The sequence below is a fragment of the Sorex araneus genome, chromosome 3, assembly GCF_027595985.1.
Source record: "Sorex araneus isolate mSorAra2 chromosome 3, mSorAra2.pri, whole genome shotgun sequence".
Lineage (NCBI taxonomy): Eukaryota > Metazoa > Chordata > Mammalia > Eulipotyphla > Soricidae > Sorex > Sorex araneus.
This window is the reverse complement of record NC_073304.1, coordinates 175540485-175819481: the sequence shown is the minus strand read 5'-3', so window position 1 is coordinate 175819481 and position 278997 is coordinate 175540485. Positions and strand designations below refer to the sequence as shown.

Genomic DNA, 278997 nt, shown 5'->3' with positions numbered 1-278997 from the left:
ATTGGGTGTGGTCCAGAAAGAAAAAGGAAAAAGAGGAAAAATAGAAAAGAACAAAGAACTCTACATAAGAGATAAAAAACCCCACCTAGAGGAGCGGGGAGAAATACTTCTGCAGGAGAGAACTTAGCCCTGGACCCCAGAAAGTCAGGGTCATCACCGGGCTCCTCGGGTGGGCAGGGTGACTGCAGTTGACCTGGGCTGACCTGTAGCTGACCTGGGCTTGGAGGTCGTACAGGCGCCAGGCACCTTCCTGGGTGAGTGAATCTGAGATGAACATTCTTTTCATTTCCTCTTCTCCTGGGCTGGGGGACAGTGACACCTACTGTTCAGTGTCACTGTGAAAATCCACAATGAGAATCCACTGTGAAGATCCTTGAGTTCCCCAAGCAGCGACATTAGCCAGGGTGCCTTGCTGGACAGGCACCCCTAACAAGACCCCTAGCAAGACCCAGCCTTGCCCCCCCTCAACCGGCTGTTGGGGTGTTCCTGTGAACCAGATGTGCTTCACTCGCTTAAATATCAGTACATTAATCATATGACTGCATGTTAATGCAGTGACAAAAGTTACAGCTGAGGGGCTGGGGTGATAGCACAGAGGGTAGGGTGTTTGCCTTGCACGTGGCTGACCCGGGTTCGATTCCCAGCATCCCATATGGTCCCCTGAGCACCGCCAGGAGTAATTCCTGAGTGCATGAGCCAGGAGTAACCCTGTGCATCGCCGGGTGTGACCCAAAAAGCAAAAGCAAAAAAAAAAAAAAAGTTACAGCTGAATTGAGACATCATCATATACCACAAAAGTTCCCCTTCAAAAGCAAACAATTCAGCAGATTTCAGAGTTGTGCAACCGTCGCAGCTAAATTTTAGCAGCTTCATCCCCCACAAGGAATGGAAGAAAATGCACTCATTAGCAGCTCCTCCCGGCACCCCTCCACATACCCACCCCACCCCACCCTCTCCTCTGTGTCTCTCTGTCTGTCTGTCTGTCTGTCTCTGTCTGTCTCTGTCTCTTAGTCTCTCTGTCTCTGTCTCTCTGTCTCTGTCTCTGTTTCTCTCTCTCTCTCTCTCTCTCTCTCTCTCTCTCTCTCTCTCTCTCCTCTCTTCTCCTCTCCCTCCAGATATTTTTATTCTGGAGATTTTGTGTCAGTGGAAATCATGCCATTTATGGGATTTCCTGTCTGATTTCTTTCCCAGCATAATTTTTTCCCAGGCTCTTCCATGTTGCAGCCGCTTCCAGCCCTTCATTTTTTTTTTTTCTCAGTACTCCACCGCCTACACACACTGGACACTGTTGATCATCATTCATCTGTGATGGACACTGGGTTGCTCCCGCTTGTCGAGCTTATGTGACTCATTCAGAGACTCAGAGATGCCGTGATTACTCAGAGATATGTTTGCGATCACATGCTGAGCAAGTTCCAGCTTAGAGCCTGTCGGGTCTCAGCCCCGCACAGCACCGGCTCGAGGAGCTCACACAGTCCTGCTTTGTCAGTGATGCATGGTCAAGAGTGGGCCGTGTTGGGGCTGGCGCAATAGCACAGCGGGTAGGGCATTTGCCTTGCATGCGGCCGACCCAGGTTCGATCCCCAGCATCCCATATGGTCCCCCGAGCACCGCCAGGAGTAATTCAAAAAAAGAGAGAGAGGGCCATGCATGGGCAATGGTCCCCAGCAGGCTGTACCATACAGTCTTGGAGCCCAGTGGGCCACACCACGCAGGTTTCAGTCTGACACTCCCTGACATCCCAGGGACACATTCTCAGAGCATATCCCAGCCCTGGCCTGAGAAACGTGTGCTGTCCTTGCTGCATTTCCTCCCGGTGGCACCTGCCTCCTCCTTTCAGCTCTCCTGCTGAGCATCCACCCAGTCCCCTGCCCTCCCTTCTGAGTGTCTGCTCCCCCATACCCGATATTCAGAGATATGATGGTTCAGAAGCAACGTGGGAAAGTGAGAAGGCTGAAGAGCACTGTTGTTTCTGGGCACCACAGCCAGAGAGCAGTCCCATCACCAGCCAGCCCCAGTGCCAGGGCGCTTGGCCACAGCTGCCCCCTCTAAGGCCTCACCTTTGACTATGACAACATCTTCAACCTTTGAAAATAAGGAGCAAAGAACCCACACCAGAACTCACACCATTCCCGTTCTCCGTGGTAGCACTTTGTCTTTTTCATGAACTCATGATAGCCAGGATTTAAGTCACAGCCAGTGATTTCCAGGAGGGTAAGTCTGACTTTCAGTAGGGTGAGTTTGATTTGTAAATGGGTGTATTTATAGTTCAGAAGGGTGACTTTTGAGTGCAGAGCCTGTATCTATGCTTAGAATATATGCAATACAGTGTTTAATCTTAATAATACATTTAAGTCATATTTATTTGTACTGTAAAGCTTTGTGGAAAAAATTTGTGGAAGTCTGATCTGCAAATTTGTGAATTTGATTTATAAAAGACAAATCTGATGTGTTAAAAGGAGAATTCAACTTGCAAAAAAATGACTTTGGGGGCCAGAGTGATAATACAGAGGGCAGGGTGTTTGTCTTGCACACGGCTGACCCGAGTTCAGTCCCCAGCTGTAGGATAACATTGGTTTGCCCTTTCTGCCTTGCCACCGGGAGCTTAGGTTTATTGGGTTACTCCCATCACAGTGCTCCCATTCCTCTGTGTTTGCTTGTAAGCTCTTTCTTTGTGCTCTACTTCTCCAACTGGTGAATCACCTTTATCTCCTAAACAGACTCTGTTAACGTGTAAATATTGCTTTTCTCTTCTCCTTAAGTCCTTTGCATAGTTAATTCAGAGCAATGTCCTTTTTTGTATAGACACAGGAAGACAGTTAATGATATGCTTTTGTAACTTGGGAGTTAATTGACTCTGAATGATATTCACTCCTGGGCATCTGTTCTCTCAACTTTAGCCTCAGTTGCCCTTACTTCCTAGCACCCCAAAAGCAGGATCCCAACAAGGGATTGGATGGACCCAGGGCAAGCAGTGAGCTACCGTGGCATTGAAATGGCGCTAGGCTAAAGCGCCATAATACTTAACTATAAGTTAAGAGCATGGTCATGGACAAATTTTGCCATGATCCAAAAAGTAATAACTGGAGGAGGACCTTGCTAGGGTTAGGAAAGATTAATCTGACCTGAGCACTGTAGTCTGAGATCTATAGCGAGATATCCCCAGAACTACCCTACAAGCTCAATGTATCGCTTACTGGGTCCATACAAAATAACTAATATTAAAAAGTAGAATTAAGGGCTGGAGCAATAGCACAGCGGGTAGGGCGTTTGCCTTGCATGTGGCCGACCTGGGTTTGGTTCCCAGCATCCCGTATGGTCCCCTGAGCACCGCCAGGGTTAATTCCTGAGTGCAGAGCCAGGAATGACCCAAAAAGCAAAAATAAATAAATAAATAAAATTAATAAAAAGTAGAATTAAGATGTTAATTAAGTTATTGGACTAAGGAAAGGAGAAGCACCCCTAGATGGTATTTCCTGCCCTTGAGCCTGATGGGCGGTCAGGAAGGGCCTTTGATATGTTGATTGTGCTGCCAGATGGGGTGGGGTGGCTACCCCCAAAGATGGGGAGATGGAGAGAGACTAGAGAGAGCCCAAGGCAGCAAGATGGAGCATGGAGAGACTAGCAAGGGGGACAGAGGGAGAAGAATGTAGGGGGAGAATGCAGGAGCAGGCGCACAGAGAGACAGACACGGCTGTGAGAGGGAGCGTGGGAAGATGAGCGGGAGAGACAGGAGGAGACGGGAATGAGGGGCAGAGTGAGACTAGAATGGGGGCTTAGTGAGACTGGAACGTGGGGAGAATGGGATAAAAGGCAACTGATCACCAATCAACCTGGTGGCCCTGTTCCCTCCTTCATGGTCTGTTGGCATTGGCTGGCCTGGCTGGGGAAGCAGCTTGAGTCCACCGAACATAGGCGGCAAGAGAGAGCCGAGGGGGACTCCCCAGTTGCCCAGAGATTACACACCCAGCATCCCATATGGTCCTCCGAGCACCGTCAGGAGTGACTCCTGAGTGCAGAGCCAGGACTAACCTCCGAGCATCGCCGGTGTGACCCAAAAAGCCAAAAATAAATAAATAAATAACTTTGATTTACGGAAGGGTAAGTTTTATCTGTAAAGAGGTGAATTCCATCTGCAAACGGGGAATTTGATCTGTGAAAGGGTGAATTTGATCTACAAAAGAATGAGATGGATTTTTTTGTTTTTAGTGGTGACACAAGTTTTCCCTACAATGCTTTTCCTCCTTTGTTGTGCTTTTACCAGAATGATCTATATCTATTGACAGCGTCTCCACAAGCTGGTGACTGAACACAGGAAAAAGTACCTCGGAATAAGGAGGCTGCCAGTCAGAAGTAAGGACCTGCCCTCTAAAAGCTTGAGGGAGAGGACTCTAATGCCGACTGAATTCCCATAGTCCTGAAATCCCCTTAGCTGGTATTTTTCCCGTCTTCAATCTCTCCTTCATCACCTCACCGCTCCTCTGAGAACATCAGTCATTGGCCACCCTCATCCAACATGGCCTCATCCCAACTAACCATACCCTAGATCCCCCAAATGCTCACAGTTTGAATTTCCGGGTGAATGAACATTGGGGGTAGGGTGAGGCAGAGGAGACAATTAACCCATTGGAGGTTCCATTGTTAGAGTTTGGAAATCAATACGTTAATTTGAGCCTTTGAAAGGAGCTCCTTCATTGCCGGCTCCCTGGCTTCTGGGGAAGATCACAGCATGCAATAAACAAATGTTTGCTGACGTTTGCACATCTCTGTTCTTACCAGCATCATTTGCGAGAGGCAGATGCTGGAAGCAACCCAAATGTCATAGACAAGTTGAGGTGAGGAGAGATGGAATGTAGAATACCACGATGGAATATCATCCAGGATTAGGAGAAGAATGAAATTCTGGCATGTGCTACAACATGGAGGAGTTGGAAAGGATTAGACTGCCTAAAGAAGCCTGAGGTGCTTAGAATGATCAAAGGCAGAGAAACAGAAAGCAGAATATATTGGCTACTAAGCGATGCACGAGGACAGGTGGAGTGTTATTGTTTAATCAGGATGGACTTTTCACTTTGGGAAATTGAAAGATGGATAGTTTCACAATAGAAATAATTATGTCAATGGATGTGTAATGCCAACTAGGCTGCAAGGCTTAAAAAATGGACTATTTGGGGGGGCCAGAGTGATAGGGCATCGAGTAGGGCATTTGCCTTGCATGCAGTCCACCCAAGTCTGATCCCTGGCATCCTATGTGGTCCCCTGAGCACTGCTAGGAGTCATTCCTGAGTGCAGAGCCAGGAGTAACCCCTGAGCATTGCCAGGTGTGATCTAAAAAGAAAAAGAACAAAAAAAGAAAAGGATCCATTATATTTTTTTACTGGAGTGAAATAGAGAAAATGTTTGTTTTAAGAAGAATCATTTGCTCAATGTTGGATAATGCAGGTGCCTAGATTAATAGTCCACAGCTTCCGGTTGCTCCACTGACAGTAATAAGAACAACAGAAGTCACTTATTAAAGACTTACTGTGTGCCAGGCACTGTGCTAGGCACCTTGCATCATCAGATTCGTCAGCCCAATATATATATATATATATGTATATGTATATATATATATATATAATGCATACCTTAGAGCAAATATTGGGATGCCAACGTGAGGAAACAGGTTCACAGAAGGGAAGTTGCACAGTCACCAGCTCAGAGGTGAGGTTGGAGCTCCGTGTTCTGCAGAATTTATGCTCCCTACTGCCTTGAGAGTCTCTCTGCAGGACCCCCTCCCCTGCTCTGGAGGGGGTCGGCAGGTGCCTGCTGCTTGGAGTCCCAGGCCTCTCCCAGAGAACATCCAAGACTTTTCCGTTGGTGGATCCATGTGCGGGGAAGTCCTTCCCAGGTGACTCCTCCCATCCCGCACATGGACAGTGCTCCTGTCACCTCTCTTTACAGAGGAGGAAAGATGGCACAAGGCGTTGGTGTGGGCGCCTCCTGGAACAGGTCTACTGCCAGGTTTTGGTAACTATTGACCTTTTCACACTGCACTGTATCACTGTCACTGTCATCCCGTTGATCATCAATTTTCTTGAGCGGGCACCAGTAACGTCTCCATTCGTCCTAGCTCTGAGATTTCAGCAGCCTCTCTTTACTCGTTCTTCCCAATGATGCCACATTGGAAGCTCTTTCAGGATAAGGGGAATGAGACCCATCATTGTTACTGTGTTTGGCATATCTAATACACCACGGAGAGCTTGCCAGGCTCTGCCCTGCAGGCAGGTTGCTCTCAGTACCTTTCACACTGAAACAGGAAGAAATCCTCTGACTCAAGCCAGGAGGAGCCCAAGGAACCTACTCTGGGCGCTGGGCTCACTTTGCCTGGTGGAAGTGTGTGAGGTGGGGGGGCTCCAGACCAGATGGAAGTGCTGGGCTTCATCCTACAGCCTTCCCCACTGGCCCCCACAGGCTGTCCCACCCTCTTTCTAACTTGACAAAAGTTCTGGGGGTTCACCAGACTGATAGGCTTCTCCAAGACCCCTCCTCCACCCCCCCAGAGAGACCTGCACTTTTAGCTGTCAGCTCTAGGACATGATCAGCCTTGGCACCCACAGCACCCACAGACACAGGCCTGTGTGTGGTGGACAGGAGAAAGATCTTAGTAGCCCTGCTCACCCTGACCTCTCCAGGGGTCCCCTGCATGGGACCCCCTTGCTCGGCTTTCTCTGCTGGGACCTGGCTTCAGTCCTGCAACCTGGCAGGGCAGAAGCACTATGGCTTGAGGTCTGGCTGTGCAAAGGGCAGCAGGCAGGCCTCCTTCAGCTTGTCTCCCTTAAAAGCAGAGTGGCAGGGGGTCTTGGAGGCTACGGTTTCCTGGAGAGTTCAGGGTCAGGCCTGCAGAGCGAGGGGCGCACGTTGGCAGCGGGGGGTGCACGCTGTGGGGTGCACGCTGGCAGTAACTGCTGTTTGGAGCTCCTGCAGGCGCTGCAGACAGCCTGAGGCTGTGAGCCGCCGCCAAGGAGGAGCGGGACCAGGCAGGCCGCCGGCTCCCAGGCAGGCTCGCAGTGGGCCGGGGTGACGTCTGCCCCTGCGCGCGCCAGCGAGGCGGGTGCCCGAGGCGCGCCCCCGGAGCGGAGCGCGCACGCGGGGAGGGGGCGGAGGGGGCGGGCGGAGCGGAGGGTGCGGGCGCCCGCGGAGCTGCGGGGGGAGCTGCTGCCGCCGCCGCCGAGCCTGGCCGTGCATGGGGGTGTCCCGCTGAGCCCCGAGAGCCGCCGCGTCCGCCGGGACCCGCACAGGTGCAGTCACCCGGGGGGGACCCGGCCCACGGCCGCGGGTGGGGTGGGACGGGATGGGGCGGGGTGAAGGAGGCCCCGGGACGGTCGGCGGGGTGGGAGGTGCGCCCCTGCGACTGTCCCAGGCCGTGGTCCTTTCGGCGGGGCCCCCGGCCAGGCCTGTGCGTGTGCGCCCGCGTGGGAGAGCGCGCGCGTATGTCCGGCTGAGCCGGGACGCGGGGATCTCGGTCCGGGGGGCCGGAGCACGGGGCATCTCCTCCGGGGACCCCTCGCACTCTTCTGAACCTTCTCTGCTCCCCCGGGATCCCCCGATCCTGGGCCCAGAAGCTGCCCCCCTCGCCCCACCCGCGCGCGCCCCGGCTGGGGGACGAGCCTGCCCGGGATCGCGCATTCCCGCAGCCGTGGGGGGACGCGGTGCAAGCCGGGCGCGGGTCGGAGCAAGGACGCGCGGGGCCGCAGCCCGGCTGGAGGCCCGGCACTTCCTCCCGCGGGGACCCCCGCAGCGCCCTTCCGCGCCGGGGCCCGTCGGGTCGGCCGGCAGGGCCGTGGGGTGCTCGCGGCCTGCGCGGGTGCGCCCCGCCGCCTCGGAGCCCAGCCATTGTGCTGCTCGCCCGAGCCTTTCTTTCCCCCAACATTGGGGGGCGGGGGGCGGGGGATGTGAGATGAGGGTGAATGCAGGGGCAGGAGGAGGGGGGGAGAGGAGAACGCCGGAGGCAAGACGCGAGGAAACGCTGTCAAAATGGGAAGCTGGCAGGGTAGTGGGCACGGCTGCGGGTTGCGGCGGGGATGTGGGGTCCGCGAGGGCAGGTGTGAGGGGGGGCACCCTGGTCCGAATAACGGGAAGACGAGGCGGTTTGGAAGCGGGACGGTGCCCGCGGAGTGGAGCCTGGCGCGGGAGGCGCGGGAGGCCCGGGGAGGCTCTGCTCTGCCCATCGCGGCGCCCGGCTGGCGTTTGTGCCCGCCCCGAGCTGCAGCTGGACGAGCATCATTAACGCAGCGCGGCGCTGCCCGCCGCCGGGTCTCTGCCAAGCTCCAGCCCCTCTATTCTTTTCCAAATTACACCATCTATTGGGAGGCAAGAATAGATGGAACAGATCACGGGGCATAATCAAACTGTAATCCTGCTCCTGATCCTCGGATAATAAGAAAGAAAGAACGAAAGAAAAAGAAAAAAAAAAAAAAGACCAAACGATTCTCCCAGGGTGCCTTGGTTCTGCCATCCTTCATGTATTTTGAAAAAAATTATCCAAAAGAAAGAGGTGATGGCTTGAAGCAGCCCTAGCTTCTGAGGGCAAGGGGCATCTGGTTTGAGTCGTGAGTGGACAGGGAGGGACTTTTCAGTTGAAATGGGGGGCAGCAAAGGAAGGAGAGGAGAGCAAAGTTAAGGGAAGGTGAGAAGGGGGTGCCCTTTCAGGACAAGATGCCCACTGCTAGCCCAGAGTTCCATTCTCCAGCCACCGTCCCACCCAAGCCTGGCTCTCTGCCCGCACCCCAGAGCTTCTGCAGACCCTGGCTGGTAGTTTTCGGGTCCCACCTCAGTCTTCTGGTTCTTCGGCCACTCTTGGCTCCCCAGAAGGGACCTGGGAAAAGAAATCAGGCTGCATTAAGGACCATTTCAAGTGACCATACTTCTAACTCCAGAACTGTATTAACATCTGCTGCTTCTTTTTAAAAAATAGACTTTCCCTGAATCCATTTGCTTTCAGCATGCACTTCCTGTAAGCTCCCGCTCCCGCTCTGCCCTGGGTCCTGGCCCTCTGCTTGCCTGTTAGTCTTGTGTTGTGTAGATGGTGCCACTGCACATGGGTACTGACATTGGCATCACCTTCTCCGAGCAGCACCCTATCCCCCACCCCAACCCACCCCCAGAAGAGCTCGCGTTTAAAGGCGGTGTAAACATCTGGCCCACCAGCTGGTTAGTTTTCAAGACTGTCAGACAAGGGGAGCTGGGATCTCTCAGGCTGGGACCGAATGAACTGATGACATAGGATGCCTCCGTTAAAAGAGGATAAAATTGGTGGGTCCAGTTCTCTCGTTCAACATTTGGAGCCTGTCACATAAAACGCGGGGATAGTTTTCCTCTTACTTAGCGTGCACTCACCCCAACATTTCTGCAGAACTCCTTCAGCCTTACACCCCTAAATCAGTGGCATTTCCTGGACATTGTGTGTTCCCCACAGGGTGCTCAGTACTTCAAAGATGCTCCTGTTTTCTCCACCAAATCACCTTCATGGCAGTACCGTTTGGGGCTTCCTTTTCTGGCCAGAAATGGAGAATGGAGGCAGAGTGAGGCTGGTCACTTGCCCAAGTCTCGGAGCTCGTTAGTGCCAGCATTGGGCCACCTCGCTGAAGTTCAACTTCTTCCTTTTTGCCCTTTTCCTCCAGATCTCCCCTCCCCAGCCTGCCTTTATGACAGACACCCCTCTCTCTCTCTTCTCTCTCTCCTTCTCTCTCTTCTCTCTCTCTCTCCCCGCCCTCATTTTAGACATAGTTTGTGATACAGATGCTGAAAGGTTATCCTGTATATCTCTTTACCAACTTTCAACACTCAGTTCTAGTCCAGAGTGATCATTTCCAACTATTGTTGTCATACTGGACCCTCCTGTATCTTACCTACCCTCCATCCCCATGCACTTGTACACACTTGTGGTAATTTCCAATCATTGACCAGTCCTCCTGGCCCCTCTTTTCCCTGGCCTTGGATATTAGTCTCATACTATTCTTTTTGGAGACGAGGATACTTTAAAAAAATTATTTTTATGTGAGAGACTGTGGTCTACTGGCTAACGGTTGGAAATTACCACAAGTGTGTGCGGGGTCGAGGGTTGTTAAGATAGAGGAGGGTCCAACACTCATTCAAGGTAGGGCCTTGCACACGGCCAACCTGGGTTTGATTCCTCCCCCGCTCTTGGACAGCCCAGCAAGCTACCAAGAGTATCCCGCCCTCACGGCAGAGCCTGGCAAGCTACCCGTGGCATATTCAATATGCCAAAAACAGTAGGAAGAAGTCTCACAATGGAGACATTACTGGTGCCCGCTCAAGCAAATCAATGAACAGTGGGACGACAGTGCTACAGTGCTCCTCTTTGGGTTTCTCAGGCAGTGCTTAGGGGGTCACTAGGACACCCACCAATCACACTGAGGCAGCATGGGGGCCCATGCAGTGCCAGGAGCACACTCGGGGTGAACAAGTGTCCCGAGCTCTGGCACCCCACTCACGTGTGTGTCCCTGGGTCCTGACTCATCGAGCAGGTCCCGCACCATGAAACCTTCTCACCATGTTCTCCCCTTGATCATTTCTAAATGCACCTATTAAATGGCTCAGAGATTTCGAACTTCTATGCTCTGGTCTCCATTGGAAGGTGAAGAAATCTATGGAATCCGTTACGTGTTTTGATTTTATTTTTAATTCAGTTGGCTTTAGGGCCACACCAGCTGTGCTCAGGGCTTCCTCTTGCTTCTGTGCTCAGGGATCATTCCTGGCAAGACTCAGGGGAACCCTACAGGATGCTGAGGATCAAACCCTGGTCGGCAAGGCAAGCACGTACCCTACCCACTGTACTCGCTCTCTGGCCCTCTATGCGTGTTTTTAGATATGTGACATCAAATATAGCTACATCCAAAGAACTCTTAGGAGTCTGTGGACCCCTAAGCCCTGACTTGTGGTTAGTAGTAATTACCTGACAGACACATGGCCCGGTAGGGTGCCTCAGCCACATGTGGCTAATGGACACTGAAATGTGGCTAGTTTAAGTGGAGATGGATTGGAATGTAAAAGAAACCCCGGATTTTAAAGATAGTGTAGGGGCTGGAGAGATAGTACAGCGGGTTGGGCATTTGTCTTGCACGAGGCCGACCTGGGTTTGATCCCCAGCATCCCATAGGGTCTCCCAAGTACCTCCAGGAGTAATTCCTGAGTGCAGAGCCAGGAGTAACCCCTGAGCATCACCGGGTGTGAACCCTCCAAAAAAAACATTAAGGATAGTGTAAAAAAGGAGGGAGTACAAAATATCTTTTGCTAGTATTTTAAAATAAAGCTTATTTTTGGAAATATTTTTGTTTAAAATATCTCAGAGGGCTGGAGCAATAGCACAGTGGGGAGGGCGTTTGCCTTGCAGGTGGCCGACCCGGATTCTATTCCCAGCATCCCATATGGTCCCCCAAGCACTGCCAGGAGTAATTCCTGAATGCAAAGCCAGGAGGAGCTCCTAGGCATTGCTGGGTGTGACCCAAAAAGCAAATAAATAAATAAATAAATCTCAGAACCAGACAGATACCTCAAAGGGCTGGGTATGTTTTAATGCATGAGACCCAGTTGTTTTTGTTTTAGGGTCACACTCTGGTGCTCAGAGTTCACAACTGTAGGGGTGCCAGGGACTGAACCCGGGCTGGCTGCATGCAAGGCAAGTCCCCTCTCCTCTGGACTGTCTCTCCAGCCCCAAGACCCAGGTTTGACCACCAGCACTGCAGGGACCCCCACACACTGCTGGGAGCAACCCCTGAATCAAGCTGGAAGTAGCTCCTAAGCACCACCAAGTATGGCTCCCCACCAAGATGAAATAAAAAGATCGTTAGAATATACTAATGCTATTGCAATTGTTAGATGAACACATCATTAAAACTATTACCCCACATGGCCTGGTTCTTTCAAAGATGCCATCCTTGGAAATACACCATTTTCAGTGTCCAAGGGGACAGCACGGCACCTTGGCAAACCATGAACGCCCAGGACATATTTCGATGTGTTGGTTACCGAGTTGATGCCAGTAAGATTGCCTGGGTCCGCCCCTGACTCTCCCTTTGCCTCACTTAAAGACTTTTAGCTTTGTGGGTAGAAATGGTGAATGGAACTTCTAGGGCAAAACCCATGTTTTTTTTTGCAGTTTGGTTTTCCTTTAAGCATCTAGCCAATCAATAAGTATGCAGCCGGGAGAGAAATGATCAGGGTGGATGCACAGAGAGGTGATCCTGTTTGTGCCGGAGGAAGCTGAACCCAAGAGTTGTGTGGGGGAGGAAGTCCGGTTGTCAATGAGCCTGCATTGATCAGCTGCCTGGCCGCAGGGCAGTGTGTGTCTGGAGCCAGGGAGGATGGCCAGAGGGTGTCTGTGCCCTCGAGGAATGGAAATGAAAATCCAGGGCAGGCGGTGAGTGAAGAGGGTACTCTCACAGTGGGGGTCCCGGAACAGTGGCGGGGAAGCAAGGGATATGGGAGTGCGTTGTCTGGGCAGCTCGCCCACAAGATCTGTGGCTCGTGGCTGGGTGTATCTCTTCCAGGCTAATAGGCCTTGTGGCCCATTTCTCTAGGGCAGCCTTCCCAAATTGGGTGCTATCAGCGCCGGCGGGACTGGCTGGCATGACCCAGGGGGTGACCATAGCCTCTGGTATAATGGGGGGCGGGGATGGGGATATTTCCTGTTAGTTCACTTATTACTTTATTTTTTATTTTTGGGTCATATCCAACGATGCTCAGGGGTTACTCCTGGCTCTGCATTCAGGAATTACTCCTGGCGGTGCTGGGGGGTACTCTATGGGATGTGGGGATAGAACCCTGCAAGGCAAGTGCCCTCCCCTCTGTACTATCGCTCCGGCCTGTCACATTTTACTTTTTGGTTTTGAGACCACACCCAGTGGTGCTCAGGGCTTACTCCTGGCTCTGCACTCAAGATTTACTCCTGGTGGGTGCAGGGGACCATATGGGATGCTGAGGATTGAGCTCAGGTCTGTAGTGTGCAAGGCAAATGTCCTCCCAGCTGTCCTACGGCTCAGCCCATCTGGTAGTTCACTTAAAGAAGGTAGATTTCCAGGGGGTACTGAGTCATTGTTTTTCTTTGAAGGGGGCGTGGTCAGGCCAGTGGGAACCTCTGCTCTGGTGAAAGGGAATGGCTGGGGGCTCGCTTCAAGGTCCCCCTGAGTGTTGCGTGACTTGGTCATGACGGATGAAGACGGGCAGGTTCAGGCTCTGAATCCCTCCCCACTTCCTTGAGGCCAGGCATTTTCTGAATTTGCATGATCTCAGACACTTTGTTGCATGGGCCGGGAACATGTCCCTCTCGGAGAGCCCGGCAAGCTACCAAGAGTATCCCGCCTGCAAGGCAGAGCCTGGCAAGCTCCCCGTGGCTTATTCGATATGCCAAAAACAGTAACAAAAAGTCTCAGAATGGAGACATTACTGGTGCCCGCTTGAGCAAATCGATGAACAATGAGATGACAGTGCATGATCTCAGATATTTTTGTTTTGGTTGGAGTCACACCAGTGGTGCTTAGAGCTTACTCCTGGCTCTGCACTCAGGGATATTTTCTGGGGGAACATGTGGGATGGCAGGGATTTGTCAGCCACACGCTAGGCAAACACAATGGTGCTCCGGACCCTCTCTCAAATTTTTTTTTTTCTTTTTGGGTCATACCCGGCTATGCCTAGGAGCTCCTCCTGGCTTTGCACTCAGGAATTAACTCCTGGCGGTGCTCGGGGGGACCATATGGGATGCTGGGAATTGAACTCGGGTCGGCCAGGTGCAAGGCAATGCCCTACCCGCTGTGCTATCGCTCCAGCCCCTCTCTCAAATGTTGGAAGATGAGAGTGGAGTGAGATCTTCGCCACCTCTGTGGGCAGCGTGGCACTCGCTATAATCCAACTCTGGGCAGTAGGATCTCCGTAGCAGAGCACATGCCAAGCCCATCAGGCTCTGAGTCCAGTCGTGGCTCTGCATGGCTCCCTGAGCCACTCCTGTGCGCCTCAGGCAGTGCTCAACCCTGGCCTGGGTATCGCCATGACGGTCCCAGCCCCCCACCCTCCCAGCACCCCTGTGTGGGGGCCCTATTAAAAATGTTTCATTTCAGGGCAGGGAGGGCTGTTTACCTTGCACACGGCCAACCCAGGTTTGCTCCCCAGCATCCCACAGGGTCCCCCAAACACCGCCAGGAGTAATTCCAGAGTGCAGAGCCAGGAGGAACCTCTGAACATTGCTGGGTGCAGCCCATAAACAAAACTGCACCACACTGTATCACTGCCATCCCGTTGTTCATTGATTTGCTCGAGCGGGCACCAGTAACGTCTCCATTGGGAGACTTGTTGTTAATAAAGAAAACAAAACCAAAAAAGTGTTTGATTTCTACAGCAAAACACACTAACTGGGATCTATTAAAATCCCGAAGCAACGTGATGCTTCTGTAGCTCAGGCTAGTTGCCGAGTGCTTGAACCCAGCTGCTGGGTGCGCTCAGGGCAGGCCAGGTTTTGTGGTTGTTGTTTCTGAGCCACGGGGCTTACTCCTGGCTCTGTGCTCAGGTCACTCTTGGCACTACTTGCGGGACACCATGGGGTGCTGGGGACTGAACTAGGGGCAAGGCCTTACCTGCTGTGCCATGGCCCAGGTCAGGTGTTTATTAATTTATAAAAATGCATATTTTTACAAAAAGATATGGTTTCAGTTTCCAGAACACATGGCTGAGAATGGGGTGGAGCGATAGCACAGCGGGTAGGGCGTTTGACTTGCACATGGCCCACCCTGGTTCGATTCCTCCGCCTCTCTTGGAGAGCCCAGCAAGCTACCAGGAGTAGAGAGTAGCATGGCAGAGCCTGGCAAGCTACCCGTGGCGTATTCGATATGCCAAAAACAGTAACAACAAGTCTCACAATGGAGACGTTACTGGTGCCCGCTTGAGCAAATCGATGAGCAACGGGATGACGGTGATGACAGTGATACAGTGATGGCTGAGAATGTGGCTGGTCCTAGAGTAATAACACTAGTATTATAACAGCAGTGAAAGGCTGTCGAACGTCTTGGCATTCAGGACTTACCAGGAGCCACTCCAAGCCCTTAGCCGGGGCTCACAGACCTGACAGTGACTCCTGCCTGCCCTTGTGAGCCAAGACGAGGGGACTTTGGGCCTCCCTCCTTCCTAGCTTCTCAAATTGTCCGTGGGGTCATGTCGCTGAGAATAAGGGTCACAAAGCCATTGACCACACTGAAAAAGTTTTCCCGATGCCCAACGAGCAGATGTTAATTCAAGATCCCCCTTTGACTCCCACCGTGAATGGGAAGCATTGCTCGCTCCTATTGTGTTTCTTGGGTGAAAAGGGGCCGGATTTGGGGGAAGTTGAAGTTGCTGGGACCCCGGAGTTCTGGAGTGGGGCACAGGGGCAGGTGCGCCCTCCCCCGCTCCAGGACGCTCAGTGTGGGCTGATGGCCTCGGCTCTCTGGGCTTCCTGGGTGCCGCAGGGGAGCCGGTCCCCAGGGGCTCAGAGTATGTCATGGGACAGAGCACTGGGCGGGAAGTCAGCCCAGGGCGCCGTCGAACTCAGCCCCCTGTCTGCTTCCAGAGCCAAGAGCCCCGCCCGCTGCGCTGCCCCTCGCGAGCCGGCATGGAGGCGCCGCTGGTGAGTCTGGACGAAGAGTTCGAGGACCTGCGGCCGTGCTGCCCGCAGGAGCGGGAGGAGAAGCCGCGCTGCTCCTACGGCTCGTCGCCCCACCCGCTCGAGGACCCGTCCCTCTCCGAGCTGGAGAACTTCTCCTCGGAAATCATCAGCTTCAAGTCCATGGAGGACCTGGTCAACGAGTTTGATGAGAAGCTCAACGTCTGCTTCCGGAACTACAACGCCAAGACGGAGAACCTGGCCCCGGTGAAGAACCAGTTCCAGATCCAGGAGGAGGAGGACACGCTGCGGGATGAGGAGTAAGGCTGGGGCCGGCCCGGGGGCTCCTCCCGGGCTGGGGAGGGGGCACGGGGCCCTGGGTCCTGCCGAGCCGCTCGGAGTGCCAACGGTTCAGCAACTAGAAAGGGTTTCTTGGGTGTGACGGCGGTTTGCAGGTGCATGACCCAGTGGGGGGTCTGGCGGCAGCATTAGAAGGCTCCAGTGATATAGGACGGCAGGTGTGGTGCCAAGGCCGATCCGGGTTCGGTCCCTGGCACCCCCGTATGGTCCCCCGCCCCGAGTCGCACCAGGTGTGATCCCCGAGGAAAGAGCCAGGAGAATCCCTGGGCTGTACTGGGTGAGGCCCCCAAACCAGTATCAATTGATAGATCTAGTTTACCAGTGGTGATCTACCCAGATATTAGACAACAGAGAGTTTTAACAGTAATGAACAGAGGAGATTGAAACAAGTGCTTTCTGGGGAGGGATTAGAAAGAGGAGTGGATAATTTGTTCATAAATTTAAAAAGGGCTTTTGGGTATTTCATCTAATAAAGAGTCCTTCCTTCCTCCTTTCCTCCTTTCCTCCCTCCCTTCCTCCCTTCCTTCCTTCCTTCTTCCTTCCTTCCTTCCTTCCTTCCTTCCTTCCTTCCTTCCTCCGTCCCTCCCTCCTCCCTCCCTTCCTTCCTTCCTTCCTCCGTCCCTCCCTTCTTCCCTCCCTCCTCCCTCCCTCCCTCCCTCCCTTCCTTCCTTCCTTCCTTCCTTCCTTCCTTCCTTCCTTCCTTCCTTCCTTCCTTCCTTCCTTCCTTCCTTCCTTCCTTCCTTCCTTCCTTCTTTCCATCCTTCCTTCCTTCCTTCCTTCTTCCCGCCTCTTTCCCTCCCTCCCTCCCTTCCTTACTTCCCTCCCAGTCCCTCCCTTCCTCCCTCCGATCCCTCCCTCCTTCCTTCCTTCCTTCCTTCCTTCCTTCCTTCCTTCCTTCCTTCCTTCCTTCCTTCCTTCCTTCCTTCCTTCCTTCCTTCCTTCTCCCTCCCTCCCTCTCTCCCTCCATCTTTTTCTCCCTATGTCCCTCTCCCTATGTCCCTCTCCCTCCCTCTCCCTATCTCCCTCCCTCCTTTATTCCTTTTTGGTTTTTGTGTAGAATCTGGTGGATTTGGTGGACCCACTCTTGACTCTGTGCTTAAGAGTTGCTCTCAGCAGTGCTCCAGGGACTGTGTGGTGGTGCCAGGGATCAAACTGGGGTCAGCTGCACTCAAAGCAATTTCCCCTCTGCCTGTGGTGGACCTGGGCTCAATCTCCGCCATTCCAAATGATCCCCCAAGTCCCCGCCCGGAATGATCCTTGAGCATAGAGCCAGGGAGAGAAGCCCAGCGCTGGGTTAAGGTGCTTGCCTTGCAAAGTACTTGGTAATGGAACTTAGCATCAGCTGTGCTTTTGGTTTCTCTCTCTCTTTTTTCCTTTCTTTATTGCGGGAGTCGGGGGTAACACACCCAGTAGTACTTGAGCTTAGGGCTCACTCCTGATGGGGTTGGGGGGACTGTATGGGTGCTGGGAATCAAACCCAGGTCAGCGCGGGGAAGGCCAGCCTCTTACCTGTACTGTGTCTCCACCTCCTGGTTTCTCTTTTTGTGGATGACCGGGCAGAGATGCCCATAAATGCATGGGTGAGAGGCATGGCCTGGAGGATGGACCCGGCTGTGGCGGGCAGCCTTGCTCTCTGATGAATGGAAGGCTGTAGCTCTGTGCCTGCAGGGCTGCGGATGTGTCCGTCTCACCATCCTGCCCGCCGGGTCACGACGCACTGGTGTGGAGCGAGTGGGCCGACTGGGCCGACGCTATTTGAACAGAACGTTGACTGTTGAATGAGTCGGATGAGCAGCGGTAGCTGGCCTGGCAGGCACCCGGCAAGCGTTTCTGGTCTTCTTCTCTTTCAAATCACTGCTCCCGCAGGCCGTGCTCCGCAGGGCCATTTCTCTGTACTGACTGGCGCCACCACCACTGCGGGCTCTGTGCCTCGTTCCATTTTAAATTTCCAGTGGACTCTTTTTCAGATTCCGAGCCTGGGATAATTTGTTCAACTCCTTGAAGTGGAAAAAAAAAAAAAAAGGTTGGGGGGGAGGGAACGACTCTGGGGCTTTATTCTACAGAGTATTTTTCCACTCAGTTTATTGCTGCAGGCAATGAACTAGAAATACAAAGACGATGAATTCTAATTGTCGGACTCTCGCTAACTCACGGTGTGACCTTGGGCTAGTCACTTAACTCTCCTTGACTGCGTGGGTCCTCATCTTTGAAACCTTCAGAGCTCGATCTTGATGGAGCGGAGCTAAGGACTTTCAAGAACCTAATTCCGTGCCTCACCCAGGCAGTGCTTCGAAAATGACGTTTTAAGATGCGTCCAGTTCCTTTGGCTTCCAACAAATCATTCCTGGGCTGTCTCGCGTGCCCCGCTGCCCCGCCTCATTAAGGATGAAGACCTCTGGAGCAGGTGCTCCCGCGCCTGGAACACATTAGCAGACGCCACTTAATGTTAATCACCGTCACTCAGGATTATGCGGCTTCTCCCGTGATTTCTTTCTGCCTTGCCCGCCTCATTGGCTGCCTCAGCGAAAAGACCAAAGGTTGGCTGGTTCCCAAGATCAAGTGTGACTGGGGGACGGTGGAGGAGGAATAATCTGGGCACCGAGAAATGGACAGAGAAAGGCCTCTCTCGGCCTGTGTGGACCGCAAGCTTTACACTCTCAAATAAAACCCAGAAGGAAAGTACACACTCTCTTAGGGACTGCCGGCCAGAGAGTTCAGCTGTCCAGTTGTGAGGGAATAAAGGGACAGAGAGTTGACGCTGGCCCGGCCGTGTCTCTCCCAAGCCTGACTCGAGTTCTGTCAGGAGGAGCCTCGGTTTCAGGGCCGGAGTGAGAGTTTGCCCATGACCATCGAGATAATGTCTGGGGGTACAGTAGAGATAAGTACCAGGAGGATTACTCCACAGCTTAGAAGCTGGCCTTGCATGCTGGGGGAAAAGGCAGCTCAGATAGAGAAGGGACCACCAAGTAAAGGGTGCTAGGAGGGCCCGCTCAGGAGGGGAGATGCAGAAAGTAGACTATAGACCGAACATGATGGCCACTTAATACCTCTACTGCAAACCACAACACCCAAAAGGAGAGAGAGAGCAAAAGTGAATGCCCTGCCACAGAGGTGGGGTGGAGTGGAGGGGTCAGGGTGGGGGTGGTGGGAGGGATGCTGGGGCCATTGGTGATGGAAAATGGGCACTGGTAAAGGGATGGGTACTTGACCAGTATATGACTGAAACGCAAGCATGAAAGTTTTTAAGTCTGTAACTGTACCTCACGGTGATTCATTAATAATTTTTTTTAAATGTCTGGGGTAACTTAGAGCTAAATAATGAAAGCATAAAAGCAAAGCAGTAGAATTCTTGGCCAATGGAAAGTCTTCCAGAGTGCTACAAGTCTTAAAGCAAATGCGGCGCCCCTTTGAAATTTTGATTTCTTGAGTTCTCGTTTGGAACTGTTCGGTGGACAGGGAGCTGACCGAAGGGACTCCGGTCTCAGATTTGTCAGGGGGTGGAAATTCGAGGTGTCCAAAATGAGAGATTTGAATGTGTATTTCCTGTTTTGAAAACTTTCTATTTAAATGTTATTTTCCTTCTATTTGATCTTTCCGGTAATTTCTGGTTTGGGGGTAACACCTGGCAGAGCTCAGGGGCTACCTCTGGCTCTGTACTCAGGGGTCACTCCTGGCCGTGCTGAGAAGACTGACTACATCTGGTGCCAGGGTTTGAACCTGGGTCAGAGTGAACCAGAGCCTCCCCTGCTGTCCGCTCTCTGCCCTGTTTTCTACTTTCAAATTTAGAAAAATTTTCAGAATCTCTTCTTTGCCTCTGTGTGACCTTTCATTGTCATCAGAGTTGGTTCTGGGGGTGGGGGGCTGGAGAGAGAGCACAGTGGGGACGGTGTTTGCCTTGAATGTGGCAGAGCCGGATTTGATCGCAGCGTCCCGTGGGGTCCCTTGAGGCTGCCAGGAGTGATCCCTGAGAGCAGAGGCAGGAGTTAGCCCTGCACCCTGCTGGGTGTGGGCCCCGATATCCCCCAAAGAGTTGGACTGGAGGCCAGCCTTATAGGGGCCATCACAGAAAGAGACTGGACAGTGTCTTGCCTACTGCCAAGAAAACAAGGATCCTCCCAGCTCTTCACACATCCTGGAGACAGAGGGATCAACCGTGGGAGAACCGGGACAGTTTCCTCCATGACAGAGCCACTGGGATCCTGAGAGACCAGACAGTGACCGAACGGCCAGCGGTCAGTGTGGGGGGATGAGCGAATGGCGAAACATCAGAGAAGCTGGCGGACCGCGGGATTGTCAGAACGTGGATGATTTCCTGATGAGCCGTTTGGTTTCCCACAGGGAAGGCAGAGAGAGCATCGACTCTATCGAAGCGCTTGGAAGAATCTCAGAAAGCTGAAAGTCGTGGATGTGCTGAAATTCTAAGTACTAACTGCAAAAGTGCACGAGGTTAATGCACATTTGCGGGCGGAAGCTGGCTCCACCGGACACCAGCAAAACCTTGGGCCTGGGCGGAAGCCAGCCCAGAGGAAATTTAGTGAATGCCTGCAAGTTGGAAATGGAATAAGCAGCTCTGTGTGTGTGTGTGTGTGTGTGTGTGTGTGTGTGTGTGTGTGTGTGTGTGTGTCTTATAGTGAAGAGGTTTTTTCTTTTTTTTCTTTTTGGGTCATACCTGGCAATGCACAGGGGTTACTCCTGGCTCATGCACTCAGGAATTACTCCTGGTGGTGCTTGGGGGACCATATGGGATGCTGGGAATCGAACCCGGGTTGGCTGCATGTAAGGCAAACGCCCTACCCGCTGTGCTTTCACTCCAGCTTGCAAAAAGTTTTTTGTTTAGGTATTTTTTTTTGCCTACCAGTGGTGCAACGGTAAGACAATGCAGTGTCAGGGATCGAACCCTGGGCCCGTGTGTGCCAGTCAAGTGCCCCGGCTCTTTGAACTACCTGCCCGGCCCCCGGAACAAAGTTCATGTGGCCGTGATGGCTGAGTTGGGAGCTCCAGCCAACACAGCATAGCACACACAGCACAACACGACACAGCACAGCTTGGGCTGAGTCTTTCCAGCCCTCTCGGCCCGCTCAGTTGCCTCAGTGGGCCCAGTGCGCTCTGCACCTTTCCTCTCTGGACAGAGCAGGCTGGGCCGCGGGTGCCAGGGCAGCCTGAGGCCAGGAGTCGGGGGGACCTGTTTCCTCTCAGTTCTCTGAGCAGCTTTCAGGGTGCGTCTGTTCCCCGGCCGGAGGAACAGCAGACATATCTTGGGGGCACTTGCAGCAGGTGTCCACCATTCCAAGAAGGCCCCTCGCCGGGATCCCGGCCCCTCCCTCTCTTCCTTCCCGCCAGAGCCCTGCATTTGCAATTCACTCGACACGCGTGGGCCAGCAAGCCGGGCTGAACCAGCGGGCTTCTCACTGCCCCTGCCTCTCCTGCTTTCGCAGGCCCGAGGGAGCACAGAGTCACGAGTAGTGTAGACACAGGTTTTCCTAAGGAGCTATTTTATTTTTGACCCCGCGGTGCAGGGGACGGATCCCCTGGGCCTCGCATGCAGCCTGTGCTCCAGCCCTTCCAGCGTGTCTCTGAGCTGAGGCCTAGAACGACTAAGCAGATGGACAGAGGATGCTCCAGATCTATCGCGCCCGGGTGCACACCCCACCTCCAGCAACCCCCAGCGGGGACACTGACACGGCCCCACGACCCTGCCTGTCACCCAGACCCAGCTCTCCCCGGCCTGATGTACTTGGGAGGATGAGGGGAGGCATCCGCATGGGCTTTAAAACAATGCCTGGCTTCCGGTCAGCACTCGGTCAGTGCTCGGTCAGTACTGGTCACCCTTGTTCTTATTAGATGGACACAAAGGACAGTGAGTGACCACTGAGAGACGAGAGCGGCTCTTCCTTCCCGGTTGTTTATGGGAGCACTGGCTTGCTGGGCTGGAGCACGGATCTGCAGGTTCGAACCCCAGTTTCACCTGGTCGCCCACACACTGCTGGGAGTGACCCAGAGTGAGGAGTAGACCCCAAGCGCCATTGGTGGTGGCCCCCAGACAAAACCCGTTATTTACAGGCCTTGAAGGATGAAAACTATATCAGAAAGGAGGCAGACAGCTGGACGGAAGATGAAGGATTAGGGGGTGAGTTGAGAGCTCTCCCCCCTCCCCAGGAGGAAAGGGTTAGGGATATGGCATTAAAAATCTAGAATTGGGGCCAGAGTGGCTAGAGGGCAGTGGGAAGGGTGTTTGCCCTGCGTGTGGACAAGCCAGGTTTGATCCCTGGCATCCCAGATAATCCCCCGAGCCCTGCCAGGAGTAATTCCTGAGTGCAGAGCCAGGAGTAACCTCTGCACACCTGGGTGTGGCTCCCAAAATATCTAGAATTAGAGGCCAGGGAGATAGTACAGTGGGTGGGACACTTGCCTTGCATGTGGTTGACCCAGACCCGATCCCTGGTACCCCCATTTGGTTTCCTACGTCCTACCTGGAGTAACCCCTGAGTACAGCTGGGTGTCGCCCCCCCAAAAGAAGCAAACAGAAAACCCCCAGAAGTGGAAGATGAAGCCCTGAGGGGTGAGTGAAGGCTGAGCAGGGAAAGGCTGTGCCCCCCAAGTGCTGTCCTTTCCAGGGGGACCATTTCAAGGTCACTGGTGAGTCCTCAGTGGCCCCAACGCTCCCTGGCTGCCCCACCTAGGGGGTTGCAGGAAGCTCCTGCTTGTTTGAGTCTCACGGCTCCTGGGACAGGCTGATCAGAACTGGAGCACGGGAAAGTAACCCCAGATGGAAGGAGGGTTGGGAGCAGTTTGGCCATGACCTTGGCGTGGGTGTGTCACACTGGCCCCAGCTTCAGGGTGCTGGGGACACCTGGATTTGGGTGCTTGGATCAGCCAGGCCCTCTCTGGCATGACGGAGGCTGGGTGAGCACCCTGCTCTGAAATCCCACCGAACCCCGTCGAACCACCTCTGGGGGTCCTCAGAGACACTTTCCTGTCGCAGTAGGAAGACGGTGGATCAGCAGCAGCCCAGCACAGCCATGACATTGGCCCTCTGTTCCTTTGACGTGTGTCACTGCGGGTGCTAGTGTGCACGGAGCACTGGGAGCCTCTCTCCTCCATGCCTGCGAGCGTCCTGCGCATTCCTGCGCTCCTCCCCGTGGCTCACCCTCTGCCCAGCAGGGCCGCCTCATCTCCAAGCGTCTGTGCTCTGGACAGTGTTTTTCAGCATGTGGTACTGTATTTTGTCATGTCCGAGCTATAGGATGCAATTTTATTTCGTTTTCAGAGATGACTTGGGTCAGGGCTGCAGCTCAGCGGTGGAGCCGTCACCGGCCTGGCTGTGGAAGGCTCTGGCTCTTTTTGTGGTTACTGGACCAGACTGAAGTGATCGAGGCCACTCTGGTGGTGGAGGGATGGAACCCGAGGTTCCCACATGCAGATCCGGCCCTCCAGTCCTCTGAGCTGTCTCCTGGGTCCGAGGCTCTGGGTTTGATACCGGTACCTTCAGGGAAAGATATGCATGCATATTATTTCTCATCTATCTAAGAAAACACACTGTGTGTGTGTGTTTGTATGTGTGTGTGTGTGTTTGTGTGCGTGCGCATGTGTGAGCTTGGGTCTGTGGACCCCCTAGAACACTCTGGAAAATAAGTGAGCATTTATAATTTTCCGTGTTGGCATCAGCTCCTTACTCACACTAGAGGTTAAGAATTTATTTATTTAATTTGCTTTTTGGGTCACACCCAGCAATGCTCAGGGGTTACTCCTGGCTCTGTGCTCAGGAATTACTTCTGGCGATGCTTGGGGGACCATATGGGATGCCGGGGACTAAACCTGGGTTGGCCATGTGCAAGATAAATGCCCTACCCACTGTGCTATTGCTTGGGCCCCAAGGAGTTAATTCTTGACTGCTTAAGTGGGTGTTTCTTTTGCTTAACTTTTTGAGTTTTGGGGCCACACCCACACCCACACGCGTGTATTCCCTCCCCAGGGACTGAACTAAGCGTGTCAGTGTATAGACAGTGCTCTTGACCACTGAGCCATACCCCCAGCCCACACATACCTCCCACAGCCTGGCTGGCCCCAGTGGGCACCTGGAGGAGCTGCCACAGAAGCCTGGCTTTAATTCCATTTCACTCTTTTCCTGGCGACATTGTTCTAGGAATCTGGTTTTTGATCAACTCTCAGCCCGTGTTGCCTGGTTAACTCATTTTCCTCTCTCTGCATCTGTTCATCCCCAAGCCGCCTCCACCCACCCCTGCTCCCCACTTTTGTTCCCCCAAAGGAATCTTTCTAAATGAAATGAATTGAGCATGAAGAATTAGGGAACATCCTTTCTTATACTGCACTTGTCCAAATTAAAGAAAAATGTGCTTTTTTTTAAAAAGAGGGACCTGATCTTCCCCACTGGAAGCAAGTTCTGTGGCCAGAGGTTGGGTTAGTGCTTCCTCTCCTGGCCTTAGAGTGCCCGCGCTGTTCGTGCAGGACACCCAGATTCTGCATCTCAGGGGAGGGAGCTTGGGTCTGTGGACCCCCTAGAACACTCTGGAAAACAAGTGAGCATTTATAGTTATCAGTGTTGGCATTAGCTCCTTCCCCACTAGAGGTTAAGGAGTTAATTCTTTTTTTTTTTTTTTTTTGCTTTTTGGGTCACACCCGGCGATGCACAGGGGTTACTCCTGGCTCTGCACTCAGGAATTACCCCTGGCCATGCTCAGGGGACCATATGGGATGCTGGGATTTGAACCCGGGTCGGCCGCGTGCAAGGCAAACGCCCTACCCGCTGTGCTATCTCTCCAGCCCCTAAGGAGTTAATTCTTGACTTAACTTTTCTTTTGCTTAGCGTTTTTGGTTTTGGGGCCACACCTCGTGGTGCTCGGGACGTACTCCTGGCTCTGTGCTCAGGGACCACTCCTGGGAGTGCTTGGGGGACATATGCTTTGTCCGGGATTGGTCCAGGGTCCACTGTGTGTAACGCCAGTGCTTTCACCCCTCAGCTTTCTCTCTCTCCGGACCCCCCTAGAGGCTGTTGCTTAGGTTTATGAGACACTTTTGGATGAGGGCAGAGTCGGTTTCCAAGACATTTTCTGTGCTGACGAGGCGAGATTCTGGGTGGGGCTGGAATGTCTTCTCTGGCGCGCGGGGGGGCCCTTTCTCTCCCGGTAGCGCCTCTCATGCGGTCTCCAGGCAGCCGGGCCTCATGCTGGAAGGCAGATGATCTCAGCCTGGCGCACACAGAGGCCTCTCTCTTCCCTGGCCCGGCTCTTCCTTCCTCGGGGCGGGGCCGGCCCAGATGTGCGCTGATGAGAGCTGCTCTTTGTTCATAGGGTTTGGGGCGCTCTGACGGACAATTACATCCCTTTACTCTCAGAAGACTGGCGGGACCCACACGTCGAGGCTCTGAACGACAACAGCTCCGACACTGAGGTACCTCTGTCCCCCCGCCCCCCCCCCGCCTCCACACGCACACGCACACGCACACACTTCACAGGGCACGAGAAGGTGTGCGTTCCGGTGAGAGAAGCACGAGGAACTCAGCCCACGTCCCCACGGCATCCGCCAGGCTGGCAGTCGCTCAGGGACGGTAGGAGAGGGGACATCCAGCACCACCCGGGGGTTTGGAATAATGGGATGCGTATCTGCAAAAAAGGGTGGACGCAGAGGAAGGGAGCAAAGTCAGGCTTTTGGGTTCCAAGGACAAACGGTTTGAAAAGCGTCATCTCCCATCCTCTTCAGAGGCCTCAGTCCCCTAAAGAGACGGTGCTGCAGGCTGGGCTAATGCATCGTGCTGGGCCCGGCTCGTGGGCAGAGCTTGGGTGCAGATCTCCGTGAGGTCGATGTGCCACGGGAGCAAGTCTCTTCCTGAAGCTCAACAGAGCGTCTGTGGTGACAGACAAAGAACGTAGCTTAAGGGCTGCAGGAAATAAAGAGGGCGGCAGAACTCTGGTACAGCGGGTAGGGTATTTGCCTGGCACACGGCTGAGCCAGGTTGGATCCCTGGCACTCCTTAAAGGATCGTCTGAGCACGCCAGGAGATTCCTGAGTGCAGAGCCAGGAGTCAGCCCTGCACACCACCAGGTGTGACCCCAAAATAATTTTTTGAAAAAAAGGGGGAGGGAATTAAAATATTAGAAAAAGAAAAAATTCCTTCCAGGTTATTTGCAGAGGCTGTGGGGAGGGACTCTTTAGGAGATCTACGTGGGTCCCTAAACCCACCTAAGAAAAGTAAATTAGTTGGCGGATGTCTACCTAAAAGTCTATCTCTGCCTTTTAAAGAAATTTAACTTTTCTTTTCTTTATTTAAAAAAAAAAAAACAGGGGGCTGGAGCGATAGCACAGCGGGTAGGGCGTTCGCCTTGCACGCGGCCAACCCGGGTTCAAATCCCAGCATCCCATATGGTCCCCTGAGCACCGCCAGGAGTAATTCCTGAGAGCAGAGCCAGGAATAATCCCTGTGCATCGCCAGGTGTGACCCAAAAGCTAAAAAAAAAAAAAAAAAAAAAAAACAGGCAGGGTTGTGAGCTCAGGCAATGTAGGAGGGAGGTGGATATAATCTATTGAGTGTTGAGTTCAAGGAAAGAACAAGAGACAGGTTTCCCTTACTGAGTGATATTTCTATAGATCATTGCTCAAAATAGCACAGCTGAGAGATCAGATGTTGGCGGATTTGTTGAATTGGCGGCTCTATATCCTTCTTAACTCTTGTGAAAACTTGTAAACCAAACACTCAAAAGCTCCAGGTGTCCCCAGTGTGGCCCTGAGCGAGGACGGGGACTTTGCCCTCCACCTATTCAGCGTGGATGTGGGCGTGTCTGTCTCCGTCCTGCCCTGGATTCGTATTTCTTTGCACAGCAAATATGTGTGGAGTGGAGCACTTACTCGAAATACGCAGGTGACATGGAGGCCAGTGGAACAAATGTCATGATGGAAATGAAGTCGGGTCCATCCCTGTGCTGAGGGCAGGTGGCTTTGGTATCCCCTCTGCCACACTTCTTTTTTATTTGTTGTTAAATCACTGTGAGTTGGACCCTTACAAAGCTGTTCGTGATCAGGTTTCAGACATACAGTGTCCCAACACCCATCCCTCCACTAGTGAACATTTCCCATCAACAACCAGTGTCCCCAGTTTCCCTCCAATGACCCCACCCCACACTGCTGCTTCTATGTGCCTTTATAGCACATGCTTCTCTCTCTCTCTCTCTCTCTCTCTCTCTCTCTCTCTCTCTCTCTCTCTCTCTCTCTCTCTCCTCTTTCTCCTTTTGGGCATTATGGTTTGCAATACCGATACTGAAAGGTTATCAGGAATATCCCTTTACCTAATTATTTACTTATTTATTTTAACTTTTTAATTGAATCCCTGTGAGATAGACCCTTACAAAGCTGTTCATGATTGGATTCCAGTCATACAGTACTTCAACACTCATCCCTCCCCCAGTGCATATTTCCCAGCGCCAGTGTCCCCAGGTTCCCTCCCATCACCCCTCATCCCCCACCCCCTGCCTGCCTCTATGACAGGGACTTTTCTTCTCTCTCTCTCTCTCTCCCCCCTCTCTCTCTCTCTTCCCTCTCTCTCTCCTTCTCCCTCTCTCTCTCCTCCCTCTCTCTCTCTCTCTCTCTCTCTCTCTCTCTCTCTCTTCTTTTGGGCATTGTGGTTTGCACTATTGATACTGGAAGATTATCAAGAAAATCCTTTTATCTACTTTTAATACATAATTCTTGTCCAGGTGATCATTCTGAGCTATTATTGTCATACTGGTCCTTCTCTCTCTCACCTCCCGCTGCCATACTTCTAACACACAGATAGTAGAGTGAGCCGAAGGACCTCTAAGAGCATCTGCCCTTCTGAAGGACTAATTTATTTTCATTTTCAAATTCTCCTCAAGAGGGTTCATATTTCAGGGAAGATGGACTGGCCTGAGAAGAATGATCTTGAGCTTCAATCCTTGTAGAATTTCTTTTATCTAACCCATGGGAAAGGGGCAAGGTAGCAAAAGCAGATGGATTGAGGCTGTTTCATTTCATCCTGCTTTATAGTCTGGATTCATTGCCATCGAAGCTCTCTTAGCTGACCTCAGTTTAAACCCGTTTAAATGACTTGCAAGATTAGCCAGTGCTCAGGGTCATTTCTGTGAGACGTGCCGCCGATGCCCTTGGCACATGGCATGTCCCCTCCTGGCGAAACCGCCTGACCCGCCATGTTCATCCCCAAACTTGCTCATGCTTGCTCTTATGTCATTTCAGCCAGTCAGTGTGCTAGAAGTTGTTGAAATATCACCCCAAAAGTCAGTCTTGCATTAAAAAAAATCAAAGTAACACAAGCACATAGTTTTAAAAGTCAAATGATGGTTCTTGAAAAATGTAAGATTTAAATAAAGGCAGTCTAGCCAACACGTGTTTTCCAAAGATGGAGCTTTGGCTTCGCGCTCCGGTTTTCTCAATAACACATTTCTATCGGGAGTGCTTTGGCCACTGCAAATGAACAGTCCTGGCCCTTAGCATTCGGATACAGAACCAGCTGCCGCAGTGCGGGGAGCTGAGGGGAGGAAAGAATTGGCAGGCCGGGGCTCTTAGAGTCTCTGCTAATAGAGTGGAGGGTTGTGGGTGTTATGATGGGGGGTGTTGAATAAGAATTCCATAAACTTTAATGCTACTGTAACTACCTGTATCTCTGTATCTCTGTCATCCCGTTGTTCCTCGATCTACTTGAGCAGGCATCAGTAAAGTCTCTATTCCTCCCAGCCCTGAGATTTCAGCAGCCTTTCCTTACTCGCCTTTCCCAATGATTGGAGGCTCTTTCAGGGTCAGGGGAATGAGACCTACCGTTACTGTTTTTGGCATATTGAATATGCCACAGGTAGCTTGCCAGGCTCTGCCCATGCGGGCGGGATACTCTTGGTAGCTTGCCGGGCTCTCTGAGAGCTATATGTATGTATGTATATATATAAATATATAGACATGCATATATATAAATATATGTTACTCTATGATTTGTTGCCTACTATCTGAACTCCATCAATTATGGTGTGGTAATTATGGAAAATGGGTAGGAAGTGTCTTATAATGTGTCACGCGGCTGCATTGCAGTCCGGAAAGCAGCCTGGAGTGTGGCGGCAGTTGGGTAGTGGAGGTCGGCTGCCTGGGGCTGGGTCCCTTGAGGCAGGGAGGGCTCTCACCCGCCCTACTCTAAGGCGCCCCAAGTGAAAACAGCCTGGCGTGGAGTCCAGTTGATTGTAGCTACCTAAGGAACAATAAAGAAAAGATATAGAGAAATAGAATGAACAGTTTTGCCTGTCATCTGCTGACTCTGTGCGGGAGACGATACCATCTCATCCGTTTTTCTACTTCCAATATGCCTCGAAGACAATCCTTCCAGTGTAGGTTGTCTTCAAAGTATAGAGAAATCGGTCACAAATATATATTGATCTTTCTTGTACCTATGTAATTACATTTTCTTCTGAGTCCTATAGTGCTCTATATGAATATATTTTCTCTTGAACAAGCTTTTGTTTCACTGGAGTGAGGGGTTTCCCGTTTTCGTTTGCTTATTTTCCTATAGATGGTTCATTACAGGGGCCAATTGTAAGACCATATTCCAGGGTTCGATCCAGCAGTCCCTGTCACTGTCTGCTGTGTTCCCCACACCCAAACATTCCTGCCTGATACTGCTGATCGCTCACAGCAAGAGCCATGCAATAACTGATCAGAGAACCATCCTGACCTGGACGGGGGTCAAAGTAACAGGCTTCTCACACTGTACATCAATCGTGTTTTCAGACTTACGACAGTGGGCAGCTGAAACCCCGTAACCAAACCCTGGCCAGGAGGAGACCCTGTGATTCACACTCTGAGAGAACTCACCATTTCAGAGTAGAATTTCACAAAGCCAATAGCCTACCAATTCATTTCACTCTTTGAAAATATTCAAATTAGCATCTTCCATCTCTGCTTTTCGTTCAGCCGTGACCCTGTGGACTCCCCTCCCCTCCTTCCTGGAGGCTTGGCCGGCTCCTGCCCCCAGACTGCCACGTCTCTATCTCTCTGGTTGGATTCCCTGTTTGGCTGGGGGAATGCTGTATATTCTTGACTCTGTGGAGCTCAGGGGACCAGAAGGGGTGCCAGGGATCGAACCCAAGTAGGCGGAGTGCAGGGCAAGTACCCTATGGGCTGTCCTATCTCTCCAGATGCCCCCTACCTTTCTTTTTTTAATTTGGGGGGACACCCCCTGCGGTGCTTAGGGATCACTCTTGGTGGTGTCGGGTGTGGCACCATACGTGGTGGCAGAAATGTGCCCCATCACTCCCTGTCCTCTCTCTTTGCCCCATTACTGCACTTTCTCAGAATCCGGTTTTCAGTTGCTCTAAGACATCCCAAATCTATCCCGCCTCTCTTTCTCTTCTGTATGTGACTCCTTTGGTTCCTGCCAAGAGTCTTTTCCCATCTTCTCTTTTTGCTTTCTCGTCCGCTCACCTCCTGGGCCTTTGCTTTTTCACACCTTCATTATGCTTTATGCTCCCGGAGGCTGATGGCTCTTGATTGGGGCATGTTTTCTCTCCGAGAAGGAATTATCTCTGTTTCCTGCCTCTATTGAGATGATTATATCATTTTCCCGTTTATTATGCTAGCGTGATGAGTTACATGAATTTATTTTTAACAGTTAAACCCCACCTTGCGTTCTGGCGATAAATCCAACTCGATCGTGATGCGTTACTATTTTAGTTTTTGGTCTTTTTGTTCTTTCTCACAGATGTATTGAAGGAGAACTGGTGCACAAGAAGTGACACCTATTAAGAGGTGTGATTCGATGGTGTTGACAAGGGAGTCCATTATGAAACCATCACCACATGCAGAATCTTCCACAGTCCATCACCCCCTAATCTCTAGATAATCACTCCCCTGCTTTCTGACACTGCTGATTAGTTTGCATTTTCTAGAATTTGATATCATTGGAATCATAGGGCATGTTCTTTTTCTTTTTTCTTTTCTTTCCTTGTTTTTGAACTGGGCCCTTGAAAGCTCAGTGCAATTATTTAGCTCTTTGTCCACAGTACTGTCCACGGGCTGGTCAGGCCACACCCATCTGTCCCCATTAGCTTATTCATTCACCTGTCAGTAAACATCTTGGTGCCTTTCAGTTTTTGAATCTTGCAAATAAAGTCATTGGGGACATTTTTGTGCAGGTCCTTTTGCAGGTCATATGTCTTCGCTCCTTGAGTGAAATCATGTGATGAACTGTCTGGGACATGGGGTAAATATATGTTTTACGTTTGAAATAGCTGCCGAGCTGTCTCCAGTGTGAGGCAGAATCGGTGCACATCCACGCCAACACTTTCCATGAGACTTTTCTCACGTTCGTTGTTCTCAGAAGTATACAGTGGTATCTAATTTTGGGTTTAATTTTTGCATTTCCTTGAGAACATTTGATATTGATCTTTTCATATACTGATTTAAAACCCGTGTGTGTTTTTAGTGAAGTGCCCATTCAAATCTTTTGCCCTTTTCTTTTGGGGGGCCTCCCTCATGGTGAAGGACCCAACTCCCCCCCCACCCCCACCGTGAGTTCTTGGCCAACTGAGCTGGTGATTCCCTTCCAGGCCCAGGATTCCATGTTGTTCAGCTCCTGTGCTGCTGGTGCTTGCTTGGGGGCCTACAGGGCTGTCCCAGATATTCTCCAGGGATGATGGGGTGGCGGGAATCGAACCAGGCTCAGTCGAATGCAAGTGAGCGCCTTAACCCCGATGCTGTTCACATATCTTTTGTCAAGAGACGAGATAGACATAGTTTTGCTTCGACTGCTGGGACTGTGCATAGTAAGGCAAGGGAGGGGCTCTAGCCCTGCAACCCCGAGCCCAGCCAGGACCTGATGTGTTTTCTGAGCAAAACCAAACAGCAGTGAGGAAGCCCCCAGACAGGACAGGGTTTGGGGTTTCCAGGGAAGAGAAGGAAGCAAATTACTGCTTTCCAAAGCCCACTTCCCCGAAGTTTAAAGGATCAGACCCGTAGGCTTTGTGCTGGATGGGAGGGAGGAAGAGCTTTGCCTGAGATCCGGGAGCACTCACTTTGGAGCACCAGGAAGGACCTTCCCTTGGAACACCCTCCTTTCCCCCAGCAGAAACTCGGCGCTGGGTGCTGGGAAGGGCGGGGCTGCGGCACGATGGAAGAGACAGTGAGGCCAGTGTACTGGAATGAATCAGCCACATCCCCAAACGTGTGACTAATCCATATTCATATTTTTTTAAATGTATGGGTTTTAGAGGGCTGGAGCAATAGCACAGCGGGTAGGGCGTTTGCCTTGCACACGGCTGACCAGGGTTCAATTTCTCCGTCTCAGAGAGCCCGGCAAGCTACGGAGAGTATCCCGCCCACACGGCAGAGCCTGGCAAGCTACCCGCGGTGTATTCGATATGCCAAAAACAGTAACAACGAGTCTCACAATGGAGATGTTACTAGTGCCTGCTTGAGCAAATCAATGAGCAACGGTGACAGTGACAATGTTTTTTTTTTGGGGGGGGGTCACACCCTGGCGATGCACAGGGGTTACTCCTGGCTCATGTACTCAGGAATTACTCCTGGCGGTGCTCAGGGGACTATATGGGATTCTGGGAATCAAACCGGGTTGGCCGCGTGCAAGGCAAACGCCCTACCCGCTGTGCTATTGCTCCAGCCCCGACAATGGGTTTTAGATGAACACTTCCTGTGAACACTTTCAGAAGTGCTCCAGCCCTCACCCCCCGGCCCCCCAGGAAAGACCATTTCCCTGTGAGCCTAACTTCCACTTCCTGTTGTCTGCCCTGGAAGGTTCTCTGGGATGGGGGAAGAGCATCCTGAAGCTGGTGGGCGGGGGTTCATAGCAGCGGGAACCCGGGAGCCTGGGGCGGGGGGCAGACATGGCGGAGAGACGAGTGTCTGGGCTGGGCAGCAGGAGCAGGTCACCATCTGGCACACAAGCCCCTCCGGTGACCCTGCCCGCTCCCTCTCCGGGTCGAGCACAGATGGCACTGGAGACGTCCTTGATTAGTTTTTGTGTGGCACAGCCCTGGTTGCGTAGAGAGAGAAGGTGGTGTGTTCTGTCAGAAGTCTCTGCTGAGGGGGCGCTCAGGGAAGAGAGGAGAAGGTTCTGACGGGAGCACCCTGGCCGACCACCCAGGACAGCTGGGGTGACTCCTTCGAGAGCAGGAAGCAAGCGGTCGCAGAGTCCAGGCCGCTGAGATCCAGCCATGCACGGGTGAGCAAGTGGGCTCCTGGCTGCGGAGACTCTGCAGAAAGTTTCCTGGGAGACACAGCTTTCCCGCCCCCGGGGGCATTCAGATCAGACCTCTAGACACGGGCAGCACGTCTGCTGGGTTGTTTCGCGCAGGATTTGAGCATAAGCGCCAGACTGGAATGGGCTCCGCAAAACCAGCTTGCAAATAACCTTTTCAGACCTTGACAGCTAGAATCTGTCTGGGGGAAGATGTTCAGAATCTTCAGTGGGGTTATGAATTTTTCAGGATCAGTGTCTTGGTCTATTATTATTGTTGTTGTTGTTTTTATTATTGGGATTTACTTGGTCCTTTTATTTCTGGGTTCAGGTGCTATGTGGCCCATTCCATTAGACGCTTTATTCCCTGTCACAGCACCCCTAGGTTCCAATTTCAAGGTGGCATCTCCTCCAATTCCCAGAGGGTGCCTCTTTGTACCAGGGCAACCTACCACTTAGTGTCTGAGAAATGTGAAAGCAGCGGCTGGCAGGGCCCTCCTGGTGGAGTCGGCACTGTGGGCAGAAGTCATGGGCTGTCACGTCCCTGGGGAGGGTTCTTGGTTGACCCTCGAGGAACAACACTGCCCCTTTCAGTCAGAAGGGAACAGCCACGTACCCCTCATGCCTTTTCTTTTTCCTTCCTTCCCTTCCTTCCTTCCTTCTTTTTCTTTCTTTCTTTCTTTCTTTCTTTCTTTCTTTCTTTCTTTCTTTCTTTCTTTCTTTCTTTCTTTCTTTCTTTCTTTCTTTCTTTCTTTCTTTCTTTCTTTCCTTCTTTTATTGAATCACTGTGAGATACAGTTATAAGCTTTCATGATTGAGTTTCAGTCATACAATTGTCAAACACCCATCCCTCCACCAGTGCACATCTTCCACCACCAGTGTCCCCAGTTTACCCCTCCCTCTCTTTCTAACCCTCCCCCTGTCTCTATGACAATTTCCCCTACACTTTTTCTCTACTTTTGGGCATTATGGTTTGCAGTACAGATACTGAGAGGCCATCACGTTTGGTCCTTTGTCTACTTTTAGCACACATTTCCCTCCTGAATGATCCCTCCAACCATCATTGTCTTAGTGATCCCTTCTCTATTCCAGCTGCCTTCTCCCCCAGCTCATGAGACAGGCTTCCAACTATGAGGCAGTATTCCTGGCCCTTGTGTCTACTGTCCTTGGGTGTCAGTCTCATATTATGTTATTTTATATTCAACAAATGAGTGCAGTCCTTCTATGTCTGTCCCTCTCTTTCTGACTCATTTCACTTAGCATGATACCCTCCATGACCATCCACTTGTAAGCAAATTTCATGACTTCATCTCTCCTAACAGCTGCGTAATATTCCATTGTGTAGATATACCAAAGTTTCTTTAACCAGTCGTCTGTTCTCGGGCACTTGGGTTGTTTCCAAATTCTGGCTATTGTGAACAGTACCACGATGAACATACAGGTGCAGATGTCGTTTCTACTGTGCTATTTTGCACCCTCGGGATATACTCCTAGACATGGTATTGCAGGGTCATATGGAAGCCCAATATCTAATTTTTGAAGGAATGTCCATATTGTTTTCCAAAAAGTTTGACCAAACAGGATGCAGGAGTATGGGGGGACATCTGCCAGCCAGGGGGACTGGGCCAGTCCTAGAGACACAGGGAACCCCAGGTGTGCCAGCCGCCCATCAGAGTTCTCCTCCCTCCCCTGCCACAGATCCATGAGAAGGAGGAGGAGGAGTTCAACGAGAAGAGTGAGCACGACTCCGGCATCAATGAGGAGCCACTGCTCACGGCCGATCAGGTGCGTCGCCCCCGTCAGAGCCGGCCCTCTGTTCTCTTGACAGCCTAAGAGAACATAACCTCAGGAACAAAGCTGTCCAGTCTTATGGCATTGGTGCTGAGGGCCTGGAGGGTATTTGATCAGGGAGAGCATTTCTCCTGGTGCCTCAGTTTACCCCTGGCCAGCAGCGGGAATAGGACCCCTTGACACTTGGGCTGGGCCGGCCCCTAGGCTGCCTTCCCTCCTGCTGTGTCTGTTCCTACAACTCACCTCCGTGGGCTCAAGCCCAGACAAAATAGGCCCAGACACCCGTTCCTCCAAGACAGGAGGTGACAGGTGAGGATCCTGGTGATGGAGGAATTTCTCCTGACTCCTACAAGGTTTGGTGTTTTGCATCTTCACTTGTGTCTCTTTGTAAAACGAAACCGGAAAGGGCCAGAGAGCTAGTGCAGCAGGAAAGGCTGGGCCTTATCCAGTCCCTGGCACCAGAGATGATCCCCTGGGTACTTCCAGGAATCAGCCCTGAGCACACTCGGGTGTGGCCTCAAAACAAAACAAAACCCTGAAAGAAATAGAAGAGATCTTTAAAAGAGAAGTGAGGGGACTTTAAGTTCAGTCTCCCCTTCCAAGTCCTCTAGCCGTGGGTGGAGTTTGGTATGAAGAGGCCTGGGGGTCACTGGATGGGGAGGCACACAAGGCCCGGGTTCTATCTTGGCACTGAATATCCCCCCACAGCACCACCCAGATGGGACCGCCCCCCCCCCCATCAGTGAAAAGAACAGGCTCAGGGGTACGTGCTCGTGTGCCGAGCTGCGCTGTGGGTGCCTTCGGAGCATCTCTGCTTGCCCGTCTTGCTTCTGGCAATAGTCAACATACAAAGGAGCCCCCTTAGCCCCTGTATTTCTGCCGGCAGCTAAGGCCGGTGCTGCCCCGTGGCCGGGCCAGAGGAGGGCTCCTGCTCCCTGTTCTCTAGACTCCCCGGCCCAGTGCTGTGCTGCTCTCCTCCCCGCCCAGGGGAGTTCTGGAGGAAGAGCCGTTTTCCTCTAGTGAAGAAGCTCCCCCGGTGAGCGGTGCGGGGGAGACCTGTTTTCCGCGTGACCATCTGCATCCTGACCGTGAGTGGATACACTCGCTCCCACTTAGCTAGACAGTGCTTAGCAGATCGAAGCCGATGTTCCCTTCCAGGCAGCCCGGCTTCCTTTCCTGAAAGAGCAGTTTGTTTCCAATAAAGCTCTCGCAGGCAAATGATGCTCTTGGAAGAGGCTTTGCATTAAAGGAAGTGCCCCTTTAAGCCTTTGGACAGGCCTGTTTTTATTCTTCTTCCATATTGATTGCGCTGGATAATGCCGATTTAGGAATTTGTTTGTTGTTGGTGGCCACCTCTGGCAGTGCTCGGGGGAGCATTCGGTGCTGAGCATGGAACTGGGACCCGCCTCATGCCAAGCCTGCACCCCCTGGCGCCATCTGCCAGCCCTGTGAGGACTGTCCCAGACGCCTCCTTCCCCGCTGGGTCCTCTCTCCCGCACGCCTCTGGCAGAGAACAGAGCCACAGGGTCCTGTATCTGTTCCTCAGGTGATCGAGGAGATTGAAGAGATGATGCAGAATTCCCCAGACCCCGAGGAGGAAGAGGAGGGTGTGGAGGAGGAAGACGGGGGTGAAACATCATCGCAGGCCGATTCGGTCCTCCTGCAGGAGATGCAGGCCCTGACACAGACCTTCAACAACAACTGGTCCTACGAAGGTGAGGTCGGAGGGCTGTCCGGGGATGCTGCCTGCAGGCCTCGGCCTGGTCCACCACGGCCCCAGAAGGAGGGCTCAGGTGTAGGGGGAGGCAGCATCTTTCCGACTGGGAGGAAGGAGAAGCTGGCCGTTCCGGGAGGAGAATGGCAGTTGGGCAAAAATAAAGTGCCAATCCAAGAATGAGACTAGAGGGGCTGGAGCGATAGCACAGCGGGTCGGGCGTTTGCCTTGCACGTGGCTGACCCGGGTTGATTCCCAGCATCCCATATGGTCCTCTGAGCACCACCAGGAGTAATTCCTGAGTGCAGAGCCAGGAATAACCCCTGTGCATCGCCAGGTATGACCCAAAAAGCAAAAAAAAAAAAAAAAAAAAAAAGAGAGAGAGAGAGAATAGAGCAGAAGCAGAAGAAATTTGAAACCGCTATTCTAAAGGGCACTGCTGCAGAGTACTGGGAACATCCGGCAAGGTCATGAGGATGACGGCTCGTGTTTTATGGAGCCTTTTCATGGCGCCAGCACCTGGTCCAAGACCTTCCTCCCATGCACTTCCTTCCTCCCATACACTTCCTTCCTCCCATATACTTCCTTCCTCCCTGCACTTCCTTCCTCCCATGCACTTCCTCTCTCCCATACATTTCCTCCCATGCATTCCCTTCCTCCCATGCGCTTCCTTCCATGCATTCCCTTCCTCCCATGCACTTCCTCCCTCCCATACATTTCCTCCCATGCACTTCCTTTCTCCCATACATTTTCCTCCTCCCATGCACTTTTTTCCATGCATTTTTTCTCTTCCATGTATTTCATGCCCACACCCAACCCCACCAGCAAGTGTTCCGAGTGAAGAGTGGTACTTCCAAGGGAGTCTGTTCGTGGGGAGATAGAATTAAAACCAGAATCTCCTGTCCATCTAGAAAACTTCTCCAGGAAGTCGAGGAGAAAGATGGTTTTGTTAAGCACTCAGCCAGAACGGGCCGCCGGGGCTCAGAAAGCCAGACAGCAGCCTTGCTCCCCTCCAGGGCTCAGGGCGTACAGCCCGTGTATTGAGCAGGTTTTGCGGTGTGGAGGCACTCAGTGAGTGGGGCCTCTCCGAAACAGTTAACCCAGCTTGATGGCCGCAGTTCAATGTGGCAACTCCCTGGCCTCCTAGAAAACATTCTGGTATCCTGCACATGCTAGGGGTCTGATTAGCCACTAAAAGGATTTCTGTGTGCGGGGCTGGATAGCACGGTGCATAGGGCATTTGCCTTGCATGCGGCCGACCTGAGTTCAATTTCCAGCACCCCATATGGTCCCCCAAGCGCCACCAGGAGTAATTCCTGAGTGCTAGAGCCAGGAGTAACCCCTGAACATCGCCTGGTGTGACCTAAAAAGCAAAATAATAATAATAATAACAAAAAGCATTCCCATGTGCTTGGAGAAACAGGAAAGACCTTCTTTTGTTTGGGGGCTTCACCCAGCAGTGCTCAGGGGTTACTCCTGGCTCTGTGCTCAGGGGACCATATGGGATGCAGGGGATCACGCAAATGAAGTGTCCTACCTGCTGTACTATCTCTGCAGCCCCAGGAACGAACCTTCTGAAAGAGGGAGAGCCTTGCAGGGTAGCTGAAGTAGGAGCTCATGGACCAAGATGTCCTGGGATGGGAACAGGCCAGCAGCTGGAGGGGCCTGTCAGGACAAGAGACAGCTGTGCTGGACACGGGGTGGAGGGAACTTAGACGCTCTAAAGGACAGGGTTGGTCTGGGTCAGAGGGTTCCATCTCAGACCAGCAGAGACCATGGGAGATAGGCCAGGGAAAGTGGGTCTCTGTAAAGACTGGGATGTGGGGAGGCAGCAGAAGGGGGGTCCCAAGCCAGTGGGGGACAGGTTTGGGTGTAGTGCTGTAGTCATAGCTGCAGTCAGACCATTTAAAGCCACGCACAGACCCCAAACACAGACGCGCTCAGCGGAGCCTCGGGGAACAGCCGAAGTGCAGAGCTAAATGGCAAAGCAGAGGACGGAGGGCAGCAGCCCAGAGAGGGGAAGGTCCAGCCGAGTGGGCAAATCCATACAAAGGGGGGGCAGGAGAGGGGGTCCTTGGCTCGATGAGCCCCTTAGGAAGAAGGCGGTGGGGAACTGCCCAAGGAGAGGCTGCTTCCGGGACCAGAACCTCACAGGCAGCACTTTCTTGTCTGCATCCCGCCCTCGGCTCCCCTTCTCTCCCCGCAGGGGTGCTCCGTGCTGCACAGGACTGGGGAATGGAGGCCGGGGCACCCTCTCGCCTGCCCGGGCACCGCCAGGAGGCCTGGGCCCAGCACCGCCCGTCCCTCCTCCTCCACACACCTGCCTGCACCTCTCCTGACGCTTCCCTGATTCTTAACTCCCTTCACATGAGGGACCTGGGAGAGACGGAGGGAGAACAGGGAGGCTGTGGGGGCTGAGAAAAGCCCGTGCACTGGGGGCCAGAGAGATAGGACAGTGGGTAGAGCACTTGCTTTTGACCTGGGTTTGATCCCCGGTACCCCATGTGGTCCCCCAAATCCTGCCAGGACTGATACTTGAGCACAGAGCCCAGAGTAAGCCCTGGGCACCCCTGGGTGTGGCCCAAATCTCCCCCCTCCCCCAAACTCAGTGTCCCACTAACTGGGCCAGGTGTCGCTAGGAGTGGCCCCGGTCCCTCCCCCACCCCTACTGCCTGGGAGGCCCCCAAAGTAATCCAACAGACCAACCAATCAAGGGGGCCTCTGAGCCAAAAGGCCAGGCGGTGTTAGCAGGAGGGGAGGGGGAGGCTGGTGAATGGGGCATAACCGGTCAGTTGCGTGGCCAAGAAAGGACAGGACAGACGTTCAGTGGGGGACCATGTGCAGTGACCCGTGATGCGCCTGATGCCCGAGGTGCTCCCGAAACTAGTGCTGCTCCGATGCCATGCTTCTACGACAAAAAAAAAAAAAAAAACTTGCTTAAAAAAATAAGAAAATTCTAAAATACAAAGTCTTAAAAAACGTGGAGAAAAAGAAGACGATGTGCTTGTCTGTCCATAGGCTTCCTTGGACCCCGTTTCCTCCCTCTCCGTTCCCCACCGTGGCTGTGCCCCATCGGGCGCGTCCGGAGTCGCAGGGTCCCTCCTGGCCCTGCGGCTGTGGCTCCCGGCGGGGGCCACACGGAGCCTCTCTCCCCGCAGGCCTGAGGCACATGTCCGGCCCGGCGCTGGCCGAGCTGCTGGACCAGGTGGAGGGCGCCATCCGGGACTTCTCGGAGGAGCTGGTGCAGCAGCTGGCGCACCGGGACGAGCTGGAGTTCGAGAAGGAGGTGAAGAACTCCTTCATCACGGTGCTCATCGAGGTGCAGAACAAGCAGAAGGAGCAGCGGGAGCTCATGAAGAAGCGGCGGAGAGAGAAGGGGCTGAGCCTGCAGAGCGGCCGGACGGAGAGGGGCAGCCAGATGCCTCTCAAGGTGTGCGGGTGGGCGCGGCGGGGGCGCTGGAGTCCCCGGGGGAGACCTGGGCAGTGGGGCGGGGGAGGGGAGGCCCTTCGAGGGGGCTCCCGGTCGAGGCTGGTCAGGAGCCTTCTTGCCCAGCTCCGGGAATGTCCGGCCGTCCCCGCCCTGGTTCTGACCCGGCAGAACTTCACAGGTGCCTGGGACCGGGAAGGCCCACGTCGGTGCGTTTTGAAAAAAACTTCCCAGATAAAGGCTTTTTCCTGCCCCGCTGCCAGCCACGGGACACTAACCTCCCCAAGTCCCACCCCTGGGTCTCCCCAGAGATGTGCATGTCCCTCCCGTGGGCCCAGGCCCGGCGTCTGGCCTGCAGGTGGGCCCCGCCCTGCTCCCCGGAGCCCAGGCTCACAGCGTCCGGCCCTGTGTGTCCCCCTCAGCGTTTCAGCATGGAGGGGCTCTCCAACATCCTGCAGAGCGGCATCCGTCAGACCTTCGGCTCCCCCGGAACCGACAAACAGGTGAGGGTGCCCGCCCCGCTCTCCCTAACTCCCACCCATAAAGCCGGGCGCTGGGGGGCTGCTCGCCCGCCCCATCCCAGCCTGGGCAGGGAGGGCAGCTGGTCTTCCCTGCTTGCCGGGACGGGCAGAGTGTCTTCTCAAGATCGGCCACTTGGGTTTTGTTCTGGAATGGTGCCTGGCGGTACTCGACGGCTGCTCCCGGCTCAGTGCTGGGGCCGGGGGGGGGGAGGGGGGGGCGGGGGCCGGGGGGGGGGGCGGGGGCCGGGGGGCGGGGATTCTGAGGTTGCATGGGGAAGTGGGTGGGGCCCGAGACTGAACCCAGGGCAGAACATGTTGTCTGACCCACCGAGCTTCCCCCTGGCCATCCAGCTGAGCCTCTCTGACCTCTGGTAGTGGAGGGCTTGGGTGGCACTCAAAGCCCAGCCTGGCAACTTGGGAGGACAATCTGCGTTAAAAGGGACTTTCGTGACCACTGTCCCCAGACGGTTCACCCTCTGCCACATGGGCTCACCAGCCAAGCTTGTCAGTCACCTCCCCAGTGCCCCCAGAGGCCCCTCCTGTCTGCTACGGAGGGTTATTTGGTTATCCTGGGGACCCTCAGGAGTTTGTAGAGCACTCCATATCCGACAGAGGGAGCAAAGCCAACACCCCAACCATCCACACGTCAGGCCCAGGCCCGCTGCAGCCCAGCTACTACTGGGTGAGGCCCCTCCCCAGGAGAAAGAAAGAGCCAGTTGCCTCTTCCCCGGAGGCTTCCGCAGCCCCTGGGCTGCCTGGGCTCCTGTAGAGCCAGTGATGCAGGAGGCTGGAAGGAGGGGAAGGTTTCCCTGGCCAATGAACAGGCTGAAGCCTTTAAAGGGGCAATTCTCACGGGAGGGGAAAGCTGTGGGCACCGGGTGTGGAGAACAGCCCGGCCCCGGCCCCGAGCAGGTGCCCTGTGCCAAGCACCGTGTCCGTCTGTCTGTCTCCTAGTATCTCAACACCGTCATCCCCTACGAGAAAAAGGCCTCGCCGCCGTCCGTGGAGGACCTCCAGATGCTGACCAACAGTGAGTGGGGCTGGAGCGACAGCACAGCAGGGGGGGGCGTCTGCCTTGCATGCAGCTGACCTGGGTTCGATTCCCAGCATCCCATATGGTCCCCTGAGCACCGCCAGGAGTAATTCCTGAGCACAGAGCCAGGAGTAACCCCTGAGCATCGCCAGGTGTGACCCAAAAAAGCAAAAAAACCTTTACAGTTATGTAAAAATACTACGAAGTGAAAAATATCAATAATCTAAAGATTTTCTTTTTACAAACATGTTATCCTAGAACTGTCCTCCATATATATATATATATATATATATATATATTCTGGTTTTGAGCCACACCCAGAGGTGCTTAGGGCTTACTCCTGGCTCTGCAATCCGGAGTCACTCCTGGCAGGGTTCAGTGCCCCCTCGGCTCCCTCCACTCCAGTGCCCCTAAGAACACTGCTCCCCAGAGCTGGAAGTGGGGGAGGAGTGGGGTCCCATCCATCTCCCCGTTGGACAGTCCAGAATGTGGGACTGCAGAGGGAAACACCTGCTTCTGAGCAGACCCCCCCACTTGAAACCTGCCTTGTCCATTGTCCAAGGGTCACTGCCCTCCCCAGACACACCCAGAGCTGCAGGGTCCTAAGCCCCTTCCTGCCCCACCTCTGGTTCCCAGGGGGGTAATGGAGCTTTGGGGAGAAGGCTGGGGTGGGGACCTTATAGAACTCTGTCCTCTGGACTGCTGGCCCACTGCCCTGCCCCTTCTCTCCTCTGTAACTTGAGCTTTCCTGGTTCAAATGAGGAGCCCACCAGAGTGCAGGCAGCGCTATTCCTGGCGTCTGCTTTCTCGGGTGGGACCAGGATGATGGCCAATAGCATCTGTTTCCTGGAAGAAACGGGCTCAGGCTCGGGCCCCATGAAGGGTCCTTGTGTCTTCACACCCCAGGGTCAGGGGGCATGTGGCAGATGCTCTCAGTCAACTTGGCTGTATGGGAGAACGGAACCCAGGGAGCGAGCAGGGAGGTCCCTGTCCCTGGGAGTCCCCTCAGGAGACGAGTTGATCAGCTGAGCAAGGAGGGGACCGTGGAGCAAGGAGTGGGCAGGACAGCATCTGGACCTGCTTTAATGCAGCCGCTTCTGTGGCTTTTTGGCTTTGCTTGTGGTATGATGTGCCAGTTGTGCATTGGAGAGAGCCAGCCCCTGTGGAATCCAGCCCCGGTAGGAACCCAGCCCTGTGGGAATCCAGTCCTGTAGGAACCCAGCCCTGTGGGAATCCAGTTCTGTAGAAACCCAGCCCTGTGGGAACCCAGCGCAGGCAGGAACGCTGTGGGGAGCACAGCTCCTCCTAGTTCCATGCACTCCTTCCCGATGTTTCCCCGGCTCTCAGCGTGGATTCCCCATAGAGTTCATGTTGATCCACCGCCTCTCTCTTCTTTCCTTCAAACATCGTGGCCTTCAGAGTTGCGCATAGCCCGGTTGTTACATGCACTCAGTGATCCAACCCCTGTCCCAGCTCCTGCGTAACCTTCCCTCCACCGGTGTCCCTATTTTCCCAGGCACCCCCAAGCTAGCCCCCTCTTCAGACACATAAATAATTTACTTCACATTGCTTGTTGCTTGTTACAACTAACTGGCAGCTGGAACTCTGAAAAATATTTCAATGAAAGAGACTTTGTGAAGATTGTTTTATCTCACGATGAGGTCATTCAGGTCCTTGTCCGAGGGTTGCCTAAGCTGTTCGCTGCTAGCGGAGCTGTTCCGGTTGGCGCTTGCTGAGTTTAGTTGGCTCTTTCCCCTCGGACTCAGTGTGCACCTACTGGGATGTCGGTGCTGTGGAATTTGGCTGTATCTCGCGCGTGTCCAGCTGCTCCGGCAACCCGAGGATCTGCAGGACGGTCGGTCGATGAGTCTCCAGGGTCCCGCTCAGGGCTCCTGGCGCTGTCCGAGGTTAACGGAGCTGCTGCGCTGTGTGGTGGAGCCGAGGGAATCTGCTGAGACCAATGAGGTCCAGCTAGTTTCTCCACGCGATTTCCATAAAGCTGACATCTACGGTGTGGGCTTTCACGGGAGCTTCTAGAATTGGGCTCCATCACTGGCTTTCTTGGAGCCAGAGGCTCTCGTTCGTCACTTTGCGCGTGGGTGGCCGGTCTCGCTCTCTGCACACGGGGACCTTGCTCACGGCGCTCTTCCCTCCTCCAGTTCTCTTCGCCATGAAGGAGGATAACGAGAAGGTGCCTACTCTGCTCACAGACTACATTTTGAAAGGTAAGTGCTGCCTCCTCCTGCAGATACTGGGCTGGGGGTCCCTGCCGGCGGTCCCTGCCAGGTAGCAGCCGTGGGTAGGGACTGCAGCCGGACACAGTGGACGTGCTGTGGCTTTCAGCCCATTCTGTTGGGAAACAGAACGCCTGAGGTCACCTTGAACGGTTTCCAGGGCTTGCAAGGCAAATAGCTGGAGGCCTGGGTCAGAGTCCTTCTGTGGCTCGGGCCACGGAAGGCTGGAACGCATCTACAGCACATTTAAAGCACAGTGACATGCCCTGTTAGCTCACAGCTGATCTGGTTCATCAACACCCCAGCCCATATTCTCCTTCTGTGTTATTTCGGAGGAAATCCCAATCCTCGGATTGTTTTCCCCATTCATAAATATTTCAGTCGACACGTGTAAGACAGAAGGCCCCGTCTACGTGGGGGATTGGTGCTCAGAGGCTGCTGTTATACGGGGGTAGCACCCAGACTCCTGCAGACGGAACACGGGCTCCGTTTTCGGGGCCATCTCACTTAAGGACTCTTTAATTTTGGGGGTTTGGAGCCACACCCAACAATGTTCAGGGGTTACTCCTGGCTCTGCACTCAGGAGTCGCTCCTGGCGGGGCTCAGGAATGCCTGGGATGGAACCTGGGTGGGCTGCCTGCAAGGTGAATGCCCTGCCCACTGTGCTTTCACTCTGGCCCCGCCCATGAGGACTTAAAATATATATAACCACGACATTATTATCACAGCTAGGGAAATAAATACCTTAGCGTCTTTGTCTCTCCAGTGTTTTGATTCTCCCAGTTCCATTGTGAAACCAGCAACTCTTCCTGCCTCGCAGTTGGCTGTCTCTTAGTGACCTGTTTCTTGGAGAAGTTAGATCATTTGGGCCATAAAACCCCTTCATTCTGGCTGTTGTTAGCTGTGTTTCCATCCAGGGCTCAATTTAGCGTTTCCACCATGTTCTGTATTTCCTGCTCCTTGGTGGGGTCTGAGAATCTTGGGGTGTGAGGGAGGTTTTCCCGCTTCCCATGAAGAAGCTCCTACTGGCCGGCTGTGATTTGGGATGTGTGTTCGAATCAGCTCGAGCTATGCCAACCCAGTACCCTCTGAAGCCAAGTTCTGTGGCTTCAGCCACAGGATTTTATTTTCTCATAGTTCTGGAGAAAGGTGCTGGGGGGTTGTTTCTCTCGAGGGAGCCCTTGGAGTCAGGTGTGGAGAGGAAAGAGCCTTGGGGTGCTGGATTGTCTCCTTGCAAGCACCCCAATCCGGGCTGACACATGCCCACCCGCTAGGACCTCCTAGAGGGCTCCCTGCCAGAAGCAGCTGTGACGGGGGCCAGGCGGGGCGCCTGCCTTGCTCGTGGCGGACCCGGCTTTGATTCCCCGAGCACCGTCAGCAGTGATTCCTGAGCGTGGAGCCCCGCGTACGAGCGTGGCAGGGTGTGGCTCAAAGCCACCACGTCAGAGACCAAGTACAGCCGAGTTGGGAGCGGTTCCCGCACGTCAGGCTGTGGGCACCCACCCCCCCCCCACCGTGGGCTGTACTTCTCGGGACCACATGACTGGGGGTGCAGCTGCGGGCAGGAGGTATACCCCAAGGGCACCATTCCACTCAGGTGACTCGAGTTTCCATCCACTCAGCCTAAATACTGGGGAGAGCGTCTGGCTCTCAGGTGTGGGCTGGGTGGCGAGGGCCCATCCTGCCAGAAGCCTTCCACCTCTGAGCAGCTGAGGGCGGCGGGCAGGTGCAGGCCCTGGCCCCTCGCTGTGGGGGCCCAAGGCTGAACCCTCTATGTTCCGGCCTCTCCCCCCCGACACTCCTGAACCCCTGAGTGGACTCTCAGGCAAGTGGGCGCTTTCACACAAGCCCCCTGAAGCTGGGGTGCTGCTCTGGCCCTGCCATGTTGGGGTCACCGCAGCTACCCCAGCAGTGCTCAGGGCCCCCCAGGGGCTGGGGCGGGCCAGGGTGGGGCACTGGCCAGGCGTGAGCCCCGAGCACCATCCTGCCTCCCGGCCCGGAACTCCTGTCAGTCATCACGGCGAGCCCCAGCGAGCAGGGCCTGCGGTGACCCTCTCCTCTCCTCTCCTTTTCCAGTGCTCTGTCCCACCTAACCTGGCCCCGGGGAGCAGCCTCGCTGCGGAGGTCACGAGCGAGCGCCACCGCCCTCCCAGGCACTGCATGAGCCGCGCGGCCTCCTCCGGCGTGTATGTAAGCGGGGTAGCTTAGCCCGGATCCCGCGCCAACGCTGGCTTCTAGTCCTAGTTCTCATTGGGTGCATGACCGAGGCGCAGGGCCGGCGCCCGCGGGGAGGGGCGGCCGTGCCCACCGCTCATTATCTAGTCTGACTCCGGCCCTCCCAAGCAGCTGACACTCGAAGACTAATTTTGAAATAAACCTTCATTTAATTAATGCTCTGCTCTGGAGTCTGGCGCCGTGGGAGGGGCCGGACGGGCCTGGCAGGGCGTGGAGGGGGGCCTACAGAGGGTCCATTCGAAGGGTGGGGGCTGCCTCGGACCCTCCGATCTGGCCCCCAGGCACCAGCAAAGAGGCTGCACTGCTGAAGTCGGCTAGGAAATGAGTCGGGGATGGGACCCGAGAGATAGTGCAGCAGGCAGGGCACTTGCCTTGCACACGGACCCCTTACGGTGCCCTGAGCCCCACTGGGTGTGGCCCAAATATAAAAAAAAATTGGGGGGGACAAACCAGGCAAGTGCTGGTGTGCCAGCCGGAACCGGGGTCTCCGCATTGGGCTTTGCTGCTGCTTTGGGAAGGCCCTCCTCCTCCCCCCATGACACGTGTCCCTGACTCAGGCCAGGCCCTGCACTGGCTCCAGCATGCGAGGCTGGGGAATACTGACCCGTGCCCCGGCCACTTGGCTGTGCCCCACACCCTCCCCCCCAGCCTCTTGGTGGCCCCCCTGGCTGCGTCAGTGCCAGCCAAGAGATGGCCCTGTGTGTGACCTGGGGGAGGAGCGATTGAGTCCCTGGGAGCCACAGACTCAATAGTCCACAGGGACAGAAGTGAGGGGGACACAAGGGGTCTCTGCCTCAGACTTACAGTGCTCAGGAGTGCAGATGGGGGGAGAGAGGTCCTGGCTGCTTTGGGGGGAAGGTTCCTGCAACCACAGACACCCTCGCAGACACCCCATGGTGATAGCATGAAGTGTGTGACTAAAGCGCGCGCGCACACACACACACACACACACACACACACACACACACACACACACACACACACACACACGTGCTTCTTCCTGCCTTGATTTCCCAGATCTGGGGCACTGTCGTCTCTCCCAATTTATCCTGCCAGCAGGGCAGCGAAGCAATCAGAGCTGCTGGGGTTAAAAATAACCTCTCGGGGCCTGGGGGTGGGGTGGGGTGCACAGCAGGAGCTGACGAGGAGCACCCCACCCAGGCTCAGCTGGCCCGGAAGGAGGCTCGGAAGCATCTGGAAACGGCCCGTCAGAGCAGCCGCCAGCAGCCCAGAGCCCCTACAAGCTCCATCTATTCTTGAATCTCGGAGCCCCAACTTTGGGGGCCGACCCCCAGGGCATACAGGGCTGAACTGCAGCGAGTGCCTGTTCCTGCACATCCCTGGGGACCCAGCTAGTGTTCTGGGGCTGAGCTGGTGCCCCGAAGCAGGCATAGGCAGGGGCAGGCCGCTCGGCAGAGGCTGAGCTGGGGGTGGGGTCGAGCCTTGGTGGGGCCGACACAGCCACCACGGAGCACCTGCCACTGAAACCAGGATCCTGACGCTGGTCTGGGGCAAGACGCACGCTCTGCACTGGGCGGCCAGGCTGGGTCCCCAGCGCAGCTGAGGCGACTCCCAGCCCAGCGCTGCCCCCGGCAAATAGACGGTTAGACAGGCTCTTCTCCCCAAGGCCCTGCCCTGTGCCCTTTGCCCTCTGCTTCTGGCTGGGAGGCAGATGTGGCCCTTAGAAGCCCCAGGGGGGCTGGTGGGAGGGGGCGGAGATGCAGCCTGGAAGTTGTCTGGGCCTCTGGTGGATCCCAGGGGGAGCCTGTCCTGAGGGTGTCATGCATCCGTAGACCCCATCCCTGGGGTACCCGGGCCTCACTCTATGATGGCCCCCCATCCCCCGCCTCTGCAGCCAAAACTTGAGCAAGAGGGGCACAGTCTGCAAGGCCAGGAGAGAATCCCAAGCCGGAGATTCTGGGAAGAGACTGAGCCATGCTCCCTGCACTGTCCTGCAGGGGACGCTGGGCAGCGCTGGGGCCAGGAAGGTGCACTGGCTTTGCAGAGAACAATGGGCCACCAACGCCTGCAGCCAGCAGCACCCCCACCCGGGCCCTCATGCATATTCATGCCGCTTAAAAGAGCACAGCATGGAATATGCAAATGAGCCAGGCCGGCGCAGGCTGGCACTCGGATCTTCGCTTTGTCTGAAAGCCCCTGAGACTAGTCCTGGCACTCTCCTCTGCCCCGTGCCTCTCATTCCGCTCCAACCTGCCAGAGACCAGGCACATGAATCCGGGGCTCCAGCCTTGAGCCAGGGTGTCTGTGGGGGGGGCAGGAGTGGGGGGGAAACCCCCTTCCAGTCTTTTCCATGGACACTCATTGTCTTTGTCCACAGAGGTGTGGCCCAGGGCAGCCCGCTGGGCCTGTGGTGCACCTGCGGCCCCTTCTTGCTCGCTCCCTGGCATGAACCCTTCCTCCCCGCCTGTGGGCCTAGGAGCCCCTTTCTAGGAGGAGAGGAGGGGTCCCCGCTGCCCATGTCCATCCCTGGCCCAGCTCACCTGCAGCCCTGGCCCTCCAGCCTTCTGCCACTCTCTCTGGGTCTGCTGAAGCCTCAGATCTGTGCACCCCCCACCTGCCGAGGGGGGCGGGGAAGGGCAGGGAGATTTCTAGAATCTGCCCTGGTTGTTCCAAGAGGACGTGTGTGTGTGTGTGTGTGTGTGTGTGTGTGTGTGTATGTGTGTGTGTGTTGGGGGGACAAAGAAGTGGGGATCCCCTCTCGGGACACAGCCCCCTCCTGCAGGGAGGGAAAACTGAGGCGGGCTGGTAAGGAAATGCCTTCATTTCTCGGTGCTCCCTCCCATGGTTAGAAGTTGGGGTGCTGTTATGGGCAGCCGTACCCGTCATTCTGCCCGGGTTTGATTAAGCCATTGCCCCTGGCACAGGCCAAGTGCCCAGTCACCTGCAGTTCACGGTCCCCAGAATGTGGGAGCGGGAGAAGGCGGGGCCTGTGCCCCCCACCCCACCAGCCCAGGACCCAGCGGCTCACCCCTGGACTCAGGAGAACTGGGAAGGAAAGCAGGATGGAGCTAGACTCCCTGAACTCAGCATCCTCGTGCCCCTGGTCCTGAAATCCCGCTCAGAGAGGGAGCCCAGAGTCCTGGGGATGGGGGAAGCAGCGAACCCCCTGATACTTAGAGGACACTCTGCCTTCATGGACCCCCGGTGCAGCCTCACCTGCTGGGTCTGTGTGGGTGAATCCTGAGGCGGAGGCTGGGGGGTCTGTAAAGCCCCTGCATGTGGCCCCCACCCGCAAGGCCTGGATGCCCTCAGAGCAACCTTCTGGGGCTTTCTTCTTCGCCTGTTCTCCAGGTGAGCTGGATGGAGCTGAAGGTGCCGGCTAGGGCAGGTGCAACCCCCTGCCGGCCTGGGGGCTGTTAGCTCTGTGGTCCCTCAGGCCCTTTCAAGGCCAGCGAAGCTGCTGCCCCCACCTCCACCATCCATGGCTGCTCCAAGGTGGGTGCTCCTGGCCACACCCTGCAGCCTGTGAGGTGAGCGTCCACATTGGGAGAGCTCGTGGAAGCCCCCCATGCAGCAACGCAGAGGGGGAGCCTCACGGTGGCCCCCCAGGCCTGCACTGCCCCCCAAGCGTGCACTGCCATTACCCTCGCTGAGTATGACTGGGTGGGGTTCAAGAGGAAGCGACCTCTGAGCCCAGAGCCACAGGCCCCTCCGGCAGGAGCACAAAGTCATTTTTGCTCCAAGCTGCGCTGGGTGGGCTCAGAGGAGCAGCCGAGAATCAGGGAGTCTGTCTGGGACGAGCACCCTTCAGACCAGCGGCTCAGACACCCTCAGTGATGGGCAGACAGTGCCCGTGTCCACCCCTTCCACGTGGGAGCCAGGCAGCCACTTCGGGTCCCCGCTGAGCGCAGAGTCATTGGCGGCTTTGCGCATGTCGGGGGACCCTGTGATCAGCCTTCTCCGCCAAGCTGTCCCAGGAGCCCCTGCTGGGCAGCCGGCTTTCCATCAGTTTGTGGTGATAAAATTTCTGCAAGCGATGGGGGCCAGAAAGATAGTTCAGTAGGTAGGGCACTTGCCTGGTACACAGCTGGCCTGAGTTCATTCCAGGCATCTCATACGGTCCCCCAAGCACCACTAGGAGTAATTCCTGAGTGTAGAGCCAGGAGTAAGCCCCGAGTGTTGCCAGGTATGGCCCAAATAAATTCTGCAAGCTCTATGTGTGTGTATGTGTGTGTGTGTAATCAGCCCCCAGCAACTCGGGAAATAACAGGTGGCTGTGCAAAGAGCACCCACATAAGGCCGGCGTGCCACGGAAGGAGAAAGCTGAGAATGAAAAGGTCTGATGAGACGACGAGACCTACACAACTGAGGGGAATTGTCTTAAATGGCTGATTGTAATGAGATGCACATAAATTGTAAGGCGTGTAATGAAACGGAGGGAAAAAATATCCTCGCCTGATAATCTGGGGGGGCGGGGGTGGGTAATGTCTACACCTGAAAGAAGCCAGCTCGGGCGCCGAGTGTAATGAGATGCACATAATTTTAAAGAGTGTAATGAGATGAAAAATAAATCAAACACTTGTCTTAAAATGAGAGATGTGCCGAGGTGCACACACCTGAAGGGCATTGTCCTAAATGGGTTCCGTTTAATGAGAGGCATTTAATTTGCAAAGGGGCTAAATGAGATTGGCCCAGGGAGAGGCTGAGGAATCGCGAAGTGATAGCGGCGCTGGGAAGACGCAAACCTGCTGGTGCAGGGGTGGGAGCCGCGGGCTGGAGAGATCTCTGCAGAGCGAGAGGCAGCCTTTGGCCTGCGCCCGCCCGCCACCACTGGCCCAGAAAGCCCGGCCGGCCCTAAACCCAGCCATGGCGACAGGATGTTTCTCCCTCCTTAGGTTGCCCACAGTGGCACCTGCGAGGCCGCTACTGCCGTGGGGCTCAGCATGTCCTCCGAGGGGCACAGGGAGGAAGCTGCGGGGCCGTGGGGAGTGCGGGTCCCCTGTGCGGTGCCTCCCTGCCTAGGTCTGTCCAGTGATACCTGCAAAGCCAGGCGCCTACCGGACACAGAAACATTTCCCCGCTCAGAGCCACACTCATGAAGAAAGGCCCCCAACGCGGGCGCCAGGATGGGAGGATGAGTGTATCATCAGCCAGCCCAGACTCAGCCACACCCACCCCCCACGATTGACAGCGGATGCTGCAGCCCACGTCAGGGGACAGAGCTGCACCCCCAGATGTAGTCGCCTGGGGACAAGTCCCCAGAGTGGGTGAAGGGAAGCTGGCTCTCAGGGCTGAGGTGCGTTCTGCTTGGTTTGAGAGAGGCCAGTGCCAACAGCGCCCGCTGACTGGGACGCCGCCCGTGTGCTCTGTGGAATCAGGGCTCAGGTCCCTGTCCCTGGCCGAGTCTCCTTCCTGGGACAGTGTCCCTCACATGGAAGACTGGGTTCGGGGCTGGGGTTTTTGGGGTACAAAGGCAGCGCCCCTGCCCGCAGGACTGTTGGGGACGGCTCCAGTGTGGCACGTGCAATTCACCCCACACCGCTGTGGCCCTGGAATTGGGGCTCATGAACAGGTTTTTTTTGGGGGGGAAGAGGACTGCAACTGGCTGCACTTAAGGACTACTCCCAGTTTAGTGCTCAACAGTTGCTTCTGCAATGCCAGGGATGCAGCCTGGGCCCACCATGTGCTCTCTCTCCCTCTCTCTCTCTCCTCTCTCGCCCCCTCCCCTAAAGCACATCTTTTAACAGTTCCTTGCAAAAACATTGCTTTAAGGGACTGTCCACCTCCCAGCTCTGGGCAGTGGCTTCCAAGGGAGGAGCTGCGATAGACATGGGGTCCCCATAGTGTCTGTAGACGATTCTGATGGCACAGGCTTGAAATCGCAGAGCCGTGCTCCGGGGGCCAGATGTGTGACGCCCCCCCTTCCTCTCGGCTTCCCCAGGGGACACGGGGGTCCTGGTGGCTGTGATGAAGAGCTCGCCTCCTGCATGCACAGCATGCCTCCTGACCCCTAGCAGACCCCCAAACATCTGGGGGCTGGAAGCCGGAAGCCTGCCCCTCGCCTCGCTGGGGGGGCCGCCCTCAGCTCCTTCTTGACCTGCCCCTGCCTCCAGATTCGGGGACCTTTCACCCCAGGACAGCCTGGAGGCCTGGGAGGGGTCTGGAAGATGCCAGGTGGGGACGAGACAGGGGACGCTCCCTGCTGGGCAGGCCGCGGCCAGGAGAGGGCAGTGTGGAGCCAGCAGCCACCTGTGCGCGGGGCTCCCCGGGGAAGGGGCTTGCCGGGCGACCCCCAGCCCGCGCCCTTTTCTCTGTCCCCGCCCCGAGGCCCGCTGAGCACAGAGAGAAGCGCGCACCAGGGTGGTGGTAGTTAATAAGATTTACTGAAAACGTCTCGGCCACATTCAGTCCTGGCTTGGTGGATACATCAGGAGGTGCGGACCCCGGGCAGGTGGAGGGCTGAGAGGAGGAGGTGTGCAGGTGTGCCTGTCCAGAGGGGGGCCTGGAAGGGGGGGGGGTGCGTGTGCGCGCGTGCGTCTTGACGAGAAAAAAAAATGAACCAGAAAGAGAAATGTATTTTATCCCACTGCACGTTGCAAAAGTCTCACGCCAAAAAAGCTCGACTTGCCTCTACCTATGGCATCAAAAGGGAGTAAAAAAATGATTGGATCACCCGGATTATAAATAATATTTTGTTGCTCAAAAATCCCTATTAAAACATTAAATATCAGCTCTTTTTTGGGGGGTGGGGTGGGGGGCGGGGTGGGGAGAAATACATTCATTTTTGAGAGACCTCAAGAAAGCAATCATCCTTTTGTGCACTACCCCAACCAGGTGTGTGTGTGGGGAGAACCCCAGGGGCCCGAGGGTGCAGGCAGCCCCTCCATGCTGCCCCGGCTGGAACTGGCCAGCGCACATGTCACAGAGGAAGCTGTGGTCCTTGCCCGGAAGGCATGTGGGACACACACGCAGGCGCAGCAATCCAGTTCTCACGGCCGGGGGGCGGGGCGCGGGGCGGGGCCTCCTCCAGGGGGCGGGGCCTCCCGTTCAGGGCCCAAGGCGGGGTGCAGATGGGAGCAGGGTGGGCGGCACCACTTGGCTCGGGGTGCCACGTCTCCGGGCCCACCCCGCATTCTGGATGCCGATGGGAAAAGGGATGTAGCACCTTCTCCAGCCCCCGGCTTCCCAGTGGGCTGGATGCTTCTTGCCGATTTTTCTTCTGCCTTCCTGGAAGGATAGAATGGAGTTGAGGGGGGCCGCTGGGGGGCGCCTGCAAAGGAGCATCCCGGGAGGGGAGACCTAAGCTGGCCTGGCGGCCCTCCGCTGGTCTGTGGGGGTGAGGCGGGGGAAGCAGGTTCACCCCACGGTTCTGCTGGGACGAGCTGAGTTCTGGGACCACCTGGGGAGAGTGATAGGGGACAGTGGTCCCCAAAGCCAACCCCAGGGGGAACTTCGTGGCCACCTATTTGAGCCCATGCCTCTGTTTTCTCCAGGCGGGAGGAGGTGCTGTGCTCCCTGCCCCACCTGCCCCGGGGGCACCCCCGGCCCTCCCCTCCTCCGGCCACTGGCTCTGCATTGGGGCTTCCTCCTGCCCTGAGTCTCACGAAGCAGCCGAGAACCGTCTGGGGGCGGAATGTGGGCCCCCGTCGGCCTTGCCCTTCCCTCTGCAGCGTATCCACGGGCGGAGGGCGCCCCGCAGCCAGCCCTGGCCCCGTGGGCAGGGCGACTCGCCGACAAGTCCTTCTGCGGGGTCGGGGGCCCAGGGGCGTCTGTCCTGGGAAATTTGGTGAGTCCAGATCTCACGGCTGCCCCTTGGCCCCCCAGCTCTGGGGGAGGGGCGGGGGGCTCGGTGAGGCTCGATGGACGGGCAGAGCAGGCTCCCCTCTGCGCATCTTCCCCTCCCCCCGGGGCCGGGAGCCCATGCGGAGGCGGCGGTCAGCGCCGTCCAGGCTGTCCGCTACTCCAGCGAGTCACTGTGTTCCAAGCCCAGGTCACTGACATTCGTCGTCTGCAGCTCATCCGCCTCCTCTTCCAGCTCCTCCTCCTCCTCCTCTTCCATCTCGTCTTCCTCCTCCTCCTCGGTCCCGTCCAGCGAGTCGTCGTGGGCGGCCATCATGGCCTGCTGCATGGCGATGGTGGCGTTGTCCGAGGACAGGGACTGGAGGTTGTCCAGGTTGATGGAACCTACAGGGGGGCACAAGCCAGACTGAGGCCCAGGCACCGTGGGAGTGGGGGTGGGGGATCCCAGGCCAGCCACCAGCCACCATCCCACCCCGTCCAAATGCCAGCGTTGGTGGCTGCCCTTCCCTGAGCATCACCGTGCAGAGGGGTGAACCCCGGTGAGGACAGCCCCGCCCTCCACACCCCCTCACCACCCACGGAAGCCAGCAAGGCCTCTCCACCAGCAGAGGTTGGTGGGGGGGGGCGGACCATAAGCCGTCTGCTCCTGGAATCATTCACCAGCTCAGGGCCACCGGCCGTAATGAGCAGAGTGGACACGGCGGGTGGCATGGAGGAGTGGAGGGAGCGAGGCCGCCTCAGTATTTGTGGGGGGCTCTGCTCTAGGACCGGGCCTCTGTGGGCCCAGCTCCCTCCTGCTCTATGACGGGGCCCACCCAGTGGGGATTCCCGGTGACTGAGCCGGAAGGCAAGCCCAGCGCCTGGACCCCTCCCAGCTCTTACCATCGGGGTTTGTGCCCGGGGCGCCCCCCTGCGGCTGCAGCACCCCCGCCGCGATGGAGTTGGGCCAGAATCTCTGCGTGGGGCGGTGCTGAGATTTGATCTTCTTGGCTTTGGGTGCGGGGTCTGGGTTGCTGGCGTCAAGCATGGGTTGCAGGATGCGTCTCCGGGCGTTGATGAACCTGCCAGGGTCAGGGGCCTGGTCATGTCACCGCAGGGTGAGGGCAGCGCCCGCACCTGCAACTGTGTGTGTGTGACTGTGTGTGTTTGTGAATGTAGATGATGTATAAGATTGTGACTGTGTGACTCTGTGTGTGACTGGGACTGTATGTGCAGGGGTGTGGCTGTGTGTGACTGTGACTGTGTGTGTAAGTGTGACTGACTTTAGACTCTGTGTGTGTGGCTGTGCATGACCGTGACCCCGGGTGTGTGTGTGTGTGTGTGTGTGTATGTGTGTGTGTGTGTGTGTGTGTGCGCGCGCGTGAGGCCTCTGCATCCAGACTCTGAGTGCCCCTGGCAGGCAGCACACAGCAGAGCTCGTGCAGTCCCCGGGGATGAGCACGGGCAGGTGCTGGGCAGCATCACCCCAAAGGTACTCACTGCTGTCTCCTCTCGGAGGACCCCGGGCTACCCCCCATCCCGGGTCCACTTCCCGCCAGCCTGACTGGCACTGGGGGTGACCTGTCTAGGGCAGACCCAGAGACGGAGGAGTGAGATCTCAGGGCAGGGGACGGCTGCATCCTTCCTCCTCCCTCCTTCCACCGCAGCTCTGCAGACACACAGACACGCACAGGTACACACACACACAGATACATAGGCAAACACACAGACATGCAGACCATGTCACACATGTACACACAGACACGTGCAGACACTCATCCTCATACACATGCAGACACACAGGCACAAGATATACACACGCAGACACATACACAAGCACATAGACACACAGACATACACAGACACATATGCACACACATAGACACACTCACACACGCTGACACAGACACACACAGACACACCTACTCACACACATGCAGACACACGCAGACACACAAACTCACACGTATGCACACACAGGTACAAGACATATATACATAAACACATACACAGGCACACAGGTGCATAGACACATACACACATGCACCTGCGCAAGTACACACACACACACACACACACACATACACACACACGGCAGGGTAGATCAGAGCACTCTCTGCTGCAGCCCCCTGAGTTGGGTACCACCACAGCTGCCCAGCAGAGGGCGCCGCGGCGCTGCAGACAGAGCTGGGCCGCGGGGTGGGCAGGCAGAGAGGCCAGGCCCTGGGCCAGCGGAGGGAACTCACCAGTTGTTCACCTGCAGGAGGGTGAGGTTCGTCTGGGCCGCGATCTGCCTCTTCTCATCCTCCGTGGGGTAGGGGTGCTGGAAGGCGGGGAGGCTGGTGAGGGCGGTGAGCTGGGCTCCCGCCTCTGACCACACCCACGTCTGCCCCCGTGGGCGAACCGCGGGCAAACCTGTGTGGGGCCACATTCTGGCTCACCGGGCCAGGGGCAGGAACCCCCAAAGCCAGGCTAGTTCGGGCGTCCAGGGGGTCCGAGTCCTACTGAGGGTCTCAGTGCAAAGCCCTCGAGCCGCCCAAAGGCCCCAGGGTGGGCGCAGAGCCTGGGTCTGGGGCCCCGGCGCCCCCCATGGTCCCGAGCCCCCGGAGTGATCCCTGAGTGCAGGTCCCGGGGACGGACACCTCAGTGTCCCTTCAAGGCCGCAGCAACCGTGGCGTGGCGTCGCCTGAGGCTCTGCTGCCAGTGTGAGCCATAGCCCGGGCTGTCCTTGTCCCGGTGACCGGGCTGGGCCACCCCCTGCCAGATGGACAGGGTGGCCAGCATCTCAGCGCCCCTGCCACGGGCACTGGATTCATACACGAGCCCGGCGAGGTGACAGCCATGAGTGCCACAGGCAAACTCAGCAGCACGGGGAGGGTCGTGCCCCTCAGTGGCCCCATCCTGGCCCTGGCCCGCTCCAACCAGTCCAGTGGCTGCCCCGGACGCCCCTGCCCCTTCAGCGGTGGCTCTGGGCTGAGAGCAGCCCCCTAACAGCGTGGGACGCCACAGCCCCACTCCCAGACGGGCCGCTGCAGGGCATGAGGACCATGTGTGGGCGGGCACAGGGACAGCACAGGCCCTGGGGGCCGGGCCCCTTTCCACATGCCGGGCTTTCCTTGTGAGTGACCACGTAAGTGGACAAAGGCCCACAGGACCCTGGGGGACACGTGCAAGGGATGTTCACAGTCTGGGCTGCAGCTGCCCCTCGGCCCCGGGGGCGGGCACCCCAGCACAGAGGCTCCTGGGCAGCAAGGAGCCAGACCAGGGGCTTCCAGTCAGGGCCGGCCTGACCACCAGGGAACACAGTCACATGTGAGTGGTGCGAGAAACAGGTAAACCAGCTGGGGTCTGGGCTCGGGCCCCTTCCCCGGCAGTGATGGCTCCCCGAGCACCACTGGGGGTGATTCCCCCAGGCCCCCAAACGTGTCCTGTCCACACAACAAATGATTGTCCAGCCACACGGGAGGAGGGCAGGTTCCCTGGAGCAGGTGGAGTTGTTGGGACGCACAGAGCCGGGCGAGAGAAGCTTCCGGGTCTCCACCGAGGGAGACACCCAGAGCACGCGGCCGGCAGCCGCCTTTTCCGGGCGGACGGAGGACTCTGGGACTCGGGGTGCTGAGGCCCAACTCGGCAGGTCCTCCGTAAACTGCTGGGTCGTGCGGTCCAAAGCCTGGCTTTCATGGCAGGGGGATTCTCAGAAAATTAAACGGTGAGTCCTAGCCCTCACGCCTTCGGGACCCCTGGCTTCTGCACGGGGAGCAGAGCGGGAGGGGAGAGGCAGAAGGAAAGGAACGGGGGCATCGACACGGCGCCCTGTCCATGGCGGGGGAGAGCGGGCTGGCCGGCACGGCTCCACACAGACCACTGTCCGCACTGCCCCGGGCGCTGGTGACCGGGAGAAGGTTCGGGAGCGGGAACTGCTGCGAGGAAGCGGCAGCTGCTCCGGTCACACGTGCTGCCCCTGTGGCAGGAGGTAGCCGGCGACTGTGAGCGTGACATCCCAGTGCGAAAGGGAAGTCGCCAAGGTGAGCGGAAGGATGGGAGACCCGACTCTGCTTGGGGAGCTACTGAGTTAGGTCCCGGCCACACACAGAGAACCGGCCACGGGCCACCCTGGCCCCCTGCCTAGGACTGGAAACCAGCAGAGCAGCACGCCAGGGTCCCGCACTCTCTCAGGTGCCCCTGGGGCCCCACCCCTCTGCCCTCTTGGCCTGCTCTCCCCAGGCACCCCGGCTGCCGACCCCTCCCTGGGTCAGCTCCTGCCCATGCCCGCCACCCGCTTCCCCTGCTCGGCCCCTGCACCCTGGTCTGAGCGGCACCTCAGCGACAGAGCTGGACGCCATTCGTCATTCAGGGCTGGTGGGGCCCGGGACTGACTCGTGATCAGAAGCATCTGCTTCCTCGAGTGCTCTCCGGAGGGGTTGTGCCCCGTCACCCCTGGTTCTCCAACCTCACTTGGCAGGCCCATGTGCGTGTGTGCGCGTGTGCACGTGTGTATGTCTTGCCAGCCACTCCAGGTGTATGTATCCCACTGCCTCCAGCCGCCTGTGTTCACAGCTGTTACGCCCTCCCCTGACACTCTCTCTCTCTCTCTCTCTCTCCTCCCCTGACTCACTCACTCTCTCTTTCTCTCTCTTCTCCCCTGACTCTCTCTCTCTCTCTCACTCATACACACACACACTCACTCCACCATACACACACGCACACACTACCCAGCTCACACACACTCAGCCCAGAGAGAGTTGTCAGCCCTGACTTGTGGCTCTGTCCTTGAGTGCTGCTGGGTCATTCAGAGTCTTTCTGGCATTCCATGAAGGTTGTCTGGAGATGCTCTGTGAGTCTGGGAGTCAGGTGTGGGTCTGACTGTGCGTCTGACTGTGCATCTGTGAGTCTGACTGCACACACACACACACACACACATGTGCACACACACATACACACACAGGCCTGTGGGGCTACAGCTGAATACACACTGGAAGCCTTTATGAATGCAGCCACTGAAGCTCAGGAGAGTGATAACCATGGTGTCACAGGTTGGGAAGGCTGGTGAGGAAGGAGGGGTGTGAGCCTGGGTCTGAGTCTAACTGTGGGTCTATGAGTCTGGGTGTAGGTCTGGGTGTGACTCTGGCTGTGAGTCTCCGAGTCTGATTGTGAGTCTGTAGGAATGGGTGTGAGTCTGACTGTGAGTCTGGGAGCCTGGGAGTCTGGGTGTAGGTCTGACTATGAGTCTAACTGTGAGTCTGTTAGTCTGGGTGTGAGTCTGGCTGTAAATCTAGGTCTGGCTGTAAGTTTGGCTTACAGTCTGTCTGGCTGTGTCTGTGAGTCTAGGTGTGTTTGACTGTAAGTCTGCGAATCTGACTGTGAGTGTGAGTCCGCTGTGACCTACAGTGAGTCTGGGTCTGAGTCTGTGAGTCTGGATATGAGTCTGGCTGTGAGCCTGAGAGTCTGGGTGTGAGTCTGACTGTGAATCTTACTGTGAGCCTGGGTGTGAGTCTGACTGTGAGTCTGTGAGTCTGAGTGTGAGTCTGACTGGGAGTCTGACTATGAGTCTGACTGGAGTCCGGGGGTGTGGGTGTAGGTCTGACTGTGCCTCTGACTGTGAGTCTGGGTGTGAGTCTGACTGGGAGTCTGTCTATGGGTCTGACTATGAGCCTGGGAGTCTGGGTGTGGATCTGGCTATGCGTCTGACTGTGAGTCTGTGAGCCTGGGAGTCTAGCCGGTGTCTGGTGTCTGGGTGTCCCTGCTCTCAGCAGGCCTCTGGTTCACTCGTCCTCTGTGCACTGGGCGTCCAGTGGCTGTGGAGGCAGGTACCGATTGTTCTTCTGCTTCCCAGCTGTAAGGGCCGGGCTGGGAACAATGTTCCCTCGCAGGAAGGCCCGTGTGGCTGTGCTGCCTGCAGGGGGCCTCTGCCCCATGAGGGCCACTGGCCTGTGGCTCCCACACGATTTGGGGAACACAGTGACGGCCACAGATGCCTGGCTCTGCAGGATGGCCACTGCAGCTGCACGCCCCCCCCCGCCCCCGTGCCTCCCTTAACCCCCACCTGAGGCTCTCCGAGGAGACAGCTCTGGAAGAACAGTGAGGCCGGCGTCCAGGGCCTCTTACCCTGCGTGGCCCTCGGAGCCCGGACACCACGCACTCACCATGAGATGCTGGAAGAGCCAGGAGCGCATGATGTTGGTGGCATGCTTGGGCAGGACGCCGCGCTTGTTCTTGGACTTCTTGTCCTCGTTGTCCAGGAGGGAGGTAAGGTCAAGGTTAACCTTCGGGCAGAACAAAACCAGCATCAGCAGGCGGGCGCAGCGAGGGACCCGTTGCCATAGAGACGCAGGCTGGCTGCCAGCCCCCTTCCCTTCCCAGGGCACTTGGGGGGCTCTCCCCACTCCAGCCCCGAGGGAGTGGCCAGAGGGAGGGGGCCGAGAGAGGAGCAGGAGCACTGCAGAGGCAGATCATGGGGTCACCGGCGCTTCTGGGGATGGGACCCTGCAGGCGGGGAGTGCTGGTCACCACCCCATCACGAATCCGAACCTGGGGCCAGGGATGAGGCACCTTGTCTGAGAAACAGCTCCCAGCTCGGCCCTGGCCTCAGCTGCCCTGGGGCGGGGTCCGGGAGTGGGGAGCACTGGCTGGGGGCCCGAGGGCACATGCCTGCCCACTCACCTGTGTGTTCTGGATCTGGAGGGCGCCCTGCGGGATGGCCTGCGTGACCACCTGGCCTTGGGAGGTCACCATGGTGACCGGCTGGTATAAGGCTCCACCTGAGGAGACAGCCCCGTAAGGGGGTGGGGAGAGTGAAGGCAAGTGGGGGCCGATTCTCCTGGTGCTCAAGGGCAAACCCTCTGCTGGGGAGATGGGGTGGGGGGCGGCCCACAGCAGGGCCCCCAGGGGAGACGGTTGGGGGAAGGGACCATGACGTCACTCAGTCCCCACAGGGCACAGGAAACTTCGAACTGTCCCAAACCTTCCCTACCGGGTCTTGGTGCACACCATCTAGAAGCTTCCGCCAAGAAACAGCTGGTGGCCTGCGCCCCTTCTGGCTTCCTAGACCGTTTGCTGCCAGGTCCTGCCTCCACCCCAAAGGTACCCCCTCCCAGCACTGACCTGACACCACTTGGGAGTTGACGGTTGTCATGGCGATGTTGCCTGGCTGGAGCGTGGACGCCGCCACCACAATCCCAGGGGGGTTAGCGGACACCCCGGACATGGAGTTGGGGGAGCTTTGCAGGAGGTCCTGGCGGAGGGAGGCTGATCAGGCGAGGGCCCCAACGGTGCCTCTGCCCTCCTCCCATCCTGCTCTCCCCCCAGCACGCCTGACGCAACACCCATCCGCCGTCTACTGGGCCAGTTCTACCTCCGGAGCGAGTGGTCAGACCTGACACCCACCCGCCATCCACTGGGCCAGCCATGGCGGGGGTGGGGGGCAAACTGAAGCAGGAGTGAGTGCACCGTCTGGGTCCACCTTCAGAGGAACCCCTTCCCCTATCTCGCTGGGGCATTCCAGAACATTCTGGGTGATTCTGAGACCTGGCCACACCTGCCTGTCCAGGCTGGCTTCACGCTCCTTTCTCCAAGGTGGGTTTCTGCTCCCACCGGCCTGCCCACCAGCTGCGCCCCCAGGGCTGGGTCTGCGGCCCTCAGCGCCGGCCTCATGGTCGGAAACACTGATGACAGTGACCCGGTGCCCACCTGGCAGCCCCTGCCGCGGGCCCAGCTTGCCCGGCTTGGCGCCTCCCCACCCCCACCCCTGCCAGCCCCCACTTTATGTAGCAGCTGCGGGGGGGGCGGGTTGTGGTCCCGAGGGCCGTGGAGGGCTCTGCAGGGGTTAAGGAACCTCGCCACCTTGAGGGGGCCCTGGCATGGATGTGGGGGGCCAGGACAGGGTTCAGCCCAGGCCTCAGAGAAGCGGCGTGGGCCCGGCCCGGGGCTCTGGAAGGGTTGGGAGTGAGGTCAGGGAGAAAGCGTGAACGCGCGCAGAGGACAGGGCCCAGGGGGCGAAGGGGCCCGCCCGGCCCCCCACTCCCTGCACCTGGGGCTGTGTGCTCTCGGCAGGCTGGGAAACGGAGCCGAGCAGGGTTGAGGAGCTCCCAGGCTCGGGAAGGGGGAGGGGGCGCCACACTCCAGGGGTGTCCCTGGTTGCAGCGATGAGAGGCAGGATTCTAGGGGGCCCAGATTCACTGTGTCCCCAGCTGGGGGGCCGGCCGCTGCCACCATTGAATCCAGCGCCTCACTCCCTCGGCCTGAACCCCCTCCAGGCTGCCCCCGGCATGGCTGTGGACCGTGACCCGGGGGTGCAGCTCTGTCCGGAGCAGGGCAAGGCCAGAGCCGAGCGCCCAGCCCTGAGTGCCCGCCTGGCCTGGCCCCAGCAGGCTGTGACTCAGGTCTCCTTCCCCAGGGACCCCGAATCCCTGCACCCCACCAAGGGGTCACTGAGGGCCGTGAGCACATGAAAACTCCCAGCGAGACACAGAGAGGGGCCCTCAGAAGGGGCCCAAGTCGGGGTCTGCAGGGGGTTCGGCCTTCCTAGCTACTGTGGGGGTGCAGGGGGACAGAGACCGGGCCCCTGCTCTCCACACCAGTAGGGACCCGTCGCTGTGTGCCACTCACCCCAAACACAGGGGGTGGCTTCCCTCACATTTGGGGGGAAATTCCAGATTCTCCGAGTTGCCCCAGACTTTCTCTGGCACGCGGTGCACAGAGGCCGTCCGCGGCACGCCACCCCGAGGTGGCAAAGGGATAGGGCGGGGCCGGCTGCATCCTAGCTGCGGCAAAATGGGAGCCAGCCCATGGCCCCCCAAAGGCTGGGGATGGCCCCCGCCATCACTTGGTCAACCCAGAGAGATGGGTCAGGGGCGAATCCTGAGCACGAATTTGCCCCCTACTGCCCCCCTTTCCACCTGTAGCTAATCCAGCCCCTAGAGCCCAGCACATCTGTGCTCCTGCCCCGCCCAGGAGTGCCCCAGCTCCTGCCCTGCTGCAGGCTCTGCCCCGCCCACACGGGGCCCCAGGGTGCTCTGGGCCAAGACAGGAGGGAGGCCCCCACTGAAAGGAGCAGGACCACCACTTGGGGCCGCCACCTCACCCTCTGCATGCTCCTCCCCTGGGGAGTGTGGAGCAATGGCGTGCTCCCTGCAGCCCGCTTGGGAGGTGAGTGAGAGGAGGCGAACACAGAGCAGCTCAGGGTGCATGGGCGCCCGGGTGGGGGTCTGTCTTCCCTTTCTCGGCTGCTGCCTTTGGAGCAAAGGAGAGGAGGCCCCTGGGCTCTGCCTGCCCACTGGCCTGCCCGCCAGTGTCCCCGGCCCTCAGCCTTGCCCTGTCACTCACAGATGTAAAATGGCTGGGCCTCGGGCTGGGCCTGCTGGGCCTGGGGGCGCCTGTGGGCGGCTCACTCGGCCTCTCCCCAGCCCAGCTCAGTGCCTACAGCAAGGGCCGCCCTGGGCCTGGCGGCTGAGCTCGGAGGGGCCCCAGGAGGCCTGGCTGGGGCTGTCGGGCTGGGGGCTCCTAGCAGGGTGGGGAAAGCACGCTCAGAGTTCCCGAGGCAGGCCAGGAGTAAGGCGACCTTACACGCGGCAGACTTAGACTCAATCCCAGGCACCGCATAGGATCTCCCGAGCCCCCCAGGAGAGACCCCTGAACACAAAGCCAGGAGTAAGTTCTGAGCACTTCTGGGTGTGGCCCTACAGCAACAACAGCAACAAAACCCCCACTGGGACAAGGAAACCTGGGTGTCTTCTCCAGTGGGTGGATGCTGGCCTTCTAAGGGTGCACCTGCTCCCCCGCGGAGAGAGAAAATGCGGCCCAGAAAAGGCAGGGCCCATGGTGTGCAGGCCACAGCTGCGTGGGGACCACGGGGAAGAGGAGACCCGTTCCCAGGCCAGGTCAGCGCTCAGTGTGTGCCCCCATCCCCCGCTACCCGCCTGGGGGGCAGCCCATTCCAGCTCCCCAGCTGAGGGGGACGCTTCCTCTTGCCTCTGCCTGTCCGTCCATCTGTCTGTGTCTGTCTGTCCTCAGCTCCACTTCCCCCCCCGCCCCCAGGTCTGCGCCATGCTCCCTCCCCCGACCCCTTGGATGTGACTGACATCATCACTCTCCATCTCTCTCCACACATCCTTACACACAGCCATAGTGAACCCACCACGCGGGTCCCAGTGACAGTGAGGACCAGCCTGGGCCAGAAGCACACTGGGACCCACTGTGCCTGCGCCCCAGGTGGCAGTGGGGCGGGGGCTGACCAAGCCCCAGGGGTCGGGCATTGCCCTGGAGGCCCAGGAGGAGGCGCTGACGGGCACGGCTGGGGTGCAGGAAAGGGCCCAGGTCTCAGGAAACCAGTGCCTGAGGAGGACGCTGACCCAGCAGAGCTGTGGGGAGACACAGCAGGGCAGGAGGCGGTGTGCATGTGTGTATGTCATTGTGCACACGTGTGACCATGTGTGCACATGTGGCTGTGTATGTGTGCATACTTATGTGGAAACATATATGTTTGTATATGTGTATGCGTGCACACCATTGTGTACATGTGTGAACCATGTATGCACACACACAGCTCTGTGTGTGCATGGGGGTGTGTATACTTGTCTTGTGCCATTGAGCACATGTGTGACTGTGTGTGCACACATGTAGGTGTGGGTATGTAAATGTGCATGTGTTCAGGTGTGAGACTATATATATGAGTGCTCATTTGTGTATGGGTGTACACCATTGCACACATGTGTGACCATGTATATACACATGTGTCCATCTATGTGCATTTGCATGTGTATCGCACATGTGTGCCATTGTGCACATTCGTGACTGCATGTGCACACATGGAGGGAGTACATCTATGTGTGTGTGTGTGGACAGGCAGAGCAGAGAGCCGGGGACAGAGCAGCTTCAGGAGCAATGGCAGTCCCTGCGCAGGTGCCTGGGAAGCCTCGGGGAGCATGTGGTGACAGTGGCGGGAGCAAGGGGACAATCTAGAGCCACCAGGAAGCTGAGCCCGATGTCGTTCCCTCCTGCCTGCTGCCTCTGTTTCCCCCTACTGTCTGGGCTCCTCTGCGCAGGGCAGAGCTGGGGCTTCCGGTGACAGGAATCAAAGTCCGTCCAGGGCCAGGGGCTGGTGTGGTCACCTGTGCTTGCGGTGACCTCCTGTGACCAGCTCTCCCAACCCCCGTCCCCGTTCTCCACCAGGGGCCCTGCCAGGAGTGGGGGGGGGGAGCTGGGGCTCTAAGCCCCCAGCCCGCCTTTCCTCTCCATCATGGGGGCATCCCCCTAACGCAGCGCTGGAGGCAGCGAGGGGCCCAGGAGGGGGACTCCGGGGCCTCTCCGAGGACCTGATTACTTCCAAAGACTCGTGCTAATTTTCTGATATGATCCCCGCACGCGGGGAGGCACTAAATCCTCATTACTTTTCCTGACCGATGCATTCTAATTAGATCAACACTTAAAAAAAAGTCACAATAGCCACAGGATGGCTTTCCATCTCATTAACTCCTCACTTATTATTTTCATGAAAATTACTGATAAAAATGTGCATCTCCATTTGGTGCGGCCTCGCAGCCTCCCCAGCTCCTATCTCGGATCTCTCCCATCGCCGGGGCTGCGCGGCGTCGCCATGGCAACCCACAATAATAGAAACTAATAAATTACAAACGAGATGCTCGTTGAGCAATTATTGTCCTCTTTTATGCAAGTTTCTTGCTAATTTTGATCATAAGGGAAAGTACAATAAGGCTCTGAAGGAATGAGTCTATTTCAAGAGAATATTAGCAGGCAGACGCCAGGCGGCTGTTTTGGATTTTTTTTTCCTGAGGTGTAATAAAGTGGTTTTAAGCCACAGCAAGAGGAAATCAACTTGGCCGCGTGGTCCACGCATGCACAATGGCGTCCCCTGAGAAGCCACCGGCCGGGCCTGATGTGCCACTGTGGGCCAGAGACGGGGCTGGCCTTTGGGTGGCCCAGCTCCCGCCAGCTCTACCACCGGGAGACCCAGCCTGGGGACGCTGCGCCTGAAACGTTAGAGGGAGAGAAATGACGTGGCTGGTGGCTGGCACACGCTACTTCCCCCACCCCCGAAACCTGAAGGTCCCTGACACGGGCTGTCTCTCTCGCACCCGCCGAGGGGCCCTGCACACGCCTGTCTGGATGGAGAAGCTGGGGGACTGCAGGGGGAGGGTGGGCAGGCAGGAAGCTCCTGAAGTGTCTCACTCCAGGGGCCCTGGGCAGGTGGGCCAGGTGCGGGCAGCGGGGGCTTCTGTGCAGTACTTCTGTGCTGTGCCCCTTCCTGGAGCAGAGGGGGGATCTCTGGAGAAGGGGCTCCACCGCGGGGCGCTCAGTTCTGGGGGTGAGGGAGGCCTTGGGGAGGGTCCCGCTCTGCCTTGCTCGGTGGGGTCACTCTGTGGGGGCTGCGAGGAGCGGGTCGGCGGGCCCGTGCCGGCGTTACCTGCGAGTGAAGGTTCATGGAGGGCTGGTTGGGGGAGTAGGGCCCCCCGAGGTCGTTCCTGAGCAGGTTGTCGCTGTGCATTTTGGTTTTGAGGCAGGTGATGTAGCGGTTGCAGAAGTCCTTGCAGAGCTCGTTGACCTTCTCCAGCTCCAGCAGGTGGATCCGCAGCACCTGGATCGCCTTCACCATCTGCGGGCGGTGGGGGGCGGGGGGCAGGTGAGCTGCTCTGAGCGGGGTCCCACGGCCTCCCGGGACCCCCCCTGGCCCTGGCCCTGGGACACTGGGACCTCTGCCCCGTTGTGGTCACTGCTGCCCCCTCGCCCGCCAAGTGGGGTAGTCCCGGGAGGGACGGCGCATGTGTGAATCCATGCGACCGCAGCGGGTGCAAGGAGACCAGGGTTCCCGCGTGTGCCCACAGGCAGGGACACCAGCCGCCACCTGGGCACAGTCCCTGCCCTCTACGGGGACCAGAAGTACTGGCCCTCTCCCCGGCCAGGGGGCCTGGGTGTTCACCTCCTTTCCACGGTCGGAAAGCACCCTGGGACACAGGGAAAGAGAGCCCTCTGTCCCAACACCCTGAGAAAGAACGATGACCCCGGGGGTCTCTTTCCCAAGGTCTCTGTATTAAAGGTAGTTTCAATCACTTTTGTGCAATCTTGCTTCCTGTTTCTCCCCTCGGGGTCCTGAATGTATTTCCTACCCCTCCGTGGTGAATTTGTTTCCTCTCTTCTCCCAGACTAGGAGGTTCTATAAGGCAGAGGGTATCTACTTTGCCTGGCACCAACACACATGGATAAATACTTGTTGGAAAAGCGAACGTTATTGAGCTAATCTAATTTTGAGGGGGACGGAAGGAGGGGAGGTGCTCAGGTTTGCTCCTGGCTCGAGGATCACTCCTGGCAAGGTTCGAGGGACCCTATGGGGTGCTGGGAATCGCACTCAGGCCGGCTCTGTGCAAGCAAGGCAAGTGTCTTAACCTCTTGGACTATCTGGGGTTGACCCTCGCATTTAGTGTCTGAGCACAGTGGGTAGGGTGTTTGCCTTGCACGCAGCCAACCTGGGTTTGATTCCTCCGTCCCTCTTGAAGAGCCCGGCAAGCTACCGAGAGTATCCCACCTGCACGGCAGAGCCTGGCAAGCTACCCAGGGTGTATTCGATATGCCAAAAACCGTAACAAGAAGCTTCACAATGGAGACGCTACTGATGCCTGCTCGAGCAAACGGATGTACAGTGGGATGACAGTGCTACAGTGCTTTACTTTTCTATAAAGAAAGGTTGGAGCGACTATTTTCCCAGCACGTCACTCCTATTCCTGTTTCTTGCTGTATTTCCTCAGGCTGCGTCCCCTGGAGTGGATGGGAAGACAATGCAGCCATCCTCATGGCTGGTGACAAACGTTGCCACATTGCTTATCCACGCAGGTTTCTCGGCAGCAACCGGGCATCCATCAGCCAAGAACTAAGCCTTGACGGAAGTCCCTCATCCTTTGCGACCATGAACGCAAATCAGTCAAAGACCCCAGGTGATGACATAAAACTTGTAGGAAAAACTGGAGAAAATAATCAGGACCAAGCGTTGGGCAAGAAGGACTTAGACAGGACCCTGGCCAGGAGAGGGAGTATGTTTGCTCACCCTAGCAAGAAGGGAAAGTCACATCCTGGGCTGGGAGGAGACACCTGCCATCCCCAGAGCGGACAAAGGACCCCCAGACAGAACATATAAAGAATTCTCCAAACCCCTCGGTAAAATGACAGGTGATCCCGTAAGAACAAGGGCCAAAGATGCACCAGACAGAGGCTGAGGAAGGAGCGCAGATGGCAAATGAGATCAGGGAAAGATGCTTCGTGCCATTAACCATGAAGGCGACAGAAACGCGGAAGCACCGCGGTTAGCCTCAGAGCTGGAGGGAGTGGGTCCCGAGTTCCCCCCGCCACTGGCCATGGTGCAAAGGCTGTGGTGCCTTTCAGAGCCAGAGGGTGGTCCATCAGGCAGGGGACTTGAGCATCAAGAGCTGTAGGTGTGTGTGAGACCCCTCGTGTAAACGTGGAATGTAATGTTGCTTCCAGCAGCCCAGACGGAAAACAAATAGCCCAGCTACCCTGCACGGTGAGTAAGGAATGGTGGCACATCCATATCCTGGGCTAGTATTCAGCCACAAAAAGAATGAACGCTGGGTAACACTCGGTGGTCGGGATGGAATTCAAGGGAATCACCACGAGAACAAAGAACCAGAGTCAAAGGGTGATGGACCTGGTGCCAGTTATGGAAGTTTCAATAACAGAATGATAGAGATGAAGGTTGCCAGAGAGAGGGACCAGACTGTCTGTAGCTCAACGACTGCAGAGTTTACATAAGCCCATGATAAAATGGCACAGATGTGCGCGCCCGCAAATGCATGCACCCACACACGCATGCGCACGCACACGCACATGCACGCATACACAAAGTGCACGCAAACACGTACATACATATGCATGCACACACAGACATGTGCAAACACAAATGGACACACGTGTGCACACGCATGCATGCACACGCAAGTGCGTGTACATACATTCGAACACAAAGTGCACATAAACACACACATGCACACACGAGTGCATGCACAGACACATATGCACATAGAGTTGCTGACTGCTGGTTAAGAAGGGCTGTTGTCCTCATGGTCGTGACCAAGGCAACAGGGGATCAGAACTGCTGAGACTGTGGTCACAGCAGATAAACATCATCCAAGAGGAAACCTTAGTTTCCTGAGTTTGTGAAAAGGGGGGGCGTGTGTATGCATGTATATACGTGTGCATGGATGTGTGCACACATGAGAGCATATAAGTTTATCATATATGCACACATATATACAAAATAACCTCCTTCACCTGAGCAATAGTACAGTGAGTAGGGTAGGGCATTTGCCTTGCATACGGCCAACCTAGGTTAGACCCCCGGCATCCCATATGGCCCCCCAAGCACCGCCAGGAGTGAATGCAAAGCCAGGAGTAACCCCTGAGCATCGCTGGGTGTGACCCAAAAGGCAAAAAAAAAACAAACAAACCTCACAAAACCCTTCCCTCCAACCCCTCCTGCTCCTCCTCCCTATTCCCTCTCCCTGGTGAAGGGAGGCCGGGCCAGCAAAGCGACAGGGCTCCGTGCTCACTCCTGAGAGGTGAGGTCCGCTGCCTGCAAGGCAAACGCCTTAACCCCTGCCCCTCCCTGAATCTTCTCTCTGGCCTTTCCTTCTTCTCTTGCTCCTTCCCTTTCTTCTTTCTCCAGCTTTCCTTTATCAGACTACCACCACATTATCCTCACGCCCTGTTCTTAGGTCATATTGGCAAGAGTTTTTCTAAAAGCAAAAGCTCCACATAATGACCACATCCCCCCCTTTTGTCACAAAAAGAGAAAACGGTCATGCAATCTGCAATGATTATGCAGCGAAACGCTGCAATCATTTTTAATCAATATTTTATCTACTCATTTATTTTTAAACCTTCCCGTGAGGTGACGCGCACACATGCACGCACATACGGGGAAGTGCGTGTCTGTTCAGAAGCGGCTAATTGCAGAAAAGGATCGGGAAGCGCAGACAGGACAGGGGAAAGGAAAGTCAAAACTGGACCCCTGGGGCCAGGCTCTGCTGTGGAGCAAACCATGTTTCCGACCCCTTGTGACTCGATCAGGTCTGGGGCTTGGTGCTCGGAGGCTGACCCTGAGCCCTACCCAGCAGAGCGCTGACTCTGTGTAATGGGTTAATGGAGTCAGTGTCGATGGCATTCAGGTGCCGTTCAGAAAAGCAGACGAGCTGTAGGAAACACGGGCAGAGGCTGGGAGTGGGGCCCAGGGCCCCTGAGGTGTCCAGGGCACACCCGGGCACACGGGACACGAGTGCCGCCAGCCTGGGCCCCAGCACCCTCGTTTGTTAGATGTGACAGTCACCACCTTGGACTCAAGCCTCGAGGGGGGGCTGAGGGAGGGTCTTGGCAGAGCCCCGGGGAGCAAACACACTCGGTTCCCGAACCTCCTGCAGCTCTGGAGGCCGCCCCTCCGCTGGCTTTGTCCGGCCACTCGGGACGGCTGCCCGTCCGCTCTCCCGCCGTGGGTCTCAGCAGGCCGACCGCTGCCCAGCCGGCTCTGAGTGTCTGCTCTTGCCGGGGAAAAACCACGGCCTAGGAAGATGAGTTTTCTACACCCATGTCACGCAAAAATGATCCCAAACCTCCCAGAATGGTAACAGTTCCGCCTCGCCCTGAGTGGTGGGTGCATCCTCAAGTCCCGCCCGAAGCTTCCACCCTTCTCCAGATGGCTCCCTCTGAGTCTCCGCCCAGCCCCACACCTGCCTCGCCCAGCCCCGCCCTCCGCCTTGCCCAGCCCCGCCCCCACCTCGCCTCAGCCCCGCCCTCCGCCTTGCCCAGCCCCGCCCCCACCTCGCCTCAGCCCCGCCCCAGCCTTGCCCTGCCCCAGCCCCAGCCCCGCCCCACCCAGCCCCGCCCCCTTGCCCAGCCCCGCCCCCACCTCATCTCAGCCTCGCCCCAGCTTGCCCTGCCCCAGCCCCAGCCCCGCCCCCCGCCTTGCCCAGCCCCACCCCCACCTCAGCCCCACCCTCCCATCCCAGCACCGCCCCAGTCCCAGTCCCACAGGCAAGGGCTCACCTTCCCCCCCACCCCTGCCCTCTCGGACCAGGCCCTGTTTCTGGCCTGGCTGCTGTGGGCAGGAGGTCAGCGAGGCCTCCCTCAGATTTAGGATGATGACAGGATGATGGCAGGACCGGGTGAGCGGTGGACCGGGTCCAGAGAGGGAACTGGGGATTAGCCAACATGCGCTTCCCCCTAGGGTTCTTTTCAAGAAGGGACCAGCCTCCACCAGCGCCCACAGATCCTTTCTTCACACCCACTGCCCATCCCATCAGCTGGTGAGCTGCTTCTCTCTGCGAATCTCATTCAAGTCAAGAGGGACAGGGATATCAGGAATATGTCCCTCCTAAAGGCGAGGAGGGGGCACAGAGGTGAGGAGGTGGGGTACAGAGATGGGGCAGTGGGGTGCAGAGGTGAGAAGGTGGGGTGCAGAGGTGAGGAGGTGGGGTGCAGAGGGGGGAAGTGGGGTGCAGAGGTGGGGCAGTGGGGTGCAGAGGTGAGGAGGTGGGGTACAGAGGTGGGGTAGTGGGGTGCAGAGGTGAGGAGGTGGGTGCAGAGGTGGGGTGGTGGGGTGCAGAGGTGGGTGGTGGGGTGCAGAGGTGAGGAGGTGGGTGCAGAGGTGGGGCAGTGGGGTGCAGAAGTGAGAAGCTGGGGTGCAGAGGTGAGGAGCTGGGGTGCAGAGGTGGGGCGGTGGGGGCAGAGGTGAGGAGGTGGGGTGCAGAGGTGGGGTAGTGGGGTGCAGAGGTGAGGAGGTGGGTGCAGAGGTGGGGCAGTGGGGTGCAGAGGTGAGGAGGTGGGGTGTAGAGGTGGGATAGTGGGGTGCAGAGGTGAGGAGGTGGGTGCAGAGGTGGGGCACACTGATTCCCTTCTCTGTGGGACAGACCCCAATAACTTCCTCATGTGGCTGCCGTGAGAATTAAAGATTGGGGGTGGCTGAGAAAGGGGACTTGGAGGGGCCTCCCACCTGCTGGGGTGGGGGCAGATGACATCCCTCCCACTGCCCCTCCTGTGGGGTCCCAGGGGACTTCCTGGGGGTGGTGTTCCAGGGAGAGATGAAGTGTCTGGAAAGAGCCAGCAGGACGGAGGCTGAGAAGGGAGCACGGGAGGGGCGGCCGTCCGCGCCCCATCACCTGCCGTCACTGTTTCAGTATCAGTCTCTGTGCCGAGACAGGGGGGTTTGCTGCACCTCTGTCCCGCTGGGGTGGGGAAGGCGAGTGTGGGGGCCACTGTCGGGGCTGATCACGCCCAGCCTCCCCCCACACCCTCTGTGCCTCGTCCCTTTCCGTGGCCAGGGCCCAGGAGAGCGTTTCCGTGTCCCTGCCGCCGTCGACAGCCTCCAACCTCTCCGGGACAGACCACAGGCCTGCAGGGGTCCCCCCTTGGAGCTGGCTTTGCGGTCAGACAGCTGTAAGCGGTCCCCCGAGTCACACCCGAGTCTCATTAAAACGTGCCCCATAAATGTTAAAAAATTTACACATAAAAAAATTCCGTGCATGAAACTGGAACCGTACGTTTTACAGCCTCGGTCTGAAATCTTGCATAATATATAAAACCTCGGCCTTGCACTGGGGGCCCGTAAATCAGATCTTATAAAACAAAAAGCTTTTACCTTTCAAAGGGGTTTGGGGAACTTGCAAATTTTACAAACTTTACCCACTGCCAGCCAGACGTTCGGGCTGCAATGTGGGCCTGGGTGAGGTGAGCCCTGGAGGCCAAGGACAGCCCCGGGGGAGCAGAAACCCAGCGGGTGGAAGGCTGAGGCAGGGCGGGGCGGGGGCAGCGAGGGCAGAGAGGGCGCGGGAAAAGGACAGGGTGGAGGAACAGCTGCGGGGACGGAACCTGAGCTCCAGGAGCTGCCGTCGAACCAGCACCCTTGGGCACCAGCCGTGAACACTCCCAGCTCCTGGTCCCCGTCTGTGCTATACACTCGGGACTCTGCCTTCAGTGCTCCCAGATGCACTATGGACTCACGACTCTGCTCCCAGTGCTCCCAGACACACTATGGACTTGTGACTCTGCCCCCAGTGCTCTCCCAGATGCACTATGAACTTGAGACTCTGCCCCCAGTGCTCCCAGATGCACTATGGGCTCGCGACTCTGCCCCCAGTGCTCTCCCAGATGTACTTGGGACTCTTCCCCCAGTGCTTCCCGCCGAGCAGTGTGAGAAAGGCTGGTGAGGGCAGCGGACCATCCCAGATGCCTGCCTTCACTCGCATGCTTTTCTCAGGGGAGTCCGACTGGGAGACAGGGGGCTCCTGTCAGAGATCTGCTCAGAGGAGAGGCGGAGGGTCCCTGCCCGTGGCTGGCCCTGTCACTCAAGGCTGTGTGCAGGCTTTGCACGCCAGTGTCCGGGCTTGGCCCACATCACTGCACGGTCCCTCGGGCGCTGCTGGGAGCCACCTTAGGCGCAGACCCCGGAGTAGCCCCCAGAAGGCAGGCAACCCCCCTCCCCCATCAAGAACACTGGGGATAAAACCCAAAACCCCAAAGGCAAAGGGTGGGGGCAGGGGGCTGGAGAGGAGGGTCCCAGGCTGGGGGAGGTCGGGCCTGGCAAGGGCCCTGGGCGAGACCAAGTTTTGGGGGAGCCCAGTGGGCTGCTGACAGCCCCTCTGTGAAAGTCAACATCCAAGGGCACAGGCGAGCCGCCCTGGCACACACATATATAAAAAATAAATCTCTCAATTATCTCAGCTCATTTGCTTGGGGTCTCTCATTTTATGTCCCTGCTCCGCTGCGCAGTATATCTGTCCGGATAAAGAGTTACAGTCCGCTGGGCTACGTGTGCGGGGTTGTAAAAAATACAGATGCCAAATTAACTGGCTGTGGCACTCGGCAGCTGATTGAGCTGATAATGACGCGATCTGACCTTTTTCTAATTTCTAATTATGTGCATCTCGGCAGGGCTGGTGACATGATTCTTGTTCTAATGACAGCACCCCCCCACCCCCCTGCTGCCGATGGCCTCTTCACGTGCCCCTCCCGGCGTCGGACCCGGACCACAAGGTGGGTGGCAGAGGGCACCGCTTGGCTCCCCAAGTCTAGTTTCACACCAAACCCGGGGCTGAGGTGCCCCTCGGCACTGGGTCGGTGGGGCTTCTGGGCACCGGCAGGAGAAGACTGTGTGGCCCTGCGGCCCTCAGGCGCCCTTGGTCTGCATGCGCAGGGCCCAGGGGTGCGGCTGGGTGAGAGCCAAGCGCAGAGCCTAGGAGCGAGCTTAACTCTGCCACATGTGGACAGTGCTCGGCCAGACCAGCAGGCCTGGGGCTCCTGGCTCCAAGGACCCGCTTCTCTGCTGCTGTCCCGACGCTCTGACCGGCAACACTCACTGGAGCCCTGGGGAGCCGGGCACGGGTCTGGCTCTGCTCTGGCCAGCTGGGGACAACAAGGGGCATGTGCAGGCCAGGGCTGATCCGCCCTCAAACCATGGCCCTGGGGCAACACTCTGCAGTGTCGTAGCCGGGGGTGGGGGGAGGTGGCTGATGGACCCTGTGAAGCCCCGTCAGCTCTGCAGGAAGCTCGGAGCAGACGTCCACAACCCGGGCAACCCCCAAGTCACTTCCGGCTGCTCTGCCACGTGCACGTGTGGGTGGGTGGGGGGCACAGGTGTGTGCGTATGCATGTACATGTATGTGTAGCCTCTTTTCTCCTTCCTTTGGGGCCACGTTTCCTCCTCTAGTGCTCTTGCCCTCTGGGACGCGGGAAGCCGCTAAACTCAGGGTGGGAGAAGTCAGTACCACAATGTGTGGGGAGTGGGGATTGCACAGTCGAGGGAGCCCCCAGAATATGCGGAGACCCATTTCTGGACTACTGAGATGACGCCTGTCCATGCTCCCTCACCCTCAGCAGGACCCCTGCCCCCAAGGCTGGACAGTAAGTTCAGGTCCAGCCATTCTGCCCCCAGGTCAGTCAGGGGCCTGACACACATATATAAAATGTGTGCACCGGCCAGCCTGGTAGGCTCCCTAGGGGGCCCCTTTGGGCCTGGAATACACAGCTAGGAAGCTGGTCTCAGAACCACACCCGGCACCGTGGGAAAGTAATGAGTAGCCCCACCAACTCCCGGTCACGGCCACACAGAACCCATCACACCATGCCCAGTCACGGCCACGCAGAACCCCACCATGCTTAGACTCCATCATGATTAGACTCCGCCATGCTTAGACACAGCCACGCTTAGTCACAGCCATGCGGAACCCCACCATGCTTAGTGACCGAAGATGGCAGCCTTGAAGACTCAACCAGTAATAACCAGTTCTATGACTTCCCTGCTAAGGGCTTTAGAGAGGGAATGTCGAGGGTGCTTAAGGAGCTCAAAGAAACATGGAACAAACAGTTCGTAAAACACAAGAGGATGGGAGAGCAGAAATTAGGAAACAACAAGCAGAAATGACTGAATTTGGTGGGTGACATGAAAATCTCATGGGAAGGCCTCAGCAACTGACAACCAACATCAGTGAACGCCAAGATAGATGAGATGCAGAAAACCTCCAAAGGAAGGCAGAAGATGGGGAAAGACTCAGAATAAATGAACGGTAGACAAGAGAACTCTGGGATGAATTTAAGAGGAACAACATAAAAATCATGAGGGACAGGAAGGCGACCCTCAGGAAGAAGCGACAGTCCAACACACCATTCTGAGGGTCTCCCAGAGCTGGAAGGGGCAGGACGTGTCCTCATCAGAATGAGGAAAGTCATGGAGAGAGAGAGAGAGAGAGAGAGAGAGAGAGAGAGAGAGAGAGAGAGAATGCTGAAAGCACAAGATCAAAGAAAGAAATCACATACACAGGCAGACTGAGAAGATTTACAGCAGATTTATCACACGAGCCCCAAGACAATGGTGGGACATAGTTTAAGAAAACTTAATGAAATGAGCATCTCACCAAGAACACTTTACCCAGCCAGACGCCCATTCAGATCTGAAGGAACAATATGCAACTTCATGGCTACACAACAGCTCAGGACTGTCAGAGACTCAAATATATCTTCACAAGAAGAACTAAAAGGGTTACTCTAAGACACACACCAAACTTCTACAGAAAGATAACCTCCATGACAATAAATTCACTCAATGTCAATGGCCTGAATGCACCAATTAATACACACAGGCAGGATAGATTAGAAAATTGAATCTAACCTGCTGCTTCTTAAAAGAAATACATTTGAACAGGAGGGGCAGACACAGACTCAAATTTAAATGTTGGAAGACAATATTTCAAGCAAACAACTCCCATAAAAAGGCCGGAGTGGCCATACTGGTGTCAGGTAATATCAACTTCAGGATAAAAAAAGTTAAAGACTAAGAGGACCCTTTTTTTTTTCTTGTTGAGTCACACACGGTGAAACACAGGGGTTACTCCTGGCTCTGCACTCAAGAATTGTCCCTGGCGGTGCTCAGGGGACCATATGGGATGCTGGGAATCGAACCCAGGTCAGCGTGTGCAAGGCAAACGCCCTACCTGCTGTGCTATCGCTCCAGCCCCAGAACCGTTTCTTAATGATGAAGGGATGTACATCAGGAAGAACCCAACCTCCTGAACCTATATGCACTGAAAGAGGGACCAGCAAAACAGACTAACAGACTTGAAGAAAGACATTGATAACAGCACAATAATAATTGGCAATTTCAGCACTGCTCTATCACCACTTGATAAATCAACTAGACTAAAACTTAGCAAGGGGGACTGGAGCGATAGCACAGCAAGTAGGGAGTTTGTTTGCCTTGCACGCGGCCAACCCGGGTTTGATTCCCAGCATCCCATATGGTCCCCTGAGCACCGCCAGGAGTAGTTCCTGAGTGCAGAGCCAGGAGTAACCCCTGTGCATTGCCAGGTGTGACCCAAAAAGAAAAAAGAAATTCAGAGGATCAGAGATTACTTGATGCCACGGAACGAGAGAACCTAGAAGAAATGGACAAATTCTTGAACTCCTGTAACCTCCCAAGTCTGGCCCGGGATGATGGGGAGTACCCGAGCAGACTAATCACTGTTGAGGAGACTGGAGTGGTAACCAGAAGTCTTCCCCAAAGCAAACCCCGGGGCCCGGCAGATTCACTGGTGAGCAGTTCCACCCCCCTAAGGAGACCCCTGCCAGGACGGCCCGCACCTCACTGCTACGCGGGGCCCCATGGAGCTCCAACCGACGCGGACCCCAGGCCCCAGCAAGCCGTCAGGTGGGGCCCTGCATCTGAGGCGGGGTGCTGACCTGGGGGACACACTGGTTTGGGGTCCCTGGTCTATGGTCTGGCTCTGCATTTTGGGGTGGGCTCTGTTGCCCCCGCCCCTCCCATGTGACCGGAACTCCAGCCCTTATATAGCGAAGGTGCAACCATGCCTAGTGCCCCTGTCTGCCACGTGGGACCGTGTGCCGAGGGGCGGCCTGTCGCCTGACTTGTCAGGACTGATGCGACTCTCCCTTCCCCCACCTGCCCTGCCACAGGAGCATCCTTGCGGGGGGGGGGGGGGGGAGGGAGGGCACAAGGGGTGGGTCTGACCAGAGAGGGAAGCCAGGAAGGCGTCTGTGGCGTGCGGGGTGGGGGCAGAGGGGCTGAGGGTCTCTACCAGATTGTCCAGCTCCGGGTCATCACTGAAGAAGGGCTTGTGCTCCTGCTCCTGCTGGTGGACGAAGTTCTCGATGTCCACGTCGAAGCTGGCCGAGGTGATGCACTCGGAGCCCTGCGTGGCCTGCTCGCACTTCTCAAACAGCAGCGTCAGGAGCGGGAAGAGGGGGTGCCTGCGGGGACAGCGAGGGCTCAGGCCACGGCGCGCGGGGACTCGCTTTGCGCTTTGCTCAGAGTGGCCGCAGGGGTGGGGAGGGGAGGGGGTCCCGCTCTCGGGCACGGGGAAGCAGCCTCAGGCAGAGCGGAGTCTCGTCTGTCAGGGCCACCTCCTCTGTTCTCGCTCACGGCCTCTGGGCTCCCGCCCTGCCCTCTCCTGGGGGGGTCACTCTTCGTCTTCAGAGCCCCCACAGCACCCACCCACCCACAGAGCCCCACCCACCCAGTGGGTCTGTGCCCCCCCAATCTGCAGCGCCACTGCAGACCCCTGACTACCCGCCCCCCCACCCCCACTGGCGAGCTCCCTGCCCAGAGCCCAGCTGAGAAGCGTGGACATGCATGGACATGCGTGGACGTGCGTGGACATGCGTGGACATGTGTGTGTGCAAACGCGTCTGTTCCCATAAGGGCATGTCCCTAAGTTCTGGGGCATGTATGACCCACCGCGCCCGTGTCCAGTCCCTGGGCTCAGCCCCGCACATCCCCGACTGCTCTGGCTCCTGCCCACAGCGCCTGAAACCAGCCCGTTTCCCACCCAGCCTCGGTGGCTGGCCCAGGAGGGCGTCTGCGGGCCCCAAGCTCCAGGACCTAACCCAGGGGTGTTCATCGATGGGAACCCATCGTTCCCCAGCAGAATAGACGCCCCCGGCCCCAGTGCTGACCCAGAGCCACTATCCACTGGCCATAAGGGGCCCCTGAAATAGGGCTGCTGTGTTCGGCTGCCACATGCATGATTCCGGTTCACCTTAGCGCCAGACTGACGGGCATGAAAGGCTCCTGGCTACCACTGGGGAAGGTTTGCAAAAGGCATGGAAGGAGGAGGAAAACAGCCTGCGTGCCCCTGGCACCATTCTACAACGCTAGAAAATCCTGCCACCCGCAGACACGGGGTTTGTAGGTAAAGGGGTGGGGAGGTCAGAGCCCTGCTCTGGGGTTCTAATAACTTAGCCCAACCGGCACTCAGGGCCACCCGAGGCTGGGGGGGTCCCCGGACACACACTCCCCACCTTGTGGAGAAGTAACATGTCAACAGCTGGACCCGCAGCTGTAGGAGAGGGAGAAGGGACCCGGGTCCCAGGCAGCCCTAAGCTGCTAGAAAGATCTTCCCAGCCCCTACGGGAAGCGGCTGGAGGAACAACGGGTGAAGACAAAGAGGAAAGCTGGGGAAGGGGTTAAAGTCCGGCCTAAGTCTTCATTCGCAGCCACTAATACCGCCGCATATTATAGTCTAATCTAACCTGATCCCAGTTTAATGCGCGCCTCTCCTGGCCCTGAGCGGAATACCAAGGCGAGCCTCGGTGGCTGTAATTGAAGCAGAGCCCTGCAGTGGTCTCGCTGGGGGACATGAAAGGCAAATTCCAGACGGCGTTATGAATCACCGCGCCTTATGAACCTTCCTGCTCTCAGCAGATGCTGCTGCCATTTAAACAGCCACTAGATCAATTAGGAGTGAAAGGCACAAATCGGCGCCGTACAAGGGCGCTAAATTACCAGGAACTAATAATCCGCAGCCCCGGACCAGCTGGTGGGGGCGCAGCCCCCGCCCCAACCTCCAGGCAGCCACCGGTCACCCCGCTTCCTTCCTGGCTGGGGAGCGAGGGAGGGGGAACCGGCTGTGTGCGCTTGCGCGGGCCAGAGTGTGGCTGGGCGGGAGGCAGAGCTGGTGAGGGTGCGGGGTGTCGGCACACGCGTGCACACGGCCGTGTCCCTGGGTCTGTGCTGTGTGCTGAGTGCGTGTGAGTGTGTGTGTTTCTGCATGTGTGTGCACACAGCGGTGCTCCTGGGTCTGTGCTAGGTGTGTGTGTGTGTGTGCATGCACATGGCAGTGTCCCTGGGCTTATGCTGTGTGTCTGTGGGGTGTGCACATACACACTGGCAGCCGCAGTGAATAGAGTGTGCCTACACCTTGTCATGCCTGTTGTGTGTGTGTGAGATGTGTGACACCTCCACTCTCTCATACACACACACATTCACATATGCATAACACCCTCACATACAGTCACACATGCTTACATACTCACTACATACCCTCACACACACTTTCTCAGTGCCCTGCCACACACTTGCACACACACACATGCTCACATACATGCTCACACACACTTTCTCAGACACCCTGTCTCCCACAGATACTTTTACAATGCTCACAAACTTTTTCACATACCTTCTGTCACACACGTTTTCACAATACTTTCACACACTGTCACAACACACTCACACACGTTTTCACACACACATGCTCTCACATACTGTCAAACACTGTCACACACTCCCTAATACACAGTTGCAATGTCACACTTCTTCACATACTCTTTCTTCCCTCTCACACACATGCTTACAGATGTTCTCACATACCCTCTCACAGATTCACACACACACAGTCATACACACCCTCACACACATGTCATAACACTCAAACATGCTCACATACACTTTCTCACATTCAGTCACACACACACTCTCATTACATTTATTCACACACACACACTTTCTCACACATACACTCACAATACACACACTCTCACACGCTCACCCAATTCACACACACTGACATATACTCATACACACATCCATACACTCACAGGGAGACATTTTCACATACACTCACATACTCTCTTTCTCACACACACATACACGCACTCACACACCTGTTCCTCATGAGAAACAGCCTGGCCGTGGGGCTGCCTGAGGCTCTTCCCGCAGACACACCTGCTGGGTCCCCCCAGCACCTCTCCAGTCCCCGGGCCTCTGCTGCGGTCTTCCCGTAGGCAGTGATGAGGGCAGGGACCCGGCGAGCTGGCACCTGCCATCTGGGACGGAGGGTGCCTGCAGGCCCGTGTGGGCTGAGGTGCCAGCTGGGCCTGTCCTCCTTGACCTTCCCCGAGCCTCGGTTTGTCCAGCTGGAAGATGGGCTTCGAGGGGCCTCCCCCCACCAGCTCTCTCCCATGCTCCTCAGACCCTTCAAGGCCGGGGGTGGGGGGCTGCCAAGGGGTGCCAGGGCCCAGGTGGTGCAGAACCAGACAGGCGGGCCGGCACCAGACCTCACTTCCAGAGCGCCGAGGGCGTGTGACCTCCAGGGCCAGCTGCCTTCATGCCAGTCCCGCTCCCACTCCTGGCCCTGCTCCCCGACACGCTACTCCCCCGCCCCCGCACGCTGCCTCCCTCCTGACCGCCCCCTCCACCCCAATCTCTCTTAAGCCGTTCAAAATTTGGAGGAAATAAATCTCACGCACTAATTCAGTGCGAGTTTGAGCCTCGCCAGCGCAGAACAAATAAAAGGAGTGAACCGGCATGACATTTTACGGCAGGAGAGGTCGTTCCCAGCCACTAATAAAAAGGATTTGACACAGACTAATAAAGAGAAATGAATTTCTCTAATGGCCTAATTTAGCACATTCAGCACTGTTCCCGGGAGCTGGGAGGGCGGGCGCAGGGCCCCGGACCCACTCGGGCTGGCAGCAGAAGGCGGGGATGGGGCAACACTTCCCGTGTCCCCGCCCCGCCCCAACTCCCCTCTCCCAGGCACGAGCTGGGGGTCCAGCGGTGCCTGTGAGGACCCCGAGAAATTAAGGCCAGAGCAGCTGAGGGAGGCGACTCCCGAAGGGCTGAGCCTGCCGTCACTGGGGCAATTCCTCCTGACATTCTGGCTTTGCTGTCCACCGGGCGGGCTGGCCTGCAGTGGCCCCTGGGGGCCAGGACACAGGGGGGCCACTGTGCTGGGACACAGGCTGTGGTGTCCGCTGGGCCGGAGTGGACCCTCTCTCCAACTGCAGAAAGGCCTCTCTGGGTGGAGCCCACGCCCCGCTTCTGGGAAGTTTCCGGGGTGGGCACAGTGGGGTCAGCACTGAAGGCGTCCAGTCCCCTGCCCAGGAGCCCGCTGCCCTCTCTGGCTGCCCCTCCGAAGGACCCTGAGGGACTTGAATCTCCTCCAGCCTCTGCTGAGCCCTTTGATGCTCCAGACACAGCAGGATGTGGAGGGGCCGCAAGCAGGAGCCAGAGAGGCTGAGGCGGAGGCCGGGACGGGTGGGGGGACAGGGCCAGGAGGACATGTCATGTGCAGCGGGCAATGGATTCTGACCCAGGGATACCCCCTCCTCCCCCGCGACCTCAGGGCTGTCACCCCGGACCCTGTGGCCAACGGAATCCCCAGCCCCCAGCCCCCTCGGCGCGCCCCTTCCCTGACCCCAGATTCTTCCTTCAGCTGGGTCAGGACAGGGGTCAGCCTCCAGAGTGGTCCCCAGGGGATGGACACACTTCAGAAGATTTGCAGGGAGAGGCCAGCGGGACCAGTGGCCTGGGCGGGACCCCAGGCTCATCAGCCCTGGGGCCCCCAAAACACTGGCAGCTCCAGTGGCCAAGCCCCCCCCCCATCCTAGAAACACAGCCCGGGCTGGCCCCTCGACGCATATTTCTAGTGCCAGGGTCAGAGGTCACTGGGAGCTGGGCGTCAGGGTGGGCACTCTCAAGTCGGCCTCCAGCACCGACCCAGATGCATCCATTGGTCCTGCCATGGGCGGTGGGGGGGCGGGGGGCGCTGCAGTGCCACCAGTCAGGCCCTGCTAGACAGACCCCACGAAAACGGGGTTGTTGGAGGGATGGTTGGGGACCCCCAGACTGCACCAGGCCTCCCTCATCTCCTGGCCATGATTCCTGCGTCCCCTCCTGCCCCACCGAGGCCGCCGAGGACCTGCGCAGAGCTTGGCTCCCTGGACTTCATTCCCAGTTGAGGGCGAGAGGCCGAGGGTCTGTCCCCAACATGCACCAAGGGCCTGCAGGGGGGCTGGGGGCCACTCAGCGAGCGCCTCTGAGCCTCGGCCTTCCCTCACACGAGGTGGGGGGCGCCTCCTCTTGTGGATGCCTCCCATGAGCCCATGTACTGCCCCCTTGGCGGGAAGCAGAACCCAACCCATAGGAGGAGGAGGAGGGGGAGGAGGAAGGGGAGGAGGAGGAGGAGGAGGAGGAAGAGGAGGAGGAGAGGAGGTGGAGGAGGGAGCAGAGAAGAGGAGGAGGAGGAGGAAGAGGTGGAGGAGGAGAAGGGAGGAGGTGGAGGAGGAGGAGGAAGAGGAGGAGGAGGAGGAAAAGGAGGAGGAGGAGGAAGAGGAGAAAGAGGAGATGGAGGAGGAGGAGGAAAAAAAGGAGGAGGAAGAGGAGACCAGCCAGTGTGGAAGAGGAGGAGGAGGAGGAAGAGGAGGAGGAGGAAGAGAAGGAGGAGATGGAGGAGAAGCAGGAGGAGGAGGAAGAGGAAGAGGAGGAGGAAGAGGAGGAGAAGGGAGGAGGAGGAAGAGGAGGAGGAGAAGGAAGGAGGAAGAGGAGGAAGAAGAGTAGGAGGAGGAAGAGGAGGAGGAGGAGGAAAAGGGGGAGGAGGAGAAGGGAGGAGGAGGAAGAGGAAGAGGAGGAGGAAGAGGAGGAGGAGGAGGAAGAAGAGTAGGAGGAGGAAGAGGAGAAGGAGGAGGAAAAGGAAGAGGAGGAGAAGGGAGGAAGAGGAGGAGGAAGAGGAGGAGAAGGGAGGAGGAGGAGGAGGAGGAGGAGGAGGAGAGGGACCATCGTTGCTGCCCCAGGAAGGTGCCATGGCCACCACGTGCTAACGCTGACCTCCGGGTGCTCCCGCCACGCTGCCCCCACCCCGAGCACCCACGGGCCCAGCTCCATGCCGGGCACAGGGCAGGGGAGCAATAGGGGGAGGCTCCAGCTATGCCGGGGTTCCGAGACGAATCCACGTGCGCCCCGGGACTTGGCTCAGCTTCTGCCATCTGGCAGCTTCACGCCGGCGCTGCCGGGAAGGCCCTGGCGTCGCCCCGCCCGGCCGCTCCTCCCGCGGCAGCAGATGGAGGCGCAGCCCCGACGCGGGGCTGGGGGTATTTTTGACTGCAGGTGTGACGTGGCGGCCTGCGCGAGTATTTTTAGTCCTGCCCAGTGGGCGGTGCGCGTGCCCGGGTTGCCGTGGAGAGGACTTCTCGGTGCTGAGTCGGAATCGCATCGCCGGGGTTCCGGGACTGGGGCCCGAGCAGCCCTTGGCTCCCAGGGGCCGGCCCTCGGCTCTGCCCGCCGCGTCCCTCCCTCCTGGCACTGAGAAACCAAAGCGGACGGTCAGCCCAGCTCGGAGAGCCCAGGACAGGCTGCCCAGCCTCGAAGGCATGCAGCCCCGGGCTGCAAGGAGCCAGCCCTTGGGCAAGGGAAGGAGAAGCATGTCCAGAGGCTGGGCAGCTCCCGGGCTTGGCTGTCCAGGAGACCAGCCAGTGTGGAGGAGGAGGAGGAGGAGGAGGTGGGAAACGGGGAGGAGGGGAGAAATGAAGAACAAGGAGGAGGGGCCGGGGGGAGGAGGGGGCGGGGAGCTGGAGCACCCTGGGGTGGGAGGGGCAGTGCACGCTCTGTCCTTCTGTCCACGGCAGGCAGCGGCTAGCGTCCACACCTGTGGCCTTTAAGTGGCAGGAGCTCTTCCATGTGCTCCTTCCGGTCAGAGTCTCGAGTCCCCTTCCACGGGCCAGCAAGCAGGTGCCACGTGGTGTAGTGGACGTCAGGGAGGGAGGAAGCCAAGGCCTCAAGTCTGCACACACAGACTCAGCGCTGGGCATGCTCTCTCGCCCGTCTGCTCACTGTGCTTCTGTGCTGGGGCCTCCAGGGCTGTGCCCAGGGGTGCCAGGGAGCCTCCGTGCACTGCTTCTGGAGCAGGCCCAGACCCCCAGGTGACAGGGAGGTGGGAGGGAAGCAGAGCTCCCCAGCTCCCGCAGCCTGCCCTCCCCTTCCGGTCCTCAGAGACCTCAGGAAGCCCCGCCTCCCTCCCCAGCTCCCACTTGCACCTGGCCAGGCTGGCCCCTGCCCCCAGGACAGCCTGGTTTCCATGGGAACTACTCGGCTTCAAAGAGGAGCAAAGGAGATGGAGCAGCAGCCGAGCTGGACCAGCCTCGCCCAGCTCCCAGCACCCTGCTGCCATCCCCAGGGCTGGGTGGGGGTGGGGGGTGGGTCCCACCTCCTGAGCAGCATTGCCCGGGGCCAGACACAATCCCGGGATGTGCGCGCAGTCACGGGGTCTGTGTGGATTAGACAGTGATCATTAACCGAGCGGCTTCGAGGCACTGCCGATTAGCCCAGATGATGCTCAGGTCTGATCCAATTACAACGGCCTTGGCCTTCCCTCTCCCCCGGCACCTGCACACATGCGCACAGGTACACATGTACACACACACACACACACACACCACAAACGTGTGTGTGTATACACAAACTTGTGTGCACATGTACACACGAATGTGTGCACATGCACACACATAAACACATGTGCATGCACACATGCACATGCATACACATGTACATAAACATACATGCTCGCACACAAATATACATGCACATGTGTGCATACACACATACATGCACCCATTTGCACACATGCATGCATGCACATACACACCTGCACACACACCTGCATACGTGCACACACACATCAGACGGAACAGGTGAGTCTCGCTAACTCATCTTCACATACAAATGAAGCTGCGGGGGGGTTCCCCAACCCTGGTGGAGGCTGGCAGGGAAGGAGGCTGGGAGGGGGTGGCACCAGGGGCGCAGGTGAATGAGAAGAGAAGGGGTGTCGTTCAGGGCCCCCCATCTGGCCTGGGGAGAGGCAGGCGTGAGTCCCACCAAGTATGTGGGGAAGAGGGGAAGCCCGGGGGCTCTGTGTGTGGCCTCGGACTGTTTGTTCATTTATTCACCGACCTTTCTAGGGGCCTCACGGGGGCTCGACCCCCAAACCCATCTCTGTCCCTCACTTCCCTAACCTCGTCTGCCGAGACCAGCCTGTGGTCATGTGGTCGAGGGGAGCCACCAGCTGGGCTTCCAGACCTTTCCATTTCGAGGCTCGTGGGGGCCTTCCTAGGTTCTTGGCTGTGCTCAGGCCTGACCCTCCCCAAGCTCCTCCCTGGGGACCTGAGTGGGTGCCCAGGGCCTGTCCCCTCTGCACAGGGGCCTCCTGCTGAGGGGGCAGCTTCGCCCAGGGCAGATGCTCTGGTGCTGGACGCTCCCAGGCTCCGGCCCCTCCCTCCATTGTGCCTCCAGAGCCAGCAGCAGCCCGGCACCCCTCAGCACCTGTCACTGGCCGCTCTGAAACAGATGGGACCCCCTGCTGCCCCTTAGCCTTCAAGGAGAACCCACACCTCTGGCAGGGCGCACACACACACACACACACACACACACACACACACGGTGTGCCCAGTCCCCGCGCTCAGGGCCTGGGGTACCCATCAGGTGGAGCAAGAGGCCAACACCCCTGGGGAGGGTGCGAGACCCACCTGAGGCTCCCCGACCAAGCCTGCTCGGACAGGAGGGTTGGGGCATGGTGTGGGGGTCAGCTGTCCCCCAGGCACCCCCAGTCCGCTCACTGCTGAGCCCCAGAGGGCGAGGACCAGTGCCCTGGCAGGCCTGTGGGGGTGCAGGCACAGAGAGCCCACGGCTGCTGTCCACTGGCTGAACTGGGGCTTCCGAGGCGCTAGGGCGGGTTCCGGTCCAGAGGCTCGAACAAGCCAGGACCATCCTCCTAGACCATTCCAGGAAGCCAGTCGGCCCTCCGAGGCCAGCTGGGGACAGATGGGCCCGTGTGCGGCCCCCAGCACGGGCTGCCTGCCCAGGCTCTGCTCCTACCTGTACACGGCCCGCTTGTCCGCCTCCAGCTGGGCCTGCGGGTCGACAGGGGCGCTGGGCACGGGCGTGCTGGCCGCGGCTGCTGGGGCGGGGATGTGCACTGCCTGGGCCTTCGAGGGTGTCTGTGCGGTCGCCGTCATCTGCAGAGGGAAGAAGCGGGGCAGGGAGCTAGGGGGCTGTGTGGGAGATGGGCATCTGTCTGTGCCCGGGCCGCCATGGGCAGAGAACATTCTAGAACATCCCAACTCGGAGGGTACAGGAGCATTTGAGGTGGAGCAGAGGGAGAGAAAGAGAGAGAGGAGGGGGGGGAAGAGAGAGGGAGAGAGAGGAGGGAGAGAGAGAGGCAGAGGGAGAGAAAGAGAGAGAGAGGGGAAGGGAGAAAGGGAGAGAGGAGAGAGAGAGGCAGAGGGAGAGGAAGAGAGAGAGGATCTTCCTGCAAATCAGGGGCAACCCTGCGGCCGCCGCTGTGCAGGGCCCTGGTCTCTGGGCAGCACTGGCTGGAGGACACACGCTGCCACACTCTGAGGGGCAGAAAGCGCTGACTCAGGTCTCATTCTCTCATTCGAGCGGGGGGGGGGGGGAAAGGGGGGAGGGGGGCGACTCCAGGCGAGCCCAGGGGTGGGAAGCAGGGACCGGGAGGCGGGCCTAAACCTCGGTCCAAGGGCTGGAGGGACCCTCCTCACGTCTGAGAGGAACTTTGCACACCGCTCTGAGCTGCCCAGAGACACCGGCCAGTCTGCAAAGCAGGAGGTCGCCCCCCCACCCCGCACCTCCCCCCCCCCGGCTCAGGGACAACGGTGGGCGTGATGCCCCAGGAGGAGGGGACTGAGGGGACCCTAGTAAGTCTGGCCTGGAGGGGCTCCCAGGCCTGCGCTGGGTTTGGAGGGGCCGCGCGCATCTCGTGCCCCACAGCGCCACCAGGGATTTTGGTGGGCTGGGAACTCTGCAGGGCCTGGGTCCTCCGGCTGGGAGGGAGCACAGGGCTGAGTCCCAGGGAGGGGGGAGGGGGAGCAGAGGCCAGGCCTGGTCACGCGTGGCCCCAGGGCAGGCTCCAGGCTCCCCTGAAGGGTTGGATGCGGGGAGGCTGTGGCCCAGGGGGAAGGAGGGGGCAGCACCTCTGCGGACAGACAGGCAGGGCTGGCTCAGAGCCACAGCAGCCTGGCTTAGTGTGCAGAAGCTTCCAGAACATCAGGCCTCTGTCACTTGCTCTCTGATCCCGGAGCTGAGCAGACAGAACGAAGCAGGGAAGGGTCCCAGGGGCGCCCACAGGGCGAAGGCAGCTCGGGGGGTAGGACCAGCCTCCACCCTTGGTGCCAACCGTCCTCTGAGGCTCCAGCACTGCACCCTCAGGGCCTCACAAAGAATCATGGGGAGGAGCCCTACCTCCTGAGCACTGTACAGGGAGCCCCCCACACTCGAAGGTAAGGGGGTGCAGGCCAAGGCCATGCTTGTGGTCTCCCCGGCACACTTCTGTGGTAACTGTGTGTGTCCCACCTTCCCAGCCACCTCTGGGGAGGCCTCACTTGGGTGACAGTCCCCATCAGAGGTCTCCAGAAAGTCCTTCAGGGGGCGTATCTAAACAACAGTGTGTGTGTGTGTGTGTGTGTGTGTCTGTGTCTGTGCATGTGTGAGCCTGTGCAAATGTGTATATGAGTGTGTAAATGTATGTGAGTGTGTGTGTGAGTGTGTCAGTGTATGTGAATGTGGAATGTCGGCATTGTGAATGAGAGTGTGTCAGTGTGTAAGTGTGAATGCGTATCTGTGTGCATCAGAATGTGAGATCGTGTGAAAGTATGTGTGATTATATGTGTGTCAGTGTGTGAATGTGAGTGTGAGCATATGTGTAACCATGTGTATGAATGTGTGTGGTATGTAGGCATATGTGTGACCATGTGTGTGAGAATGTGTGTGTGACAGTGAGTGTATGTGTGTGTGACCATGTGCATGTGAGTGTGTGAATGTGTGTCTGTGACCATGTGTGTGAATATATGTGTTTGAATATGAGTATGTGAGCGTATGTGTGACCATGTGAGTGTGTGTGTGACTGTGTGTGTGATGATATGTGTGAGTGTGTAAGTGTATGTGTCTATGTGTCTGTGTGTCTGTGTCTGTGTGTGAGGGGTTGTCTCCAGTCAGACACTCACATTTGACGTGTTTCTCACATTCCTAACAGACAGGAGAGTCACTGACGTCCAATCCCATGCTGGTGACAGGAGAGGGGCAGGGGACAGAACACGAGTTCCTCGTCAGGCCAGGGCCGTGAGCTCTCTGGGGCAGGTGCAGACTAGCTGGCAACCGGTGCCTGCCCAGAGCCCGTCCCCAGGACACAGGGCCGCGGCGCTCGGGACACTACAGCTGAGCTTCTCTGCTCTCCGTCCTTCCCGGGACGGCCGGCTCCAAGGACACGGCCGGGGTGGGGCGGGGGAGCCCTGCCAGGCCGCCAGACACCAGAGCCCCGAGTAGCGGGCCCTGGCCGGGATGGAGCAAGTTCCGGAGCCGCTAAGGCTGTGGCTGACGGGCTCACCTGTTCCCTGGTTTATTTTAAGCTCGGGTACTTGGGCCCTTAAACTATTTTTGTAGCTGTTCAGGACGCCTGCCCTGCTGGAAGGCAGGAGGGTAGACAAATTTAAAAACAAACAACAAACAGCAGGTAAACAGCAGAAGGCAGAGAGGTCTGTGCAGGGGAGAAGCGACCAAGACTGGCCCAAGCCCAGATGCGCGGCTGCATCTGCTCCAGGCGTGCACAGGGGCCCCGGGGGCTGTGCTGCAGTTACGGGGTGACAGGGAAGGGCCACATGAGCGAGAGTCGGGTCAGGGGCATGTCCAGCGTCCACACCAGGGTGGCCTGAGCAGGAAAGGGCAAGAGGTCACGAGACAAAGAAAGGCCCAGTGGAAAGAGGAAGGGTGGGGGGGACTTTGATGAGCTGGAGCCAGGGGTGGGGTGGCCCGGGGCAGGGGCGCGGGGCTGGGGGTGGCTGGGGGTGGTTCAATGTCTCCCAACGGCTCTTGGGTCTCAGGCAGCCCCGGTGCCCGTCACAGCTGCCTGCCCGCGTGGGCCTGCTCCCAGCCGGGGCCCGCCACCCCACCTACCTCCCGCTAGTGAAGGCAGCAGGGGGACCCCAGTGACTGACTCCAGCCCGCCAGGGCCCCCTGGCACCATCCCCATGGCCTGGGCCCAGTGGGAACAGGTGAGAGAGGGAGGGAAGAGGGGTCATAGGGGACAGGGGAGACAGCAGCTCAGCCTTCACCCCTGCCAGGGCCCCCAGGTTTTAGGCATCTGTGCGTCCTGACCCCGACAGTCCTGGACCCCGCATGCCATTCCCAACACCAGGGGCTTCGGGACAGAGGCACCCCACAGCGGCCTCTCTGGCCTGTCACCGAAGCCCCTCAGTGGGTGGCGGGCATCTGTGCGCGTGGGAACAGGCCGGCAGAGGATGAACAAACACGGGAGCAGCTCCGGGACAGCCTGCAGGGGCAGTATCTGGGGTGGGGGGCAGGCGGAGGCTGGGGTGAAGGGGTCGGGGGCCGGGGGTGGAAAGAAGCGGGCCCCCTGGGTGGGCCAGGGACACTAGGGGCATTTCAGAGCAGGGCATGCGGGTAGGGGAAGGAGGGGCAGGGTCTGGGCCAAGACAGTGTGACGATGTCTGTGACAGAGAGAGAGAGAGAGAGAGAGAGAGAGAGAGAGAGAGAGTGTGTGTGTGTGTGTGTGTGTGTGTGTGTGTGTGTGTGTGTGTGTGTCTGTGTGTCTGTGTGTCTGGGAGGCGGGTCCCCAGTCTAGGCGGAGGCAGGGATGAGAAGTGAAGGAGAGGCATGTAGTGCACAATGCACTGAGCACAGGGGGCTCGCCAGGGCTTCCGGAGACAGACAGACAGACACGACGTTTCCTAAACACCCGAACACTCCAGCCCCCTCCCCCACGCCCCTCCACCCCTCTGGGCTCAGGCACCACCGCAGGCGGGAGGAACGTTCCGCGGCCGGACAGCAGAGGGCACTGCTGCCCCGGCAGACGGGGCCGGACCCGGAGGAGCCCGCAGCCACCGCGGGGGCCCTGCCCCGCCCTTGGGACCGTCGTCGAGGGTCGGCGTCACGGGTCCGTGGACAGGGCCGCGTGCGCTCACTCTCTCGTGGAGTTTCTCCTGCGTGCACCCACACGGAATCGAGGGCTCGGGAGCTGCGGGGCCGCGAACATGATTTGGCCTCTGCAGGGATGCCAGGGGGCCGTGATAACTGTTAGCGACTAAAACGAGGCGGAGGGGGGGAGGACGGGTCCTGGGGGGGGGTCTGGGAGGCTTTGGGGGGAGCGAAGCCTCGCTCAGTTTTAATAACTTTATTCCCCAAACTTCAAAAAATGATGAATTGCCAACTTGAGAACTTGCCTTGGGGGGGAATATACATGTGTGTGTGTGTGTGTGTGTGTGTGTGTGTGTGTGTGTGTATACATATACATATATATTTAGGTCTAGGGCTTGGGAATCTTTTTAGTTTTCATTGCAGACTCCTAATTTTCCAAAGCGGGTGAATCTGTGTGCATTCTGAACCGAGCCTGCTCTCCTCCGCCAGCCCTGTGCGCTGTGGCGCGTTGTTAGAACGGCCGCCGGGGTCTACGAGGGTCTCTCTGGTATTCGGGGGTGGAGGGGTTCGCCAGCAGAGACTGGCTTTGAGGGGCCTGGGGAAGAAAGTGGGTCTCTGACAGCTCAGGGTCTTGCCCTCCTGGGGTGACGAGGGGAGGGGTGAGGGGACAGCGGGGAGCTGAGGCTGAGGGGGCAGACCCCTCACCGGAGGGTCCCAGAGAGCGGGGAGACGGGTCCCCAAGGCTCAACACGCTCCGGAGCCCACAGCCTTCCTCCTGAGTACAGGGCTGTTCTGGGGGCCCCATTTCTATCCCTCCTATGCCATCCCTGCCCTCACTCCCCCCGACCCCCCAAGTGACCTAGACAAAGCCACCAAGACCCCCGACCTCGGCCTGGCCCTTCACTGTGGACACACACACTCCTGGGCGACCCCTTCCTGCCTGGGGCCGCCAGTAGGCCTGGTGTCCTCCCACACCTGGTGTCCCCCCAAACCGGAACTGGTCCTTTGCTCCAACTGGAATGTTCTCAGCATGCATCCCTGCGCCCGGTCCGGTGGACGCTGAGGCCCTGCAGGGGACTTTCCTAGTCCCCCTCTCCAGAGCTAAGCCCCTTGGCGGCCTGTGTGTGTTTGGGGGGCAGGTCTGGGCACCCCAGGGCACGGGGCAGCTTGGAGGCCCCACGGTCTGGCTGCCCTCGTGAATCCCACAGAGCAGACTGCAGCCGGACGCCCCGGCTGTCCCTGACCCTCGGGGCCGCCTGTACTCTGCGCCCTCCTTCCCTACCATAAGCTCGGGGAGCAGCATGCAGCCACAAAGGAAACGGAGTCGGAGTTCCAGAATCTTCCTCAGTTTGGGTCACTACTCAGCCGAGTGTGGGGCTACTCCTGGCTCAGTGCTCGGGGCAGAAAACTGGGGCTTGGGCGTGTGAAGCCTGCCCTTCACACCTTCCGTGCCGGCGCCCTGGCCCACAGGTGCTGAATCTTTTGGGGGACCCACCCCTGGCGGTGCTGAGGGGCTACTCGGCCGGGGGGGTCCAACTGGCTGGGAGACCATGTGGGGCCGGTGACTGACTGAGGGCCTTCTGCGTGCAAGCACAGGCCCGGCCCGCTGGCCCATCTCTCCACCCTCAAGCAGCCGGGACACGTCTGCTGAGTGAGGGGCGATGCTGGCCCCAGGGTGGGGGACGAAAACACCAGGCTGTGTGCAGGGCTGAGGCGGGGAGGGCTGCAGGGGAGGGGAGCGTATATGGGGTCTGAGGGAGGGGCCCATGTGCCAGGGTGTCCTGGAGGACCAGGGAGGCCAGGCCAGGCTCCCCTAGGCTGGGGGGCCAGGGCCAGAGCCCCAATTTTGTCCCCCCTCTCCTGAGGGCAGAGGGCCTGCTGGGCACAGGGGTGGGGCGACTCACCTGCGGGCTGTCCTGGTAGGGAGGGGCCGGGACACTCTGCGTGGCCATCATGGTCAGAGCAGGGGCTGGGGAGGCATGCTGCATCCTGGGGCGCTTCACATGGAGGACCTGGGCGGGAAAGGGCCGGCGTGAGCCTGAGAGCGGGGCGGGGAGGGAGGGCCACTCCCCCGGCACCCCGCACCCCCCTGACTTCCTTCTTTTGCTTTTTTGGGTGACACCTGGTGGTGTTCAGGGGTCACTCCGGGCTCTGCACTCAGGAACCACTCCTGGCGGTGCTCGGGGCCATGTGGGATGTCGGGGATTGAACCCGGGGTGGCCACGTGCAAGGCAAACACCCTCTCCGCCGCACTAGGGCTCCGGCCCCCTGACTTCCTTCTACGGCGGCCAGGGAGGCGTGGTGGAGACAGCAGAAGTGTGGGACCCCCACCGCTATGCCCCCCGCCCCACTCCCCCAGGCCTCCAGGCTCCTTCCTGAGCCCACAGCACATGCGCAATAGAGAGAGGCTGGCAGTGCCCGACCCAAGGAGGCTGGGCACCCAGGGAGGCACCTCGGGGCAGGCAGGCTGTGGGGAGCACTGCAGGGAGTGAGGAAGAGAGGGAGAGAGAGGACACAGCCCCCCACACCAGCCTGGGCCCCTCCGCAGCCCCTCCCCAGGGCCTCTGAAAGCAACGCCCACCTCTCAGAGCTGCCAGGGGGGAGTTGTACACAGCTGTGTCTGTGTGCATATGTGTGTGTTCATATGAGTACACATCTGTGTGCATGGGTATCTATATGGATGGGAACATGTGTGCCTGCATGTTTGTAGATGCATGTGTGCACATGAGTACATGGGTCTGTGTGCATGTGTCTATGTGTGCATGTGTCTCTATGTGCACAGATATGGGTGTGTGAGCATGCATGTGTGAGTGCATGTGTGTGTGTATGCAAATAAGCATGTGTCTGTGCATGGATGTGCACATCCGTGTGTCGGTATGTATGCGTATCTGTGCCACTGAGCGTGCATTTGTGCCTGTGCACGTGTTTCTCTGTGCATGTGTCTGTGTGCACGTGTGTGTGCACGTGTGTGTGCAGGTGTGGGGTGCTGTGTGCATTCCCTTCCCATAGGGGAGCTCAGCTCCCACCTGCCCTCACTGTCATGCTGGGGTTCCTCATCTCACAGCGACCATTACAGGGACCTGCTGGGCCGGGAGGGCAGGGGTGAGGAGGGAGAGGCTAGTCCTTAAGGAGTGGGGGACCCCGCACCTGCCCCTGCAGCACAGAAGCAGGACAGCAGGACGGCCTGGGGGTCAGCCCCATATAACCCAGGGCCCCAGCACACCCTGCCCACCCACACAGCTCTAATGCCCAGACGGGCCTAGGGAGCTTTTGTTCTCAGGCTGGGGGGGAAGGAGAGGGGAGCAGGGGGGAGGGAAGGGGAGAACAGAGCAAGGGCGGTTCCAAGAGCGTGACCAGGAAGGACAGGGAAGACGTTTTAGAGCCACGGGGCCTCTCCTCTGCACCTGGGGGACATACTGGGAGCAGGAGCTCAAGGGGACTGGGACAGGGTCTGCTGTGCCCACAGTGTCCAGGAGGGGGCGCCAAGGGGCAGCACACGTATGTGTGTCTGTGTGTCTAAGTTTCTGTGTGTTGTGTATGTGTCTCTGTGCATCTGTTGTGTGTCTGTGTCGGTGTCTATATCTGTATATGTATCTGTGTTTGTCTGCATGTGTCTGTGAGCCCAAAAGGGAGGCCCCCCACCTGCACTCGGGTTCCCCTTCCGGGGGACCCGGAGAGCCTGGAACTCTTTATGAAGCAGGGGCTCTGCGGGGGCCTTGGGGCCGCGGCTCACAGAGCGGAGGAAGAGCAGTGCGGAGGCTGCAGGCCGGGACAGGCCTCGGCAGGGGTGCTGAGGCCCAGATGGGCTGCCCTCCCCCATCTCTGGGGTCACCACGGGCCACTCGGCCGCTGCCCTGCTGCCCTCCGGGGGCTTCTGCCAGAAAACAGGAGGCCTTTTCATCAGGGCTTAAGTCTGCTCTGCTCGCAGGGGCACAGAAGCCTCTGGAAACCTGATGCGGGGGGTGGGGGACCCCAGTCTCCGGAAGCTCCCCCTCCCCCTCCCCCACACATGCTCTGCCCCCTCCTCCTGGGCCAGGCGCAATCAAGTGCAGTTACCCTGGGAGAATGCTGGGGCCGTCTCAGAGGGATGGTTCCCGGGACCCCCAAGTCTCGCAGGTTCTTGGGGGGGGCAGGAGGGGGACGGGTCTGGCTCTGAGTGGACAGCGGTGCCCCAGTGTGGGGGCTCCCTCCAGCAGCGCCCACCTCAGTGCTGAGAGCCCTCATGTAAAGGCAGGAAAAGCCCCGGGGTGACCAGAAATGCTGGTGGCGCTCGCCGAGACGTCCCGGGAAGGATGGAGAAATGCAGCATCACTGGCCAGAGGCGAGCGGGCCATGTGCCTGTGCATGTGTACACCACGTGTGGGTGTGCATGTGCATGTGCATGTGTGTGCATATGCGTGTACGTGTGTGCATGTGTGGGTGTGTGTGGGTGTGTACATGTGCGTGTGTGTCTGTGTGTCTGCGTGTGTGTTGGGGGCTCAGCCCCAGCCGGACTCCGAGTGTTGACAAACAGGCTGGAGCTGCCGCCAGCTCGTTAGGCAGGAGCTCATTAGGACTTGTTGACATGAAACCCATTAGACCAATTAACATTCCATTAACAGCCGGGGCACCAAGGGGTTAGCGCTGCCCGCCAGTAATTGGGCCAGGGTGCCGGGTGGGGGCTCAGGGCCTTCAGGAAGAGAAACAAAGGGTAACGGGGCCACTCTGGCCAGCTGGTCCCAGCAGAGGGAGAGGGGAGGTGGGGCGAGTGAGGGGGAGGCGCTCCCCTGTGCACCCCTAACCCGGACTAGAGACCGACCCAGAGTCCGGCTTTCTCCCCGCCGGCAGGGGGTCTCCTCTTGGGAATCTCGGAGGGGCTGGATCCCGCAGCGGGGTTGGGGGCCGGATCCCCAGATCCCTGCAAGCAGTGGGGGTTGGGGGCAGGTGGCCAGTTCCCGTCCCTGTGGCTCTTGCGAGGCAGATGTGGGGACCCTTGCTCCCTGTATGGGCCCGCTGTGGGCCTCAAGGGTCCAAACCCACCCTCCCCTCTAGGCCTGGGTTTGGGCCCGAAGTCTGGACTCTATATCATGACGCCCCCACCCCCCACCAGCTCAGAGACTTCTCCGTGACCCCCAACAAGCCACTCTCCCCCGCTCTGACAAACAGACTTCAGGAGAGCCGGGTGAGGGTCCCCAGGGCGCTGAGGAGGGGAGCTGACCGCCTCCACCTTCCAAGGCGGCCTTGCCCAGCCCCAAGCCCCAGGTGGTCACCCCCAGCCCCCCAGGCCTCTTTGAGCAGCTGCCAGGCCGGGTTCTGACGTCTAGACAGATTTGCAGGAGGCTGAAATAACACCACGAGCCCGGCAGGAGGGATGTAAGGCTGTCTCAGTCACCTGACCGGCCCCCACCTCCGGGGGCAACGGGCCATGGGCCTGGTGGGGCCCCTCAGCTCCCGCGCCCCCTCCCAGCCCCCTCCGCGCGGCGCCGTTCCCAGCAGCCGCCTGCAGGTGGCGCGGCGGAGCCCGTTTTAATCGCATTATATAATGGAACCTGTTTACTAAATCTCGTAATCAGTCGCCTCAGGATTTACAGCTTCGGATGTGTATACAGAATTGGACTTTGAGTCAAATTTAAAAACAAATAAAAATGAGAGGCAGCTGTTGCTGATAGTGTGATATTCATCTTTTGGAAACAAATTCACCCCACTGCTATAAATTATGCCGGGGGAAAAAAAAAACGTGTTGTAGGTGGGAAGGAGTTGGCACCGGCTCCCATGCTGGCAAGCCGGGGCGATGGATCTTGAAATAACGGTGTCAACCTGTCACTGGTTTCATGTGACTGTGGATTTATCTAAGGAAAGGCAGGCACAGACACACGAATGTGCACACACACACGCTCATATATGTTCACACACATACACATGTTCATATGCACATGCTCATATACATTCACACGCACATCCACATATACGCTCACACATACACCCACATACACATTCACACATACATGTTCGTATACACATACCATATTCGTATACACATACACACAATACACAACACTCACACATGCTCACACACTCATATATGAACACTCACACACAGTCACACACATATATAATGCTCACACACACATGCATACATTTATACATGCTCACACAAGCTTACACACAAGCTTACGCACACTCGTGTGTACACACAACCGTCACACACATATATACGCTCACACATATGCACACATAAGTGGATACACACAACACATTTATACACAAACATGTTCACACACAGTCACATGCTCATATACACTCTCATATGCACACACAACATTCACACACAGTCACATACACACATAACACTCAATCATACATATACACAAATCCACACACAGTCACACACTCATATATACATTCTCTCTCTCTCTCTTTCTCTCTCGCGCGCGTGTGTGCGCGCGCGTGTGTGCGCGCGCACATGCGCACACACACACCAGGTATCTCCCACGGTCTCAGGAAGGTTTAGAAACCAGAGCTCAACACTGACCATCCTGTGCCTTGGGGAAGGGGTCAGTACTGGGCGGGTGACAACTCTGGGCACCAGGGGACACTATGTGGGGACACTGAGAGGTGGGAGGAGAGAGAGCATGGTTACTTGGGGGGTCTGTGAAATGGGGGAGGAGGGGAAGTGCTTCAAAATGAGAAAGAAGAGCAGGCTCTGGAGGAATGAAGGGGAGCCACCCCTCACAGCCCCTCCTGGCCCCTCATGGCTTCTCATGGCTCCACACGGCACCTCATGGCTCCTCATGGCCCCTCACAGCCCCTCACAGCCCCTCAGGCCTCCTCATGGCCCCTCAAAGCCCCTGGCTGGGCCTCTGCCCCTGGCATTCCCTTACTTGGGGCTTGTGAGAGCTCAGGGGCCCGAGGGTCCCAGCAAATGCTGTCACTGTTCCCCAAGCCCTTGTTTTCAGACCCTGAGGTGCCAGTAGCTGGTGGTCATCTCCACAAGCCGTGAGCTTGCTCCGGCCACACCTGCTCCCACGGGTCCACGTGGGGTCCTGTGCTGGGCTCGAGTCCAGGTCTCTGCAGCTGGTGCCTGCCCGGAAGCGGCCCCCAGGCCTGGGAAGAACCCTGACTGAGCAGGGAGCAGTGGACGTGCTGGGCACAGCTCACTCCCCCTGCCTGGGGAGCTGGCAGGGGGCACTGCTGTCTGCAGCCCTTGGAGACACAGGGGACGGGTGCCCAACTCCAGGCTCCCCCACCCTCACCTCCCTGTGAGCCAGCACGTGCGTGGCCTGAGGGAGGAGCACGGACGGACGCTCTGTGCACCAAAGGACCCGTTGCCTGCACGTCCCCAGGACCTACGGCCTCAGTTTCCCCTGCAATAGCCATGCAGTGTGGTGCGGGGAGGCTCACCATGAGCCCGGCTCAGAGGGGGTGCCCCCTGAATGCCTCGGTGTCCCCAAGTCAGAGGAGAGGGTGGTGCTCAGTCAGCGTGTGACACAGCTGCTGGTCTCAGGCGGGGGCAGGGCAGAGTCACCTCTCTGTCCCACTGGGCCAACCCCCTGCTGGGTCACCTTCTCTCTGGGTCACCCTTCCCTCCAGCCCCAACGGGCCCCCTTTGCCCCCACCCCCACTGGGCCACTGTCCACTGGGTCGCCCAGCCCTCCTGGGCTCCCACTGGACAGACCGGAACCTTCTCCCTGGGCCGCCGCACCTTCCCCGGCTTCAACACGCGGCCGATACATCTCACAAACCAAATCAGCAATTTAACGCCCCTGCAGCGGCGACTGTCCATTAGCTCTCCCGCCGAGGAGCTTAACAATAATTTCTTTCATCCCACGGCCCTTCTCTGTCAGAGGCCAGGCCCAGAAATAGCAGGCGCGGGGCGGCGCCTCTCCGCAGCCCTCAGGGGCCCGAGCAGGACCCCTGCGCCTCTGAGACCCGGTGCCTTTACATGAGACCAAGCGCGAAGCTGGGCAGGCTGTGGTCTGGCCTCTCCTCGCACCCTCCCGGCCTCCTGCGGCCAGTGACCCTGGAGACGCCGAGTCCAGGCCCCAGACCCCCACGCCCCAGTCATGGCCTGGGCTCAGACCTTCCTAGGGAGTGGAGACAGAGGTGGGTAGCGTCCGCCCCAGGATGCCACTGGCAGAGGGTGTCCAGACCCTCCGTCGGGGAGGGGACCTCTGCCTAGGAACCACCCACAACGGCACTGCCGTCATCATCCCCAGCTCCGTCGGTCTCTGAGGGGCACAGGGGGCCTCGGGGGGCAGAGGCCCACCCATAGCAAGCAGGTGCCAGGGCAGGTGCCAGGGGACCCTGGGGCCTCAGCCTATCCTCAAGACGTCGTCACAAACTCTGTCATCTGCGTGTGCGCATGCACACACAGAGAAGCACACACATACACAGACACACAGAAAACACACAGACACACAGACACATACACACAAACACACACATAGAATCACACAGAGAAACCGAGACACACACACAGAAACACACAGAGAAATACACACAGAGAAACATATACACACAGAGAAACACACATACACGAAACATACACACACAGAAACATACACAAACAGAATCACACAAAGAACCACATACAGAAACACACAGAAATACTGAGAAACACAAAGAAACACACAGAGAAACACACACACACAGACAAATCTAAATCCAACCCAGGCCTGTATCCCCCGCCACACCGAGTCTCAGGTTTATTATTATTTGTCAAGGGCTGAGCTGAGGAAACAGCCCAGCGGGTTGGTCCCTGGGGCTGGCGGCTCCACGGGGAAGGAGAGCAGAAGTAGGGGCCTGCTGGGGCCCCCAGCGCCGACAGACCCTCCTTCTCTCTGACTGCTCTCCGAGAGGACCCGCACTGCCCTCCAAAACCCCTTCCAGGAGAGACCCGGGCCTTGGGGCCTTGGGGGCTCAGAACCCCAATACTTATTCCGCAGCCTGTGGGTCCTGGCTGGGGTGACCCTGGGCCTGGCAAGAAGCCAAGGGCCGGAGGTCAGCGGACGGGTGATGGGCTGGTCAGAAGCCGCTGCTCACTGGGACTCTGGGCTGTGGGGAGGGGAGCCCCGACATGGCTCTGCACCTGAGCCAGCTGACCCGGCTTTCCCAGGCTGCTCCCTGGGGTACCCACAGACCCGGCTTCTGCTTGACCCGTCACTGCCCCGTCTGGCCCGCAAGGCTGTGCCCCCCCTGAGGTCCTTTCTCCCCAGGGGGCCCCCAGATTCCTCCCCGAGATGCCCAGGAGCACTGGAGCCAGGTCAGCCTGGTGCCCGCGCTCACCCTCGGTCAGAAAATGGCTTCCCTGGTCCCGCAGGGGCAGCCGGGCTGGGGGACAGAGCTGGGTGCACAGCCTGGCACCCCACCCTTGCCAGCCTTGGGTGGCCTCGGACCCTTATTCAGAGATGCTTGGGGTGTCTGCACCGTGGGCAGGACGGCGGGTGGGGCACAGTGGCAGCGTGGGGGGATGGGACAGTTGGGCCTGCTGTGTCCACTGTTCCTGGGCACACATGCCATTGGGCACCAGCCCCAGAAGCCTTCCTGGGACCCATCTGGTCTCTCGACCTACGACCCCAGGACCCAGCATCCCCTCCCCGACCCCCCAGGCCCAGGGCAGGGGGCTCGCCAGGGGCCTGGACACACCTGCAGGGCGGGGGTCAGGCTGGTGGCCCAGGCCAGTGCCTGTGTGTTAGCGCCTCTCCCCCACCTTCAGACACCACCGCCCACACGCACCCCGCATCCTTCCCTTCTGGAAGGGAGTAAGTGGGGAGGGCCCGGGGTGCTGGCCCGGGCTGAGGCGTGGGGTGGGGGCGGGAGGGAGGCAGGGCTCGCGGAACTGGAGGGTTTCCCTAAGGCTGAGGCGAGAAGCACCTTGCCTGCCAGCCCTGGGGGTCGTGCACCCCAGCTCCCAGACCTGCTCAGGGCCCCTCGGCTTCCCAACGGCACCATCTCCAGGTACCCGGCCCCCTCGGGGCTCCGGAACTCCCGCCAGCACCTGGGGCCTTTCTGGGGCCTGGCCCCGGGGGCGCAGAGCCTGGCGGGCTCCAGAGAGCTGGACAGAGGGCTGGGCGGGGAAGCTGAGGAGCCCCTCGGATTTGGGGTGTTCAGCTCCACGCCGCCCCCCCCCCCAGCACCGCCCACCCCAGCAGCGGCCTGATTGCGCCGGCCCTCCCAGACGATCCCCGCCTCTGCCCACCCGCCCCTCCAGGCACCCCTGGCTCTGGGGGAGCCGCCCAGGAGAGTGCGGGTGTCAGGGGGGTTCTGGGGGCCGCGTGGAGATCATTAACGGGGCTTATTTTTAAATTGTAATTGCACAATGTAAATGCTCTCGGGCCCGCTGTGGAACGCCCCCCGCCGCCACCACCCCCCCCCCAGCCCTTCCCCTCTGGTGCAGCTCTGCAAGAAAATAAAGAGGGGGTGGATTATGTAAGCAAAACGGTTTCAAAAAAAGGAGCGAGAGAGCTAAGAATTGAAGTGAGACAGCTGGTGGCAGCCTGGCGGAGCCGCGCTGGGTGTGGGGGGGCGCCCCCAGCCCACCAGGTCAGCCCGCCCGGCCTCTCCCACCACAGGCCAAGAGGGTCCACGCCCCTCAGCCCTCCAATCACAGATGGGAGTATGGGTCGCAACACTGGGGTGTATGTGGCGGGTGTGGGGTCAGTCCAAATGGCCATTCGACAGACAAGCCAGCAGGGGCCAGTGACCCCAGTGCCTAGGCCCCAGCCTGCTTGACTGTACCCCAGAAACTACTGGGACCCCACATTTTCCAGCTTCCAAGAAAGGTGCCACACCCATCCCCACTGTCCTGTTTCCACTGTTCTCACCCCCAGTATTACTGTCCCTTGTTCCCTTGCTGTCACAGCCCCTCCGGTAGCCAGTGTCTGTGACCCGAGCCCCTTCCCCTGCGGCTTCCATCCCACCCTCCTCTCTGCCCCCCTGACACACACCTGGGTGAATTCTTCACCCCTCTGCATGTGCCCTTTCCTGGACTTGTGCCCCGGCACCCCCGAAATACGGAGCCCCCGGACAACGGGAGGACCCGGGGCAGGGACGGCACTGAGGGTGCAGCCACAATGGGCCCCTTCCAGGAACTGGCACCCTCTGTCCAATGCTCCCCCTCCTTGGGGGGAGCTTGGCCGTGAACCACCACCCCACGCCCCAGACACGGAGCCTGAAGACATGGCGGCCTGTCTGCCAGATCCCCCCGCGAGTGAGCGAGAAACACGGGGAGCCTGTGCCCAGTCCGGGCGCATTACCCTGGGCCAGAGACCTCCACGTTGCTTCGGGGGGGGGGGTCCGCCCCTCTGGCTGGACTGTTAAACAGGAGTCTTGGGACTTCTCTCAGCGCCTGAGAGAGGCAATTTCCTGTGTGCCACAAGACCACACCCCCCGCCCAGCAGACGGGCTCCCCTGTCCCCACCCCGAGGGCTCTGTGGCCACTGGCTTGCTCCCGAGCATGAGTGGACCCAGCTGAGCATTGTCTCTAGGATGGGACATGAGACTCTCACAAGACTTGGAGGGAGAGGGGGGCACAAGGCGGGGGAACGGCTCCGTCCTGGGCTTGGGGGTAGAGGGAAGAGAAGAGCATTGTGTCCTTGCTAAGGTTGTGTCAGCTAGCATGTGTATGTGTGTATGTACATGTGTGCATGTGCATGCTCATGTATGTGCATGTGTGTGCATATGCATCTTGTGTGCATGGACATGTGTGCATGTGTGCAAGTATGTGTGTGCATGTGAATGCTATGTGTGCATGTATGCATGCATATGTGTGCATGTGTGTACGTGCTGCAAGTGCATGCATGTGTACATGTGTGTGCTCATGCATGCATGCATATGGGTGCGTGTTTGTATGTGTGTGCATGTGCATGTTTGTATGTGTGTGCATGTGCATGCTTTTGCGTGTGCATGTGTGTGTTCATGGGTGTACATTTATGCATGAGTGTGTATGTGCATGTGTGTACTTTAGCATGTGTGTGCATGTGTGCGTGTGTGTGCATGCACACTGAACCCTGCGTGAAAGGAAGGAGAAGCATTTCTTACTGTTGGGGTGATCCTGGCTGCCTCTGGGATGGTCCTCGGGGGCCAGCTCCGTCTTCTCACTCCCAGTGGGGCTGGAAACTCTTGTTGTCAGCTAGAGCCAGAGCACCTGCGAGAGAGGCAGAGCAGCTCAGGGGGCAGCCAGAGGCATGGGTGGGGGTGGGCCCTGGACTCTGTGCACCCCGCCAGCTCTCGGCCCACAGACGCCTGCTGCAGTGTCATAGGAGACGCCGGCCCTGGTGGGCACACACAGGAAGCACCAGCTGCACCTTCGGGGGTGGGGGTGGGGTACAGGGGAGGTTCAGACACTTTCCCAGCAGCAGAGCTGGGGCGGGGGGCTCTGGGCAGTCAGGAGGGAGGGGGGAGGTGGGACTCCACGGTCGGAGCCAGCAGGGAAGGGGAACTGGCGCCTACAGACACTCTGGGGCCCGTTAACGGCCTCGGCTTTAGATTCAAGTGATTTCATTTTGCCTCCTGGTATTTAGAACGGGTTGAGGGCCTGGAAACTGAGTTTGGGGAGCCGTGTGGGCTTCAGGCCTGGTCTGACGTGTCCCAGACACTTGCCTTGGTTTCTCGTGGCCAATCGAGCGGCTCGCTGATCCTACTAAGGTTGGCTTGAGTGGGGGTGGCGGAGTGACAGGAGGGAAGGTGGGGGCAGCTGCAGCCAAGAAGCCCGGCCTGGCAGAGACAAGCGTCTTTACCACTCACACTTGCTCCAAGTTAACACCACCTTAGCCTGCCTGTAAAACACATTTGCACCTCAGCAAAGAATATAAGCCACTGGTGCTGCGACAAGAGGCGGAGCCGGGCCGTGGGAGAGACAACTCAGACACGCCGAGCGCAGCCTTCCCACTGCCTTCTCCAGGGGTGTGTGTGAGCAGGTGTGCATGTGGCCGTGCGCTGTGTACATGTGTATGTGAAAGCATGAGAGCATTTGCGCACGTGAGGGTGCTTGTGAGAGCAGCTGTGTGGTATGTGCACATGAGTGTGCGTGTGTGCATATGTGAGCACCTGTGTGAGAGCGCATGTGCACTGCTGAGTGGGGCCCAGTGTCCGGGGCTGCGGGCTCTGTGGCCAGGAGGGGAGAGGGCACTGAGCTGATAGACGCGTGGGAGCAGGCAGGGGGTGGGGCTGAGTAAACATCCCTCCCCAAGCTCTCTGGGCCGAAGTAAAGCCTTTCTCCACACCCCAGCAAGGGGTGCTAGGCACTTCCAACTTACCAGGAGCTCAGGACCTCCTGACTGTGGCTGCCCTGGAGGGCAACCACCACGCGGGGCTTGGAGCTAGGTTCCACTGAGCAGCCAGTCCTGGGTGCCCACCCTCGGGGTGCCCACCCCACCCCACCGCAACCAGCATCTTCTCCTGGGCGCTGCTCAAAGCACAGTGAGCCAGGTGCCTGGGGATGGCCTGGTACCCTCTGTACCCCCTTCCTACCCCCTCTCTTTCCTTTGTATTGTGGGGACAGGATCCTTCTGGGCCTTTCTCTCCGGCCACCACTGAGCTCTCCTGTCCCCACTCCCAGCCCTTCAGAGCACCCAGACTAAGTGGTAGGACGAGGATCCCTCCGTGGGTACGCAAGTCCCCACACGACCATCACGCCCCGCCTACAGTCTCCAGGCCCCGCCCCACATGACCACTATGCCTCACCTACACGGCCACATACCCCGCCCCATGACACCAGGCCCCGCCCCCACGGCCCCACCCCGCCCACATGACCATCAGGCCCCGCCCCACAGTCACCAGACTCCGCCCACAGAACCACAATGCCCCACTCACACAACCACAATGCCCCACCCACACAACCACATACCCCGCCCACATGACTGCCAGGCCCCACCCCCACAGCCCACACCTACTCAGCCACCAAACTCCGCCCCCACGCTCACTCCCTACCCACACAACTGCCAGGCCCCACCCCCACGGCCACAACAGGCCCTCTTGGCCTCCAGGCTCCGCCCACAGGACCAGGTGGCAGCATCCCCTCCTACAGAGGCCTTCAGAGGCTTCTTCCTTGCTTGGACGAGCAGACCCCCCTGAGCACTGACCCAGGGCAGTCAGGTCCCTCTCCATCCGCCTCTGTGTCCTTGGGCTCCCTGCCCCTCATCCAAACTCACTCTTGCAGGGGTCCGGATTGGAGTCCCTCAAGAGCCCCCACGTGCTCCTCGATGCTGAACTCAAACCTTCAGGCTTCCCAGACCTGCAGCCCGACCCCATTCATCCACCACCAGGCCCAGCAACTTGGAGGGCCTACATGTCCGTTAACTCTGAAAACGTCCTTTGGAGGTGCAGGCAGAAATACCGCTTGCTTTTTATTACCTTTGCACAATCACATCTGCTTATTGCACACACACGATCAAGCAAAGTCAGCTGTGATCACACAAGTAGATGGAGAGGACCCTAGTTAATGTGTAGAGCCCAACTCTTTCTGAAAGGCTCCCTCCCATGCATGCTTTTCTGGAGCCAGCCAAAGACCAGACATGCCCTCGTATAACGCACAGGAAACAGGTTACTGCTACCGGCGTTCTATCTATGGATGTGCAATCATGCCTCCGCCAGATTTTCGCTATTATAAACAAACAATGCCCATTCTTGGAGTCGAGTCTGGCTCGGGACCTGACGGGAATGTTTGGGTCTGCTTCTCGGTGCTGGGCTGCCACACCCACAGTTTGTTCCTTTTCTGTGAACTTCCTGGGACATATTTACTCTTGATTCTTGAGTCTTCATTTTATAGAAGGCGCTGAGCTTACATCGTGGCCCTTCACTGACATGTAACATGGGACCACAGGCTGGCTTTGGTCAGGGCATCGTGATTCCCTCTGCTGAGGCTGGAGTGATAAGCACGAACCCCACAGGGCACATGTTGGGGCGTGTCAGCTGACATGCGTGGTCTGCGCTGCCAGATTCAACTCACCCTTCACGCTTCGTCTCTGCCACCTGCCCCCACGAGGCGAGTCCCTCCGCAAGGCTCCCCGGAAGCTAGGGGCACTTCTCTTAGAAGGCCAAATTCACTTTCTCAGCCTTGTGCCCGAGGCCCAGGTGATTGGCATGTCCTTCCCGAGCACCAGGCCTGCAGCAAGCCAGGCTCCGTGCTCTTACCTCGGTGCCCCCTGTGCTGAGCTGCGGAACCGCTACACCTTTACTAAGGGGGCAAGGGAGGCAAAGCGGGATGGGAACAGCCCCGGAGCAGAGCTGGTGACCGGAAACCCGTCCTGAAGGCCAGTGTCCCTTTGAGCTCCAAGAGAGCAGCCCTGGGGATTTCGGGAAGGGGAGACTTCCCTGCAGGACAACCCCTTTGGAGACCTCGCCCTCCACACAGAGGCTTTTTGAGGATGAGGGTCTCTGCGAAGCCTTGTCTCCTTCCTCTGGTTTGCCCCCAGCAAGACTGCGGAATTACCCGGGTTCTGAGGGGCTCCGGCCGGCTTCCCCTGGCCGCACAGCTCGCTCGCTCACTCCAACGCAGGATGGAGGGGAGAGCATCTCAGGGTAAGCAGGACGAGGGGAGAGCATCTCGCACAGGCTCACTGGGAAGCAGGACGAGGGGAAGAGCATCCTGAACAGGCTCAGCATCCCCTCCTTCCTGCCCCCAGGCGGACCAAGCTGCCTTTTCCTCCTTTCCATCTCAGGCCACACCTCTGCACAGTGCTCCCAGCACTCAGCCTCCTGCGCTCGGTTGCGTAACCCCAGACCTGCCCCCTGGCCTGCTCGGCAGAGCCTGTGGCCCAGCTCCAGGTCAGCGGGTCCGACTGTCGCCGAGGACGGGCGCAATGCGGCGGGAGGCTGCTTTCGTTCCCCAGAAGGGTACGGGGCCCAGGAACCCGGCGGTGATGCGGGGTGAGGGCACCCAGAACACACAGTGGTGGGGTTCAGAGGACAGTGGGGGAGCAAGAGGCGTCTGCTTCCACCGGCCCCCAAGAGGCTCTAGAACCTTTGCCCCATGCCATACCCCCCACCCTTGGCACAACTCTACCCACGGGGGCGCTTTGTCCTGTTTTGTTGTTGTTGTTGTTTGTTTTTAACAAATAGAAAGAACTGAGGCTAAAGGCCAGTCACACAAAATCACAAAACTGGTTAAGGGGCAAAGTCCAGAGGTTTGCGGAAACTTCCAGGCCCCCGTGCCCACCCGCCAGGGCAAGGGTGCAGGGAGACAGGCGCTTCGGCCCCACCTTGCCTGGGAAATAAACAAGGAGAATTCTTCTCATCATTTGGAGAGACGGTGACATTTCGTTTGACAAAGAATCGAGGAAAAGCCTCTCCTGGGACTAGTTTTGGGACTCGGCTGCGATAATATTGCTTTATTGAAAAAGGATTCGAGGAACTGAGCTCCGGATGGCCTTTTACACAGAGTAATTTATGCAGGAAATGAGAAATAAAAAAATTTTTTTTCAAAAAAAGAAACACACTTTGAACTACAGACACACGGTCACAAAGATAGAAGAGAATAATGTATGTGATCACGGTACACACACACAGGCCAAAAAAAAAAAAAAAAAAACCCTGCTCAGGGTCAAGGACATGTGAAGACAGAATTCCAGGTCTCCTTCAAGATGGTGACCACGTGGTCCACAAGAAGCCAGTGTCCTGTCCAGCCACCCGGAGCTCTGGGCACATGCTGCCCACCCGCCCCCCCCCCACCAAACCCACACGCCCATGTCCACTGCAGCCAATGAGGGACGGCCTGGGGTGGCTACACTGAAGGCGTGACCCTCTCAGTGCCTCCCTGGTAGAATCACCGCCACACTCGGACCCCTGGGGAAATGCCTGTGACGTTCCCAGGGCCGCGCATACTCATTTCCCCCCAGGCCTGCTGACCCTGGCTGGACTCCTGTGAACCCCCCAACTGCGGCCACACATCGCCCCTGGGTGGGCTGGGGGCTCCCCCGTATGGCCCTTGCCGGCCGGGGCAGGATGGGGCCCACAGGGGAATGCATCAGCACCGGCATCCTTGTCTCCATCCGCAGAGGAGGGGAGCGACTACGGTCACTCTGGTTCCTAGTGACACCGACTCAGCTGCTACTGAGGCCACCCCCCTTCCTCACCCCTCCCCCCACCATTGCAGCGTCCATGTCCCGCAGTAAGATTCCAGCACTGCGCTCAGGGCAGCCTCTCTAGCTGGCTAGTGTTTGGGCGCTGCACCCCCATTCTGCACCGGGGGTGGGGAGGGGGGTCCTGGCTTAGCCCCGCGTCTCCTCTGGAGATGATCAGAGAGTGATTTCTCGTCGAGGATGGTGGCACCGGAAGGGTCAGACCCGCTTCGGAGACAGAAGAACCAAACCAGCGAGTGAGGCCAAGGCTGCAGAAGCGGCAGCTGATTCAGGCTCCTGGATCTGGACCATTCCCGCTATCCTGCGGGCCACGCCTATTTATTTCCTGGGGGGTCTGGGGACAACACCTGGCAGAGCTCAGGGTCTGCTCCCTTTTAGAGGGGAAAAATACACAGTCCACCTCAAGGAAGCAAGAATGTGTGTGTGTGTGTGTGTGTGTGTGTGTGTGTGTGTGTGTGTGTGTATTTCTATTGCCTCAGTTGGATTGTTAAATAATACCTGCAATTTCCTAACTCTGCTGCCATTTTTGCAAGCTTGGGGTAGAAGGACCCGAGCAGCTGTTCCCTCATTTAGGAAAGATTCCACCATCTTTGGGATGTTAGGGGTGAGATCCCTCCGCTAAGGAGACCAGCCTGCAGTTCCCCTCACTGTTCTCTATTCAGCCGTCAACTGTTTCGTGAGCATCTGTTATGTGCCCGCAACTCGCCCATCTGCTCACGACACAGGCTAAGACTTGCAGCCTGAGTAGGGGCTCCCGTCCACCTGGGGCTGGAGACAGGAGTGGGGGAGGGGTGGATGATAAAATAAAGTCCATGAAAAAAAAAAAACAGCTAGCAGAAGGGAAGGGAATGGAACTTCCCAGAAAACCTGACCAGGATCCCAAGAAAAGAGGCAGCTGGACTTCCCAGGAGAATCTAGGATAGATTCCTCCTGCTGGAAAGAGGGACTCTGATGGATTCTGAGGGGCTCTGAGGGGTTCTGGAAGGTTCTGAGGAGGCTCTGAGGGGATGCTGAGAGGGCTCTGATGGGTTCTGAGGGAGCTCTGAGGGGCTCTGATGGAGCTCTGAGGGCTCTGAGGGGTCCTAAGGAGACTTGAGGAGGCTCTGAGGGGCCTTGAAGGACTCTGAGGGGTTCTGAGATGTTCTGAGGGAGCTGTAAGAGGTTCTGAGGGGCTCTAAGGGTTCTGAGGGGGGTTTTGAGGGACTCTGAGGGGGTTGTGACGGGTCATGAGGGGGGTTCTGAGGGGGTCTTGAAGGGCTCGGAGGGGTCCTGAGGCATTCTAATGGGATCTGAGGGACTCTAAGGGGTTCTGAGGGGCTCTGAGGAGGCTCTGAGGGGTGACGCCGAGTGTGGGGCCCGGGCAACCTGTCCCATCTCCGGGACCTCCAGACCCCATTGCAAACCCCAGCCCTTTAGTCCCCCATCCCTGGGCTCCAGTGGGATTTGTGAAAAGTCTCTCGCACTGGATGACACGGACCACACGGCTCCCACAGAAACTTCCAGGCGCGCTTCCCATCCCTCTCCCGAGAGCCGTCTAGGCCAGGCCACCCCTGCACCCTGTGCCGTGTTGGCAATGGAGCATGAGTGGGGCACCCCCACGCCTGGCGTATCTGGGGCAGAAACTCTCCGGGGAAGGTGCCAGAGCCGCGCTGCCCCCATCCGGGGCAGGCTCCCCTGCAGATGCCGCGGCCTCGATATTGAGGGGGCAGGGGGCAGGGGGCAGGGCAGGAGTCCGAGAGGGCACAGCGCCCAGGAGGAGACTCTGATCTGGACTGGAAGGGAGGGAACGCGCTGGTGTGACGGAGGCCGCTGGACTCCGCACGGCCGGGAGCAGCTGTGGAGAGGAGCCCCTCAGCACCCCTCGGCGCAGCCACCCCCGTGAACGTCCCTCTGCTGGCCCAGGTGAGCAGGGCTGGGTGCCCAGGGCCCTCTGGCCCACACAGGCACAGACCCTGCCCCCAGCAGCACCCAGGACCCGCAGCTGAACGTCACTCTCTACAGCTTAAGTCCCAGGACTCCAGGTCTAATCAGAAATGACGCTCCTCCCGCACCCATTCTCCTGGCCCGGGCTGCACAGTGGAGCTGCCATGGGGCTGGAGGCCACAGGGTGGTAAGGGGCAGCTCAGCAGATGGGACTGAGAAGGGCTGAGCCTTCCCCACAGCAAGCACGGTGTGAGGGCTCCCTTCCTCCTCCCTGCTTGCCACCCTCCCCTCCTCCCTCCTTTCCTCCCCTGCTTGCCTTTCCTTCTTTCCTTCCCTCCCTCCCTCCCTCCCTCCCTCCCTCCCTCCCTCCCTCCCTCCCTCCCGTCCTTCCCTCCTTCTTTCTTTCCTTCCCTCCCTCCCTCCCTTCCTCTTCCCCTCCCTCCCTCCCTCCCTTCCTCTCCCCTTCCTCCTTCCTTCCTTCCTCTCTCCTTCCTCCTTCCTTCCTTCCTTCCTTCCTTCCTTCCTTCCTTCCTTCCTTCCTTCCTTCCTTCCTTCCTTCCTTCCTTCCTTCCTTCCTTCCCTCCTTCCTTCCTTCCTTCCTTCCTTCCTTCCTTCCTTCCTTCCTTCCTTCCTTCCTTCCTTCCTTCCTTCCTTCCTTCCTTCCTTCCCTCCCTCCTTCCTTCCTCTCCCTCCTTCCTCCCCTATCACTGTTGTATTGGGGCTCTCTCTGCACAAGGACACACTGACTGCTTCAAGGCCTGTCCTTGGAGAGCAGGTCTGTGCCTTCCCCATCTCTGGGTCCCTTTACAGCTCCTGGTCCCAGGCCCAGCCCAGGAGGAGCTTTTGTGGACAGCTGCTCCCACACGGAGGGGTGCAGTGGCAGTACCCGCCTGGGGGGGGCGCTAGGGAGCAGTGTGGGAGGATGCAGTGGCAGTACCCGCCTGGGGGGGCGCTAGGGAGCAGTGTGGGAGGGTGCAGTGGCAGTACCCGCCTGGGGGGCGCTGGGGAGCGGCAGGTGCCATGCCCGGTGGTCCTGGGTGCGCGGAGGGTCAACTGTGGCCTAGACACACGCCCACTGGAGGAGGCCTGGGAAGCATGGGGGCGGGGCGCCCGCCATCTGAGAGCCCCCCAGGCTCTGCCCTGTCAGTGCCCCCCACAGCCTGCCGCGGGCGGGCAGAGGGGCAGGAGCGGGTGGCGCGGGGCAGGCCCCTGGCGGGAGGGCACAGCCCCAGGGCCGGGAGCAGGGGATTAATAATGCATCGATTTTAAAGCGGGGAGAAGGCTTTTTCTGCTTCACAAACAGCAAAGTGAATGTTTGAGCATCCCGGCGGGGGGCTAATGAGGACTCTGATTAGTTATTCGGATTCTCCTGGCTGCCGCCATCCTTCCCCGGACCAGAGCAGGAGGGGGCGGTGATGAGCCCCCCCCCCTCTCTGCGCCCCCCTCAGCCCCAGGAAACCCGCAGCCCCCCTCCACGTCCACGTCCACAGTGTGGCAGAAGGGGGGGCGCTGGGGCTTCCAGGTGACCAGACGCTGCCCCCGACCAGGGCTGAAGGCCGCCCTCAGCCCAGAATCCCCGCGGACAAGGAGGCCGTTTCTCCCCCTGGGAGGGGTCTGGGGGAACCTTTCTCTCGGCCAGGGGTGAAGCTCGGGGTGGGGGCCACTCCCCTTCCTGCCAATCCTATACCCCCTCCCCACACACACAGGGCATGGAGGGGCTCCAGCACCTCTGAACCTCGGCAAAGTGTTTCCGGGTGCGCACGGGTGCCCCAGAGCCCCCATCCCCCAGACCTGCCTTGCCCGGAGTGTGCGGGGCAGCTCTGCGGGTGAGCCATCGCCAGCACCCCCAGCAGCACCTCAGTCCTCTGGGTCCAGGCCACTCAGAGCCGGCCCTGAGGGTTCTGGTCCAGACGAGGCATTACCAGCTCGGCTCGAGCCCCGCCTCCATTTCTTTTTTCTTTTTGAGGTTTTCGGGCCATAAGTGACGATGCTCAGGAGTTACTCCTGGCTCTGTGCTCAGGGATCACGCCTGGCTATGCAGGAGATCGTACGCTGGGGATCGAACCCGGGTTGGACATGTGCATGGCAAACACCCTCCCACTGTCTTTTTGTTTGTTTGTTTGTTTTATTGGGACATACCCAGCAATGCTCAGGGGTTCCTCCTGGCTTCACACTCAGGAATTACTCCTGGCGGTGCTCAGGGGACCATATGAGATGCTGGGAATCGAACCCCGGGTCGGCCACGTGCAAGCCAAATGCCCTACCCGCTGTGCTATCACTCCAGCCCTCTCCTGCTGTCTTATGGCTCCAGCCCCTGCCCCCATTTCTGGGCCCTTCCGAGCCTGGCAAGTCCGACCATCCACGATGTACCTGCTGCCCAAAGGGAGCACCCGGACGGGGGACAACATGGGCTCCCCCAAAGTCAGAGGTGCCAGGCGGCAAGTGTGGCGCCCGAGACCAGTGTCACATGTGCTGGGCCCAGGGCGGCAACGGGCACAGGATGCCGGCGAGGACAGCGGCACTGCCCACCCGCTGCAGCCCAGAATCCTGTGTCCAGGCTGGGAGGGGCCAGGGCGGCCCCCCTCCCGCCAGATCACTGGGCCCCCGATGGGGAGCCGCGCAGGCACGCAGCTCCCCCCGCTCTGCACCGCGGCAGCCCGGCCCCTCGGCAAGTCATTTATTCCTCCATAACATTTGCTCGGAGGGCCGCTAAGGCTGAGTTACAGCCGGGACCATTATCTCCCAATAACTGTCGGGAAATGTTAATGGTAATGCATGGATCATGCAGAATGCCACATTAGTGGTTTTATGGTGGACATAACATTTTTATGAACTTTTTCTCTGGTAGCATCAGCCTCCGATGGAGAGGAGAGGAAAGAGGAAGGGAAAGCGGGCTGCCCGTGGGAAGGAAGGGGGCAGGCGGCCTCTGGTGCGCCCAGACAGGGCGGGGGCCTGCCTGGCGGCGCCCCACTTTTGCGGGGGACCTTCAGCCTCGGGTGAGGGTGATGGGGCGGGTTGGGGAGAGCAAGCGGCTAGATTGGCAACCAGTGGGAGACAGTTTCCCGGCAGCCCTGAAATTTTGCATCTTCTCTGGAGCTGCCTGCAGGGGGCGCCCAGTGCGGGGGGTGGGGGTGTGTGTGGCAGTTGTCCCCCTGCCGGCCGGCCAGGGAGGGGGACCCTGGCTGACCTCTTGGGGGTGGCTCCTGGCTTACGGAGATTTCATTTCTGCCATTAGAGGGAAAACACAAGCTCGGGGCCGGCAGTTCTTGACGCCTGGCTCCCAGGCCCATAAAGCGGCTGCACTCGGCACTTTATGTCCCAGCGCGGAGAGAAGCACCCTTGCTTCTCTGCTCAGGCATATTTTAACTGAGCTGGTGTCTCCGCCCTCCAGAACGTTCTTGCGGGGAGCTGGATTTATTGCTGTTCTCTTTTTTGGTTTGTTTGTTTGTTTGGGGCCACACCTGGCGGTGCTCAGGGCTGACTTCTGGCTCTGCTCTCAGGGATCACTCCTGGCGTGCTCGGGGGTGTCGGGGATGGAACCCGGGCTGGCCAAGTGCAAGGCCAGCGCCCTCCCTGCTGTATTATCGCTCCAGCCCCCAGAACTCCAGGACCACAGCCGGGGCCAGCCTGCTGCCCCTCCGCGCTGCAGCCAGCCCACCAGCCCCCGCCAGAGGCTGACCGTCTCCCCGCGGGGCTGGTTCCCTGGTGGGAATCGCGTGCCAGGGCTCGGAAGGGGGCCAGGGGTGAGGGCGACGCTCTTCCCAGGGACACGGAAGGCTGCAAGGCCCCCTTGGCCCTAAGCTCGGGGCTCCGGGCCCTGCACTGTGACAGGGCTGGGGTTGCCGGGGGTGGGGTGGGGCGAGGACGGGTAAGAGCAGCACACCCCGAGCTCTGTCCGGGGTGGGGGGTGCCCAGCTCCATGGCCGCCGGGCTCTGTTCCCCTTCGGAGGTGACTCAGGTGCGCCTGAGGAAAGGGATGGTGCCGGGGCTGGTCCCCCGCACACCACCTCTGCTCTCCTGAGTGGGGTGCCACTCACAGCTGGCACCCCAGCACCCATTTCTGTGCTCGTGTGGGGTAGCTGCACCCGGCTCTGGGGACTCAGCAGGCTACAGGTCTGCGTCCCGCCAACAGGACAGTGAGGACAGTCTCCCTCCTCCCACCTGTCTCTTCCTCCTTCCTCTCACCTCTTGCCTCCTCCCTCCCTCCTCCGTACTGCCTTCCCTCCTCCCTCCTTTGGCCTCTCACCTCCCTCATCCCTTCTTCCTCTTCCTGTCTCCTCCCTCCTAAACCCACCAGGCAACCTCCGCCCCACCCCCTCCCCGCTCCTGCCCCTCCCTGCACCAACAGCCCCTCCCTCCAGACCGCCCCCCCCCCCACCAGCAGGTCAAAGTGGACAGGTCTGGCCGCTGGTGCCCTCCCCGCCCGCGCTCCCACAGCCCCACCCTAGGCCTTTCCTTATCCCTTGGGCCCACAGGCTCCATCCCAGGGACCCGCCACTTCCCCACCCAGTCTGCATCCTGCACTGTCCTGCACTGGCAGCTCCAGGCTGGTCACCCCACCCCCCACCCCAGGTGACCAGCTCCCCTCAGTGGGAACTCCGAGGCACAGCTTGGCAGGACTGGGGGTACATCACAGGCTATCAGCTCTCCTGGGGCACCCCTGAGGGGAACTCCCCTAGAGACCAGCCTTCTTGGGGGAGGTCTGGAGCTGGACCCCCAATGTCCGGGGCCCTGGGGTCTGCACAGGCCAGAGAAGCTCCACCCGAGAGCCCCCTGGGATCAAGAGGCAGAAACGCGTGCTGGGAGGTAGGGAGGGGCTCCTCCCTGGGCAGTCCTGCTGGCTCCCCTCGGTCCTGCACGGCTGCCTGTGTCCCCCCAAAGCGACGGAGAAGCTTGAGGCCACAAGGCTGGAGGGCAGGGCAGGGGGCCCTCCCACCCTCCCAGCCCCCGCTTCCCGTCCGTGCCCCAGGCCTGCCAGCGGACGGGGACCCAGGGCCCCACAGGCCAGCTGGGTGACTGCGGGCACAGCTTCAGCCCGGCCTGTATGCCCATCTACGGGAGTGGGGACGGTGCAGGGGCTCTGCCTCACCTTGGCGGGGCCGAGGCTCAGGGCCAAAGGAAAAGTGGCTCTTGAGATCAGGGGCTGGCCAGTGCTCCCTGGACTCCGGTCTCCACTCGCCCACTGCGGGCACGCGGGTGCGATGCTCTGCCCCGCGGCCGCCCCTCACCCGGGCCGGCCTTCCCCCTCAGCACGTAGCAGCGGCTCTGACGGGAGGCGGAATCAGTTGCAATGCTCCGGGCGCGAGCGCGAGCGTGCCCATCTCCTTAGGCGGGAGTCCCGGGGAGCTGAAATCCTGGATAATGCCAAACAATTCAGCACTTTATTCCCTCTTCACACTGTCTGCGACACAAAATAGAAAAACAAAAGAAACCACCCATTTCCGCTGCCATCGGGTGCCCGCAGTGGCTGGCCTTTCTCATAAGGCCCTGCCGTGGGGGTCCTGCCCCCCTCTGGAGAGGGGCCACCGGCGAGGAGCCCAGGACTGTCCTGGCTGTCCTTGGCTGTCTTGCAGGCCAGGGCTGGAGAGACAGGATGGCCACAGGGCACTGGCCGTGCTCACGGCTGACCCAGGTTTGATCCCCGGCATCCCGCACGGTCCCCCATGATCACCAACAGTGATCTCTGAGCACTGAGCCAAGAGTAAGCCCCGAGCACCTCTGGGTGTGGCATGAACACCAAACCAAAGCAAAACAAAAGGCTTCAGGCTTGCATTTGTTTACTCACCCACTCAACTCACCCATCCGTTCACTCATTTATTATTTATTCACTCACTCACTCATTCATTCATTCATCCCGAGCATTTATTTGGTTCCTGACACTGTGAGGGGCTGTGGGGCCTGGGAGACCTTCCTGCCTCCGCCCACAGGCATGTCTCGGGGCTCTATAGGAGCACAGGAGAGGAGTCCCTATTCTGGTTTCTTACTGCCACAACTAGCATTATTCAGGCTTACTCCTGGCTCTGTGCTGTGGGCTCACTCCCAGTGGCAGGGCTGGCAGGGGGGTGGGGAGGAGGGTGGCGTATGTGGCAGCCAGGAAAAGAGGATGGAGAGGTGGGAAGCAGAGGGACGTGTGTTTGACAGGGTGAGACCTGCCTAGGGCACCTCCTCCAGGGAGCCTTCTATGATTTCTCAGCACTCAGCACGCTCCTTCCCCCGTCCCTACTCAGGCTTTCTGAGGATGCTCGCAGACCTGTCCTCCTGCCTGCACCACGCTGCTGCCCATTCTTGTCCTGATGCCTGTGTCCCCCCATGCAGCCGGAGAACGAGAGCAGTTTCCCACTTCAAGTGGGATCCCTGGGAGTGAGCCCAGGCCTGCTGGGAGAGGATGAGCACACGCGCTGTTCCCCACCCTCCCTGCCCCGCCTGCTCTGAATCCTCCGGGGGCGGGGTGGGGGTGTCAGGATCCTCCTCCATCTGGGGCAGACCCAGGAGCGGGTGAAGCTGATGCCGTCGAGCACTTAGGAAGGAGCCGGACAGGCCAGTCTCCTCTTCTTCCCTCTGGTCAGGGCCGGGCCCTGCTTTAGGCCTGGGGTCCCAGTGGGCAGTGAAGCAAAGGGCTCGGGCAGCAGGGGCCAGGGCAGACGACAGGAAGGGGGGCAGGGGAGCGCCTGGGCCAGCGGGGAGGGGATGGACTGTCCACACGGAAGACAGATCTGCCACGGTTTCTCTTTGTTTTTTGGGGTCACACCCAACAGCACTCAGGGCTCACCCCTGGCTCTGCTCAGGGCTCACTCCTGGCAGTGCTCAGGGGACCATGTGGGGTACCAGGGGCCAAACTTGTGTGTAAGGCAAACACCCTCCCTACAATGCTGCCGCTCCCGCCCGAGAAGAGCTGGAAGGGCGTGTGTGGGGGTGGGGGGTGGGGGGCAGGGGGCGTGGGGAGCAGGAGAGTGTGTGTGGGCGGGGGTGTTGGGGCAGGGATGTGTGGGGGGCGCTGTGGGGTTCAGAGGCCTTGACCCAAGCAACAGGAGCCTCGTGGGCTCGCTGGTCCTGGGTGGGGGTGGGGTTTCCCAGACGGCGCAGCAGGGAGTGTCTTGAGACAAGGCGCGTCCTGGCCGGGCATCACCCCGCGTGCCGGGAGCAGTGGTTAGCAGCAGCCGGGGGAGCCAAGGGCCACTCGGGCGGGACAGGCTCGGGCGGCCAGGAAGGAGGCTGCGTGGCCCCACAGTGCCCCGGCCACCTCCACACAGGCGTCCAGCAAGGACTCAGCCCTCCCCACACTCCTGGCTCCGAGAGTGAGGGCGATGGGGCACGCAGTCACACGCAGGCAGGCACATGCACCAGCACAGCATGTATGCACACCCCCCCGGCACACAGACACACATACCTGCATGCACACATACATGCACATAGACACGCATGCACACAGCATGTCCACGCTGCCTGCGCTCACAGCACACACCCAGGTACACAGACACAAACGGCACACAGACACGCGTGCACGTGACCCGTGCACGCTGCCTCCATGCACAGCGTGCACGTGGATCTGACCCGTGAGAGGGCCTTGCTTCCAAGCTCCACAGCAACCTTCACAGCTGCACGTGCCTCAGGGCCACCTCCCACGCGGCGAGCCCGGCCCCCATCCGTCCTCCCATGCTCCACCAGAAGGCAGAGGCAGGGCCGGGGCACTAGTCCAGCGGGGAGGGCACTGACCTCGCATGAGGCCAACCCGGGTTCAATCCCTGGCACCCCATAAAGCCCCCCGAACCCGCCAGGAGTGATCCCTGAGCACAGAGTCAAGAGTGATCCTCGGGACTGGGGCAGATAGCACAGTGGGTAGGGCGTTTGCCTTGCATACCACCGTCCCAGGTTTGATTCCCAGCATCCTATATGGTCCTCTGAGCACCGCCAGGAAAAATTCCTGAGTGCAGAGCCAGGAGTAACCCCTGTGCATTGCCAGGTATGACCCAAAAAGCAAAAAAAAAAAAAAATCCTCTTGGTAACTGCCAGGTGTGTCCCCTGCAAACACACACACACACACACACACACACACACACACAGAGGGCTTGCCGAGACAGTGGTGCCTCCTGGGTTCCCCACCAGCTGCTCCTTCTCCCTCTCCTTTCACCTGAGGAGGTGCCCACCCTTCCCCCGTCTTCCCAGGGTGGGGACCCTTGACATGTGAGTCCGTCTACACTGACCCCTATGTACAAGTCTGCCATCCCTCCACTCTTACTTCTCTCAGGGCCCAGCTCTGTGGGCACGTGCCGCTCCTGACCTCCCACCATTTGGTGCGGAGGGGAGGTCCACATGGAGAAGAGACCCCCCCACCTTGGGGGTCTTCCTCCAGCCCCCTGTGACCCAGCCCCCAGACCTCTGCCTACCCAGCCTGACGTTCTTGCCTGACCCCCCGAATGGCTGGACACTGTCCGACGGACAGGAGTTCGCCTCGGGCAGGGTCATGGGGAGACGGCTCCTGAATACTTGGGGAGTGACGGGGTGACAACAGATGCCAAAACCAGCTACAGCCACAATCCTGCAGCTGTAGAAATTCAGCATAACACTCGAATTTCCTCTTGTCAACACGGAAAAAACGGTCAGAGCGGTCTGAAGTCAAGTCAGAGGGTCCTGCGAGGAAGCGCCGGCGTCGAAGGAAAATATTATTCCAACGTCTGTGCAGGGAACCACCGAGCTCAGCGCGGGAGACGGCTTCCTTCCTAAGACGCAGTTTTCCAGGGCTCAGAATGTTCTCAAACGTTCTGAGTCTTTCCTCCCTCCATCAATGTCTGGGGAAATGAGATTAAAGGTAATCACGGCCATTCTGAAGACATTTGAGTAAGAGGTAAGAGGGAGAAAGGGGAAGATGAACCCTAGGGAATGAGTGTGTGTGTGTGTGTGTGTGTGTGTGTGTGTGTGTGTGGTGTGCATGTGTGTACGTGTGTATGTGTAAGAAAGTGTGTGTGAGAGAGTGAGAGAGACAGACACAGACACACAGACACTGAGAACTGATCATCAGTGAGAGCTGATCCTATCCGAAGTCTGCAGAGAAAAGCTGAGTGCAGCCCACTGAGAACCAGCTCTGAAGGGGCCCCTGAGGACAGCGGCTTAGGACTTAGGCCCAGGGCGTTGGTTGGGCGGCCCCGGAGCAGGCAGACGAGCTCCTGAAGAGTGAGGTTCCTTCCAGGTGAGACACTCGAGCAGCATGCCCAACAGGGACCAAGCTCCGTCCCTGTCCCCCGCCTCCCTGGGAAGAACCCAAAGGACACCCCCCTCCCCCAGAGCCACCTCCCCCGCCCACCAGCTGCCCACCCACTCACCACGGGCGCTGAGAAACACAGGTTTGGTGTTTGCCCTCAGGTGATCAGCAGCAAACTGCGACAGGAAGAGCGTGACCCACAGTGCCTCTCCCCCGGGGGACCTCAAGTCTCCTTGTCTCTCCCACCCCAGACCGTGGGGGCTCTGCCCGGGGGGTTTACTGCACCCCGCAGGGGGCTGGGCCTGGGGGTTCTGCCTTGCTGGGCAGGGGTCCAGGAGACCTCCGTCTCCTCCCCCACTGCACCCTCTCTGGGCTCCACTGGACCCTGACCCTCTTCCCAGCTCTGGGCAGGCTGGCGGGGCTGGGGAGCAAGAGGAGCTGGCCTGGTCCCAGAACGGGGCTAGGGGAGCCGGAAGCAGGGACTGGTGTCCTCCCCCTGCACAAAAGCCCCCTTCCAGGCACTAAGTGCCCACTAAATGCGGGGTTCCCCTCTGCGCCCTCGGGGCTGCAGCTTTGCCCCAAGGTGCAAGGTCGCACCCCAGAATCCAGAACCAGTGTCGCTACCAGACAGTTCCCTGCGGGGGACCCAGTGGGGGCTGTTGGGGTGCTTCCCCGCGGCCCAGCCTCGGGCGGTCACCAAAGGAAGCCCAGGGAGGGCCAGCCCTGCTCTGAGCCCAGCCCCTGCGGCCACCGCAAGCCTGTCACCAGAGCTCTGGCCCAGGCTCCCTGATTTACATGAACAAATAGTCGCTGTCAGGGGCACGAGCCTGGAGAGCAATAGATTCAGTCGCAGGAAATAAACAGAACGAAGGGCTGCTGGGAGGTAGAGAGACGCAATGACGGGGGGGGGGGGGGTTGGAGGGGGGAAGGGGCGGAGGATCGGGGCCTCGGAACCCTCCGTTGGGCGTGTGTGCAGCACCCAGCGGGCCGTCTGAGCCCTTCTGGTGCCCATGCTAGGTCCTGGCCAGCGCAGAGGGGAGCAGGGGTCTGTGGGACCAGAGACCCAGCAGAGGGCCGGGCCAGGGCCCCTCGCCAGAGCAGGAGTGCCCCCAGGCCTGCCCTTCTGTTCGTCTGTCCTTTCGCCTTCCAGCCTCCACAGGGTTCCGCGTGCCCAGAGCCGGCGTCCCGCTGGGGACACTCGCTCACTCCCGGCACGGTGACCAGCTGGGGGTGGACTTCCCTTCTGTGGGCCGTACGGCGAAGCCACTGAACAGAAGCGCTGCCGGCCCCGTGGGCACTTCCGCCGGGTGCTCGGGAGCTTTCCCACCACCCCAACTGGGACTCTGCCAACTTTGGGGGCCGAGCGGCGGGGGCGGGGTTCAACCGGGCAATACTCGGGGCTTACTCCTGCTCAGGGGATTGGGCCAGGCGGGATGGACGCGGCACAAGCTCCCCGGCCACCGTCCCCACCGCCCCTCGCCTCATGTCACCACGGCCTGCCTGGGAGCCTCCCTCCGAGTCCGCAGGGTGGGCTGCCAGCCGAGCCCCGAGCACTGCCGAGGGCCCCCTCTGAGGGAGTGAGGGCAGAGCTTGTCCCGCTGGCACCCGCTGGCCTCGCGCTTCTCCCTCAGCGATGGTCTCTGGGTCGTGTGGTGGCGGGGGCTGGTCCTGTGCCGTGGGGGCCAGGGGATCGTCAGATGTTGAACTTTGCCAGCCCCGGCCCCCAGAGGGAAGCCGAGTCCAGAGCTGAGGGCCAGTCTGGCTGGAGTGGGCACGGGGCGGTGCTTGGGGGATGCCCACCACAAACGCACCGTGTGGGGGCTGGCTCTTAGGGTGTCCCGCCGGCCGCCTGCTCCACAAGCCAGAGCTGGTGCACCCGCCCCACGGCCCCCGCCCCATCCCGGGTTGCGCCCCTCTGCTAGAGAGGGCTGGGGAAATAGGCCACCCAGGCGGGCAGTGTTCTGCTGGGGGCACCTGCTGCTACAGGCGCCGTCTTGGCTCAGCCCCCATGGGACCCCACCCCTCCAGTCCTGCCTGCTGACCCCAGTCCATCCGTCCCTGCTTCTCCAGACTCTCCTTGCTCCTTGCCCACTCATGAGCCAGTCACTTCCGGGACCACACTCGCTGGCCCTCCACAGCGCTCTGGGCGAGCCACCCGCCTGCCCCATGGGCAACCCAGGAGGGCACCCCTCGGTGACGAGCTATGCAGCCTTGGGGACCATGGACCAGGAGCCAGGGAACACGTGGATGGGACCTCGGGGCGTGCATGAGTGAGGGTTCGAGACGTCCATCAGCTGCCCTTCCGTGGCCGCCTGACCTGCCGGCCTCCAAGTGCGGTTGAGCCCCCTCACCCACAGCAGACCCAGAGACAGCTGCCCGCAGGCACACGCCGGAGGCGCTGGGCACGGCTGGGCACAGCTGACGTGGCTCCTGCCGGGTCCCAGGGGGCTGGGGTGTTCTCGGGGCCCAGCCCAGCTCCATCGGAGCCGCTCCCAGGGGGTTAGCTGTGGGGTTAGCTGTCACCAAGGGTGGGCAGGGCTAGCCTCTGCTGAGTGGGCAGCCGGGCCAGGCCCCCGAGACCCCCCCCCCCTGGCAGGGAGCTGCTGCTGGCGGGATTTGGGGTCCTGGAAGGCGGCAAAGTCTGGAGCTGCTGAAAGGTCCTGGCTGTTTCCTTTACTTCGGCTCTTCACTTGGTCCAGCTCACAAGGGGGACTCTGGCCCCGGGGAGCCCCTTCCTCTATCTATGGGCCGGCCCCAGGGGCCCCTGTCCCTGCCCGGACCGGAGCCGGAGCCCTGAGTGTCTGGAATCGGGGCCCAGCTGGCTCAGCAGGACTCCGCAACAGCGTGGAGCTGCGTGGGAGGGGCTGGGGGCATCTGTGCGTGTCCACCCCGTTCTCTCGCCCAGGCTCTTGCCCACGGGGGTCCATATGCCGCGTCACCCGAGAGGCCCGGAGCAAGTTCTCCTACCACAGAGATGGGGGGCTGGTGGAGAGGAGGAGAGGGGCGCACACACCAGGGAGACCAGGGTCTGCCTCGGGTCTGCGAAGGCCCAGCCTGAAGAACCGCGGTTCCAGCTCCATGTCCAGCTCCGACAGGCTGGGCAGGGTCTTCGGGGGCCCCTGAGAGGTCAGGCTTTCCCATGTGCTGGGCGCCGGGCTACACTGCTGCACAATCCCGGTCGGATGCCCCCACACGCAGGGCTTCCCGCCCAAGGCACCAGGGCCCTGGCTTCAGAGCATGCCCAGACACTGCTTGGATCCCCCACGGGTGCTAGGGACACTGGGTGTCCCGCTGAACGACAAGGCGGGGGCTGAGCAGTCTGGGGCAGACACACAGCGCCGGGTGGGGAGTGAGGGGTGGCTATGGGGGCTGCCACCTTTGTGGGGGTCTGATGCTCAGGGGGACACGGGGGGGGGGCTGCTGAGGGCTCGGGGCACAGTGCTCAGTACTGGTCCTGCCTGAGCGAGCCTGGGCCAGTCACTCCCTCCACAGCACACAAGGAGAGAGACACAGAGACACACACACACACACACACACACACACACACACACACACACACACACAGTGAGCCCCATGGGGGCTTTCACAAGAAAGGAGCCGCCAGGGGTTCCTCCCCGGGGGCTGTGCGGGCAGGCGGGGTAGGTCGCCCATTTGCCCGGGAGCACCAGGACGCCTGACTTCTGTTCCCGGGCACCCCCTGCCAGCTGGAGAAAGCCTCGGCACGCAGGCAGGGCAGAGGCCAGGTGGGGGGCTGCGGACCATCTGGCTCCCATTACGGGCTCCACCACAGCCCGCAGGTCGCGGGAGGGGGCAGGGGCAGCTGGTCCTCCGCGGGCCCTTTCAAGCCGAGCCCTGCTGACAGGCCGCGAGCTCCCGGGGCCGCAGGCCTCCCAGCCTCTGGCTCCCGCACAGGAGCCGCTGCACAGGGCCTGGCCTCCCCGTCCTGGCGCACGGGCTCCTCTGCTCCCCCGAGGCCAGTCTGCAGGACTCTGCTCCCCACACCCAGGCCACGGGCCGTGTCAGCCTGCAGGGAGCCGGAGGGAAGAGAGAGGGCCAGCTGCCGAGAGCACTGCAGGGCGAGCACAAGGTGGCCCCGGACTCCAGCTTGGAAGGCTGCAAGCATGACTGTGGGGGCCTCGGTGTGACTGTGTGTTTGACTATGTGTGTGTGTATGTGTATGTGTGTGACTGTGGGTGTCTGTGTGTGTGACTATGGGGGTATCTGTGTGACGGTGGGTGTCTGTGTGTGACTCTGGGGGTGTCTGTGTGTGACTGTGGGTGTCTGTGTGACTATGGGGTGTCTGTGTGACTGTGGGGTGTCTGTGTATGTGTGTAGCGTTGTATCTGCGTGTGAGCAGCTGTGTGTGTGTGTGTGTGTGTGTGTGTGTGTGTGTGTGTGTGGTAGGAGTCTCTGGACATGGCCTCTCAGTCCCGGGGTGCTCGGGCAGGTCCGGAGAGTCGGGGGTGGGCAGGGGTCTGAATGGAGAGAGCAAGAGTCCCCCACAAAGCGCCGGCTCTCCTGCCCACAGCTGCCCCTGGAGGGGCCCAGAGCCCGCTGACAGGCCCCTTGGGAAGAGGAGCCCTCGCGGGGGGCCCTGACCCCCTTCCCTTTCCCTGCGGCTCCTGTGATGCTGGGGACAGAGGCTGGTGCTCACGTGGGCCCTCCCTGCTGGACCACCTCAGGGCCCCGTTTCTGTTTCCTCATCTACCAAAGGGGCTGTGACAGACACACCTCTCGGGGCGAAGGCCAGGGTGGGCGGGGTGAGACCATCCGTAGGACGCTGGAGGGGACACGGGGCGGGCAGGCCGGTGCAGGGGCTTCCCACAGGCAGCTGGCCCTGCTGCGCCAGGTGGCGCGGTGGCACCTCCCTCGGGCAGGCACAGCGAGAGCAGCCGCAGCGGAGCGAGGGGTCGAGGTCGCAGGCCCATCCCCCCCGAGACGGCGGGGCCAGACTCTACAGCGCGCCCGTGTCTGGGCGGGCACCTGGTTGCTCCAGCCTGCAGAGGGGGTGGGCGTGACTGGTCAGCCCTCGGACACCAGCACACAGCAGGGACAATACGGAAGGGAGTCCGGGGGGCTCATCCGTGTCTCGGCCACGTTTCGCTTCCGAGAGGAAGTGCGCTTTGAAAGGATCCTTTCCCGAGCCAACGCGCGGCCCACAAACTTTATCCACCCTGTGCCGTGCCGACGACCTGGTGCTTCACGCCCCATCCTCAGCCCCGTTTGGAGGAATTAATTTGGACTTGTGCAGCTTCACTGCTTTTGTTGTCAGGCACCAGCTGCGCGTTTTAACCTCGAACTCTGCCTTGTCCCCGCCTCAGCCCTCCCCTTCCTCCACTCTCGCCTCCAGTTCCGGAGGCACCGAGGGCTGGGCACGGGGCCCTGTGCTGGGCGGGGCCTTTCTCGGGCCCCTGAGGGCCTGGGCAGATCCTGCACCTCCATGCGGGTGGGGGAGCACTGTGTCCCCCTGAAGAAACGTAGGCAGGCGTCATCCGGGGAAATGTACGGGACGAGCAGCACCTCGTCTCCCCAGCTCCTGAGAGCCACCCCTGGCATGCCCGCAGCCCCTGCAGGGCCGGGTCCCAGACCAGGGCAGGCGGCACTGCTGCAGCTCCAGCACGGACGCGCTCTCTGGCTGGCCCCAGCGCCTGTCCTCAAGTCTCACAGAGCAGGAATGTAGGCCGGGCTCTGCCCGAGGGGGGCGTGAGAACCCGCCTCCAGGCTGCCAGAGTGCCTGCCCTGCTCAAAACAGCCGGGTGGGTTGTGGGGGTCTCCAGCTGGAGAATGGGGGCACAGTGGCCATTCCATGTGGACGGCTCAGGGTCTAGGCTGGCCCAGGACAGCATTTCCGTCCAGCAGAGAAAGCAACAGGGAAGTCGGCACCCCTGGCCGTGCGGCTGATGCATACCCTCACGAGTGCACCCACTAACCCACACACATACCCCCATGCACACACACACTCACACACCCACACCCACACCCACACATGCATCCACTAACCCATGTGCACATCCCTATGCGCACAAACACCCACACACACACATGCATCCACTAACCCGAGCACACACACCTACTCACATGCACACACTCAACACACCAATGCACGCATCCGCTAATCCATACATACACACCCACTCACACCCACTCACACACAACACCCAATCACACACACCCATGCATGCATCCACTAACCCACGCATACACACTGACTGACACACCCACTCACACAAACATCTGCCTACAGACACACCCACTCACACACAACACCCAATCACACACACCCATGCATGCATCCACTAACCCACGCATACACACTGACTGACACACCCACTCACACAAACACCTGCCTACAGACACACCCACTCACACACACGTGCATCCACTAACCCATGCACACACACACAGGCAAGCACACACACATCCACTCACACCCAAGCACCCACTTGCCCACTCACACCCACCCACCCACTCACACACACACTTATGCAATCATCCACTAACACCCACCCACACACGTACCCACTCAAATATGCACACCCATGCACCCACCCGCTACTCATTAATACACACACACTCATCGCACACACACTCACCCATGCATGCACCCACACACACCCACTCACACAACCCACCCACTCACCCGTGTGTGCGCCCACCATGTACCCACACACTCATCCACCCTCGTGCCCCTTTTTACTGGTCTCAAACCAGAAAGGGCCCCACCCTACCCTGTCCTGACAGGTGTGCTTAGCAGGAGCGGACGGTCCTCATGGTGGCCAGGGCCTTGGTGGACAGTCTTCAATAGAGCTGGTGTTGGAGGGAGGTGGCACAGACCTGGGGGTTTCGGGGAGGCAGAGGACCGGGTGACCTCTAGAAGTCCCTGGGGCCCTCTCCCCAGCAGGCCGGCCCGTGGGTTTCCCGAGCTGGACGGATTCCAGGCCTGGAACCCATCCTTCCCCTCCTCGTACAAATAATCACCAAGTGCGTTCAAGCACGCCGCAGCCCGGAGAGTCGCGCTAGCAATTCTCTGTGTGGACGGTGATTAGACCATCATTATCTTAATGCTTCTTAATTTATCTTTCTGATTAGCAACTTACCATTTTATTTGCAAAAAATAGCCTTCTGCTGGGTGGGAGCCAGCCGAGCTCGGCAGCTGTCGTCTTCCCGGCACTAAATCCGGCTGGGCTCGCTCGCCTTCTCCGGAGACGAGGCGCCTTTGCCTTGGCACCCACCCCCAGCACCCCGCTCCGGAGGGAGGCAGAGGCGCACCCCAGGGCCTCTCCCCTTCTCCTTCCTGAGCACGGCTGGACTTGAATTTTAGGGGAGCCCGTGTCAGGGTGACTCTCGAGCAGGCACATTTCCCAGGAATGGCTGTGTTCTCACCTCCCCATGCCAGCCTGCCCCCGTGCCATTCTGGAGGGGGCAGGAGGCGCTGGTTCCCCTTCCGAGCTTCGACTCTGCATCCTGCCTTGGGGTCATGCAGTGTCTTCCACAGAAACGGCTCCTTCCGGGTCCCCATCTTCCCACCCTGCGTCAACCCTGCCACACTCCAGGCCCTGTGACATTCTCACTGTCTCCGCTCCCCAAAACACACAGGCCCGTCGGGGCATGGGCCGTCCTGGCCTGCAGTGCACTCGACCTTCGAGCCCCCCATTTCTCGGTCTCCTTTCCAGGCCTTCGGGCCTGTGAGGGAACGAGGCACTGACCACCTGCTTCCTAATGTGCCGAGAGAAGGTCCCAGTAAGAGGCTGGCACAGTGACGGTCACCCGCCTACCCTGTTTCGCGGCCACAGAGGTGCCTCCAGGGACCTGCATCCGTGACACTCTGCGTTTCCAGTTTGTCGACCGCCAGCCATGCCTGCCAGTTGATATGGAAGCGCGGGTCTCAAGTCCTTTGCCACGCGCGCTATGCTCCAAGGGGTCTGTGGCGCGTGGCTGGGGCCGCCAAGTTGGCTGGCACCTAGGGCCGTCCCATCACAGCAGGTCTCGAAGGCACAGAGGCTGCCTGGCTGAGTCAGGCCTAGAAACGCAGGCGGGAGCCTCCAAAGATGTGGCCAGGAGCCTAGCAGGACCCCCACGTCTAGGGGTTACCCTAGACACCCCCCATACTTCTGGACTGCTACACGGTGCTTTTCGGGGTGTGGGAACACGAACCCCCTTCCCGGGGCCTCTCTCTATCTGCAGAGGGCAGGTTCTCCCCAGCCGCCTCCTCGACTACCTGGACAATTGTCGGCCACGTACAAGCTGAGCTGTGCGACGCCAAGCAGGATGGGGGCCATGGCCAGGCCAGCGTCTCCGCACACAGAGTGGCCACAACATCAGGGCCACCTGGGCTTCACCGGGAGCTGGGCGGGGGGTGGGGGGTGGGCAGGGGACCTCGGTAACTCAGAGGCCGGCCGGCCCCACCCCGGACGCTGGTTTGTTCTAAGGCTTTTCTGGTTTGGTCAGGCAGGGATTTTGAGCGAAGAAAGGTGCATGTGAGTTCAGAGGCTGGATGGCTCTAAAAATAAAATTCTCCCCTGGATAACTATAGATTTGCTTTTCTTAAGAGTTGGAGAAAACCTCCGGCGGCTGCATTAGGGGATTAGAGCTGGAAATTGCTGTTCCTTCTTTAATCTCTGCTGCCAGCCCTCAGCCGGCGAGCCGCAGCTCACGGGAGGCCGGGCCCAGGGTGTGTTTGGTACGAAAGTCATGTCCCTGCGACGGCCCACACACGTCCGCCGTGTGTTCCCGGTACCCAGATCCACGCCCCCAGATAAGCTGGGCTAATCTTCACAGCCACCCTGCGGGGGGCCCCACGGACGGGCGGACGAGGCGGAGGAGAGGCAAGTGGACTGGAAGAGGCCGCCTGATCGAGCCCCGGCTCTGCCTGCTGCGTGCCACGACCAGGCCCCCTGGGGCCCGGCACGGACTCTGGGGACGCAGCCCGGATGGCGTCCAGAGCAGCAGCCAGGTAAGTAGAGGCAGGAGACCAGTTCTTAGCGACGCAGCTCCCTGAGACATTTCAGGATGTATGTGTGTGTGTGCGTGTGGTATGTGTGTGTGCGTGTGTATGTGCATGTGCGTGTGGTATGTGTATGTGTGTATGTATATGTGTGTGCGTGCATACATGTGTATATATGTGTGCATGTGTCTGTACGCATGTGTGCATGTGTCTGTATGTGTGTGCATGTGGTATGTGTGTGCGTGTGTGTGTGTGCATATGTGTGGATGTGTGTGTGTGTGTGTGTGTGTGTTGGGGGACTGTAAAACTGGCCTGTTCCACACTAAGCCAGACCCATGTGACCTTGACGCCTCTGGCAGCCCGGTTTCCGTCCCCCCCTCCCCTAGGCAGTTCTGAGCAGGCCCAGAGGAAAGCAGCCCTGCCAGCCCGAAGGACCTGGCCCAGCGGTGGGCAGGCCCAGGGTTCCTCAGTGGTGTGGGCAGCCCCAACTGGCCAAGCCCCAATTCTATACCCCCCCCAGTCTCCCCAGCTCTTGCAGCCTCTGCTACCCCCCTCCCAACTGCCTATAGAACTGAGGGGCCCTGCATGGGGACCCCCATGGCTCGCTGTGCCTGAGCTGCAGGCAGGAGGGTTAGGAGGGGGGTGGGGCACGGGGCCTGAGGACCCGAGCCCCCCTGTTCCTGAGAGGATGGGGCTGGGCCACGCGGGTGTGGCCCCTGCACGCACTGCGGGGCAGTCCGGAGCCTCTCTCTCTCCCCAACCCAGACACTGCCGGGTCCTGGGGTCCCAGGACGGGGAGCGCCCAGCTCAGCCCCTCCCTCCGCAGCCCCCAGTCGTCCCCGCGTGCCCAGCGGCGGGTGAAGGGGAGCTGAGCTTCAGGCGGCCCGAGCCAGGGTGCAGGTTGTCACGAGGTGCATATCAAAGCCGGAGTTTAAAAACTGCACTGGGAATAGTGCAATTATCTCGCCTCGACACATTTCTCAGCCCCGACTGAGGTTTAATTAAAGCCGAGTAAAAACACAGAGTCGCCATTTCAGATATCACCCCCACTGCATGCTGGTTAAGAAAGAAAAAAAAAAAGCCTTTATCAGGGACTTAAAATTTTTTTTTCTCCTCCTGTGGGTATCTTCCAGCTCAGTAGGGTATTATTCCTCTCTAACAGCCCCTTTAGAGGGGAATATATATATATTTAATATATATGTATAAAATGAGTTAATCCTCCTAATCTCCTTGAGTTGTACCTAAAACACAGTTTCTTGCAGGTGACCTTTTCAGAGGAGGCGGTTCCTATGGCAACCGCATTGTTTGATTCAGTCAAGAGAAAAATGCTGCATGGAAATGTATTTAATTTTGCTTAATTTGATGCTGTATTTAACACTTGCACGGGCTGGAAGGAGAAAGGGCTGGGAGTCAGGAGCTGGTTCTTTGGGGCCACGTCCATGGGCAAAAGAGTCACGAACCCCAGGACTCCCTCAGGCCTGGCTCTGCCGGGGGTCTGCAAGGAAGAGCCGGGTGAGCCCAGCAGCCCCCACCCCACCCGCATGCTGGACACTGGGGGCCCCTGTGAGCTGCCCTGGGGGTCTCCAGAGTCCAGACAGGGTCCCTGAACACAGAGCTGGTCTCCGGAGGGGAGGCTGAGCATCAGAAGTGGGGGTGTGCGTGCAGGGGACCGGCGGGGCCCAGGGCGCCCTCACTGCAGCACGGGGCACACAGTCTGGTCCCGAGAGACCCGGGCAAGGCTGCATCCACCCCGGTTCACGGCTCTGCCCTTCCTCCCGGCCACCCAGGAGCCCTTCCGCCATTGGCCGTGACCTCGATCAACGCTGGTGCTGGGGCTGGACGTGTCGCCCGAGCACTCTGGTTTCCTACGGCCGTAGGAACAAGCCCAGAGAGATGCGGCGGCGTCCACAGCCGGGCCAGGAGCGCAGACCAGGCACCCGCCGTGCATTCCACGGTCCTCGTGGCCGGGCCCTCGGCGCCCAGGTTTCCTCCCCTGAGAACTGAGCTCATGGCGGGGGTGCGATATGACGTGGCCCTAGGCTCCCGTCTCCTTAATGGGACGGGCACAGCCCCCGGGGAAGCCCGGCCCAGTCACCCGCGTCCACCCCTGTGAGCCAGCCACACTCGCCTGTGCTCCCCGGCATTGCCCGGGGGCTCCCAGCCTTGCCTCTGGCTCCGCCTCGCTGCATCACGCGCCTGTGTCACCTCTCCTGCCCCCCCCCCGCCCCATTGCCACAGCTCTCAGTGGACCCCACAGCTCCGAGACGTTCCCAGGGTGTGCTGTCCCTGTTCCCCTCTTACGAGGGCCCTTCCTTCCATCCGAGGGCCTCAGATCTCGGGTGTCGCTCGTGGGTGAGGGTTCCTCCAGCGCCCTCCGTCACAGACACCCGGCAGCTGCCCGCCGGCTCCTTCAAGCTCACCTGGTCATCACAGGCAGCGACTCCCCTCTCCGGGCCCTCAGTGCCTTGACCCTCCCAGCTCCAGCTGCTGTCCACATGCAGTCTCCTCCCCGCTGGTCCCCCAGCCCAGTGCTCCATGCCCCTGGCCCCAGCCTGACGCTGCCGTGATCCCACAAGCTCCTCCTGGCGTCTGTGGCAGCGCTGCCCGCGGCGACCCCTCTGGCCCGCGTCCCTTTCCCCCAGTCCCGCGTGGAGTGCCCAGGCCAGCTCTCACACTTGCCCTCCAGCCCTGTCCACCACGGGGGCCTTCACGCGGGGCTCCTCCCCCAGAAGTGGTGCCCGGTGTGTGGAGGAGGGGACAGGCTCCCGTCGGTCACACGTCTACACGGAGGCAGGTTTGCCACCACTGGGAACCGGAAATGGGCACAGTGCCCCGACAAGGCGTCAACGAAAGATGCCGAGTGCCCCCAATCCAGGCTTCCCTCCTTCACGTACAGCCCCCTCCAGGCCCCCCAGGGCTACACTCGCTCCACATGCCCCAGCTGCCCATGTCCGCAGGTCGTGGCAGGCCCTCCCTGCGGCAGCAGCCGGGAGCACGTGAGACGCGACACCCGCCCGGTGCTCCCCGCAGCTGTCAGCACTTGTGCCAAGTGCTCCCTGCTGCCCCCTGCCCCGCCCCATGCTGGGACACTCCTTCCCGGCCTCCCTCGAAGGGCGCCCTCGGCCGCCGCCCTGCTCCCCATCTCTCCCGCGTGCCGTGGCCTGGCCCGTGGCTCTAACGCCTCCTTCCACACGCACCTCTCACCGGCCTTGACTCGTTGTGGCTGTTTCGTGTGTGTGTGTGTGTGTGTGTGTGTGTGCGCGCGCGCGCATGTGGATGTGCGTGCGTGTGTGTGTGTGTGTGTGTGTGTGTGTGTGTGTGTGTGAGACCGAGGCCTAGCATGGACAGGACAGTCCAGCACCCCAGCCTGACTGGGCCTCCACTCTGGAAGGGGCCCTTCCACCCTGCTGAAGACCCCCCAGCCCCCAGCGGCTCCCCGAAGTGGAGAGGTGCAAAGGCCTGGCTGTGGCCTCGCTGGCCTTCCCTGGCCCCTGTGGCTGCTGCCCGCCCCTCACTCTCCCTCGCCAGCCACCCACAAGATGTAGCTCCGCTTCCCTTCCCACCGGACAGCTCCTCCCTTCTCTCCTTCAACCCCAACCCCTGACTCCCAACCACTGACCCCGACCCCTGACCCTGACTCACCTGCTACAGCCTTCATGCCACGGCTTCTGTCCCACTGGCCACAGCTCCCCACTTCACCGTCCCATCCGACACCCTGTCCCTGCCCCTGCCATGCACGGTCACCCGGGGCCCCGGGTCCTCACAGAGGAGGTAGGGCACAGGCCTCAGGCTCATCTGCCCCACCCCCTTTCCAGAAGCATCCCCCAACCTGCCCACAGGCTCACCTACTCTGGGGGCTCTGGCCTAGGGGTGCCCATGGGCTCAAACCTCCCTGTCCAGGGACCTTCACTTCCAGGACCCAGAGGGGAGCGGTAGCAGAGGGTGTCCGTGTCCGGGCCAGCAGGAGTGTCCAGGTCAGCAGGGCGGTATCCGGGCTGGCGGGAAGGTGTTCGGTCAGTGTGAGGGTGTCCGGTCAGTATGAGGGTGTCTGGTCAGTATGAGGGTGTCTGGTCAGCAGGAGGGTCTGGGTCAGCGGGAGGGTCTGGGTCAGCAGGAGGGTCTGGGTCAGTGGGAGGGGGTCTGGGCCAGTGCCGAGCCGCTGGGGCAGCAGCTGTCTTCCCCACCCACACACTCCTAAAGCCACGTGAGGCCGCACAGCCCATCCTCCAGGGCGTTAAGCGGCAAAGACGCTGACTGGAAACGCATGCGGACTCGTCTAAGTGTGGCCAGACAGGCAGCCTGGCCCCAGTCCCGGCGTGGAGGCAACTGAGTTCCATGTGGCATGACCCCCACGTCTGGGCGCTGGGAGGGAGCAGATCAGGGGTCAGCTGGACTCTGTCCCTGACTGTCCCTCCCAAACCACGCTTGGCTGCGCAAGGCGCCGGGGTCCAGCAGGGGGCGCCGCTCAGGTGGGGGGTGGTTTGGGGGCCACGGGGGCCACACCCCCGGGTGCTGGGAGCTGAACTCATGTGCCAGCCTTGGAGGCCTGCCCACCCCAAGCCTCCTCTTTCCAGGCACCCTGAGGCCCAGGACAGCCCCCACAGCCCTCCCTGAACCCCCTGGCCTGAGACCAGCCGCAGCCCTGCATGTCCGGGGGGCCGGAGTGCTGTCCAGGGGGCGGCCATGGCTCCGCCTGCGAGCGAGTGGCAGAGCCGTATCCACCGTGTCCTGGTGGGTGAAAATCAGCTGCAGGACAGATCTCGGCAGCTGAGGGGGACCTTGCACCCCAGGCCCAGGCCATCGGTTGCCCTTCTCACTGCTAACAGGGGGAGGTGCAGACAAACCCACCGGCTCGCACAGGCAGGGTGGGCCGTCCCCAAAGGCCCCGTTCCCAGGAAACCTCCTAAACAAAAGCCCTTGGGTGCGGAGACACTGGCACGGCGTGGCCAGGCCAGCCCAGAAGCTGCCTCACCCCTTTACCTCAGCCCCGGGGTCGGGAGAGGCACCTGGCCGGCCCGCCTGAGACCCTGACCCATGCCCGGCGCCCCCTCCCGTGCCCGGCTCTCCTTTTCTCATTTCGCCCGCGCCGCCTGCCTTTGCTGCTGTTTGCTCAGGAGCCGGGCTCTGTTTGCTGAGCCCTTATTCATTTCCATATTACCTGGGATATTTCCAGCCGCTCCTCTGGGTTTTAGGAGAATTTCAAGCGGCAACAGCACTGGGGGCTGCAAAGGCAAACAGGCCGCCGTGCCCTCTGAGCGGTGTGTGGGGCCTCGGGGGGCCTCCCAGGCCCTGGCCGGCCCCGAGCGGGGACACAGCTCGAAGCCCATGGCAGTGAGTCTCCCCAGGTTCCCCTGAAATGCGCCGGAGCAGGGTCAGGGGACAGTGGGGCCGAGCCCCTGCAACCCCCCTCAGGACAGAGAGGAATCCAGGGGGCCCAGGGGACAGCGGGGACTTGGTCTCTAGATGCAGGGCACGGTGGACAGCCTGACCCTTGCAGTGCCCACATTGCTGTCCCGCTCCCGACAGGCCTGACCTTCCCGTAGGGCCCCTCAGGCAGCATCACCCCCTCAAGAGCGGACCGTGTCACCGACTTGGGCCAGGGGCTAGGGGATCCTCGCTCCCTCCCCATACCCTGTCTGGGAAGACTCACAGCACACCCCAGCTGTGTGGCGGGGGGCATGTTCCCCCAGGCCAAGCGAGGGGAAGGCTAACCCAGAGGCATCTCAGCGTGCCGGGTCCTGCCCGCCCCCCGGCCTGCACCCCAGGACTGCGGGGCGTGATTTGGGCACAAGCAAACTGGAGATTCTTCACTTGAGAGCGCACAGAGATGAACTGGCGCCCAGCCTGGGGACAGGGAGAGACTCAGCAATGGAATGGGTCCGACCTGGGCCTGTGACACCTGAAACAAGCCGCCCTGAGCCGGAGCCCTGGCAGGAGCCATGGGAGGGGGTCTCGGGGGCAGCCGTGCGCCCAGCTCGAAGGAAGCATCCGCTGGCTCGTGGAAGGGGAGGCCCTTACTGTGCTCCTGGGTTTCGGGGCACCCTGCCAGCGAGACCACGTCCAGGAGCAGTGCGTTACTCCAACCCCAGCCAGAAGACCCCAGGCCGGCGGGACGCGCCCCCCCGACACCCCAGCCAGAAAGGAGGTTTAAGGCCCCACAAAGGGACCTAGCAGAGGCCATTGTGTGTGTGGGGGGGGGGTGTTAGAGGGCCCTGAGCCTCGTTCCTGCGGGTCACTAGTGCCAGCACCACAGGCAGCCCCTGTGCGGCTGGCTCTGATGTTTCCAGAAACTGTGGGCTTCCGCGTGCCCATCCCTTGTGGGAACTCGCCAAGTTCCACCCACACGCTCCCCACGCCACGAGATGGGGGTCAGGGTGCACACCTCATGTCCCGGTGCCCCCGAGCAGGAGGCCCTGGCGACCCCAGGCTGCTGAGGGGAGGGAGCAGCCTCAGAGCCAGGGGCCCCGGGCATGAGGGCTCAGGACTTGCCAGGCCTCGGCACCAGGAGCGGGCAGGCGGGACGACGCGTCAGTCCTGACATTAATTGTCGCCCGTGTGCTATGATTACCAAATGGAATTAAATGACATGCCAAATTAAAGAGTTATTTTTTCTAATAAATATTTTGCATAGGATGTGTTTATAATGGCATTAATTATTTACGCTGCCATATAGAGGAAGCATAAATATAAAGGGAGCGATGAGACAGTCCCTGTAGGAGAAATAAAATGAGCGCTTCCATCAGGATGACGGATGCCTGCGGTCGGGGGCGGGCTGCGGGGCCGGGGGAGGGCCAGCCTGGGACACCGGGAGCCGCCACTGAGAGGGACACGGTCGAGGCTTCGGCGGGAGGAATATGTTAAAAATGAAAGTGAGTACAGAAAGTTTAAATATTTAATACCCGCATTAATTCTAATTCACACTTTCTTTATTTTTCAGATTAAAAATTTACAAGAATCCCCATCTCTTGCATCCCCCTCCTCCCACGGGCGTGTGGCAGTCCCCATTCCAGGGGACCCTTTGGCAACAAGCTGGGGGCCGCCCGCCAGGCAGCCCCCAGCCCCCTCCAGGACAGGCTGGCGGGCGTCAGGGCCACTGCCTGGCCCCGGCCCCCATGTAGCCCTGGACACAGAGGACATCCCGCAGCCCCCATTTCCCGGACCCAGGCCGTCTCTCCCGAGGTGCCCCCGCTGCCAGGACAGGAGGAAGAGCCACCGGAGGCCCCTCGGAGCCACGCCAGGGCGCAGTTTCCACGCAACACCAGCTCACGTCCTGGCCACCCGCCCCCACTCCTGACCCCCAGCTCTGGGAAGTGACTGGGCGCCTGGATTCCACACACGGGCCCCCCATCCCAGGCCAGACTCGCTCCCCCTGGCCCCAGCACCGCATACGGCGGGAGTGGGAGGGGAGGTGGACTTGGGCCCAGACTTGCTCTCTGGCTGATCTGCACAGGGGGTTGCAGGGCCCATTTTTGGGTGCCCTGCTCAGCCTGGGTGCTGCCGTCTTTCCCTTCCAGCCAGGCCCAGGCGCTGCCAGGACAGAGGCTGACAGCGTGGTCTCCCACCTGAGCCCTCTGGGCGCCCCACCCCCTCCTGTCTCTGGGGCCACGCCCACCACAGCAGAGTCTTCACAAAGGTGCTGACCAGCCCCTGCTGTAATCGGGCCTCTGCCCCAACACAGCCCTGCCCCGGCCCCAAGTCTCCTCCCGCAGCAAACATACCCAAGTCCACACCCGTATGCACACACAAACAGGTCCACACCCGTATGCACACATGCCCAAGTCTGCACCCATATGCACACATGTCCAAGTCCACACACATATGCACACACGCCCAAGTCCACACATGTCCAAGTACGCACATGTATGCACACACGCCCATGTGGGCCGCAGCCAAACATGCGCATGCCCACGCACATGGCTCCGTCTGCTGCTGGGGTGGGGTGGGGCTTCAGGGTCTGGCTGGGGGGGTTGTGGTGTGGTGCTCTTCTACCCCCTGAAGCAGGGTCTGCGGTGACCCTTTCCTCTCTCACTAAGTTCACACAGCCTCCTGGGAGCACTGTGATGAGGCATAGCCCCCTGAGAGCACTGTGATGGGCACAGCCTCCAGGGAGCACTGACAGGGGACAGCCTCCTGGGAGCATTAACAGAGCGCAGCCCCCTGGGAGCACTGTGATGGGCACAGCCCCCCGGGGTGCTCTGGATGAGTTTCGGGGTTCTTACCCAGAGACTTGGGGACCAGCACCTGCCCAGTCAGTGGCATCTGCTGGGATGAGGGGACTTGGCAAGCCTGGGCTGGCACTTCACCAACAAACTCCCCCTTTCCTGGCCTCCCTGGCAGCGCCTTTCCCAGGTGATGGGGGGATTTCGGGGCCCATCGGAGGCTCCACCTTCTCCTTTGAAGGTGCTGGCTGCCCCCAGGTCCTCTCAGGGGCCAATGCAGTGATTCCGACTGGAGTCACAGCAGGAGGGACGGCCCCAGCATCCCTGTGGTCCCCCAGACCCCATGTGCTGATGACAGGGCTGGGTTGGGGACCTGGGAAGAGGGGGACAAGACGGTGGGGTCCGCCGTACCTCAGGGTCCCTGGCTCAAGAGGGGAAATGCTGCTGGAACAGGGGCATCAACTAAGTGCCTTTAGGACCCAGCGAGGCACAAGTCCACCTCCGAGGCCCTCTCCTGGGAGGGCAGCAGTGGGGTCAGCGCCCTGAGCGGGGAGGGCCGGGGGCCACAGCTTCCTGCTGGTCCTCCGCCAGGGGCCTGCATGCATCCACACAGGAATCCCAGAGTAGAGCTGCTCCTGCTGGAAGGCAGCAGTGGACAGCAGGGTGCCGCTGACCCTGTCCTCTGTCCAGACACTTGGCTGCAGAATCTTCTCCCCCTTATTCCTGACACCCCACCCCTCACCCCACTGCTTCAGCGCAGCAAACCTCCAGATCTCTGAGACTGGCTAGGGTCAGGGGTGAGGACCACACGAAGCCAGACACCAGAGACGCTGCCCCCTCTGCCCCCACCCAGGACAAGGCCGCTGGACAGACCCCAGTGGCTCCGTCTGGAATGCAGATAATCCGGGCCAGCAGGCGGGCGGGGAGGGCGAGGCCTCCACCCCAGACAGGGAACAAAGCGGAGCTTGTCACGGGGCCATCCTCGATGCTGCCCACCCCCAGGAAGACACAGTGCCCCAAGCAGGGGCTGATGCTTGGGAAAGATTTGGGGGGTTCACAGGGTCTGAACCAAGGGGGCCACGGTCCTAGATGTTCAGGAAGCTCCTAGTTCTATTGGACTTTCTCTGAAGCTGGACTTGGTTACACTGACCCAGGAGTGGACCTTCCGGTCACTGCAGAAGTGGGGGTTCGTGGGGCTTCCCAAGTCACCTGGCTCTGCTGGGGGGCACCCAGGGGCGTGGCAGTGGGAGCCCCATTTCAGACAGGCCAGGAGGAGGGACTCGGCCACGCCACACCTGCTTCCAGAGATTAGGGCCATGTGTCTGTCTGCAGCTGTGTGCCAGGAAGGAGGGACAGCTGTCCTCTCCTTCTGAGGGGGCAGGAGGGGGAAACGGGGTGAGGGGAAGGGAAGGTCTTACCAGAGCTGAACACGCGGCGCCTCCCCAGACTTATCAGGACCACCCGCGCTCCTCCTCAGGAAGCCCGGCCCAGCCTGCAGGTCAGTCCTCACAGACATGCTCCCTGGCCAGTGTCCCCACGGCCAGCAGCTGCTCTCTGGGGAAAAACCTGTGCCCAGACACAAGGTGCCAGGGAGCCAAGGTCAGAAACACGAGACCCCAAGCCACTGGGCTCAGCCAGGGACGCCCCCCAAACACATCACACACACACTCACACATACACACATGCATATACACATCCACACAGAGCACACACACATACACACATTCACACAAATACACACATAACACTCACACACACAACACACATACACATATAACATACACACAACACACACATACACACATAACACATACATACACATAACACACACATACACATACACACATAACACATACATACACATATACACATAACACTCACATACACACATAACACACATACACATACACACATAACACTCACACACACACATTTTCACTCACATATACCATACACATACACATAGTCTCACACACATGTGCACACATGCATAAACACACACATACACATATACAATACTATAATCTCACATACACCACACACATATATGCATATTCACACACATGTGCATATGTGCACACATGCATCTACACACATGCCCACACATGTACCTACACACATACACACACATAAACTGGCACATACACAAGCATACACATATATACATTCACACGCTCACATGTTCATACACATGCTCACACATGCACACACCCAGGTCCCCCCATTTCCTCCTGGGCCTTGCTTCCCTGTCCAGAAAAGGGGAAAGGGGTCCGGTGGCCCCGAGTCTGTGCTGGCGCCTCCGGGGGCTTCCTGCAAGCAAGGGGCACCCGCTGTCCCTGCACGGGCGCCGCCTCCGGCTCCAGCCCGCCCAGGCAGCTGTTGTCTGGATGCAGACAAAGACCTGAGGCTTCTTCCAACAGGCCGCACTGGGAGGGCAGCGGTGGGGGCAGAGCTCGGCGAGGGGGAGCTGGCACCGGAAGGGCGCGGCCGGTGTATCCCGGGGTCCTCGCTCTGGTGCCGCTTGGTGCGGGAGGGGGGCTCCCCCTGTGCTGCCCAGCCCCATGCGCCCTGGGCTCAGCTAAGTCCAGAACCCGGCTGAGTGGGGGAATTGTTCTGAGAAAGTGCCCGGTGGCGGGTTGCTATGGAAACCGACATAGCCCCGCGCTGACCGGAGCGGGGAGCGGTCCCCAGCAGGGATGCCGGCAGCTGGACTGCAGCTGTTCCCACTAAGTGGGGGCTGGCGCGGCCCCAGCAGGCCCCGCTGCTCGCTACACCAGCCTCCGTGAGCACCCCCCACCTCCAGGAAGGGGGCGCGGGGCCCCGCAGGGTGAGGGGCGGGGAGCAGAGCTTCCCAGGGAGAGAGCCTTCATGACAGGCACCTCCCCCACCGCCTCTCTGGGGAAACTGAGGACTAGAGAAACGGGAAAACTGGACAACCCCCAGCGGGGTGGGGAGCATGGTCCTTCCCACAGCCATTCAGCCAAAGCCAGAGCCTCTGTCCCTGCAGACAGGCCTGTGGCCCCCGTACAGCCACGGAGCCTCTGTCCCCAGAGACAGCCCCTATCCCCACAGCTGTGGGCCATGCTGCCCTCCCAGCGGGGGCACACCAGAACATTCTGCGGAAGGTGGGGCTGGCCCGGGAAGGGTGTGTACCAGGGGCGCAAACATAACGTGGAGGCCTCCCCTAGCCCGCCTGGTGCCCCTGAGGCTGCCTCCCATGGGGGGCACTGCAGTCGTTTGGGGAGAAGCTCCTCTTGTCCGGAAGCCTCCATAAACATCCCCCCCGGCCCCTTCCTGCGGGGGCAGATCGCAAAGACCCTCCACAAGCCTCCACAGAGGCTGTCAGACAGTGGTCCTCTGGGGAGGCCACTAGGACACAAGTGCCCTGTCACCGCCGCGTCAACACTAAGCCCTGGGACCGAGGCAGGGCTCGGTGGATCCCCATGCCCGGCCTCCCCGCCCTCGTGAACCAGTGCTCCTTATGACCCGACTCTCCCACCTCCTGCAGCCTCTCCACGGGCCTGACAGAGTGAGCCGTCCTAAGGGGAACATGCTGCAGCAATTCCACCCCCTGAACGGACAGAAAGTGAACAGACAGACGGACAGATGGACAGGCGTGGGCAGGGGGCGGCCTCCCACGGCCCCGGGCTGACCTTATGGCAAAGGTCCAGCTCAGGTGAGTGAGGGCAGCACGGCAGGGAACAGCCACGGGGAAGGCAGTGGGCAAGGCCCATCGGGGGGCGGCAGGGACCGAGGGTGCCCATCACTGGGCCCTGGACGCCTCGGCTGTGCAGACACTCCAGGCTGTTCTCAGGGCAGGCGGGTCCCGGGCCCCACCATGTACTTGGGGCGCCTGCTAGAAGGGGGTCCACGTAGGACCACAGCAGAGCAGGCAGGAAAAGGCTCTGGTATGGGCCACTTTCTAGACTCTCCTTCAGGGTCGGAGCTGGTGCAAGTTGAGGGGCCGCCTCGTCTGTGCCCTGGCCCGGTGGCTCAACACAGTAGTGTACCCCAAATGCTTACCGAGTGGATGGGTCGTGGATGGGATGGGGTGGGGGGAGCAGACCTCAGACCTACAATGGGCACTCATAATAATATGCCCAGACGGAGACATATTATTCTCACAGGAAAGAAAGAAAGAGAGAAAGAAAGAGAGAAAGAAAGAAAGAAAGAAAGAAAGAAAGAAAGAAAGAAAGAAAGAAAGAAAGAAAGAAAGAAAGAAAGAAAGAAAGAGAGAAAGAGAGAAAGAAAGAAAGAAAGAAAGAAAGAAAGAAAGAAAGAAAGAAAGAAAGAAAGAAAGAAAGAAAGAAAGAAAGAAAGAAAGAAAGAAAGAAAGAAAGAAAGAGGGGCTGGAGCAATAGCATAGGGGGGAGGGCGTTTGCCTTGCACGCGGCCAACCCGGGTTTGATTCCCAGCATCCCATATGGTCCCCTGAGCACCGCCAGGAGTAATTCCTGAATGCAGAGCCAGGAGTAACCCTTGTGCATCGCCAGGTGTGACCCAAAAAGCAAAAAAAAAGAAAGAAAGATAGAAAGAAAGAAAGAAAGAAAGAAAGAAAGAAAGAAAGAAAGAAAGAAAGAAAGAAAGAAGGAAGGAAGGAAAGAAAGAAAGAAAGAAAGAAAGAAAGAAAGAAAGAAAGAAAGAAAGAAAGAAAGAAAGAAAGAAAGAAAGAAAGAGAAAGAAAGAAAAAGAAAGAGAGAAAGAGAGAAAGAAAAAAGTACTGGCTTTCTTTTTTCAAATGCTGAAATGCATAAAGAGGAAAAGGACACTGAGATGTAATCCTATGGGATAATCCCCTATCGAATCTAAGAACACAGATAAAACACTGGCGACGGCTCCCACAGCACGAGTGCTCCCCTTCCTGATGGAGGCGACCGATGAGCCTCCGGAACCATGCAGGAGGAAACAGTGCTCTGTGTGCACTGCCCCCCCCCATGACCTGCCTTTTATGGGGGGGCCGGAAACCAGTGCTCCTGCCAATCAGAACAGGGTTCCACTCCACCCGAGTACCCCACGGCGAGCTCCATGTACTGCCCGTCACTGCAGAACCTCTCGCCCTCATCCAGAACATGACGGATAGGGGCTCACGGCTTTCGAGGCGCAGAAGCTGCAGATGCGACATGCGCAGGCTGGCCTGAGGCGGGTGGCAGGGGACAGGCTCGACAGGGTCCCCAGCAACTTCCGGTTGGAGCAGAGTGACTGCCTTCCGGCCAGGCCCTGCCCCCACGAGGTGGGCGGGCGGGGTGCAAGCTCCCTGCCATTTCCTCCGAGGCCCCCTCGCTGCCCTGTTTTTCAGACCTCGAGTAATAAAAACAAGCCAATAAAATGAACATGAAAATATATTCATTAGGATTTATAATGCTCATTAAAACTGCCTGTGTACGAAAGCATGACTTAGCTTCATATAAGTGGGGAAAAAATGCAAATTATACTGCATGCAAAGAAGATATTTCCCTAATCGTCCAATCAAATGCCAGCCCAATTATCTGTGGCCAACCCAATGGGTTAAAATTATACTCTCTCTCCTTGGACACAGTGAGGAGCCTGAAAGTGTTTCATTTTAATAAAAATGAAATCTGGACCCTGCAGAAAACCAGCTTCACTAATGACGTGTTTACACAGAGAAAGACAATTTCTAGTTAATGGTGATTACTACCGAGAACAAATTAAACTTCCCAGAGTATATGGGTTAGAGATAATGGGAAAGGGGGAAAAAAAGTTATGGTTTGCGTGTGTGCGTGGAGGCATGGGGGGCCGGGGGCCGGGGGGATAGGAGCTGCGACGCTGCGACAGGAAGTGGACACGGCTGTCAGGGCGGCCTTGGGAGTCCCTCGGGCAGGGGCTGCCTGCTCTGGGTGCGGGGTCTCTGCAGGTTCGCAGCCAGGGAGTTGGGCCTCTTCCTCCTCGGGCAGCGGGTCCCCCCTGCCCAGCTCTGGGAGCAGCTGGAAAGTGCTGGAAAGATTCCACGCCTCTGGCTCCATGATGAGAGGCGGTGGCTGCGGGGGGCCCGGGTGCCAGCAAGCTTGAGGGGGCGGCACCGAGCAAGCACCCTCTCCCAGTGCCCTCGATGGCCAAGCAAGGAACTGCTGTCAGCATCCGCTGTGCTTTCAAGGCCAGGGAACCACAGGCCTCCAGAGAGAGGAAGGGGCGTTCCTGACCCCCACTTGCTGGCTGGCGATGGCCCCCGACACGCCCGAGCCTCGGGGGAAGCTGTGTGAGGTGGGGGGACTAAGCCGAGAGCCCCGTCCTGCGGCCCAGCACTGGGCAGGCCGTGAATCGCCGCTTCCCGCTCCCCATCCAGCCCCGTGCACTCGGCTCACTGGTGGTGGCCGGGACAACCTCGCCGGCCAGTGCAGCCTCCCGAGCAGCGGGCGAGGTGAACGCCCAGGGCGGAGGGGAAATGAGCCAGGGCCCTGCCAGCACGGAGTGCTAATGGATGTTCCTTTGTAAACAAGAACAATCATTTGTGAAGAGGCCCAGATGCAAACAGTCCCCAAATCAGGAATTTCAGCTCAGAGGCGCAGAATAATACAGCTTTGGGGAAGATTTAATAATAGTAAAATTAAAATTGTAACTGAAGCATAATGAAGAATGTGGTACAAACAGGCACAGCAAAGAGGGGGTGGGGGGAGGCGACGCAGATTAGCCCCTACGGACTCGTGATTGGTTGAGAGCAACAGTAAACAATGCACAGAAATGCAACTTAATTATCGTGCAATTCCGACACTCTGCCCGCCCGGGGAAGGCTCTGAGGCGCCGGCCAGCTCCTTTGCCCACCCCCGGGGGCAGGGTCCCGCCTAAGCTCTGTGGGAGCGGCACCCTGGGACAAAGCGTGGGGAGAGGCTGATGGGGGCGGTCCCCGCTGGGGATGGAAGGACCAAAGCAGGGCTCTGGGGACCTGGCACAGGGTGAGCTGACAAGGCCTGCTGGGTGGGCGTGGATTGGGCACTGTTGGGTGGACTCTGAGCCAGCCCCCAACAGTGAGGACCTCTTGGCCAAGGGCGTCTCTGCAGCTCCTGGGTTTGCTTCCATGGGCCCAGCTGGTACTCGGGGCGTGGGGCGCGAAGTTAGAGAAGAAGGCCCCGGGCGGGGCGGTACCGGTGCCTCTTCCCGCACAGATAAGACCCCAAGCGGCCCCACACGAACAGCTGCTCCACTCCTGAACAACCACGCTCCTGGAGGCCCTCTAACTACTTTCGGCACCCAGCGGCTTCTTGCAGAAATGCCTCTAGACTGTGAACTAAGCTACCGGCCCCATGCCGCCCCGGGAGGGGAAAGGTTTTTCTCTCTTGGCCTTTCCTTTCGGTGGCCGCGTGGCGACCGCCATCTTTTAGAGCCCACTAAACAGAGGTATGAGCTTGCAGTGACGTGACTTCTGGCAGAAATTTCTCTGGACTTAATTACTAAAATACCAGAAATACAAAACCACGCGGTCGCTTTCACATGAAAGCAGCCGCGAGAACTCATATGCTCTTTATTCTCAGCAATGGAAAACAAATTATCAAATGATGACTTTTCAGCAGGTCTGATTGTTGGGGGAAAATTCCAAATAATAGTGAGTTTTCTGCTGAAATAGTGAATGTAATCAAAGTACAGAGAGAGTAAAGTGAAAATCATCAGCCACACAGGCGGGGTGGAGGGTGGGATGGGGGTATACTGGGGTTCTTGGTAGTGGGACATGTGCACTGATGAAGGGATGGGTGTTCGGTCATTGTATGACAGAGACTTAAACCTGAAAGCTTTGTAACTTTTTTCATGGTGATTCAATTTAAAAAAAAAAAAGGGCTGGGGGCTGGAGCGATAGCATGGCAGGTAGGGCGTTTGCCTTGCACGCGGCCAACCTGGGTTCGATTCCCAGCATCCCATATGGTCCCCCGAGCACCCCAGGGGTAATTCCTGAGTGCAGAGGCAGGAGTAACCCCTGTGCATCGCCAGGTGTGACCCAAAAAGAAGAAAAAAAGGAAAAAAACAAAGAAGGCCCTGGGCTTTGAGGCTAACGTCAGTCAGGATGTGGGGTGGCTTCTGGAGGCGAGTCCAGCCCGAGACTGCCCAGTGGACAAGTGTGCACCCCGGGCTCTCTTCTCTGCCAAGGGGCCGGGAGGTGGTGGGTGAAGTGCAGTTCCCAAGCACCGTGGGGTCCTGCAGGTCCCTAATGGGGAGCTGGTGCAGGAAACCCCAGCCCCTTGGGAACGGGGTGCCAGGGCCCATCCCAGGGCCAACCACCCCAGGGCTGACCGGCGGCAGGGGACATAGGCCCAGAGGCTGGGCCTGGACAAGGTGCCAGCGACAGGGCAGTGGGGAGCTGCTCCCCGCCACCCTGGGGTGGGGGGTGGTCTTGTTTGCAGACTTGGCTTCACCCCTGCAGTGTGGGATCAGTCTGGAGGCTCCTCCTTCCCTCCCCAGGCAGGCAAGCACCCCTCTTCTGAGCCGGGTACTCAGGCCCCAGGAGCACCCAGGAGCCGTCCCCTTCTCTCTGGGTCCCCTTTGCTCTTGGTGCAGATCCCCCGGGGACAAAGGTGGTGGGGAGGGGAAGGGTCTCTGCGGGGGAACTGGTGCCCTGCCCAGCAGTCTCAGAGGTGGGAGCAGCAGAGCAGTGAAACTGCTCAGGTCAGGGCCATTTCCACGGTTGCCCCCCGACCCACCTCCTACACCCCCTCCGACCCACCTCCCCAGCACCTGCACCCACCCTGCAGCTGCACCCTAGCCTGTCACCCTCTGTCCTCACCCCTGATCTCCCTCTGAAAACATCTGGTTTCCTCACAGCCACTTGTCACCCCGTTCCCTCCCCTAAAGTAGAAATTCCATGAAGGCTGGGGGCATCAGTCCCGGGCCCAGACCCTGGGGCCCCCAGAGCACCAGCGGAGTTAGAAGCACAGGTCCGACCCACCCATCACGCCTAGACTCGGGTGGTGAGGAGACAGCTCGGGGAGGTGGTCCCCCTACTCCAGAGAGGAAGGGCAGCTGGCAGGAGGGCGGGAGGGGGACTTTCACGGGCTCAAGTGACGAGGGGGAGGGAGGCAGGAGATGCCAGAGGGGCCCCTCCTACGCTCCGCAAGCCGCAGGGCAGGGGTGCTCTGATTCCTGCCCCAACCGGGGAGGCAGGCCCAGCCTGGCAGTGAGTACCTCGAGATGGACAGACGGGCCAGCGCCCCAGCTGACCTCTAGACCCCCAGTATCGGGTGGCCCAATGGCACTTATTTATAGGGAAAACCTGTTCTGGGGGAGACCTGTGCAGACCCCAGGAGAGGAGGAAAGTGCACAAAGAGGCGCCTAAGGAGACCCACACAGAGCTGAGGGGACAGATGCCCCCAAATCAGCAGCAGGCAGCTGCTGTCAGAGACGGGGGGTGGGGGCTCTGGCTCTGTCCAGGCTTCAGTGGCGTGTGCACGGGGTCTGGGAGGACAAGAGAAAATAAGTGACTGAAAAAAAAAAGAGAAAAGAAGTGACTGAGTAATGAATGAGTGAGTGACTGAATAAATGAAGAAGTGAGTGAATGGCTGAGTGAGTGAATGAGAGTGAAAGAATGAATGATTGGATGAATAAAAGAGTGAATTCGAGAGTGAGTGAATAAGTGAGTCAGTGAGTAAATGTGTGAATGAATGAGTGACTGAGTGACTGAATAAGTGAATGACTGAGTAAATGACTGAGTGAATGGATGAGTGAGTGAATGACTGAATGAGTGAATGGGTAAAGGACTGAGTGAATGACTAAGCCTAAATGACTGAGTAAGTGAATGAGTGGTGAATGAGTTCCGACGGGGGAGGGAAGAGCAGTGGAGAAAGCAGGAAATGGAGGGTTGTGTGTGTGTGGGGGGGGTGGGCCCTGCTGAGCCTCTCCTGGCTATGGGTCCCCACACTTCCAAGGGACCCTGAAAACACCTTTGAGGCCTTGAACACTTGCGTGTACCTGATTGGCTACTACACAGAGCGCCCGGCCCTCACGTCCACCTGACACGCACACATGCCCTTGTTCCTCCCCCACGACATGCACAAGGACCCTCACACACGTTCCTCCCCACCCCCCAAAATGCACACACGCCCTTGCACACACACGTGATTTCAGACATGCTCCTCCCCACCACACACTCCCCCAGACACGCACATGCCCTCGAACATGCTCTCCTCCCCCATGCACACGCACCTTTGGACACACGCATGCCCCTGGACATACTTCCCCTCTCGACATGCACGTGCACTCTCAGACATGTCCCTTCCCCAGCACACACACCCTCAGGCAGGCACAAGCGTCCTTGGACACACTCCTCCTTCCCTGACACGCACAGGCGCCCTTGGACACTCCCCTCCTCGTGACATGCACACACGCCCTCAGACACGCTCCTCCCCTTGATACGCACAAGCGTCTTTGGACACTCCACTCCTCGTGACATGCACATGCACCCTCAGACACACTCCTGGCTGGAGGTCGAGGCTGGTGGTGCTGTTTGGGCACGAAGCCAGGGTCCACCATGGGGGCAGAGCGGCCAGGGCACAGCTCAGCTCAGGGCACACGTGTGCAGGTACTTAGGGGACTTCCAGGGGGTCCCCCAGGCCCTGTTGGGAGGCATGGGGGCTGGTGACACCACAGGGCTGGGACAGAAAGCCACTGGCCGCCCGCCCTCCTTCAGGGCACGTCTTCACCCCCAGCCCCCGACAGAGAAACCGTCTTTCCAAAAGCCAGTTGGTGGGGGGGGGCTGGAGCCTCTCTGTCCTCGCACCAGCCTCCATGCTGAGCCCCCTCACGCCCCTCTGGCCTGGTGGGCAGTCTGGCCGTCCGTGACTGAGCTTCCCTGGCCCGGGGAGCAGCCCCCCACTCCCGTGTCCGGCCCATGACCGCCCAGCCTGGTCCCGTGGACCCTGGAGCGTCTCCTGGGCGGTGCTCCTGGAGCTTCCCGAGGCTGACGGCAGCATTTCCCGGCGGCTCCGCGCGTCTGCTTCCCTGTAGTTCGGCTCTGCGCCCCCAGCCGGCCTACTTCCACCCTGAATCATGCCTGAGCATAGCAGGGGGCGGGGGGGGGGGGTGCTCCTCGTCAAGGGAGTGAATAACAAATGAACAAGCAAGCCGGGAAGGAATGAATGAATGAGTGAATGAGTGAATGAGTGAATGAACAATCCCCCCACCCCTGCCCCCAAGGTGAGCTTCTCAGAACTGCCTGGGAGCAGAGAACAGGAGGTCGCCGGTGCAGTGAAGCCGGGCACATCACGCTGGAGGCAGAGAAGCGCGGAGGAGCGGGGGGAGTCGGCGCTGAGGCAGCAGGCGGGAGAGGAAGCAGGGGGTTGGCAGAGCCGTGGGGAGGCCACTGAGCCCAGCGCCCCTATCCAGCCGGCTCTGGGGCCCTGCGCCCCATCGGCGGGGGTCTGGGCTACCTGGGAAGGCAGCTTCATCAAGGAGACGCACCCTATTTCATAAACTTTCTTTAAATTAAAATCAGGCGACGCACGCACATCCATATATACCCCACAGACATCTCCGCCGCTGAAAAGTTGCTCCCTATAAAATAAAAGAAGCTGTTTAAATGTCTTCCTTCCAAGCTAGCCCCACAGAGCTGGAGCTGAGAATACATTAGCCTTTAATGAAGTGAGACTCTCATCTTGCAGGAGACACCTCATTTAGCGCAATTGTTTCAGAGCCATTACAGAAAGACAATTACAAGGAAGCGGGGAGAGTAATTGGAAATGCTGGCAGGAGTTGGGCGAAATGATAATAAATAAAAATATTCAACCTAATAAGCTTCCAGGAGGGGGTGGGATGAAGAAAATCAACATAATTAGAACTGAACCTTAGCAAGGAAAAACAGACAGCAGGGTGGCAAGCGCTCAGCTCGCACAGGAAGAGACGTGAGTCACATGCGGCCCAGTTCCGGGCGGAGGGCGGAGGGACACTCACCGCCCAGGGCCCGCCGGGGATCAGAGTGGACTGTGGCTGGGCACCCCGGGCTGGGAGGAGGCCGAGAGGAGCAGCCACCCAGATGTCCGTCTGCTGGGGAAGGAGGCCTCGCTCCCGGCCCTCCCCTGGACCGAGGAGGCAGGCGGGAGGGAAGGGTCCAAGGGCTGATTCGGGGACGCCAAGAGAAGGAAGGCGCCACCCCTATTTGTGTCTTCCCTCAGCTTCTCTCCTGGCTGACCGGCCCCACGGGCCCTTCTTTTGTTTCGGAAATGTCCACGGGAGTCTAGAAGGTCAGCCGGGAGCCTGCGCTTGGGCCTTGTCCACGTGCCCTCCGAGAGATGGGCCTCAGGCAGCCTCCTCGGGCTCCAGCTGCACCCCCTATGAGTCCAGTACAGCTTGGGGCCCCCCCGCCATCACCGTGGCTGCACAGCAGGCACTGCCTGGAGCTGGGCACAGGGGACAGGACAGGCCCCGGGTCCCGGATCCCGCACGCCCAGTGTCGTGGGGAAGGCAGGTTCGTCTGGAACATTGCCTGGGTGGGGCTCAGGGGTCAGTCGCATTTGAAGAAAAAGGCCCCTAAGTCTCTTCTGGTGAGGGACTGGGTTTGTGTCGGCCCCACCCTGCGAGTAGTGAAAGACACCCCGAGGCCCGGGAAGGGACGGCGGAAGAGCAACTGGAGTAGTGTCAAAGCGGGAACATGCTCCGGTGGCCTCAGTCTACTCAGGTGAATGAGTCTCGCCTCATTCTCCCAGCACTGGCAAAATGCAGCCCCTGAGGGTGGGGGTGGGGGGCAGCATCTGCACGGCTTGGAGCAGAACCTGCAGCCAGGCCTGCGCCCAGACTCCGGGCAGGAAGGGGCATCTGTCACCCAGGGGACCCATGGCCTCCACCCGCGGCCCTCAGAGGACATGAGTGTCCAAACAGCCAGCCTGAGAAGACACCCCTAATCTCAACACAGAAAGGGGAGTGTGCACGTATGCACATGCGTATTCATGTGTGTGTGCATTCCGGTGTATGTGCACATGTATTGTGAAGGTGTACTGTGGGCATGTTTGCACCCTTATGCATGGGTATGCATGTGTGTAAGTATGTGTATGCGTGTGTGCAAGTATGTGTGTGCATGCATTTCCAAGTTGCCCTGAGGCACCTTGAGGAGCACATTCAGAAGCCTACACGGAAGAGCTTTAGCAGCTCCGTGTCCGTCAGGCTGTCCACTCCCCCTTCTCCCAGCCCAGGGGGCTGCCCTGCTCACTGCGTTCTCCCAGAGCCTTTGGCGCCTCGGGCCCACAGGGACCTGGAGCACCAGCACGAGACACACGAGGAGTGGAATCCCAGCCCTGGCTTCTGGGCTGGGCTCTGCCTCCAGCTTCCAGGAGCTGTGGCGGATGTGCCGCAGGATCCGTGAGAAGCGTGGGAGGGGAGCACAGACACGGGGGGTCACTGGCCAAGCTGCACGCTAGGGTCGGGAGTGTAGGTGGGGGCCACGCATATTTGTGGGAAAGGACAAACATGAGGGCCACAGAGAATCGGCCCAGGACACCCAGAAATCAATGTTCCACCCCCTTTCCCAGGACCTAAGAAGTGTGTGTGGGGGGGAGGGACGGGGGCAGGGATGGGGCTGGGCAGCTTTGGCAGAGGAAGAGAGACTTTTCAGGACCGGCCCTTGGCAGAGACCCGGGCTGAGCATGAAGGGGCTGATTCTCCCCGAGGCATGGCTCCAGCCCGCGGGCCCCCACCCTGAGGCCAAGGCAGGGGAGGCGGCGCGGCTGCAAATGACAGAGCAGAGCGCTCGCATCCAAGCAGCACTGGGTGGGGGGCTTGGGCTGGGGGTGACGTGCTGTTTTGCGGGGCGGGGGCTGCACTTTGAACACGGCTAGGAAGGTCACAGCTCAAGGACGGTGAGACACGGCCACTGGAAGAGGCTCTGTCCCCCTCATCACACACACACTGACCCTCTCTGGTCCTCCCAGAAAAGACACAGGCAGCAAAACGGGGGAACAGACACTTTGAATCTCACTGGCAGAGGCAGCTGGTTGGGTGAAGCAAACGCCAAGAGAGCAGGAATGAGCAGAGGCCGGGATGCTCCCCGGACCCCCAGCAGCGGCCAGAGTTGTCCACATGTGGCGGCGCACAGCGCTCACGCACCGTCATTCCCACCCGCCCTGGCGGGCCCCTACTGAAACGCATTTGCTCAAGGATGAGAGAGGGAGGGTAGGGCAGGGAACAGAAAGGGGAAGAGGAAGAGCAAGGGAGGGAGGCCCTGCTGCCATCCACCCAGCACCCTCCACTTCCAGCCCAGGGTCCAAGCCGGGTGTAGACAGGACACCTGGAAAAGGCGGGTAATTGGGCCACGCTGAGCCAAGCCTGAGCATGACTTCCTTTCATTTCCCAACGGTCCTGTCTGATGAGATGGTCATTCTCCTTAGCAGGTGTGTGTGTGGCAGGGGGGCACGCTAAGATAGGAAGTGGGCACGGGGAGAAGTGGGCATGGTGAAAAAGTGGGCATGGGAGGAATTGGGTATGGGGAGGAGGAAGTGGACACAGGGAGGAATTGGCACAGGAAGGAAGTGGGCATGGGAGGAAATAGGGCTTGGGAAGAAGCAGGGCTTGAGGTGAAGGTAGGCATGGGGAGGAAGTGGGCACAGGAAGGAAGTGGGGCTTGGGGAGGAGGAAGTGGGCACAGGGAGGAAGTGGGCACAGAGAGGAAGTGGGGCTTGGGGAGGAGGAAGTGGACACAGGGAGGAAGTGGGCACAGGGAGGAGGAAGTGGACACAGGGAGCAATTGGCACAGGGAGACAGTGGGCACAGGGAGGAAGTGGGGCTTGGGAAGGAGGAAGTGGGCACAAGGAGGAATGGGCACAGGGAAGAAGTGGGCATGGGAGGAAATAGGGCTTGGGAGGAAGTAGGGCTTGAGGTGAAGGTAGGCATGGGGAGGAAGTGGGCACAGGGAGGAAGTGGGCCAGGGAGAAAGTGGGGCTTGGGGAGGAGGAAGTGGGCACAGGGAGGAAGTGGGCACAGGGAGGAAGTGGGGCTTGGGGAGGAGAAGTGGACACAGGGAGCAATTGGCACAGAAGGAAGTGGGCACAGGGAGGAGGAAGTGGACACAGGGAAGAAGTGGGCACAGGGAGGAAGTGAGGCTTGGGGAGGAGGAAGTAGACACAGGGAGGAATTGGCACAGGGAGGAAGTGGGGCTTGAAGAGGAGGAAGTGGGCACAGGGAGGAAGTGGGCCAGGGAGGAAGTGGGGCTTGGGGAGGAGGAAGTGGACACAGGGAGGAAGTGGGCACAGGGAGGAAGTGGGGCTTGGGGAGGAGGAAGAGGACACAGGGAGGAATTGGCACAGGGAGGAAGTGGGCACAGGGAGGAAGTGGGCAGCAGGGATGCAGGGGAAGGGAGACAGGGACAGCAGTGGGGTGCAGGGCCAGCCCACCCCCCTCCCCAGGTGGGGCCCCACCCAGAGTGTGAGAGGAGCAGCAGAGTCCTGGTGGACTGGAAGGGTCTCTGCTGGGCAGCTTCAAAGGACTCTGGCAGGGGAGTCCACAGTGGCGCTGCACTCCCCTGGCCCTTGCTGGAGCCTTGACAGGCATTTGGCACCTGGAGAGCCAGCAGGCGGCTGACAAAACCCCTGTGACCTCCCAGGCCGACAGGCTCCCCCGCCCCCATCAGGGGCTGAGCGTGCTGGTTCCTGTCCAGGCCCCTGGCCAGAGCCCTGGCCCCGGGCTGGGCCCCCTCGGCCGGAGGAACCAGGCACTGAGGCCCTTTGGCGTCACTCGGCCTCCAGCTCACCCGAGTCCCCACCCCTGCCCCAAAAGCCCACTAAGGTCAGTCTGAGCCCCCATCACAGCCCAGGGGCACAGAAGGGTGCAGCGGCATGGGGGAGGGGCAGATGGAACCGAGGGAGGGAGAGAGAGACTATCCTTCAGGGCCTTCTCCAGCATCCGGGAGACCCACAGGGCAGTTCCAGGGACCCCCAGCCCAGCCCACAGGGAGCCGGCTCCCACCACAAGGGTGCCTCCCAGCACCCTCCTCCCAGCACTGTCCTCCCAGCACCTTCTTCTTCCCCCCAGCACCGTCCTCCTCCTCCCGGCACCCTCCTCCCAGCACCCAGCTCCCTGCAGGAAGTGCTCCCCGAGAGTCCAGGTGGTCACGTGACTATGACTTTGACTCTGATGCACTTTCTGTGACTTGGTCTGGGTTTGAGGTGATGAGGCAGTGGCAGTGAACCTGCCTCCACAGGTGGAGGCCCAGCAGGGGTCGAGGCAGCGACTGAAGCCCACCACACTCCCAACAAGCCGGGGCAGCCCTGGGCCGGATGCTTCTCCCTGCGGGGTTCTCCCCAGGCACCCCCGACTCCCACCCCGAGCCTGACTCGGCCCTAAGTATTCTGGAGCCACCTTCCAGTTTCCCGCGGTAACAAATGGCACGGAATGTAAATGCAGGCGGATGTGGGACACAGATGTTTGCACTAATTTAATTGAGGGAACACCTTGGATTAAACACTTGCAAAACACTCGCAAATAGGTTCAGTGCATTCGGTAATGAAAACCTCCCAGCCCCCGGCGCAGTGCCGCGGCTGCCAGGGGCTTCAGGAGAGCCACTGGGGGTGGGAGGGCGAGGGGAGCCGCTGCTCGCACGGGGGGGGGGAGGCAGGCCCGTGAGTGGGTGGGCCTGGGGGGGCTCCCGCAGAGTCCCACCAGCTGGAGCCAACTCCACCCAGAGGCCACCCTGGAAGGGCTGGGAGGGCAGAGGCACACCTGCTTCCCTGCAGGGGCCAGCAACACAGGGCACCCCACCCTCGTCCTCCAGACGAAGCTCCAACCTGGACCCCCAGTGGCCGCCCGGAGGGGATGAGTAAGGGGGAGCACAGTCAGGCCGGGGCCAGGTGGGACACGTCTCAGAAATAGAGCACTGTGGCCGGAGCCATAGTACCCGCACACGGCCGACTCAGGTTCAGTCCTGGCACCCCACAGGGTCCCCTGAGCCCGCCCAGGAGTGATCCCTGTGCACAGAGCCAGGAGTCAGTCCTGAGTGCCTGTGGCCAGGTGTGGCCCCCAAAGCCCCAACCTCCCCCTAAATCCTGTCCCTTTACCTTTCACAGCCCTTCTGCTATGGAGACCAGAGACACCCATGGAGCAGTGCTCGCTGTGACCAGAGTGGCTCAGGGACACGGGCAGGAACGCAGCCCCCTCCACCACCCCCGTCCCCAGGGAGCAAGCCAGGGTCCACATGCAGCCACTCAGAGGGGAAAGGCGCTCCAGACAGAGGGACGCAAGTGTGCCATGCTAATGGGCACAAAGGCCCGAGCGGGACAGGCCACTGCAGCCTGTCGGCCCTGCCGGCCCCTGCCGGCCCCTGCCGGCCCCAGCCTTTGAAGGGCCCGGGGGTTGCCCAAGCGGGCGTCGGCTCCGGCGCTGAGCGAGCTGTGGCGGGTCGGGATGGTTTTATGTCCCTGAAAACACACTCCCCCGTTTTCAAACACGGCGATCACTTCAAGCCTAATCGCCATTATAATAATAACCTCTTCTTGGAGAGAGCTTCAGCCGTGGATCAGCCACGTCCCCCGCCCTCTCGCAGTCCCTCACCAGGCAGCCACCGGGGAAGACGGAGGAGGTCATTCCACATTCTAGCGCTCCGTGCAAGGAAATGAAATCGCAGGGTGCCCGCCAAGTAAATATCAGAGCGGGGCCTCACTCGCGTCCGCGTGCTTACGCCCTGGGCACCGTGGGCAGGGGGGCGGGTGTGGGTGGAGATGAAGGATGGGGTGGGGAGGAATTGGGGGTGGAGGGCTCGCCCACGTACAGCAGACCTAGTGGCTGGCCAGTGGTCCAGGCCAGGGCATACCCCGTGCCCTCTGCTCTGTGAGGACAGACGCTGGCATGCCTTCTGCAGAAATGACCCCTACCACAGGACCCGGCCGGGTGGCGCTGCGGTCTCAGCCGGCAGGGGAGGGGGGGTAACGCAGAATCTCACCAGAACCGCCCCCCAGCAGAGCTCCCACCTGCAGCCCACCCCACCCAGCACCTCCCTCAGCACTCGGCCCACCTGAAGGGCCTGCGGTGGGCGCCCTGACCAAGACCTTAATACGGGCAACAGGCAAGAGCGGCTAGAGGTTTGGGGGTGACAGGCAGGACAGAGAAAGGGGCACAGCTGAGCACAAAGGCGGGGGGGCTGTGGCCCTCAGGGTGGGAGCTGGGAGCACCCATGCCTCTCCAGGCCAAGGACACTTTAGGCATGGCGAGATCCAACCCCAGGGCACAGAGGGGTCTCAGTGAGGATTTGGGGGCGGCCAGCAAATCTGGGGACCCACACATGCTCCCCCCAAGACTGTGTGACATACAATTTCCCAATCATGTAAACACGTGTCACAAAGCAACAGCCTCAAGTTTGGGGTTTTGCTCTTTTCACGGCTGGTCCAAGTGTGTGTGGGGGCGAGGGGTGCTATCTCTGGAGGGTGGCCCTGACATCAGCCCAGCTGAGGTTCCTGGGAGCACTGCGAGTGAGCACGGGTCCCGCTGTCCGGGAGGCTCGGGGCGGTCGAGGCACTTTTATTTTTGGTTTCTGGGCCACACTCGGTGGTGCTCAGGGCTGACTCCACGCTCAGGGGCTGCTCCTGGCAGTGCTGGGGAGACTGCCCGGGGTGCCAGGGATCGAGTCAGGGTCGGCTGCATGCAAACGCTACTGCTCCCCCCCACCCCCAGAGGACTTTAGAGATTTCCAACTTGCAACGGGTCTGCGAGGTGTTGAGCGAGCAAAGGAGATGCTGTGGGAGACAGGGAGGAAGGAGATGCAGTGGGATAAGGAGCCGGGGGGCGACCCGCTGCCGTCGGGGCCCACGGGACACGGGACCCTCCCTGACCGGCCGGCCCTCCGGGTCACGCCGTAACCCCAGGAGAAATGACCGGAGCTGGAGCCAATTCCCCTCGCTGAAGAGCCAGGCAGCCTGGCTGGCTCAGAGCAAAGGCAAATTGCCATCGCCGTCCCCATCACCGCCGGCACCTCCACAGTGAGCCAGGGCAGCCGCGCCTGCGCCTGCAAACCCTCAGCCCAGAGCAGGGGTGAGGCGGGGCGGGGGGCGCTGAGAACTGAAGGACAGATCACCGTGGGGGTGGCCGGTGGGGGTGGCCGGAGGAAGGGAAGGGAAGGGCCCAGATTTATGACGTCCTCACTTTCAGGGAGCCCTTGCAAGGAGGGGCGGGCACGTCTGCTCACAGCAGGACCGTCCACCCCCCTCACCCCTCTCCCCTCCTTCCCAGCTCCTCTCCAGAAAGACTCTGGAAGAAGATTCCAAACAGCCCCCTCTCCTGCAGGGCAGAGTCACACCAACTGAAAGGAGATTTAATTAGCAAAATCTCGTTAGGCAAACGAAATTATCCGTAAGACAATACTGCTCTGGACAGGGGGTATGATTAAACAAAGCCATTAATTGCGGGAGTCCCTGGCAGCTCCCAGATGCGTTCATCTCTGGGCAGGCCCCTCTCGACCTACTCGGGCCCAGGGCACAGACTCTGCCCACTCCCCCCCCACCCGGCCCCCAAGGCTCTCCCCTTCCCCCCTGCCCCCAGCCCCCCTCAGGCCCACTCTCATCAGCGGCCTCTCAGCCGCCAGATTCCTGCTCGAGGGCCTTGATTGCATAACGTCTATTTGCATAATGTAAATTGCAATCTCCTAGCTCGGGAAAGCAGGAATCACAGAACGGCCATTATTTTTTACCACTCCACAAAAAAATTCTACATTTAGAAAGCAGATTTGCAGCTCGGGAGGCCGTATAAATCTGAATCTGCCAGAAACGACGTTAAATCACACCAATTAAGCTGGACCAGCAAAGCACCCCTGTCATCGTCGTAGTGGTCAGGCGCGGCCGAGGACCCCGGCCAGGCCAGGCGAGGCGGGCAGCTGGAGCTGTCACTGCCGTACGCTGGGAATTCCGTCTGCGGAACCTTGACATGCCCCGCCCCAGCAGGGCCGACTGCAGGGAAGGAGAGCTGGAATGTGCCGAGGCGACCCTGAGGCCCACGTCCAGTCCAGCTGCTATCTGCAGGCAGGACGCAGGAGGAAGACGCCAGCCACCCGGCCCTGAGCTGTGCGACAGAGGCGAACAGCTCATCAATGAGCTGAGCCGGTCAAGTCCTCCAGCCCCAGGGTAGAAACCATGCCGGACCCTGTAGCTCCGGGCAGGGCTCCCCAGGGACTGCAGGTACGCAGGAGGTCTGGGGTCTGGGAAGGCCTGACCCCCTCGGACAAGGCCTCCTGGGCTGGGCTTCCCCGAAGCCCTCTACCTGGCTTCCCTCGGCCTCTAGATTGCTCATTCAATATTCATTTGTCAAAGGGCAAGATGCTAATGTGTAGTATTAAAATATCAATAGTTTATGAGGGAACTGGGGGGGGGGGTGCACAATTAAAGGCAAGAGTCTTGACTGCTCCTGTTGGGAGCTCCAGGAGGGATCTTCTCCCTTTCCGTGCCACTTCCTATAGGTTTCCCGGGAGAGGGGGAGGCCGGGCCCCTCCTAGGAGGCACTGCTGGGCTGGGAGCGTGCCTTCCCCTTAGAGAGCAGAGACACGAGGACCAGGCCTGGGACTGGCATCCAGCCACAACTCAGACATCACCCTGGATGCTCACCTTGATCATCCAAGGTGAGCATCCAGGGCCTGCTTGCCGGCATCGATGTCCTTCATGGGCCCCAGAGAAACTGGGTCAGTGGCCCGGATTTCACACCACTGGAGCACAGGAGCGTGGGGGGGCACCCAGGGGCTTGTGCAGATGGAGTGAGGTCCAGTGGTCAAGCGGGTTTCCCTTCCTGCCTGGGTTCAGCAAGCGTCCCACCACCACCCCCCAAGCCTTTCTGCAAATCAAGCGTCTGAGCACCCAGGGGCATTAGGGGCATTAGGGATGTCACCAACAGATTTTCCCATTCTGCCAGAGGGTGGCCTGGGTTCTTGGGGCCCCGCGTGGCAGGTGGAGAAGAGAGAACAGGTTTGCTGCGCTTGGAGACTGGTCCCTTCTAGGGGGTTCCTTCCCAGGACCTCAGCTCTGTCTTTCCTGCAGGCGAGAAAAGCATGGCTCACAGCAGCCCAGGGGCCGGGAGCACGAGCTCGGGGAGAGACTTCCCTCCAGGCCCACTCAGCCCGTGACCCTGTGGCCCCCGCTGGCCAGCCCACATCTCCCCAGAAACTGGCTGCTTCCACGCTTTGGGGGTTTGGGTTCTACTAACTCCCTTGAGTTGCAGCAAAGGATGTCCAGGTTCCTGCAGAATCCAGCTGCATTCTAACAGAGACTAGCGAAGAAGACAGGGCACAGGCCACACTGTTATCAGGCCAGGAAGGCAGGAAGAGGGGCTGCAGGCCGGGGGATGGGGGGCGGGTGGCCGAGGGGATGGCAATCACAGCTCAAAGAACCAAGTCCACTCTCAACCCTGGCCCCTCACCTCTGGGCTTCAAGCAGGGTCTCCATGAGCTGAGATGGACTCTGGTGAGGCCTTGGACAGCGCATGCTGACCCTCCAGCCACGGCCTTCCCCGGGGTGTCCAAGCCCTGGGAGAGGCTAGGCGGCAGGGTCCCCACTGCCCCTTCAGTCTCCCTGGGATGCCAAGGCCACTCTGTGCCATGCTTGACCAGCACCCTTCCACGTCCATCCAGGCCCTGAGCTCTCCTTTCCATGTGTGTGTGGGGGGGGAGGCGGGTGTTCCTGTTCCTCTCCCAAAATCTGGGCGGGTTTCTGCAGCGACCCCCGGCAGGAGCACATGGAAGAAATGAGGCTCTGGTGATGTGGCTTCCACCTGGCTCCTGGGGTCTCTCCGACACCCCCACCCTAACTTATCGTCCTGCCGCCACGCTAGAGGGTGGGGCGAGGCTGGGTGAAGCCCCCAGCACATACCTGGTCAGCAGCAAATTGCCCCCAAGAGGGCCCTGAGCAGGTCCCGAGACACTGGCGGCTGCTCGCCCATGGACGTGGCCGTGGGCAGGGTCCCTGGACACACGTTTTTGACCGGGGGCTGGGGTGGGACAGGCCAAGTCTTGGCCAGCAGCTGAATTCCACATGAATGATCCTTCAGGCAACTCAAGTCCCCAGGGCCCGAGACCCCAGGCCCCGAGAACAGGACGAGCTCTGCCTACAGCACCCTGGACGCCGGCAGCCCCTGCGCGCTCCCTCCTCACTGCTGCCCCCACTGGCCTTCCCGGCAGGGCCCCCCGCCCCGACCATGCTCCTTTCACCCTGGACCCTACTTCCGGGTGGGGGATTCTCGCCCACTCTCAAGGCCACGCGCTCTCTCCTCGGGGGCTTTCCTGGAACTGTGGGGGCACCCGGGGAGCCCCGGGAACCGTGGCCCTGGCCTGCGGCGATTAGGCGTCCAGCCGGCGCCCGGCTTGCTCACCGGGCAGTGGCGGCAGGATGTCAGGCGAGCGCGGGGCGGCCATTCTTATGATTTATTCAAACACTCATTACAGTCGATCTATTTTTACACAGAGGTGAAGATGTGCGCTGATGATGGTTAATCATTTATAATTCCACAGACCGGTTGGGAGCCAGCGCACTATCAAAGCCGCGCTCGCACTTCAGACTCTGGGCGCCCCAGAAGAGGGGTGAACTCTGCAGCCCGCAGGGCACCCCGTCTTCCAGAGAACCTCTGCCCAGCAGGCCGGGGCTGGGAGCAGCAGGTGGAGGGGGAACAGGGAACCCCCCACCCTCCCCACCAGGGCTCCCAGCCTGAGTGGGAGGACCTGGATTCAAGTCCTAAGGCGCCTCCATGTGAGCTGCCAGAGAGGGCTGTGGGGAGGGAGGGCTGTGCGGGAGGGAGGGCTTTATGCAGGGGCGGGCAGGCAGCTTGGCCGTTGGAGGGTATAGGTAGGCTGCTGAGGCCCGGCGGGAGAACCAGGGAGCCGATGAAGGTGGCGGGTCCGAGCACGTGCGCCTGCCCTCTTGGGCTCTGAGAAAAGCAGGTCCTCAGCGAGCTCCTTCTGCTCCGCTGGGCAGAGTCACTCGCATCTGTGCTGCTCTGCCTTAGGACCAGGGACCGCCAGGACAACAGGATGTGGCGGGTGGCCTGCTACAGGCTCGCGTCTGTGCAGAAGCCACCGACACTTTGGCCTCTCCCCCGAGGCCCCCAGAAACCACCAGAAGGCGCCGAGTCGGTCTCCCGCCATAGCCAGGACGGCGGGGCCCGGCTTGGTCTCGCCACACCTGAGAGCTGGCCTTTTCCCCATTCGACCTGGGGACAACGGGTGGCTGTGCTGGCGGCCAGAAGACCTCACTCCACAGGTGCCCCGACACCCACCGACGGTCGCTCACAGCCAAGGGTCTCCCTGGCTCGGCTCAGGGCTGCCAGAGGAACCCCCCCTCACCACAAGGCCGCCACAGAATTGCTAAACCGGGTACTTACAGTGGGCGGGGCCTCGGCGGGGGAGCAGCATGGAGGACGGGAGGCCTGAGTCCGGGCCCGCACTTCACCTGTCAACAAAAGGAAACGTCTTAGCGGCCGTGCAGGAGACCCCGGGAGCAGCATAGGGCAAAGCGGGCACGGGCGGGGCACAGAGCTGAACGGGAGCGGCAGAGGGGGAGCACCGGGCATGGCAGGGCTGGACGGGAGGAGCCCACCCCGTTCCCTCGGGGGCCCAGACTCCCGGCCATGGTCCGGGTGCTGCCCACACGATGCCCGTTTCCTGGGGCTTCCTGACTCAGACACTGGGGCAGGGCAGAGGAGCGCTCGGGGGTCCCCAGCCCAAAGGCTGTCCCCTGGGCTCCCCGAGGTAGAGGAGGTGCCAGAACACCCACTGCCCACCTGACACTGTGCAGGCGCCCCACAGGGCCACGTCCCCAGCACCCCCTGGGGCAGACACCAAATCTGGCTAACATCCTGTCAGACACACCTGCTGTGGCCCCTCCTGGCCTCCACCCAGCACCTCCCCCCGCCTGGGGTCCCCTTGAGACGCAAAGTCCCTCCTGTCCCTCTGCGGGGCGGTCACAGCCGGGGGCCCTGGAGCAGCTGCTCCGCCTCTGGCTCGTCCCATCCAGCACGGGCCTGCAGGCGGCAGAGAAGTGGCTCACCCCAAAGCTCTTGTGTCACTCACCTACGCTGAGGACTCAGGGGTGCTTGTAGGGGGGCAGGGAGGGGCTCCTGGAATTCTTGGCTGGAGGCTGTGGTGGGGGGCAGGGACAGTGTGGAGAGGGTCCTGGTGTAGAGAGGGTCCCGGGGCATGTCCGGGCTGAGCTCGGGAGACCCCACCCTGGGCCTTGCCTCTCTCCACCCCCAACTCAGGGGCGCCCGCACCCCCTCTTGATTTCCATCCCACTGTTCTTATCAAAGCCCTAACAGCACATATTTTGTTAATTGTACAAACCTAATGGGGGAATGCATTGGCAAAAAAGGGTAATGGCCGTCAGACCGGCAATAAAACAAAATTAATGGCCCATAGGAAGAAATCATGTCCACTTAATCCAGGCTCCGAAAGTCTAATAGAATAATGGGATGCCAGCGGAGGGCTCCTCCTCCCGGCTGCCCGCGCCGTGTTAATCACTTGCAAAGCAGGCCACAGACCACTCGGCTCCCGGACCCTCCAGGGAAGCAGCAGACCAGGAACATTTAGTGTGAGCTCGTTACTGACACGCATCGCCGCCACCCCAGGTGACGTGGGAACAGCCAGCCGAGGGCGCAGCGGGCCGGAAAGCGCCACGTGAAGCCCCCCTCAGAGCTTTGCTTCCTGCATGCCTCGGGGTGCCAGGCAGGCGGCATCTCAGCCTCAACAGCAGGCCGAGGAGGCAGCCAGCCCCTCGGCATGTGTGCCTGGTGCTGGTCACTGCCCGAGGGGATGGGCAAAGGGGACCCGGCCTGGGGCCTCACACGGGCCAGACATATCCGGGCCACGCGCATGCCGGTGCATTCAAAGGAAAGAAAAGCTTGAATCCAGCATTCAGCCTCAGAACCACATTTCAGGGCTGCTCAGCCCAGGTGACCCGGGGTGTGGGGCAGAGTCCAAGCCCGACCCCCACATCCTGGGAGGGACCATAAGGCCGAGGGTACCGAGGCCGCTTTGCAGGGTCAGTAGTTGGGGTGCTGGGGACGTGGGCCTGGTCTTGCCAAGGGAGACGAGCTGCCTGAGTGTCCGCTCCGCTGGGCAATGGCCCTGTCCATGCAACCTCCTGGGAGAACCACAGGCCAGGCCTGGGGAGGCCTTGGGGAGCAGCAGTGAGGTTCTGCAGCCCCCACGGGCCCCTCGAAGGCAGCTTGGGAGTTTCTCATGCCCAGCAGGGGAGTAAATATTGCACAGACTGGAAGCTTGCCTCGGAGAGCTCATCCAGGGAAGGGGCGGTCCTGCGTGCTGACGGGGGCGGGGACACGGGGGGGGGGGCGGGGACAGGGGGTTACTAAGCAGGACCAGGGGCCAGAGTGAGAGTCAGCAGCAGGGTAACTGCCTGACATGCAGCAGACCGGGGTTCGATCCCCGGCACCACATATGGTCACAGGAGCCCCACCAGGAGTGACCCCTGAGCACAGAGCCGAGAGTGAGCCCTGAGTACCTCTGGGTGTGGCCCCCAACCCCAAATTTCCAAGACAGAAAACCCTGAGCCAAACCCTGAGGAGCCCCGACTGCAGCCTGAGAAATTCTGGTGTCCCACGACCACGGCCTCCCCGTGCCCAGGACCCATGATGGGGATGGAGAAGGTGGAGGGAGAAGATGGGGAGGGAGGCAGGGAAAGAAAGGAGGAGAGGAGGGAGGAGGGAGAGGAGGATCGGGGAGGACCAGGGGAGCTGGCGTGGAGTTGCAGCAACTCCTCTGCCCAGGAAATGGCATGTTGGAAGTCTGGACATGGGGACATGCATGTCCCGGGGACCAGCCATGTGCCACCCACAGGAAGGGTGCTCAAAGAGCAGAGGAGGGTCTGCAGAAGAGACGAAGCCCCCACTTCTGGCAGGTCTGTGCACACAGTGGGTGCAGGGAGGGCCAGGCCAGTCCTGGCTGAACTGACGACCCCTCCCACCCCCACCCCAGGCCAAGCGGACTCCGTCCCAAGGCTGGTCCTGAGTATCGGCTCATAAAGCCTTAGCAGGGCTCAAGCGCGCTTACCGGGGGCTGGTGAGGAGGGGGTGCGCCCCCCCGGGGTCCCTGTCACACGGGGAGAGGCTGCTAGCTCCCGTGTTGTTCGTTTCCCGCGTTCTGCTGCACTAACTCGGCTCCAGGGTATAACGCCAATCTGAGAACCAACCAGGTAGGAAAGCAGGGCTTCTCCTAGAGGGGCCCCGACTCCACCCACAGCCCTGCAGGGACGCCCCCTCCCCACCCAGATGCTCCCTGCGTGCCGTCGGGAAGACGGTGGGCTCCCGGCAGCAGTAACCGCCCGGAACAACGGCTCTCCCGAGCATCTGTCTCCACCTGGCACCTGCGGGCCAAGGAACTGGCAGCTGGCAGCGGCTGGCAAGGGAGATTCGGCACACGGGGGCAGGGCCGGCCCCTCAGGAGACTGCAGGGGGCTGCAGTTCCCGGCCTTGAGGAACAGGGGTTCGGGGGTGGGGGGCACAGGGCTGGGGGACCGGGGGACTCCAGGCCTTCTGCCCACGCGGCCTCTGTGGTCCAGTGCCCCGACTCAGCACCTCAGGGACCAGCGTACAAGCGACTCGGAGCTGAAACAGCCTCGGAACCGCCAGTGCGGCAGCTGCAGGGCTCCACGTGGCCAGCCAAGAACCTCAACCCAGCCTGGTGGGCGGATGGGGACCGTCCCCGGGGCAGGCCTATAGGAGCCATGCCCAAAGCTGTGAGTCCATACACTCTGATGTCCACGACAGACGTCCACGACGCTGGGAGCCCAGGGTCTCCTCAAGCTGCTTCTCACGCCCTGTCCCAGCTCAGCGCCATGAGACGGGCACTCGCCTGGCACCAGGACCCAGGAGAGAACCTGGGCAACCCCAGTCATGCTGGCCGGCTCAAGGAGGAGCCTTTGGCCACGGGGAAGACTGTCTGAGCTGCCAGGGGTCTGGCGCCGCCTCTGCTGCCTTGACCTGTCCCTCAGCAGACAATGAGTCCGGGGGACCATGGCAGCTCGCAATGGGGAAGGCACACACACACTCTCACCCACGCACACGCTCACACGCTCACACGCAGACGTGCGCACACACGCATTCATATACATGCACGTCCACTCACACACAGGCACACTCACCCACTCAAGAGGTCACTCACACAGATACAACTCTCAGACACACACGCTCATTACGCAGGAAGCCGAGGGCTGGAGGCGGGTGAGGCAGTGAGACTGACCTCGGGCCCTGCACTGCCCCTCCCTGGGGAATCTCTGTGACAAGAGGCAGCGATGATCCCCCAAAGCCATCTCATCAGAAACTTCACCCTGGCCCGGGAGAAGGGGGCCTCCAACGCTCCTCAGACCACGGGGACACCCCTCTGGCAGGTCTGTCTGGTCCTGGGCCTGGCTCTGGAAGGGCCCACCCTTGATCCCCAATGCCTGACCCCTGATCCCAATCCCTCATCCCCAATACTCATCCCTGATTCCCAATCCTCAACCCTGATCCCTATTCCTAATCCCTGATCACAAATCCTGATCCCCAATCCTGATCCCTGGTCCCTGGTTCCCATCCCTGATCCCCATCCCTGATCCTCATCCCTGATCCCTGGTCCCCATTCCTGATTCCTGATCCCCCATCCCTGAGCCCCATCTCTGCCCCCTGATCCCCAATCTCAACCCCTGATCCCCGCCCGATGCCCTGTCCCAATCCTCAGATTCTCTCCAGCCTCCAGCCAGTCCTCCCCAAACAGACTTCCTTTTTGGCTTGGATTCAGGGGGGGAGGGGGTGGCATAGCCTATCCCCTGCCCCCTCTCACTCTTCCCTGTACCCCTCGGTGGCAGAGTGCAGCTCCACCATCATTTGGGGGGGCACAGGTTTTTATGAGGCACATCAAGGCAGGTGCGGGAGAGGCGGGATTCTGTAGTTCCGTTCTGAAGAATTCAGGTTAATCATTTATAGATGCATCTTTAAAAACCTTTTGAAACAAATGCATACAAATTGTGTGACATTTGAAGGAAATTCGCCAAAGCTGCCCGGCGAAGCGTGATAAATATATGCAGCCCATAATAATAAGTTACTTAAACTTGGGGCACTCAATGATTTATTAATTGTCTCCTAATCCTTCCCAGCTACAGTGCAGAGCCAGCAGGCGCCCACGTTTCCCATACAGACACCACCAGGCACCACCTGGTGCCACAACCCCACGGCACCTCACCGCTCTGCTCTGCTGCTTCCAGCGTGGCAAAGGTCAAGGCAACCCCCGCAGCACCGCAGGGTGCCCCGTGCCCCCAGGGCCCAGACCCAAGGGCCACTGTTTCCGGGGACCCCAGCCCGGCTCAGTCCCCAGTGGATGCCACAGTGGGAGCTCTGTGGCCTGCTCGGCTGACCAATGGGCAGGGGGATGGGATCTGTGTGATCACTGGGCCTGCCTCTGGGTGCTCAGGCTCAGACGCTGGCCTCTGCTCCCCAGAGGACCCTTGCCCAGAAGGGCCTGCAGCCCTACCCCTATCTCGGGGGGAGGTCTCCCCCGATCAGGGTGCTGTGCCAGCTGGGGGCGCTGCTAGAAGGAATGACCAACACCACAGCCCAAAAGCTGGAGCCACCAGCTCAGCCTCAGGACGGCAGCGAGTACCGAGGAAGCGCTTCTCCCAGCCTCCCTCCTCCAGCCTCTCCCTGTCCTGTCTCAGAATAGGGTCCAGGGGTTCCCCCTGCTGGGAGCCAGCTTTGACCCTGCTCTATGTCCCCTGCCACCCTCTCCCCTACAGCCCAGACAAACGCCTCCTCTGAGATGTTTTGCAGAGGCTGTGCAGGTCTTGTGGGTGCAAAGGCAACACGCAATGTGGCTCAAAAACTCCCCAAGTATGGGGGTTCTGGGGTGACAGCACAGAGGGTAGGGTGCTTGCCTGGTACATGGCCAACCTGGGTTTGATCCCCAACACCCCGTATGGTCCCCTGAACCCTGCCAGGAGTGATCCCTGAGCACAGAGCCAGGAGTAAGCCCTGAGCACTGCCGGGCATGGCCCCCGAACGAGATTGTAAAAAAACCTCCGAAGGTATGCAAAGGTGCCTGTTGGAATATGCACATCCCCCACCCCCGATGTCTCCCACCTTCCCAGCACATGCACTTCTCTGCCCTTGGTGGATTTTTGCTTTTTATACTTCCTATGTTTGGGGGACTTTCGTATCTGTCAGCTGGGTCCAATGCTTTCCCGTTCCTGCTTTGAAATGTACAGAATTCCATTGTCTCCCAACTCTGGGATATTGGGATTCTTTCTGGTCTTTTGCTATTACAAAGAATAGGCAAGTTCCAGTGTCATTTCGCATGTGTAAATATCTCTGTAGATCCTACAATATGAAACTGCTGGGGTGAAAGATAAGTGATGGATCATTTTGATAGAAATTGCCAAATTGCCTGTAATGCTGATTGGCGCTATGAAACGGTTCCCCAGAGCATGTTGATATAGCAGGATCCCAAACTCTGTGGATTTTTTGCCCATTTAAAACCTGCATGAGGGGTGGGAGAGAAAGTGCAGTGGGAGAGAGAGTGCAGTGGGCGGGACAAATGCGGAGTCTGAGCCCGGTGCCACAAGGTCCCCTCAGCACCCGAGGGAGCAACGGCCCAGCTCAGAGCTGGGGGGCGGCCCTAAGCAGTGCCAAGTGAGTGTTTAAAATCAAAACTAAAGTTCAAAGACACATCGTCCCAGAGCAGGCTGGATCTCAGGAGTGGAGCTGTTTTGGTGACTCTGCCTGTATTCCCTCCTGCTGTCTTTGAGGTTGATTTTCGGGGGCTCCTTCTACACTAGGGAGACTAGTCCTGTGGTGCAAGATGCAAAAAAAGTTTCCCAGCTGGTGGCACGTAACTCTGTGAGTTTTGGCTGGTGTGCAATGAGCTGTTTGTTTTAATTTCGTTCGGTTTGGGAGGCCACACCCCAGGGTGCTCGGGGACGACTCCTGGCTCTGTGCTCAGAGATCACTTCTGGCAGTGCTCAGGGGACCAGATGTGGTGGCAGGGGTCCAACTGGTACCCGCTACATGAGAGGCGAATGCCTTACCCCCCCACCGCCCCCACCCCGAGCGTCACATCCGAGTATCAGGCCGGGAGCACTCACCTCCCGCTCGCACCGCCTCTGCCACGCCCTGCGGTTGGCTTGGCTCTGTCTAGCTGCCGGCACAGACACGGGGGTCCTGTCTGCAAAAGCCGCGGGCGCCTCATGGCCCAGAAGGAACCTGGAAACCGAGGGGACGTTCAGAGGGGGACACAGAAGGAGCCTGGGTGCCGCTGATGTCCCTGAGCCACTGAGTCATCCGCCTCGAGCGCAGCCCGGCCCCTCACCTCTTGGCTGGTCAGGCTACTTCGAGAGACCAGCAGCCATGGCAGCCAAAGGCATCCCCACAGGCATGTCCTAGGACATTCGTGCAAAAGTCCGCTCCCTTCCAGCGGCCCCCACCTGCGGCGGAGGCACCTGACAACACTCCCCTCAGAGAACCTGCCACAGCACCCACAGCTGCAGAATGAGACCCAGGGACCCTGGCCACCCCCTGGCCTCCTACCGCAGCTGTGCCAGGCCCTGCTCCTGCTGTTACACACACACACACACACACACACACACACACACACACACACACACACGTACATCCTCCCCTCCTCCCCACTGAGTGCCGAACAGCCTGCTCCATCACCTCCTCCTGGGACCACCTGCTCCCCCATCACCTCCTCCTGGGACCACGTGCTCCCCCATCACCTCCTCCTGGGACCACCTGCTCCCCCATCACCCCTCCCAGTCACCTGTTTCATCACCACCTCCCGGACCACCTGCTCCCCCATCACCTCCTCCTGGAACCACCTGCTCCCCCATCACCTCCTCCTGGGACCACCTGCTCCCCCATCACCTCCTTCTAGGACTACCTCCTCCCCATCACCTCCTCCCAGGATCATCTGTTCCTCTATCACCTCCTCCTGGGACCACGTGCTCCCTCATCACTTCCTCCTGGGACCATCTGTTCCTCCATCACCTCCTCCCAGGATCACCTGCTTCTCTATCACCTCCTGGTTCCACCTGCTCCACCTCACGTCCTCCCCGGAACACCTGCTCCCTCATCGTCTCCTCCTGAACCACCTGTTCCCTGTCACCTCCTCCCATGACAGCTCATCACCTCCACCAGCAAGTTTTGGAGCCAGCCCCTAGTAGCTGCCCTTTCTCATCCTACTTGGCCCCACAGACGTCCCTCAGGCCTTCCCAGCCCAGGTCAAGGAGTAACGCCAGCCCAGCGGCTGTGTGAGTGCAGGTGGACTCTGGGCTCTCTCGGTGCCATCTTCCTCGAGGGTAGAGGACCGGAGCCCAGGAAGAAACTCGAAGTGGGTGCCCGTGACCCAGGCCAGCCCCCAAGCAGGCCACAGCAAGGGACTGAGCCGGGCAGCAGCCTGCCTTGACTGGGCCAGGGTGCTCCTGGCACAATGGCAACCCAGCAATGCCCTCCAGCCTGAGCCCAGAGGAGAAAGGAAAGCTATGAGGACCCAAGGTCGCCCCAAGAGTCTCGGTCAGGGTCCCCCCACTCATACTCTGTGGCCCCTATCCCGAGTTCTCCAGGCCATGACCTGGCAAATCTGAAACTTGTGTGCCTGCTGATAAAAACAAGAAGCCAAAGATGGATGGGGGAGAGGGGCTGAGGTGGGGAGAGGAGAGGGAGCAGGAGGGGAGGGGAGGAGTAGCAGGGGTGGGGAGAGGGGAGCAGGGGTGGGGAGCAGGGGGGAGTGGAGAGAGGGGAGCGCGGTGGATGGGGAGATGCTTTCGGAGGCCGCTTAGGTCTCCAGTAGCCTCCTGTCAGCTGGTAGAGTGATTCTGGGTGTACCTATGCGCCGGGTTGCTTGTGATTCTGTATGTGCACATGTGAGGAGAGTGTGGCTGTGTGCAAGGGTGCACATGCACATGACTGCCTGTAGTATGATTCTGTGTGTGCATGTCTGTGTGTATGTGACTTGCAATTCAGTATATGCATCTGTGTCTGCGGCCAGCTCGGTGCTCCATATATGACTATGCATGTGTGCTCCGTGCATGTCGGGTTTCTTGTGTTCAAATATAACCATGTATGAATATCTGTGTGTTCCACCTATGACTGTGCAAGTGTGTGGTTGCATGTTCCATGTATGACTTGTTACACATTTGTGTGGGTAGCTTGCATTCTGTGTGTGACTGTGCGTGTCTATGGGTAGCTTTGTTCCATGTATGACTGCATGTATATGCTCCATGCATGACTATGTATGTGTGTGCTCCATGCATGCCTGTACACAGATGTGCGGGTGGGTGCCATGTGCTCCATGTGTGGCTATGCCCATGTGTAGGGCTGTGTGTTGTTTGTGTAACTCTATGAGTGGGTGTGAGAGCTGGCACACACTGGCCCCCAGACCCCCTCCCCAACACATTCCTCTGGCCCCCTGAAGCCCCACCTGCCCGTGAACTCTGCATGTGTCCAGCGGCAGGAGGCCTCACCTCGCCTGCTCTAACAATGCCCTCCTGTTGCCGGGCTCCCCCAGTCCTGACATCAGCAACACCAGCTGCTTATTAGCTGCTGATGGACCCGGGACCTGGGAGCTGCTGAAGGGGGGAGAGGGAGGGCTGCAGGTACCCCTCCCCTGCACAGCAGCAGCGACCCGCACCAGGGGATCCACAGATTCTCCGCTGGCCGCTGACCACCCCCGCCCCCATCTCCACCCTCAGGATGGCTCCTTCCCCAGCTTCGTCCAGCCCTCTGCTCCCCACCCCCCAGCTCCCAGCCCTGCTGCCTCCGCAGAGAGAGGGCCCCGGCCGGTCAAGCTGGGCAGGAGCGCAGACTGGCTGGAAAGACCCTCTCTCCTGCTTCCCCACCAGACAGGAGGCAGAAGGGCCCCGCAGAGCCGGGGTGCATGGCCAGCCAGGGGAGAGAACGGCCCGAGTCTCCCAGACCTGGTCATCAGCTTCGTCCAGCCCTCTGCTCCCCACCCCCCAGCTCCCAGCCCTGCTGCCTTCGCAGAGAGAGGGCCCCGGCCGGTCAAGCTGCGCAGGAGCGCAGACTGGCTGGAAAGACCCTCTCTCCTGCTTCCCCACCAGACAGGAGGCAGAAGGGCCCCGCAGAGCCGGGGTGCATGGCCAGCCAGGGGAGAGAACGGCCCGAGTCCCCCAGACCTGGTCATCAGCAGGCACGGGGGTGCAGAGCTGCTACCGGGAGGCTCTGTGGCCACCCCTTTCCTGGACACGTTTGTCCCACCTGCATTTGCACACCAGTTCCCACCGCCCCGTCCACCCCACCCCTGTTCCAGCACCCGCTGTGGGAATCAGCCGAGGTCTGGACAGCCATGAGCCCCCGGGCTCCGGAAACCTGCCTCCCCCTCATGCTGCCAAGAGCAGAGAAAGCACCGACAGGAGTTTGTTTTCACAGCGGCTTTCTGCCCTGTGCCCCGTGGGTGCCCGCCCGGAGTCTTTGTCGGTGCTCATGCTCAGAAGCCAGCTGACCTGCAGCCCTGACCCGGCTCCTCCGGGCCACCCCCACTCCACGGGTCCTCAGAGGGGCTCTGCAGCGTGACACATCCCCCGGGAAGGACTGAGGAACGGTACGGTGTGGGTGCGGGTCCAGTGGGTGAGCTGTGCCACCAAATCCCCAAGGTCCCGGGGCAGAGGCTGCGTCCTCAAACAAGCTGCTGGGGGCAGGGGGTATTTAAGGGCTGTTTCCGGCCGCAGAGGCCTGGTACTGGACAGGTCTGGCATGGGCAAGTCTTTCCTGTCCCCCTGTAGGCGGGGCCCATGCACCCCTCCCTCCATCTGTGGTGCTGGAGGGAGGGAGGTGGAGGGCGCAGGGTGGAGGGCAGAGGGCCCCGGTGGCCTCGGCTGCAATGGTGGTCCTCAGAGGGAGTGGCAGCCCCTAATAGTCTCAGCGGGGTCACCACAGCTCTGACTGTGGGCAAGTCACGTCCGCCACGTCTCTGCGACTCACTGCCATCCTCCGCCCAGCTGTGGACGGGACCCTCTTGGGTGGGGTCAGTGACAGGATCTGGAGTCGGGGCTCCACGGGGCTCCCCTGGCCTAGGACTGGCCTGGGGTCCTGCTTCTTTGGAGGGTCCCTTGGCCCTGCCTGCGCGTTCAGAGGATGCAAGTTTAGTGCTCAAAGTCGCTGGCCTGGAGCTTTGGAGCTTCGCTGAAAGCCCATTTCCAATGTGTCCTGCAGAAACGGCTCCTGGCTGACTCCTGGGGGGCTCATCCCTCCCTGCTGACCTGGGAGCTGGGGCTCAGCAAGCAGGAGACCCCACAGGCTGTAGTGGAGCAGGGCATAAGGGCAGGTGGGGAGATGCGGGGCCACAAGGATGGGTGCCGGTTGCAGGGGGACGGGGGCACCCGAAGTGACCCTTCAGAAGGGGACTGGAAGGAAAGCAAACCCTTGGGGCCACACAGCGGGGTGGTGCTTGCCGTGCTCCATCCCCAGCACACAGACGGGGCTCGGAGTACCAGCAGGCGGAGTACTCTGCACTCAGGATCAGTGGGAGGATCAGCGGGGGTGATCCTGAGTGCAGAGCCAGGAGTGAGCCCGGAACAACACGCCAGGGGTGTCCCAAAGGACCGGGGGGGGGGGAGGAGAGGAGAGAGAGAGGGAGGGGGGAGAGGGACAGACAAGGAAGGAGGGAGGGAAGGAGGAAGGGAAGGAAGGAAGGAAGGAAGGAAGGAAGGAAGGAAGGAAGGAAGGAAGGAAGGAAGGAAGGAAGGAAGGAAGGAAGGAAGGAAGGAAGGAAGGAAGGAAGGAAGGGAGGGAGGAAGGAAGGGAGGGAGAGCAGGAAGGAAGGGGGAGCAGGAAGGAAGGGAGAGAAGGAGGGAGGGAAGGAGAGAAGGAGGGAGGGAAGGAGAGAAGGAGGGAGGGAAGGAGAGAAGGAGGAAGGGAAGGAGAGAAGGAGAGGAGAGGGAAGGAGGGAAGGAGAGGTGAGAGGGAAGGAGAGAAGGAGGGAGGGAAGGAGGGAGGGAAAGAGGGAAGGAGGGAGGAAAAGAGGGAAGGAGAGAAGGAGGGAGGGACCAAGCAGCAGCAGCAGCTAAGGGATGATTATGGGGCGAGGGGCGGGAGAGGAACACATCCAACTTATAGGGCCACAGCTGGGGGCCCAGAAACAGGCGTGAGGACAGGATGCTGGGGTGACCTTGATAGGGCAGGAGAGGGGACTCACCAAGGGGCCCCTCAGTCACAGTCCTCTGGGAGCCACCCAGCCAGACACACAAGTGGACACACGCAGCCGGGCTCTGGGCCATCGTCTGCTGTGGGCACACACGGCGGACCCAGGGCCCCTGACCCGACTCCTCTCCTGCCAGAGCCTCAGAGCAGCCCCCAGCCGGGGTGAGGACGTCTCGGTCTCCTGCTCTCACATGGGCTGGATCCACATGACAGGGCGTGTGGCTGGCGCGCGCAGGTAGGACTCAAGGAGGAGCTGCTCATGACCACTGAGGGAATCTTAGAGGCAAAGGCGGTGTGGGAGGAACAGCTGGCCCGGCACCCGTGACTGTCCCGGCCGCAGAGTGTCCTCGGCCAAGAGGCCACCAGCCTGCTGAGGTCACCGTCTGCCATCTGACCCCCAGGGCAGGTGTTGCCGTGAGGCTGCCCCGCCCCTCCGCCACCTGCAACAGCAGGGGGTCCTCGGCCCTGCAGCCCACAGGGCAGCTGATGCCAGGAGGGTGGGGGGAACTAGCCAGGCTGGGAGCTCAAGAGGAGGTGGGGGACAGGCACCTAAGGCCAGGTGGCATGATCCTGGGCTCTACTGTCACCTCCTCAGAGAGGCCTCCTGTACACAGACGCGCACACACACACACACACACACACACACACACACACACACACACACACTTACACGCACACACACTTGCATATACACGCACGTACACACACTTGTGTACACACGCACATACACTTGCACACACGTATACACACGCATATACTTGCACATACATGCATTCACACATACATACACTTGCACACACATACACGCTTGCACACACGTGCGCACATATATACACTTGTGTGCACACACATGCATGCGAGAATATACTTGCTCACATATGCACATAGACACTTGCACATGCACACACACTCACATTTGACCACGAGTTACCCGCTTGCTTTTCCCTGAAGGCTGGTCCCCCTCATGGCAGCCAGGAGGCGGCCACTGGGTAACCATTTTTTTTGTCCAGGACAGAATTCCCAGCACCGGGGACAGGGCCTGGCTGGGCCCCTCCGTGACTGACGGAGTCACGAGGGTGAAGCAGGTGCTTCTTGGGGCTGGAGAGGGAGCGCTGGGGGTTCGGTGGAACACAGAGCCCTCAGCCCCACCCCAGGGTCGATCCTGTTCTGCCGCCCTCACAAACAGGGAAACCAAGGCACAGGAACGGAGGGAGGAGAGATGAGCAGTATGAAGCCGGTGTGTGCATCTCTGAGGCACAGCATCTCCCACAGGGGCGACCCCCTGGCCCACTCACCCCCAAACACATGTGAGCCACATGGGTCTCTGGCCTGCGTGATACCACATGTGGATACAGGCCTGCGTGTTACCGCTGCTCACGAGTGGTACCACTGCCCACAGTGGTACCACTGTCCATTCACGGGAGCGCTGCCTGGTGCTCCCCAGTCCCGGGCCCGAGCTTCCTGGCCCGTTGCCCCTCTCAGCTGCCCCTCCCCAAGGTCGGCGCCCACATCTCCTTAGCCTCCTCACCGCCAAGCTGCAGTGCCCTGCCGGCCTCCATCCACGGGCCCCCTATGCCCCGCCTCCCAGGCCCGGCCCCCAACGCGGGCATCTTCCTCTCTCCTTCCTCCCAGAAGCCCCGGGCTCAGAGTCCACTCACTCCGTAATTAATCAGCCCTGTTCCTGCCGGTGACCTCCCCTGTGTCCCCGTCTTCATTATTATTTAACTCGTGCATTGTTCCTTTCCTTCTCGCCAGCCGCCTCCCCAATTAGAGGATGGGCTCGTGGGAGGCCAGCGGTGGAGCGGCTGAGGTGTGCCAGCCTTGGGCGGGCCCATGTTGCGAAGTCCTGGGGCTTGGGTGGGGTCTGCAGGGGCACCAAGGGGAGACACTGGACCTGGCGGGAGGAGCTGCAGGAGGGGACGCGATCACTGGGAAGGGCCGAAGGCAGAATCGGCTCCTCTGGGTCGAAGACTCAGTTGCTGGTTCTGACAAAAGCTTATGGGGGGGCGCAGAGGGAGGGAAATGGACATTGCTCAAGGCCCCAGGTCCATGTCCTGGACCAACACAGTCCTGGTAGCCCCCAAGCACTACAGAAGTGATCATTGTATCACTGTATCATTGTCATCCTGTTGCTCATTGATTTGCTCGAGCTGGCACCAGTAATGTCTCCATTGTGAGACTTATTGTTACTGGGTTTTTTTTTTGTTTTTTTTTTGGTTTTTGGGTTACACCCGGCGATGCACAGGGGTTACTCCTGGCTCATGTACTCAGGAATTACTCCTGGCGGTGCTCGGGGGACCATATGGGATGCTGGGATTCGAACCCGGGTCGGCTGTGTGCAAGGCAAACGCCCTACCCACTGTGCTATTGCTCCAGCCCCTTGTTACTGTTTTTGGCATACCGAATACACCGTGAGTAGCTTGGCAGGCTCTGCCATATGGGTGAGATACTCTCGGTAGCTTGCCGGGCTCTCCGAGAGGAACAGAGGAATCGAACCCAAGTCGGCCGTGTGCAAGGCAAACGCCTTACTTACTGTGCATTTGCTCCAGCCCCACAGAAGTGATAGTGAGAATAAAATGAATTTATACATGGACATCACTAAAAAAATAAGAGTGAGGGCCAGAGCAATAGGACAGTGGGCAAGGCACTTGCCTCACATGCGGCTGACCCAGGTTCAATCCCTGGCACCCCATATGGTCCCCCTGAGCCCCTCCAGGAGTGACCCCTGAGCACAGAGCCAAGAGTAAGCCTTGAGCACCACGCGAAAACAAAACAAAAAAGTTATTCGTGCCCAAAATAAATTTTTTTAAATAATTAAAATAAAAATATTAACAAGGGGGTAAAATGCATGAAAGTTCTGGACTCAGAGAGCCGCCCTCTTGGAGGGCAGGGTGAGGGCTGGCCCAGGAGGTCACACGCCTTGCTGACGGCCAGACTCAGCAGAGCTGGGCGTCCAGGGGCCTCGCACTGCAGCCGCTGCTACTGGGCCTTCCAGAAGCCCTGGATGGGCTGCGCTCACGGAAAAACTTACCGCAGGGAAATTCCATTACCAGGGGCCGTAGATTCAGGACTGCAAACATTTTACCTCATGGTGAAAGGGTTTTAAAAGAACTGCGAGCACCTGGCGGCTAGGGATAGGCGGGGGCGGGGGGGGCACCCCGCAGCCTCGGCAAGAGATCCGTCAGGAACGCAGAAGGGCTGTGACAAGGGTGGGGTGCAGGGAGTCGGCCCCAGGGGGCCCCCAACACTCAGTATCCTCAGGAGCCCCTGGGAAGGGATGGGTGCAGCAGGTGTCTGGGGTGGGGGCTGCAGGCCCTGTGGCTGCTCAGGCTGGGGGTCCCGAGAGTGAGGGGCTGAGCAGGGCATCGGGCCACCCGCTGATTGGGAGGGGTCTTCTTCTTCCAGGGGGGTGGCCCCCCAGGGCCAGAGGGAGCAGGGCCTCGGGCGGAAGGGGAGAGGGGGTGTGAGTGTCAGCTCCGAGACGCCCCAGGGCCCCTGAGGGGCGGGCCGGGATGTCCTCGCATGTCTGGGTGAGCCAGGAAGGCCTCTCGGGGACCCAGGCAGGCCCGGTCTTTGGGGGGAAAGAAAGGCAAAGCAAAACATGTCTTTCTAACGTGAACTTCCCCCCTCTCCTCTCCCGGGCTAACTGATTAATTAAGGGAACACAAAGGCTGCTTGTTGGGCGCCCCTGCCGCGGGACCCTCTGTTTTCTTTAAGCCGGCCGAGCAAACAGGAAACAAAAGGCTTAATTCTGTCTGGTTCCACGAGGGGCTGCGCCAGCGCCCGCCCGAGCCGCCCACTGCCCCCCATACAGCGCCTCCCCAGCCCTGAGCTGACCAAGCCAGCCTGGGGGGTGGGTGGCCCTGAGAAGGACCCAGAACTCCAGAGTCCACCACGTGGCTCATCCTGGCGTGGCCTGGGGGACCAAGGGGGGGAGGACAGAAGTGAATGTGGGTGACCACTTAGAAGCCCTGCTGTCTTGGTGGCAGGGGAGCCCCCAGACGCGCCTTAGCTTGTGGCCACAGGGTGCCCCCACCGACCCCTGGCACAGAGTGACCACTGCTCAGAGAGGACCCTCACGGAAAGGCCCCCTGGCCCGCACCCCTTTGCTCTCGGGCCACGCCTGACACGCCAGATATTCTAGGGGTCTCCAGGACAGGGAGGGGGGCGCCTTGTTCCGAGGGTTCCGCTCAGCTCTAAGCAGGGAGGGCGCAGACAGCCCCCTCCTCCCAGGGAAGCCCTGGCCGGCCTGTGGGAAAGTGCTCTTGGGCTGGGAAGCCGAGAGGGAGGAGTCAAGGAAGGGGCCCAGGGGGACGGCCAGAGTTGGGAGGGGGGGGGCGACTGCTTCAGACTCCTGAGCCCTTTCTCCAGGACAGCAGCAAGAGGGGGCCCAGCGGAGAGCCACAGATGCTCCTCCAGGTCCCGCTGCGGGCCAGCGCCATCAAAGGCCGGCCGGGCAAGTGGCCCTGCCTCTGAGGGGGGAACAGGGGGCCGGCGGGCAGGAGAGTGCCATGGGCCAGTGAGGGGTCAGGACGTCTGAGGGACCGGGCACTCTGCAGGGACACGGTCCTGGGGAGAGAATCTGCTGGACCCGGGGGTCCCTGAGGGAGGCCAGCAGCATGGCCGGAGGAGGTGCCCGGAAGGGGGTCCACGTCTGGGAAGCACCCAGGGTCAGGCTGACCCCGCGCCAGGGAGAAGGACAACATGAAACACGGGTGGGGTGTCCTGCCTGCTGCTCCCCCTTGCACGGGCTGGGGTTGGGGAGGGACGGGAGCTCAGTGCCTCCAGACATGCCCGCCAGGGCTCCCTGGGACGGAGGAACAGCAGGTGGACGGGGGCTGGGGGACCTAGACCACCCACCCGGAGGTCACTGTCGGCCTGGACACCCCCAGTGGCCACCCCATGTGCTGCCCTGGGTTCAATGGCGACACAGGCGGGAGGCAGAGGCCCCTGGCAGGGCTGCGGGAAGCCTGGGGGTCAGGAGAGCTTTCCCACCCCCAACCTCAGGCAGGATGAACACGGGCCGCCCACCCACTGCCCCCACAAACCCCGTCCCCGGCAAAGTTGTCTCTGTGGGCTTGGAAGAATCGTGGGGCTGACAGACGCGGCAGGGTGGCGCCCACTGCCCACAGGGAGGGCTGTGGACATGCAGACGTGCCCAGTGAAGGGCCAGCCAGTGCGGGGGGGCCTCCAGCCCCGAGGGAACAATCTAAGTCCAGCAGCCCAGGAAGCCCAGCTCCAAGCCCGTCCTCTGTCCCGCTGCACTTGCAGTCGGGGCGGGCCGCAGGCTAGCAGAGGGTCCACGGCACAGAGACCTGCCGAGGGTCGGGAGCCCCGCGTGCAACTAGCACAGGAAGTGAACCAGGCCCAGGGCCAAGCTGCCCCATCAGGGACACACGGATCTAGGGTCATCGCCTAGGGAAGGGCAGGGCAGAGGGCAGGGGGGCAGGGCCCAGGCTTGCAGCCACACCAGCGGGTTCGGGCTCTCCGGCCTCACAGAGCCCCATGTGGACGGGGCCAGAGGCCTTCCCTGAAGGAGCAGCAGTGCCTGGTGGCACAGAGTGTCCACGCTCCTGTTCACGGCGGGCTGTGTGGCCTGGGCGGGGCTCCTTAATCTCTCTGCGCCTCCACCCCTTCATCTACAGCATCAAGAGAGCAGGAGGGCGCCAACCTCACAGAAGCGTCCTGGGGGTCATGGGGCCCCAAATAGTGCCCAGCACAGCTGAGGAGCCGAGTGGCCGAGCCCCGCCCCAGGGTGGGGTGACCGGAAGCCTCCCAGCCCCGCTGTCCCTGGTGCTTCTGCTGCTGCTGGCCTCAGGGGGTGCCCGCAGGAGCTTGGCAGCAGGAGGGCAGAGTACTGGGGGCTCTGACCGAGGAGCTCACTGAGCCTCCTGGCCACGCAGAGCAGTAAGGGACAGGGGGGCACCCACACCCCCGGGGAACTTTCTTCCTTAGGAGAAATCGGCAAAGACCGAGAGGGGCTCCCGGCTCTCCAAACAGGCACAGTGCAAGCAGGGTGCAGGGTGCAGAGAAGGGGAGCTTGGGGCACCCACATCAGTGCCCCGTCGGTGAGGGAACATGGACCAGGGCGGCCGCACACCCACTTCCGGGCCCTCCTCGGCCCCTGGCCCACGGAACAGGCCCAGCCCGGCCCCTGGCTCATCCCTGTGTTCCCAGGCAGGTGTGTGTGTCCTGCCCCCACCACTCCTCCCAAGCACTGAAGGGGCAGCTCGAGAGACAGCCGGGGTCCCAGGAAGCTGCCTGCAGGTGGCAGGAACCCGTGACTTGGAGCAGAGGAAGAAACAGCCCCCGAGCTTGGCTCCAGAGGGACGCAGGCGACTCCCCGGGTTTCTGCGGCTGTAAATCGGAGCTAAGGGCGGGGCAGCACTGGGCACGGCAGCAGAGCCGGTGAGTGCTGACTGCTGCGCCCAGCCGCCCTTGGATGCAGGAGAAGCAACAGGGGACTAGAGCCCCGGAAGAGCTAGATAAAGCCACGAAGGCACGGGAGCGAGGCGGGGGGAGACGCCCTGCGTGCAATGAGGGTCCCCGCAGACCCCCACAGGGCTGCCGAAGCATCCGTCACTCAGGCGCTGCCCGCTAGCCCTAGCCCTTCCACCCTGGGGGCAGCTGTTCCCCACGTGCTCCCAGGAGCTCCCATGGCTGCCAAGCATGGCAGGGTGTCGGGTCAGGGGGCCCCCCTCAGTACAGGGACCCTGTCCTCACCTTCCCAAGCTCCCTCAGGCACTGTCCCGGGCTGGGGCCTGTGCCAGCCTCCCGGCTTCGCTGCTGAGGAGCCCCCGGGGTGGCAGGTGCCGTTCACCAGCCACCCTCCCCTCTCAGATGTCCCATGGAAGCAGGGGACAGCCACCTCAGGCAGTGGGGGAGCGGGGCGTGGGGTTCAAGCTGGAGCCTCGGGGGGGGGGGAGTTGTCGGGCTGAGGGCCAGCACGGACGGACGGAGCAGACGGCACAGACCACCTGGACCGCCCACAGAATCACACTTGGTGCAGGATTTGCCGCCCTCCCCCCCACACACACACACGCAGAGCTCAGTGACCCAGAAATGTGAGGCGACACCAAACATGGCCATGAATTATCCAGGGGCCCATGGCGGCGGGCGCCGAACCAAGCGGGCCTCTCCGCCAGTGCCGATTGCTCCCGAGTTAACGGGGCGAGTCAGGGCAGGGCAGAGCCGGCTCCCCGGGTGGGAAGCGTCCCCTCACACTCCTTACAGAGGCTCGGCTCCAGGGAAGGGTACAGAGCTAGGACGCTGCTCTCCGCGCCTCCCACTCACCCACAAAGCAGGCTGAGTTACTGGACACACACGAAGATCCACTCTCAGCCCAGGAAACCGCACACACCTGACTCCCTCTGAGGGCGGTGGGGACCCCCTCGCCTTTAGTCTCCGTTTCTCATCATGGAAAGTCGGGGTTCACTGGGGCTGCTGGAGGGTCAGGTGAGGTGGTCAAAGTCCCAGCCAGACACACACACACACACACACACACACACAGAGTACCACACTCACACATCCACACACACATTCATACACGCACCAACACACTACACACACAGTTCAACACATCCCACACACTCACACATTCACTCACTTGCATATTCACACACGCACACACACACACACACACACACACACACACACACCTCTCTCCCACATGCACGCAGTCTGCACACATGTGCATTTGTGCCCTTGCACCAGGCTCCCTCTCTGCCTATTCAACCCTGCACCCCCCAAGCCTCACTGAGGGGGAGGGGGACAGCCAGGGCCTTGCCCCCTCCACAGCCTCGCTGTAAGACCAGAGGCTCCTTCTCCCACCCTGTCCCCAGACCTCATCTGCACCTGGGCCCAGCCCCACAGCCCAGGACGGCGCCAGTTCTCACCACTGCCGCAGTGCCAGCATCACACCCAGAGCTCCCACAGCAAGGCTCAGCCATCCCTGCCACTCGAGCCCCACAGGCCTCACCCTGCAAAGGCCAGCACACTCAGTGAAGGCCAGCAGGGGCCTCCCAGCAGCTGGACTCCCCTTTGTCTGAGTCAAAAGCCTGCATCTTTCATGAGCTCCCCCCACACACACACCTCCTGTCTGCTGTGAGGACACTCAGGAGGCAGTGTGTGGTGGAGAGGCAGTGTGGTGGGAGGAGGCAGTGTGTGGGGGAGGCAGTGAAGGTGGGACTGTGCAGAGTGAGGCGGAGGCAGTGTGAAGGACTGTGCAGTGGGCGACTGTGCAGTGGGATGATTGTGCAGTGGGGCGACTTGCAGTGAGGGGCTGTATAGTGCAGGGGCTGTGCTGTATGGGGACTGTGCAGTGTGGGGTACTGTAATGCAAAGGACTGTGCAATGAGAGCTTTGCAGTGGGGACTGTACAGTGGGGGTCTGTTCATTGGGGAACCGTGCAGTGGGGACTGTACAGTGGGGGTCTGTTCATTGGGGGACTGTGCAGTGGGGGACTGTGCCTTGGGGGACTTGCAGTGGGGACTGTGCCATGGGGACTGTGCAGTGGGGGACTGTGCAGTGGGCTGTGTAGTGGGGACTGTGCCTTGGGAAACTGCAGTGGGGGACTATGCAGTGGGGGACTGTGCAGTGGGGACTGTGCAGTGGGGACTGTGCAGTGGGGGACTGTGCAGTGGGGGTCTGTTCATTGGGGGACTGTGCAGTGGGGACTGTGCAGTGGGGAACTGTGACTTGGGAAACTGCAGTGGGGGACTGTGCAGTTGGGACTGTGCAGTGGGAACTGTGCAGTGAGGACTGTGCAGTGAGAACTGTGCTTTGGGGGACTGTTCAGTGGGGACTGTGCAGTGGGGGACTGTGCAGTGGGGACTGTGCAGTGGGGAATGTGCAGTGGGGGACTGTGCAGTGGGGGACTGTGCAGTGGGGACTGTACTTTGGGGGACTGTGCAGTGGGGGACTTGCAGTGGGGACTGTGCAGTGGGGACTGTGGAGTGGGGACTGTGCTTTGGGGGACTGTGCAGTGGGGGACTTGCAGTGGGGACTGTGCAGTGGGGACTTGCAGTGGGGGACTATGCAGTTGGGACTGTGCAGTGGGGACTGTGGAGTGGGGACTGTGCTTTGGGGGACTGTGCAGTGGGGGACTGTGCAGTGAGGACTGTGCAGTGAGGACTGTGCAGTGGGGACTGTGCTTTGGGGGACTGTGCAGTGGGGGACTGTGCAGTGAGGACTGTGCAGTGAGGACTGTGCAGTGGGGACTGTGCTTTGGGGGACTGTGGAGTGGGGACTGTGCTTTGGGGGACTTGCAGTGGGGACTGTGCAGTGGGGACTGTGCAGTGGGGGACTGTGCAGTTGGGACTGTGCAGTGGGGGACTTGCAGTGGGGACTGTGCAGTGGGGACTGTGGAGTGGGGACTGTGCTTTGGGGGACTGTGCAGTGGGGGACTTGCAGTGGGGACTGTGCAGTGGGGACTGTGCAGTGGGGGACTATGCAGTTGGGACTGTGCAGTGGGGACTGTGGAGTGGGGACTGTGCTTTGGGGGACTGTGCAGTGGGGGACTGTGCAGTGAGGACTGTGCAGTGAGGACTGTGCAGTGGGGACTGTGCAGTGGGGACTATGCAGTGGGGGACTGTGCGGTGGGGACTATGCAGTGAGGACTGTGCAGTGGGGACTGTGCTTTGGGGGACTGCGTAGAGGGGGACTGTGCAGTGGGGGGCTGTGCCTTGGGGGACTGTGCAGTGGGGACTGTGCAGTGGGGGACTGTGCAGTGGGGGACTGTGCAGTGGGGACTGTGTAGTGGGGATTGTGCAGTGGGGACTGTGCAGTGGGGGACTGTGCAGTGGGGACTGTGCAGTGGGGGACTGCAGTGCGGGGCTGTGCCTTGGGGGACTGTGCAGTGGGGGGACTCTGCAGTGGGGAATGTGTGATGGGGGACCATGCAGGGGGCCGAGGGCAGCGACTGAGGCTCTGACTCACATGACTGCCCTCAGGGACCCCCGGGCCTGGTTTCAGCCACTGCCCAGGAAGCCTCAGGCACACCCCAACAGCCTGAGACCCTGGACTCAGGTGCCTAGGTCATGCCAGGGGTTGTGCTGGTCCCCTGTGAGGTGGCCGAGTCATGCAGAGAAAGCAGCTGGCTGGGGGACCCCAGCCAGTAAGTTCCAGCACACACAGATCGGGCCTGTCCAGCCGGGCAGCATCTTCTCCTCCCTGCCTCACCACACGCCAGCCTGAGGGGGCTGCTAGGCAGGCCTTGTGCTGGGCCTCAGGGGCAAGGAGGGGACTTGACTTGCAGCCAGGAATGGAACTGGCTGGCTGGTTTCATGCACTGAATCTTTAGCCTAATTTCTACCCGTGGAAACAGCGCCAGGAGCCCTCAGAATTAAACAAGCCCCTGCCCCACAGGAGGAGGGGGGTGGGCAGCATGCTTGGGTAGTTGTCGGGTGGGGGCCTGAACTTCTCATCTGGTTCAAGCTGCAGGCCAGAGAGCTCTGAGGCCTGAGCATGTGCTCTGCAGGTGGGAGGCCCGGGTTCAATTCCCTGCACCTCGTCTTCTCCCAGCTGCCCTCCCCTGAGCCACCCCCACTCCCCATGATGTCCACACAGTACCAGAGCACTGTGCACTGGGCCTGCACACACACACACGAGCATGATCATGTATATACACTTGTACATACACTCACACATGCACATATGCATGGATTACATACACACAAGTACACACAGACACACATATTTGCACACACATGCACAGGTAAACACACATGCACACACGCGAGCACAAGCACGGGTACACACATGCACATACACACAAGCATGCACACACACACACATACTAATGCTGCCCAGAGAAGCCCCTGTGACTGGCCCAGCTCACCCCACAGCATCCCAAGGACTCATGACCCATACCTGCCTTGGGCCTTCCAGGCTGTCCCCGCAGGCTCCTTCCCGCACCCTGCACACCCGCACACACTCTTCCTCACCGGACAGGCCCACACACTATTTCCACCTCAGCCACGAGCCTCCTCGGGGTACCAACCCCAGGCCCTCCCTATTCTTATGCCTCTGGCCTATGTTTTCCTCCTGCACTGGACAAAGGTGTCTGCAGACTTCTCGAACCATCCGCCCATCGGTGGGAACAGCAGGAGTCTTGCAGTAGCCTGTCTGTGCAGTGTCACAGGAGCAGGGGCCTCCCGGTGACCCAGGCTTGCTGCGTGGTGCAGGGTCACCTCTGTGTGTAGGACCCCACGTTTGCCGAGGCACAGACACATGCCCAGAACGGGCTTGGGCACAGGTTCTGGGCTCTGCTTCCAGGAATCTTGGACAACCCTGTCTCCCGTCTCTCCCCCACCCAGGAAAGCGCCTGGCAGACTCCGGGCGCAGGCGTGGGTTAGGGGTGGGACAAACGCCAGCGCCACACCAAGTCCAGACCCAAACTGGGTGTGTGGCTTCAAGGCCTTCTCGGTGTCTTGTGACCGACTGACTCTGGGGCCACGGAGTGGCCCATCCAGTCTGGTCCCTCCCCCCGCCACCACAGGCAACTCCTCCATCCCCCACCAGGCACCCGCACTGTCTTGATCACACACACTGAAATTGGCCGGCTTCCTAGTAAGCGGAGAAACGCACGGTTACGCCACCCACTCCGGCCCCATCTGAAGCCTCCAGAGTCTGCCTGGGCCCCAGGGCCAGCTGCTTTTCCCCGCATTCCAGCCAAAAATAATACAAGAACGAAGCCGTTTGGTGGAGACTTAATCTAATCTTCACTGCTTCGGTTTTAAAATATCCTGCCCGGTTTAGGGTTTCTTATTACACACAGCGATGTGTTTTTAGTGAGATAGGTCTTAGCAGAAACGTCCTTCTTGTAATTAGAAACCCAGGCAGGCAGGCCCCGCGGAGGGGCAGCCAAGGCAAACAGCAGATGCCCCTGAAGAGGACACGTGTGCAGCGAGCTCATCCTGGGCGCCCAGGGCGGGGCTCCTGCGCCCGCAGGTCTGAGGGGCTCTGGGGGCGGGCGGGCAGGCGGGGGGGGGGGGCGCCTTTCAGCTCACCAGCACCGTCTTAGCAAACCTGCTGTCCCACCTGTCTCTGCCCCGGAGCCCCCCGGCTGAGGGGTGAGGGGTCAGCATTCCACAGGGCCATGTCCCTAGGATCCCATCAAGCAGGCTCCAGGCCCAAACGGCAAACTCTTCTAAGCACTGGGTGTGACTTCCAGGGCTTCCTGGCCCAGAAGCAGCTTTGATCTGCCAGCAAGGAGGCTGCCGGGTGAGGTTCAGGCTGTGGCTAGCTGTGGGCCAGCGCCCAGCTCCCCCAGGCCCCCTGGCTGGGCCAGAGGCTGGGAGCCAGTGGCCTTCCCTCTCACTGGCAATAAAGGGCAGCTCTTGTCCATCAGAGCCACGAACAGAAATGCAGTGAGGGTGTGCAGTAGCAGTGGGGGGGGGAGGGGAGGAGGGCAGAGGTTCCCAGCCTCAACTGTCTCTCCTGAGACAGTGCGGGCAATTTGGGAGGTGAGGACTGAGGTGGGGTGTGAAAATCCTTGAACAGAAAGTCAGGCAGCGGGCAAACCACGTCCCTGTATCCAAGTCTCGGAACTCCTGGGGCGCTGCTGTGAAGCCTGCAAGGAAAGAGCCCGGCAAGGAGGTGATGCTCTCAGGCTGGGCGCACCCAGCCCACCTACCTGCAGCAAACACTCCTCACAGCTTCACCAGAAGCCGGAGACACGCTCCACCTTATAGGGCCTCAGCAATAGCTCAGAGGGCAGGGCGCTGGCCTTGCACGCCATCGACCCGGGTTTGATCCCCGGCAGTCCCCCAGCACAGAGACAGAAGTAAACCCTGAGCATCACTGGGTGTGGCCCAGAAATGAAAGAAAGAGAGAAAGAAAGAGAGAAAGAAAGAAAGAAAGAAAGAAAGAAAGAAAGAAAGAAAGAAAGAAAGAAAGAAAGAAAGAAAGAAAGAAGGAAGGAAGGAAGGAAGGAAGGAAGGAAGGAAGGGAGGGAAGGAAGAGAAAAAAAGAAAGAAAGAAAGAAAGAAAGAAAGAAAGAAAGAAAGAAAGAAAGAAAGAAAGAAAGAAAGAAAGAAAGAAAGAAAGAAAGAAAGAAAGAAAGAAAGAAAGAAAGAAAAAGAGACCGAGAGAAACAGCGCACTCCGGATGAGGAAACCAAGGCCTAGAAGCTTGGTGACCTGGTGTGTCAGACAGGGACAAGGTATAAAACTCAACACACTCAGTGGGCTGACCTGCCAGCCTTGATTATCTCTTTCCTCTCGTTCCCACCAGGTATTAGATTTAATTAAATTAGCAGCTCTCCGTTGCAGCAAGCCTGGCCACCACCCAGCCGCCAGAGCCCCGCCCTCGGACCCCGCGTCTCCGTGTGATTCATCTCCGTGAAGTGTTTGCTCCTCAGCGAGGCGTGCTGGCTGGAAAGGGAGGCCGGCAGAGGCTCATCACGACTTCATTTCCCATCTAACTTCCTCCCTTCCCCCTGTCCTGCCTCTCATCTGCATTTTGCCTGATGCAGGCTTCACGTGCCGGCGTCACCTCTAGGATTCATCACACATCCACGTGTATATATAACCCACAGCGGCGCGCCCAGAGCCGCCCGGCAGAGGGAAGGGGCAGACTTGGAGCCGCATTTCTCACCTGCCTCCCACTAATTTAGAAAATGTGCTCTACATTAAAGAAGTCGGGAACCAAAGTCTGAAATTGGAGGTAGAGTTTTTGGGGACAGGGGGGTGGAGGCGGGAGCTAAATAAATAGCGAGGAAATCGTGCACCATGTAGGAGGCCTATAAATTTAATAGGTTGTTTCTCTAATAAAAACAAATTCAATTGCTAACAACACAGTATTATTAAGTTGCTAGCATTTAAAAATCTAATTTGGCCTGCTCCACTGCTGTTTATGCTACGGCTCCGCATTCAGCCAGGGGAAGGAAGTCAGGTTGATGGGCTGAGCTGAGTTTCTAAACCAGGCTAATAGAGCCCCTTTAAAGCTGGCCCTTTCTTGCTTTGCAGGCATGCCTTGGTCCCTAATGAGTTTCAGGCCCAGGCTGAAGATGGACATGGCAGAAAGAAATTTAGCACATACTCGGGAGCCCCCATAAACATCAAGGCCAGGCCAGAGGGGGCCTGTTTCCAGTTACGCGAGAACTCCACGGATTCAGGATTCTCCACTCACAAGACAGTAATTCTCCTTATTTCATCACTAACTTACTTCAAATGTGTTTACACAATTTATTGCTACTGAACTTCCAGGCAACTGGTGTAGAGTTAATGAAACCCAGCTTGGAGACGCTTTGAGCTCTGAACAAGTAACCACAGTTTAAATGGTTATGACATGCGGTCAAAGCCACAGCTCGGCCCCGCTGCTGTTTCGGGCCCAAGCAAGAACCTTGCCAGCCTCACCTTCCATGCCAGAGAGATGGGAAACGGGGAGAGCACTGGAACCAGCCTCCACCTTCCTTTCAGGGCTGGCCTTTCTCCCTGACACTTGGGCCCATTGCCTCAGCAGCAACGGAGAGCCCTCCCCAGGCCCGAGGAGATTTCTTTTCCCCTTTTGAATTGGCTGCCAGTTGAAACCCTGAAATCCAGTTGGAGTTTAATTGAGCAGGGTCAGGCCTCCGTAAAGCGATGTTGAAAGGGGGCTTTGGGGGCCGGGGTGGGGGTGGGGGTCACTGGTCACAGTTAGACACAGTGAAAGCCCAAAAGGCACTACAGGACTGATCAGAGGAAACGGGACTGGAAAAGAAGCAAACGGGTCTCTGAATGGTTGGTGCGCTGGTTTCATTCATCATCCTCGTCACGTGGAGTCGTCCCCCCCCCCCCCTCCAGCTGCTATGGGGACTCCAGGAGGCTCCCTCTTTTAAACAGGCCCATTTGGGACGAGTAAAGGGGAGGGACTGGCCTGGCCACTGCTGCACAATAAAAGCCCCTTTTGAAAGCAGCACTTTCATTAACTTAAAGCAATCTATAGACTTAAAAGCAGAGCGCAGGAAACTCCCAGGAAGGATCATAAAACAGGCGGTCTCGAGTTGCCTACACTCGGTGCCGTTTGCAGGCGGGACCTGACCTCTTCCTCCCGCGGCCAACCCCTGCCCCGCGTCCACAGCAGTTCCACGTTCTCTGCCTTTGGCGCTCACAAAGGGGCCGGCACGGGCGGCCCGGAGTCCCCCGCCGGGTCAGGCTCTGGGCGGGAGAGAGCTGCCGGTCCAGGCCCAGAACAACAGCCCCGCGCTGGGCCCTGCCCGCGCGCGGCGACACCGGCCCCGCCGCCCGGCGCAGGCTCAGGCGCGCGCCCTTGGGTTCAGGGCAGCGCCGGCCGGCCGCCCCGCGAGGGTGGTCATGGGGTGCGCCGAGGCCTGGGCGGGCGCGCTCACGATTGTCTGGAGGAAATTTCAAGCCTTCCTGGCCGCATCCCCACACACTCTGCTTCCCCCGTTGGCCGGCCCTGGGCGAGCCCCTGGCGGCGCCCTGGCTAGGCCTGGGTGCCCGGGAACGCACTTAGGGTGGGCGCCCAGTACAGACGTGGGGAGCCAGGTCCAGGCCCCTGAGGTCCCGAGGCCTCATAAGACTAAGAGCAAAGGCTCGGCGGGGCGGATGTGTCTGTGCTTCAACACCACCCAGTTGGCGGGGGCCGCCTAATCGAGGCTTGGGGGCCACTGGAACCCCAAAGGTCAACAGGCTGGAGAAGTCCCGGGAAACCAGGCGGAGGGCAGTGCCCCCCTTTCGGTCGATTGTCGCTGGGGCGAGCTGGAACCGGCGCAGCCGCGACCCAGCACAGGCCGCGGCCCCTACGTGCCCGCACCCCCGGCCCGCATCTGCCCCGCCACGCCGGGGCCCCCTAGGCCCCCGAGTGTCGAGCGGCGCCCACCGCAGTCTCCGGGGTCGGGTCCTGGGATCCACACGGAGCTTTGCAAGCTGCCCGCTAGCTGCCCGGAAGGTCCCTTCGATGTGTTAGCGTCCCCCATCTTTCTCCTAGGAGCGGGGTCCGGCGCGACTCAAGTCCTCTCATCCAGGTCCGCTGGCCGGGAGCAGCAGCCGGACCTCAGGGCTCGGCTGCCGGCATCGGCTACTTCCATCGCCGACCTGGATGCGTCTCCGCCCGCGGAGCGTGGGGCCCCGCGCGCGACCCTCCCCGAAGGCCAGCAGCCTCAGTCCCAACGGAACGCCGTGAGCCGGCGGCAGAGCCCTCGAGTCCGCCGCTGGGGACAGAGCTCCGGGCCCCACCGGGCCCTCGCTCGGACCCGGGCGCAGGCTGAAGCCCGCGAGCCCGTCCCGAGAACAAGCCGGGGCGCGGGACCCAAACTCGCGCCGTGGGCTGCAGCTCGGTCCGGCGGCGGGGTGGTCGCGACCCGCTCGGCTGCCGGCTCCGAGCCGCCGGGAAGCGCGGCCGCCCCGCTCCGCCCTGCCGGGGCTCGGGAGCCGGGGCGCCCCGCGCGCCGCCCCCCCAAAGAAGCGTAAAGTTTGCGCGGAGCCGCGGGACCCTGCCCCGGCCCCCTCCGCTCTCGGCTCTCGGGCGCTCTGCGTCCCCCGCTGTGACCAACTCCAGCCCGCGGCCACGAGCCCGGCCCAGGGCCCCGGCGCCTCCGGCAGCCCGCCGGAACCCGACATCGCGCGTCCCGGGGAGCCGGCCCCGGCCCCTCCGCCGGCTCCGCCCGCAAACCCCGCGCGCCCGGGCTCCCGGGCCCGGCCCGCACCGCCGCGGCTCCGCGGCCACTCCCGCGTCCGGGCGCCCCGAGAAAGCCGCCCCCGGGCCGGGCCGCCGCTGCCGGCCGCACCCGCCCCGCGGCTCCGCGTCCTCGGGCTCCCCCGCGCCCCCGCGGACAATGCGCGCCGGGCCCCGAGCCCCGCGAGGCGGCGGCGGGGCTGCGCGAGGCTCGCGCCGGGCCGCGCCGGGCCGGGCCGGGCCGGGCCGGGGCGCCGAGAGGCCGCGCGGCTCCCGCCGCCGCCGCCGCCGCCGCCGCCGCCGGGCTCGGCGCTCGCCCCGCCGGCGCTCCCCCGGCTCCGCTCTGCACGCTGCCGCCGCCGTCCCTCTCTGCTCGCCGCCTCCCTCCTCCCTGCTGCCTCCCTCTCTCCTCCCTGCTGCCTCCCTCTCTCCTCCTTGCCCTGTCGCAATGAATAATACTCTGGCTTGGGGACTGGAATAAAACACACGCGCGCTGAGCAGCCGCCCGCAGCAGCGGCAGCCGCCGCGCCGCCGCGCCACCGCCGCCGCCGCCTGCAAAAGCGTCTCTGACATGGAAATGAATGACAGCTTACCTGATGCCAATCTTCATCAGACTGACACCGGCGTGACAACACAGCCTATACTTCCCAGCACTGCTCGGGACGTCAGCGGCACAGGGACCCGCCCCCCGGAGCCCCCCCCCCCCGTCCACACCTCCCCTCTCCCCACTCCCCCTCTCCCCACCCCCCCGCCTCCCCCACCCACTCCGGGCCCGGCCGCTCGCGAGCCCGCCGAGCCGCCGCAGTGTCTCCCTCTGCTGGAGACGTCTCGAGGCGCCGGCGGCACACGCGGCCCGGCCGCTAGGGCGCCCCGCAGGGGGCCCGCAGCCCACCCGCCGCGGGCGCGCGCCGCCCCCGGCCCAGAGCTCCTGCGCCGACGGCCCCGGCCGCAGGGTTGCCAGGCAATCCCGGGCTGCGGCGCGGCGGAGGCGAAAGGTTCGGTGGGCTCCCCGCCCCCCCAGAGGGGCTCCCCAGAAAATGATGAAACTTAAAACTGGCGAGGAAGCCCTCCCTCCGCCCCCCCGCCCCCACCCCGTTCCTTCCTGGCTGGCCTCATTTTTATGATTGCATTTGAATAATTCTCATTACCCCGGCCCCAGCAAAGGTGCTCGGGTGACACTCCGGTTAGTAATTCCTATTCTCAGGAGCTTTCTCTGCGGCGGGCTTCCTGGGGCGCTCGGTTCAGGAGGGGGAGGCCGTGGGAAGGGGTGGGGGCAGGGGCGAGATAAAAGGGTGCAGAGGCTTTGTCAGTAAACCGACTCTTTGCAAATGCCAGGCAAGCCTTTCCTAAGCCGCTGCTATTTTCATTCTAAAAAGTGGAGAGTTCTGGGGGTTGGGGGAGCGTCTAATAAAGGGAGAGGCCAGCTGGGCTCCAGCGGCGGGGACGGGCGGGGCGGAGGCCGGCTCGCGTGCTGCTCCGCCCCTGTGCAGCCCTACTGTGTGCGGGAGCAGGACCCTGCCCCCTGCAGAACCAGGGTCCCACAGTCCCGCGCGGGGGGGGGGGGGGGAAGGCGGGGAGAAGGGACCCCTCTGTCCCTGGAAACGCCACCCCCTGCTCCCTGCTGCCCAGCGTTTCAGCCTCAGCCGGGGCGGCCATTGATCTCCTGACCCCGGGCCAAGCAGGGGGCCTGGACAAAGCCGAGACAAAGGCACTGAGGGAAGCGCCTGAAGCAGAAAGGAAAACCCAAGCAGGCCAGGTTCGCAGTAAAGAATCTGACCCGAGGAGGGGACAGTGGCCCCGGGTCAGCCCCGCACATGAGAGCTATTAGCATTCCAGGGCTCCGAGGGGGGCCTGGGCCGGGAGAGCCCCACATCTTCCAAACACTCTTTGTCCGGATTCTCCCAGGCTCCTCCTCCCCAACTCCACTCCCACCCCCCACTCAACCTCCAAAGTTGCAGCGCGTGGGGAAACTTCACCCAGAGCCCCTAGGAGACAGAGTCGGGTCCTCTCACCTTCACACAGAACCTCCCAAAGCTTCCCTAGGTGGATTTATGTCACCCCAGCCTCTGATGTGCGGTCAGAGGGCCCCACTGCTGACAGCATAATCGCCATTATATATTATCCATTGTATAATAATATAATAATAATGAATGCACTTGCCCTTTTTATGTAGTACAGAAGCAGCCAGATTCTCCCCCCAGAGGCGGAGGTCAGGCCGCCATAAACTCTCGGAGGAGAGCCAGCTCTGATATGCGAGGGGGAGGGGACCCCCATTTGCCCCTGCCCCGGACCCCTGGAGGGAGGGGTCCTGTCTTTCCCAGGACTGACAGAGCCTCGCCTTAGCGTGCAGAGTCAAAGGGGAGAATCGAGCTGAATGTAAATACTTAACCCCATCAGAAAGGTGTCAGGGCGCTGTAAATAGTGCCGCAGACCACAGCCACGCACGGCTACCTCAGCCCGGCACACCCCCAGTTCCGAAGCCTGCCTGGTGCCCAGTCCTTCTTGACAAGGGGGGTGCAGAGCCTTGAGCTGCTTGTTTTTTGGCAGCTTTTGAGACACCCTGATTTTCCCTAAGACCCTTCTGATGCCTTCAGATGCAATGTGTAGTTTTACCTAAGTTCATCTTGCTTTGATTACTTTTGTCATTTGCAAAAGCTTTAAAAGAATCATTATCCAGAAATGTAACTGTCCTTCTCAGAATCATTCAAAGCAAATATTCCAATATTTGAGTATCCACTGGTGCCTAGTTGTGAGGACAAAAGCAGGAGAGAAGCTCAAGTTCCAGCTCCTGTGCTCAAGATACTTTCATTCTAGTTGAAAACAAGGCCCAAAACCAAAACGACGAAATCTCATCTTACACCAGTGACTGGCACCCATCACAAAGAACAAAACCAACCAGTGTTGGTGGGGGTTGTGGAGAAAATGGACCCTCATTCATGGCTTCTGGGAATGTCGGCTGCTCTAGCCTTTTTGAAAAACATTTTGGACATTCCTCAAAAAACTAGGAATTGAGCTTCCATATGACCCAGCAATTCCACTTCCTGACATCTCCCCAAGGACCCAAAAACTCTATTCAGAAAATTCAGATAAGTGCTCTCCTCTGATCAATATAACACTATTCACAAGAGCCAAAATCTGGAAACAACCCATGTATCCAAGACAGATGACTTGATAAAGAAACTATGGTACACAGACACAATGGAACTCTACTCCGCTCTAAGAGAAAATGAAACCATGCAGTTTGCAACTGCATAGATGGATCTGGAGAGCGTCATGCTGAGTGAAGTTAGTCAGGAGCAGAGACACACAGTGACAGAAAGAAACATGGTAGGGGAATAGCAAACCCAAAGGCAACAGGAACTTCCAAAGATCAGATCTTCCTGCCAAAGAAAGGTCTTGAGTGGGAGGCTTCCCACAGGAAGGAGAGGGGTGGGGTATCTGACAGGGAGGGAGACTGTGTGTGTGTGTGGGTGGGGGGAACCTGGACACTGGGAGAGGGCGGGATGGGCAATATTATAACATATGGACACCAACCATTAACAGTTTTGTAAACCACCATGCCTGGAACAAAATTTTTAAAAGAAAATTTTAAAAAGTGCCAGTGTAGAAAACATTCATGAAAGTACAAAAATCCAACAGACAACACAAGCTGCTAAATAACTGATGAGCAAATGAATGGGCAGTCAGTCAGTGTCCATGAGTTTCACACCTCAAGGCTGGCTGTCGGTGACTTAGGGCAGCCCGTGGCACGCAGGTCACTCAGCCGCCCTGTGATCCCTGCCCAGGCGAGGGCGAGAGGGCGGGGAAGGCCGGGGTCCTAGTCCCCACACAGTCTCCAGCAGGCTTCCCAGCAGCCTGGCCAGCACTCTGACGTGTTGACGTGCCTAAGCCTCGCTTCTGGGCCCCGATCTCCTAGCTGCCCTGACATGTCAAAAAGCAGCCCACGCTGGGCCAGCTCCTCTCCTCTGCACTCCAGACAGGCCCGTCACTGGCCTAACGGACCACCTTTGGGATGGGAGCGCTCAGGACCACTCGGCCGGGCTCGGGGCTGCGGGGAAGAGGGAGGGGCCAGAAGTCCAAGAGCAACAGCAGGGCTGGCCCAGGGAGACACTGTTTCTCAAAGGGTCCTCACACAAGGCTGGAGGTCACAACTCTGCTGCCCTTCCCCTTGGGGTGACGCTGCATCTGATGCCTCCTTCTGGGTCCTGGGGAGGTGGAGGGACACTCTCAGCCTCGCTGTGATGAATCCTGACGATGGCATACTCCTTGATTGAGGGAGGACAATATTTCATTTCAATTCATTTCAGGGTCCCTAAAATCCGGTACAGTGCTCAGTACAAAAAAACACATCAAAGAATCGACTTGTTGAATTTTTTGCTCGAGCGGGCACCAGTAACGTCTCCATTGTGACACTTGTTACTGTTTTTGGCATATTGAATATGCCACAGGGAGCTTGTTGAATTAAACTGCATTAAATTGGGTTGCCCCAATCCAGTTAAAGGATACCTCGCCAGTCACCTGGAGTATGTCGATCATTTCCTGACTAGTCCATGTGTCTCCAGAACCCCAGAACTTTCCCTTCACATGCAGCCAGGAAAGTTCTTCCTAAAACAGGGGTTGGATCTCTTCTTGGTTTTCCCTTCAAGGCCTCACTGGCTTTCCATTGTCCATAAGATTTTAACCTTTTGGTAAATATGTAAAATATTCATGGAGTCAACTAATAAAAAAAAAAAAGGGCCTTGGCAGCAGCGGAGAGGGGGTAGAACACTTGCTTCCTCTGTGCAGGGTCCTGCGGTGAGCCCCGGCACCTTGCCCCAACGAGGAAGCATTAAATGACACGTTCTAGCCATGGGTTCCTCTCCCTCTTTGTTTGGCCCTGGTCTTACCGAAGGTCTAATCTCCTCAGTCCCGGCCCAAACCTCCCCATACCACCACCCCACCTTTCAGAGGGTCCCTGCGTCCCTGCTGGGGCTAAGGTTGGTCCTTGGACTTCCTGCCTGAGACCCTCGGTGGGGCAGGGGGGGAGGGGATGATTCTTTATAGATCAGTTCCACTCCCAGGGAAAGCTGCTCTAGAGAAGAGCTGGGGAGGCCGCATTTTAAGAGCTGCTCTGTGGAGGAAATGCCAGACAAACCACAGAAGTACTTGCCAAAGACAGGTGTGGCAAGGGAGCGTCACCTGGACATACAAAGATCTCTGTCCAGGTGAAGGAGGAGGGCAGCCTGACACACGGGACACAGGACAAGAAGGGGCAGCGAGGAAGCACCTGCACAGCACCTGTCTCTGCAGGCTCAGGCTCGCAGCAGAGAGCAGAGGGGGACCGCGCTCAGCCATGAGAGGAGCTGCCATCCAGAGCACCCACACCTCTGAGACCCGGGTTCCGTGAGGAGGGGGAGTGCAAGGAAGCACCCTCACTGCTGGCGGCTGGCGGGGATGCGAAGTGGTATGAGGCTTCTTACAGAACTAAAGATGTCCTCAGCAAATGACCCGGCTAGAAAATGCAAGTGACTTTCAAGGTGTGGTCAGGGACCAGAGCAAGCTCCAGGGGTGAGCGAGCATGGTTTGGGCCTCAGACTGGAGGTCTGCGTTTTGTTCCTGACACTGACAGCCCCCTGAGCATCACCAGGAGTCACCCCCCTGAGCACTGAGCCAGGAGCAGCCCTCAGAGCACTGCCCAGAGCACCCAATTTCCCCCCCCCCATCAAGAAAAAGCAACTGAAAATGATATCCTTACAATAGTCTGTACCCTGATGTTTACAGCAGCTTTATTTGTAACTGATAAATCTGGGAAGCGACCAAAAATGTCCTTCAAAAGTAGGTGAATAGATAATTAGGTTATAGGACATCGAGATGATGAAAAATTATTCAGTGCTGAAAAGAAAGGAGCTGCCGAGCCAGGCAGGGACATGGCAGGGCTGCTCAGGGGGTGGCCGGGGCCCCCAGACACCCTGGAGACCAGCGCCACCTGGGCACGCTGGGGCAGGTGCAGGGAGGAGGCGTGGGACACTCGGGACTTACACACAGCGAGATAAGCACGACACTAAGGAATCAAAGAGTGGCCAGGTGGAGACAGACCAGCCCCCAGCGCTGAGGGTGCCTGTGCCATGGGTTCATCAGCCACCCCCAAATGCAGCACTCAACGGGAGTGTCGGGGATGAGGGACACGGGAAGGAAGAACCCCCTGGAAGTGCTCAAAGATAAAGCTTACTTATTAAAAAACGAAAGTTTTGAGAGTTTTGGCCCCTCGCCTCGGCCCAGCTGGCACTCTCTCCTCCAGTGCTCTCTCCTCTCCTTCCTCCGAGGCCCACCCGCAGCTTCCCAGTGCTGACTTGGCTGTAAGGACCCCCCTACTGTGCCCCTGCTGCCCCAGCACGGAGGAACCAGGACCCGGACACGCTCAGGCTGGCCCTGCTCTGAGGGCTGAGGAAGGTGGAGTGTCCAGCTCACGAGCCTGTGGGTCTCCGGAGCAGGACAGACATCGGGGAGCTGGCACAGTGTCCTGGCTACCAAAGGTCGCCACTGGGCTAATCTGCCCACACCCAGGCCTCTGTGACAGTTGCCGGAGCCTTTCACCATCCTTCCTTGGGCGGGCCGAGGTAGGAGACAGTGCTCCCCACAGACAGAAGGGCGCAGGGCCGGCGCTGGGTCGGGAACACAGGTGAGGAAGCAAGGCCAGCTTCCGCACCCAGGAGCCAGCACCCGAGACATGCACGTGGCACAGCCCCCGGAGAGCAGGCGGAGCACTCACATGGCAGCAAGATCAGACGGGACCCGTCCCAGAGGGCCAGGACTCTCAGACACAGCCGTGGGCTGGACACCGGGAGGCCTGGGCCCTTGTCCACTTCTGATTCATCTATTTGACCCTGGGAAAGCCTCTCTCTGCCCTCCGCCCCCCATTTTCCTCCCACCCTTTGAAACACGGCGGTAAACTGTCCCCAGGGTACATGATAGGCAATTAATTGGGTCGCATCTCTAACGGGCTTCTCTAATATAGGCGCAAAGTCGTCTCCAAATCCATCTTTCTCATGGTTCAATGGACACATGGGGAGCGCCCTCAAGCACTGCTCTTCCCCCTCCTTCTCCCAGCCCTCCGCACATGTGCACACACAAACACGTACACATGTGTGCATGCATATGCACAAACATGCACGCATGCACAGACTCATATAAACATGCAAAGCATGTGCATGTATATGCACATAAACATGCACACATGCAAGCACACAAACACACATGTGTGCACACACAAACATGCACACATGTGCATGCACACACATGCACACACCATTTGCTCTCAGAGAGGCTGGATGGCTTTCACTCTAGATGAGAGACCCCATGGGTAGCAGAAAAGGAAAGAGAAAACTGGGGATGAGTCTGCATTGTAGCAAAGAGCGGGCAGTACCACAGCCAGCTGAGTGAACCAAGCAGGAGGAGCACCAAGGGTCTGGAGAGCTTGTTTCACATGTGTGAGGCCCTGGGGCCAGTCACACACACACGCTACAGAGGGGAAAGGAGTGACAGGACAGAATTAAGGCCTTGCAAGTGGCAGTGGAGGCCACGATGTGGTCCGACTCACCAGCACCACATATGTTCCCCTGAGCACCACTAGGGGCCACTCCCGAGCACAATGACTGCCCCATAATATATCTGGGTGTGTCCCAACCTCCACCACCAGAAAAGAAAAGAATTATTTGGACTTTGAGCTCTTGCGGAGACTCGGGAGAAAAGTCGGAAAGCCCGGCCCAGCCCTCACAGTCCTCACGGCCCTTGCTGCTCTACAGCAGAGAAACGCCCAGCTGAGCTCTCCTGACTTCAGGGCAGTGAGGGGTCGGCTGGGATCTTGAAGCAGGACCAGCTTCGGGGCGTGGCCATGCCCTCCCTGGTGCAGAGGTTGAGCATGTGTCACGGCCACTGTGGGGCCTTGGACCTCTAGCTGTGGCCACACCCCGACGGCAACACGCGTGTGTCCACCCCCATGTGTCCACCGCAGTCAGTCTCGCCACTCAAGGGACACGCCTGTCAAGAGTCCTTTACCTCTGGGCGCACTCTGTACGGCAGAGTCGACACCTGCAGGGCTGCTGGAGGCCCCCAGTCTCGGCCTCAGGGCTTTGCTGTGTGTGCACATACACGTGTGTGCGTGCCGCTGTCTCCCGAGGCCCTGCAGGGGCCGGGCCGTGAGGCACACGGCACTCACGCTCGTGCATGGGGCCGAGTCGCCAGCTCGACACACATCAGCACCAGCCGCCCGTCCCCAGGCGTCACCTCTCACGGTTCTTCCCTGCCAAATCTTTGAGTCGCAATTAAGAAAGCGGGTAATTTGCAACGTTTCCCTCTGCCTGTTGAGATGGATTATAATCCTAATTTGATAAAGACTCTTAATGACTCATTAGCCACCCTTGGCTTCACGTCAGGTCAGCCAGCTTCCCGGGCGCTGGGAGACGGAGGCGCTCAGGCCGTGACGAGTCATTGCTTCCCCAGCACTAAAGCAAAAGATGTCGCAAAGCCGCCCCGCGCCGCAGCCCTTGGATTCTCCTGTCTTTAACTCCAAGATTCGCGGGGTGACTACCTTTTCCTGGCTTGGAACAAAGCCCCTAATTCCCTGACAGCCAAACTACTTGTCTCCCCCGTCCCTGTCCCCGGGTCACTGCAGGCACAGAGATGAAGAAGCCTGTCCTGTGCCCTGGAGGGACGGAGGGACCTGCACCGCCCCCTTCCCAATTCCTGGGATTCCTGGGAGCAAGGACAGTTCCAAGTGGCATTCAGATGACAGCCACAAAGGACCCCCTTTCGGTGCTGGGTGATGGGAGTCAGAAGATGCAGAGCGTCCCGCGAGCTGGGGGTGGTGTCACTTCTCCCTTCCCCTTTCTCCCTGCAGTCTTTTGCTCAGAAGCCCAGCATGGGATCCAGGGCCCACCCCCCGGAACCGGGGAGCCCTGACGCCAGAGGGGTCTGGCTCATGATGGACTCGCAGCCGTGTGCGGCACACATGCCTGTGGGGGCTCCTGGGACACACACAACAGGCGGGGACGGGGGTGCTGACCGTCTGCACACAGCACAGTCCGTGCCCTAGGCACACACAGGATGGCCAAGAGGTGGTGCTCCAACAGGTCGGCGGGAGCACAGGTAGCCGCTGCTGGCCCTCCAACTCCAACTCCCTCCTCCCCTCCCTCGGGAGTGCTCCCTGTCCCCACTCTCCGGTCTCTGTCACAGGGCAGGCTTGGCACGAGATAAAAAGCCTGGGTTCCCCCACCCCTCTCCGCCCTGCGCATTCCATCAATGTGACAAATGCTCTTCGGGCAGGACCCCTGAGGCTGTCTCCTCCGCCACCCACCCCTCCTGCCTCCCCAGTGAGTCCAGGGAGAGCCGAGCGAGGGGTGATGGATGGCCCTGTCGTATTGTTCCAGACTCCGAAGCCAACAGGGGCCTGTGCGCGCCGATAAATCAGAGCAGGCCCTGCTCTCAGCAGCACGATGAGTCTGCAAGAGGGATGGAGGGCGCGGGACCGTAAAACCGGCTGTGGGCTGAGTCGTTTCGGCTCGGGTCTGAGGAAATGTTTGGTTCTTGAAGACAGGCCCATTTGAAGAAGACAGATTGGCGAACAGGGCTCCCGTCTGGACACAGAGAGCACGGGGCCACGGGAGGGCGCTGGTGAGAGTGTGCTGTCCCTTTGCCCACACCCACATATCCCACACCCCCGCATCCCTCACCCCTGCATCCCCACATCTTGCACCCTTGCATCCTCACATCCCGCACTCCACATCCTCACCCTTATACCCCCACATCCCGCACCCCTACATCCCACACCTCCACATCCTGCATTCCCACATCCCCACATCCAGCACCCCTGCATCCCCACATCCAGCACCCTTATATCCCCACATCCCACACCCCTGCATCCCCACATCAAGCACCCCTGCAACCCAGAATTCCTCTTCCTTGTACTTCTGCAGCCCCACACCACGCATCCCTGCATTCTGCATCCCACTCCCCTGCATCCCCACATTCCACACCCCTGCACCCCCCATCCTGCATCCTGAATTCCCAAATCCCTGCATCTGGTACCCCTGCATCTTGCATCCACAACAACATCCCCACATCCAAGTACCTCCGCATCCTACACCCCTGCATCTCACATCCCCATGTCCCACCCCTTCATCCCTACCTCTGCGCATCCCTGCATCCCGTACCCCTGCATCCCCACATCCCTACACCCCTGATCCCCACATGCCTGCCGCTGGAGGCTCCAGTCAGAGCACATGCTGTCCAGGGTTGCTGAGGCTCTGGTGAGCAGAGAAACTTTGCCTTTGCCTGCTCATAGTCATGTTCATCAGGGCTGGGGGGACACTGCTGGGAACAGCCCTCCCCATCAAACCCTGGACCGTAGTAGCCTTTGTGGATCAGGAATGGGGGGATGGGGATAGTTCTGGGACAACAGGAAACCCATGAAAATGCCTGCCTGCCTTTTGTTCCCTCTGAGCTCAGGGGCCACTCCTGGCAGGTGTCCGGGATTTGAACCCAGCACCCAGACTGCTGTCCTGTCTCTCTGAGCTTGTCCCCAGGCCCGGGTGCTTCTGTCTCAGGGTCTTTCCTAGGACTGAATGAGGGGGTCCAGGTGGGGTCCAGGTGGGACCCGCTGGCGCTCCTCAAGGCTGTGGTCCCAGCAGCTACGGAGGGACCATCTCCCGGGGGGCGGGGGGCGTGGGGCGGCGAATGGCAGCAGCACTCTGCTTGGTCTCTATCCTCCCTCAGCAGACCTGGGCGCCCGCCCACTGGGCTCTGGGGAAGCTACTCAGGACAAACAAAAGACAGACCTGAGAGACAGGCCCGGGGAGAGCAACAGCCGCATTCCTATCCTCCCTGCCCCTGGCCCTGCTGCCCAGGAAGCAGTGTCCAGGGGCCAGTGAGGGTGCACGAGACCCCGGTCACATGCCCACCTCTCACCGGAAGCGACACGAGAGGAGCCCGTGGGGCTTGAGTGTTTCAGCCACACAGGAGAGTGGGGAGAAGGGTGTCTGCCTCCACAGACAGGAAGTCACCAGTCACGGCCTGCGTGGGGGCACCACGGAAGGGCCCCCACAGGCACCAGGCACGGGGGCACGCAAACGGGACTGTTCCCCCACGACCAGCCCTGCTATCCTCCAGGAAATGGAAGGGTAAGCAAGAGTGATGTCCCTTAGAGCTGGGAGAGGCTGAGGAGAATGCAGACGGGTCTGTGGGACAAACTCTGTGTCCTTCTAGCAACTGCCCCTGCCACCAACTCTGGCCAACACTGGAAGATTCCCTGTGAAGAAGGAAGCTCCCCTGAGAGCAGGACTCCTTCCTGACACCCTAAACACCCTTGGTCAGGGCCCGTGGGGCTCCGCAGGGATGCCGCCCACACACCCCACCTGCACAGCCTTTGGTTTGTGTGGAGGAGAGCGGGGGGCTCTCTTGCGGTGCTGGGGGACATCAGGGCTATGGCCAGTTGTGCTTGGGATGGCCTTGAGCGGGCCGGGCCTGCCCTCCAGCCCTCTCGGCTCTCCCTGGGCCACTGAAGGGCCTCCTCCTGGCCAAGAACCACCAGCTATTCAGAGAAAGCTCAGGGGGAAAAAAGGGAAACACATAAACAGGAAAACGGAGATTCTAGGGTGACAGAGAGCCCCTAAGGAGCAAAAAGCAAAAAAAGCTTTTTTTAAAAAAAAAAAAATCTTTTTAATCCCCATCAGAGCAGTGACAGAGACTCTGCTGGAGAGACGGGTGAGATCAAGGCTGAAGCCACAGCTGCTTGGGCGGGCACCACATACAGTCCCCCGAGACTACCAAGAGTGATCCCTGAGCACGGAGGCAGGAGGAAGCTCCAAGCACAGCTGAGTGTGGCCCCCAGACAAACAAACAACTTTAATTTCTCCCAACGCACAGGGCTTGGGAGACAGAGTTCAGGAAGCCTGGGAAGATGCCCAGGAGAGACACAGTCGGAGAGAAACAGGGGTCACTGGGCCCGGGACCAGCCGGCACAACGCAGGAAGCACGTCATGCCCTGCCACCATCGTTGTCACTGTGACATTCTCAACCACAAAAACAAACAAAGCTTCTAAAACCTTCCTAAGAAAGCAGACAGGAGCAGCAAGAATAAAAAGCCAGCATCAAACTTCTTCAAAAGCAGTTACCGCTGCTTAAAATCAGCAGACAACTGTCCTCTGCGCTGTGGAAGAAAATGCTTCCTCCCCCTGAACCCGAGAGTCCTCCCACACGCGATCACAACCACACGTCCCAGTGGTGAGCAGAGGTTTTCACATGCCTGAGAGCACTCAGGGAAATGGACTCTGACACCCGTTCCTGGGGAGTGGCTAGAGGACAGTGTGCGGGGCTGCTCGACCCTCGTCTGACAAAGAAGCTGGGGCTCCAGGAAGCAGGCAGGGGCTGGGGGGGCGACGTTCAGAATCTGGGAGAGGAAAGGCTCCAGCCGAGTGCCGGGCTGCCAGCCAGGCCAGAGGGGAGCAGCAAAGCAGGAGCTCCTGCGGGAACAGGGCCGACAAACCACTGCAGGAGACAGAATATTGACAGGTGCACAGGAAGGGCTCTTGTGCCATCTGAAAAGAATTCACGGGGCGTACACTGGGATGGCGGCTCGGCTTTCTAAAGAAGCCAGCCATGACTGTGAGGAAAGACAAAGGGGCGCGTGCAGGGGTTCTGGCCACCCTGGCATACAGATGCCCACCGAGCCACTGGCCTGACGACACCGAGACGGACCTACATCAAACAGTTCATGAAGGCGAGGCTAGGGGCGCAGAGTGTGGGAGAACCAAGTTCCCATCCACTGTGAGAAAGAGTCTACCTATAACTTCTAAAATTGCCGTATCCAGGAAAGAGCAGTACCAGCCTGCTAAAACATGGTCACATGTGCCAGGGAGATATGGGCTCGGCCACGAGGGGTGCTGGGAACAGGGACTTCACAGAGAGGGGCACAGCGGCTACTGGGCTCAGAACGAGACATTGGATGGGGTAAAGGTGCTTGCCAAGCACGTGGGGGAACCCAGAGCAATCCCCGGCACCTCCTGGCCCCCCGACACTGCTGGGAGCTACCCCAAACACTGAGTCGGCAGGAATAGCCCCTGGGCACTGCCAAGTGTGGCCCCCAAATCTCCAGACATGGTAATAGATAATATTAAACTCCTGAAAGTCGATCCCTCCTGCTGATGGTACACAGTGCAGCCTCACTCCTCTGGGTCTGGGGGTCAGGTGAAAGCTTTGACCAAAGCGAATGCTGCATTCACGTGCCTGAGCAGCCCCTGACCCAACTGTGGGTGACCAGTGGGGTTCAGAGATGGACAGGCTGATGCTGACCCACGGGACAGGAGGTTCTCAGACCTGCCACAGTGCGGTCCGCTGGCACATGCTCATCCCTGAATAGATTCCCCCAGAGCCCACCCCCCCCGGCTCCCTTCCAGGGAGTTTCCGGACACTGTCCAACACTCTCCTGAGTGACGGCCTTTTCTCCTCCCCAGGCTGACTCACCTGCCTTGGATGTCCCCTACTTCTGCATCTTCGGGAACCCCGGGGTTCTGCCAGCTGATCCGTGATTCTCTCTCTAGTTATCGGCTTGTGTTGGTTATGCGGTGGGATAGAAACAAATCCCAGTGCTCACCACATGCTGTCTCCTGCATCCGGCAGCTCCCTGTGACTCTCACTCAGCTCCAGGCACTGCCCTGCGAGATTTGGCCTGTCCAGGACACACTACTCTCCTGTGGAAAGGAATGAGAGGATGCAGAGGAGATCACAAAGTCACTCAGACTTAGCAGGACACCCCCCTTCTGCTGAGATGCAATGGGCTGGAAGAGCAAGCCAGGCAGCCCGTGTCAGGCCACTGTCCAGGGAGCGGCTAAATGGGTGCAAGAGAGCCTCACTGTCATCAGGTATGGGCTCCCGGTCTTGGTTTTGATCTGAGAGCTAACATGATGCCTGGTCCACAGAAGGATTCTCTGAGTTGAACTGATTTGTCAGATAATATACAAATATACAGCAGGGAAACGTCTCTGTTGGTGCAGGGTGTGACCAGCCTGGGAAAGAGCAGGGGCACCCCGGGTCTGGGCCAGGCTCTCAACGTCACTTCGCTTCTCTCGGATCATCTTTAAAACTGTGTTGATGGCGGCTGGAGAGATCGTTCCGGGATGAAGGCACGTGCCCTGCATTCAACCCACCCCACCCCAGTCCCCGGCACTACGTAGGAGCACTAACAGGGTCTCTCCTGAGTCAGGAACAGCCTCTGGGCACCCGTGGGTGGCCCAAACACAAATGCCCCAATTTATTAATACAATTAAAACTAAAATACCACCAATGCACATGAGCAGGGTCTCTTAATTTTCCAACTTGTGATCCTTCCTGCATGAGAAATTTTTACATGACCCCGGTATATAGGTATATGAGACAGATGTACAAATTAAGCAATTGCTGGTAACAAGTCATAAACAAATTTAATTTGAAACAATATTATTAAGTCATGTGACTCAGTTTGGGGTCATGGTCCACAGTTTCAGAAGCTGGGAACTAGAGGGTCCTTGGGTGCCTCGTTGGTCTCCCTTTCGGGGGCCAAGAGCAGAATGCCTCAACTTGGTTCCTTGGCATCTCCAGTAAGTGCCGAGATCCAACTCTACAACAGCTGCAGAGAGAACAGGCCTCCTGAGGACCACATGCACCAGAGCTAAGAACACGCCCATGTCACACGCGAAAATGCAATGGGATCTCCGACCTGAACATGGCTTCAACACCGTTAAGTGGCATATTGCCTTTGTATTTTGGCTTTGGGAAGAGCCACACCCAACACTCTTCCTGCAGTGCCCTGCATGGCACTTGGATTCACTCTGGGCAGTGCTGAGTATTGAGGGCAACCATGCCATGGTGCCCCAAATGGAACCCAGGGCTGGGCTGCATGCAAGGCCAGTGTCTTAACCCCTGTACAGCTCTCCAACCCCCACTGACAACTTTGAAGTCCAGCTGAGCGAGGTATAATGACGCCCAGAGTTTGGGCTAAACCCCAAGGTGCCCCTCCTTTCCCACATGCAAAACGGAACCCACTCGCAAAGGGTGTGCCCCAGCCCTTTGCACCAAGTTCCTACCCAACAGAATCTTGTTCTTTTGTTTGTTTTGCTTTTATTTTTTTGGGGGAGGGGGTCACACCTGGCTATGCTCAGGGGTTACTCCTGGCTCTGCACTCAGGAATTACTGCTGGCATTTCTTGGGGGACCATATGGGATGCTGGGGTTCGAACCTGGGTCAGCCGCATGCAAGGCAAAACGCCCTCCCTGCTGAGCTATTGCTTCTGCCCCCAGAATGCTGTTCTTTTAAAAAAACCAAATCACTTCATGGAAATTTTGTTTGCTTGGTTGGTTGGTTTTGGTTCCTGGGCCATAACCCAGTGGCACTCAGGGGCGATGCCCAGTTGGATACTTGAGGGTCACTCCTCAGGGGAGCTGAAGGCCCTAGTAGTGTGGGGGCTTGGCCCTGGGCCTCCTGCTTGCCAAGTACGTGCTCGGCCCACTGGGCTTGACCCCCCCAGTCCTCACTTTTCTAGACCAAGGGCTCTTGGGGACCTGAAAGACTGTTGGAGGGGCTGCAGAGGGGGTTGGCACACACACAGGGTGCAGGCTGCTATGGGCTTCTCGGATACACAGCCCTGAGGCTTAGACAAGCACAGTGAGAGGAGCTGGGCACTTGGTGGACAGTGAAGGACCAGCCTCGCCTGCAATTCTCGGGCACTGAATTCCCAAGGATCATTCCCAGGCAGCCTATCCTTATCTCAACTGTGTCTGGACCTCATCTTGCTTTGTTTAAAAAGGATTTTAGGGAAAATAATTTGTTTTAAATATGGGCTTGTGGGGGCTGGAGTGATGGTACAGTGGGTAAGGAATTGCCTTGCACGTGGCCGACCTGGGTTCGATCCTCAGCATCCCATATGGTCCCCCAAGCACCGCCAGGAGTAATTGCTGAGTGCAGAGCCAGGAGTAACCCCCTGTGCATCACCGGGTGTGACCCAAAACACAAAAACTAACTAACTAAATATATATATATATTTAGTTATATATATATATAAATATATATATATAGGCTTTCAAAATCCCACAGGTGAGAATTATTCGACAAGTGCTACAGCAGGAGCCCTGTATTCTCATGAGCGAAGCTAAGTGCCAGGGATGCCTAGTGGGACAGAAGAAACTTCTACCCCCAAGTTTTTGTCCCCAAATCATGGCTGACAGCTCAGGCTTCCCCCACCACCAGATAAGAACAGCAATCTCTCTTGGGTCTGGAGCTGCAAGGTAGGTAAGGGCACTTGCTTTGCATGCGACTGACCCGGGTTCCATCCCTGGCATCCCATAGGGTTCCCTGAGCACCACCAGTAGTGATCCTTGAGCACAGAGCCAGGAGTCAACCCTGAGCACCACCGGGTCTGGACCCCCCCACACACAACAACCACAACAAGAATCTCATCACAGTTACTGGAGGTCATTCCAAGCCCCTGACCCGGATGAAGTCTTCTATAGGCGAGAGACCCGGGGAACAGGTATGCTGGAGATGCTGACAGGAATGAAGTTTTAGGGCAGTAGGCTCTGTGCCACTAGCAGCCTGGGTCTCAGTGTCCCTGAAGCAAATGCACCGGGTCACCCTCTCCCCTTCTCCCAGAGACTAGCTCCCAGGCCTTCTCAGGGTGGGCTCAGAAAGCCTGACCGGTTCCTCAGATACCAGAAAGGGTCTGGTGTTTAAAAGCGGGGGAGGGCATTTATCCTGACTCACCTCTAACTTTTGCCATGCCACACCCCCAACAGCCAGAGAAGTCCAGAAAAGGTAGGTCCCCCCAAGCACCCCAGGACCGGAAGGTCAGCCTTGTAGCCCCAACAGGGCAATCTCCTGGCAGGGCTCTTTCCTGTAAAGGCCGATCAATACAGCCCATCCCACATCCCCGCCCTTTCCTGCTCCTCCGTCCCTAACTGCTATTGATCACCACAGCGCCGGGAAGCAAACGCCAAAATACATCAATCAATCGCCGAGGTGGCAAAGAGACTTTATTAAAACCATTACACCTTCTTCTCCTTTCCTGCCCACCCCAGCTTCTCAGCCCAGCGGCCATTTCCCTTGGATGGCTTCCAAGAACTCTGCAGACATGATCTGCTGGCTGGTGGAATTTCCTCTGGTGGGGCCCAGAGATTGAGCAAGGAGTCCCATGACGGGGAGATGGGAACCAGGTGTGCGAGCAGACAGGCGGGCCGGGGCCTGTGTAGGGAGCACAGGAAAGTGTGCAGGAGGCAGGTTTGCTTAAAGGGGGGGAAAACACCCACCCCGCACGCTTAGTCACTTTTCAAAACATTTTTTAATTATCCTCCAAATTTTTATAAATCAATTCCTTCTGGCTGCCTAATGTCCTCTACTAAGTGGTTTAATTGTGATATTTCACTCAATAATTGGGTTTATTTTAGTGCAGAAAGAGACAGATTGGAATACACCGAGACTGTGGACACCGTCTACACTCTGGAAGCAAGGATGCAGCCCAGGGAGTGGGCTTGGTCAGGAGTCCCTGCCTGACCCAGCGGGATTCTGCCACCACATGGCCCAGTGACCCCTGTTTGGAGGGGTCAACTCCTAGTACGGAGCTAGGAGTCGTACCCATGCACTGCCAGTGTGGCCCAAACCGTGCACCCCAGAAGAGAAGCCTGGTCCGAGTGATGACACGGGGGGGGGGAGGGCTTTGGCCTTGCACTTGGCCAACCTGGGTTTTATCTCCAGGGCCTCTGAACCTTGCCAGGAGTATAGAGCCAAGAGTAAGTCCTGAGCCCCTGCTATGTGTGGCCCAAAACCAAGGCCAGGGGGCGGGGGGTGGGGTGGGGAAGAAGTGGTTCTGTTGGCCCTCAAGGGCCAGAGACTCTTCAAGGAGACCCCAGGAAATCATGGCTTCGGGGGTCCTCCCAGAGAAAAGCACGAAGCACCCTGGGTCTGTGGTGCTCCTGGGACCTCGGTCGCCCAGGGGTAGGCTGAGCTCAAAGGGCTGCAGCACGTGTGGCCTGTGGGGGAGGCCCTGTGTTCCATCCCTGCAACCATGGGGAGCCCCCCACTCCCGAACATGAGAGGGAAACACACAACGAGACGGGTCCTCACAGAGCCCGTCCCTGAGACCTTGAGGAGCTCTGCAGGGCTGCTGAGCTGGAACTAAACTGTCCTGGGGTGCCCATCATGGCCACCTGCAGCCCTCACCCCTGGGGAAGTGGCAGCCTGCTCAGAGAAGACCTAGTGGAGCACCTCTCTGGAGTCCGGAAGGAGAGAAACCGTCACCGTGGCCTCCAGAGCTGCGGGTAGGGGTACAGCAGCGTCTCTGTGGTGAAGAGCCCTTCCTCAGGCCTCTGGTAAGCGCTTAGGGCCGCTCTCCCTGCCTGGGAATGAGCTGCTTTCCAACTCTTCCCACCGGACACCTCTTCCAGGCGGCTAATGCTGAGCTGCTGGTCCCGGAATCCCCAGAAGGCTTAGCCACTCCCAAAGTTGCTGAGCCCTCCGGGTTTGGGTTTAGGGCGTGTGCCCGATGCCCCGGCGGCTTAAGAAGCAACAGCCCACTGGGTGAGGAGGGTGAGCGGAGGGCAAGCGGGCCAGGGGGCAGCTGACGGTGGGGGTCTTGGCTCGCTCCGCCTTCACCCTGAACCTGTGTGCGGACACCGGGCTGGGAAGCAGGAAAGCATGTCCGTGACCTTCAGCTGCTCCTGCCCCTGCCCCTCCGCCAAGGAGCCCGAGGACTTTGAAACAGACACAAATCATCAGCGATTATTTCTATGTCTGCTTGCCCATGTCGGCGACGTCTCTAGGGCACAGAAGCTGTGCCGGGCTTACCAGGTGCCACGGGGCCAGTGCAAAGGATGATGGGCCTCTCCTTGCAGTCTCCCTGAAAGTCGGCCACAGCTACCTAAGTTTCCAGGCATGAGACAGTGTATTAGGCACATGGGCTGGAAGCCTTCCGTGCGGTTCTTGAGTCTACCTTTTCCACAGATGGGCAAACCTCCGCCCGGCCTCCCCGGAGTTATCCACTTCCCTGTCCCCAGTCTTATGTTGGGAAGGGAGCATCATTCCCCACCCGCTGCTCTTCCAAGCCCAGCAGATACGTGGGAGGCAGCGACTCGACTGGGTTCCTCTGTCTGGGCTTTCCCCCACCGAGACCCGCACCTCCCCAGCCCCCGGACTGCAGTTCCTCAATCTGCCAGCAGGGGGCGGGCCGCCCACGAGTCTGCCGCCCCGCAGCTCCCAGCCCCCAGCCCAGTCACAACTCCTTAGAGATGCAAATTGAGAAGCAGCGGGCCTAACCAGAGAGGGCTGCTAATTCTCCGACGGGTATGCAGATTTCCAGCCTGCCTTCGCGGGTTTGTTTGTTTTACTTTGCAATAAATTTAATACGGACTCCCTGAAGCAGAGAGGCAGATGGACTATAAAGCCTGCATTCTGAGCAGCCCGAGTCACTAGGTTAGCGCCGGCCCTGATTCCGGCTTAAATTATATCGACGAAATCTGACATGAAGTTGGGTCTGGGGGTTGCTGGCTCCTTGGTGCTCTGGAGCTGCGCCCGCGGAATTTACAAGAGCCGGTTTGAATCTCTGAATTTCTCAGAGCGGCTGAGTAGGAGGCCCGGGTGGACCAGGAAGACGGGAGGGCAAGGAGTGTGCTGGACCCAGGGCCCATTCCCAGCCCCGAGGGGAGCCAGGCAGCAGAAAATGCCACCCGGAAGCCGGGCTTCAGACCTCAGAGGCAGCTGGAGCCAGAACATCCTTTTGTTGTTCAGGGGCCACGCCTGGAACTCTCAGGGTTACCCTTGTCAGCACTCAGGAATCACTCAGGGGACTCTACGGGGCGCGGGGTTCAAACGCAGGTCGGCGGCGAGCAAGACAAGCGTTCCTGGAGCCAGAAACAGGAAGGAGGGACTAAGAGCACTGCACCCCTGTGGGAGGACAGAGGAGGCACCAGGGTCCACGGCAGCCCCCGTCCTGTCAACACTTTTGTCCACCAAAGCACACGCCTGTCTCCAGAGAGGAAGGCAGAATGTACTAGAAGGTCAACAAGTTCCGGCTCCGCCTGCAGTTGCTTTGTTCACTTCTGGGGTGATACATTCAGCATTTCTGAGCCTCGGTTTCCCTGTGGGCATCCTGGCTTGTGTATGTTATGTGCAGCACACTGTGTACGGCTCCTGGAGGGGTCAGGAGGCACGAGGGAGCAGGTGCAGAGGGCGCAGGGGGCGTCACACCTGGACACAGGCGAGCAGCGGTGGCGGGGAGGGGCCAGCTGGGGCGGGGGTGGGAGAGAGGAAGGTTTCAGCAGCTCCAGCACCATGCACAGGGCCGAGAGAGCAGGGCAGGCGGCAGCCTTCTTGGTCTCCTGGGAAAGCCACAGCCCAGCGGGCCCCTGCCCCTCCTCGATCTGGGAGGGGCACCCCACAGGGAGCACCAGGGAAGGAGCCCATGGACACGAGGATTGTTGACTTTTGTCCCCTCCACGCTGGGGAGTTGCCAGGAGCGGGCGACAGGGAGAGAAGAGACGAGTGGAAGCAGAGAAAGGAGCCCGGCTCGCAGGCTGGCCGGGTGGGGAGGCTGAGCCAGAATGGAAATGAGGGGCTTGGTCACCATGGAGAGAGAAGGGCGTCTTGGCAGCGCTTGCCGTAAGAGGAAGGGGGGATCAAAGAAGCTGGGAGGCAGGCGGGTCACAGCCCGCTCCACCGAACAGAACAACACATTCCCCAGAGTGGTGGGGGGACAGCGACTGCCCCCCCATCCCACCTGCCCCTCACAGCCAATGCCCCCGCCAGAGCCGTGGGCAAAAGCTTATTCAACGAAAGTTGGCGACTCTCTCCCCACCCCCATGCTCTGAAGATGTGAGGGCAGGGGGAGGAGACCCCTACTTCTGCATTAGCGATGTCCCAGCTGTAGGGGTCACTCTCATAGCGCAGGCGCCAGGGAGTCATGGCTAGCTGTGTCCCTCACTGAGCACCGTGACCTAGAAACCCCCTCACAGAGGAAGCCAGCCCCCTGCCCTGAGCTCCCTTCCCTCCCACTGACTCCCGAACCCAGCCCACGAGAAGGAAGGCGGGTGCACAGCATCTACATCATCCCCCCCACAAACCCCCCCAAGCACACTGTCCTGAGCACCTGCATCTAACCTCGGCTCTGCGCTCCGCCCAGGCCCTTTGAAGCTCTCCTGGGACTCGGGGCGCCCCGATGCTACCTTCCAGCGCGAAGCACATCAAGGAACTCATGAATCAATGATGATCTGACATGAATCACACACCCGGGAGCAAAACTCTGAATCAACTGCTGCCCATCGAGCAAGGCGAGGCTGGAGGGTTACACCGCAGGGCAGCCAGCAGAGTCGGAGCCGAAGGGGACAGTGCAGGGCGGCCAGCAGAGACGGAGCCGAAGGCAGGAAGAAGCCATCACCTAGCTGGGTGGATTCAGGGTGCTGGCGCTGCCCCCCCACCCCCCCGCCACCCCTCGGGAGCTCCAGCCTCCCTCTCCAGAGACAGACGAGCTGCCCGCAGGAGGGGCGCTGGCCACTTCCCTCCCTCCTTTACCCCAAAAAGGACAATCTGATTGGGGGAGCCAGGGGCCACTGACAGTGCTGCTGGCCAAGCCCAAGCCTGGCACTTCAAGGCTTACCCCAGTGCTGCTCGCAACAGGGTCCCACGGGCTGCGGCCCCTGACTCTGGGGCTGGGGGCGGGGAGCGGGTCTATCGGGGCTCTCTGTGCAGGCTGGGGAGGTAAGGTGGCAAACACCCCAGACAAACAGCCTGTCTGCCCTCCAGACACCACCGTCCTCAGGCCTTTTCCGGTGAGGGAAGCGATGCCGGAGGAGCACAGTGGGGCACCCACAACTGGCATCCGGGAAGGGGCACAGCACTTGGGGAGCCCCCAAAGAGCTGAAAGCAGAACAGGCCTGACCACAGACCCTTCCACAGCGCGGCAGCTATGGCTTCAGGAAAAGGGTGCTGGGCCCAAGCCAACGGTGGGTGTGAGTCTCCGCTGAGAGGCGGGCTGGCACTGCGTTCTCAGCTGCCAAGTACAAACATGGGGTAGCTTCTAGGTCACATTATGACGGCCGGCAAGCCCGTGTCCTACCAGAGGTCTGAGTCATTTTCCTCTTGGGCAAGAGGCGGACATGAGCAGGACAGGAATGTCCATGGTGGGGTAGAGGCATTTGGCTTGGGCCGGTGGTGACTAGCAGCCCCGGGCTGGTTCCGGGCAGAGCGCGCTGGAGACTCCCTCTGGCCGTGGACGTGAGGAGCCTCGGGAAGGGCTCAGCGACAACTGGGTGGGAGAAACAGGAGAGGCCCCGGCCAGCCACCCTGGCTCCCCCCACTCCCTTCCCGAGTGCCTGCGTCTGGGCCGGGAGGCAGATGAAGGGCCGTGGCAGAAAGGGGCCTGGCAGAGCTGTCTCTTCCCACGGTGCCCAGCCCAGTGCCGTGTGGTAGGTCTTCCATGGGCACTCGGGGCCGGGCTGTATGCCAGCGGTGGCCAAGCACTCGCCACGGCTCTTCCTCTCGGATGTAGCCCACCAAGAGGGCTCAGCAGCATCCAGTCGGGAAGGCTGACCCTTGCCACGTCCGGGCTGCTCGCACGCCTTCTCACTCGCCCCTGTGCAGGCCTGTGGCGCTGCCTGAGCAGCAAGGACGGACAAGACCCCTTCTCTAAGGAAAGAGGAGTTTAAGATCCACTGTGCGAGGACACCATTTACAACCGCAACAAATACACTCAAATGTCTGAATTCGTCTATTTACATAAAAGGTTTTTTTTTTTCATGAAGAAAGAACTGAAGTCCCCCAAAATAATACAAGACAGAAAGAAATGAAAGGAAGGGGCCCCTTCGGCCCCCAGGCTCTTGACTCCTCACACAGGCCTGCCCGTGATATGGCCGAGCAGGAGGGAGACGGGACAAGGCTGTTAGAGCGGAAGCCACAGCGCAGGGGGCCACGGGGAGGGCAGCACCTCGAGGAAAGTGAGCAGCAGCACATCACTCACGTGGGGTGCAGGGGGAGCCCACGAGGGGGGCAAAATGTCCAGAGCAGAGCCTATGTGCCCGGTGGCAGGACATCAAGTGGCCTGGCTTCACTCAGCAAAGGGATAGCGACTCCGACAATAAGTGCTCAAAGAGACGGAGACACCTCACTGCGGGGAAGGAAACTGTCTTAAAGCATACGGTGTGGAAGGCTCTTGCCTCGCACATGGCCGACCTGGGGACGGTCCCCGACAACACATCCCGGACAACACAACCCACCCAGAGTGACCCTGAGCACAGTCAGGAATAAGCCCTGAGCACTCCTGGGTGGGGCCCCCAAACCCAACCACGCACAAGAAGGAAACCATCTCTACGCAGACTCAGGACCCAGAGTGAAAGGCAAACTTAGAGCACACGAGGAAAATTGGATGACCAGACACTTGACCTGGAGGCAAGAGAGGAGCCTGCCCTATAGAGCATCCCTAAAAGCAAAATTCTAAGGAGGAAATTGGGTGGGACTTACAGGAAAATGAATGATTTCTACTCCAGGAAGAGCACCCTGGACGTCAACAGCTGGGCAATGCCTCGAGACAGACATCTGCACCCACAAATCTCCCGGGAATCGTGACAAACCAGGAAGAAAAGGAGAAAAACAGCTGAAAGGGGACAAAGGATGCAAACCGGGTGTTCGGAGTAGGGGAAATAGGAATGGCCGAGAAATCTCTGAAGTGATGCTGCCTTTCATACAGAAGCACAAAAGAGAAAGAAGAGAGCCGTATGCTGGAAGCCGGCCAGTGGAGAGCCCCGGCCTTGGAGGCGCCGCGGCAGGGGCTGGCAGAGCTGTGTGGAGCGCACTGACCCAGCACCCCGCCTGTGGGTGTCCACACTGAGGAACCTTCCTCGGAGGCCACAAGTGAGGGGTCCCTGCAGGAAAGAACGGGCCTGTGCCCCCCTGAGTGGCAGGGAAGGGCTGCGGTGGGCGTTGGCAGCTGTGCCTCCTTCACGCCCGTGTTTGGGAGCCAGAGCAGCAGCGCGTGGGGGACGGGAAGGAACTGGCAGGAGCAGGGCAGAAGCACAAGCCTGGAGAGCACGCACCCCTGTCCTGGGCCTGGAGGGCAGCGGTCACTGCATCGGGAGCGGCTGTGTGCACTGAGGCAGATGCCATGCAGTCATGGTCGTCCGACTCCTTCTACCCCCAGTTCCCCCACCGCCCCCGCCCCCGTCTCCCCCCACCCCTCACCAATATGTTCTTGGATAACAGGAACCACCTCATCTCTCCTCGAGCCCACAGCCCTGGCCTAGCCCATCTTGCCTCCTTTCCCTCGCCTGGGCTCACAAGGGGTCTCCCACCAACTTCACTCACCCGCACAGCACAGATGAGGCTCTGGGGACAGACGGACAGGGCTGTGTGACACTGAGGAATGCCACTCGGTGGCTGAGCAGAGATACACCTGCCCCCTCTCCTCTCCCTCTATGCGAGGAAGAACGGAAGTGCAGGCTGAGCGGAGCAGAGCCATGGAGCCACAGGCCGGGGGCACAGCGGCAAAGCACTTGCCTTGCTTGTGTGGGGCCCAGGGCTCGATCCCTGGCACCCCAGGAAAAGGATTAAACAGCAGAAGGAAACACACAGATCACTGGCCCCCCACCCTCCACCCTCCACCATCCCTTCTTGCCCTCCCTTCCCAAAGAGAAGGGGCCAGCCTTGCTCCTCATGCGGGAACCCTGGTCTCAGAGAAGGGGGAGCCACAGGTGAGGGTGAGAGAGATGCTGTCTGCCTGGTGTTCACATAAAGCCAAGGGCTGGGGTTAGGACATGAGTCCATGACTTCAGCAAGCGCGGGATGTTTCTAACTGGAAGGGCCAGGGCGCACTAGGTAGGAATAATCCAAGTATATAAAGAGCTTGCATATGGAAGAGGAGCCAGGCTTTCACTTATTATTATTATTCTTATACTTTTACTTGTTATTCTTATTATACTTATTATTCTTATAGTTTTACCTATTATTTATGTGGCTTTTTGGCCACAACCAGCTGTGCTCAGGGCTGACTCCTGGCTCTGCACTTGGGGATCACTCCTGTCGGGGTTCAGGGGGCCATATGGCATACTGGGGATTGAACTTGGGTTGGCCTTGTGCAAGACCAGTGCCCTACCCACTAGACTATCTCTCTGGCCCCTGTACTATCTTTCCCACCTCCACCTAATTATAAAGTATGAAAGAATCATTAAAGAGCAAACAGAAAACAAAAACCAACAACAGGTGCTGTCTGACTCCGTTTATATCAAGTATCCGGAAAACGCAGATGTCTAGAGACGGGATGTGGAGAGCTGGCTGCCTAGGGCTGCTAACGGGTACAAGTTGGTTTCTTTTTGGACTGCGGGTGGTATGTCCAAGGACGATTCCTGGCTCTATGCTCAGGAACGAACCCTGGTGGTGCTCAGGTGACCCCAGGCTGTGCCAGAGTCACCAAAGGTGGGCGGGACACCGAGCCAGGGCCTTATCCTCGGTACTGTCTCTGAGGCAGTGAAACTACCTCTACTGTCCTGGCCTGACACCCAGCATGCACACTGCTACCTCTTGTTCAGAGAACCATGATGATTAAATGGAAAAGCCAAAAAGGCTAGTACACTTTTTATTTCTATTTTGGTTTTTGGCCCACACTTGGTGATGCTCAGGGCTTCCTCCTAGCTCTGTGCTCAGGGATCATTCCTCGTGGGCTTAGGGGACCATATGGGGTACCAGGGATTGAACTAGGGTCAGCCAAACACATGGTAAGTGCCCTATCCACTGTATTATTGCTTTAGCCCTATTGATCAAATATTTAAAGAGTAACTATTGTGATGGTTGTATAACTCTAAGTAAAAGCCACTAAATTTTTTATTTTATGGTTCTAATTTTGAGGCCACTGCTTCCAGGTTTGGGACTCAGAAATAAGCTCTGGCAGCTCTTGGGGTACCATATGCACCATTGAGGATAAACCAGGGTCATCTGTGTGCAAGGCAAGTGCCCTACTTCCTACACTAGCTCTCCAGTCCCAAGAGAAATGAACTTTATCTCAATAAAGCTGATATATAAAGAAAGGAGAAAAAGAGAGAACCCTAAAAGCTTTCAGATGGGAAAAAGCTTGCAGACAGAAGTAGGGATCAGTAAGGCCTTGGAATTTTTGATGACAGACCTAGGTACATAAAAGATGGTGGATCAAAGTCTTCAAAATCCCCAGGGAGATGGCTTTTCACTAAAACATCTACACCTTGACAAACTGAATCAAATAAGATATGAAAAGTACTAAAAGTTATGTATCTCCCATGAATTCCTTCAATGATAGAGTCTGCTTAAAGAGGACTCACTTAATCCAAGAAGCCGGTAAACTGAGGAGGGGGAAGACACAGGATGGAGGAACCAGGCGGTTTGGATGGATGAGAGGGATAGATGAGAGAAATTCCCAAGTGTGCCCCGAGAAGCCGCCTGGCCTGCCTGAAATCTGGGGCTCTCCATGGTCCTATTGTCCTCCAGATGACAGTCAAGCTCTGACCAGAGCTGCTAAAAGGCACATAAAAACTAGGTAGGATTTTAAAGTATCAATATAAAGCAAAAACTGAACAATGCACACAGGAAGGGAAATGTGCTCCTGTTCCGGACATGGCTTGGTTTGTTGAAATGCAATGTCTGTTACATTATACATAGCCACAACATACATAGCCACATACATGGCCTCATGCATAGCCACAACACACCAACAGTGAATACCAACTTAACCAAAACCCACACAGTAACTAGGTTAGGAGGGAACGTACATATTTGTGCATGCGGAACATGATAGAAAATCAGACAAGCATCTTCCAGAGGAAAAGGCAAAAATGTTTTGGGGGGTGGGGGCAAGCAGAATTAAATACTAGATACATAGAGTTGTTAAGAAAAATGAGACAAAATATAAATATTGTCAGAAAAATGGAATCCAAAGAGATGAGACCCTGTATTACAGGTGGGGAGGGAAAGAGGGAGAGAGAGAGAAAGAGAGAGAGAGAGACAGACAGACAGACAGACAGAAGGGCAGACAGTTAAGAGATACCAGGAAAGCTGGATTTGGGGGGCTGGATCAGAGAAAGGAAAATAAAGCTGAAGACAAACAAACAAACAGAAATGCCGTCTGAACCTGGGCAAATCCCAGTGGTGCTGGGAAGAAGCAGTGCCCAAGAAAGCCAGTGGTGTCCTCCTGCATTTTCTGTGCCCTCCGGGTGCCAGGATTCTGACTGTCGCTGTCTGGAGAACAGAAGCCAATATCTAAGTATCCATGATTCTGGCCCTAAGAGGGCAGGGGCAGGAGGAAGCCTTAGAAACCACTTAAATGAGTTCCCTGACTTCCAGAGAAATCAAAATCCGAGTAGGAAACATTCTCAACCAAGTAGTGGAGGATGTAAATTTAGAGCTTTAGACAAAGCAAAGAAATGAAGATGTAGAAAAGGTTGCTGACTTTGGCCACTCAGTGACCATTGAGAGAACCAGCGACCAGACGTGGAGGACAGATGCTAGGGTGCAGAACTTGGCTAGGACTGAGGCAATAGTGTCGCCTGGCCTGGCCCAGCGCACAGCACACGCACTGCTACCTCTGGCCAGACAACACTGATGATTACACGGGAAAACCAAAAGGGCCTGTCGCTTCAAGAGGAAAAGACGGAGTCACTCAAAGGTGTTTGAAAGGAACAGGGGATGTGGTGGCGTGTGGCCAGATGAGAAGGTCCCAGTGAGAATGAACCCTTAACGCACGGAGAAGAGAAGCAGCTGCCGGAAGTGGGGCCACAGGTGGGACCCGTGTACCTGGGAGGAAGCAGATGCAGAGAATCATGTGGGAAAGGGAGCCAAGGCCAGACCAGAGAGGAAGAGAACGGGAATCTGAGCAGGAAGGGAGAGAGGCCAAAGGCCTCGCTCAGCTCAGCTCTAAGGAAGACAGAGGCACAGTCACTAACTGAAAGGAGGCAGCTAAGGGGCCAGGGGCTGTGGGGGGCTTAGAAAGATCGAGGAATTGCAACAGCTCGTCCTAGCTAATTTTGTCCCCAACCCTGACTGTGACAATGGCCAGGAACAATTTTTTCCTGGTTGTCCAGGAGAGAAGGCACTGCTGTCATGGTCTAGTGGCACCCAGAGGTGTTGCTCAACACCCCAGAACACAGGGCATCACTTCTCCACAAAGGGTCATCCTGTCCCAGTGCTCACTGTGCCCAGATGGAGGTGACGCCCAAGAGAACCAGCACTGCACAGGTGCCTGCGCTTAAACAGCACTGAGGTTCACAGCGAGTCCAACTGGTTTGGGGTCTCTTTTGCTTTTCAAATTTTCTAGAAAGTGTACAAATAAATGAAATGCCTCAGTTTGGCTTTTTGTTGTTTTGTCCAGTTTTAGGGGTTGCAGGGGAGGGGATGGGTGTTTGGGGCCACACCTGGTGGCACTCAGGGCTTACTGCTGGTTCTGTGCTCAGGATCACTCCTGGCAGGGCTGGGGCGGACCATACGTGGTGTTGGGGATTTAAATCGGATTGACTATGTGCAAGATATAGCTTCTGTACTGAATCTCTGGCCCCAAAAGTCCCATAGTAAAGGACTTTACAAACATTTTTCATGAAACAATGACTAAAGGTAATCTTACACTTACTGCCACAAGCAAACCTTTGATGCTGGAGACTTTTTTCTGACTTTCTAGAGAAGGAAGCAGAAGCACAGAGGTGACGCTTCCTTTCCCCAGCTCCCCGCCCAGCCCTGCCCACGTGGAGTGAGTGTGGCAGGGGCTCTGGTTTGGATTCTTCTCACTGTTGGCGGGTTTGCTTGGGGGGCTACACTGTCCGGTGTTCAGAAGCTATTCCCAGCTCTGTGCTCAGAAGTGATTCCGGTTTCTCTGCTCATAAATGATGCCTGGCAGTGCTCAGGGGAACACATGTGGTGCCGGAGATATGAGCCTGCATTGGCAGGATGCAAGTCAAACACCTTAACCCCTGTACTATCTCTCTGCCCCCTAGTTTGGATTCTAACTCCCTACTGGGGCTGGAGTAAAACTCCCGAACTAGGGCTGACCCTAGTTCGATCCCCAGCATTGCATGTGATCCCCTGAGCACTGCCAGGGTGATCCCCAAGCATAGCCAAGTAGGGCCCAAAAACAAACCAAGAACTAAGTCTCTGTTAATTAGCTCTGCCCAGACGCTCTCTTAACCGAGACCTGCTTCTTAACCGAGACCTGCTTCTAACAGCGCCCCCGACTGGCTGATTTATGTGTTGTGCATGTAAGCTGCCTTACATTTTGATTTCTGATCAGGCTGACCAAAACAGAGTTTCCACCAGGATCTAACAAAAGAGAACCTGGCCAGGATGTCTCTGGGGTAGATGAGGACGGAGTCCCCAGGGCTCCATTATACTCCTCAAAATGGGGATTTTAAGATCCAGACTCTTGGATCAAGTGACATGGGATAGAATGTCAGCTGCTCTGTTTTTTCCTGTAAATTCTACATTTACAAGCAAAAGAAGATACGGGGGCCTGTGGGAGAAACTAGTCCAGTGACCTCTAGAATTCATGTCAGCCAGATCAACTTCACTTTTAATCAGGTGAGATTTCCAGGATGCTTCTTTTTGTTGTTTGCTTTGGGGTCTTGGGGGTTGTTTGTTTTGGCTTTTTGCATTACATCCGGCGGTGCTCAGGGATTACTCCTGGCTCTGCACTCAGGAATTACTCCTGGTGGTGCTCGGGGGACCATATGGAATGCCGGGGATCAAACCCAAGCTCCAACCCACGGAATACTTCTGATCCAAAGAAGGCTCAATAACAATGAATGCCCATGGTAAGTCAATAAATACTTGTGGAATAACATTTTTTAAAGTTTCTCTCCAGCATTGAGATTACCCTCATTCTGAGCAGACAGAGGCTAAATGAGAGAGAAAAGAAAAGAAAATGATCTTGTTTCTGGGATAAGGCACCACAGTCTAAACAGGAACGGGACCTCAGGCACTCCATGCCCTGCTCGCTTGCAGACAAAAAGAACAAAACCGTACTTCCAAGATTCCTGGGCCAGCGAAAGTGTTCCATCCCCATGATCCATGGAGCATCTAGGTCTATTTCTGACCAAAAGAGTGTTCCTTCGCAAGAAACCAACACTTTTGCCGAGTTGAAGAATTTGCTATTTCACAGCTTTAGCTAAACAATGCTAGCTTGATCATCAAATATTAGAATTGGGAGAAACAAGCATTGATGCAAGTAAAAGAATATTCTGCTGCTGATTTAAAGACAAGTGAATCGCTAAATATTTTTATTAGCAGCAAATTTGCTGCTTGCTGGAACTAATTTCACGCCCTGTAGATATGGTGCTTAAGCTGAAAATGGCGTTAAATTGCTCTCTCCTTGAGGCGGGTAAAGCGCCTGGCAGCAGCAACCGCTAGGTGGCGTGGTCAAGGTCGTTCCTCTAAGACAGGCAGCTCAGAAGCCAATCTGAAAGAAGCCCAGAGGAAGTCCCGCCCTGCGCTTCCCCTGCTGTTTGGGTCTCATTTACCCAAAACTTCTAAGGAAAGGAGTTGCCTGGAAAGGGCCATTCCGCCTAAGGTTCTGGACGCTCCTGTTTTCATTAGTGCCTCTAATTGCCCATCACTTGTGATCGTGAAGTTCTTTTGTGCGTTAGGCCCGTCTCCTCAACACATCCCATACTTTCTAGAAAGGGAAGGTTACGTCTCATCACCAGAACTGGAGGTGCAGGTCAGGGAGCTAGGAGAGAAGGAAGGAGGGAATAGATGATGGAGGGCTAGATCAGCTGGACCAAGGGAGGTCAGGAAAGGCCACAGTACACCTGGCCACAGTAGCCCTGGGGTGTGAGAGCTGAAAGGCTCCATGGAGGCCAAGGGCTGGGGTCAGGGAACTGCTGTGGTCCAGAAGCCAGCCATAACCCAGTGGCATAGCAAACAGGAGAGGCGTTCTGGGGGTGGGGGGGAAGGTGGGGGGGAGGACCGAAAAAAGGCAGAACCAACTATATAACAGTTAAGTAAAGCAAGAGACCAAAAGATCAAAGCAACAGTCAGGAAATACATAGACGCTGAGCAAGTCACACAAGAAGGTTGCTTAGCAGTTGTTAAGTACGAGACCCCACATGATTCACATGAGTGAGTTTTGCCAACTCAGACTCACTTTCGTGTGCAACAGAATTGCGACGTTGGCAGATTGGATCCAGGGCAGCTAAGGCCCTTCCCATTTCTCCTCTTCCCTACCTGTGGGCGTGGTTCCTAACTCTCCAAACACAATCCCTCTTCCATGGCAGGCATATCTGGAATACGTTTCTACATTTGTTCTAAATACAACTCCAGAAAATCTTATCTGCATTTCAAAACTCCGTTAAAATGTCATTCCCTTCTCTTTTTTCTATTCCTTTTTTGTTGTTGTTGTTGTTATGCTCAGGAGTAAATCCAGGTCTCCTCCATGCAAAGCACGCACTATGTCATCTATTATTATTATTATTATTATTATTATTATTATTTGGGGGTCTCCCAAGCAGTGTTCAGGGGAGACAGGGGCTACCCCCAGCAATTCGTGGGTAACTGGACCAATGTTTCCATGCAAAGGTCCGAGGACATGGGGCTGCATGGGCCAAGTGGTGTGGGGGATCACCAGGGCCACCCCATGGTGGTTGGGAGCCACCAGGGCCATACAAGTGATGTTTGGAGACCACGTGATGTTGGGGATCAAACCAGAGTAAAACACAGGAAGGCACCTTAACCCCTGTACCATCTCTCCAGACTAAACTGTCATCTTCCTTGTAGCTCTCCTTGCTCTTTCCCTTAATTGTAGGATAACATAACCTCAGGTAGTTTAGGTTTATTGGGTTATTCCCATAACAGTGCTCCTATTCCTCTGTTTATTTGTAGCTTCTTTCTTAGTGTTCTGTTGACTTGTAAATACTGTTTTTCTCTTCTCCTTGAGTCCTTTGCATAGTTTATTCAGAGCCATGTCCTTTTTGTATGGACACAGGAAGACTTAGAAAATGCTATGCTTTTGTAACCTGGGAGTCATTTGACTCTACATGATATTTTCCTCCTGGGTATCTCTTCTCTCGACCTAAGCCTCAGCTGCCCTTACTTCCTAGCACCCCCAAAAGCAGGGTCCCGACGAGGGATGGGACAGACCCAGGGCAAGCGGTGAGTTGTGTGCTACCCTGGCATCGAGATGGGCCTGGCCAAAGTGCCTAATGCTTAACTATAAGTTAAGAGCTTGGTCATGGACAAATGCTGTCATGACCCAAACAATGATAACTAGATTCAGACCCCACTAGGGTTAGGAATGATTAATCTGGCCTGAGTGCTGTAGTCTGAGTCTGTGGCAAGATGTTGCTAGGTGAGCTGCCTTGCAAGCCTCAATGTATCTCTTGCTATGTCCATACAAAAATAACTAGTAGACAGATGTGAATAAGTTCTTGGACTAAGGAAAGGATAAAAACCTTAAGAGGTATTTTACCTGCTGGCAGTCAGGAAGGGCTTTGGAATGCGCGGCTCTCAGGAAGGGCTTTCTTATGCTTCCTGGCTGTGTAATAGCCTAGAGGGCAAGGTGAAGAGAGACAGAGACAAGTAGGGGGAGAGACTAGTGAAGAGGGAGAATCCAGAGCTGTGGTAGATCCAGAGAGAGGACAGAGCTAGGAGTGCGGGAGATGAGAAAGATGGAAGATTGAATAAACGGTAACTAATCGGCAACCACCTTGGTCCTCATTCTTCCTTCGCCTGTCCTTGGCCAACGGCCGTCCTGATCCAGCCCATACACAGCGGTTCCAGAGCACTGAATGCCAGAGAGCCTGCAAAAGCACACACCCTTTGGCGTGCAATAGTTTTTTACACCTAATTAAGACACAATCTTTCCTTCCTTCCCTTTTCCTGGGCTCTCTAACATCTACAATATTTTATCTATATTTCATATTTAAAAAGTACATTGCCACAGTATGGATTAGAGATAACACATTTAACCACATACATGTTGACTTGGGGCCAGTGATGTCTTTCATCTCTGCTAAATCATGAGCTCCTTAAGACAAGAACAATGCCTTGGCCGTCTCTGAATCCTTAGCACCTATCCCAGAACAGAGCAGACTGGAGGTCAACATGAACATTAATTGACTCCAATGGGAGGAAATGTCAAACACAATGTATCTCCCAAGTTCTTATTAATTATGTTGTAAAATGGGTCATCAGGCAAAACCAAAGCCGAGCAGATACATACTCAGACTGGAAGGAGGCTTCAGTGCTACTGGGACAAGCTCTGACCTACACTGCATTTCTGCTGATGCCCTAAATGAAGAAATGTTTATTCAAATGCACGTGGAGACCCACTGACATTGGACAGGGGAGAATCAAGACTCTAAAAGTGAATCTGGCCTAGAGAAGACTGTGGGAGCTTAGATACCTGCCCAGCAAGAGTGCGGTCATGAATGCAACATCAGCGGCCAGGGTAGTACAGCAGGGAGGGCGTTTGCCTTGCACACAACTGACCCCTGCCCAATCCCCAGCACCATATATGGTCTCATGAGCACAGCAAGGGATGAATCCTGAGTGCAGAGTCAGGAGTAAACCCTGAGTACAGCTGCTGTGGCCCCCAAACAACTCAGCATCACTAAGTACAGCCCGGCAGCCCTGCTGGCTATAGTCCCCAGCACCTCAGCTGCTTTCTGGACACAACACAGCTAGGGCAGGTAAGCACCACAAAAGGGGGGTTAACCCTCAGTAAGCAAGCACTGCAGCTCAAGTGTGTGTGAGCACCATCACCACCTGATGAGCATGACTACAACTCGTGTGACCACAGGAGTGAGTAACACAATTAAAAGTGTGTGAACCTCAGTGAACACCACAGCCAGGGATGTGTGTGACCTGGGTCACTGCAACAACAACCTAACAATGAAGGGAGATGAGAGAGCAAAGTGGGGGAGGACAAAATTAATTTAAATATATAGAGGCCATGGAGATGGCACAATGGTCAGAGCACATGCCTTCCAGGTTCCATCTCTACTAACACATGGCCTCCTGAACAACCTGGTATAGCTCTGGGGGTCCCCAAGCACAACTTCGGGGCTCTGAAGGCTCCTGGGTACCAAGGTACCAGTTTAATTGGCCAAAAATTTCTGGGAGGGGCTCTGGGTCTCCTGAGCACTGCTTGGGAGACTCCCCAAAATAAATAAATGTGAATATGGTGGACTTGGATCTAATAGTCTGAGAAACTAGCAAGAACATTTTAAATGGGCTGGAGTGATAGTACAGTGGGTAGGGCACTTGCCTTGCAGGAGGCCAACCTGCAATTCAATCCCTAGCATCACTATGGTCACCAAGCCCCACCAGGAGTGATCTCTGTGCATAGAGCTTGAGCACCACCATGTGTGTCCCCCCAAAAACAAGCAAGAATAGTCTAAGTATATATATAAAATATAAAGTATATAAAATATAATACATATATAAATTATGTATGTATATTATTATATACACATAAATTATGTATGTATATATTATGTATATATATTATTATATATAATAATATAAGGCCATTCTCCACACACTTGGATGAGCCTCAAGCATGAAGGGACCGGCAGTGGAACCCAGGTGTGCGGGACCCGGGGCTGAGATCTCCAAGCCTGCTTCGATTGGGACTGGGCCTTCTCCAGCCAGACCCCTTATTTTCCAGTAGCTTGGCAGCCACACCCACAAACTTCCCCCAGCACCGTGTAATCCCACCAATGGCCAACATCCAGAGACTATAAGATAAAGCTCCTGGAAGAGAGCGATGCAGAGTCTCTTGCCCCCCACATCTGGCTGTCTTCACCTAGGCCCCTCGGAGGGGACGGGTTGCCTTTCCCTCCCTGCCCCAAGCAGAGCCTTGACAGTTGAAGACCTCCGGAACCCAGCCACAGCCATGCTCAAGGCCACTCCACACACTCGGACGAGCCTCAAGCATGAAGGAATTGGCAGAGGAACCCAGGTATGCGGGACCCGGGGCTGAGATCTCCAAACCTACTTGCACTGGGACTGGGCCTTCTCCAGCCAGACCCCCCATTTTCCAGTAGCTTGGCAGCCACACCCACAAACTGCCCTAGGTGCCTTGTAATCCCACCAATGGCCAACATCCAGAGACTATAAGACCAAGCTCCCGGAAGCATGCAGCCGCTTTGCCTTGTTCTCCCTCTTGGAGAACCTGAAAAGCTACCAAGAGTTTATTGCCTTCATGGGAGAGCCTTGCAAGCTCCCCATGGTGTATTCATATGCCAAAATACAGTAAAAGACACATGCATACCTCTCAGAGAGCCCGGCAAGCTACCGAGAGTATCCCGCCCTCACGGCAGAGCCTGGCAAGCTACCCATGGCATATTCAATATGCCAAAAACAGTAACAATAGGTCTCATTCCCATTACCCTGAAAGAGCCTCCAATCGTTGGGAAAGACGAATAAGGAGAGGCTGCTAAAATCTCAGGGCTGAGTGTAACAGAGACGTTACTGGTGCCCGCTCGAATAAATCGACGAACAATGGGATGACAGTGATACAGTGATGTATAAATTATATATAAAATATTTTTATATATTTCTATATAGAAATATATATTACTTATAAATATATAAAATATATTAAATATATAAATACTTTTTATATCATATGAATATATATATCAATTTCAATTTCAAAACCAAATCACACATATTGAGTATGGTAGTGGTCCTGTTCGGCAGTGATTCATATGCAGAAGGGTTCGAAGCATCAGTTACTGCAAAGTAATACAAATACACAGTGACTGACCCCTTAGACGGAGGGCGCTTGATGGCAGTGTCCGGCCAGAGAAGTACAGTAGTGGCACAGCACTCCCTGCCTTGACTGCAAGTGTTCCAGGCAATCCTCAGGGCAGATTCTAAACCGGGCTCCAATGAGCTAAAACCAGGAGTGAGCAGCACTGTGTATGCACACCTCAGAAAACAGAAAACTTGGAAAAGTTTCACAAGGGTTTTCTGATGCTTTTCAAATGACCCTTTATGTCTTTTCACAAATGGCGGTGCAAGACTCATGAGTTGGAAGAGAAGGAAGGGCTTAGCTCAACAGAGGAAATTTCTGAGTTGTTTTTTGGAGTGTTTTTTTGTTGTGATCCTCCTGGCTCTATGCTCAAGGATCACTACTGGTGGGGCTCGGGGGACCATATGGGATGCCAGGGATCGAACCCAGGTCAGCCGCATGCAAGGCAAACACCCTCCCCGCTGTACTATCACTCTGGCCCCAACAGAGGAACTTTCTAATAATTTTTTTTTTTTTTGCTTTATGGCAATACACAGGTGGTGTTACTCCTGGTTCTGCACTCAGGAATCACCCCTGGTGGTGCTCAGAGGACCATAAGGGATACTGGGAATTGAACCCAGGTCTGCCACGTGCAAGGCAAACACCCTACCCGCTGTACTATTGCTCCAGCCCCAGAACTTTCTAAGATTTATTGTCATCCGACAATAAACTGCAGCTTTGAGAGGCTGAGGGCTCCCTCAGCAGATTCACGTGGTGGCCGGATAAGTATCTATGGGAGATTTGTGGAAGAGATTGCATGAATACACACACAAAGCAGAAATACCTTCGCTCATTAAACCTCTCAGTGACTTGTCAGAATCTGCAGTGAGGTCCCAACTCCTGATGTCCTACAAACCTTCTCGATGCGATCCTAACAGTGCCCACCCCACTCCTACCCTATTTCCTCTTCTGCCACCCCAGGCCCCTCCAGCTGCAGACCCTCCAGAGTGTGCCCCCACCACCCAGTCTGCTTGCTCCTGTCATTGGCTAGACATCGGCCGGCAGTTCTGGGCCCAGAAGCCCTCCCCCTGCTCTCTGTGGCTGACTCACAGCCATCGGGAAAGGCTCTGCACAAGAGTTACCTGGAGCACCTCCCCTGACCCCACAGCTTCCTCCCGTACCTTGGAAGCACCTCAGGTCTGTCTCTGATGAACCCTTTGTTCCAGCTCGTTTCCCTTGTTTGTCTGGAACAGGGGACCGTGAACTCGGGAGAGGGGGCCTGACCCTAATCTCCAACTCTGCCAGTTCTGAAACAGTCTGATGTTTGGTGCTGGGTTGGGGCTTGGGTTTCCGGTTGTTGCTCAGAGCTTAACCCTGGCTCTGTGTTCAGGAGTGATCCCTGGTAGTGCTCAGGGGACATGTGTAGTACTGGGATCAAAGCAGGGTTGCAACCAAAGCAGCCACAGATAAGACCAGTTCCCTCCTCCAGTACCATCTCTCCCATCTGAGATGATTGTTTTGCTTGGTTTTTGTTTTGTTGGTTTTTGTTTGTTTGGGACCACACACAGCTGTATTAGGGGATCACCCCTGGCTCCTGGTGGGGCTTGGGGGAACCATAAAGGGTGTCAAGGATCAAACCCATATCAGCTGTGTACAAGGCAAGTGGCCCTCTCTCTCTGGCTTGAGAGAACTAAGGGAACTGCATCGGGCCTTGGTTCCCTGGGTCATATCTGAAGCCAGGAGTAGGCAGAATCGCGGGTTTTCCGGGAGGAAATCACGCCTGGAAGCAAAGGCATTGGGGACCAATTCAAGGAATGACTCTCCACACGCTCCAGGGCTGGCTCCTTTCCCTTTACCCCTCACTGTGCCCTCTGTCACTCCCCCCCTTTCTCATCCTGTCCCCTGCTTATTCATTCCCCGCTGCTACCTGCACTGGCTCAGCCTGGGGGACAGATAGGCAGAGCGATTTTCTTTATCATCATTTACTTCTCAGAATAACCTACAGCCTGTCTCTTGCCCCCGGCCTTTGAGTCTGGGTAATAAACTCATATGCTCACATGTCCAACCCAGGGGAGGCGAGTGCTGTGCCCCCAAAGGTTGCAAAGCAAGGTTCTTGGGTAAAAGCCCCAAAACTGAGCTCCTGAGGCAGCCTTTGCTTCATCGTGGAGAGTGGCTCTCCCCATAAGAAATGTGCGCTATTTCCAAGCCTCCAGCTCCCCTGGAGCCACGCCTCGGAATCCGTGTGCTTCTGAGAGAATCATATTGCTAATCCTGCATTAGCTCTGAGAGCTCCTTCCTAAGTATCTGGTCTTTCAATCCCAGAACCCAGCACGAAGCTATAAAAAGCCTTTCCATGTGAGCAGCTGAGAGCTCAAATAAGATTTGTACTGTCCTTTCAAATCCCTCCCTCCTGGGCCTGCCCACCTCCTCCCGCTGGTGTCTGGACCACGGCTACACTCGCTACCCGCATGCAGGCCCCTGCTTTGAACTACCAGGATGCGGCCACTCGTGCTGGCTGGTGTGCACCCGCGGGCACTGTGACGAGAGGAGGCCTGGGGCTCAGGCTGTAACAGCCCCGAGACATCTGCCAGCCCAGAACCCCCGCGGCTCTCCTAATACCCTCACCTTCCCCGGAAGCCTGCAAAGCCCCTCCCCATGTTCCCGTGAGGTTCCAGCTGAGTCTGCCATTTATAGCCTCCAGCTGCTGGTGGGGCTGCACGCTCGCCCCCCCCCCTTCCTCCACACAGGCCCAGAACACACCCAGCCGGCAGCACGGGCAGCCTGGGCAGGGCCAGGGAACAGGACCTGTGGGAGGCGGTTCTGGGAAGGGGACCCTTCTGACCGAGATGGCAGTGCTCTGCTCCAACAGCCCCTGATGGCTCGACACCCACCCCTCCCCCACCCTCCCCCCTACAGCCCTGCCCCCTGGCAGTGCTGGCACCTTAGGGGCCAGCAGTCCTGTCCATGCCATGCCTCTCGCCAGCCTCACTTTGCTCATGCTCCCCCTCACTCTCTAGGAACACGCTGCAGAAAGGCTGCAGGGCTGCCGCAGGGACACTTGCTCCAGCAAGGGGCTCCCTGCCCGCTGCTGCACCTCCAGGGCCCCCCCGCCCTCCCGGCACTCTGGCTTTGCCAAGAGGAGCCCCGACTCCTCCAGCCTCTCCCTCGGCCCCTGCAGAAACAGGCAGTGGGCTCCCCTCAGAGGCCCAGTGGGCCCCTCTGGTGGCATCTGGGGACCTAAGATGTCAGATTCAGTGCGTCCCAAGTCAAGGCAAGCTTCCTTGTCCGGCCCAACAGCTCATGCAGAGAACAGACACAGGTGGGATTTTCAGTGGCGAGTATTCCCCTTTGTCAGAACTGGCAAATAATGGAGACATCCCCGTCAGGTGGCTTGCCTGGTCTCCGTGGGTCCCACTAAAGGGGGCGCTCTCCCTCCCCACCCCAACTCTGCAGAAGAACCGGCTTTGCTTCCCCCTCTTTTTGGTCTCCTTCCTTGCAGCTCCCCAGCTCCCCAAATCCAAATCCGGGCTCAACAATTTACCCAGGGAAGCCACAGAATATAAAAGCAGTCAGACTGGGTGGGGAGGGGGTGCCCCACATGACGGGGCTGCTAGCACCTCCTGCCAGTGCTGGCACCTCATGCCTGAGCTGTATGTGTCCTGACTGGCACCGCCGGAGGAGTCCCATCCGCAGGCTTCCTACAGTTAGGTCCTCTGCAGCGTCTCTCATCTGAACGCTCTTTGGGGACAATAATACTGGCATCTCATCACCAACCGAGTTCAGCCCTATTTGAATCTGATGAGTGGCAGAGCAGGAAACGCTAGGGCGTGCCAAGGGAGGGGGCACAGAGCTTCCCTCCTTCAGCTCAGGGCAGGTAGACCTGAGAAACCAAATCAGTCTTCCCCACCACACATCTGGGCCACTTCTCCCCCCAAAACACTTCCTTTTATCTATTCATTCTCACCATTAGGAGAGATGCCAGAGAGACAGGCCAGGGTTATCTCGCCTGCCTTGCATGTGGTTGATCCTGTTCCATTCCTAGCATATGACAACTGAAATCACCAGGAGTGATCCCCAGGCATGGCTCCAAAACCAAGAATAAATAAATAACTTTAGGAAAGTTGTGGTGGTCTCCTGAGAAAACACATTTGAGGTTAGATATCCTCTTGCCCTCTCTTCATATGTGATCACGTGGGGATCCCAGAGTCAAAACCCTGTGTCTGCTGCCCACCTGTCCCCACAAACCTCAGCCTAAACTCAGCTGTCCCGAATTCCTGGAAATATAATTAAAAAAAACACCTTAAAGATTATAGAGGGTTTCATCATGATTATAGATCATTTGAGAAACAAAAAGTATGAAAAACAGGGGCTGGAGCAATAGCACAGCAGGTAGGGTGTTTGCCTTGCACTCGGCCGACCCGGGTTCAATTCCCAGCATCCCATATGGTCCCCTGAGCACCACCAGGAGTAATTCCTGAGTGCAGAGCCAGGAGTAATCCCTGTGCATTGCCAGGTGTGACCCAAAAAAGAAAAATAAAAAAGTATGAAAAACAGAATTGGCCAAAATGATAAAATCTTCAAATAAGCCTACACACACTCAGACAGACAGACAGACAGACAGACACACACACACAGACACACACACACACACACACACACCGCATTTGTCTGCCCAAGACATGAAATGCAATTCAGAAATTGATGCATGATGCCCAACTACGAAATACCTACCCCACCCTGAGCAAGGAAAGAGACTCAGCACAAGCCAAAGAAACCTGGGCCCAGCGGAACCTGGGTCTGGATCCCAGCTCTGCCCTGGGCTAGGTTTAGCCGAGTTACTTAATCCATCAAGGTGAGATTTGACAGGTGGCCTGTACAGTCTCCAAAGTCTGTTCCAGTTCCAACATCCATGAGACGGACTCCGGAGACCTCCACCTCGAGAGGAATCAGAGCTTTTTCTTGTGAGTCTCCCAGTAGATATGGGGGGGGGGCACAGGGGGCCCACACAGTGTGTCATATTGACTCTGCTGTGGTGCTGCAGAATGACTGAGCACCTACATGACACAGGACAACTTAGAGACACTGAGATTCTCACTTCACACTCGTTATCCCGAAAAGCACTGCTCTGCTCTTCACTCCCCCCAACCACTTAAAAAAGTGAAAATCACTCTTAGTTTGTAGTAGGTAGCCATGTGAGGCCTAGAGGCTGATCCCCTATCTATACTATACGGTGACTACTGTGATCTATAAAGGTCAGGGTGAACCTGGAAGACAAGCAACTTGGACTCAACTACTGGCCAAAAACACCAAAGAAAACTTTTGTTTACTCAATTTCCAAGTGAGTAGGATGGATCAGTGGTAGCTCTTGAGTCTCAGCTGATAACCAGCAATTACGTAAGCTCTTGGAACCTTTTCACAACTAAACCAAGGCTCCAGGGTGAGAGACATAGTCAACAGACTGCAGTACAGTGTGCTCTGTATGCCGGAAGCCCAAGTTTGATCCCTGGCACTGCAAGGTCCCCCGCTGAGCACCACCAGGAGTGGTCTCTGAGCCCAGAACCAGGAGTAGCCCCGGCAAGCACCACCACATGTGGCCTAAGAAACAAAAAATAAACAACAACAACAAAAGCAGAGCCCCGAGAAATAGTACAGGAGGTAAGGCACTTGCCTTGTATACAGACAACTGCAGTTAGAATCCCCAGCACCAAATACAGTCCCAAATATAGTTCAAATACAGTCTGAGCACAGAGTCAGAAATAAGCCCTAAGTACTATGACTTGTGCTCCTCCCCCCCAAAAAAAAGGTATAGAACAAATTTAGGGCTCTCAAGTTAAAAAAAAACACTTTAATAATTATAAAATACTCCTCAAACTTGTGTACTTTCTTGAAATCGTATATTAAGTCCCACAATCTTTTTTCTTCTTTTTTTTTTCACACCCAGCAATGTTTAGTGGTTTTTTCTCAATATGCACTCAATAATTATTCCTGGCGATGCTGGGGAGACCATCTGGGATGCTGGGATCAAATCCGGGTCGGCCACATGCAAGGCAAATGCCCTACCCACTGTGCTATCGCTCCGGCCCCCAATCCCACAATCTCAATAATTTCTTTTGCTATTCTCCCTCTCACAAACTATTTCACACTTAAAAAACAATACACCCCCACCCCCGACCGCTTGAGAATGAAGGAACAAGGCACAGTGGTCACTGCTGCTGGTTCTTGGACTTCTCAGATTGTTCAAGAGAAAAGAGAACCGTAATGAAAACAAAGCGACAAGTATTGCTATAAAGCACCCGAGTGTACTCCACAAGTACAGAGAACAGAGGTGAGGAGTGGTGTGGAGCGGCACGGAGGAAGATCTGGTGTTCAGAAGATGGTTTTTAAACGGAAAAACAGTAAAGAGCGGAGGGATCAGCTGACTCTGACTAGGAGGTGGCCGAAGACGGCACCATGAGACAGCTTTTGCTCGTCGCAGTGGCAGAGGTGCCACAAGCTAATCAGAAAACCACTCCTCCTCCTTCTCACATGAGGAGGGGCTTTGAGAAGCCGGAGGGGAGGGGGGAGTCCCCTCTTATGAGACAGAAAACCCCAAAGGTTACTGCCAGCCAAGAAGCAGTAGTAAGTGTGAGGCACTTCCTCATTCTTTTTTTTTTTTTGGTTTTTGGGTCACACCCGGCGATGCACAGGGGTTACTCCTGGCTCATGACCTCAGGAATTACTCCTGGCGGGGCTCGGGGGACCATATGGGATGCTGGGAATCGAACCCGGGTCGGCCGCGTGCAAGGCAAACGCCCTACCCGCTGTGCTATTGCTCCAGCCCCGGCGCTTCCTCATTTATGCCAGATTCTTAATTTATAATTATACTAACGTTCATTTTCCCAATCTCAAGCTTTGGAACATTTTGTGCCAAAACCAGGTGCTCTCAAACAGTGCTCAGGAGGCTCTGGGCTGCTCCTGCCCATTCTTTGCCAATGGGGCCAGCAGATCATGGCAGGTGCTTGTGGTGCCGGGTCACCTCGGGGTTTCTTGGGTCACACCTGGCACGTGTGAGGGGGCCTCTACCTGAAGGACCATAAAGGTGTCTGCCTGTACTTATACCAGTCTCCAGCCCCCTGCCCCCCAACCAGTTCATAAGGACTCAAAACTTGCCCTGCTGAGATAGCACTGTAGCACTGTCGTCCCGTTGTTCATGGATTTGCTCGGCAAGCTACCGAGAGTATCCTGCCCGCAGGGCAGAGCCTGGCAAGCTACCCGTGGCGTATTCGATATGCCAAAAACAGTAACAACAGGCCCTGCTGAGATTGTCTACATAATATTATTTCCTATTATTCCTCTCACTCTGGCTTTCATCACTGTCCACGTCACTCCCTGGAACTTGGTGTTCATTCTTGTCTCTTCAACAAAACTAGTTGTCCTGGGATTTCTGTCCATCTCTGATCCCCTGTCCCCCACCCTGCCCCCAACACGAGGGTCCAACTTCTGACTATAACCCGAAGATGCCCATCAACCCCAGTCCAGAGAGAACACGCTCCCCACCACCCCCTTCGTCAGTGAAGAAGCACCCTGAATGACACCAAGTACTGTGAAAATGTGAAAATCGGGATCATCTCTGGGGGTGATTCACTATAAATGTGGCTTGGCACATGGCTACTGTTTGAAAGTGTTTCTCAATTGTTTCATGTGCTTCGGGCATCAAGGAACGGGACGCTATTAAAGGAGATTCCACATCCTTTTTGTGTGTCCCCACACCGTCCCTAAGCGTGTTTGGCGACATAACGCTGCTTCCATGGGAAGGAATGCATCAAAGTCACGGCTGCGGGGTCAGGAAAGGCTCAGTGAAGTCGAGCCCACGTGATGGGCAGTCAGTGGAACTCACGGTCTTCTGGGTCACCCGTGGTGCCGGCCAGAGTCACTGCCCAGGACAGAACCTCGGGCTCAGAGTGTTGTGTGGGGGCTTCGTCTGGGATTGGGGGGGGGGTGCCTCAAGCACCTCGGTGGGGGAGGGGCGGGTGTCACATCGGATTCCGTCCCTTTTCCCTCGTGAGCGCCCAGACCCCGGCCTGGGTTCTACAGGCCTCGGGATAAACTCTCAGCACGTCGGGGCCGGCCTGGAGCACTTCAGGGGGAGTCTGCGGGGAGCCCGGGGTGGGGTGGAGGTGTCTGGGGACAGCAACAGCGGCTTGATCGTGGCGACCCCGCTTCTCCTGCCCACTCTGCCCCGTACGTGAGGGTGACCCCAGCTAACAGGACAGCGCCAGACTCGGCGAGGGGGGTCCGTGAAGGCGTGTCGTCGCCACTCGTGCTTCTGACTCGGTTCCCTGCGGGAGGCGGCCCGGGGTGCCCCAGGCCGGGGCCGTCCCCTCGGCCGCCTGCCCCCCGCTGCAGGAAGCGGGCCGGGGGCCGACGTGCCCCGCAGGCTCCGGCACGGCCACTAAACCTGCATGCCCGCACTACGCAGCCGTGGGCTTCGAAATGGAGGAAAGGGGTTACCTGGTCCCTCGGCTTCACTGCGGGGTGGTGCGGTCTCCATGGCAACGACGAGGGCGCTGCGCCTCTCTTCCGCCCAACGACCCGCCCTCAGCCTACACTGGCCAATGGTGAAGTGGGTTACCACAGCGATGGTATGATTGACGCGGAGCCGGGGGGGCGGAGTCAAGATCGCCTCTGGCACCGACCAATCGGAGGCCGTAACGGATTGAAAGTGCCCACCTCCGCCGCGTTGCCTGGACAGCGGCAGAGCGTGAACCAATAAAGGACAAGCTGGACTTTGAAAGAGCAGCTCTGATTAGCGAGAGCGAACTCTGCCAGACGAAAGCTCCCTTGTGATTCGCCGCCAGTCCCCACAGCCTCAGAGGCCTGGAAAAAGGAGGACTGCGAGGTGAGTATCTCCGGGAAGGATGTGGGATCCACTAGGGATGGGAGCCGTTAGGGATGGGGGAGCCGCTAGGGATGGGACTCGCTAGGGATGGGGGACCCGCTGAGGCGAGAAAAGAGGGAGAGGGCCGGGGCCGAGGGCAGTGCACCGGCCTCTTTGGACATCGCGCCCAGCGGCCGGAGAATAAATGGACTGGAGTCGAGGAGGAAGATAGATTTGCTTTCCCGGGCTTCCAGTGACGCGGCTGCGTGTGATTTATGTCCCTGGGGCCCGAAACAGGAGCCTCTCCGACCTGGATCTTTGGTCATAGCGGGCAGACGTTGGGAGGAGGCGCCCTGCGGGGCCCGGTGCTGGGGGTCTGCAGCAGCGGCTGGCCTAGGAGACCCTCGGCTGTGGTAGCAACAGGCGGACAAGACGGACGGTGGTTGCTGCACCATGGAAAAGGGGTGCAAGCACGTGATCTGCACCCCCCCCCCCGGCCCGCCCTCCCTGTCGGGCATGTTTTAAAGCTGATGCCATGCTGGAGGTGGCGTTTACGAGGCTTCGCCATTGATTTTTCCCCAGACTTGCATTTATTATTGTTGTTGTTGTTGTTGTTATTGTTATTATTATTACTTTTGGGTTCACACCCAGCGATGCTCAGGGCTTATTCGTTATTCCTGGCACTACACTCGGAAATTACTCCTGATAGTGCTCGGGGGACCACATGGGATGCTGGGGGATTGAACCCGGGTCAGCCGCATGCAAGGCAAACGCCCTACCTGCTGTGTTATCGCTCTGGCTCCTACATTTACATTTTACCAAATGGCAAAGGTAGTTGGCATTGCCAAGCCATTGTTAAGTATTTAAAGTTGAAATTTGGGGGCCCGAGCGATAGCGCAGCTGGTAGGGAGTTTACCTTGCACCGGGCCCTCCTGGTTCCATCCCTGGCACTTCCTAGGGTCCCCTGAAGCCACAGGAGTGAATCTTGAGTGCAGAGATAGGAGTAAGCTCAGCAACACTGGGAGTGGCCCAAAACCCATCACAAAAAAAATTTAAATGTTGAAAAATAAAAGAGTGAGATCAGGGGCCAGAGTAATAGTTTAATCCCCGGCATCCCATATGCTTCTTCCCCCACCCCCATCCTCAGGACCGCCAGGAGGAACCCCTGAGCCTGCTCACATCCCTGGTGTGACCCAAGAAAGAAAAAGAAAAGAAAAGTGAAATCTTTCCCGTCCCACCCCAGCCCACTGGTTTTGCGAGTTTGGAATTCTTATGGAAAGCAGAAAGGGTCCTCCAGAAGGGCGAGTTGTTTTTAGTGGCCTCTTGCTCTCTGCTGCTTTCAAGGGTTGGAAATCTGGGCACAGCAGAGGGGCCTGTTTTGTCTCCAGCAGCTCTGGGTCCATTTACCCATCACGGACTCCACAGTGGTGCTGGGCAGCAAACCCAGCTTCCCAGGAGTGGGTGCCCCCAGGCCTGCCTCCATCAGCCGTCCAGGCTAAACATGGAGGACAGCTGTTCATGAATGGCATCAGGCCACCTCTAAAGAGCTGGACTGGGACTGGAGCGATAGTACAGCCAGTAGGGCATTTGCCTTGCACGTGGCTGACCTGGGTTCAATTCCCAGCATCCCATATGGTCCCCTGAGCACTGCCAGGAGTAATTCCTGAGTGCATGAGCCAGGAGTAACCCCTATGCATCACTGGGTGTGACCCAAAAAGCCAAAGAAAAAGAAAAAAAAAAGCTGGAAAGACTTTCCAAAGGAAGGCCTCCCTGCAGACCCTCGGGGGGAAGGAGGCCCTGGGACTAGCTCTGCTGTCACCTCCTAAAGAAATGGTGAGTTTAGTCTGACTCGGCTCTCTGCTTTCGGGGTCACAGACTTTAACATTGAAACCAGGTTGGCTGACCATCAGTTCTCCGAGAAGTTTTGGAAAAGGCCTGTACTTTATTTATTTATTTATTTATTTTTTTGGGGGGTTACACCCGGCGATGCATAGGGGTTACTCCTGGCTCATGCACTCAGGAATCACTCCTGGCGGTGCTCAGGGGACCATGTGGGATGCTGGGAATCGAACCTGGGTCGGCCGAGTGCAAGGCAAATGCCGTACCCGCTGTGCTATCGCTCCAGCCCAGGCCTGTATTTTAAATAAAAGCAATGGTATTTTTATTTCGTCATCATGCTTTACGCAGTAATTTGGCTATTCCAATATAGGAAATAGTCACAAGTACTTGCCCATGCTACATTACCAAGATAGACGACCAGACACTGGCCTCTCCCCCACAATAGCTCCGAATACTCTACTGGGGCAGTTGATTAGTTAGAAAATGTAAGATTTGTTTATAAAGTGATGGACCTCGTTCTTTGAAGAGTTTGGGGAGATCTGTCTCATTACAGCAACAACACACATGGGTCCCAGTCTCTAAAGAACTTCTAAGCTTCTATGTGGGGTCAAAGGTTAATGCTGCTAGTGGTGCCAACTTCAACCACCGTTTGCCCCTTATTATAGGTGTTAGAATCGGTCCCAGTCTTACAGGATTTTTTGTCATGTCTGAAGCAGCAACAATTAAACTGGGTTAGTTGTGTTACTGGCGTGATGCCATCAGCTCTGTCAACCGATCAGAAAATCTTAGTCGCCTCCCTTGATCCCTTCCATTTCCACAGCTGGGACCTGAATTTAGGCCCACGCAGTCTCTGACCTGGAGAAGTGCTCCGTCTCCTGACTGGCCCATATCTCAACTCATATGCACCCCGCCAGCAGTTACCCTTATAAAAATTAAGAATTTCTAAAAAGAATTGGTTCCTGGGGCCCTCCCCTACTCCACCTCTCACCCTCTATACTGATGTACCAGTACATTGGGTGGGATGCGAAGGAGAAGGCAACCAATCTGGATTGAGAAAATATTAACACACGAGGCTTCCCCTGCAATAACATGTTAGTGATCTCTTATACAAGGGCTTAATGGCTCCAGGGTCAGATACATTAATCTTCCCACACTTTTCTTTTAAATAATCTTTTTAAAAGATAATTGTTAGTGAATTATTCATAAAAAGCAATACAAAATAAATTAGTTGGGGCCTGCTATGGGGGAGGCTTGGGTGGGAATATTGGAAATAAGGGTGATGGGAAAGTGTAATGATGGTGGGATTGGTGTTGGAATATTGAATGTAATGAATCATTGTGAACAACTTTATAAGAATAAAATAACTTTTAAAAAAACAATTTTTAAAAAGAAGTATTATTCTTAAGGGCATAATGAATACCATACCAGTAAGATGAACATTGATATTTTAGCACATCTGGAGGGTTTTATGTTTTTGTGGGTTTTGGGGGGTTCTTGTGGGGTAGGCTCTCTCTTTCTTCCCCTACTCCTATCTCTCTCTCTCCCTACCTGTCCTCTCTCTCATAGGACCAAGTATTTTTATTACTTTATTTTATTTTGTGTTTTGGTTCACACCCAGAAATGCACAGGGGTTACTCCTGGCTCATGCACTCAGAAATTACTGCTGGCAGTGTTCAGCAGACCATATGGATGCCGGGAATGGACCCTGGTTCGGCCACATGCAAGGCAAATGCCCTACCTGCTGTGCTATCACTCCAGCCCCTAGGGCCGAGTATTAAAGCCAGGGTTCTACACATGCAAGACAAGGGCTCTACCTAATTTATTATTAAATAAAATGCCACCAATTTAGTTAGGGTCTCTTTGTTCTCTCTCCTGGCCCCCTCCCCTTCCCTTTTTCCTCCCCAGTGGAATTTGCTCTTCTGAAGTTGCTAAGCATCACTGAAGCCCATGATTTAATAATTTTGTTATATATATATATATACACATATATGGGCTGGAGCGATAGCACAGCGGGTAGGGCATTTGCCTCGCATGTGGCCAACCCGAGTTCGATTCCTCCGTCCCTCTCGGAGAGCCCAGCAAGCTACCAAGAGTATCCTGCCTGCACGGCAGAGCCTGGCAAGCTCCCCGTGGTGTATTCAATATGCCAAAAACAGTAACAAGTCTCACAATGGAGACGTTACTGGTGCCCACTCGAGCAAAAAAATTAGTGAGGAGCAATGGGATGACAGTGATAATGATACTGATACAGTAATATACATATATAACTATTACTCCTAAGGTTTTGTTTTGGGACCATACTGGTGATGCTCAGGGATTACTCCTAGCTCTGCTCTCAGGAATTCCACTGGCGGCTCACAGAGGATCCTATGGGATGTCAGAGATTCAGTCAGGGTCAGCTGAGTGCAAGGCAAGCACCCTACCCACTGTACTCTCTAGCCCCCTTAGGTTCATTTTTTAATTAAAAAAGCAAGTAGCTGGGCCAGAGTATCGTACAGCAGGTAGCACACTAGCCTTGCACACAGCTGCCCTGGGTTCGATCCCTGGTACCACAGACAGTCCCCTGAGCTCCCCAGGAGTGAGTAACAGCTGAGTGTTCTGGGTGTAGAGCTGCAGATAGCATCCATTCTCTTATCAATGGATAGTTGTGTTCCCTGCCCCTCCTGCCATCAGGCTTTGCTCTTCTGAATGAAGCTGCAGTGAACATTCTGGAACACGGCTCTTTATGAAAGTGGTTTTCCAACACTGGCTCTCCTGGGTGGCGACATTGCCCCTTTGATGTTCTAGAATTTGTGAAAGTACATGTGATCATATTTTTTTGGGGGGATGCTTGCGGGGGTTGGGGCCATAGCCAGTGGTGCTTAAGGATCACTCCTGGCAGTGCCGGGGAGCAAACCAGGGTGAGTCGTACGGAGGACAGCTGCCTTAATTTCTACATTCTCTCGCCGGTCCCACTTCAGGTCATTATGGGAGGCGCTGGGGGCCCCCAGAGGCAGCCTGGAGCCACCAGGTATCCTGCAGAGACTGGGACAGTCCCTCAAACCAGAGTTGACCCTCCCCGGGTATAGCTTGTGAGTGTCCCACTGGCACTTCCCATCTGAGCCTGGAACCTGACTCTTTTTCACATAAACCACATGGATTTGGGGACCAGTTTGCTGGGTAACATTTCCAGGAAAGCAGCTGTAATGTAAATCAAGGGGAAGTCTTGCGTTTTCCATGGCTTGGCGCCTCCACAACACAGCCTTCCCTGGACATACCTGCCTTAGCCCACCGCCGTGGCTGTGCGCTTGATGCTAAGTTTAGGTGCGAGCATCTGACTGCTATACTCGATGAGCTATTCGGGTGCAGTCAACCTGAGCGCTTCTGTATTTAACATATGTTGTTTATTATGAACTACATTCCGTTGGAAATTGGCTTCTGTAGATGATAGAAAGGAGAGATTTACTTTTATTATTTTCTGATTGGGTAATCATTTGTCCAAGCACCATCTATGAAATTCTTTTCCCAAAGGAATGCTAAAGCTAAGTCTGTCTTGTGCAGAACGCTTATAAATGCATGGTGTTGCTGGTTCCCTATTTTATCCCACTGGTCCCTGTGTCTTCATGCCACAATCACACTGTTTTAATTACCTTGGTTTTATAACGGATCTTGCTGAAGTCGTTAACAAGAAAGGCAAGTTCTCAAAATTGTTTTTGCTATTCTTGGACTTTTGCTCTTTCATATTTAGGATCAGTTTCCAAGTTCTACAAAAAATTATTTTGGGAGCTTGGATAAGAATTGCATTGCATTGGGTGATTAAAGAACAGTGAAATCTTTTTATAGTGAACCTTTCCAGCTAGCAGCATGGGTGATGGCGCTATTCAGGCCCCCTTTTCTTTAAATCTTTGACTACATTTTTATAATTTTTGCTGTAAAAATGTTACATATATTTTGTTGAGGTTAGTCCCACTTATATAGATATGCATACACAAATCTTTATTTTAAAAGTTTCAAATCTATTTAAAAAGATAAGAAATGGGGGCATTATCCAGCCTCAACAATGAGCTCATGGGCTGTTTTGATTCAGGATCTTGCCTTCTGTGTTCCAGATAATTGGGAAGTTTCTAGACATCATTTGCCATTATCTGTATTACATCTCTCTGTGTATATATAGATATAAAATCTCTTAGCACTCTTTCCTCTATATCATTACATTTTAGGGGGGAGTTGGACCATACCTAATAGTACCTGGGAGTGATTTCTGACTCTGTGCTCAGAGATCCCTCCTGGCAGTGCCCAGGGGACCATACGGGGTACCTGAGATTGAACTCAGGCCAGCTGCATGCAAGTCCTTATGCTCTGTACTGTCTCCATCTCTCTGCTCTTACTTAGTATTTGCTAAGTTATCTATGTCTAAGCAAGGTGTCTTAACATGTCCTACCATATTTCTTTGTCCATTTCTTGCAGTGATTCTTTCCATTTGTTTGTCTTTAGTTTGAGATTCTGTTTTAGCTGGATATTTGTTTGACCTGTAATTCGCTGAATCATTGTAGGACTTTCTTTAATAAAGTTTTTTAAAGCTTTACATTCTATTTTGCTTGATCCTATTATTTCAGCTCGTGTTTTGATTACTGTAATTTAAAAAACACAAATAAAACTTAACCATCTTCACCCTGTCAATGTCCCCCCTTTGGAGAGTGTTTCACTCTCAGCTGACCGCATGCAAAACCAAGGTCTTCTTCACTCTGGGTGTTTCCCAGGCTTTTCTCGCCAGTCCCTGGGTCCTTTCTGCCTGGCCGCTGCATCCCTGGGAGGCAGGAGCTCCGTTCCGGCCGAGCCTGAAACTCTGGGAGCACCTCCGGGGCCTGGAGCCCTCGGTCTGGTCTTCACGTGCAACACCCCCACCCCATTGTGGCTGAACCCACAGCCTGACGGGCTTGGCCAGCTTAGCCAAGTCACACCTTCTGTTTCCGGGACCCCTATCACCCTCTGGCCCTGCTGCCCCAGGGAGCAGGGAGCTGTGTGCAGGGTCATGTCCCTGCCTGCTCTCCAGCCCTTTCATCCCATCAGCCCGTGAGATTATGGGGGGGGGGGCGGCTGGGTAGAGCGCAGGTGGGCACCTTCCAAAGCCCGAGGGCCCCCAGCTCCTTCCTGAGAGTCAGCAGAAGGTGGCCCAGATTCAGACCACTCGGAGCAGAGCTGGGTGGGCTCACCCCGGAGAGAGGCTTGCACCCCAGATGTGACTCCCTGCGGGGTGGGACCTGGCCAGATCAATCCTCACACACTGGTCAGCAGAGAGTGGGGGGCAGGGGTCTCCACCATGTGTATCTGGCACCGCTCACACTCTCTCCCCCACAGATGACCAGCACGGTGCTGGGCGTGGGGAACGGCGTGTTCATCATGGCCATGATGTGGGTGTCGGCCTTGGTGCTGTTCATGCTGCTGTCCAGATCCACGGGGGTAGCCAGGTAAGGCCGCTCGGCCCTGGCAGGGGCAAGCAGTCAGAGCAGGACCGCTGACGCTCGGAACACTGGGCCTCCAGGAGCGGGTCTGAGTTGCACTGTGACCTCTCACCATCGGCACCAACTTGGCTGCTGAGGCCAAAACCAAGGGCCAGGGAGGGGATGTGGAGTTTGAGGGAGCAGGAACACAGAGGCCAGTGTCCAGCGGCCTGGGAAGGAGGGTCAGGCCAGAAGCGGGGTGCGAGGGCAGAGACAGGCCTGGTGGGCGGAAATGGCGCAGTGCTCCGAGTGCGGTCTTGTCCTCCTAGGTTTGCCGGCTACGTCATCCTTATCGGGTCCCTGGTCGTCACCTTGATCATGGTGCTGCTGCCCCGTGATGATGAGCTCCCAGAAGTGGAGGAAGAAGCACAGGTAAGCCCGTGTCCCCTCGTGGAGGAGGCGTGGTGCAGAACATTCAAATTGGGGTGGGAGCGATAGTCCAGTGGGGAGGGCTCTCACCTTCGCACACGGCCAGGCCAGGTTCCATCCCCGGCATCCCATATGGTCCCCAGAGCACCACTGGGAGTGATTCCTGAGTGTAGAGCCAGGAGCAATCCCTGAGCATCGCCGGGTATGGCCCCCAAAACAAGCAAAGAGAAATGAAAATAAAAACCACAAATAACAGGCTGGGGAAGGCTGAGAGGGAGTTTGTTTCCCCAGGGAGAGGTCCTGTGAGCCCCAGCGGGAGGCAGCGTCAGGGGGACCTTCAGTTGGCCTCACGCAGCTCTGTCCCGGGCAGACAGTCCTAGGGGGTCTCGGCATGAGGTTCCTGACCCTCGAGTCACAATAACCTCCACACTCAGGTTGCAGCAGCACGAGGCTGGCTGTTGTGTCTACGGGACCCTCAGGCGCCAGGCCCTGAGCCGAGTACCATATTGGCATGACCACTTTTTCGGGGGGTGGGGCACCCAGGGCTGCTCAGGGCTGACTCATGGCAGACTTGAGGGACCAAATGGGGTGCTGGGGATCGAGCCCAGGTCAGCTGAGTGCAGGCCAAACACCTCGACCCCTAGACTCGCCAGCCCCATGTGACCTCATTCAGATCTCAGGACACCCCTGAGAAGGTGCAGTGGGCCACGGCAGGGCTTTGGAGCAGCGGGAAAGGACACAGGCTCGCCCGGGCTGCAGGTACCAGTCAGAGAAGGTTCAGGCCCCCACTCAGGCCTCTCTGGAAAAGCTTCACCGTGAGCGACACAGCAGAGGAGCAGAGAATCCCACGGAGTCAGGAGCGACCTCTGAGTCTGTAGGACGGAGACTGGAACGGCCACTGAGCCCAAACCACACCATGTGCCCGTCATTCTCCCCGCGTGGGCAGTGCAGTGGGGGGAGGGGGAGGAGGCCACACCTGGTGGGCTTGAATTGCCCGTTAACCTGGGATGTGGGGATCCATCCAGAGTCAGCCTTGGCAAGGCAAGCGCCGAAACAGCAATCAGTTGGCCAGTGGCACCAAAGTCCTCACTGGCGGGGTTGAGAAGTGGCCACTGCAGCCCGGGGATCCTAATACCAGATCAATAGTACATGGGCTGGGCCTGCTATACCCAGGATGTGCTAATTAGCTCATTAAAAAGGGCAACATGTCCAAGGAGCAAGTCTTCAGCCCACAAGAGACGTGTCCAGTCCTGGAGCCAAGGTCCAGGCCATGTCCATGCTGTGTCATCAAGTTGACCCAGGCTGGAAGTTGGGGTTGGTTCACCTCTGGGGCGGCCCTGTCCTTCCTCTGCCGAGTGGGGTGGCGCTGGGACCGAGGATCTTCGGTCCAGTGGACGCTAGAGCCAGTCTGCCAGCCAGGAGGCTCAGCTAACACCTGGTCACAAAATGAGTGTCACCAGGCTCACAGCAAGGCACTGGCAGGGCTGTTCCTTCCAGAAGTTTCTAGAAGATCCAGTGTCCCTGCTGTGCCAATATCTAGGACCCCCTCTGGTTCCGTCTTCAGGGCAGGAGGGGAATCTCTCTCCTGCACCGCTTCCTTCCACATCTCTGGCGCCTGTTTTTTTTGCTTTTAAGGACCCTTGTGATTCCATGGGACCCACCTGACTGGCCACCTGCCAGTGTCCCTGATTAACAACCACGATTCCACCTGCGCCCTTCCTGCCCCCAGCTAGGAGATGAAACAGGAGTTAACAGAAGTGATCATTTGGGAGTGATCCTGGCACACGCCCCACCATTGCTACCCAGGTGTTTGGGATTCCCTTCCCCACCCTGGCTTTCTGAAGCTTCCAGGAGCTGCGCACCCCTGTCCTTGACCCGCGGTGCTCTTCCCACCCCCTCGGAAGCAGCCGCAGGTGAAGGGGGGCCAAGCCAGTGGCGGTGCCAGTGCCCGGCCTCCCGGGTCTCCCAGTGCCCCCTGGTCCTGGGACAGTGGGCTTCCGGGCATCAAGCAGCATGGCTGGGGTGGCCCCTCATTTTGAAGCCAAACCCTCCTGAACTGGAGGTGGGGTAACGACTTGGGATCTGCTCTCAGGCACCTACCCTGGAGGTGGGGCCAGAGGATCTCTAGATATTGGCACAACAGGGACACTGGAACCTTCTAGAACCTCCTAGAAGGAACACAGCCCTGCCAATGCCCTACTGCTGTGTTTTGTGTGTGTTGAAAATTCTCCGAATGAGATGTTAGGGAGAAGCCTTTCTCACCGGCTCCCGACAATTTGCATATATCTGCCGGGTGTCTCCTGCCCCCCCAGTCCCTGAGCGCCCCCTTCCCCCTCGCTCCCCAGGTGTGACTGGATGGCAAAGGTCTCTTGGGCTCGGCTTGGCCCACTCACCGCGCTGGTGTGAGAACTTTCATTCCGATGTTTTCCCCTGCAGATAGTGGACGCGTTGTTCATCTGCCGCTACATCCTGCTGGCTCTCCTTATGTCCATCTTCCTCGGAAGCGTGTTCCTGCTTCTCGTCCAGCATGTCCTGGAGCCCGTCTACAGCAAATCCCTGCGCTCCCACTGAGCACGCAGCCCCCACGCTCTGCCCCCTGCCGCGTCCCCGGCGGCCAGCGCGCCAGCCCGGTGGCCTGCAGCCCCCAAGACGTGCCAGCATCTTTCCATCACAGATCCCAGCCTCAGGACCTGGTTCCAGAAATGCGCTGGGGGAAAAAAAAAATTTTGCCCAGCACCACGCAGCGACTGGAAGGTGGAGGTCCTGTCCGGTGGTGACTGTCCTGGTCCCGGCCCGCAGGTCAGGGCCGCCCGGGAGGGAAGGACGCGGAGTCCAGGAGGCCTTTGTGACGGGTGGCAGGCGAGGCGTGAATGTGGCAAAGGTGGGGTGCTGCTGAAACCGGGTCCTGATCACAGATACCATTTGGCCAGACCCTCCCGGCCCCCTTGACAGACGAGTGTGTTCTCCCACTAGATGGCGCTGCTCGTTGCATCTCAGCGTCCCATGTCCGTTTGTAACAGTGGAAGTAAACATCAGTGTCATGTGTTTCATCCAGGAGAATGAGTGTTCTAATACTCAGATTCTGGGGGAACTCGTCGGCCTCCTGTCAGAGCACTCCCCGCGCCCCGAGTTTTTCTGCTCTGGTCCCAATCGCGTACAACTGTCCTGACTCAGAATCCGAGGCAGTCCACTCCTCCCTCTGTCACACGGGCCCCTTCCACCAGCCACTCGGACACCACTCTGGACTGGGATTGTTTTGTACAGTGGGAAAAATAACAAACGCCAAAACCCAGCTGCAATTGTCTGCGAGTTGAGAGACAGTGGGGAGGCAAGGGAGTTAGCGGCTCGCAGCTGGCCAGGGGTACCAGCCTCCCGGTGGCATTCCCGCCCGCTCATGCCTCAGTGCAAAGACCAGTCTGACCTCCAGACCTCGCTGTGTGTTCACGGACTGTTCGGTTTTCTGCCTTAGCTACCCATCATCTCCCTGTCCCCAGCTCCAATCCCGAAGAGCACGTTTCATGAAAGAATTCTTGATTAGAACTGGCCGCACTGATGGCAGGCATTGTCTTCCACTGCTGGGCTCACCCCGTCATGTGCTGGCGGCTGCTACAGAGCAGCCACCTTCCAGATATGGGGACCGGAACCGTGTGCAAACGGACCTGGAGAAAAACGTGGATTATCCCCACAGGAGCCTGAAAACTCGGGACTGGGAGGGATTTTAAAGTTCACCAAGTTCCGTCTCTTATTTCTGTCCCGGCCCCAGGGGGTGGGGTGGGGAGCTGGAGAAGAAGGGCTCTGGTCTCCACATGCTGTGGTTGGTCGTCTGTTTTACTTAGCAAACATGGGCTGGGCCTTCATCTGAACACCCCGATTAGCAGCCCCCACGGGGTGCCTCTCACTACCCCAGCAGCCGGGGAGGGTCGTGACGGGGTGAGGTGCAGAGTAAGTGGGTCGGAAAGTCAGGCTGTTGGACCCCGGGCCTCAATATTCCTTACTTAGCATTATACTCCGGGGCCCCAGAAGATGAGAAAATAACGCCCGAAAGGAAAAGGAGGGCCAGGGCGATGCAAATCCAGCACCTAGAAATCCTACGGACGAGCCATCGAGTCTAGCAGAAAATCTAGAATTTTCGGTTTGGCCAGGAGTCTGGGGCTGCTCAGGTGCTAAACCCAGGTGGCCAGCAGAGGGCACTTCCACGGAGGCCCTCCTTGCCGCCTGGCCAGCAAGGCTAGCCTGCAGGAAAGTGGGAAGCCTGGGTCAGGAGACAGGAAGGGCCCAGGGCAGGGCGGCCGTGAGCCCGGGGTGCCCAGTGCCGCCCACCAGCCGCTCCGAGTGCCCCGTGCTCTCCCCATTCTTTCCTTCGCACACAGGAACGTCATTCCCTCTCCCTGCTGTGACAAATTTCCACAGGCCGAGCGGTTTCGAGTAGCACTGATTTATTGTAGTTGTGGAGGGTAGAAACCTGAGCAGGGCCTGCGGAGCTACAGTAAGGGCCCACCTTCCAGTGAGAGGCACCCCAACCTCTGCCTCCACCCGGCCTCCCCCACTGCAGGCTCTCTGGCCGGGAGTTGGGGCATGCACCTCTCTGGGGGTGGTGGCCTCCACCCGCCATCCCTATAGACAGGGTCAGCCCCTGTGGCTAGTCTGGGCATCCCCCACACTGACACCCACGCAGAGCTGCTCCCCATCCCCACTGCCTCCCCCTCAGCCCGGCCTCCCAGCGGATCTCTAAAGGAGAAATGCAAAGAGTTATTGCTTTTTAATTACAAGTGCTATTGTAACATCTATAAGGAAGAGCACTTGAAGCTTAATTGAGACCAAATGTGAAGTTAAATTAAATGAATAACTAATTAACGTAATGCTCCTGTATTAGCCCCGGGTGAGCGCCAGGCCCAGGGCGCCGCAGGTACCGGGCCTCAGGGGCGGAGCGGGCCGGGTGCTCCGGGGAGTGGGTGCAGAGGGCCCCTCGGGGTGGGGCTCAGGTCTGGCAGCGTTTGCCCGGGCGGGGGTGGACTGAGCGGTGGGAGGGGGGCGTGCTCCTTCCTGGCCCCTCACCTGGGGCCCTCAGCCCCGCCTCCTCGCCAGGGCGCGGGTCCCCCCCTCCGGGCAGCTGTTCCCCGCTGCGCAGCCGGCACCTTCCAGATGTCTCTGCCCCTGGGGAGCGCAGCTGTCGGCGGGCCCGCCCTCCCTTCTAGGCCCGACACCGCCGAAAGCGCTGGCAGGGGGGCGGGGAGGAGAGCCGCCAAGGCCTACGCTCGGTCGCCGCCTCCCGGCCCGCCCTCCCCGCCCTCCCCGCCCCAGCCCGGCTCTGCCACGGGGTCGCGGCGCCCCCTGGCGGCGGCCCGAGGCACAGCAGGGCGCTCCCCGCGCTCCCCGGGGGGTTCCCGGGACCGCCTGCGGCCGCTCCTCCCCGAGGCAGAGTGAGCCCCGGCCGCTAGGGACTCACCCCGAGGCCTCCTCGCCTGTCCGTGAGCCCACAGCCCCTCGAGCAACGTCTGCCCACGGCTCTGGCCGGCTCACTCGTTTGCCATGAGCATCGCCGCTGGCAACGCCAAGGGGCAGCGGCCCCCGGAGGTCTCCGCTGCAGGGGCCTGCGGTCCCGGGACACGGTTTCACAGCCCGCAAAAAAAAAAAAAAAAGAACCGCAGCCGCTAACGGGGGGTGCAGGATGCATCTTCCGGGCCTGGCCGCCGGAGGGAGCGCAGAGCCGGCCCTGCCCAGGCCCCCTGTACCCGCCGCCCCTCAGCCCCAGCTCAGGGGTTCCATCCACGGGCACAGGAGGCGCTCCCGGACAAAGCGACAGAGGCAGCGGTGGAGTCGGGTCAGATGCCCATCTATGGTGTGGGCGGTGGGCACAGAGGGGCACCCACCTCCTCCAGGCCTGGCCCGCCGAGCTCCGCTCAGATCAGGAATCTGAAGGAGCACAAGTCCGAGCTCGGCATCCAGGGGGCAGACCTCAGTCCCAGGCCCTGCATCAGTGAGTCCTGGCTCTTCCACCAGAGTGTCCCCACCAGAGTCCTGCCCGGGGCCAGAGGCTCGGCCTCAGCCGGGGCGAGTGCATTGTCTTGCCTTGGGGAACACCGGGTCCCCTTCGGGTCTTCCCACCTTCTCTTCCATCCGGGGCCTCATATTTCTTTATACCTGCAGGGGAGAGGTAAGGTGAGGAGGTTCTGTAGGCCCATGCCTGGAGATGGGGGGCAGCCCTGAGTCCCCAATCCCCTCCGCTCTGATCCTGGACTGATTCTGATCTGCCCCCTTTTGCCACACCTCGGAGAAGCCTGCCAGGGCCCCGGGCACCACTTCCCACCTCATAGGGAGCCCCTAATGGAGGCGCGCTGTCGGGGGGAGGGGTTTCTGGGGAGACCCCTCCGGGATCCAGCCTGGTTCCTCACAGGCCGAGCCCACCCTGAGTTCTGAGCCCCATTCTCTTGCCTCTGAAAGCCAACGGCCCCCTTGGGGTGGGGGGTGACCTTGCAAAGTCAGACTCACCTCCAGGGTGTGTGTATGGGGTACACATTCTCCCTGATTCCCCCCCCCACCCGACCTGACCCACGGCAGGCCCCAGAGTCAGCATCCCCTGCCCCCAGCCCTTCTTCCCCGCAGGGCCTCTGCTGTCAGCTTCCTCCCCAGGAAGAGGCTGCACCTGCTTGAAGGAAGGGGCTCCCCATGCAGTGCTCAGTCCCGCTCCGCGGCCAGGTCAGCTTGGATCAGCCAGAGCCTCCTGCTCCAAAGAGCGTGCTCAGCACCAGCCACAGCCACCACCACCACCACCACCGCCGCCTCCGCCACCATGCCCTGGGGCCTCGCCCACCACCAGACTGATTGGCAGGTGCTTTCCATGCACCCGAAGGCAGAGGGGTCCCCGCCGGTCTCCACTCTGCGCTGGGGGTGCACGGAACCAGAGCCCTAAGCAGGGGTGGGGGGTGCAGGTCGCCAGCCTCTGGGGCAGCCCTGACCCTGGGGAAACTTTCCCCGGGCACCGAGCTGCCCAGAGTCTGGGCACCGACCCCCTGAAAAAAGAGAGAGTGGGGCCAATCACGGGGGCACAGGGTCTGCATGCGGGCTCGGTTCTCGGGGTGCGCTGGTCACGGACTTGCGGAAAATACTCACAAAAGTGGTGGGGCTGGAGGGAAAGACTATCGCGGGTGGGTGAGGGCCAGACTAGAGCTACGAAGACATGGGACAATGGAGACGGTCAGCGGCCTCTGGGCCTGCGGCAGGCTGCTGAGCCCCGGGCCGGACCCCGTGAGCTGTGAGGCGGGTGGCGCCAGGCTCTGGGGTCCGGGGACTCACCCTCCATCTCTGCTCAGGGACGTCCGCCAGGCCACGATCTCCTTGTACACCAGCCGGCAGAGGAACTGTGGGGAGGGCCCCGTGAGCTTCGAGCAGGCCCCCGGGTGGCAGCAGGGCAGGCCGGACCCCACCCAGGGCCCCCGGGGTCTCACCAAGCAGGCCAGCACGTCGGCCGAGATGAGCATGTAGAAGACGTTGTTCCAGCCCGTGGGGGAAATGAGGCCAGCCAGCAGGGGTCCCAGGGCCGCCCCTGTGCAGAGCACAGGGTCAGAGAGAGCATTGGCCGGGACCCCCTGCCCCCACGCCCCAGGGGTGAGCCCGCCAGCTGTGCGGCTACACACCGATGGAGCCGGTGCCGTCGATGATGGCCGTGACCGTGGCCAGCGCCTTGGCGTTGCCCTTCAGGCTCTGGTGGGTGCCCTGGGGAGAGAGGGGGAGCATTCGGGGGGCCCGACCCAGCCGTGGGTGAGAGCAGGGGCACAGGGAGGGGACAGTGCTGGGGCTGGGAGGAAACGGTGTGGGCGGGGGAGAGATGGAGGGACTGAGGGCCTGCAGGCTGCACCCCTGCCTGGCCCAGCCCCCCTCATGGACCCCTAGCCTGGAGCCACATACCAGGTCAGCGGAGACGGCCGTGGTGATGAGGGAGTAAGGGCCGTTGACCAGCGCCCCGCAGATGATGAGCATGGCTGAGGCGGGAGGGGAGATTCGGGTGAGGGGCACCGCCAGCGCAGGCCCCACGCAGGCCACCCCTCCAGGCTGCCCCCACCCTGGGCCTCACCTACAGAGCTGGCTATCCCTCTCTGGCCAAAGGCGTTGTACAGGAACATCTACCGCGGAGAGGGGGCGTGTCACGGCCACGGGCCCAGCCAGAGCCTCACAGGACTGGTGTCTAAGATGCGCCCCCTAACCCCAGGCCTCCGCTGCCCACGCCCGGCCCAGGTGGCACCTGCTGTCCCCAGCACGGCCCAGGCACCAGGGCTTTCCCACGGCCCTCCCCTGCGTACCAGGGGCGCGGCCAGGATGAGCATGATGGTACAGGTGGTGGCCCTGCCGTTGGTGTAGTCGGAGATGAGCCCTGCCAGGATGCCACCTGCAACACACAGCAGCTCACAGCCCTGCTGCACCCCTGCACCCCTGCACCCCATGGACCCCCACAGAGCCCCTGCACACACGTACCCACCACATCTCTGCACCCATGTACCTCTGCCATGCCCATGCACCCCACGTACTCCCACCACACCCCTGCTGGCCCCGCCACGCCCCGACACACCCATGCACTGCCCCCGCCCCCAGTAGCCCTCCTTACCCAGTGGGTCAATAGCACTTCTGGGAGATCCATGGAGCCCCATGGAGCCCCCCATGCCCCTAATGGGAGACCCACTGAAGGCCTCCCTGTGAGGTCCCCGGAAGCCCCCTCCCCCGCCCCTGTCCCTGCTCCCACCAGCCTGTCCCTCTCCTGCGCGTGGGGCAGTGTCACCTATGATGCCGCCAACATCGAAGAGCGTGGACAGGTCACCAGCCTCCTTGGCGCTGAAGTGAGCTGGGGAGAGCACCAAGGGGTGGTCAGGGGGTGGGCTGGGGGTCGGCGCTAGTGCCCCCATCCCCGGAGGTGAGTGCACAGCCGCTGGGCCACCTGTCTGTCCCCCACGGTGCCCAGGGACCCTCACCAGCCCCACCCACCGGCATTCCACATCATCTGAGTCTGCTGGGGAAAAGGGGGCCCAGGAGCCGGCCTGCACTTGACACACAGACGGGGGGACTCCAGACCCAGAGTGTTTGAGCTCAGGATCCTGCCCTGGTGGCCCCTGCCAGCCCCCCACTTCACCCCCCTCCCCGACCCCCCTGAACAGAGCCCACAGCAGGTGGGGTCTGCAAGCAGAGGCTCATCCTTGGGCACTTGGGGACCCCGGGGGAGGACCCCAGCAGTCCAGAGGTGGCCTTTTCCTCCGCCTGGACGGGAAGTCGGGGGACCCCGAGTAGACCCTTGCGTTCCTGACCCCAGCCTGTCCCCTGACACACGCCTCACCCACGTTGAAGATGTAGAGCGGCAGCCAGTACAGGAAGGTGTAGCTGACCAGCTTGGCGAAGAGCAGACACAGCGAGAACTCCACCACGCCCTGGGCAGGAGGGCGCGTGAGGGGCCGCCCCCGCCGCCCGGCACCCACCCCTCCCACCTCCATCTATCTGCAGGCGGCCCTCACCGGGATTCGAAGTGCCCCGAAGAAGCTGATGGCAGCAGGCTGAGCGCTCAGGTCCTTGCAGCTTCCTGCCGCCGCCTCCGTGCAGCCCTCCTCCACGCCAGTGGGACTCGCCTCCGGGGCTTCCTGAGAGAGAGCACCCTGGCTGTGGGCAGGCGTACAGACCCCCACCCGGGAGCAGGAGGACCCACCCTGAGCTCTAGGGGGCTGCCTGGGGTGGGGGGGTCAGAAGGTGCCCAGCGGCCACTGGGGCCGGGGTCTGGAGGGGCTCATGCTCACGTGGTGCTGAGGAGGGGTGCAGTCCACGTCTTCCGGGTCTGCAGAAGAAACCGCACTGAGCTGCTGCCCCATGGGCTCCCTCCCGCCAGGGAGCCACACACTGGTAGACTGAGGTTCCCCCACCTCACACTTTCCCCCTCTCGCCACTCACACTCGATGAGGAAGAGGAAGGTGAAGAGGCCCATGGCCGCGGTGATGGCGCCGGGCACCACAAACGACAGCCCCCACTCCCCGTTCACCCAGACGCCGGCGATCAGGGAGCCCAGGATGTTGCCCACAGAGGTGTGAGAGTTCCAGATGCCCATGATGAGCCCCCGCCTGTGGGGAGCGAGCAAGGATGGAGGCGGCGTCGGGATCAGCCCGCACACGGCACACACGCGTACACAGAACACACGCAGGGAATGCACACGGAGAAATGCACATAAACACATGCACAGAGAAATGCACGCAGAGAAACACACGAACAGAGAAACACATGAAGAGACACACATGCACAGAGACACACACAGAGAAATACACACAGAGAAACACAGAGAAACATGCACAGAGAAACACAAGCAGAGAAACACACACACATGCAGACAGGGGCTGGCCTGGCTGCTCAGTCACACTTCCAGGAGCCAGTGCTGAGGCCAGGGCGCTGCTCCCCTCAGCTGCCCAAGCACAGGTGAGCCCACATCACCCTCTCCCTGCCTTCTGTCCCAGGAAACTACTAGAAAGTACAGGGCTGTGCCAGGCCTTTCCTGCTAAGTATGTGTGTGTGTGTGTGTGTGTGTGTGCATGCACATGCAGGTGAGTTTGTGAAGGGGTGAGTGTGTGCAGGGGTATGTGTATGTGTGAAACAGTGTGTGCATGTGCAGGGTTATGTGTCTAAAGAGATATGTGCGAGGGGTGTGTATGCAGAGGTATGTGTGCAGGGATGTGTGTGCATATGCAGGGGTGAGTGTGTGCAGGAATGTGTGCATGTTAAGGGGTGAGTGTGTGCAGGAATGTGTGTGCATGTGCAGGGGTATGTGTGCAGGGATGTGTGTGTGCAGGGTGTGTGCGTAGGGATGTGTACATTGCAGCAGTGAGTGTGTGTGCAAGGATGAGCGTATGTGTGCAGGGGTGTGTGCATGTGTGTGTGCAGAGGTGTGTGTACAGGAATGTGTGTTCGGGGGTATGTGTGCACACGAGTTAATGTGTATGCAAGAATATGTATGTGCAGGTATGTGTGCAAGGGTGTGTGCAGGATGTGTTACCGTCCTGTGCAGCTGGCTGTGGGTGCATCAAGTGTGCAGTGAGGTGGCACAGACCATGCCCCCTGCCCATCCAGCCCTGGGCTGCCCCCCAGGCCCCCCTTATACTCACTTCCCCTTTCCAAACCAGTGACCCACGCAGGCCACCACGGCAGGCCAGCCCGTGGTCTGGGCGAGTCCATTGAAGATCTGCAAGGGGTGGGCATGGGCCTGAGTCAAGGTGTCTTCCTAGGTTCTACATCAGAGTGGGGCCAGGTCCCTCAATGCATGCACGCATGCATGCACGCACACACGCACGCACGCACGCACGCACACACACACACATATACACACACACACGCACTCACACACTCACCCACACCTATACACACTCACACACCTCTAGATTTCTCCGCTGATTTCTCATCCTTGCAAAGACTATGCCTGGGCCCACGGGATCCTGGGGGACCCCAGGGGTTCCCAGTGCACTCACTGGGCCACCAAATGCTCAAACACGGGAAGTTGGATCCACAGGGAGTGTCCAAGGGGCGCGGGGCTAAGAGTGGGCACTGCCTCTCTGGGGCAACACTGGCAAACCCCACATCCCCCCCAGGGCGCTGGAGCCATACCTGGATCAGCACGAAGTACCAGAGCACGTGGATGTCCCAGAAGTAGGCCAGGCCCAGGAGCGAGGTGAAGAGGCCGCTGAGAAGCATCCCCGCCGACAGGTAGTAACGCAGCGGGAGCCGCTCCCCAAAAATCCCACTGAGGAGAGAGTCGGCGTTGGGGGAATGGCCCGCAGCTGCACCACCAGGTGATGTCTGTGTGGCCACACGGAGGCCCCCTGCCCCCACCCTCATGTCTCCGGGCCCCCGGAGAGCTCGGGGTGGGGTCTGCTGGTGGGGAGCACTGGGGCGGAGCCTGCTCACCTGATGAACATGCCGATGGCGTAGGCCACAAGGAAGGCGTTGTCCACGGCCCCCAGAAGCTCCTTGTAGTTGCTCTGGTCTGGAAGCAGGTGTGGGGTGGGAGGCAGGTGGCTGGGCTGGCCCCGCAGAGGCCCCCCTGTTCCCCGCCACCCGCCCAGGGCGGTACTCACCGAAGGGGGCCCAGCTACACCACGTGGAGTCATTGAGGTCATGGCTGTTATTGTCAGGGGGGATGAGCGCTGAGCAATTCTGGTGCAGGCGGCTCTGCGGAGGCCACGGGGATACGGGGCGCTCAGCCACCCCTCTCCCGCCGCACCCGGTGCAGGAGCAGGGCAGGAGCGCGGCCCACACGTGCAGCCTGGGGGCCCCTCCACACCTGCCACCCCCTCGGCCAGGTGACTAAGCTCCTCAGAGGCAGGGAGCACCGAGAGGGGAGTGGCTGCAGGCAGGAGGCAGCCAGGTGGAGAGGCAGGGTCAGCTGTGACCAGGGACAGGAACCCCGTGGCAGTGGGCTGAGTTCCGGAACATTCTAGTATCTATCTCTCAAGGGGCCCAGATCTTCCCCTTCCCTCCATCCCTGCAGGTCAGCCTCACCTTGACCACACTGAGGGGCTTCCGGGACATGTGGTAGCAGGTGTAAATCAAGAAGGTGATCAGCAGGATGAAGCCCCGGAACCTGCAAGGGGCCACAGCAGGGGGACAGCAGGAGGTGGATCCTTGGGCCTCAGCCCACCCTCAGGTTCCCGGCAGAGCCGAGGCTCAGAGGCACCCAGCTCCCCATCCCTGCTCCCGGATTTCCAAAAACATCCTTGGGAGGAGCGCGCTCCGCATGCCATGTATGCACACATCCCTGTGTAAATGCACACGTGTACCTGTGTACATGCATGCATGCCTCTGTACGTGTACACACGTGTCTGCATGCACGCATGCCTTGTGCCTATGTATGTGTATGCCTGTGTACACATGCACATGTGTCTGTACATGCGCACATGTGTGTCTGCTTATATGTATACATATGTCTGTGTATATGCACACATGTGTATCTGTATACATACATGTGTGTCTCTGTACATGCACACATGTGTGCTTGTGTACATGCACACATGTGTCTGTGTACATACGTACACGTGTCTGTGTGTGCACTGCACACAGACTGGATTTTAACACAGCTAGTGTGGCAGCATCTGGAGGAAGTGTGGAGAAGGGCCTGTCTGGGTGAGTCACCCTCTCGGGAACCCGGAGAACCAGCAGCGGCCACATTCCAGAGCAGACCCGAGGCCCTGGCGGTGGGGCTATTGCTGGGAGGCCGTGACGGGCCCCGGAGGGGGGGCCAGCATGAGGAGGGTCGTGCTCCCCGAGAGCATCTGGTTCCTCAGACACCCGCCCGTGTCGGAAGGACGGCAGGAGCTGGTCACTGCCCTCTGAGTCACCGTCGGCAGCCCCAGTGCAGCGTCAGCTGAGCTGAGTCAGCCCCGGACCAGGAAGTATCCCCAAGACCTTTGCCGGACCCCCAGCCCAGACACAGAAGTGATACCCATGTCTCCCTGCCACCCTCGGCCCCGTGGGCCTCCTTCGGCCCACTCAGGGCTGTGAGCTCCCAGGTGTGTGCTGGGGGTGCCTCAGGAGACCCTCCTCATCCTCTGCACCACCCCTACCCCATTCATCTGAGGAGAATGGGGGTCTGTGGGCCCCTCCCTGTTCCGTAGGGGACAGTGCCAGTTCTGAGGGTCCAGCCACACCCCCACCCCACCAGCCATGCCGGTTCCCGTGGGACATACAGGCACGGTGCCACTGTGTGTGCCAGCCAGACGGGGGCTGGACAGCCCTGGGTGGGGATTTTGGGGCTTCAGGCAGGGGTCACGTGGGGCTGCCCCCCTGCAGGCAGCCCCATGCAGTAATGGGGCGATGTCGGAGGAAGGTGCCCCGGAGGAGACAGGGCTGGGAGCAGCGTGGCAGGAAGACACCTGCTCCCCAGATCATGGGGACACAGAGACCCCGATCCTCTGTCTTTCGCCTGCCCATCCAATGCCTGCACCTGGGAAGGCTGCAGGGAGCAGGAAAGCGGGTCTGGGGGGAAGCAGAAAGGAAGATTCTCATTTGCACAGAAAACTGGACACCCCAGGAAGCAAGAGTGGGGGTGGCTGGGGAGGGCTCTGTGTGTGGAGCTGAGCTGGGCTAAGCCTCCCCGTGGGCCCCTCGGCCTCCCAAGAGCCAGGCCACAGTCCTACTGTGCCATGGACATGGGGCCGTGTCCCCAGGCCCCCCAGGCTGGCACACGTCTCCCTTCTCGTTCTCTGCAGTCCCGGGCCCTGGGGGGACAGTCACAGCTGGGTCCCAGGATTGTGGGGAGAGTGAGGCGGGTGCACACCCCCACTGACCACCCACAGGGCTGCGGCCACTGGGCCCTGAGTCACGAGGCCAGCGGAGAGCTGGACAGCACTGATAGGAGACTGAGCTAGGAAAGGCCCAGTGCTCCCGGAAGGAACCAGTGAACCCCCGGAGCCGCTCCGGCCAGGCACGCTGGCAAGGTGGCCGTTCCTGAGTCCCGATCCAGCTGACCATCCCCCATGCCAGGAGGGCGGGAGAAGCCCCGACACCCCTGCTCCAAGATGACCCATGGCCCAAGCACCTGGCTCAGGTGGGGCTGGCTGTGGCTACCGCTGACCTAAGGCCCTGCCCCGAGAAGTGGACTTGTGGCCAGTCCTGGGTTGTGCCTGATCGGGAACTCAGCAGATCGAAAAAGGACAGAGAGCCAGGAAGAGCCAGGACCAGGTCACGGCGGCCCCACTGCCACCATGGCCGCTGCCGGTGGGAAAAGGTCGGGCCGGCCCAGAGTGATAGCGCCTCCAGCTCCTGGACTCAGCTGGGACAGGCAGCTCGGGGCAGGCCCCACATCTGAGCAGAGCTGGAGGGTGGGACCCTGCCGGGGACTTAGGAGAGGAGGGCAGAGCGCTCCCCACGCCCGCGCCCCAGGGCCCTGTGCCCAGGCCCCAGTGCGCCCCGCCACGCCACGCCACGCTGAGTGACTGGGGAGGAAGTCGAGCGGGCCGTGCTGAGACAGCAGAACCTGTTGGCGGGTATGGGGAGGTGTCTGGGTGCTGACTCATCCCTTCAGAGTACTCAGCCGGGGGTACTGCCAGGGAGGCAACTGCGGGCCCCCCCTCAGGGCGCTCTCTTGTCATCCCTCCTTCTGGGCAGGAAGGATGGGACCGGCAGGCAGGGGTTGGGGGTGCCCTGGGCTTCAGGGACTCTGGGGGATCCGTCCTCGCCTCCCTGTGATGGGGGCAGCTCCACTCCGGTCTCAGTGGCCTTTCCACCCCACCCTGCAGCCATCTGGGGGGGGGGCGAGCGGGGGCGGGGGGATGGGAGAATAGGGGGGCGTGTCAGTTCAGGAGAAAAAGAGGAAACTGGGGGGGTGGGGAAGAGGAAGTCTGGTTGCTGGCTGTCACGGGGACATGGGTCACATGGCCCGGAGGACCACAGGGCCCCCAGTCCCCTTCAGAGCTCCCTCGGGAGCCTTCCCCGCCCCCCAGCACCTCTGCGGGACCAGTTAGCCCAGAGCAGGAGGGCCAGGCTGGGGGCCGCTCTGACTCAGGGACTCGGGCTTGAGGGGATGGATCTCGGACCACTTAGAGTGACTCTGGGACCACTCGGAGTGACCCTGGGACCACTCGGAGTAACCCTGGGACCACTCGGAGTAACCCTGGGACCACTCGGAGTGACCCTGGGACCACTCGGGGTGACCCTGAGGAGGTTTTAAACCTGTTCAAGCCTCGGTTTGCTTGGGAGGATGGCAGGCTCCTTCCACACCAGGGCTCTGTGGAGACAGGGGTGTTGGGGAGCCCGGGCCAGCTCAGGCAGGCACCCCGGCCTCCTGTAGGGGGAGGGTGTGTAGGGGGGAAACACACAGGGCAAGCTCCACCGGCCTGCCCGGTCCCCCACCCCAGCCCTCTCCTCAGCCGCCCTGGCCTCTCTTCCCACACGCTTCTCTCCCGAGCCAGGCTCCAGCTTCACTAGGAGCTCCCCGCACCTCCTCTCACGTCCCCGTCGCCAGCTGCCCCAGGGCACGCCCGCACAGATGCTGGCACTGGAGCTGCGGAGGAGGCTGGTGGCTGTACGAAGCTGCTGCCTCGCCTGCCGGGCGCTCCCCGCCTCTGCAGGCCCACGGCCGCGCTGGGCACAGCTGCCTCCCCCAGAAGGCAGCCCCATGGCCCAAAGGCCTCCCGTTTTCCCTCCCGCACCCCACGGGACAGGGGCACAGCGTCCATCACCCACCCAGAAGCCTCTTCCCAGAGACAGGACGGTCATCTGAGGCCACTCTGGGCGGGAGGATGGTGGACAGACCCGGCCGGAGCTCTCACTGACCTGGACGCCTTCCCGCTCAGCTGGCCGCAGGCTGTGTGATGCAGACAAGCCGCCTGGCTTCTCTGGGCCTCACTCTACCCACATCTCCAACCCCCGGGGGGACAGACGCTGGAGAAAGTTCCCCGTAAAGTGGCCGGAGCCAGGGTGGAGGGTGGTCTTGCCTGGGGTCAGTGGCCTGGAGCTGCCCGGAAGGTGGCACCACCCCAGTGCCTCATCTGGCCACCCAGCACCCAGGGGCAGCGGTGCTGGGACCTTAACTCAGGGGACCCAGAGCCCAGGGCCAGCCTTGCCCCCGGGGTGATGCTCTCCCGCTGCTTCTGGCCCCACTCCCCTGTAGAGGCTCTGCACGGAACTGGACCACAGCTGTCCTTGGGGACCTCTGACGCTGTATGTGCAGAATGAGGGACAGAGCCCAGCACCTCTCACAGGCAAGGGTGTGACCGGCCGTGGAGTCTCATCCCTGGCACTGCAGCTCTGGACACTTTCAATTTTACCTGGGCTGTTCCCGGCCTCCTTGGATTCTGGTCGAGCATATTCTAGACCAGACCTTCCCTCGGCTGTGTTTTGTCACCACAACCCCCCTGCCTGGGCTCTCATGCCCCGTGGGCCGTTTTCCTCCGGGACACATCCCAGCACATCATGAAAGCTAGCCTCAGGATTTCTACATTATCTTAAGATGTGGTTCTCTATAAAAACTATTCGTCTGAGCACAGAGGTGGGGAGTCGCAGGCCCTTTGGAGGGTCTTATCATGGTGCAGTGACTTACTTTATCAAAATCATGACCACAGACACTAGGTCACCTCTACACTGCAGAGAAATGAAAAGAAATAAAACTGCATGCACCCATTTTAACCCACCAGGCGGGATGTTCTTTCTTGACTTGCAATCTTGTTTATATAGCCTCGTAATATTTTTTGACCTCGTCTAGATTGTTTTTGGCTGGGGGGGATGAGCTTTTCTTTTTCTTGCACACCTCAGGAACAGGAACAATGAACTTACTCGTCAGCTGCATTGTCCTGCTCGTGATTTCTCGGGACACCTTTTGGGTTTTTGTCACCCACAGAGCTTTCTCTTGACTCCTGTGGTTCCCAAAGGCTCCACAGTCAGCCAGAGGCCAGTGCTCTCACCTTCCCTCCCAAGAATTCTCTCCATGAAGCACTGCACCCAGCACTTGTTCTGTGTTCCGATGGAACTGTTTAGACAACGTGAAGGACCCGCCAGATAAACTCTCATGAATGGGAGAAAATATTCACCACCAGACACTGGACAAAAATACAGACATAGGAAGCACTCACAGAACTCAGGGCCCCCAACAGGGTCCCCGCTCCCATTAAAAATGGAGAGAAGAACTGAATGAATATTCTCCGAAGCAGATGTATGGATGGTCCACAGGCAACCCACAAAATGCTCAGGGTCTGAGGGCTGGAGCGATAGCACAGCGGGTAGGGCGTTTGCCTTGCACATGGCCGACCTGGGTTCGATTCCCAGCATCCCATATGGTCCCCTGAGCACCGCCAGGGGTGATCCTGAGTGCAGAGCCAGGAGTAATCCCTGAGCATTGCCAGGTGTGACCCCAAAAGCAAAAAAAAAAAAAAAGCTCAGGGTCACAGATTAGGAGGGAAACAAGCCAAAATGAGGGGTTTGCCACACGTCAGCGAGAACAGGCTGTATCAAAAAGTTCTAAAACAAGCGGTGCTGGAGGGAATGTGGTGAGAAAGGAATCCTCATTTACTGGCCGTGGAAAAAGCAAAATTAGAACTTCCACATGACCAGTGATTCCTTCCGCTGGCATCTATCCCAAGCACACAAGCACCCGTCAGAAAAGTCAAAAGGCACAGCCGACGTCTCTGCCGTCCTGTCCGCAATGGCCAGGATCTCAAGATGACCCAAGTACCCGAGGAGACGGGAGGGGAGGCACTGGAACCCCCAGGCTGCTGTGAGAAAAGAGGAAACTTTGCATTTGCCTATGACTTGGATGGAGCTGGAGGGGACCGTGTGAAGTGACGTGAGTCAGAAGAACAAACAGAGGATGATCTCACTCAGCTGTGGAGTAGAAACAATGCCGGGGAATCGACAACGGCCAATGGAAACAAGCCCTGAGCTTCTGCCAACAGAAATGAGCTTGTCAAGGCGAGTGGGCGGCAAGGCAGAGGAGAAGGGAGAGACGAGGAGCTTGGCATTGGGTGGGGTGCAGTGACAATGTACGGCTAAAACACTGCTATCATAAATCATGATGCCAGAGAGAGAGAAAGAGAGAGGGAGGGAGAATATTCCAGCAAAGTTAGGATTCCCAGAACTTCTTAGTCAAGAAGTTGGATTTATGGGGTTGCTAACCCAAAATTTCATGGAACCAGATTGAGTCACATAGCACTGAGTGAAGGGAGCCGGTGGCTGGCATTTATCTTTGGGGGTGCTGGTGACGCAAATTTCCTGGCTACTGAAAGAAGCCTTTTGTCTTTCTTCTCATGCTATCTGTAATCCATAAAACTTTAATAGATTTTGGGTTTTGTGCACTGAAAAGAATCATTTGCCAGTGTCTTGTTTTCCCTAGTAAGATGTCTGCAAATGAGAGTTTTACACAGGAGCATGGTTGCAAAAGCTCCCTGGCAATTTGTCCTTTTTAACCAGGACATAATTAGAAAAGTTGGTTATGCAACCCAGGCCTTGCCTGGCAAGTTCCACTTGACAATGATGCTCACTTAATCAGATCTAAGTGGCCCGTCTGAAGGAACGCAGGTTGACTATAGTATGGGGCCAATACTAATAAGTCAAATGGTTTCCTGTGTCCTCTTACGCACTCCCGGGAAAGGTTGCTCCCCAGCAGGCCCAGGAGCTGTCGTACATTTCGAGAAGCTCAAGAGAGGGGAATCGGGCTGGAGAGATAGCACAGCAGGGAGGGCGTTTGCCTTGCACGTGGCCACCTCAGGTTCGATTCCCGGCATCCCATAGGATGCCAGGAGTGATCCCTGAGCACAGAGCCAGGAATAATCCCTGAGCACCACCAGGTGTGACCCTCAAAAAAAAAACACAAAAAACAAAAATCCCCCCAAAAAGTGGGGGAGGTGAGAAGGGAAGGGTAATTTGTTTGTCCAAATTTATTAGTACAGCAGGTGAGGTAAAGTCAGCAGAGACCATTTCTTGTCTTAACTTCACGATCTCTGAACAGTTAATAAGAAAAAATCCAAATTTACAGTGCAGGCCTCGGGTATCTGCCTCGCACACGGCCCTCTGGGTTTGATCCCTAGCACCCCTGAGGGTCCCTGAGACCTGCTAGGAGTCAGCCTTGAGCACAGCCGGGTGTGGCCCCAATGCAAAGAAGTCCAGTCTGAGACCCCGGCAGCACAAACAGCATTGGGCCTTCTCGGTGGGAACGGAAATGACCAGAGAGACCTAAGTGAGCAGCCTGCAGTCTGCCATCGAGAATAATCTCGCCACGAGACAAGTGTGCCCGCAGAGAGCAGGGGAACTGTGTGCCGCTGAAAGCCACCCTGTCCCCGCTCAGGTTATCTAAGTGGAACCTGACATCCACCGCGAGCTGCTTAATAACGCGTTGACAGGGAGCTGAGGGATAAGCGTCAAGGACCGTTGTTTCCCTCCTAATCCGCGGGGAAGCTGGCTTTGGCGCACAGTCCGCTATCAAGGGGCCTGGGCTCTGGGCTCTCTCCTCAGTGGTAGCGAAACAGAGGGGACGGCTCTGTCCCCCATCCTTCCATCCTTCCAGCCTCCACCCAGTCTTCCCCAACCGCACCTCCCCGCCCCACCAGGTTTCCCTGGGGGTCCATCAGAACACCGCTGACCCTCACTGTGGGAGAAACGAACTTGTTAATGGGTGCTCACCTTTCTAGTCTTACGACAGGAAGGGCTTTACTGGGTCTTTGAAAAATATCTTTTAACAGAAGCCCCCACGCAAAAGGGATCCAGGTGAGCAAGAGTGAAGCCCCTGGGAGCGTGGGGGCTCACAGGGAAGCTGGAAAGCCGCGGGGTCACCGGCCACTCCGTGTGCACAGGACTAGGAGGCAGGTGGGGCTGAGGCCCTGCTCATCTGTGAGAACCCCTCCCCTCTCTTCGGGGGGCTCTTCAGCGCCTGGGCGGGGCGGGGAATAGAGGCCCAGAGCTGCTTCGCTGCGTGGATGGAGAAGTGAGATCTGACTCTGAGTCACTTCTGTCCCCTGTGGTGGCCACTGACAATCGCTTTACAAGCACCACCAGCAAAGTCCTCCAGTGCGTGGCTCCTGAGGCTCTGGAGGCTCCTGAGCCCGCCCACCATGCCCCCGGGGAGGAAGTGACAATGGAGCGTCCCCCACTATGGGACCACATGGGCCTGGCACCGCTCCAAGGATTGGGGTTCGGATATGCTGTCACCCAAGGACACCTCCAGAGGGCAGCCAACACTTCCATTCACTCCCCAGCTTCTTATGAGCTCCCAGATATGAAAGTGAGGTGTTCAGACCCCGTGTGTGTGTGTGTGTGTGTGTGTGTGTGTGTGTGTGTGTGTGTGTCTGTCTGTCTGTCTGTCTGTCTGGCCATCCGTGGAGAGGAGGGATGATGAAGTATCACCCATCTCTCAGCTGACACCAGGGCGAGAAATCGATCACGTCGCACCAGAGTCCTTCTGCCACCCCCAATCGTGCCGCTGCCTGCCCTGTGCTCACCAGCTGTCCCGGGAGAAGTTGCGGAGGAAGTAGACTCCGGGAGCCAGGGACGAACGCATCTTGCCGGCGAGGACGTGGAGGGGACACAGCGGGGACACGAGGGCTAGGGCCGGGAGCTGCAGGGAGGGTGCGGGGCCGGGGTCGGGGGCTGCCCCGAGGGGCGCGGGACCAGGGGGAGGGCTGCCCGAGGGGACGCGGGCGCGTGGTGGGGAGCGCTGCACGGAGTGGGCCCGCCGGGGAGCTACCCCGAGACTGGGAGGGCGCGGGCGGGCGGAGCCGGGAACTGCACCGCGGGGCGGGCGCTGGACCGGGGAGCTGGCCCGAGACGGGGAGGGTGCGGGTCGGCCGGGAACTGCACCGCGGGGCGGGCGCGGGGCCGGGAAGCTGCCCCGAGAGGGCGCGGGCTCCGGGAGTTGCAGGGAGGGCGCGAGGCTCGGCCGGGAGCTGCAGGCGGGGCGGGCGCGGGCAGAGCAGTGGTGGCCCCAGTTGCGCGCAGCGCTGTTTAAATGCCCCGCCGGCCGCCGGCTCCCCGCACTGCTGTGGGCGCGGCGCCCCCGCCCCCTCGCAGCTGACTGCCCGCGGGGTCAGGCGGGGCAGAGTTGGCCCAGCCCCGCGCACAGCGCCGCACTCGCGCCTTGCGCCTTCCCGGGCGCACCCAGGACAGTGCTGGGCGTGAGTGTGTGTGTGTGTGTGTGTGTGTGTGTGTGTGTGGTGTGCTTGTGTCTGTGTGTGCATGTGCGTGTGTGTACATGTGCACGTGTGTATGCGTGTATATGTGTGTGCATGTTTGTGTGAATGTACACGTGTGTGCATGTGCATGTGCGTGAATGTGCATGTGTGTGTGCATGTGTGTGTGTGCCATGTTTCTCTGTGTGTGTGTGTGTGGGGGTGGTGCTCCTCCTCTGCAGGTCAGAACCGAAAGCTGCCAGCTGCAGGGTCCTCCCTGTCCCCTCACCCTCACACGGATGAGCCCGGGGCTCTCGCCTCTGGATGCTCTGGGTGGGGTTCCTTTGGGCTCAAAGTCTAGCCTGCATGGGGGAGGGGTGCTCACTGCTCCACTCCTGGGCTGCAACCCTGGGGTGTGGTCCCTGCAGGCACCCCTTAAAGCAGGTGCTGGGGCCCTGGGATGGCTGGCCTTGGCACGGCTGGCAGCCTCTAGTGAAGATTCCCACAGGGAACGAAGGGCCGGAGGGCACTTGCCTTGCACTCGACCAAGCCGGGTTCGATCCCGGGCACCCGAGGCGTGGTTGAACCCTGCACACAGAGCCACGAGTCAGCTGCGAGCACCGCCAGGTGTGGCCCCCAAAACAAACAAAAAGAGCTGTCCAGCCCCGGAGGCTGGGGACAGTGTTTGGAGCTGAGCACCGAACATTTCACATGGACAGGCCTGGCTGCCCACCCCAAGGAGGCGGCTGTAACTGAGATGGCTGGGTAAGAACTCGGGGTGAGCTGTTCCCGGGGAGAGGGAAGTTCTGGCTTGGAGAAGCCGCAGCCTTGCCTTGCCCTGCTCTCTCTCCTCGGCAGCCGGGCCCCGGTGCCAGGTCAGGAGCGCACCATCTCCTGAGATGGTGGCAAAGACCAGCACGGCTGCAGCCTGCCAGAGAGCCAGGCGACGGGGAGGGGGCTGGGCAGCAGAAACAAACTGAGGCAGCAGAGGAAAAGGGGGAGACAGGGAGGGTCTGGATGCCAAGAACCCACCCTGCCCCTGCTCCTGCTCCTGGGAGGTGAAATAGGAACCTCACCCTCCACGAGCCCCCCACTGTACCCCCACCCACTCACCTGGTCCCTGCAAGCGAGGTGGGCTTATCCATCTGCAAACATCCGAGACTCACCCATGCCCCAGAACTGATGACAGATCCAGGGTGAGACTCAGCACGGCCCAGTGGGGCTGGTGGAGAGTCACCCAGAGCCATGAGGGAAGGTTCCCCGGGAAGCAGTGCGAGGCCCTGGGTTCCATCCTGGCGCCATGCACTGCTGGGAGTGGTCCTGGGCCTCTGGCCTTGGTCCCGAAAGTAAAAGTTCAAGAATGCCGATGGGGCCCCAGGAGCGCTCAGGCCTGGCGTTGTGGTGCTCCCTTCAAGCCCAGGGTGCCAGGGCCCAAACTCCAAACTCAGGGCCTCATGCATGCAAGCCATGAGCTCCAGGCCCTCCCGTTGTTCCCCTGGCCCAACGTACATATGTATTTATAATGGGGTGTCGGACCCCAAGCGGCTTTACAGAGGAGCTGCTTCCCTCCGCGCCACAGGCGAGGCGCCTGGACCAGAGGACCAGCAGCCTGGGGCATCTCTCTCCCCACTTCGGGCAGAGAAGCAGAGGTGTCAGCCCATCACCACAACTTTTTCCTGCCTCTCTAGAGAAGCTGAAACGGTGGGCCAGGCCACTGCATCTCCATCGGGTAGGGGAGCCACTGGGCACGGTTGCCTCACCCAGGGCCCGGCTGGGAAGCCCAGCCCGATCTCCTTGTTCCGGTGGTGGCCAGAGCGTGCCCACCAGGGCAGGCTGCCCCAGCTGGTCACTCTCCTTGCTTCCTGCTGTGGTCGGGAAGCCCTTTCACTAGCCTCTGTTATCAGGCGGCCCTCCCGCACTGCCCTGCAGGGTGTGGACGGCTGTATCTGAGGAAATAAGCAGGCAGGCATGCGCTACTGGATCCGAGATGAAAGGGAAAGATGAAAGGGCAAGGCTTTGATAGCTGGGTCATCTCTCACCACTGTGGCCCGCGGCTTCCCATCAGCTCATAAACCTTGCTGTCCGTCCAAGATCTACTACTACGGCTAGGAAGTTTCACTGGCATCCTTCGGGCTTTCTGCTTAACTTAATGATCCCGCTAGGTCCCTCTGCAGGTTTAGTTTCCTGTTAGGGCTCTTGATCAAGAGGCAGTGGAGCAGCGAAAGAACAAAGAACATGCACAAGAGGCAGAGCCAATTCCGGCTCGGAGCTTACTTCTCTGAACCTCAGTCACATATCAGTGACGTGTGGATAATAATATCTACCTTTCAGGATGGCTGTAGGAACTGGACATCATACGTATAAAGAAAGCTGGATCAGGCGCCCAGAGAGACCGCTCAGAGGGCTGCGGGCCCAGTGTGCGCTCTGCACATGACAAGCTGGGGCTGGACCCCCGACTCCATTGGGAGTGACCCACCAAGCACAGAGCCAGGAGCAGCCTCTGAACATCGCTGGGTGTGACACAAAACAACCCAAATAGTGCCTGGCTCCATTAAGTAGGTCCGTTATTCCGAGTGCTTGAACTCATACACAGTATTAGGAACACATACAGATAACAATAAAGAGAAACCAATGGCCACTATAAAGCAGAACAAAATACAGGCATCAGATCAGAGTCTTTAAAACATGTCAACAGGTTTGAGAGGGTAAGTTTGACTTGCAGACTCCTTAATACCCCGTATACATGTGGAGATGTGTGTATGTGTATGTACATAAGGCTTAATTCACTGAATTATTTTAATCACTGTGATGGCATATACTTAACCATTTGGGCCAATAAGGGTGGATATATGCTTTAAGTAAATTGTCAAAACTTGGAAAAAAGTATATATTTTCTAATATGCCAATGATAAATCTGACTTAAAAGACTTACTGTATCTTATCCATTTCTTATTTTTTTTTGTTTTGTTTTTGCTTTTTGGGTCACACCTAGCGATGCACAGGGGTCACTCCTGGCTCTGCGCTCAGGAACCACCCCTGGCGGTGCTTAGGGGACCATATGGGATGTTGGGAAGCGAACCCGGGTCTCCCGCGTGCAAGGCAAACGCCCTACCCGCTGTGCTATCACTCCAGCCCCTCCATTTCTTATTAATAAAAGCCAGGAAAGGTGTGGCAAAGAGAGTGCCAGGCTAGACCTTATACTCAAAGGTAGGGGTTTCTGGTCTGTTCCAGACTGAACTGAAGGGTCCTTGTGCTAAGAGGAAGGGCAGATACAGGTGCTGATGCCCCCCAGGCACAGAGGGAGCAGATCAGGGAAGTGGCTACACTGGTGTCATCTGTCCAGCTCATGTCACTGTGCATGTGTGTGTATGTGGAGGGAGGGGGTCGAAGACAGCAGATAACACCAAGGAACTGCAGAGAGCCCAGTCACACAGGCCACTGAGGACAACCGTTGCTCGGGTCTCCAAAAGTAATCCTTCATTCACTGGACATGTCTTGAGTGCCAGCTCTGTGAGACAGGCCCAGCCCCGACACCCTAGGGATTCAGAGACGATGAGACGGAGAGGTGCAGAGACGAGACCGACCCTCTCAAACCGCCCTGGCAGAGGTGGCCGGCCCGGGAGGGAAAGCAGCTACCGGCGGCGCTTGCTGTCGTGGCTGAGAAGGAGCACAGAGTTCTGGAGCCACAAGAGCTACAAGATTCACAGCAGGTCACGGGATAGGCAGCCCGGAGCCCCTTGGCGTGGGCCACGTGAAGAGCAGGACACTGGTGAGGCTGCGCTGCAGGCCACAGCCAGTCCCCATGCTGAGAGAAGAAATTTCCAGACCGGGGGGCTGGAACTATAGCACAGCGGGTAGGGTGTTTGCCTTGCATGTGGCTGATGCGAGTTCGATTCCCAGCATCCCATATGGTCCCCTGAGCACTGCCAGAAGTAATTTCTGACTGTAGAGCCAGGAATAACCCCTGTGCATCGCCAGGTGTGACCCAAAATAAGCAAAAAAAAAAAAAAAAGAAAAAGAGAAAAAGAAATTTCCAGGCCCACGGGGAGGGGGTGGATGCTCACTCTGGGGACATGCTGGGCCTTGGGACAGGACCGTGTTAACTCAGATGGGGAGACCTGTGTTCCTTACAGACCCACTCCCAGGCTTCCGGTTCCAGACTGAGATGGAACGGAGGCACTTCTCCCCGTCCTCGCTCTCACGGACCCCTGGGCTTGCCTGCCACAAGGGAAGGGCAGGCGAGACGGGGAGAGGAGGCAGCTCAGCTGGGGCCCTGGCTCTGAGGGGGAGACACCACAGTGAGCTGCCTGCGTCTCGGGCTGGAAGCCCTGCAAGCCTGAAGCGGCAACGGCCCCGCGGGGGTAGGGGGGTGGATGGAAGAATGGAAGGAAGGGAAGGTGAGAGGAGGAAGAAGAAACGGACTCTGCACAGCCAAAGAATGAGGAAGGAGTGAGTAAGTGAGTAATAGCCCTCCACCGGCCCCAGCACTGGCCGGATCTCCACAGACGCTAAGTGGGAGCTGTTCATGAGGGGTCTCTTGGCCCCCCCCACAGGGGTGAGGCACGGCCCCCCGCCATGTCCCCAGCAATGAGGGGCAGCGGGGTCCTTGGACTTCTCTCCACCCACCCCAGAAAGGGTGGACTCACTGGAGAGAAGGGGCGTCTGTGCCGGCTTGGTCAGCACCCCTGCTCGGCCCTCAGAAGCCCCAGGTCTCGTGCTCAAGGACTCTGAGGTGCTGGAGATTGAGCTCAGCACCTCCAGCCCCGAGTTGTCTCTTGACCCTGCCACTGTCTTAACAGTCAGATATATTCTTATCATGTGACCCCTTGGCTGAACCTTGGGCACTCACCCAACAAATGCAAACATGCCCCATGCAGCCAGAGCGATAGTGGAGCAGGGCAGGGCGCTCTCCTAGCACTCAGCTGACCCAGGTTTGATCCCCGGGCACCACCAGGAACAGTTTCCTGAGCACAGCTGGGAATGTGTCCCCAACCCAAACCTGTCCATGGGTAACCAGGGTAACTGGGGGCAAAAGACCGGCAACAGGCCACCCGTCCCCAGTAGCCCTGCCCCTGGCCACCAAGCCTCGCTCTGTAAGCTTGTGCCCCTGAACAAACAGAATAAGGGGCCTTTGACCTGGGGGTGGGGGAGCCTCTGGCTACCAAGAGAAAGCAGTCATGAGCGCAAACAAGCCCAGGGTCCCTCCTTCTCGGAGCAGGTGACACCAGCCACACGGAGGGCGCGGGATGCTCCAACAGGTCACAGCAGCTCAGACGCAATCGGGGGCACCTTCTGCGTGTCTGCTGAAGGGCAGGAGATTACTGGGGCGGTGGGGGCAGGGGCTCCCACAGTGCTCATGGGGCCCGGGGACCACTTCCAGCAACACCCAGACCACCAATCCAGACATGCCATGCCAGAAATGCGCTGGTGCTGCCCCGGGTCTGTGGTACTGGGGGCTTCATGCACAGCAGGTGTCCCTAATGCCCGTGTATCTCTCCAGCCCTTATCTGAGCTAATTTTGCAATTTCCCGTGAGGCTATCATTCCTTTATAACAAGTTTTCTTTGAGGGGGGAGGAGTTCCTCATCAGGGGCTTCTAGTAGTCCCAGGTTATTGATCCGGGAAATAGAGGGCGGCCGTATTGACCTTTTAAGTACCAGTCTGCCTTCCCATGTGCACTCAAGTCAGCCCGGGAGAGATTTTCCAAACTGGCCACCAGGTCCCAAGTAATTCAGCTCTGACCTTCCGCTTCATCTGCACCACTGGAGGGGTAGGAGAGGACCCCCAACCTCTGCTCCTGGACAGTTTACACCTGCGGGGAGCCCATGGACAGCCCATGCTGCAAAGAGGAGATGGGCGCCCCCCTGCCTCCCCCTGCCCCAGCCAAGTGCTGCGGCTCTCGACCCTGCAAGCCTCTTCTGCCTGCAGCTGGGAAGATGCTGTTAGCACAACAGTGTTAAGCAAGAACAGGGTGAACAGGTCGGGCAAAGGGAAGCTGGGAGCTGAGTTTAGAAATCAGATGCCGACGACTTGAAGAACCGTGATATTTCTCAGTCAAAGGTTGGACAGTCATTAAGAGTTTCACTAGTAAGATGGACAAAGTCACCAGCCAGTGACCAAAATCCTTCCTCATGCCCCCGGATGTCACAGCCAGAGATTTAAAAAGACTCTGAGATCTCGCCTCTTGGACCCACTATGGAATTTTTCTACAAAACAAATAGCTTCAGCTCCCTGGGACCCCCAATACAGGCCTGCATGCCTTGGAAACTAAACAAAAAACTAATCAATAGAGCTGATCTCATTTACAACGCTGCAAACTGGAAGCAAACTGGAAGCAACGATGGGAGCGATCAGCTCTGCCTTCCTTTAAACTATGATTTCAACATTCCTTTATCGCTACATCAGTATTTTCCCCCTGACTTTCTTAAAGTGCAGGTGATAACATGTTTACTTCCTGAGTCTTTAACATATGTTCATTTTAATATCAACAGGTGCATATTTTAACACATAGATGATGAGTCATTATTTTACTTTTACTTTTATCTGAAAGTTATCTTTTAGCATATAGGAATGATTCTGTAGGGCAGGAAAGAAAGATCTGTGCTCCACAGAGTTACAAGTCCTTGTGCTTGCTCTGCAGGGGCGAGGGTGCCGGGCGGGAGCCATCAGGTCGCTTTCAGAGGAGGCGGGCGTGGCGCTGAGCCCTGAGCTTAACAGCCGGGAAGGCCAGCTGAGGCAAAGGTTCAGGCTAAGCAACTTTTACCAGCGGGGGACCCAGATGTGACCAGTCAGGACCCCAGAGTCCCAAGGGGCCGTGTGACCCAAGCCTGTGAGAGGATGAGGCCCATTTTGGAAGGGTGCCATGGAATGAGCCTTCCCTGGACCGTCCTGCCCAGCACGGCTCCTGGCAAGTGTGGGAGAATGAAGCAGTTGACACAGAGCACTGGGCACTGAGCAGCTAACAGGAAACACACGGTCTCAGTCAATGCATGCATGGTTGGTTGGGCAGACACTGAGCGTGCAGTGGTCACGGCTGGTCTGTAAGGGCTGTTCCTCGGGGACGGGTCTTGGAGTCCGCACCGTGGCATCCGAGTGTGCAGATGCCAGCAGAGGCACCTACATAGCCTGCAGGACCCACACTCCATGCCGTGGCTCCTGGACCCATGTCTGACTCTGTGCCCACCCTGCTCTGGCTCAAGCTCTCCATCATCTCCCGCCCAGGGCCCACCCCAGTCTGTGAAGCCCCTCCCCAGGGTGGGATGTGTCTGGAACACCCATCCACTAACTTTGACGGTAAGGAACAAGGACTTACTGTCTGTGAAAACAGACTGCAGGGCCCTGACCCCTGAAAGGCAGTTTTATGTGCGGGCTATAAAGCCTTAACGAGTGGCAGGAAGAGGTGTGTTTCTCGGAAGTTCTTGGGGCAAACACAGGCCCACCTTGGCAACAGGGTACAGCGGTTCCATGTTTGGGGAACCCTGACTCAGTCTGAGTGTGTGACAGGGTGGGCCATTCTGTTGGATGGGGGCACTCAGGGTTTTTTTTTTTTATGGTTTGTGTTTTAGCTGTTTTTTTTTTCTTCTTTTTGGGTCACACCTGGCGATGCACAGGGGTTATTCCTGGCTCTGCACTCAAGAATTACCCCTGGCGGTGCTCACGGGACTGTATGGGATGCTGAGAATCGAACCCGGGTCGGCTGCGTGCAAGGCAAACGCCCTACCCGCTGTGCCTGGTTTGTGTTTTAGAAGGGCAACACCCCAGAGATTCTCTGTCCATGTGGTGCCAGGGATCAAACTCGGAGTCTTGAAGCTAGGCATGAGGTCCACCGCTTGGCTCGTCTCCCAGGCCCAAGGGTAGCCGTAGTTCTGAGTCAGGAAAGATCTAAACAGAGGCATCATTTCACCCTCTGGCTGAGCACTGAAAGTGTGCCGATTCACAGGCTCCAGGACATGCCCCTCTAGTGGACAATGTGCCATTCTTCCCTTGATGCTCCAGCCTAAAAGAGTTTGGCTTGAGAGACAAGGAAGCCTGGTGTAGGATGGAGCAGTGAATACATTCAGGTGAGAGTCAAATGTCTATGTTATCATAACATAGGGAATCAAATTTTTTTTCTCAGGCATGGGAAAAGCCAACTGGCATGTCTTCGGGCCTCTTCCCCTGGCTGACTCCCAGCCACTATGTGAAACATCAGGATTGGGGTATCAGTCAGTGCCAGAGAAGGCCTCCAACCATCCCCCCCATGCTCAGTACAGTAAATGCACGGTCTCAGTAATTGCACAATCTCAGGAAACGCCCGGTCTCAATCAATGCACTGTCTCAGTACGTTCATGGTCTCATGCAAGCCCCACAACTCTCGGAGATGGCTTTATTCTGAAAATGCCTATGTTAGTAACCTGCTAGAGGCTCACACAGCCTGTATGTGGTGGAACCAGAACTTAAGATGCTCCCATAATCTTAACCACAGGTCAAACTACCCCTCAGCAATAGGGCCTCTGAAGACAGACCAAGAAAGAGTCTTAACATTAAACAGTGATTTCTATTTTTTTTTGCTTTTTGGGTCACATCCGGCGATGCACAGGGGTTACTCCTGGCTCTGCACTCAGGAATTACCCCTGGCAGTTCTCAGGGTAACTGGGGTACTGGGAATCGAACCTGGGTCGGCTGCATGCAAGGCAAACGCCCTACCCACTGTGCTATTGCTCCAGCCCCGACAGTGATTTCTTTTGATCTCTAGAGGACTCAATTCTGAGAGAAGACAGAAAGGACTTCAGGGCTGGGGAGTGAGCTCAGGTGGCAGAGCACGGGCCTGGTGAGCACGCTGAGCATGGCCCAGTGTCCCCTGCTGGCTATCACTCTTGCCATTAACAAACAAACAAACAAAACCCCCAAAACCCAAAAGCGCTTTTTCTCATCTCTGAGCCATGTAACTGGAATTTACTCCCATGGACCCATGTTACTCAATTATCATTTTGTTCCTTTTGTCATTTCTCCCGATTGTTGCCCCTGTTCTTTCACTGTTGAGCCACCCAGGCCCCAGAGGTCACAGACACTCTTTATAAAGCTGGTAATAAGGTGCCTCTCTCAGGCGGGAACGAGATTAGAGCATGTCCAGGGAGCTGCTGAGGGGGGAATCTCACATTTAGTTAATCGGTCTGGCTTGGACCCAGGGATATCCGGAGCATGTCATGGGTGCCCCTGACCTGGGTTCCATTTCCAGTACCATATGGTCGCCTGAGAAGTGTTGTATGTAGTCCTGGATGACCCCAGGCGCTGCCGTGTGGCCCCAAGTACTACAGGGCCTGAGAGTCAGTCATCGAGCCCAGTTGGCTGAAAATCCCCAGGAATGGCCCCAAAGTCCCCCGAGCAGCACCCCCCCCCCACACACATCCATATTTCTTGCAGAAAGACAAGTGAGGGCAGGAGAACCTAAGGCAAGAACTCCAGTGGTGACTTCTCATGTGATCACATCTTGAGGCCTGAGAGGATGATGAGTTATGGGGCATGGCGCCAAATTTACTCAATCAATGAGAAAAATACTGACCGTGCACTTCTACATCAACAAAAGTTCAGGGGTCAGGGCAAAGGCACGGGAGTTAGGGTACATGCCTTCCATGTGCTTGGTGGCCATTCAAACCCTGGAACACACAGTCCACTGAGCATGGCCACGTGTAGCCCTGGAAGGCCCTGAGTGCCCTGGGTGTGATCCTGGGGGTCCCCAGCACCGAGCACGGATCCGAGGCCTGATTGGATAAGTGTCACCAGGAGTGGCCCCTAGACCACCTTCCTCCCAAAGAAGAGTTTTAAAGAGCCACGTCAACTCATTCCAAGTCTAATAACCCTCACACCTGGGAGAAGATTGCTTTAACCCTCCTCTACAACATAATCTCCCAAATTCTTTTTCTTCTCCCTGATAAACATAGAAAAATGCCTGGAGCAGGATCCAAAGCTAATTAAGTTCACAGAGTCAGAGAGAAACTGAAGGAAGCATTTCCTTCCCCAAACAGAATTTACGCGATGGAATGCTAGAAGGAATGCCTGCTACAGCTTTACCGCAAGTTCAATGGTCAGAAGGGATAAGAGTGGCCATTACTAGTCTCTGCACTCAGTGCGGATCAATAAACTTGTTGACAATCTCACTTCTGCCCATCATAAAAGGCCTCGAGAGGTAAGGGTGAGGCCTGGTCAATTAAGCAGTATATTGGATCGATGTAAGGAGAGGACACGGGATTCTAACACATCAAAGCACGCTGGACTGTCCAAGGAAACGTGCCACGGGTTAGGTTTTTCACTGACATTCTCGCAGCGAAATGGGCACCGGCACATCCCCTGCCATTCCCACCGCTGGTGCTGCCTCTACCCTGCCCACACTCTCTGCACAGTGCCCTTCTGGGAACAGCAGAACTGAGTCTTCCCTACTGGCACAGTTTGTGCTGGACAGCTGCCCGCATGCTCCCACATCTTTCGGTCCTGCCCTCTTGTTTCTCTGTGAACTATGGAACTGGCAACTCCTATGACAGTAATCTGGTGTGAGCCAGTGAGATGGAACTTGATCCCAATGGATCTCCGAAGTGAGACCAGCCTCACCCAGAGCTCCCAGGAACAGCAGATGGCACTAAGGGCTCGAGAGGGGGCTCAGAAGGGTCCAATCTAGAATGTCTGTCTCAGAGCATGAACAAATTCACAGAATGTTAGGGCTATCAGAAAGACGTGAAGATCCCGTAGTAGCACCCTCTCATTTTTCTGAAAACTACAGCTCAGAGAAGTTAAACCATTGATTCCCAAATCACAATTGCAAAAATGGAAATCAAAACCAAAGTAATTTCTAAAGAACTTTTGCATAAATATCAAAGGTAGTAGGCAAAACACTCCATGACATAAAAATGCAGAATTTTAATTTATTATTTTTGGGGTCCTTTTTTTGGTCATTCACACCTAGAGATGCTGAGGGGTTACTCCTGGCTCTGCACTCAGAAATTCCTCTTGGTGTTGCATGGGGGACCATACGGGATGTCGGGGATAGAACCCAGGTCGGCTGCAGGCAAGGCAAACACCCTACCTGCTGTACTATCGCTCTGGCCCCTAAAATGCAGACTTTTTAGAAGATAAATCTAACTAAACAAATTGAACCAATATTGAACAAATATTTAGTGAGAATCTATTATGTACAAGGTACAGGATTAAGGACTTACGAGAGAGGACTGGACAAAAACAGTCAAAAGCCCCTGTCCTCATGAGGTGCATGCTGGGGAGAGAGAGAGCAAACGTTATGTCACCCAGCTCTGAGCACTGAGAAGATAGGAGGAGTAGAAGAGGCGACAGGCCTAGATCGGAGGGTTCAGGCGGGATGGCCGAGAAAGAGATTTGAAAATCAAGCGGAGAAGCGAGCCTGACACTCTGGGAGAAGCGTCCCCAGGCAGAGAACAGCAAAGAAAAGGACTGTGCAAGATGTCCTGAGAGGCACAAGCCAGCTCAAGGTCAATGAGTCGAAGAGAGAGAAAGAAGATAAAGAATTTATGACACTGTAAGGAATTCATCTTTCCCGAATAAAATGAAATAGCCAAGTAGTCCTTGAATAGCTAAAAGACTTTGAACAGAGGAGTGCTATGGTTTTACACTTGGGAAGAATCACTCTTTGTCAAGCACAGTGGAGAAGAAAATAGAGAAACAAGAAAATCAACGAGGAGGCGATGAGCCATAAGTCAGGAGAGACATGATGGGGACTCAGATGGGGGTTGGGATAGGTGGGATTTGAAACGTGTTGCTCTTCTAATATATTTCCAAAGGCAGACCAACCGGGAATGTATGTGCATCACAATAGAGAGAGGGGGTGTGTTTTTGGGGAAGGAGAGAAGTTTGCCCTTTTGAGGCAAATACACAAAACGCAGGCAAAGATTACACAAGCAGGCAACCCTTAAGATAACCATGAGAGATGGTGGTGTGCCAAGAATCTGACAGTAGGAAGTAATAGGAACTGCAGATAGTGAGAAGTTAGCTGATATGATTTGCTGATAAGGGAGAAGGTGAAGAATTAAAGAGAGAGAAAAAGATAAGTCAATGATTTATCTGAGGTTCTTGACCTCAATCACTCGACACATGGGGCAGCTATTAAATGGTGTGGGAGGCTGTGGAGATGCAAATGAGGAAAACTAATGAGGAAGAAACAGCAGGAAGATAGTCAAGGATGTGAGAGTGTGGAGATTCAGGAAGAGATATGAATTGGGGACTTACCAACACCTAGGTAATATTTAAAGCTAGGAGACCCAAAGAGGTCAAAAGTACAGGTGTAGGTAGAAAACAAGTCCAGGGGCGGAGACTCTGTAATGCAGGAGCCCAGTGATGAGCAGAGGCTGGGAGGGAGCGCAGGGCACATGCTTCCTCGCTCAGGGCCTGGTCCAGTCCCTGGCACTGCCCGCACTCACGCACTGCTGAGGACAGCCTAGTGGCCACAGCCCCACGGGGCCCAAGCATATCCCACCCTCAGATCCTTGAATTACCCGTCTTGACTCAGCTGACGAGTATCACAGAGAATGGTCCCTGGGCCCCTGAGAACTTCTTAGATCCCCATACCCCTCAAAAAAAGGGGAAAACAAAAAAAGATTAGGGGTGGAGAGATAGTACTGGAGGTAGGGCCTTTGCTTTGCATGTGGCGGACCCAAGTTCAATCGCCAGTGCCCCGAAGAGCCCCCAGGAGTGATCCCTGCGTGCAGAGCCAGGAGTAAGCCTGGGGCACTACTGAGAGTGACCCAAAAACCAAAAGGGAAAAAAAAAGATTAGAGATCAAATAAAAAAGCAAAGAAAAACAAGAAGCAATGTCCCATTGAAGCTGGGACAGCAATTTAGCTTCAGTGTTGTAGAAATCAGGTGATAATGCATCCAAAAACAAGGGACTCTGTTGGACTCTGTTGAAGATAGCACCTGAGTGATACTCACTTTAGCCATGCCAACAGTATTGTTACCTCTGACGAGTACTTGGCTAGCAGAGGGAAGAACGAAATCTCAGGAGAATGCATTCCCTGAGCACGGGAGCACAGACAACTCCTGGTGTTTCACTTTTCACACAGGGTGGCACACGGGGGTTGTGTGAGGTAAAGGATGGTCGCTTCCTTCCCTTCTTTTTCTCCCAGCTGTCAGTTTTTAAGATGGAAGGAATGATAGGTTTATGTACTGGCAGGAATACTCTCACAGTCCAGGGAATTTTATGCTGCAGAAGAAAGGGGGGAAAGAAACGCTGCAGTGATGTCCCGAGTGGGAAGGAGGGAATGAGATGGAGTCTCAAGCCAGATTAGTCATGGAACAGGAGAAACAAACACGTGTTGCTGATGTGGGTGAAACACACTCGGGCAAGGCGCCAAGGCGATGGTGGGGCATGGGCAATTCCCTCTCACTGCTGTTTCCTCCCTGATATGAGAAGCATCACCAAGGTAGGACGAGGAACACCTCTAGGAAGTTTGAGGAGAGGCAATGAATAGGGGTCAGGAGGCAGTCAAAGGGGGTAGGGCATGGTTCCTGGATGCTTGAGGCCCTGCGTTCCACCCTGGAACCGCAAGCCCCACCCAGTGCTGCTGCTGGGCCCTCTGGCCCTCTGGCCTGAACTGACCATCAGGCCTGCTTTTCTTACATAGGATTCTATGTAAGATCAAATCCTATCATCATTGTACTGGATCTTGAAGTCAGACAAGTTACTCTATTTTGGATAACCGAACCAGGGGGAAAAAATAGAAGGTGGAAGGGGGAGGCGGAAACTTGTATAAGAACAAAGAGATATAAAAATGAGTAACAAAAATTAATAAAATCCTAGGAATGAAATGTTGGCTTAACATCTGAAGATCCACTAATGTTGATTTTTATAGAAAAAAAGGACCAAACCCACGATAAATCATAGTAGATATAGTCAAAGAATTTGACAAAAAATCAACATCTTTTAGTGACAAAAACACGGAACAAACTAGCAAGAGAAGGGAATTTACACAAACAAATAAAGGCATCCAAGAAAAACACGCAGTTGACAACATACGTAAGGGACAAATATTTCCCTGGTAATATCAGGAACGAGACAAGGATATTCACTTCATCTATGTTCTACTGGGTGCTCTACCCAGGGCAATCAGGCAAGGAACAAATAAAAGGCATCCAGATTGGAGAGGAAGAAGTAAAACAATCTACTTATAAATAACAAAATATTTTACATTTAAAAATCCCAAAGATTCTTTTTTTTTTTTTTTAAGATTTAAAATAATAAGTTCAGGACTGGAGCAATTTACATTGAGTGAGGTGCTTACCTTGCATACAGTCAATCCAGGTTCAATCCCTAGTACCACATACGATCTCCTGAGCTTACCAAAAAGTGATCCCTGAGCACAGAGCCAGGAGTAAGCCACGAGCAATGCCAGGTATGGGCCAAGCACCCACCTCCAAAGAAATTAGTTCAGCAATATACAAAACCAATACTATTTCTACACATGTGTGACGAACGATCTGAAAATAAAGTTAGAAACAATTCTATTTAAAATAGCCTAAGTAAAAAATAAATAAATAAAATTAAATTAAATAGCCTAAGTAGGCTGGAGAGATTATGAGGGGCTTAAAGGCACTTGCCTGGCACATGACAGCCTCCAGGTCAAACCTCAATATTGCATGCAGTCTCCCAAGACACATGTCTCTAGTCATCAAATGCATATTGAAGTCATAATAAAATAGCACCTTGTGACTAGTAAGATGGGAATAATCAAAAAGATAGATAAATGCAAGTATTAATGAGGACATGAAGAATCATGAACTCTCACACATCACCGATGGGAAAGTAAAATGATGTAGGGGAACAATCTGCAGTTTCTCTGTAAGTTCAACAGAGAGCTACGTAATAATGGTCTAGCAAATTCACTCCTCAGGAATGAAAACATGTCCACAGAAAAACCTGTAAACAGAACTTAGTCCTATATTTTGTTCCTTCCTGGCTGGGGATTTTCTTTCTTTCCCTTCTACTTTCCAATAAATCTTTCTATGTCATAAAGAGAGAAAAGAAAAAGAAAAACTTGTAAATTACTGTTCAGAGCAGTATTAGCCTTAATAGTCAAGAAGCAGAAACAGCCCAAATGTTCATCAACTGACAAATGGATAAATAAAACGATCTGTATGCACTACAGTGGAATGTTATTTGGCAATAGAAAGTAACAAGGTACTGATACATGCTCTAATATAGAAAAATCTTTAAAACATTGTGCTAAATAAAAACCTTATCACAAGAGCCCATGTATTGAATTATTCCAATTTTATAAAAAGTCCAGAACAATCAATATATAGAGAGGCTGAAAGAAAGTAGATGATTGCCCAGGACTGTGTTGGGATCGGAAGGGGGCAGGGGGCAAGGGTTGAAATAAAGACAACTTCTAATGGCTATTAAGTGTTGTTTTTTTTTTAAAAAAATTAAATGTAAAAAAGACACTGAAACCATTTTAAAATTCAAAGCTCAGTTGTGCTAACTATGTTGTTATAAAACAGAGCTGTAGAAATTTTTCAACTGGTGAAACTAAACTCACCCATTAAAAATCTCACTTTTGGGGCTGGAGCGATAGCACAGCAGGTAGGGCGTTTGCCTTGCACGTGGCCGGCCCGGGTTTAATTCCCAGCATCCCATATGGTCCCCTGAGCACCGCCAGGGGTAATTCCTGAGTGCAGAGCCAGGAGTAACCCCGTGCATTGCCGGGTGTGACCCAAAAAGCAAAAAAAAAAAAAAAAAAAAAAAATCTCACTTTCTCCTGACTTTCTGGACCTTAGTAAGCACCGTTGTACTTTCTGTCTGAGTAAATTCAATCTAAGACTCTCACATGAGTGGAATCATAGACCATTTGTCTTTTTGTGACAAAATTTCTTTTCTTTCCTTTTTATTTAAAAAAAAAAATGTTTGGTTTTGGGCCACACCTGGCAGTGCTCAGGGCTTATTCCTGGCTCTGTGTTCAGAGATCACTCCTGGTGTGATCAGGGGAATGGTATGAGATTCCAGGGACAGAAACTGTATCTGCTTCATGTAAGGCAAGTACCCTGCCCTCTGTACTAGTGCTCTGTCCCTACCTTAAGGCTGTTAATATTCCATTTTGTATACATGACATTGTTGACCCCTTCACCGTTGATGAGACAAGGTACTCATACAAACATGCATGTACAAACACCGTTTTGTTTTTTTTTTTTGCTTTTTGGGTCACACCCGGCAATGCTCAGGGGTTACTCCTGTCTCTGCACTCAGGAATTACTCCTGGCAGTGCTTGGGGGACCATAAGGGATGCTGGAAATCGAACCCGGGTTGGCTGCGTGCAAGGCAAACGCCCTACCCGCTGTGCTATTTCTCCAGCCCCGATATGTACAAGTACCTTTTGAGATCCTGCTTTCCTTCCCTTTAGAAACAGATCCAGAGTAGGATGGCTGTCCTACATCCAAAAGAACAAAAGCAACCGGTGTTGGCGCGAATGTAGGGAGAAAAGGACTCTGCTTCACTGCTAGTGGGAATGCCGACTGGTTCAACCCTTTTGGAAAACAGTATGGGCGCTTCTCAAAAAAATTAGAAATTGAACTCCCACTTGACCCAACAATACCACTTCTGGGGATATATCCCGAAGATGCAAAAAAGCATAGTATAAATGACATCTTCACTTTTATGTTCATTGCTGCATGTTTACAATAGCCAGAATCTGGAAAAAAACCCGAGTGCCTGAGAACAGATGACTGGTAAAAGAAACTTTGATACATCTACACAATGGAACACTATGCAGCTGTTAGAAAAGATAAAGTCATGAAATTTGCATATAGGTGGATCAACATGGAAAGCATCATGTTAAGTGAAATGAGTCAGAAAGAAAGGGACAGACATAGAAAGATTGCACTCATTTGTGGAATATAAAATAACAAAATGGGAGACTAGCACCCAAGAACAGTAGAGATAAGTACCAGGAGGATTACTCCACAGCTTAGAAACCCACCATGCTAGGGGAAAAGGCAGCTCAGATAGAGAAGGGACCACAAATTAAAAGGTGTTAGGAGGGCCTGTTCGGGATTGGAGATTCGGGCTGAAAGTAGACTATAGACCGAACATGATGGCCACTTAATACCTCTACTGCAAACCACAACACCCAAAAGGAGAGAGAGAGCAAAAGGGAATGCCTAGCCACAGAGGTGGGGTGGGGTGGGGGTAGGATGGGGTGGGGGTGGTGGGAGGGATGCTGGGCTGGGACCATTGGTGGTGGAAAATGGGCACTGGTGGAGGGATGGGCACTCGACCACTGTATGAATGAAACACAAGCACAAAAGTTTATAAGTCTGTAACTGTACATCACAGTGATTCACTAATAAAAAATTTAAAAAAAAAGTAGGATCGCTGGACCATGGGGCATCTTCCTTCAATGATGGATGCGTGTTCCAAATGTGGCAGTAGTGATGGTTGCACAACTCTAGATTATAGTAAAAACCATTGAACCATACACTTCAAACAGACGAAGTATAATGAAATATGAATCACGTATCAACAAAGTTATTAAAAAGCACAACTTTTAAAGACTAAATCACATATAGTTACTTTACTTTGAATTAGATAAATAATCTGATTAAATAACCAGTCAATCTCGGCACACTGGTAATTTTCTTAACTTTTTTATTTTGAGAGGGGTTTCTATGCCATATCCATGTGGCAACTCCAACCTCAGTGCTCAGATTCCTCCTGGAAATTCTTAGGGAACCATGTGGTGCTGGGATTCCGACCTGGGG

At 58.0% G+C, this 278997-nt stretch overlaps 4 protein-coding genes and 1 long non-coding RNA gene across 17 annotated transcripts; 3 read left to right on the top strand and 2 right to left on the bottom strand.

Moving 5' to 3' along the window:
• The first annotated feature begins 7121 nt into the window (after positions 1-7121).
• On the top strand, positions 7122-46317 carry FEZ1 (fasciculation and elongation protein zeta 1). Its single transcript, XM_055131400.1, has 10 exons — positions 7122-7280; positions 15596-15948; positions 25297-25396; positions 34905-34991; positions 36544-36712; positions 39870-40141; positions 40561-40641; positions 41614-41689; positions 43852-43917; positions 46003-46317. Exons 2-10 carry the CDS (start codon positions 15638-15640, stop codon positions 46017-46019), a joined length of 1179 nt encoding a protein of 392 aa, XP_054987375.1. The 5' UTR covers positions 7122-7280; positions 15596-15637; the 3' UTR covers positions 46020-46317.
• Positions 46318-52486: 6169 nt separating this feature from the next.
• Positions 52487-231681, bottom strand: PKNOX2 (PBX/knotted 1 homeobox 2). Of its 10 annotated transcripts, none has more exons than XM_055134018.1 (14): positions 187978-188083; positions 165694-165811; positions 158951-159018; positions 102434-102539; positions 92320-92427; positions 86345-86484; positions 77499-77670; positions 66320-66508; positions 61003-61132; positions 60562-60659; positions 60045-60164; positions 56148-56224; positions 54805-54983; positions 52487-54306 (listed from the first exon to the last, which is right to left on the bottom strand). In XM_055134018.1, the coding sequence occupies exons 5-14, from the start codon at positions 92401-92403 to the stop codon at positions 54080-54082; spliced, it is 1416 nt and encodes a 471-aa protein (XP_054989993.1). In that variant the 5' UTR covers positions 92404-92427; positions 102434-102539; positions 158951-159018; positions 165694-165811; positions 187978-188083; the 3' UTR covers positions 52487-54079. The 10 variants fall into 10 exon arrangements, with proteins under 10 accessions (XP_054989993.1, XP_054989995.1, XP_054989994.1 ...); XM_055134020.1 differs by lacking the exon at positions 187978-188083 and adding an exon at positions 187873-187892; XM_055134019.1 differs by lacking the exon at positions 187978-188083 and adding an exon at positions 165918-166130.
• LOC129403699 (uncharacterized) lies at positions 127182-140145 on the top strand. The gene is made up of 3 exons (XR_008629396.1): positions 127182-127544; positions 139203-139370; positions 139822-140145. It is a non-coding gene; the product is annotated as an uncharacterized LOC129403699 (long non-coding RNA).
• A 202-nt stretch (positions 231682-231883) lies between the features above and the next one.
• On the top strand, positions 231884-242698 carry TMEM218 (transmembrane protein 218). Of its 2 annotated transcripts, none has more exons than XM_055134028.1 (4): positions 231884-231981; positions 239137-239246; positions 239549-239651; positions 242085-242698. In XM_055134028.1, the coding sequence occupies exons 2-4, from the start codon at positions 239137-239139 to the stop codon at positions 242217-242219; spliced, it is 348 nt and encodes a 115-aa protein (XP_054990003.1). In that variant the 5' UTR covers positions 231884-231981; the 3' UTR covers positions 242220-242698. The 2 variants fall into 2 exon arrangements, with proteins under 2 accessions (XP_054990003.1, XP_054990004.1); XM_055134029.1 differs by lacking the exon at positions 231884-231981 and adding an exon at positions 233845-233893.
• On the bottom strand, positions 242263-261083 carry SLC37A2 (solute carrier family 37 member 2). Of its 3 annotated transcripts, none has more exons than XM_055134016.1 (19): positions 260582-261083; positions 252159-252240; positions 251735-251828; positions 251565-251643; positions 251265-251400; positions 250769-250845; positions 249570-249736; positions 249419-249456; positions 249143-249265; positions 248968-249058; positions 248419-248481; positions 247946-248031; positions 247720-247768; positions 247554-247627; positions 247283-247361; positions 247094-247191; positions 246942-247006; positions 246759-246815; positions 242263-245789 (listed from the first exon to the last, which is right to left on the bottom strand). In XM_055134016.1, exons 1-18 carry the CDS (start codon positions 260638-260640, stop codon positions 246785-246787), a joined length of 1491 nt encoding a protein of 496 aa, XP_054989991.1. In that variant the 5' UTR covers positions 260641-261083; the 3' UTR covers positions 242263-245789; positions 246759-246784. The 3 variants fall into 3 exon arrangements, with proteins under 3 accessions (XP_054989991.1, XP_054989990.1, XP_054989992.1); XM_055134015.1 differs by lacking the exon at positions 246759-246815 and adding an exon at positions 246292-246369; XM_055134017.1 differs by lacking the exon at positions 246759-246815.
• Between the last annotated feature and the right edge of the window lie 17914 nt (positions 261084-278997).

Coding starts and splice junctions, on each gene's coding strand:
- FEZ1 (XM_055131400.1), top strand. CDS start 15,638: ATGGAGGCGCCGCTGGTGAGTCTGGACGAAGAGTTCGAGGACCTGCGG. Junction 40,142..40,560: donor GCAGCCAGATGCCTCTCAAG/GTGTGCGGGTGG, acceptor TGTCCCCCTCAG/CGTTTCAGCATGGAGGGGCT. Junction 41,690..43,851: donor CCTCCAGATGCTGACCAACA/GTGAGTGGGGCT, acceptor TCCCTCCTCCAG/TTCTCTTCGCCATGAAGGAG.
- SLC37A2 (XM_055134015.1), bottom strand. CDS start 260,640: ATGCGTTCGTCCCTGGCTCCCGGAGTCTACTTCCTCCGCAACTTCTCC. Junction 251,401..251,564: donor GCCATCGGCATGTTCATCAG/GTGAGCAGGCTC, acceptor CTCTCTCCTCAG/TGGGATTTTTGGGGAGCGGC. Junction 247,192..247,282: donor CGACGGCACCGGCTCCATCG/GTGTGTAGCCGC, acceptor TGCTCTGCACAG/GGGCGGCCCTGGGACCCCTG.
- PKNOX2 (XM_055134024.1), bottom strand. CDS start 92,403: ATGCAGCATGCCTCCCCAGCCCCTGCTCTGACCATGATGGCCACGCAG. Junction 86,485..92,319: donor CCTACCAGGACAGCCCGCAG/GTGAGTCGCCCC, acceptor TTCCCTCTGCAG/ATGACGGCGACCGCACAGAC. Junction 56,225..60,044: donor GGCTCTTCCAGCATCTCATG/GTGAGTGCGTGG, acceptor CCCGCCTTCCAG/CACCCCTACCCCACGGAGGA.
- TMEM218 (XM_055134028.1), top strand. CDS start 239,137: ATGACCAGCACGGTGCTGGGCGTGGGGAACGGCGTGTTCATCATGGCC. Junction 239,247..239,548: donor AGATCCACGGGGGTAGCCAG/GTAAGGCCGCTC, acceptor TTGTCCTCCTAG/GTTTGCCGGCTACGTCATCC. Junction 239,652..242,084: donor AAGTGGAGGAAGAAGCACAG/GTAAGCCCGTGT, acceptor TTTCCCCTGCAG/ATAGTGGACGCGTTGTTCAT.